Below are 288,358 nucleotides of genomic sequence, written 5' to 3'. Positions count from 1 at the left end.
CTGGGTGGGGCTTAGATGAAGCCTCTTCTAGCTTCCGCGCCAAGCGGCGCGAGACGCAGGCCCCTGCACCTTTCTGGAAACGGAAATGTCAGGTTTCCAGATTACTCACTTGTAAGGCCCTGTTATAGGCGGACTTTACATTTACCTAGAACCAGGCCCTTGAGGCCTTGGGAAACCACGAGGATAAGGGCAAGGTATGGGGCTTTTGACCAGTCTCTGTGGTCTCCGAGGGCCTCGGAGAACTTTTCAGCATTTACCCCAGCGGCTGCCGCCTCTGGAGTTTTTGGATGCCTTCGTGGGGCCGAGCTGAGACCGGGTAGTAAGATCCACGTCGCTCCGCTAGCCCCCGGGGAATAACCGTGGGGGCGGGTGTGGGGGGCTTAAGGTCTTTGGGAAGGAGGAAGGTGAAACGAGAGTTTTCACAGCTTTCCCATCTATCGGTTTGGTCCCTTTTTGAATGCTTGAGGATTCCTAAGGCATGCAGCTAAAGAGTTTTTTCTGTTTTGCACTTAGTCTTGATTCATGTCCTTTGTTTGAAAAAAGGGTAAGTTCTCACTTCTAAGGTGAAGTTGAAATTATATCCCAGGTGCTAGAGGGTTAAACATAAAAATAAGGAGCTTCCACCTGCCTAGGTGTTATTTGGACTTCAGACCCAATTACTAGGTACAAAAATAAAAACCACCTTCCCTATTTAGTTATTTTAAGCCAGTATGAAACCTTAGAGCTTGTTCCATTCCAAATGTTTTTATGATCTTTTCTCTAGTTTTATGTTCAGTTAAAAACATTGTTTCAAGTTTTACAAAAACAGTCCCATTGAAAAAGATACTCAAAGTAGAGTCAAAACACAGAGACCCAGTTTGTGAACACATTTAATCCAGGTCCAATCTGAGAAAATGTCATTCTAGTCCTGGCCAGGTAGCTAAATTGGTTAGAGAGTTGACCCCATAGGGCAAGGTCACCTATGGATCCCTGGTCAGGGCACATACAGGAATCAACCAGTGAATGCATAAATAAGTAGAGCACCAAATTGGTGTTCCCTCTAAAATCAGTAAGTTAATAAAATTGTTCTACTTAAAGAACTGGGGAATTATAACAGATTAAGAATTTTCCCTAAATCCAATAATGAAGCATTTCACAGAGAGTAACCCTTGTGAAAAGCAGGGAACAGTACAGTGAAATGGGATGATGGAGGAGCCAAAACCAGGAAATGCACCACACCCTACCCCCCACAACCCCACCCGTAATGATGGGGCCCTGGGCTGCACTGGTAGCCCAGAGAAAACTGAGTTGGTAACTAGGAGGAAGCTAAAAATGGGTTGAAAAGTGGACATCTGACAGATGGTCCAGGAAGGATCTTTCAAACCTCTTGATATTTTTGTGGGATATATAAGTGGGAACAGACAACTATCCTAGGCGTATCACAATTTAATTAGTTTTCTCAGCTTTAACATTTTCAATTTCTTGAGAAATATTCCCAGGTCCTAGTCAGGTAGCTCAGTTGATTAGAGCGTTGTCCTTACATGCCAAGGTTTCAGATTCAATACCCAGTCAGGGTATGTACAGGAAGGAACTAATGAATGCATAAACAAGTGGAACAACAAACCGATGTCTGTCAGTCTGTCTTTCTCTCCCCTAATTTTGAAGCTATGTGAGATTTGGTATCTCTTGCAGTTAAAGAGATTGCAAAAATAATGTCTTCTGCCCTCTTCATACAAGTCCTCACATGAGAAAAGAACTTTAAGAGGAGTCACCATTTCATCAGGATTGATAACAATGACTTAACCACATTAGGGTTTATTTTCTCGTAGCAAGGAAATTCAAGGGTATGTAGTCCAGCCTGAAGATATGAAGCCATGGTGGCTTTATGGGCGTCAGAGATCTGGGATGGTCCTTTCTTCTCCACCATCCATAAGGCCTATAGCAGATGCTGGAATTCCAGCCATCACATCCATCTTTCAGACAGCAAGAACAGGGGAAAGACCAAAGGGGTAGTGCATTCTAGCTTTGTGTTTACTTTCTAAAAAGCTATTCTAGAAACCCCACTGAACAATTACAAAATGATGCATCTAGTTGCAAGGAAAGCAGCAAAGTGTAGTCTTATAGTTCATTGACACTGGTCCATTGCTACACCAAATCAAAGCAGGATTTTGTTGTTAAGGAAGAATGTAAGCAGCTAGAAGTCATTGTTGTAGTCCTCAGCTTAGAGGTGTTCACTTTGCTCAATGGAGGTCCAGTTCAAAGCTCTAAGAAATTGATTTGCTAACCAGAATAGCAGTAATTTAGCGTAAGAAATTCTTAGCTGGTTAGATGTAGAATAGAAAGTAGTCACCCAAGTTACAAAAAAATGTGGCTTGATTAATAAGAGGAATTAGGTGAGGGAGTTGGAATGCAGTGTATGATTGTGACAGAAGGTGATTAGGAATGAACCACCTAAATGACAATCCTTTGGTTGTAATCTGAACTTTTTCATTTTTGAGATAATTAATGAATCCTCATTTCTCTTTTTCCTAGACTCTTCATAATCTAATAACAAATCATTACTTTAGTCATGTTAAAAGGCAAGATTCTTTTCTTTGCAGCACAGCTATCCCAAAGAACTTCCTGTGATAATATGTTCAGTATCTGCTGTAATACAGTAGCCCCTTATGGCTGTTGAGCACTTGAACTTTGGCTAACTGTGACTATGGAACTAAATGTTTACTTTTATTTAACTTTCATTAATTAAAATTTTAGTATCCATGTCTAGGAACTTCATTGGGCAGCAGAGCTTTATAATTTAAGCTCTATGAAGTGGGGCTTTATTTTGTTAATTGCTGTACTCCAGCACTAGAACAGGTCCTGACTCAGTAATGGTTGCTGAATGAATGGATAAAATTATTAGATAGGACAGCTAGAAGATGAAAAAGCGTGGCTCCAGGATCCATTATGGACCCAAAGGTCAATGTATGTCACACTTGGCAGTGGCTAGATGGGGCCACGGGGGAGTGCCGCTGGGGTCACAGGTCACCCCCACCCCCATCAGGGCAGCAAATGTCGGCCAGGGGGTGGGGGGGTGTGGGGGTGTGGGGGGGAGGCGTGGGAAGGAGCGCACCACAGGGAGCACAGCGCTCCCTGAACCTGCGGGAAACCGGCTGGGGCCAGCTGAGATGGGAGAATTGCTCTGAATCCTGCGGAGTCCATCCTGGGGTTGTCACAGATGAGGAGAATAAACACAAATCGTCGCAAACACTTCTGTTTGCCGGGAGAGCAGATGGAGAGGGGGGCACTTCCCTTTCACTGGATAAGGCCGTGGAACATCTCTCCAGTGGAGAAGGCCCCATCGCCCTTTGTTCCAAGGCTTTTACTGAAAATCTTATAAGTGGGGCTAGGTAACAGGAATGCACACATGGTAACAGGAATGCGTACATAATCTCATTACGTTAGTAAGTTTCACAAAGAATACAGGCTTTTAAGAAAACAAGTGACAGGAATACACTGATTTGCATGAGTCCAAGAGGAAACCAAAACAAAAGAGAATGAAGATAAGGGCAAGTGCCTTAATGATAAAGGGTAAGGGGTGTAAATAATGTAAATGTCCTTTGCAGCATAAGCTGGCCAGAGATCGGAGGGAAGAACAAAGCACACTTAAAGAATTTACTTTTAGGCCTGATTTCCCTGTCAACCACCAGCCCTGATTTAGAGCTGATTCCTGCACAGCTTCAAGCCTGAGCCAGGTATGGGGAGGGAAACACCAAGAGATAAGGAGACTGCTTTTTGGCTGCAGTGAGGACTCCAGCCTTGTCCAAGCCAAGCCAAGAGGTGCTGGGGCCTTTTTGCCCCTTCTCTGTGACCCCCAATTTCTTGTCTGCTGCCTATAATTGGTTAATGCCTGGCTTAGGTTGCCCCTCCCCCAAAGGGGTCTTACCCATCATTGACAAGGGCCATCACAAGGCAAAGCAGAGAGGCAGAAGCTATGCCCCTGCAAGGGGGGGACAGGCCAAGTCTCAGAGGCTCGTTTCTCCAAGGCCTCCTGATTATTTCCAGCCTTGGTGTCCTGCAGCCTGTCAGCAGGGTTACAGCTCCTGAAACCAGGCAGGGCGTTTCCCAACAAATGTATGCATTTTCCTGCATCACATGATGCCTTCAGGGGAACATAGACATGAAAAGACAGCTGTCGATTTCCCACCCACACTGGTAAATGCACTAGTTTAAAACTTAGAAGAGCTGGGTTCAAATTCTGATTCTGCAACTTGTAGCTGCATAATTCTGGGCAAGTAATTTAACCTCTCTGAACCTTTGTTTACAGAAAAACATCCAACTGATAAGAGTTGTGAGTATTAAGTTAAAAAATACTATAATGTGTGTGAACATGATAGACATATTTAATGACATTATTTTCCTTCTTCTAATTATCATTTGTTGTTCAAGGTGATTTTAAGTTATTTGACTAATGCAAACTGTTTAAATTTAATATTAAGAAAGGTGTGAGACCTTATAACTCTAGAATTCGATGTATCTGAAACACATAGTAGCTACTCAAATTCTGTAAAGAATCAGCATTTCAGCCAAGCTTTTCCACACTAACCATTGTCAGTTTAGAACTCTTGTGTCTTTTTAAGGATATTATAAATGATGACAACACATACATCAAAAAAGATAATGTATTAGAATGCACTTTGTGAAAGTGTGAGGTTATATACAAGGAATGAGGAAATAATAAGTAGTAGTTGCAACTGGTTAATTATAGGGCAACCCAGTCCTAGTTTCTGGCTGATTGTCCTTCAGTTGGAAACTGTGGTCGTTTGTTGAACACATCATCATTAAGAGAACAAAGCCATGGGATAGTGGCCCATAAAACAGTGGTTCTCACCACTGGCTGTGCATTAGAATCACTTGGAAAACTTTATAAAACCTGATGCTCCAGATCAATGAAATTAGCATCTTTGGGGATGGGACACAGGCAATAGAATTTTTTAAAGCTTTCTAGGTAATGCCAATATGTAGCCAAGGTGGAAAATTGGTCTTAAGTAATTTTAATAAAAAGAGGCTTTTTCAAAATAGTAGTCAAGAGAAAATTTAATACCTTTTAAAAACGCAAATTCCTGGTAAAGGAAAGCAGAAGAGAAAAACAGTAGTTTGCTGGCATACCTTCTGTAGACCAGCAGAAGTGTGATCCCCTGACCCCTCTAAAAGGAATTGCTCAACAGTCAAGTTTTGGAAGGTGGGAGTGCTGAATGATGAGAAAGAAATGCTGAAAATACCTCACTTCACTCTTCTCTCTTTCTGAAAGACAAACTACTAACTATACAAATTAAAGATGTACTTTGGCTGAGATTGTCACCTTCTTCATAGGTCCTCTCTGCCCACCATGTTAAAAATTGCAATCACTGGTTTCCTCTTGGATATTCCCATTATTTTCTCCCTAATTTTCCTTTGTGTCACTTATCAGCAACCAACGTAGTATTTCTTTACTTATTATTTTCTCTTCTGTCTCCCCTCAAGACAATGTAAGCACCGTAAAGGTAGAGATTATTATTTTTTTGCTCACAAATATATCCCCAGTGCCTGGAACTGTACTGATAGACAGCCAGTCAAGTTGTTCAACCAATAAACTTCAGACCAAGACTCATAATAGAACCTACTACAGGTTTACCATCATATTCCAACAAGGCCACTCTATGAGGTAGTCATGCTTGTGTGATCAGATTTTCTGAGTTCCTTTATGAACGGCAACTTAGGTTTTTGACTTTGCCATTGACTAAAAATAATAAAGATAGAAGACCAGTAGCTAGTGGCTAAAAGAGGCTGTCTGTATAAGTTAACATACAAAAGAGCTCTCCCTTTGGAGCAGGAAAAGCATTCTAAGGCATATTGTTAAGTGAAAAAAGCAAATTATAGAATAGCATTATGCTACCATAAAACAGAGCACTGGGGGAATCTCCTCCATTGGCCGAGACAGTGGCAGGGGGAGGTTCATACACTGAGTGCATGAACACTAGCAAGATAATTGACTAGAAAAAAAAGCCCTTCTCTATCCTGGTAGGAGCTTGGGGGTGGGACCAGGGGAAGGTAAACACATGTGCCATGGAAGTCAAAATGGTACAGGGGGAGGTGCTGCCCAAAGAGGCCTGTCAGTCTAGGCAGAGGAAAGAAGAGATTAATAGAGAAGTAAACCCACCTGAAAGTTTTGAAGGTTTCAGAAGTTGATTGGTCGTTTTGAGAAAGCACCTGGGTAGTCCCAAACCCAAACTAATATAATCCCAAGGGAACAAAGAAATGTGCCCACTCTGGCTCCTGACCTCCACTTGCATGGTTCGCTTGCCTATTCTCTCCATGGGCCACGTGGCCTTAGAACCCATGTAGCCCATGGTTCCAGGAGGGAGTCTCTTGCTCTCTTGCCCACCTGTTGATGCTCTCACCAGTGTGTGTCACAGCTCTCTCACCTGGGAGCATGTGACCTTGTGGCTCTGGCAACCATATGGCCCATGGCCATATGGACTCCATATCCAGGCTCCAGAACCGAGGCTGAAATGGACAGCAGCCAGGAACAAGCTGAGTTATCTGAATGGGGACTAAGATATCTTAGCGTCTGCCTGTGGGCTCCAAAAGACTGTACTTTAAAAAGGAGCAGGCACTCTGGACCCTGACTTTTGTCTTGGCCTTGCTGAGGACAGCTGGACTTTTTCCATGTAAGAAAGAGGAGATGGGCTTTGAGTCCACCATTCTCCCAGGTTGTGCAACACCTGAATAAAACCCCTTTCCTTTTGCACCAGCATCTACCATATGAGTTTGGCTTTTGTGGTGACAGGAAGCTGAATCTCCGTTTTTTGTTCAGTTACAATAACATGTACATCATACCATCTTTTTACACACAGACACATGAGGAAGGCTCTGTCCTGCAGTCTCTCCAGTCACCACGGATGGAAAAATAAACTGTACCAGACACAATTTGCCTGTCAGGAGAGTGGGTTAGCGATCCCCTCTAGTGGAGAATGCCCCGGTCCCTTCTCCTGAAGTGGCTTTTATTGAGAACGATATGCACAGGGGTATACAGCATGCATACAAAAGTTATCAATCTACATCAAAAAGGCTATAGATAATAAATTGAAGAAATACAGAGGTTTGTCTTAAATCAAGGCCATCAGACAAGCTGGTGCCAGATGCTCATTAAGGCAGTTTTCGAGGCTCAGAAATTACCTTCTTTTGGTGAAGTAAAACACCTGGTTTTTTCCTTATCAGGGCAGTGCAAAACAGAGCAAGCTTCAGTAATTATGTTGTATTTTTTGGGCCAGATTTCCCAGAGGACCCTCGGTGTTAGTACTGGTCCATGTTCTTCCCAGCATCCCTGGCTTTCCAGCTGAGGTTTTCAGGCAGGGGGCCTAGCTTACATGGGGCTACAATTCACGATGCCACACAAAGTGGTCCCCAACAGACACAAATGATATAACCAGTATATTGCTATAGACATTATATATTTTGTAAAAGCACTGTCTAGAAGGATATGCACCAAACTGATAACAGTGGCTAACTCTGGGAGGCAGCTAGGCTAAGGAGAAGCACAGTTGAGTGAAACTTTGTGCTAATCATAATGCTTGAATTGTAATTTATCATAATAATGTCTTTCCATATAATTTAACATTTAATTTCTAAAATTTTCTTTTTCTCATAGATACCTAACATGATAATACACATAAAAAATGGGGGAAGTATTCATATTATATATAGACATTTTGTAAAAAAAACGCACCAAAGAAATAAAAATATGAATATATGCCTGAGAATAGCTAAAGATCTATCTCTAAAGTGTGTGTCTGGGAGAAAAAAGGTTTTTGATCACTTAGTAAGCATAGGGTGTGTGTGTGTTGTGTGTGTGTGTGTGTGTGTGAGAGCGCTAGCATGTTTTTTTTATTTGAAAAGCTGGCTCATAAGTTATTTTTCTAAAAATGGCAGCAAGTACTTATTAGGGAGTAGTGAAGAAAGGATGGGTGAATGCTTGCTGACATGCTGCTGGAGGAAGATAGCTTATCTTCTACTTACCACCATTTTAAGTGAAGAGCACACTGGTGTGGGTATTATAGATAATACAATTTGCAAAGTATATTCATTTCTTTACCTTATACTTTGCCTTGCTTGAAAAACTATTGGTAGAAGCTTATAGAGTTCTATGTAGCACATAGCACCTTCAAAAAAGAATGAGGCAATTGGTACAAACAAAAAATGAAGGTAAGACAATAAGATGAAGCCAGGAAGCCAGGGGTAAGGAAGTTATCAAACTGGGCATCATAAAGTCCTGCACAGTCGATAGACGTGGGCTCCAGATTTGGTCAGAAGCTTTTAGCAACACTTCCCACCATAAAAAAAGAGCTGGTGAGAAGATATAATTAGTTCTAAGATTCACCATTTTTGTGTTAAAAATTTTCTTCCTTCTAGGAATTTTTTTTGGTGTCCAATGATGAGATGCCCAAGGCATTTCTTCTATTGGCTTTCATCAGTAAATACTCCTACAATAAATTTAGTAATGGATTTCACATGCCTTATTTCTTATAGCCTTTTTCAATGTACACCTAATCTCAGAGTTAATAGGATCAGAAATTTTAAGGGGAGATTCCACTTAAGTATTCCTTTCCATCTCCATGACATAAGTAAAAAATAGTGTGATTTATGCTTTATAGGAATATTGGGACCTACAGCTCAAAGATCATTATTTAACAGGTATGAGGTAGATGCCTTTTTATTTACATTCTTTTCATTCTCCCCTCTTCTTGCTCTCTCCATTTCTTGTCAGAGTGGGCCATCTTGAACCCATTCACCTCCCATCTTAAGTCCATTCATTGGAAGCAGACGTGGATCCTGTGAGGTGGACCAAGGTATGTGGGTATTGCTGAGCCACTGCCAGGGCCAACACTTGGAGATGTAGTCACCACAGACTCTTTCCTCTAGTCAAGAATAAGCAGGCCAATGAGTCAGGTCTGATTTCATTTCATGGATAATTAATGAGTGGAAAGGACTCTAATTCCAGCTCTGCACTCGGTATGCCTTCTTATAATTCTGGCAGCCTAAATAAGGGTTGGGTATTTCCCTAAAATAGAATCTGAAGAGCAGATGGGACTTTTATTTTTTAGAAAAGCCTTTATTAAAGTATAATATACATACAAAAAAAGTACATATTGTAAATATACTCATGTAGTCCAATAATTTTTCACAAAACTAACCACACGCATGCCACCAGCACTCAGATCTATACACAGATCATCACTAGCACCCCAGAAGCTCTCTTTTTGCTCCTGGAGGGCCTCTGAGAAGTTATTTTACACATTTGTCTGCCTTTAAATAGACCCATTTCTATATCCACCTACACAACCAGGCAGGCACTTACCCTTTTAATTTTATTTATTTCTATAAATATAGAATCACATAGTTCATTTTAGGAAATGCATAAAGTTATATGTGTTTTTTTGTGGTAGCAAAAAAATTCTTTTCTTCTTTTGCTTGGCTCTCTGTCTCCCTGTCCTCCCCCACCCTCCTGTAGTCTCACCACCCTGAAACACGCTATAATAACTTCCCAAGACAAGAAATTGAACAGCTTTGAGCTGACCCAAAGCTGCCCCCTTTGCCCCATCCTCACCAAGCATTTATTCTGCCTTTCCAAATAACCGATGCAGCAAAGTGTCTTTTTACAAAAAGGGTTTCAATGAATACATTTTAAAAAAGGAACAGTAGATAACAGTCTCTGTTTGGGATGATATGAAAGTTCCAGAAAATGAATATCATATTTTTCATTTTAATTTTTTCACTTGAAGTGAAGAAATGTATGTTCTCATTGGTGGTGGTTGTAGTTGGGAGGGGTGGTAAGGAGATAAGAGAGGGAGTATACACTCTAGGGTGGAAGATTCCAGGTAGAGGTTTATAACTTCTCACTCCTGAATCAAGATAATGACTTTCCCTTATTGCTCCCAGGCAGAGTAGGAGAGTTTTAGGAGGAGGAATCCCTTCTAATGCAACCCCCATCCTCAGGCCTCGGAGTGGAGGGGAGGGAAGTAAATCTTTGGATGTCATCTGTCCTACCTGTTGACACAGCATCTCACCCACTCAGGTTCTTGCCCTGCACACAATTCCCTCATGGACCCGAGGTTCCTTGCTTGCACCTGACTCACCTGTTGAAGAAGCAAAGCATTAGTTGTTTCATGCAGCAGCAGGATTAGACTGCCCACTCTCTCCCACCATGTACCCACCATTCCAGATAGCCTCCTTCACTCCAAGGACTCCTCACAACCTCACCTGCATCTGTTCCTCTTTAGACTCTCTGGGTGCTGCTGGGCAGGAATCCAAAAGTCCTGAACTATTTCAGCATGGAGGTATGAATAAGAAACAGAATGTGCCACTTTAGGAAACAAGTTCACAGCAAATTTGTGTTATTCTAGTTATTTTTTTGTTTGTTTGCTAAATCCATGACACTCAAAATGTAGTCCATTCGCCATCAGCCTCACCTGGGAGTTTGTTAAAAATATAGCATCTCAGTCTCCACCCAAGACTTCCCAAATCAGATGCTGCATTTTAACAAGGTCCCAGGTGATTCATATACTCATTGAAGTTTGCAAAACTCAATTCTGCAGTAAAAGTATACTTTTATAGTTAAGAAAATAATAGTTATTTCCAATGGTAGCATTTCCCCAATGACATTTCCTCCAGTTTCTGGGCTGTCAGGATGGAGGCTGGAGACCCCTCTGTACAGAAGTGCTATGCCCTGTATGTGAGTTGGGCACTTGGGTGAAGATTCACCTTTCTTTTCTCCCTGCTATGAAGGTAAAACCTCTTGAACATTTATGGTAGCAATTCCTAAGTACCCAAAAGGGATGTCAAAGAGAAAATTTTAACCAGCATGTTAATTAATAATGAAATTATTATTGTCATGTGATTATGAGGACAAAATGATTGCTAAAATCATAATACTTTCTGGAGGAAGATAATAAAGTAGAAGAAGTGGGTGAAATCAGAGGCAGTGGCAGGGAAAGATACAGAAAACCACCACAGGAAATGACAAAAAGAACGTGACTGATAATGCCTTAGCCCCACCCACCCTCAGAGTAGAATTCCTCTCCCAAAGGTTTGTGTCTTGGAGTGAGCATCACTGGGTTCCTCTTGAATGCTTCCTGGACTTACGTGATTTTTTCTTTCCTCCAGTTAGGGAAGTTTTCCATCATTACTTTTATAAACAGGTTCTCTATCCCTTGCTCCTCTTCTTCTCCTTTTGGTATCCCTATTATATGGATATTATTATGTTTCAAGTTGTCCTGCATTTCCCTCAATGCCTCTTCGTTCTTTTTGAGTCTTTGTTCATTTTCTTGCTCTTTCTGGGAGCTTTTTTCTACCTTGTCCTCCAGCTCGCTGATTCGATCCTCTCCTTCATCTCTCCTGATTTTGATTCCTTCTACTGTGTTCTTCAATTCAGAAATTGTATTTTTCATTCCCTCTTGCCTCTTATTGATAGTTTCTATGTCCTTTTTCACACTGATACAGTTTGCAGTAAGTTCCTCACACTGATATAGTTTGCAGTAAGTTCCTCGTAGTTTCTCTGTAGCTTTTTGTAATTCTCTCTGAGCTCACTGAGCTCATTGAGCTTCATTATAACCGTTGTTTGAAATTCAATATCTGATAGTTTATTTGCCTCTATTTCATTTAGTTTTCTTTCTAGGGAGTCCTCCTTTCCCTTCCATTGAGGGGTGGTTCTTTGTCTTCCCATTATTTGTGAGACTCTTCTTTTTTGCTTCTGCTTCTTAAATTGATCTGTCTTGATTTCCTGACTTTGTAGTGTGAACTTCTATGTTAGGAGACCACTATTTTTTCTTTCTGGATCTGCCTCTGGTGATGTCAGCCATTGACCCCATCTGACCTTAAGCAGTCTTTCCAAGACTTCCAGGAATCTACTGTCTGTGCCTGTCTCGTTCAGTTGTTAATCTAGTCACTCCACACTCATCAGTCAGACTTAGGTAGCACAGGGCAGGACAGAGTCCCTCCTGGGGGCAGTGCTCTTGTGTCCTCTCACACTGCTGCTGCTCAGGGGAGTGGTCTGCCTGAGCCAGATGGCTGCTGCCCAGGGAGGAATCAGCCCTGGGATCCTGCCAGCTACTCTCTGTTTTCTCTCCAAAGCCTCCCTCTGTAGACTCCTCAAGTGTCTCTGGACCACTCTGTGCCCCCTTTAGCCAGGGATCTACTCTCTGTGACTGCTGCTCTGTACTCAGCACATGGGCTTATGCACCACTGGGCTGGGACAGAGCCTCCTCCATTTATATATCTTATGAAATGATCACCGCAGTAAATCTAATACCAATTTGACATACATAGTTATAATATTATTGACTATATTTCCTGTGTATACTTTACATTCCCATGAGTATTTTGTAATTACCAATCTGTATATCTTAGTCCCTTTTCCCTTTTCACCCATCCTCTAACCACCCTCCCATCTGTCAACTATCAAAATGTTCTCTGCATCTATAAATTTGTTTGTTTTGTTTATTTTGTTTTTTAGACTCCATATATAAGTGAATTCATATGGCATTTGCCTTTCTTTGTTTGAGTCATTGCTCTCAGAACAATACCCTCTAGGTCCACCCATGTCGCCAATGGCAAGATTTCAATCTTTTTTTATGGCTGAGTCATATTCCATTGTATATATATACCCCTTCTTTATCCATTCACCTATTGATGGATGCTTAGGTTGCTTCCATATCTTGTCTCTTATCAATAATGCTGCCATGAATATATGGATGCACATGTCTTTTTGAATTCGTGTTTTGGGTTTCTTTGTCCAGCCTAGTACCTAAAAAACGTTGGCAATAATTATTTCTTTAGGTCTTCATTTTCCTTTTTAAGAGTTTCCGTGTACATGCAAAAATTACCAAATACAATTTATATTCTTTTCTCCTGTTAATTTGTCATATTTCAGTTTGATTCTTAGGCCCATCCAGAGACCCCAGGAGAGTAGAGTAGAAATTTTACCTCCATTACAACTATCTTCTTGGTTTGCAGAAGGATGCATTTGCACGTGGTGAAGAGAGAATTCACCTCTTTCATACCTCTTTTATAATCACACTAATCTTGTTCATAAGGCATCACCCTCATGACCTAATTACCTCCCAAAGGCCCCACATCCAATTGGTATCACACTGTGGATTAGGGCTTTAACATATGATTTTGGGGTTGGGGACAAAAAATTCATAGTAAGACAGAATATCTGACATGGACATACTACATTTTATAGTTTGCTTTTACATTGAGTGTACTTGTTTTCTTGATCCTAATTTGTTGGGTTGGGGGGTCTATATATGACAATCAATATGGATAACTAATTGTTCATTTTGTTTTATCAGCTATTGTTAAAAATCCAGTTACATGCAAAGAGCAAATAAAAGTAGAAATAATATTCTTAACTTCTGGCAGCTGAGGGAACTTGACCCCTGTTTCTGAAACTCTCTTTCCACATCTCTGGCCTTAAGGATCCCCTGAGCCAGGGGGCTCACACTGGATCCAGATTGCTCCCTACAGAGCAGTCAGGAACTGCTCTGAAAGGAATGCTGCAAGCCAGAAAAGACTGTCAGGCAGAAGCAATGATTCAGGGAGACTGGCCAATGGACATCTGTGCCCAGAAAGTAGGAGGTATGGTTGATGCTCGTTGTGTGGGGACCTCCTTTTCTCTTTTGACAGAACTATACCTGAGTTGTACCTTCTCATTTTTGGAGACTCACAATTGAATATTCCCTATTGCTGAAATATATATGGCAAATATATTTGACAGAATTTTCCTCTTGATATACTCAATGTGCAAAGTGAGGTAAATTTAAAAGTGATAAATAAGGCTCAGCAATTCAACTCTAATCTTTTTATTCATTGTGAACATACAAAAGCTCTCTTATTTAGTCATGGTTTTCTAATAATGTAAAAACACAACTCAAGTTCTGCCCTTAAATTATAGATTCTAGAATCAATTCCATGTATTTTTCTATAACCAGAGTGTGCATGAAGCTTAATTCTGGTTGTTGCTCTCTGAAAGTAGAGTTTCAGGATCACAAGGATCTAATTTCCCATCCAGAAACCAAAGAACCAGAAAGCAGCCTAGGTCAGAGGCAGTCAGATGGCAAGTAGTCTGAAAGACAGGTAGAATCAGCCATACATAGAAGTATAGGCAGTGTTCTCCAGAGAAGAAGAACGAATAGTATATATATGTAGATATATATAAAAAGAGATTTATTATAGGAATTGGCTCACATGATTTTGGAGGCTGAGACATCCTATAGTCTGCCATCTTCAAGCTGGAGAATGAAGAAAGCTGGTGGTATAATTCAGGTTGAGTCCAAAGGCTTGAGAGCCAGGAGAGCTGATGCCTGAGGGCAGGGGAAGATGGATGTCTTGGCTCAAACAAGAAAGCAAACCCACTCTTCTTCTTCCTTCTTATTCTTTTCATGCCCTCAGTGAGTTAGATGATGCCCATTGCTTTGGTGAGTGTGATCTTTTTTACTTGGTAAACCAATTCAAATACTACTTTCTTCCAGAAACACCTTCCACAGACATCCAGAAATAATGTTCTGCCAGTTACCTGAGCATCCATTAGCTCAAATTGACATACAGTATTAACCATCACAATGGACTTCCCTGGTTGACCCACAGAGAACCAGACCACCTGCCTTGGGTAGAGGCTGGTAGAAGCACCTTCTGGGGACTTGCTTCTGTAACTCCTGTTCCACGACAAGTGAAGGGCCTAATGGGAGAAGTGTGTTGTGCAGAGACCTTAGGCCACAAGACCTGCTGAAACTACAAATGCTCCATTTCTTTTATTTCTTCTTTTTTTGTTGAATTTATTGGAGTGACATCGGTTAATAAAATTATATAGGTTTCAGGTGTATAATTCTATAATACATCATCTGTATATTGTATTAAGTGTTAGCCATCCCAAGTCAAAAGTCAAATCTCCTTCTATCACCATTTATCTCTTTTATACCCTTTCCCCCACCCCCTTTTCTCTCTGGTAATCACCATACTGTTGTCTGTGTCTATGAGGGTTTTTTTTTTTTAGCTTGATCCCTTCACCTTTTTCACCCAGCACCCCAACCCCCCTACCCTCTGACAGCTGTCAGTCTGTTTTATGTATTTATGAATCTATTTCTATTTTGTTTATTAGATTCCACATCTGAATGAAATCATATGGTACTTACCGTTCTCTGATTGACTTATTCACTTAGCATAATGCTCTCCAGGTCCATCCATGCTGTTGGAAAAGGCAAAATTTCCTTCTTTTTTTTTTTTTATCCTCACCTGAGGACATGCATATTGATTTCAGAGAGAGGAGAAGGGAGGGAGAGAGAGAGGGAGAGAAACATCAATGTAAAAGAAAAACATCGATTTGTTGCCTCTCATATGCATGCTGACTGGGGACTGTACGTATAACTTAGACATGTGCCCTAACTGGAAGTTGAACCTGTGACCTTTCACTTTGTGGGATGATGCTCCAACCAACTGAGCTACATAGGCCAGGGAAGATTTCCTTCTTTGTTATGGCTGAGTGGTATTCCACTGTGTAAATGTACCAGGGCTTGTTTATCCATTCATTTACTAATGGACACTTGGGCTGCTTCCAATTCTTGGTTCTTGTAAATAATGCTGCAATGAACATAGTGATGTATATATTCTTTCAAATGGTGTTTTGGGTTTCTTTGGATATATTCCTATAAGGGAATCACATGGCCATAAGGCAGTTTCATTTTTAATTTTTTTGAGGTAACTCCACAATGCTTTCCACAGTGGCTGCACTAATCTGCATTCCCATCAACAGTGCACAAGGGTTCCCTTTTCTCCACATCCTTGCAAACACTTGGTGTTTGTTGACTTATGATAGCCATTCTGACAGGTGTGAGGTGGTATTTCATTGTAGTTTTATTTAAAATTTTTTTAAATTGATTTTAGAGAGAGAGAGGAAGGTGGGGGAGAGAGATTTGTTGTTGTACTTATTTATGCATTCATTCATCGATTCGTCTGTGAACCTTGACTGGAACTTTGGCATACCAGAACGATGCTCTAATCAGCGTAGCTACCCGACCGGGGTTCATTGTGGTTTTAATTTGCATTTTCTGATGATTAGTGACATTGAGCATCTTTTCATATGTCTATTGGCCGTTTGTATGTCCTCTTTGGAGAAGTTTTTTTTTAATCCTCACCTAATAACATTATTTTCATTGCTTTTATAGAGACAGAGAAAGGGCAAAAGGAAGGGAGAAACATCAATATGAGAGAGAAACATTGATTAGTTGCTCCCTGTATGCACCTGGAATGGGGAGTGTATATGTCCCATCCAGGGACTGAACCAGAAACCTAGAAATGTGCCCTGATAAGGAGTCTAATCCTCAACCTTTTGGTTATGGGACAACACTCCAACCAACTGAGCCATACCAACCAGGGCGCCCATTTCGGGGGGATTTTTGGTATCGAGTTTCATAAGTTCTTTTTTTTTTAGGGGAAAGGCGGGAGAAAGAGAGGGAGAGAAATACTGACATGAGAGAGAAACATCGATCTGTTGCCTCTTGTGAGTGCCTCGATCAAGACAAACCCACAACCCAGGCATATGTCCTTACAGAAAATCTCACTGGAGCCCTTTCACTTTGTGAGATGACGCCCGAACAACGGAGCTATATGGGTCAGGGCAAACTAAAATAATTTAAATACAGAAAGCATAAGATGGTGTTGGGCTGGAAAGTAAAAATACTCTGGCTATCTGATCTTGCTTCCTGAACTTAGTTCTTTTGATCTGCTATAGAAAATACCATAGCGTGGGTGCCTTATGAACAATAAAAATTTACTTATCACAGTTATGGAGCTGGGAAGCCCAAGAAAAGGCACCAGCAGATTCAGTATTTTGTGAGAGCCCTTCCTTGTTCGAGGTGGCTATCTGCTCACTGTGTCCCCCAATGGCAGAATAGTGAGGGAGTTCTCTGGGGTTTCTTTTATAAGGGTACTAATCTCATTCATGAGGGCTCCACCCTCATGACATTCAAGAAAGTGTTACGTTCCAAAGGCCCTACCTCCTAATGCTATCATATTGGGGATTAGTTTCAACATATAAATTTTGAGGACACAAACACTTACTCTACAGCATCTCCTATCACTCAATTTCCAGCCACAACAGCCCCCAATCAGCCCAAGCACACCTGCCTCAGGACTATTACATTTTCTGTTGCTCATGTCTCAAATTCTTAGATGTATTGTTCCCTCTACTCTTATCTCAGAGGTGTGCTCTCACTGAGTCTCCTCTTAGATATATTCCTTTCCCAGGACCCCTTTTTAACAAGGCCCCCCAACACTGCACCTTGCCATCATTCTCTCTTCATCTTGCTTTATTTTTTAATAATGTCTCACCTGACATTAATTACTTGTATGTTTGTTTATTATCTCTCTCCTATGCATAGTGAAATTCCAAGAGGATAAGGACTTTGATTTGCTCATTGCTGTATGCTATGTATCCACAGAATGAACCCACAGTCTATCTGAAAGAATATATTTAAAATAATATGACCAAATGAATGCCTTGAAACTAGGCTGTGATCACATTATTTCCCCATTCTGCATATTTATATTGGTTTAAATCAAGAACAAGTTTTTATGACAAGAAAGCATTGGGGAAATGAGGCCTAGACATTGAGTAATCTACTTATTTGCATTAAATTTCATTTCTTGGTGCCTACTGAATTTCCTGTAAGTCATTAAACCAGTCCATAAATGAGATTAATTGTTATATCATTGTGTGTATTAAGCTCCAACTTCTAATTAAAAACTATGAAAAGTTATTGCTTCAGGATCAGTTGGCCTGGATAGCATGAAAGGAAATAGAAATTAGGTAAAATAAACAGCTATCCAGATAAAATTAGGGTATCTGACATCCAAAATCAGAGTTCAAATTACTGAGGTAATTACCAAGTGTCTATTTCATGTTGTGATGACTAAATAAAATTGAACTCTTAAAGCCTTCATTTATTAAACAATGAGAAGATAAAATGGAATATTTTTCCAAGTTAACAATAAATTGTATTATAAACTTGACATTTCATTTAAAAATGAAGTAAAGGCCTGATACTGGGATAGAAATGTACTGCTGAGAACTTTCTGAGGGGTAACTAGCCTGTCACACTTGGGGGTGAATATAAGGGTCCAAAGGGACTGACTTTATCTTGTGGTTGGATGAATAATGATCCGTTACAGGTATCAAAGTCCTAATTTCTGGAACTTGTGATGTTAACTTACACGGCAAAAGAGACTTTGGAGATGTGATTAGAGATTTTTTCCCTTTTTATTGAATTTATTGGGATGACACTTGTAAACAAAATTATACCAGTTTCAGTTGCACAGTTCCACAACACACAGCACCACCCGAAGTCGGGTCTCTTTCCATCACCATTTACCCCTCTGTACCCCCCTCCCTGTCCCCCTCCCCTGCATCTGCACCCTTCCCCAGCATTAAGGATTTTGAGGTGGGCAATTATCCTGGATTATCTAAATGGGTCCTAAATGTAATCACAAGGATAAGAGGGAGGCAAAGGGAGACTTGAAGACTATGTTATGGAAGCAGACATTGGAAAGACATGCTTTGGAAATGGAGGAAGGGGCCACAAGTTAAGGACTAGAGGTCATCACTAGAAACTGAAAAAGGCAAGGAAACAGATTCTTCTCTCTCTGAGTCTCCAGAAGGAACCAGTGAAACTGATTTCAGACTCCTGACCCCCATAAAAGAGAAGAAATTTGCATTGTTTTTAAGCTACTAGTTTGTGATTGCTTGTTACAGTGGCAGTAGGAACTAACACATGTACTTTCCGGAAATTCATGGCTTCAGAGGAGTAGGTACCAGATCACCTGAATTAGAAATGAACTTCTTAGCTGTGACGTGTACACTGGCTGCTGCCTAAGCCTCATGTTTTAGAAAGCTGAGCCTGGGGCATGAATTATGGCATTAAAGCTTTCTCTCGGGGTGCAAGCCTTGGGCAATTAGGATTAGAGAAAAGGGTGAAACAGGGAAATATATGTGGATTTTCTCTGAGGTAAGTTACTGCCTGGACCTCTGCTTTGCCATGAGCTGTGAAGAGACACAGCAGGTTGCTCAACAGCACATCCACTCAGAGAGGTTTGCAAACAGGAACCATACCTTAAAGTAGTTAATAGAAAAAGGAGGAAAAGAATGTATCTGTCTGGCTTTCTCCTACTGCTCATTCCCAATCTGTTAAATTTCATCTGTGGGGGCATTAATGCTCTGGAGCTTCTGTTGTCATTGTTTTTGAATCCAAACTGTGTTTATTGGGATAGTTCCCTACTCATCTTGATTCAGGGTGGTTTTAGTACTGCTTCTTTCTGAAGGATTCCCCTTCTGTCAACCTTGCTTTTCCTCCTGCAGCCTGATGGAGGATATTGGAACCACCAGCACACAAAACTACTGTAACTTAACAACCAGTGGGGACCTATTCCTTGCCACCCATAGGCAAAAACTCCAGAGACAGAATCCGGTGGAAAGGAAAAAGGAATTTTTTATTTAAAATATGTACAGCAGGTTTCTTGATGTGGATCCCCCTGTCAGAGCAGCATGCAGGCAGGGCAGGTGGCCACAGCTGTGGCTTCCCGTGGCCTCCTGCATAAGCTAGGGGCCTATAGTTTGCCGCCAGGCTATGCTGCCTGGCGGGACCTGCCCACCTAATCCTCCTCCTCCTCACTTACCAACCTAGAGCCCACAACACTCCTGGTCAGATCCAGGCAGCATGGGGAGGGGTGCAGGACCTGTCCCCCAGCTGTGCTGTGGCCATACTCAACAGGCCCACACTGGTGTGGGCCAGGGACAGGCTGCGGCCACTATGGCTTCCCTTCTGGGGAAGGGACACAGGGCTTGCAGGCCACGCTCCCTGAGCCCTCTGGCTTCCCCTGCCCTCTTAACCAGAACCTGTTACACTGCTGGCCAGGCAGGTCTTGGAGCGCTCGGGCAGGGACATAGGGAATCCTCTCAGCAAAGGCTGCAGGCTCAGGAACCTCGGCCCCAGACCCACCAGCCGGAGGAGTGGGGATGGGGGGCGGTAAAAGTGCAGGGCATTTCTGTGTGCTCCGCATTTAAACACCTCGCCCTCCCCCCATAGTCCCTTGAGCAACAGAAGTAGATGGGAGGGCATGTCTCTCCCCTCCAATCACTTCCCTACCTCTAAGCCTTAGACCTAGAGCTTCTTTTCTGCTGAGTCATGCTTGCTGATGCCCCACTTGCTAGGGCAACACAGGCCTGCACAGTCCACAGCGCTTCTCAAGCTCTTCCCCATTTCGGGGGTGGGGTTGGTTCCTCATTATACTGACACTTGGTTAAAGTGATTTTACAGCCTCCTGGGCATTTCACATCCATGAAATAAGGATTAGGCCTCTGCACCAGGTGCTTCTGTGTTTCTTCTACTCTTCTGGAGAAGGGTGAAGGAGATCCTTTGCAAGAGGCATGTTCTCGTCGGGAGGTTGTCACTGTTAGGAAGCCTGGAACTTCTAGTTTATTCTCTCCAGCATCTCAGAAGCTACAGAGGAAATCATATGCCACGTCTCAGGTCTTGTTTCATTTATATCCAAAAATGAAGGTCACATTCACACAGTGGCTGGATAAGGATCCAAGAGAGTGAAAGTTGGAGGCCTCTTGAGGCCAGGCTCAGAACACACTTTCAGCACATTCTAAAGGTAAAAGCAAATCCCGGGTCAGTCCAGATTTAGCAGGTGTGGAAATAGACTCCATCTCTTGATGAGAGAAGATGCAGAGGCATCTTGTAAGGGACCTGGATATAAAAAAGTAAACAAGTACTACAGGGAGTTAGCAGAAGGGGAGAGTTGGAGGCAAAAGCACATAGCACAAATGCAGGGAGCTACAAGTACTGCACATGTGACATACCACTTGTCCTTTACCAAAGCAAAGCCCAGTGTGCCCTTGTGTGGAAGAAAAGAAGCCAAAGCGAAGAGCAGAGACCCAAGAAGAGCCTTGGGTCTGCACTCCAGACAGACAGGCTTTCTCTCTGACTGGAGTGCAGAGGAGATGTTAAGTCATCTGGGCAGGCCTGGAAGCAGTGGGCCAGCAGATGCATGTTACAGTGGTGCAGGTAGGAGGTGAAGGTGGCCTGATCAAGGGAACTGTTGGAGGGGACTATGTTCAGGATATATTGAGGAGGAAGATGCATTCTTACTTTGTTTTCTAGCAATTCTCTGGAAATCTCTAAAAGGTCATAGTAGTTTTTGCATTTTACTGCCTTTGCCAGCTCTGTGTCCTATATCAAAGTCAGCTTCTCAAAGCACCTCATAATTCAGTTTACCATACAAAGTACTCAAATGTAACTTAAGTTGGTTCTCTGCATGTAACGATTCCTAACTGCAGATTCCTAACTGTAGATCCAAAATACCATTGATTGAATCCACGAATGCAAAATCCAGGGATACGGAGCGCTGATTGTATATTTATTGAAAAACAAAATCCCCGTATAAGTGGACCCATGCAGTTCAAACCTATGTTGTTTAAGGGTCAGTTGTAATTATTTGTCCTCAGAACTTTTTCACTTTGGAAGAATTATTTTCAGTGTGCTTTCTTTAGAATGTTTTCCCAGGAACCTTAATTCCATTTAACTGGCCTCCTGAATCTGTTGTTTTATCTTGACTCTTCTGGGTTTTACTGGAGATGAAAAATTTTACCAGAGAGAGGGCAGTGGTTAAAGTCAGTGGTCTAACAGGCGCAGAGTATGGATGAATCTGGGGGGAGTTCAAGAGAAGAAAGCCCTCTGCAAAAATTCTAGATTCTCAGTCAAACAAAGTATCATTGAGCAGCTATTGTGTACAAAATATGATGCTCACTGATGCTAAAAGGAAACAGGGAAACATATCAACACTGGAGTTGAGAAAAAAGCTATAAACTTATGAAAAATTAAATAATACAAGAGAAAAACCAAATAGATTGATAGTAGATGCTATTAATTACTGAATTAATAATAATAGTGTCAACCAAACCTTTTATGGAGTCCGAGTCATTTGTTCACAACCTACTTCGACCTAGACACTGGGATGTAACGTTGAGCAAGCCACTTGGTGAGGCTTCCTGGAGGACTGGGCCTTCAATTCTAACTCAGGGAAAGAGGGAAATGACAGTGTAAACAGATATATAGAGCAGTAAGTAAATCATTTGAATTATTTCTTCCAAAGTGATCAGCTGGACCTGGATTCCCGATGAGTGTAAAAAGCTTAATTTTTTTTTATTGATTTGAGGGACAGAGAGAGAGTGAGTGAGTGAGGGAAACAATTTGTTATTTATGCATTCATTGGTTGATTCTTCTATGTACCTTGAGTGGGAATCGAACTCACAATCTTGGAGTATCAACACAATGATCTATCCAACTGAGCTACCAGGCCAGGGCTAAAAGGCTTAATTTTTGATAGAGCAGCTCTGAGCTCTGCAAAATAGGTCAGCTGCTTTCGCTCTGGGTCAGAAAAGGCCTCTGTTGTGTTGGAACCTGGCACAACATGCAGGGTAAAGGTCTGGGACAACTTGTGGCACAGTTATGAAAAGCTGAGAAGAATGTAGAAACTGATGCATACCTGCTTGAATTCAGCCACACCTCTGCTTTGCAGACCCACAGGTCTGGGGCCTGTCACACCCTGGGCTCTAAGTGTGGGCATTGGTGATCCTACTAAGCCAGGGCTTCTAACCTAGAAACCAGGAGCTCCAGGGTTTTGGGGGGTGGAAGATCCCTGTGAACAGACATTGTTACACCCACCCCTGCACCTGGTATGATTTGCATCCCTGGGGCTCAGTAGGACCCTTTAAGAATGTTAACTGGGGAGAGTGCTGGGGCACCATCTGTGTTAAAGGAGTCCATCTTTGAGGAAGAAGGAAACAGTTGTCACCCAGACTTGCCTGTTTACTAAAAGATTGTCAAACGCACAAGATCACCTAGATTGTTAGTGACAGAACTAGCCCAGACCCCTACCATGCATTCTCATCTTTTGTGGACACATGCTGCTGTTAGTCCTGAGCTAGTATATGCCACAAATTGCTGTAAGGAATCAATCTCAACCTCAATGTGTCTCAGGCACTATAATTTGCCTTTTTCTTCCTCTCCAAATCAATCCCTTTATTCTCACTTCAAAATTGATCTCATTTGTCCTTTTGCTGAGTGATGTGCCAGCCACTCCCTCCTTGGGATACTGCCTCCTTGCCCACAGGCCATCTGGCTCACATCTCCATGTCGTGGGTCCTTCCCTGTTGCTGTCATCCTGCTGTCCCTGGGGGCCCTTAGCCAGAGCTATGAATTTGGCTATTGCTCTGTAACTTCAATGATTCTATATTCATTTCTAGCTCCTACTTGATTTATGAGCTCCAGTCCCATACAGCAAATTAAATCCTAGCTACTTACAAGTAAAGTCTATTAGACACCTTAAACCAGCATATCTCAAATAGAATCATCGTCTTCTAAGTTGCCCTGTTCCCACAGTCTGTGCTCTGTGATTGGCACCATGCACCTTTGCATACAAGGCAGGAACTCAGGTATTGGCTCAACCACTTCACTCCCACCTCCATGGCAGACAGTCTTGTTCTGTGGATTCTTACTTCCTTCATCTCTCCTGTCTCTACTCTGCCTGTCCTGCTATCACAGTCTTACTGAGCTCTTCAACTGTGTAACCTACATTCATGTTTTAAGACCTGGTCAGCTCAAGTGTCCTGTCCCCTAGGAAGCCTTCCAAAAGCTTGTTCAGACTTCTGTAATTTGGGGGTTATTTTTTTTTTCTTCCATCAGACTATAAATCTGTCAAGGCAAAGGCATTTTTCTCCCTTGTACCCAGCATGCACTTAATTGTTAATTGTTAAGTCCATGAATGCATGAATATATAAATGAACAAAATGAGGAAATAATATTTATTTTCCATAGCTGCATATAGAACTTATGGTCAAATATGAGCATTTTTATTTTTACCTAGTGTTCTCCACAGGTTTTATAAATTTTTTTTTTATGGACATGTTTTCTCTTGTTCTGTTCCATTCTCTACTTGACAAAACACAAAAGGAAATGAGACTCAAGATTCAAGATAGATACACACTCGTGGCTGGAAATTCAATTCTAACTTCCTGGACAAGATAATTAAATGAATATGGATCTTCAAAGAAAGTTATATTTGCAAATTGCAGTCAGACAAAATTAGCAATAGAAAATCCTTCTGTCCCATGTAGGAGAGTCTCAGTACATCCTTTCCATGGCAGGCTGTGGCAACACCACAGAGAGCCAATTTACCTTCCTCTTATTCTTGCTGGAGAGTCAGCTGCTAAGGTTCATTTTAAGGTAAAGTGTTGTTAGTGGCTAAGAGCAAGTAATGAAGTGCAAACTTGGAGACATTCATTGTGAACAAATCCCGATGGTATTCCCATGATATTCTCACAGAAAATGAAAGACAGAAAACAATTCTCAGCCTAATCTTGTAAGTTTCCAGAGTGGCTTTACAGATTAGAATTTACTTAACATTTAGTGAGCACTCCCATCATGCTGTGTATGATATAGTCAGAACTAGAGAAGATTTCTGGCCATCCCATCAAGATATTTTTCTTCATAGCATAAATGGGAAGAGGACAGTGGCCACCACACACAAACCAATTTGTAAAATCATCATTAGTTTTTATTTTCTCATGAATTTTGATTAAAGGAAACATTTGAGGAAAGGGTTGTCTGGATTGTGCAACATTTTTGTTTTTTTAATTTGAGAAAGAAACATCAAAGTGGAAGGTCTTCTCTCGAATAGATCAATATGGCCCAGCCAAGGTCTAGTTAACCTTTCTGGGTAAATAGGTGAAAGGGTGATGGTGTAATGTGGGTCCTTGTAGCTCCAGCTGCAGAATTTTTCCCAGGCTGCTGGAAAATCCAAATTAAGGCCAGGGGTCCCTGGTCAAACAAACACCTCTATCATTTCAAAACTCTTCTGTGGTGTTAATAGGACAAGTTTGACATTTATCTGCTCTAGGAGGAATGCATGTTCGTGTGACTCAAATCATCAAGTAAGACATGATGTTGACTGGTGGGGAAGGATGGTAATGATGAGAGAAATCTGACACAACATTGTTATCAGTTCCAACAAAGCAAGGGGTTGAAATGTGGCTGCTGCTTGTTCTGCCCTCTGCAGAAAAATTTATTAGTTAACCGGTATTTGTTGTGTTTGACTTAGAGCTCATGTTATGTGGGCTAGCTAAGTATGTACTTTTTAGCTTACAAATATATTGAACACTTGGGGAACATGTTTAATATGTGTGTGGCATTGTATTTTTCTAAGAATCATTCCCTGATAATTTCATATAGGGCTGCATTGATATAAGAGTAGTTCTCTTTCACATAAGCAGGGATTACATGTGTTTAATTATGTACAGAAGTTTTTCACATTCTTACTGCATGGAACTATGTACAATAGCCCATACGGCAGCATCCCTTTCCAGCGCCTCCACAGACTGTGGGCACTGATTTGTGCAGAGGATGGGTAAACTGTGTGCCTCTCCTTAACAAAACCCAAATTAATTTTTAAAAATGGAGATTGTATTAGAAGTATTACGAATGATTGGATTCTACTGTGGAATGAATAACATGCAATTTCCTAAAAAATTTACTTAAGGAAATCACAAATCTGTAAAGACATATTTTGTTATTAGTTTTACATATACAGTGTTATCAAGTTAGGAAATCCACAAGTAACAATACCTACCTAAAGTGTTATTTTTCTTTTCTTTTTTTAATTAATTAATTAATTAATTTTTCCAAATACATTTGTCTCTGTATTTTTCTAATAGAACAAAATGTCTGGAGATAAGAGGCTGCTGGCAGTTTAGTCCTTCTCAGCATGCGAGTCTTTTCCTATCATTTTGTGCTACGGCTCCTGGTGCATGTTTGTAAACACGCAGGAGGATCGGGGAGGGGCAGTGCCAATCACTACAGCTTTTGGGCCTGGCCATTTTATACAGAAATAAAAGCTTCCTCAGATACTTCCCTACACCCCCCAAGAGCTCCATTTTGTCTCACCAGCCAGAACTTGTCACTTGCCCATGTTTAGTTTTAGAAGAACAGGGAAGTATTTCACTTTTCCAGCTTCTATAGTGAAGGCTGGCAAAGCAGAGAAGGATGAAGAATTTGGTGCCTTAGCAACAACATCAGAGGGTAGCCCTCCCAGCCTTTGTCAGGGAAGTGAGGAATAGCCCAGATCCTTTCTGTGCTTCCTTTTGTAGCACTTATATGTAAATTAGATCCTTCCTGGTTTCAAGGTACAGGCATCGCCTCAGATTATTTTCAGGAGTCAGAATGTTGTCTCAGGCTACAGGGTCAGGTCTTGTGAGATGGTCCGAATGAGGTCATCGCCCCATGAGTTCAATAGCAGCTCTGGTGACATCATCACAACAATACCTAGTAGGTGAGGCAATAGGATTGGGCAGTCATGCATCCCTGCTTTGGCCTCAGAAGCTAGTGCTCCTGCCTTTACCAGCAGACTTTCTCCTTCTGTCTTGTATCAGACACCCTGAGAGTACATCTGTTGGACAGCCTTCACGGTCCATTAGAGCTGCCCCTGTCGGGTGGACACTTGCTCAAGGCCACTTCAGGGCTCTATCTGGCCCAACAATTGCTCTCTTGGTCTATGAATGTGATGGGGTGGTGGATCTTGTACTGCCACATTTGGTTACCCTGGGGTGGGGACAGGTTGTGGTGATGTAGGCTCCCTGAGATGTTACAGAGGAGGTAATAAAGCAATCCTGAATTGAGTTTTGAATCCTGACTCGCCAGTTTGAGGCTATCTGATGAGCTGTGTCAGATTGGCCTTTAAAAACTTTTTTAGATTATAGCTTTTTTACTATTTGTAAAGAGTTATCTGCCTTGCCCTGGCCAGGTGGCTCAGTTGGTTGGAGCATCATCCTGTATATCAAAAAAGGTTGCAGATTTGGTCCCTGGTCAGGGCACATACCTAGGTTGTGGATGTGATCCTCAGTTGGGGCACATATAGGAGGTAACTGATCGATGTTTCTTTCTCACATAGATGCCTCTCTCTTCCTTGCTCTCTAAAATCAATAAACATATCCTCTGGTGGGGATTAAAAAGAAAAAAAAAACTTATCTGCCTTTCTGTCTTTACGCAAAGTTAAAATCCTAAAAAGTTTTCTGCTTTGATTATCTAGAATGCAAGAAAACAAGTGAAACAAAAAACTCTGTATTTTCAATGCTCTCATGGTATGTGTTCCTATATGTTTTCCCCCCCATATTTTAAAAATTGAAATTCACATAAGATAGGACAACCATTTTCAAAATGGATTTGGTGGCACTCAGTGCATTCACAGCGTTGTCCAACCATCACCTCGTTCATGAGTGCTGGGGATGATCAGGTCCTTTGTGTTGAAAAGACTGTTGACACTGCCTCCAGACTCACTCAGGAGCAATAGATTTAAGGACTTAAACTTCTTATTGACTTTATGTAATAAAAAGATATCTTCGACTACATGTTACCAGAGAACTCTCAATTTTCAGAAACCTCCTGCTCTCCCAACTTTCAAATGTCCCTCAGCTACAGAAGTTTAGAGAAACTGTTTGCTGAAGATTTATTGTTTAACCATTTTATGATGGCTTAGCAGTTAAACTCTCAAACAAAAACAAATGATGACCAAACCAAGGCAGGTACAAGGTCATGAATGGCTTTGGATTGACAGGAAAATAGAATCTCTCTTTAATTTTCACTGCTGCTGGGGGAGGAATTTTTTAGGTTAAGGCCTCCAGGTGAATTATCAGAGGGCCAGGCACTACTCAACCTGAATGACAACTTTTACTTGCACAGCCCTTTGTCCTTCCTTGGTACTGTTACAGAATCAGCTCACTGGTCCTCGCACAGTCCCCTGAAGGCACAAACGGGTATTGCCTTCTCATAAGACTCCAAGAGAACGTTACCCACAGTCACTTTTACCACTCACCTTCTCTAACTCTAGAGATAAAAACAAACAAACAAACAAAAACTGGAGTTACAGAATAGCTCAAAAAGAATATGATTTGATTTGACTTTTATAACTAATATTTTTTCAAACTGGGGATTTAGAAGAGTCTAAACAAAAAATGAAATAGAATGGAATAATAAATATCAGAGTACATTGTAGACACGGTAAGTATTCTTTCCTGAAATGTTTGCCTCAGTAGTGTACGTGTGTGTACTGGGTCATGATGCAAAACAACGTTTCTTAATGTGGGTTGCAGTTTAACATGTTTGAAAAGCCATGGACATAAATGGCTCTACCCCAGTAAGAACTGCTCAGATTCAAACACTGCCAGCCTCAGGCCTTGCCTGCTGCCCTGACCCTTTCAAATATTACCAGGATGATAACTTCATGGATATGTTCAGAGTCCTTGTGCCACGCTCATGTACATTGTTTAGCAAAAGCAGAAATTGAGCGTGACAGTCTGTGCCTAGGGCAAGTTCCAAGAAACGAGAACATGGCCTCCATAGGGTCGAACAACTTTTCAAGTTTCCAGTGGTAAACACAGAGTCTGCCTGGCTGCACTGTCCCAGTTACTTTGAATATACTTGAACATTCTAGGCCATTTCTATAGCCACAGGCCAGGGCAGTGACCTCCTTATACTCCTAAGAAGCTTGCTGCATGAGTGCTCTGGCTAAAATTATCCCATGGCAGCCACCTGTTGTGCCTCACAGCATTGGGTGTCCCAGATCATTCAGGTTCCCCAAATCCTTTATCATGGAAAAAGCCATCCTATCTGTTAGAGATTGCAATTTGCTTTTTTAATTTTCCTTCTGATAAACTTCAGTATGATGACTTTCTTAGGCAGTGTTTACATGAAAGGAACCTAGGAAATTAGTAAAATATTTAGTCAAATGATTGGCTAAAAAAATGCAATTACAATTAAGGCTCAGATTGATTTTTCTTAACATGTTGAATAGTTTTCTTAGTGTTCCATAAATCTAACTAGATTTAATTAGCCATAAGAACAAAGGTAGCCTTTTTGGTCTGCTTGTATTATATTTTTGAAATTGTATTACTTACTAAAAGTTAGTTGAAAGTGCTGAGTATAAACCTTAGGACAAAACTACTAAAAAATATTAAAGGCTTTAATTTTAGACTCTTAATACTATTCAGCAATACTGGTTTTACCTAAATGTAGTGGGCCTTTTTTACAGGAAGAGACATTTGGAATTATGATGATCATGATGGTGGTAATGCTAACAATGGCAATAGTGTTTCTTATATGCAGAGTACTGTTCTCATTATTCCATTTATATTTCCTTTAACTTTTTTTCAAAGTTGATTTGAGAGAGATAGAGAGGGAGGAAGGGGAGAGCGAGAGAGAGAGAGAGAAAGAGAGAGAGAGAGAAAGAGGGAGACATTGATTTGTTGTTCCATTATTTATGCATTCATGGGTTGGTTCTGGTATGTGCCCTGACCAGGGATGAACCTGCAATCTGGGGGTATCAGGATGGTGCTCTAACCAACTGAGTACCTGGCCAGGGCCTATTTCCTTTAGTTCTTACAATAACCTTCTGGAGAAAGTATGACTACAATTGTACTTTTAAGGAAACAGAATTATAAAGAAGATAAGTAACTTAAGTTCTCACAGGTAGGATGCCAGATCTTCATGCTGAATCTTCATAGAGGGAGAAGACCTAGCGTAGCATGCAGAGTGCTTTCAGTCTTTTTCATGGAGAAGTTTGCACTTTTTCATTTGCTCTTCTGTCTGACTGTTCTGCCTGTCAACTCACAAGGTACAAGATAACTGGGGGAAAACTCAACACATTCCTGAGTGTTTATGGGGAGAAGTGAAAGTTAGGTTCAGAAGCATGCCTCAGAAGGCCCAGGCATGGACCCGCCTGAGATTTGGGCCTGCAAATGGAAAACAGAGGGCTTGCTGAGAGAGAAAATTAGATTCAGACCCCGTTGTCATTGTTGGGAGATGGGGCAGAGAGGGAGTCTGGGAGGGTGGATTAGTGTCCTATTGCTGCTGTAAACCTGGTGGCATAAAACAGCACACATTTATTATCTTATAGTTCTAGAGGTCCGAAGCCTGAAATGGGACTCACTCTGCCCAAACAAGGCATTGGAGGGCTGCGTTTCTTTCCAGTGGCTCTGGAGGAGAATCAGTTTCTTTGAGTTTTCGGCTTCTAGAGGCCATCCACATCCCTTGGTTTATGGCTACTTTCCATCTTTAAAACCAGCAATGGCAAGTGGAGTTCTTCTCACACCAAATCACTCCAACCTGTCTCCATACTCATATCTTCTTCTCAGAACTTTCTACTTCCCTCTTTCACTAGTAAGGACCCTTGTGATTACATTGGGCCTACTAAATAATTCAAGATAACCCCCACCTAAGGTCAGCTGGTTAACAATCTTAATTTCACCAGCCACCTTAATTCTCATTTGTCATATAACCTAAAATATTCACAGATTCCAGGAATTAGTACATAGGCTTCTGAGGGAACCATTATGCTACCTACCACAGTGACCTCTTTGGATGAAGTAGTATTTGACCTGAGACTAAAATGATGAGTAAATGTCAGGTTTTGAAAAGGGGGAACAGCCTAGGTAGTATTCTAAGCAGAGGGAACAACCTGTGCAGGAATTATAAAATGAAGAAGAGCTTGGCACATCTGAGGAACTGAGACCATGCAGGCCTCCTAAGCTGGGGTAAGGGTTTGGGGGCTTGTGTTAAGTACAATGGAAAGCTATTAAAGGCTTTTAAGCAGTAGGAAAACTTGATCCAGATCACTCTGCTCTGTAGAGGTGGATGAAGGATGCAAAAGTGGACATGGGTAACAGTTATCACCATATACCTGCCCTCACAGAAATGCATTCCACTAAAGTTGGACAGAGATTGGCCAGGTGTTCACCAAAATCCATTTCTTCTCTCTCTCTATATAGTTAAACTATATTTCACAGCATTCTTGTGTAATATATAAGCAGGGTTTTGTGACTGACTACTTCTTGCCAATGGATTGTGACCAGAGATAGTAAAGAGAACGTGTGCTTTTAGAGCCATTAAAGAGAAGATATGATTTGACAAGAGACTCAGGATGGAGCCCTGACATTCTAATATCTAGAGATCTGGAAGAGAGAAAGATTCAGTGAAGGACACTGACAATGATGATGGGTGAACGCTAGGAGTATCTTTCTTTAATTAAAAATATTTAATTTTTAAACCAGTTATACATGTTCATGGTTTTAAAAAATCAAATTATTCTACAAGCTTCACTATGAAAAATAAGTTATCTGCTCCATTCTTCCCCATTATTGATCTCTCATTCCCAGAGGCAACTGCTTTCAACAATTCTTCTGGTATTTACTTCCTTAATGTCTTAATAGCTGTTTTACCTGCTATTTCTTGATTTTCCTCTTTTTTTTGATATTTATAGATGTCCTTCTACCGAAGACAAGATTTACTCCTTATGCCTATCCACACTCACCCCTCACACATGTTTATGCACATAGACACACAAGAATACTTCACTATTCTCTAATCACAATTACATCATGATGTTTGGTTAAATCCATATATAGTGTTTTAATTACTCTGTCTTTGTAAATGTTATTTACTGCTGAGCCATGTAGTATATTATATTCCCTTTTCTCTATAACTTCTTGTCTTCCCTGGAATTAATAATTGCCTTCATTAAAAAATTATTTTGGCTTGCTTTTCTGGGTACCTATTTCTAATTCATCCCCAAATTCTCCAGTAGAAGGATAAAGCCTCCTATCAATACTTTCATAAACATCAGGTGATTTATTAGTTCTGTTTTTTTCCCCACGATCTTTTTGTCCTCCTCCTCCAATCTAGGGTGGTTGCTGTAGTCTTGAGATTTATTTTCACTGTTATTTTGGGAAGTCCTTCCCCTACCCTCCTGTGTTGGACCTCCAATTTCCTGGACCCTGTTTCTTTTTTTCCCCCCATTTACTAATTTACTTTAGTTTTAGGAAAATATGTCCTCCATTAGGTTTTCCAAAGACACCTGCATGAAAAGTGTCATGAAGACCATGCATGTCTGTAAATTTTTTATTCCTTTGGTTATATATAGTGTTACAGTTTGGCAATAATTCCCCCTCAAATTTAAGACATTGCTCCATTGTTCTCTAGCTTCCAGTGTTGCTGTTGAGAAGTTTGAGGTTATTTGCAGTCCTTTAAATGTGACCTGCTTCTCTCTCTTCACCTAATCCAGGCTATGAAAGTTAAAACAAGACACAAACAAATTAGGTTTGTGAAGGAAAAAAAATGCCCAAGGATTAAGGAAGAGAAAATAAATTCCAAATGAAAGGCTTAGGCTTGAGATCCCTGCTACATATCAGACACAACTCCTCCATAAAAAGGAGACGCATAACCTAAGTGTAGCTCCCAGGTTGGGTCCTAGTCTCTTATCTCTTTGAGATAAACAATCTGATCAATGTCCTGATTTTTTTTTCATTATCCAGCTGCTCTGCTGACTTGAGTGATAAATCTGTTAGTAGTAGGGTACATTATTATATGGTGATATAACCCCCAAAAGGTTTAGAATTAAATACAGATATGACATGCTAAATCAAATGCATAGTACTAAATTTTTAGTATTAACCTTGAAGTGCGTTATTTATTTGAAGTGTCTGTAATAAAAACAGAAATTATACTCTTTAGAGAATATGGCAGATTACCTTGTGATTTCAATTTGAAATATGCAATTGATTTATACCTGTGATTTTAAAGTGAATGTGCAAGAGAATTAGCTTAAGTGTGTAAGCTGCATTGATTGATTGATTTTTTTTTTTTAAGGTGCCTTCCAGACCCATCCTGGAATGCCAGGGGGTTAAGAGACAGACCAAGAGACCAGGAAAGCCACTCCCATGCTGAGTTTGAGTTGACTGAATATGGACCTGAAAGAGTCAAATTTTAAACAGGAAGAAACTATCCAGGAAACTTTCTATATATCTGCACCACTTTTGTTAGCTATTTTTAATTGTTTTGTTAACCTGTTTTTCTTTTTAAACAAGTCTTTAAAAAATCCGTTTGAATTTCTTTTCCCAGTTGTTCTTTTTTTTTTAATTAATTTACTTATTTTTCCAAATACATTTGTTTCTGCCTTCCCCCCACCACTTTCCCCTGTCCCCTCCCCCCTCTCCCTCCCTCAATCCTTCCCCATTTTGGTTTTGTCCATGAGTCCTTGGTATATGTTCCTTGACTTGCCCCTTCCCTTCCTTTTACCCTCCCCACCCCTCCCTCCTTCCCTCTTGTCTCTGTTGGTTTCTTTTCCTTTCAGTGTTGCTGGTCTTATTTTCCTTGCATCTTTGTTTTGTTGGTTAGGTTCCACTTATAGGTGAGATCATATGGTATTTGTCTTTCGCCCCCTGGCTTATTTCACTTAGCATAATGCTCTCTAGTTCCACCCATGCTGTTGCGAAGGGTAGTAGTTCTTTTCTTGTTTCTGCTGCGTAGTATTCCATTGTGTAAATGTATCATAATTTTTTTATTCAATCATCTACTGATGGATATTTAGGTTGCTTCCAGCACTTGGCTATTGTAAATTGTGCTGCTTTGAACATTGGGGTGCATAGGTTGTTTTGAATTGGCGTTTTGGGATTCTTAGCATATAGTCCCAGTAGGGGAATCACTGGATCAAAAGGCAGCTCCATTTTCAGCTTTTTGAGGAAATTCCACACTGCTTTCCACAATGGCTACACCAGTCTGCATTTCCACCAACGGTGTACTAGTGTTCCCTTTCCTCCACAGCCTCACCAGCACCTATTGTTTGTGGATCTGTTTATGATGGCCATTCTGACCAGTGTGAGGTGGTACCTCATGGTGGTTTTGATCTGCTTTTCTCTGATGGCTAGTGATGCTGAGCATCCTTTCAAATGCCTCTGGGCCCTCTGTATCTCCTCCTTGGAAAAGTGTCTGCCCAGGTCCTTTGCCCATTTTTTGATTGGATTGTTTGTCGTCTTGGAGTGGAGTCGAGTGAGTTCTTTATATATTTTGGAGATCAAACCTCTATCTGATGTATCATTAGCAAATATATTTTCCCATACGGTTGGCTCCCTTTTCATTTTGCTGATGTTTTCTTTAGCCATGCAGAAGCTTCTTATTTTGATGAGGTCCCACTTGTTTATTCTTTCCTTTATGTCCCTTGCTTTAGGGGACATATCAGTGAAAAAATTGCTGCGTGGGATATCTGAGAGTTTCCTGCCAATGTTCTCCTCTAGGACTTTGATGGTGTTGCGACTTATATTTAAGTCTTTTATCCATCTTGAGTTTATTTTTGTGTGTGGTGTCAGCTGATGATCCAATTTCAACTTTTTGCATGTAGCCGTCCAGCTCTCCCAACACCATTTGTTGAAGAAGCTATTCTTGTTCCACTTTATGCTTCTGCCCCCTTTGTCAAATGTTAGTTGCCCATATAGACCTGGGCTTATTTCTTGGCTTTCTAGTCTGTTCCACTGGTCTCTGCATCTGTTCTTGTGCCAGTACCAGATTGTTTTGAGTATAGTGGCTTTGTAGTAGAGTTTGATGTCCGGTATTGTGATCCCTCCTACTTTGTTTTTCTTTCTCAGAATTACTGCGGCTATTCAGGGTCCTTTATGGTTCCATATAAATTTTTGAAATGTCTGTTCTATTTCTGTGAAAGATGTCATTGGTATCTTAATAGGGATTGTGTTGATTCTGTAAATTGCTTTGGGTAGTATGGACATTTTGATGATATTAATTCTTCCAATCCATGAGCATGGTATATGTATCCATTTATTTGTGTCTTCCTTAATTTCCTTCTTCAATGTTGTATAATTTTCTACATACAGGTCTTTTACCTCCTTGGTTAAATTTATTCCAAGGTACTTTATTTTTCTTGTTGCTATATCGAATGGTATTTTGTTTCTGATTTCTTCTTCTTCTATTTCATTGCCAGTGTACAAAAATGCCTTTGATTTCTGAATATTGACTTTGTATCCTGCTGTTTTTCCAAATTCACTTATTAGATTGAGTAGTTTTTTGGTGGAGTCTACAGGGTTTTCTATGTAGACTATTATGTCATTTGCAAACAATGATAGTTTTACTTCCTCCTTTCCTAATTGGATGGCTTTTATTTCTTTTTCTTGTCTGACCGCTGTGGCTAGGACTTCCAATACCATGTTGGAAAAAAGTTGTGAAAGCCGACATCCTTGTCATGTTCCCGATCTTAGTGGGAAAGCTTTCAGTTTTTGCCCTTTGAGTATGATGTTGGCTGTAGGTTTTTCATATATGGCCTTTATTATGTTGAGGAATGCCCCCATTCATTCCCATTAGGCTGAGTGTTTTGATCATAAATGGGTGCTGTACCTTATCAAATGCTCTTTCTGCATCTATTGAGATGATCATGTGGTTTTTGTCTTTCCTTTTGTTTATGTGATGTATTACGTTTATTGACTTGCGTATATTGAACCATCCCTGCATCCCTGGAATGAATCCCACTTGATCACGGTGGATAATCTTTTTAATGTATTTCTGGATGTGGTTTGCCAATATTTTGTTGAGGATTTTAGCATCTATGTTCATCAGCGAAATTGGCCCTTAGTTTTCTTTCTTTGAAGGATCTTTATCTGGTTTTGGGATTAGGGTGTTGCTGGCCCCATATAAAGAGTCTGGGAGTCTTCCCTCCCCTTGGATTTTTTGGAATAGTCTGAGAAGGACAGGGGTTAGCTCTTCCTTAAGTGTTTTATAAAATTCTCCTGTGAAACTGTCCGGCCCAGGGCTTTTGTGTGCCGGGAGTGTCTTGATTACTGCTTCAATTTCCCCAGCTGTAATCGGTCTGTTCAAGCTTTCTGCTGCTTCCTCCTTCAGTGTTGGAAGATTATACTTTTCTAGAAATTTGTCCAATTCATCAAGGTGTTCAAATTTCTTGGCATATAATTGTTCATAGTAGTTTCTGACAATCCTTTGTATTTCTGTGGTATCAGTTGTTATTTCTCCTCTTTCATTTCTGATATTATTAATTTGGGTCCTCTCCCTTTTTTTCTTGATGAGTCTGCTTAATGGCTTGTCAATTTTATTTATCTTTTCAAAGAACCAGCTTCTGTATTGGTTGATCCTTTGAATTGTTCTTTTTGTCTCTATGTCATTCAGTTCTGCTCTAATTTTGACTATTTCCTCCCTTCAACTTGCTCCAGGATTTATTTGTTGTTGTTTATCCAGTTCTTGAAGTTGTAGTGTTCGGTCTTTTATTTCAAATGTTTCTATCTTTTTTAGGTAAGCCTGTATTGCTATGATCTTCCCTCTCAGGACTGCCTTTGCTGTGTCTCATAGGTTTTGGACTGTTGTATGTTCATTTGCATTTGTTTCCAGAAATTTTTTGATTTCTTCTATTATTTCATTATTGATCCATCATTGTTTAATAGTCTACTGTTCAATCTCCATGAGTTTGCAAGTTTTTGAAGTTTCTCTTTGAGGTTGATTTCCAGCCTCAAGCCCTTGTGGTCTGAGAAAAAGCTTGTTATTATTTCAGTTTTCCTGAATTTGCTGAGGCTTTCTTTGTGTCCTATCATGTGGTCTATCTTAGAAAAAGTTCCACGCGCATTTGAAAAGTATGTGTGTTTGGTTCTTTGGGATGTAAGGTTCTATATATGTCAGTTAAGTCCATTTGATTTAGGGCATCATTTAGCTCCACAATATCCTTATTGATGTTTTGTTTGGAAGATCTGTCCATTTTTGACAATGGGGTGTTAAAATCCCCTACTATCAGTGAGTCACTGTCTATATCTTTTTTGAAGTCCTCCAAGATTTTCCTTATATATTTGGGTGCTCCTATGTTGGGTGCATATAAGTTTACAATGTTTATGTCTTCTTGATGGATTCTTCCTTTAAGTAGTATAAAGTGTCCCTCTGGGTCTCTTTTTATGGCCTTTGTTTTGAAATCTATTTTGTCCTATATAAGTATTGTTACCCTTGCTCTCTTCTCTTGCCCATTTGCCTGGAATATTTTTTTCCATCCCTTTACTTTCAATCTGTGTAGGCCTTTTGCTCTGAGGTGGGTCTCTTGTAGGCAGCATATGTGTGGGTCATGTTTTCTTATCCATTCAGCTATCCTGTGTCTTTTGCTTGGGGCATTTAGTCAATTTACATTGTGAGTTTTACTGATAGAAACCTATTCATTTCTTTTCTTTGTACCTGTGTTTTTTTTCTTCTCACTGTTTTTCTTCATTTTCTTAAGCCAATCCCTTTAGCATATCTTGGAGTGCTGGTTTGGTGGAGATATATGCTTTTAGCCTTCTTTTGTCTGGAAAAATCCTTATTTCCCCTTCTATTTTAATTGAGAGCCTTGCTGGGTAGAGCCGCCTCGGTTGTAGGCCCTTGCTTTTCATTACTTGGAATATTTGTTGCCATTCCCTTCTGGCTTGTAGTGTTTCTGTTGAGAAGTTAGCTCCTAGCCGTATCAGGACCCTCTTGTATGTTACTCCCTGTTTCTCACTTGCTGCCTTGAGGATAATCTTTGTCTTTGATAGTTGCCATTTTAATGATGATGTGTCTTGGAGTGGGCCTCCTTGGGTCCCTCTTGAGTGGGGCCCTCTGTGCCTCCTGGATCCATGAAGCCTTTTCTCTCCTCAAATTGGGGAAATTTTCCATCATTACTTTTTCGAGGAAGTTCTGTATCCCTTGCTCCTCTTCTTCTCCTTCTGGTATCCCTATTATACGGATATTATTGTGTTTCCAGGTTGTTCTGCATTTCCCTAAATGCCTCTTCATTCTTTTTGAGTCTTTTTTCCATTTCTTGTTCTTTCTAGGAGCCTTTTTCTACCTTATTCTCTATCTCGTTGATTCGATCCTCAGCTTCACCTAGACTGCTTTTGATTCCTTCTACTGTGTTCTTCAATTCAGAAATGGTATTCTTCATATCCTCTTGTGCCTTCTTGATAGTTTCCATGTACTTTTCCAGGTTGATGTAGTTTGCTGTAAGATCCTGATAGTTTCTCTGCCGTTTCTCATAGTTATCTTTGAGCTGGCTGAGCTCATTGAGCTTCCTTAGAGCCATTGTTTTGAATTCAGTATCTTATAGTTCCTTGCCTCTATTTCATTTAACTCTCTCTATGGGGATTCCTCCTTTCCCCTAATTTGGGGGGAACTTCTTTTTCTTCCCATTTTTGTGAGAGTCTATTATTTATTTATTTATTTATTTATTTATTTATTTATTTATTTATTTTTGCTTCTGCTTCAATTGATCCGTCTAGATTTCCTGACTTTGTGGATTAAACTTCTATAGTAGTAGGCGGGTCTTTTTATTTATTTATTTTTCTTTACTTTTCTTTCTGGGCCTGCCTCTGATGATGTCAGTCGTTGACCCTATCTGACCTTGGGACGTTTGTTTGAGCCTTCCAGGAATCCACTGTCTGTGTCTGACTCTTGCTTTGGGCAGCTCTGTGACCCCTTCGGCCAGTGATCCACTATTTCTACGGATCGCTCTTCACTCTCATGCCGGCTCACTTGATTGCGCTCCCCTACACAGGCAGGATCCCCTGCCTGCGTGGGCGCACTGGCACTCCGGCCCTGGTGGGCAGGCACCCTCGCCCCAGCTGGGGGCTGGCATACTTGCCCGACCTTGTGCGCTCGCCTGCTGCCAGGCACGCGCCCCGCCACTTGTCAGTTTAGGGACTTCTATTCTGTGCTTTCCCTGCTTTTGGCTCTTTGGGGGCATGGCCTGACCACGCAAAATGGAGACTAGGGAAATGGGAAGAAGTCAGCTCCTGGACTCCCCGGTTAATCCTGTCTCCCGTCTCTCCCCAAGGGTCTCTGGGCAGCTCTGTGACCCCTTCAGCTAGGGATCCACTATTTTTGTGGATCTTGTTGTAATTGCCTGCATTGATTTTTTTTTAAAAAGATTTATTTATTTTATTTTTTAAGATTTTATTTATTTATTTTTACAGAGATGGGAAGGGAAAGAGAAAGGTAAACATCAATGTATGGTTACCTCTTATATGCTCCCTACTGAGGATGTGACCTGCAAACCAGCCCTGTGCCCTGACTGGGAATCAAACTGGCAACCCTTCGGTTTGCAGGCTGGCACTCAATTCACTGAGCCACACCAGCCAGGGCTGCATTGATTGTACTAAGAGAGTTGTGGTACAAGTCTGCCCTGTCAGGCTGCTAAGAGGTCTTTGTGAGTCTCGTGACAGTCACTTCTGCTACTACGGGCTGTTACAAGACTGTGCTATTCCCCCTTTACCAAATTAAACTCAACAGGCTGAGGACACAATAGGTGAAACACAGCAGAGACCAGGCTGGAATATTTAAATGCAAATTATGCTAAAGGCTAGAGTAGGGATCAGCAAACTTCTTTGGTAAAGAACCAGGCCAGTAATTATTTTACTCTTTGCTGTGGAGTTGAGGTGTCTAAAGCATGTGTAGGAAAAGGGGAAATTGAGTGGATTTGCATGCATGTTCCTCATGGTCATGAGTCTAGAAGGACTTTGTGAGAAGAGAATGGGAGTAGGAAAAGTCATGTAGTGCTTTCCCTGCCCCAGCAAAGAAAGCATTCCAATGACTTTTCCCACATTCTGGGAACTGGACTTTTTTTTTCATACATTGCTGAATATTTTTATTTTAAAGAGTAGAAGCATGGATTGTCAGTTTAACAATGACAAACTTGTATCATTCAGTTATCCAAATTTACCTTTCAAATCAAAGGTCACCTTAGCTTTACAACTTCTTAGGTACTTTCAGGAAGAGCAAACTCATTTCTGACAAAACTATAGACTATGAAAACAAGCCAAATATAGGCACATATCTTAATAAATGCTAGAAATATGATAAACAAGTTTAATTTGAAAGTAATATGCTTTAAAATTTTTTTTATTTTTCAATTACAGTTTACATTCAATATTATTTTGTATTAGTTTCAGATGTACAGCATAATGCCTGAAATATGGGCCTCTTTTTATGGTAGGATTTAAGTGATACCTCAAATTGATCCAAACTGTACTGATTTCAAAACAGCATGTAGACAAAAGTCCAGCGACTCAGAGTTCAAGTTGGAAAGTGGAAGAGGGATTGTTTAAGCTCAAACTGAGTCCTGAGCTGGAGAAACAGTAGAAGGGAATGGGAGGAGGGAATGATCGCCCTGGAGCCTGGTTCTACAGTCTAGTTAGCTCCTGGAATCTCAATTCCCTCTTCTGTAACAAGGAGGAGGGTTTTGCATCAATAGATGCAGCTTTTATGCATAGGTATTTACTCTTTGACCCAGGAGTCCCACCTCTGGGAATTTACCCTAAACCTATACCTCCTCCAATAAAAACAATATATGCAAAAGTTTATTCATTATATCATTATTTGTCATAGCAAAATATTGCAAACAACCTATATGTCACATGTATTAGTCTTCTATTGTTGCATAATACATTACCACAAGTTTAAAGCAACAACCATTTATTAGCTCACAGTCCTATGGATCGGATGTGACCATGGTGTGGCTGTGTTCTCTGCTCAGGATGACATAAGGCTAAAATACAAGTGCTGACCGGGCTTAGTTATCATCTGGAGAACTAACAAGGATGCATTTGCTTCTAAGCTCATCCTTACTGTTGCAGAATTTCGTTTCTTGTGGTGGCAGGATTAAGATTGCTTTGCCTGAATGACAGTCTGCCAGGGGCCACTTTCAGCTCCTAGAGGCCACCTGTATCCTTTGCCTTGCAACTCACTGTCTTCAAACTGCCTCAACTTTTTTCTGTGATGTGATGCTATGATTTTCCTTTTAAGACCAGCTAGAGAAAACTCTTTGCTTATAAGATTAGGTCAGGCCCGCTGTACAATTTTGCTATTACAGGGTCAACTGATCTGGGACTTTAATACATATGCTAAACCCTTTCACAGCCATACTTAGATTAGTGCTTGACTGAATAACCTGGAGAAGGTGTTTATACACCAGGGGCTTTCATACCATGGAAAGCTGAACAAATACCCTGAGTTCATTCACCCAGTGGAGAACTATACCACAGTAATAAATGATGAGTAAGGCCTCATTGAACTGCTCTGGAGTGATTTCCAAGCTATGTTATAAATTGTTTTGTTAAGAAAGAATGGTGGAATAAAATGTGCTACCTTTCACATAAGAAAGAAGGAGCTATCTATATCCGCAACGTCTAAGATGGCCCCAGTGAACCTTGCTTCTTGTTTTTTATGCATTATGTAATCATTCCCCTTGACTGTGGCCTGGACTTATTTCTAGCAAATAGAGTGTAGCAGAAGTAGTGGGATGTCACTAATAAATTAGCTCACAAAACAACTATGGTTTTTATCTTGGAATATTGCTTTCTCCCTCTCTCTTTCTTCTATCCCTCTAGGGCAAAGCAAGCTGCCATGTTATGAGTAGTTTTACAGAGAGGCTACAGTGCAAGAAAGTGGTATCTCCAGCTGTTGTGGGTTGAACTGTTACTCTCAAAAAGGTATGTTGAGGTCCCAACCCACCCTGTACCTGTGAAGTGCCCTTATTTGGAAAGAAGTTCATTGCATATGTAATCAAGTTAAGATGAGGTCAGACTGGATTAAGTTGGGCCCTAATCCAATGACTGGTGTCCTAATAAGAAGGGTATTTGGACACAGAGAGACACAGACAAAGAGGGAAGAATGCCATGTGAAGGCAGATGCAGAAACTGGAGTTATGCTCTTGCAAGAAAAGAATGCCAAGGATAGCTAGCAACTGCTCAAAGCCAGGAGAATGGCAATGAAGGATTCTCCCTGGGAGCCTTCAGAAAGAGCACGGCCCTGCAGACATCCTGATTTTGAACTAATCTTCAGAACTACAAGGGACTAAATTCCTATTTTTAAAAGCCAGCCAGTTGAAGGGTAATTTGTCATAGCAACTCCAGGAAACTAAGACACCAGCTGATAGCCAGTGGGGACCTGAGGTCAGCCAACAACCACATAAGTGCGCTTGAAAGGGCATCTTTTGAGACCTGCCAACAGCCAGTTGAGTGAGCTTGGAAGCAGATCCTCCCCTAGTCAGCCTTGAGATGACTGCAACCCCAGGTGCTACCTTGATTGCATTTTTGTGAGAAACCTGGAGCCAGAGGTACCTACCTAAGCCCCTCTGGATTTCTGATCCCCAGAAACTGTGAGGTAATAAGTGTTTGTTGTTTGTTATTCTAAGTTCAGTTATATAACAGTAGATAACTAACACATGAATAGATATATATTCTTAATTTGAGGAGGTTGGAAGAATAAACTAGGAACTAATTATAATGGTTACTGATAGGAGGTGAGTAGGAACAGAATACAAGGAATAGAAAGGAACTGCTACATTCAAAAATGAAGTTGCATAAAAATAATGAAAAAAGCAAGCTCGAAAATTGATGCAAATAAAAACCTAACAATATATTCAATTAATAATATAATCATATTAAAAAGCAAATTAAGTAACTTAAACACAGTACTCTGTGTACCATTTAGAAGAATATATCTGTAGGTGTTCAGAATGAATCACCTCAAGATACGCATCTGTGATATGCAGATTGTTTTGAGGTAAAGGCAACTAAGACCCAGTGGGTTCAAGAGAAACTCTCTGCCTCCCTCTTAAACACCAAGAACTTAAGTTAGGGGACTTACACATAACAAGAGATTATCAGAGAGAGCATTTTTTGATGTATCTACTGGGCATGGCAGACTTCTAATTACTGAACAACTTTTTTTAACCTATTCTTCTGCAATGACTTTCCTTTTCACTGAAGCTCCTGTGTGTCTTACCTCATCCTTAGCTCAGGATGCCTTATCTACCTCATTTTAACTTTCTGTCCCTGAACCTTTCTTGAATATGGGGTCTCTGACTCTCTTATGTATGTGGGGTTCCCATACATATGTAATTAAATTTGGTTATTTTCTCTTGCTAATCTGTGTCATGTCTATTTGATTATTAGACCCTTTAGGATAGAGGAAAGTTTCTTTAAGATAAAAAGAACTGCAAAGAAATCTTGAACTTAGAAGGTTTGTTGCCGGTAGTAGTGTTGATGTACAAGTCTCAACTATTCTGTGTATATTGTATATTGCAGGATAGAATAATTGAGTAAATCTATTGATGCTGACATGAACCAGGGCTTTCGCTGTCGGTGAAGGAAGATATATACATGGAAAGGGAAAGTTTAGAATGAATCCTGTCATTGTAAGAAATGTCTAAACTTGCAGAGAATTTTTGTGAGTTTATTTGAGCCAAATAAATTTCCGAGAAGCAAAATCTCTGTGGATTGAGAAAATGCTCCAGAGATTGGCAGTTTTGGAGATTACCTTATACATTACAACCAAAGGAGGAGATAGAGGGGGGTTTCATGGAATTTATTGGTAGTAGATTAGGGAAGCGGGAGAAAATAAAGTGGGGGAAATCTCTGAGATTGGGTAAAGAGTAAAGTGGAGAGACAATACTTTTACATTGGTGGTTATAGGATAGTATACAAATAACATTTACAGCATATAGAGATGGTATTTGGGCAACAGGATAGCAATGAGGAGTTCCTGTGGCCTGTGGTCTCAAACTCTGGTGGGGGATTATGCCCTGCGGGGTTTGGGAAAAAAGGGGATTACTCTGGCATTCCAAAAGTATGTTATCATAAATGGAAAAAGACAATAGACAGGCTCACTTAAGGTGAAGATTGAACTTTGTCAAGAAAGATCCCGGCCTAGGACATGACTACCTGCCATGACTCCCTTTGAGTGGGGAATTTTTATGTTCAGACTGTCCTATGTGGTTACTTCAGATCTCTGCTCTCATCTGGTCTGCCATGCAGACCTTCCCTGAGGTCATTAGGTTTAGTATGGGACCCCTTTTTTATCCACAATCTTATGGTGTTAGATATTGAATTGGAAGTATCAATATGAACTCATGTTAAAACCATATCCAGATGAAGGGTATAATGTTTACTGTTTTATATCTGTATCTCTATGTATCTATATGAATATGTATATACTGGGTTGGCCCAAAGGTTGGTTTAGTTTTTTCCATATGATGGCTCCATTAGTGCTCAGTTGTCTTTGGTTCACTGGAAACAATTTTGGTAGATTGTATTGCAACAGCTGTCATATCAGAGTGCATTTAAAAAACTTATGAAAATTGGTGAATTTTTGTGTAGCCATTTTACTTTTTTTACATTATATTTTATTGATTATGCTATTACAGTTGTCATGATTTTTCCCCCTTTGCCCAGAGCACCCCCCATTCCTGCAGGCAATCCCCACACCATTGTTCATGACCAAGGGTCACGCATGTAAATTCTCTGGCTACTCCATTTTCTATACTGTACTGTACATCATGATGGCTATTCTGTAACTACCTATTTGTACTTCTTAATCCCCTCACTTCTTCACCCATTTCCCTACACCCTCTCCCATCTGGCAGCTGTCATGCAGCCATTTTGATATGGAAGGAAATGTGCAACATTTTTCTCCTATTATGCTTTATTATTTCAGGAAAGAGAAAATACAACTGAAACACAAAAAAGATTTGGGCAGTGTATGGAGAAGTTGCTGTGACTCATCAAACACGTCAAAAGTGGTTTGCGAAGTTTCTTGATACTATTGACATTTTAGCCAAATAGTTTTGTGCTGTGGGGCTGTCTTACACATTGGAAGATGTTTAGCAGCACCCCTGGCCTCTACCCATTAGAAGCCAATAATGGGAGATACCCTACATACTCAAAATACCCAAGTCAATAAAATTATTGGTGAAAATGAAAAGTGTGTCTTTTACTTTATGTAAAAAACTAAACAGACTTTTCTGCCCACCCAATATGTTTTGTTCACTGAAAGGGCCTAGAAGAAATATTATCCCAGTAGCAATGAGCACACCAAGTACTCAGATCTAATTTCTAAGTGTCATTTCCTACTAAGAGGAACTAGGGTTTCTCTGCATAGGGCAAAGGAAATGCAATGAGAGCTAGTAGGTCTTGTGTCAGAAAGCAAAGAATATCCCACTGGCCAAATATGGGTAATTTGAACTCCAAAAAGATAATGATATTTGATTATGATAAGTGAATGAAAAAGAATCTAGCAGTCCACACTGTTATTTGAAAAGGAGGAGGGGGAGGGGAGTTGTGAAGGGGAAGATAAGGAGAAAAGAAAAAAAGGGAAAAGGAAAGAAAGGGGGAGGGAACACTTCTTTAGGCAAGAATGATTGTTAGTAAATGTACGAGGAATAACAGAATTAGAAAATTATAACCAATGTGACATGTTCATCAATGTGTTACCCCAAACTGGTCAGCCTATCACTCCAGGTATTAGCTGTTGCAGAGGGACATAGGTATCTTTGTGGAGAGATTTGCCAGACCACACCTTGACCAAGTGATCAAACTTGGCATTATGGATAATGGGACAAAATGACGTTGTGCTTCCCTACGGAAGTACACAGCATCATTTCTTACTAAAATGTTTAATCTGAATCTAATGATGATGAAATAAGTAGATAAATCCAAACTGACACAATCTATAAGACAATTGTCCTGGACTTTCCAAATATGTCAAAGTTATGAAGGACTTTTTTTTTTTTTTTTAACCTGTGAGTACTAGCACTAGGGTATTAGACTAAAGGAGTTTGTACAGAGGTGTGAAATCAAAAGCAACAAGTCACTGCTGGGTAGATCCTGAATTGAAAAAAAGTGTGTGTGGTTATGATATTTTGGGACAACAAAGGAAATTTCAATGTAGATGGTATACTGAATGATATGACTGAAATGGTATTAAGATTTCTTGCATGTGATAATGGTGAGGTATTTAGGGGTCAAGCAGTGTTGTTCACAACTTTCCAGTGGTTCAATAGTAACAAAACCTATATAGTGAGAGAAAACACAAATGTTGTGAAACGTTAGCATTTAGTGAAGGGTATGCTATTCATAGGATCATGCTTGTAACTCCTCAGTTGGTTTGTAAATTTGAAACTAAAAAGCTGGGTTAAAAAAAAAAAGTGCAGAATTGGTTCAACTATTATGGAAGACAGTATGCAGGTTCCTCAGTTTAAAAATAGAGCCACCATATGACCCAGCAATCCCACTTCTGGGTATGCAGCTAAAGAAATCCAAAAAACTAATTCAAAAGTGTATATGCACCGCTGTGTTTATCGCAGTCTTATTTACAATAGCCAAGATATGGAGGCAACCTAAGTGCCCATCAGTAGACAAATGGGTAAATAAGACTGTGGTACATACATACAATGGAATATCAGTAGACCTAAAAATGAAGATCTTACCTTTTGAGACAACATGGACCCACCTAGAGGGTATTATGCTTGGTGAAATAAGTCAGAGAAAGACCAATACCATGCTTTCACCTATATATGGAATCTAAAAAACAAAAGAAAGGAACAAACAGAAACAAATTCATAGGTACAGAGAACGAACTGACGGTTGCCAGATGGGAGGGGGTTTGGGAGGATACAGATTGGTAAGCAGAAAATAGGAGAGAATATAAAGTACAGCATAGGGAATATAGTCAGTGGTGTTCTAATAACTATGCACGGTACCAGGTGCGTACTAGCCTTATGGGAAATGCTTCCCAAGTTATATAAATGTCTAACCACTAGGCTGTACATCTGAAACTAATATAATATTAAATGTTAACTGTAACTGAAAAATAAAAAAAATTTTTTTAAAAAGGAGTGCAAGTTCACTACTTTCAGAGGGCAGGAAGAATCAGCCCCCTGAGAAGGCTCCTTTTCCGTAGCTTTCTACATTCTCTAGGTTTCTCTTTCACCGCAAAACTGAGCTCGGAGACCTCAGCAGGCGCTCCGAGGCCTGTGCTACGGCTAAGCTGGGCGGTGGGAAGCCAACTCAGGGTGCCCGGTTCTTTCCCGACCAGCAAGCAGCCGGTACCATGGGCCTGGCTGGGCGGGGCAGCGGCAAGAGAGGCCAATGGAAGCCAGTACTGCGGGCGGGCCGGGGCGGGGCTGCGCGCGGGCTTCTGGTCCGTCCCAGTGCCCATCTGCTTTTCCTTCAGCTTCCGGGCAGCTGGCGGCTTCTGCTACTTAGCAAGGCTTGGGTAGCACAAGGTGCAGATTCGGCGCCGGCCGGTAAGTTCCTGGCCACCCGGCTGTGGCGGCGCTGGCCGGTCAACGCGCGCTCTGCGTCGCCCCCCCTTCGGCCCTTCGCCCTTCCCAGCGGCTCCAGGAACCAGCCGGCGGGGCCTCTCGGGACGGCTGGGGTTCGGTGCTGGGACTGTGGTTGGAACTGCGGTGTGGGAGAGACCCGGCGCGGCCGGGCGTGCTTCGGGGCCGTTTCTGCCCTCGGGTTCGCGTGCTGGGCCCGGCACGGTGGGGCGCGAGTTTCCGCACTGGGGCCCAGCTGCTCGCAATTCGGCGGGTTCCTCAGGAGCTTCGGCCCCAAGTCCTCATCGCCTGGCGGTGTGGGGTGACTTCTCCGGCGTCGCTGAGATCCGAGCCTGAGGCCGGTTTGACAACTCTTGCCTCCGCGGTGTGTTTCGCCGGCCTCTGCACCCCTGCCGCTTGCGCCTGACTCAGAGTGTTCAGCCCCTGCAGCCGGCGAGCTGCTGCTCTGGGAAAGGGCACGCTGTGCTTTGAATTGCTCCGGGAACACGCACGGTCGGCTCCTGTTCGGAAGGACAGGTTGCATTCATTTGCTGGGGAAGTTAGTAGCTCTGGATTTCAGCGTCTTTCTAGGTGTAAGTAATTTCATGTAAAGCAGTTGCAATGAACAGCATTATTGTTCCTGCGCAAGAATAGCAAAATAATGTCGGCATTGCCGGCAGAGTCTAGATTCGTCCTCCTCAAGTGGTGAGAAAAGTTGAAAGCCATGAATTTTGATTTAGGCTTTGTGGTTGCCAAGTTTTGTCACCATGGGATCAGTTAATTATGCAAAGTGAGATATAATTTCTAATATTCCTTTTACATCTCACATTTTTAAGTCTGATGAGCGTATTTTTCTTCCTGTGCCCTTAAAAAGAATGGGAAATAGGAAACACTCATGAAAGGCAGTACTGCGGGGAACAAGGATTTATGAGCTCACTGAACTTTGCAGACATGATTACAGTTTAGGACTGCGGACTGAAAAGGGAACACAAAAAAAAATTGAAAAAGCTTATCCAGAATTAATTATGTTAGAGAATTAACCCTTCTTTGCAGCTGTACAAATATGGTAAGGAAGAAATAACTGTTAAAATAAGAGAAAATATAGTCGAAAGGATATGTAATTTAGCATACTTTCTAAGTGTAGAGAGAATCCTTTGGAATTCATCATTTGTATAGACATTTACAGCCAGGTAACACTTAAAAAAACTAGTTCGTATTTCTCCTGCAAGAAAATCTTACATTTATTCTGGATGTTCAGAATTCCCTACTTGCCCATAGGCCAATACTTTTTAATGGCCTTTGGAAGATAGTGTTTGGCTTTGTAGTAATAGAGGAAAGATCATGGTTCCTTCAAGGAGACCTTAGTTTGAGCACTTAATAGCTATGTGAGTAGGGAAAGTCACTTTTCCTCTTTGAGGCTGTATTTCTTCAATTGTGAAATGTGGATAATTATACTTGTTTCATGAAGTTGTGATAAAATCCTTTAAATGGAAAAGGTACAGCCATGCCTGACATATCAGATATAAAGTATTCACATCTGTTGTTAGTATTGTGTTCAGAAGGCAGCAAAGGAAATTGGTCTACAAGTGTTAGTCAGGTTAGAGGTGCATAAAGAGAAGTGCAAAGTGATTGACAGCCACTACTATACCTGACAGAGGAACTTTTACCAAGTTGTAATCCCTTCCATGAAGCTCAGGCTGCACAATGTGGCCCAAACACTAGTAACTGCGAAGGACACGTCAATCTTCCTGACTCTGTTGGCCTGTCGGTCTTGGCACTTCATCAGAGTTGGGATTTTTCCCCAAGGCTGTGCTAGGAATTTAAGGAATGTGTGTGATGGAGAACCCCTCCGACAAGAGCTCAAAAACAAAAATGGTTTTGATTACAGAACAGAGATTTCAGCCTAAGATAACAAGCCCTGTCTCAGCTGAGTGTGGTCAGCCCTGTACTTTACTGGACATTCCAGTCTTTGCTAGAACCCATTCTTATTTGGATGTTTGATCAACTGCAGATTCCTTCTGTTATCTAAACCAAATTATTATTCTTAGACATAACAAACATTAACTTGGGAAGGTGCAGTACTATTAAGTGCTCAGAGGTCTAGGCTTAGCATTTGGAAAGGAACAGAGAAGAACCCGAAGTTTTTTTCTCTCTCTTCCTAGCTAATTTTTTAAAATTGTGATTGAACAGAAAGTATTTTCTTAGAGTTTAACTCGGGATGCAGGGGTGGACACTTATCTGCAGCTGTGCATCTGAATAGTAACTAATGGGTGGGTGCACCATCCCATGTCATTTAAAACCATGTGGAGGCAATTCCCCAGCAACTTTGAGCTTTTGTTGAGTATTTACAGATAAATATAACCCAGAACCTCTGGGTTGTAATCTAACTAAAAACTTAATAGCAAAACCAACAGAAGAAAAAGTAGCCAAATCTCATTAAAACTAAACTAGCAAAACAAAAATGTAGTGGCAGGAAACCAAGAAGTTAATCAGTGAAATGGCCTGAGGTCTTATGACAATATAGTCTTTAAAAATGTTTTTATCTTATTTATTTTTGTTTTTTCCTTTTTATTGACCATATTGAGGTGACACTGGTTAACAAAATTATATAGGCTTCAAGTGCACAATTCTACAACACATCATCTCTACCCTGTATGGTGTGTTCACCACCCCAAGTCAAGTCTCCTTGCATCACCATTTATCCCCCCATACTCTCCTCCATGCCTTCTGCTCCCCCTCACCCCTGTTACCACACTGTTGTCCCAGTCCATTAGTTTTTTCTCTTCAAGAAATGCTTTGTTTTTAATTTCTGGCCAAGATGGAAGTGTAGGTACATACACTTTGCTTCCTCGCACAACCATAAGAAAGACAACAACAAATTGAAAAACAAAAAATAACTAGAACTGCCAGAAAATAGAAATGTATGGAAGTCCAACAACCAAGGAGTTAAAGAAACATTCATGCAGACTGGTAAGAGGGGCGGAGACGGGCAGCCAGGGTGGAGAGGACGTGTGGCAGCAGTGGCTGGAGGACCATGTGAGTGAGGCAGCAGCTGGCGGACAGGGAGGTCCCATATTTGCATGTGGATAAATCAGGAGGAATAGCTGGGGAGTGAGACAGCCCACGCAACACAGGTTGCCATTGTGGGAAAAGAAGGCCTCAAAACCACTGGCTGTAAAAAACCTGTAGGGGTTGCGGCAGTGGGAGAAACTCCCAGCCTCGTGGGAGATTTCACTGGAGAGACCCATAGGGTCCTAGAATGTATACAGACCCATCCACCAGGGCATCAGCACCAGAAGGACCCAATTTGCTTGTGGGTAGTGGGGGAAATGACTGAAATCCTGTCGAGAGGAGAGCAAGTGACAGTGATCCCTCTCAGACCCCTCCCCTGCATACAAAGTCACAACACAGAGACCTGGGTTGCCCAGCCCTTGCAAATACCTTAGGCTCTACCCCTTCCAAAGTAACAGGCACTCTAAGACAAAGAAATAAAGCCCAAATAAAAGAACAGATCAAAGCTCCAAAAATAGAACTAAGCGATGAACAGATAGCCAACCTATCAGATGCACAGTTCAAAACACTGGTAATCAGGGTGCTCACAGAAATGTGGTTGCAAAATGGAGGAAAAAGTGAAGGATATGCAAAGTGAAGTAAAGAAAAATATACAGGGAACCAACAGTGAAGGGAAGGAAACCAGGACTCAAATCAGTGATTTGGAGCAGAAGGAAGAAAATTCAACCTGAACAGAATGAAGAAACAAGAATTCAAAAGAATGAGGAGAGCCTGAGGAACCTCTGGGATGACTTTAAATGTTCCAGCATGTGAATCATAGGTGTGCCAGAAGGAGAAGAGGAAGAGCCAGACATTGAAAACTTACTTGAAAAAATAATGAAGGAAAACTTCCCCAGTCTGGCCAATGAAATAGACCTCCAGGAAGCTCAGAGGGTCCCAAAGAAGTTGGACTCAAGGAAGGACACACCAAGGCACACCCTAATTACATTACCCAAGATTAAAGATGAGAGAATCTTAAAAGCACCAAGAGAAAAGGAGACATTTCCTACAAAGAAGTTCCCATAAGACTATCAACTGATTTCTCAAAAGAAACCTTGCAGGCAAGAAGGGGCTAGAGTGAAGTATTCCAAAGTCATGAAAGGCAAAGACCTACATCCAAGATTATTCTATCCAGCAAAGCTATCATTTAGAATGGAAGGACAGATAAAGTGCTTCCCAGATAAGGTCAAGTTAAAGTTCATCATTACAAAGCCCTTGTTATATGAAATGTTAAAGGGACTTAACTAACCTAAGAAGAAGAAGAAGATCAAAAACTATGAACAGTAAAATGACAAAGTCACAACTATCAACAACTGAACCTAAGGGGAAAAAAACGCCCCCCAAAACTAAGCAAACAACTATAATAGGAACAGAATCACAGAAATGGGGATCAGAGGAGAGGGGGTGAGGGAAGAATCGGGGAAAAGGTACAGGGACTAAGAAGCATAAATAGTAGGTACAAAATAGGGGGAGGTTAAGAATAGTATAGAAGATGGAGAAGCCAAAGAACTTACATGTATAACCCCTGGATGTGAACTAGGCAGGGAGAGGGAATTCTGCTGGGGGGTGGTGCAGGGTGGAGGGGAGTAAAGGGGAGAAAAAAAATGGGACAACTGTAATAGCATAATTAATAAAATATATTAAAAAATAAAAAAAGTTTTTAAATTAGAAGTTAGTATAATCCCATTTCCCATAAGTTTTTGCTGACATTTTAGAGGGTATCTTTACCCTCTACACACACACACACACACACACACACACACACACACACACACACACACACACGTCCATATAAATGAATATATAGACATTCACTATAGAAAAAAATCATTAATAAGATGAATAAAAAGAATGAACTATATATTGTCGCCTTTGAGAATTAACTACTTAAAACAGGAATTTCAGTGATAAGTAAGTATTCCAAGATGTGAATTGGCCGTAATCTTTTTACCTCATTGATTTTCAGTAAGAACACAGATGCTTGGGATGTCTCTGAGATGCACATTCTTTAGATGGAACCCTGGTGTCTGTATTTTTAAGAAGCTCTGCAGCCAGGTTAGGAATTACTAAGTTCTCTATGTTCCGCACAGATGCTTGATGCATTTGTAGTATCACAGCCAAGAAAATAATCATATGGGGACCAGGGAGAGGGGGTAATGGGGAGCCAACTGCTTAATAGTTTTCTTGTGGTATGATGAAGTATTTTGGAACTAGATAAATGTAGTGGCTGCACAACATTGTGAATGTAGCAAGTGTCACTGAAGTGTTTGCTGAAGTGGTTTATTTTATTGTATGTGAATTTCATCTCGGTAAAAATATCTTGTAAGAAAGAATCATGTGAACACTATGTTGTGTTGGAAGAATAAATTATCCCTGTTTAGGTTGACTGCTTTCTGAATACTTTTTCTTAAGCCTTTTTTCTTAAATTAAGCACATTTTTATTGTTTATAATATGCACCTTATCAGCGGCACCTTTTCAAAGCTGCTTAGTAATATTTTCTCCTTAATTAAAACACTGTCACTCCTTTATAACTGTCCAACCCGTGGCCCGGGATGGCTATGAATGCACGCCAACAAAACATAAATTTGCTTAAAAGCTTTTCTTTGCTCATGAGTTTTCATCAGTGTTTGTGTATTTAATGTGTGGCCCAAGACAACCCTTCTTCCAGCGTGGCCCAGAAATGCCAAAAGGTTGGACACCCCTGGTACAGCCTCAGGTGACAGCAGAAGGAATTCTGCACTTGGAATCAGAAACTTGGGGTTGGAAGCCCAGCTCTGTACTGCCCCCTGAGACATGGCTTCCTGGTCTTTTTTTTCCTGTCCTTTTATCCCGCACTTGTTGAGGGGATCCACCGAAATCATTTGTATTGAACACTTCCGTATGTTATTGTTATGTAGTCATCATTTTGTTTTTAACTTTGATTCAGCAAAATCCAACAAGGGGTTGAGGAAGGTACCACTGGACAGTAAATGAATTATTGGATTTATTATTAATGTGTTCTTACAGTCTATAATTTACAGTTAATTTTTATATTATAACTAATATAAAGAGTTTATTAAAGCTACAAATTAGTTAAGTACAGATAATTGAATGTTTTCAAGGATAATAGGGAGATTAATTTTTAGGGACAGGGCTTATTCTTGGTACTGAAATACATAAAGCATATAATGATTTTCTAGTTCTATGCTTAGGGAGCCTTCTCCCTCACTCATTTGTAACTATTCTGAATTTGCTTAATGTCTATAAATGAGGAATAGCTTTGGTAGATGTATTTAGTGTCCCCTTTGGGTTCCTTGTATTTTCTCTTAGTTTAAGCAAGCCACGTGCCTGACTTTATTGAAAACTGACAATCTTGTCAATAGTGATTTATGGTAGGCCTCTCTTGGGAAATGTAGACTTGGGAAATTCCTAAAACATGCAAAGAAGAAACATTGGGCATATTCTTTGCCAGTAATGACTAATAAATTAGAAATTTTGTTTTAAACCAACAATAATTATACTTGATAGTATGTACACAGAAGTGTGTTGACTTGCATGTATTACCTGTTAATGGACATGAGGCTGTAGTTACCAAGTAACATTGTATGAAACTGCAGAACATATAATGAATGTGGGGGACCTGGCTGTGGCAGGCATGTGAGTATATGTCTCAGTGCAACCTGACCTATTAAGGGAGAGGAGGATGGAAGCATTTGTTGAATGTCTTTTGTACTAGTTTAAAATTATATATTTAATCCCCACAATAGGTCTAAAAGCTAAGTATTTTATTTAGCTTAGTGAATAAAAGTATGGCTTCTATCCCTAGTTGGTTTTGTTGGCCACTTTGATGATGATTGATGATGATGATGATGATGATGTTGTTAATGAAGGAAAAAACTTAGAAATTAACAGGAGCTTCCCTTGAAAGGAGGTGTTGTGGCTCTGACCCCAGAGTTTGTCTCTTTCCTCTATACCAAGCCGCCCCCCAGCCATTACATAATATGGGTAAGAGAAGAGAGCTAACGTTTATAGAGTGTGATGTGAGAAATATATTTTGGTAATTTTAAGCAGTTGTCATTTTACCTTGTGATGCTGGATTGCAGCTTTTTTCTTTTTTTCTCCAGTGCACCTGAGGGACTTCAGTACCTCCCAGGAGGGACTCACTAAGACACTGACAAATAGCAAATACTGAAGAACAGATTTAAGATAAAATAGACTACCCATACTGAGAAAATAGTCTCCTTTGTCCTACACTGAATACATCCACACATATCAAAGTATCAGTATACTGGATTATGTAAGGCCTGAATGAGAATTAGGCAACTGATAGAGAATAGTAGTTGCTGATTTGGGATTTAGTAGATAAGGGTGCTTTTTTTTTAATTGAGGCAAGGTTCCTTCCCATCCCAGACTTGTTGGGCATTGTTGCAGGGGAGTGTCAGTGATAGCATCTGATAGCACTCTCCAAATGAAACACAACTTGAAAGGAGAAACTGCCTGTGTGAGAAGTTCCAACTTTGAAATGTCTTTCTTTTGTTCCCAGGAAAAAACCCTGTCGGAGGCCTTATTTCTGTGAATCAAAGGAGAAGGGACAGTGGTGAGAATGTCTGCCCTCAACTGGAAGGCCTTTGTGTATGGGGGGTTGGCCTCCATCACAGCTGAATGCGGTAAGGAGCCCAAGTGCTTGAGTCTGGTCAATTTACCTGCTGTTTGTGACGATGATTAGAACCTAAGGTCATGATTGGTGTTTGTGAATGTAGTTCAAGCACAGAATAGGAGATTATGAAACATTAATTTCAGAATTCAAAATTCTCTTCTTATGGTATTTTTTTTTAAACAAAATAGTCGTTTTGGCTACTTATTGGCACTTTAGAGTTCAAAGTTTAGTAGGGAGGAAGTTGAACTCGTTGACCAAACAGAAGTTTTATTAATCATTTTTGAATTACATCAATCTTGTTTTCCTTGTCTTTTCCCTGCTTTGTCTCCACCTGTAACACATTTGACTGTAAAGAAGTTTGAGGAGCTCTAAGGTCTTCCCTGAGCCAAATTTGACTATCATTATGCTGTCACTTTCTGATAATGCACATGATCTATATCCTATTTGTGACTTCTTCATTAGTTAAGGTCCTATTTATTACTTTATTCCTTCCCTGGAATCATTCATTGAACAAATACTGATTGAGCAGCTGCCTGAGTGTCAGGTGCTGGGTGGGACACTTCATTACCTTCCAGGGCTCAGTCACTGCTGTCCTGGGAGAAAGGCTGCCTCTGAGGGGCTAGTGAGGACCAGTGCCCCAGGGTTGAGGTGCATTAACCATCCACCCACACAATAAATCACTTTTACTGAGTATGAGTTTCACATAGTTGGGTGGATTATCTCTTAGGCACTATATTAAACTTTATACTTACATTAACAGATTTGCTTTTATACTATAGAACACAAAGTGAGAAACTCTTTAGAAATTAACTTATCTCTCTTCATTCATGATGAACCCAATTTTAGCCTTCACATATGTTAAAAAATAACATTTTAAAATGGTTTCCTGGTGGTCAAAATCATTCCATGTATCTACTATTTACAGCAATGCAGTTTCCTTAAATCCTATGTAGAATAAATTAAAATCTAAATAAAGGAAAATATATTTTTGTCTTTTTTTGTTATTTTGCTCTTTTGGTTCCCATTTTTTAATAGAAAAAATATTGCAAAGTATCTTAATTTACATTACAGTCTATATGTCTCTTCAGTAATACGTCACTATGTATTCTTAGATTTTGTTTTATTAAGTGAAATATTTCTTTAAAATTTTAAGGTACATTTCCAATTGATTTAACCAAGACACGGCTCCAGATTCAAGGCCAGACGAATGACACGAACTTGAAAGAAATTAGGTATCGAGGAATGTTGCATGCATTAGTGAGGATAGGCAGAGAAGAAGGCCTGAAAGCATTGTATTCTGGGTAAGTGACCTTTATATGTTTATGTTTTACTGCTGACATTTCAGATGAAAGTCTTTCGGACTAAGATTTCATAGAGAAAAAGAAAAAGTTTGAGGTGTATTTAAAAAGAGCAAGTAACATGGTTGATTTTTTTATTTTTAATGTCAATTTTATTGTATTTATATGTATTCTATGTAGTGAATGTTGTGCTGAAACTATGTTTTTATTATATTCAAATACAGATAATAACATAAAATTACATTTTGTTTTTTAAAAAAATCCTGTAATTTAATGTTTTACCCTGAAAATAGCTCTTCCCCCTGGCTATTATGAATTACAAAGTTTTTTGCCGTACTGAAAAATGATACATACAGCATTCTCCATGGGTAAAAGTTGCAGTGAACTACTTTTCTTTAATTCAACATCTGATATACAGCGTGTGGTAGGCACTAGGTAGGAAAGTTAAGACAGCGTCCTACCTATGTCAGCCAGAGTGCCTGCAAAAAGCAGAATTCATTTGGGTGATTTAAATGAACAGAGATTAGTACAGGGGCTACTTAAGGGCTAGGGGAACAAATGAAGGATATTGAGGTACCTAATAACTAGCAAAGTGAGAAATTGTTAGCACCCCAAGGATGGGAATAGTTTAGCAGAGCCTGCCAGGACTGGAGCCTTGAAGGAATCAACAGTAGTTGTCAAGATATGCTTTGGTGGTGCCCAGGGAGAGGAAGAAATACCTCTACTTCTTACTCCTCCCTCCCTCCCATCTTCTCTGGGGTGAATCCACCTGAAAGTCAGCTGGCAGGGGAGACTGGGTGATGTAGTCCGTAGGCACCAGCCTCACAGGGCACAGAGCAGAACAGAGAAAGGTGAGAATGGATCTGAGAGGACAAACAGGGATCAGCCAGAAAGCACAGTGTCCTGAAGGAACTGTTTGCTTGGGGGGCTGCCGATGAGTACACAGGGGATTACATTGGAGTCTGATAAGTACTAGATATCTGGTAGAGGTATCAGTCACTGACAGCGGGGATGAGGGAGGAGGCAGGTTTTCAGGAAAGCTGCTCAATTCAGGAGACACCAGCTCTTGAAGGAGCAAGACGAGTTACCCAGGTGAAGTTAGAGAGGAATTATTTTCCTGCAGAACCAGTAGTCTGTGCAAGAGCATGGTGCATTCTAGAAACTGCAAGTAATTCAGCATGGATATAGTGTGGGAGTTGGTGAATAGCAAGAGGTGGAGTTGGGAGTGCTAATAAAGGGTTACAACATGGACAACCTTGGGCCATGCTAAGCACCTTGATTTCTGTCCCAAATTGGTGCCTTACAGCCTTCCCACCCACCAGTCCCTGAAGGATTTTGTTTTTCAGTTGAACCAATATTTTAAATTTGAGAAACTGCACATAAAAACCTGAGATTCAGTCTTCTCAGAGAAAACATCTGGGCCCACGTTCATTCACTTACGATAATAGTAACTGCAGTTAATGCTTTCTCTGATTTACCCAAACCTCTGCCACTTACATGGTATATGTATGTACAGTTAGATACAGCCCATTGTACTCACTATGACTTCTATCTAGTACCTGTAAGTACTTGAGTTTGCTGTGCTTGTGACAGACAGGAGTCACTGAAGAGTTTTGAGTAGAGCACCTGCCACATTTAGGTTCCACTGTAAAAAGATACCTGCCTGCCATTGGGAGAAAGAATTAGAGACTGGTAACGCTGGAAGCAGGTCATCAGGTAGGAAGCAGAGATGACAAGGATCTGACCTGAGGGGTTGTCCTGGGGATGGAGGGAAAGAAGGCAGTCTAGAAAGCTATTTAGTGCATAGGGTTGGCATATTATTTGATCTAATACATGAGGGGGTTTGTGGGGAAGGAGGAGACATGGCTAATGTCTCGATTTCTGGTTTCAGCCATTGACTAGATGGAAAATTTCATTCCGTGGTCTAGAGAACAAGAGGAGAGTTTATTGTTTAGACAAGGAAGATAGTTCAGTTGTAGGTAGGTAGGTAGGTGTATTACATGTGACTTGAGAAATTAGGAAGAGTTAGAAATGTATCTTTGGATCAGTATTGGAAACATGAATTTAGGAATCATCAGTTAAAGAAAGCCATGGGAATAGATGTGCTCACCCAGGCAATGTGTGGAGCAAGGGGAAATGAAAGCATAGGACAGATTCTGGGAAATCCCAGAGGACAGAGGTAGGATAATATAGAGGAAAGAAAAGAAATGGGAGAGGGCAATGTTTTGGCAGCTCAGGGAGGAGAAATGTGCAAATAGCAAATACTGCAAGATGTTATATAAGATGCTAATTGAAAAGCATCATTTAGTAACAAAGATGTCAGTTGGCCACCTGTTTTGATGGAGGAGGTGAAGGGAAGCCAGACTGCAATTCAAGAAGGAAGTGGGAAATGCAGGAAGAGTTGGGGAGTACAGATGCCACAGTGTGGCTCTAGGGTCAGGTAGGGTAATGGGAGGGAGAGGAAATAACTGAAACAGGACCCCCAAAGAGGTGAGCTCTAGAACACTAGTTAAGAATGATAGATGTTTCCAAAGCCACATTTCACCAGGTGCTTCATATTGAGAAAGGAAAGCCCTTTCATTTTAACATGAATGGGTATATAGAACCACATGTTCACATAGTTCCATTGTGAATAAATACGACAGGCTGAGCTTTCATTTACTGAAATAATAATTTGCTCAAGTATTTATATGCTATTTTGATTATCCCTATATATGTGTTTTTGTTGGATTTTTAATTTTAAGACATCTGTTTTAGTGTAGTTTGTGGAGGACGAATGAGTGATTGTATCTCTGCCTGTGGGTCTTTTAGAGGATTTTAAGTGATTTTTATAATTTTTTTTTTGCCCCTTTGTACTCTGGTTTGACAGGATTGCCCCTGCGATGTTACGCCAGGCTTCCTATGGCACCATCAAGATAGGTACTTACCAGAGTTTGAAGCGATTATTTGTTGAACACTCAGAAGGTCAGTGGGGAATCTTTTTTTTCCACTTGTAAACAGGAGGTGGGTTGCTTGTCTCTCTTTCTCTCTCTTTTTTTTTTTAACAGATTTTATTTATTTATTTGGGGACCTGGCCCACAACCCAGACCTGTGCCCTAGCCTGGGAATCGAACTGGCGACCCTGCGGTTTGCAGGCTGGCACTCAATCCACTGAACCACACTTGCCAGGGCTGTTGGTCTTTTTTATTCAAGTGGTTTTGCATAAAATTTTCTTTAGTTTACTTGTGACTTTATTGCTGTTGAAGAGAACTGTAAGTGAAAAGTTTAAATGAATTGTGTTTATAGAAAGTCAGTTACCAGCTGAATTTAGGAGTATAACACTTAAAAAGGAGCAAACATTTTAATTAGTTATAATCATTTCTAAAATGTTTGGACTAGAGGATATGTTGTTACAGTTCTAGCCAACTTAAAATTTTCTAAAATCATAGGAATTATCATCTATATTTCAGAAAAGCAGTGAATACAAGAACTGGGTTTCTATACTCTAGTGCTGGTGACTCTTTGACTTTCCTTTAATCCATAGAACCTTATCTCTTTTTACAAAGGGGCAAGCACCAGTTAACTCTTAGGTGAGAGTAGTGAACAGGAGGTACAATGCTTTGAAAGTGCTTCATTGTACTTTAAATTAAATATATAAGGTATGCTTTAAAACTTTGTTCCCACATTACCTCATAGGAGTTTGTCTTTTTTAGTTCTCCTGACAGACATACCTTGTCTTAATTACTACAGTGGCCTTCATTTACACACAAAATTGAATGGGCAGATGGTTACTTACTTTGATAATTCACATTCCTTTATAGATTGCAAGAAATTTTGTAAAGTAAAATCCCTTTAGCCAGCAAAATTCCCAGTCCTTTAAAAATTACTTGATTCATAAAGTATACACTTATTTATTCTCTTAAGAGGAACAAGTGGTATGTAAATGAGTTACAACTGTATTTGGGTTATTCACATGAAGAGTTCTGTATGTATGAAAAGTCAGCTAATATCTTTGTTTACAGATGAAACCCTTCTGATTAATGTGGTCTGTGGAATTCTCTCTGGAGTCATATCTTCAGCCATTGCCAATCCAACTGATGTCTTGAAAGTAAGCAGTGGTCCCTATATCTTCTAGGCACAATCCATATTTTCTTACTGAGAACAACGTTTAGATAATGAAAATCTGTGAATGTGACATGTGCTCTGTGTGCGTGTGAATCTGTTTATGATTAAGAGTTGTGAAGACTCTTAACTTATTTCCCACTGATACAGATGAGCTCAAAAATAGAGCTCATTTTAGAGAGGAGTTTTTGGTGATTAAGGAGAAAAAAAAATTAAGCTTGGATGCATTTGAATTTTTTTATTGAAAATCTCCCTTGTTTTATTGGTTCATTAAAAATAGATGAGCTTCAAATTTTATCGAAGTGTGCTTATTAATGACATTTTCTGAATGCGTTATGTTATCTGTTAATTCAGTTTCAGGAAATACTAATGGAAGTGCTTACTTAACCACAATTAGACATTATGTATTAGACTACCTTGTTGACAATACCAGGGATTATAGCCTTCTTAAATCCTTTTTGAAGTAAGGCAAGGGAATAAACTAATTAAATGAAATAAAAATTAGTCATGAGTTACTTTTTGAACCCTCTCAGATGTTCTTTTCTCCCTCCCTCTCCTTTTTTTCTGTATTATTTAACCAGAGTTTACTATGCTTCTACCTTGTACCAGTTGGAGTACTTTTGGTGTTTAGAATCCAAAAATGATTAAGACAAAGACTGCACTGAGAGAGCCCTCCATCTGATAGGAGATTCTAACAGTCATCACAGTTTTATGCAGCAGCAGCACGTTGAGTTCAGTACAGTTATGCACGGTGAAGGTACAACATGGTGAAGGTACAACATGGTAAAGGCACTTTTTACCATAATTTTACCTGTGTTGGGATAAGATTGTTAGAGAAAAATATCCGTACTTCTATTAATCTCTTAATTGTATATCAGGGCTACAGAAAGATAGTTCCCATATGTATTTTGGCATACAGTGGGAACACATGGCAATAACAGTTCCCTTTAAGAAATTTGAGTGATGCGATATACATGATCACGATGGAGGCATAAGTAGACATGTTTCGTCTCCTCACGCAACCACAGAGAGATTATGACTATTTCTCAAAACAACCAGAACCATCAGAAAATCGAGCTGTATGGAATCTGACAATGAAAGATTTAAAGAAGTCACATTCATCCAGAGGGTAGGAGGGACAGAGTTGTCCAGACAGGTGGAGAGGTGACGAGATGCAGTGTGGTGCGAAGAGGCAGCAGCAGCAGTGGTGGAATGGGTGGCCCCACATTCATATGTGGTGGCTGAAACTCAGGTGGGATACCTTGGGAGTGAGTGATCCCAGCCTCAGGCAAAACTGCCCAGGGTTCCAGCACCAGGGAGATAATAAATCGCCATAACTTCTGGCTGTAAAAACCAGTGGGGGTCGGGGCAGTGGAAGAAATGGCCAAGTTTTCATGAGAGTCCATTTAAAGAGCCTGCATAGACTTAGAAGGTACACAGATCTACCCACTCTGGGATTCACCACCAGCGCAACAGCTGGAAGAGCACCAATTCCATATGGGAAGTAGATGAAGTGGCTGGAAATGGAGTGAGTGACGGGAAAACCTCCAGAAGCCACACAGTGGCATTGTCCCCTCTCTGAGCCTTCTCCACACACAAAGCCACAACGTGGTTAAGTGGGTTGCCCTGCCCTGGTGATTACCTAAGGCTCCACCCCACACAATTTACAGGTGTCTTTTACAGGAAGTCAAAGCAGTTCTACCTAATACACAGAAACAAACACAAGGAGGCTGCTGAATTGAGGAGACAAAGAAATATGGCCCAAATGAAAGAACAGAATAAAACCCCAGAAAACGAACTAAACACATCAAGAGAGAACCATCCTATCAGATGCCGAGTTCAAAACACTGGTGATCAGGATGCTCAAAAGAATTCATCGAGTATGACAACAACATAAAAAAGACCCAGGAAGAAATAAAGATTTTTCCTTATTTTACTTAGTGTAAAAATCTACAGGGAACGAACAGCAGAGAAGATGAAGCCAATAATCAAATGATTTGGAACACAAGGAAGAAAAAAGCGTTCAATCAGAACACCAGGAAGAAAAAAGAATTAAAAAAACGAGGATAGCCTTAGGAACCCCTGTGACAACTTTAAATGTAGCAACATCTGAATTATAGGGATGCCAGGAGATGAGGAAGAGCGAGAAATCTATTTCCTTCACCAAATTAGGAAGGAAAACTTTCCTAATTTGGTGAAGGAAATAGAGATACAAGTATAGGAGGCACAGAGAGTCTGAAACAAGTTGGACCCACAGAGGACACCAAGACACATCGTAATTAAAATGCCAAAGGTTAAAGAGAGAATCTTAAAAGTAGCAAGAGAAAAGCAGAGAGTGACTTACAAAGGAGTTCCTATGAGATTATCGGCTGATGTTTCAAAAGAAACTTTGCAGTCAAGAAGGGACTGACAAGAAGTATTCAAGGTGATGAAAAGGAAGCACCTACAACCTAGATTACTCTATCCAGCAAATCTATCATTTAGAATTGAAGGACAGATAAAGTGCTTCCCAGACAAGTTTAAGCTAAAGGAGTTCGTCATCACCAAGCCCTTATTATATGAAATCTTGTTAAAGGGACTTGTCTAAGAAAAAGAAGATCAAAACAATGAACACTAAATGGGCAGCAAATTCACAACTATCAACTACTGAACCTAAAAAAAAAAAAAAACTAAGCTAACAACCAGAAAAGGAACAGAGTCATAGATATATAGATCATTTGGAGGATTATCAGCTGGGAGGGAGAAGGGGAAGAATGGGGAAACATGTGCAGGAAATAGAAGCATAATCGGTAGGTACAACATAGACATGGGGATGTTGAGAATAGTACAGGATATGGAAGGGTCAAAGAACTTACACGCATGACCCATGGACATGAACTAAGGGAGGTGATTGAAGGAGGGAAGCAGGGTATCAGGAGCAAGGGGGTAAAGGGGAAAAATTAGGACAACTATAATGCCATAATCAATAAAATATATTAAAAAAAATTAGAGTGATGTATTTGCTCCCTAAACCAAAATAAAGTACCAATCTTTTTAGTGAGAATTGCCTTTTCATTCTTAAAAATGCAGAGTTACATCAGACATTTTTATGTCACAACCTTGGTCACGTGAATACTATGGTATTGTAAAGTTCATTTATAAATTCAAGTGAAACAGACTGTGATGGACATTATGTGGCTGTCCAGTGGTTGGAAATAATAGTGAGTTGGAGTAACTAATTAAAGAAATATGCTTTTTCATGCTAGCTGTTGCTAAGTACACTGGATACTCTTATTAATTATGTTAAATATTTAGAATTACCATCATATTCTCTCTTTCCTACTTAGTAATCTATAGGGAAAAATACCATGTTCTTTACTTTTCAAAGACTATTTTTAAAAAATTAATTTCTTTTTGATACTTAATGAGCTATTATGTTTAAGACGTTCTATACTTTATTGGATGCTTTTTGTTTAATCCAAAGTGCCTAAGAACCAATCCTTATATATTTTTAGTCTACTGAGGATATTTTGAATTAGTATTATAGTAATATTTATAATTATAGTTTCTTTTTTCTTTTAATGGTTGTTAAACAACAGATTGAATGATTTTTAGAGATCTTTGTTTGGGGAGAAATGTGCTAGTTTCCTTCTCATGTTAGTCTTTAAAATAATCTCTAGATAATGTTAATGTTTGAAATAATCTAGATACGGATGCAAGCACAAAGCAACACCATTCAAGGAGGAATGATAGGCAACTTCATCAACATTTACCAGCAAGAGGGAACGAGAGGACTGTGGAAGGTAAGCTTGAGTATGAATCCAACTGACTTAGTTCTTCCCTTTGTTTCCTTTAAAATTTATGTTTCCTATGTTCATCGTTTTATTTAATCCAAATGGTATAATGGAGTAAGAGAAGAAGAGTGACATCTACCCTTGAAGGTATTTTTTCTGTAAAATGGAAATATAGGGAATATGTCATGATTTGAAAGTACCTTTTGAATAATTCATATATAAGAAATTATGTGAAGGTTGAGCACATTGTTTGCTTTTTTTTTTTTTTTTTTTAATTCTTTATGGAGAAGGAGTTTGTAAGTCACAGTGACGTTGAATTTTATGATGCATGTGGTTTCATGCCTTTTAAGTGAAGACTGTTACTAGTGGTTTTTTTAGTAGTCCCTAAACGTCCCCCAGCACAATCCTCTCTGTATATATAACGAAACTGGAGGCTCTAAGAGGTGACTTATCCTGGTCAAGTTTGCACAGTTAGTGACAAAATCAGAATTTGACTTGGGAGCTTCTGACTTTTTATACTCTGGTCTTTTCTACTTTGTCACTGTGTATTTCTTCCTACCAGCAGGAAAACATAAATATTGGCCATAGTTTGTGGAGTAGAACCTTTGCACATCTGCAAGGCTTCTTCTATGGAGAGAGATCTGAATCATTATTATTAATGTTTTTATTCAGGGTGTGTCCCTTACTGCTCAGAGGGCTGCTATTGTTGTTGGCGTGGAGCTACCAGTCTATGACCTGACCAAGAAGCATCTGATTCTCTCAGGCCTGATGGGAGACACTGTGTATACTCATTTCCTGTATGTTTATGGATTTTTAAATTAATATTTTAGATATACATGAGTTTAGGGTGGAAATTTGCCACACATTTATAGAAATTTTAAAGAAAACTTATTATAAAAAATATATTCTCATATTTGAAAAATTAACTTTACAGAGGTGAACCAGGAAAAAATAAAAGTCCTTATCCCTTTACATAGGGAGCAGTTGTTAACAGTTTGATAAGTACCTTCCAGGTGTTCTATGCCTATGCAAATATGTCTACAAAAGTATATTACATATACTTTATTACACAAAGATCATGCTTTGCATCCCCTTCCTTGCTTTCCTTTATTATTATTTTTCAAGTTTATTGAGATACAATTGACAAATAAAATTGAAAGAAAAAGTGTATAACATGATGATTTGATATATACACATTGTGAAAAGATTTTTTTCCATTACATTAATATATCACCTCATGTTTACCCTTTTGTGAGCATCTGTGAAAACATTTAAGTTCTACTCTCTTAGCAGATTTCAATTATATAATGCAGTGTTACCCACTCTAGTCTCCATGTTACACATTAGATCCTCAGACCTTATTCATCTTTTGACTGAAAGTCTGTACCCTATCATCTTCGCCCTGGCAACCACTTTTCTACTCTTTGTTTCTATGAGTGGACTAGTTTTTGTTTGTTTGGTTTTAGATTCCATGTATAAGTGATACCATGCAGTATTTGTCTTTTTTACATGGTTTTTACAATTTAATAATATATTCCAAATATCTTTCTATAGCAGTACAGACTTCATTTATTTTTAATAGCTGCAGATTAGTATGGATATATCATAGTTTAATCATTGAGGAGTGATTTTGCCCCTTAGGGGCATTTGGCTGTTTCTGGAGACTGTAGGAAGTACTATTCGTATCTGCTAGGTAGAGGCCAGGGAGCTGCTAAACATCTTACAACAGGACAGACCTGTACAACAAAGAATTACCTGGTTCAAAATCTTAATAGTGCTGAAGTTGAGAAATGCTGCTCTGAGTTAATTGAAACCAAGTGTGGTCTGCAGTTTTAGGACACTGAAAGTTTAGTAGAACCTAAAGATCCTGGTGGGCATTTCAGTAAGGAAATCTTTGATCTTGAAGAAAAAATGTGGTGGTGATATGGCTGAAGTTACTCTCATGTCACTTGTAGGTGAATAGCTGCAATGAATCAGTGATATTCAACCATTTTCAGGAGCACTGACCTCTCTTCCCTTCAACTGTCAAATTAAAGAAATGAGAACAGCCAGCACAACAATGGCTGTCTGGTGTGAATGAATCAAAACTATACTTGATTTTTTGTCAGATTGGCAAAAAGTACATTCTTAGTTGTGCTGCAGAATTTTAGTAATTAGTTTATGTGTGCCATGAAATGAGAAAGCTTGAAAATCCCTGTAAGTAGATCATCTTTAGAGGATATTCCTTCACATTTCTGTGATTCTTTGACATTCCAGAACCTCAAAAGTATTACTACCTGAGGTTGGAACTTGTAAGCCAGAATAATCAGTAGTGCTGTTTAAGAAGTTTGTGCAGCTTTCTAGTTATGATCCTCATTTTTGATATATTTCATCTTGTCATATATTATTTTAACGTAGTTTGGGAGGAGGCTGTTTCCTGCCTTTGCAGTGGCGGTGGTGACCTTTGTGTGGTATCTTCTTTATAGCTCAAGCTTCACCTGTGGTCTGGCGGGAGCCCTGGCTTCCAACCCTGTAGATGTTGTGAGAACACGGATGATGAATCAGAGAGTCCTTCGTGATGGCAGATGCTCTGGGTACACAGGTACCCTGGATTGCTTGTTACAGGTGAGAATGAATGTCCATCTGTGTAGGGTTGGGAATTCTTCCATGGCTCATTAGCTTCTATCTGATCCTCTTATCATGAGTTTCTTACTGTGGTTTATAAACACAGGGTTTATAGCAAGATAGATCTATGGATCTGTCACTTGTCATTGTGTGACTTTGGTCAAGGTACAGACTCTATACTTATTTCCTCATAAATGATATGGGACAATGAAAACATCTATAATATAGGGCTATTGTAAAAATAATTGAGATAATGCCTACAAACAGCATTGTGCCTGGAATAATGTGGTAAACCTTGTTAGTGTAATTAATAATAATAAGAGACAGTATTGTGAAATAAGCAAATTTATTCTAATTAATCTCAACATTCTGTTGGATTGCTTCAGTCAGTGAAACTACTCCCCTAATATATACATATGTATATATTTATATGTTGTTCATTTATTTAACCTAAGAAGTAACTAAACGTTGAGGGCTTTCCTAAGTAAGATGAGTGATACTCTAAAGCCCTGAGGTTGTACAATTTTCCCACACAGGGGCTAACTTTTATAAATGCAAAATCTATATGAATGTTTAGAAATGAAAGCTCATTTTCTTCAAACCTTTGTTTTGATATGAAGGATGAGAAAATAGTCATGTTTTCTGTGATCATGGTAGAACTGTGTCTCTTTCCAAAATACATATCCTTCCTATTGAGTCAAACTGGAATAAGTATCCTTTGTTAGACATCTCACAAAAGAACTTACCAATTGTACTGTAATTCTTAGTTTAAATAGGCCTACTTCTCATGAGTGGACAGAAGTTTGCTGCTGTTTCCCTTACTAAAAATGCCAGCAACCAAAGCTCAGGGACCGCTTTTATGGTTTTCATTTTCCGGCATGATGTTGGCACATCTTAGACGTCACGTATTACTTTAATGAAGCAAAGATACTTATTTGTATTCATCCAACAATATGAAATAGTGATGATCTGAATTATATCTTTACCACCATTGCTTTGTTTCTCTATGTCTGAGTTGTTTGTTGGCACAAATGGAAAAGAGGCAAAAGACTTTGGTTGGAATTAAATCTCATTTCTTAATCATTCAACTGCTGTTTGCCCGCTTTGTTGTGGGATGGTTTTGCATGGAGCCTTGATCTTTACCTTTGCAGAAGACTTTAAAGACCAAAAAGAGGTAGAGGTCAATGATTTCTTATGTAGTCCTTCCAAACAGGATTTCATTTTTAAGAAAAATAGCTTGGATATTATTATTAATGCATTTGACATAATTGGAAAGTTGAAAGTTAACTTTTCTTTCCCTTTGTAACAGACATGGAAGAATGAAGGTTTTTTTGCTCTATATAAAGGGTTTTGGCCAAATTGGTTGAGACTTGGACCTTGGAATATCATTGTATCCTTTTCTGTTGTAGTAGATCTGAAAAAATATATAGCTAAAATAATATTGTTTCTATAAACTATCATGTTATTAATTACAATTTTGAAGTTGGTTTTTAATCTTTGAGGTTTCTCTGATTCAAGAAATAACTGTTCAGTTTCTTTTTCAGGAGGTATAAATTCTCCATGCTAGGCACTGTGAATCTTGGTTTAATGATGTTATTGAAAGGTAATGATATCCATAAAAATTTTTATTTAGATTCTGTTCTAAAAGCTGAGAGTATTTAGGATTTCAGAGAGAGGCAGGATTGATTTTATATCCCCAGCCATCCTTAGGAGGGATGTGTTTTGGCAGTAGTGTTTTAGAATGTTTATTTTAGAGCTGGGGTTTGGAACCTCTGGGCCACTGTGGGTCAGGGCCTGTTAGGACCCAGCTGCACAGCAGGAGGTGATCTTGAATGTAGTGCGCTTGAAACCATGCCCCTGCCCGCCCCCCTGCCCCTCCTGCCACGGAAAGATTGTCTTCCAGGAAACTGGTCCCCGGTGCCAAAAAGGTTGGGAACAGCTATTTTAGAGAGTGCCTAAGAATAAACAGTAACTAGCTCTAGAATTATTTGGCCAATCAGCACTATTTCCTATATGCCAAAGTGGGAGGTGGGAATGAAGTGGCGGTTTATTAAACATGAAAGGGCAGGATTATAAGGTAGGGAATGTTGGTTATCTGTACCTCCCTCCTGTGGAAGCCTGCCTAGCTGAAACCCTTGAGGAGAGCTTCCCAGGGCTGGCTGTGTTTCTCTGTCACACAGAATTTACTGTTCTGTAAAGTCTTTCCACCACAGTTAAGTCACAAAAGCTAGTAGGCAGTGTGGGTATAATCTTAGAAGAAGCTTTCCGAGCTGATGCTAAGGGATTTATATATCTTAGCTGTGATCTTCCTGTTCCAAACTGACTTTGGGAAGACCTTTCAGGATGGTTAGGATGGAGCCATGCATGTTTAGTCATGTCCATGGTGTGTGGTCTGCCCAGATATATTTGTTCATAGATGTGCCATTTGTAAATCTGTTTTTATGTGTTGAGGTTGAGATGGAATTTTCTTAGCCTTAACTGATAACTGTAGTTCTTTGTGACATATGAGCAGTTGAAGAAATTGGATTTATGACAAGTCAAGGCTGCATGAAATATCCTCTGAAAATGCTAATTCCTACAACAGTCAGGCTTCCTGTGTTTCACACTGCTTCTCACTGCTTGGCTCGCCACAGATTTGAGGTGTGAGCAACAGATGAAGACTGGATTAGTTCAGATTGCTGTGTGTTGGCATCAGGCACTCTGCATTGACTGTTTAATGGCATAAACACTAGTCTTTACCATCAAAGTGCCCTTCAACAACAAAGATAACATGAAATGCATGTTTTTTGTTAAAGAAAACTTGCAAGAAGATCAGGAACTGTATATTGTTTTCTTCAGGGGAGAGTAGCATCTGATCCATCTCAGCTTATAGCCGAGAGTACCGGACTCTAAAGAAATTCACTGGAACATGGAATAGAGCCTCCAAGAGGGTATTATTGTTCTTGATCTTGGGGGCTTTTGCTTATTGTCCACTGAAGAAGTTTCACACTTGGAGACCCAGAACTTTTCAACCCTAGAAATAGTGCAGGAAATAGATCTCGGGAGTATTGCATTGCTTTGTAACTTCCTATGTTGGCAGGATTTTTCACTTACAGTAAGTGATTTTAAGCCTTTGGAGATTTGACCTATGTGAGGAATTGTTACAAAGTATTAATATCTAAACTCCTCATGGTGTGATATGTGGGCCGTGAAGCTGGCAAGGTCTGTGTTGATGGGAGGTGTTTCAGGTTGCTTGGGTTCTATCTTAGCTCATGCTAGTAATTTGCTCTATGATTTTTAGCAAACTTTATTTCCCAATTTGGAAATGGAGATAATAACATCTATGGAAGTTGAGGGTCAAATGAAGAAAAAGTTAGTTGCTGCTACTTGTTTGGTAAGTGTGTTTACATTACGCTGTCATACAGCTGTAATCCAAAAAGAGACGGTCTGTGTATATGGAAGAGCCATTTTATTATGACTACTCATCAGAATTCAGAGTGAAGCCCTTTGTTAAAGGCCTGTGAGAGAAAGAGCACTGTGTAAGATAAGATTTTATTATGTTTTCCCTAGCAGAATGTTCCAAGGGAATCGAAGAGTTGATTTTTTTCCAGATTTTCCACTTTTTACTTTAGTTTGGGCCACTTTTGTTAAAATATTTCCTGTCTTCTACTTCCTAAAGAGTTTGGGTGGAAAATACTCCCTTGAAATTTTAGAAACTATTCCTTTAGTACTGCATTTATCTTCCTTCTCTTCTCCTAATGACAAGATAAATCATTCTTCCTCTTCTTTCTTGTCTTCATCTTACTCTTTTCAAAGCATAAAGTGAGTGTGATAGCATCAAGAACTTTGTATTCTAGAAGACAGCCTCAGGAAATGGGCTTCAGGTCTACCCTTTGAGAACAATAAATACGTACTATCTGGGGGCTCCAGAGTAGACACTTCTGCTAAACGCTCTGCAGTGTCTACCCTATACCAGTTTGTCTAGCCCCTGGCCTGCCACCTCCCTTGAAGCACAATAGAAGAAGCACAGGTTTTTCTTGTGGATTGGGCATTTTCCTCCCAGTCACTTTCATCTTGCCTTCTTTGTTAATGTTGACTTAAAAATGATTTTGTGGAGCAGAATTTTATTTCCAAAAGTAAGAGCTAAGGCAAAGTCATTAAAAAGAGAAGGGAAGACAGGAGGGTGGTGGAGTGGTAAGTAGATGTGAATTGCTTAAAGACTAAGGTAAAAGTCCAGATCTCCCTGGCACTCTCGAGATGTGACTTTGGAGGGTTAAACTCATTCAGGCCTCACTCCTGGTACTGAACCATATCTTTATAAAGAGGAAATTTTTTTCTTCTTACCAAAACATTCCATGATGTGATTAGGGCTTTCTCTAGGAAGGCTTTCACTTTTGAGTTCCTTGAGTTTAAAGAATCCTTATGAACGCTCTTTTTTTAAAATGTAGAAAACACTTTATTTTTAAGCATATATATCATTTCTAAAAGTGTATGTCATGCAATATACATTATATCAATTTATTAAAATTATCTACATGTTCATGCCAGAATGAAAATAAATTCAAATCTCACTCTTAAGTATGTTTTTAAGACAAAAATGCAGTATTTCTTTAAACACTTTATAAGACAGGATCCTAATCTATTTTATTTTTTCTGCTTTCTGAAAGAGCAATTGTTGAAGCTTCTAACCAAGAAAGAATGTAAGGACCTGGGAGACTTGGTCCCCTTGTGTTCAGGGATGTGGCTGCAAGTCTCCCTGCACCCTTGGATATTGCTTAGGCAAAAGGATTTTTAGCTTTTATAACCAAAATGAAAAAAATGGATTCTTTTGTTTGCTTGTGGATTTGTGTTAATCATTAATGCTAAATGTTGCTGATCTGTAATATAAAAATGCCTCCTGTTCTCCATATTTATTCTTGTGCTAAAAATAGTATATATCATATAAAGGCTATAAAGTCTTTATAAACCTTTATATTTCAAGCTGTTTTATTTAAAGCTCTTTATTTGTTGGAATGTGTGTGGAATTTGTTGATTCATTATTTAATAAACTGGAATAATATATAATTATAAAAATGATTTGTGGTTATTTCAGATAAATAGAAACATTTAAACTAAAGTACTCTCCAAAGAGTCCAGAAAGCTGGAGTAGAAGTAGCTTTTGTGAAAGAGGTTGCCGGCATTTCTCTCTGCCTAGAGAAGTTGTTGGGATCATCTTACTGCCTCGATACCTGTGTGACTTCCTATTATTGGAAATACTCTGCCGCTCAGTAGAGGCTAATGAATTTGCTTCATGGGCTGGGTTGGCAAGGCACCCTGAAGACTGAGAACACCAGTGTGATGACATCAGTGCCCTGAACTTTCAAGTACTCTCAGTCCTTCTTCAGCATTTGATTTGCTGGCCCAAGGCAGAAGCTGGGGACCTTGGTTAACTGTAGACTAGTCAGAGGTTCCTCTGGTTCGTATAAAATAGCCAGTGGATGAAACATAAACATGGTTCATTAATTTTTCTAGTTTCCTGTTTTCTTAACACTTGAATTAAACATAGTAGTTTATTTAAAAAACAGAATTGGAAAAAAAGAGGGATACTTTTTGTTTCAGTTCTCCTACATAAGAGATTAAATGACACAGTCATACTGATTTTGTATGAAGGTCAGTGAGAACAGCTGGCTGCTGGTGTGTCTCAAATGCCTGAATAGTAGAACTTTCACTTGGATTATTGCACCTGTTTAGACACATTTGGCTTTAAATCCAGGCTATTTATTGTTAAAGTGGTAGCTGGGAAAAGCTACAGGGTAAATTTTCAGTAGATTGTAAGCAGATCCTATGGAAGCCAAGCATGTGAGTAAAAGAGAAGGGCAGAGTATAATCTGCTCCTTGAAAGCTCAATGCAAATAATGGAATCAAAAGCACCAAGAGCAAGAAAATTGGAAACAACCTCTATGCCTACATGTTCCCTCCTTATGTAAACTGGTCCACCCATATAATGGCTTACGGTGCGGCACACGAGAAGAGTGAGTTAAATCTTAGCCTGCTGACATGGAAAGATGTCCATATGTGTTATTATGTAGGAAAAAGTTGAGATGCAGACTCCTATGTATCTCATGAACTCATTTCTTAGGAAAAAAGCATAAATATAGTAAGTAGATAATGGGTTTAAAGGGTGTGCATTGAGGTTCTCCAGAGAAACAGAACCAGTAGGTGTGTGTGTATACATATGAGGTCTGTGCATAAAGTATCCGGCCAGCCATGTACTATGAAAAATAGAGACATTTATTGAAAAAGATATAAGATACAAGAAACATCGTACGTAGGACAATGATGCCTCACTGCCCATCAAAGTAGACACCTTGGAACCTCACACAGTTCTCCCAGCATCTCTTTAACTGTTCAAAACACTCTGCAAAATCCTTTCTCGAAATCACCATCAACTGCCCTTTTGTATTTTCCTGAATCTCATCAATAGTCTGAAATCTCTTCCCTTTCAAAAGTGATTTTAGTTTTGGAAAAAGGCAGAAATTGCAGGGTGCCAAATCTGGGCTGTAGGGAGGCTGAGCCACCTGGGTGATTTGATGTTTCCCCAAAAGCCTCTGCATGAGATGTGATTCATGAACAGGCATGTTGTGATGAAGCTGCCGATCATATTGCCCATAGCTGCAGCCATTTTCATCGTATTGCAGAACATCGGGTAGTACTCCTTTTTGTTTGGCCTGGAGGAGCGTACTCATGATGGACACTTTCCTGATCAAAAATCTCAGTTAACATGGTCTTGATCTCGCTGCAACTTTGCTGTGTGGTTGCCTCTCGCGTGCGCCGCGAGTGTCCCCCCCGCCCCCCCGCCCCCCCCCCGCCCCCCCCCCACGCCCCAGGGACCTGGCCTGCAAGCCAGACCTGTGCCCTGGCTGGGAATCAAATTGATGACCCTTTGGTTTGCAGCCCCGTGCTCAATCCACTGAACCACGCCAGCCAGGGCAGGATCTTGCTGTACCTTTGCTGCACCTTCTTTGGGCATGGAGAGCCAGGTGACTTCCAATGGGAGAATGGGGCCTTCGTTTCCAGATAATAGCTGTAGACTGACAATGCATCTTTAGTTTGACCTTCTTGAGGAAATCTGGTTCATTGGTAGCAGTTTCAATCAAGTTATTAGCAACTGCAACACAATGTTCCTTCCGCTCTGGTAGCAGAAGCTATGGAACAACTTTTGCCACAGTACGTTTCAAGCCAAGATGCTGCGTCAAAATGTCGAACACAGTAGTTTTTGGATTCCATAGGTCAGCTTCTAGTTCTTGCAGTGTCAGTCTCTGATCTTTGTTGATTGCAGCCCATACACATTCAACGTTCTCAGGTGTTCTGCTTATTGTAGGCCTTCCAGAATGTGGATCACTTTCAACAGATTCTCGACCATCTTTGAAGCATTTGTGCCACACTTTTATTTGTGCTGCACTCATTGATTGCATTGTCCTGCATTGAGCCTTCTTAAACACCCCTGGAGGAACGTTCAAGCTTAATGGAAAATTTGATGCAAATTCATTGCTCTATTTGTTCAGTAATTTTCAATGTGACAGCCACACAGTACACATACTCAATGGTATCTACTGCCCTCACTGGCTAGTACAGTGAAGTTGTCATTCTTCATGCATGTACATTCTGGTCCACTCTCCTTGGCTTCCAGCTTATATAGATGTCACACAATCTGATCTCGTTATGTAAACAATGGCTGAACTTTTTCCAGACAGACTTCGTATATGATTTATTTTAAGGACTAGGCTCAGGTGATTGTGAGGGACTGATTAATATGAAATCTGTAGCTCAGTAGGGCAGGTTAGCAGATTGGAAACTCAGGCAGGATTTTTTTCTTACAGTCTTGAGTCAGGATTCTTCTCTTGGAAACCTTGGGGCTCCCCCCTCTCCTTAAGTCCTTTAACTGATTGAATGAGGCCTACCCCTGTTATGGAGCATAATCTTAAAGTCAACTGATTGCAGATGTTTTTCAACATCTATAGAATACCTATATATTAACATCTAGGCTAGTATTTGCTGTACAACTGAGCACTATAGCCTGGCCAAGTTGACACAAAATTTAACCATCACAGAGTGGAAAGAAAATACTTTCTTTATGAAGAATTGTGTTACATTGTTCCTATAGCTTATATAATGTAATTTAGAACAAAATCTTAAAAACAAAAAAAAGGACTATCTTGGAATAGAGATGTCCAAGTTATGGAAAATGGGGGAAAATGGGAGTTGAAATACATATAATATACTATTCATATTTTAATGATATAATATTTCTAAAAGTATATTGTCTATCAAAATTGAGCTGAAAGAATAAATGGGGAAACTCCTGTTGTTTATTTCAGTTTTTAACTTTTTTTATTCAGTGAACTTAATATTTTATAATTAAAAATTTCTAACTTGTTTTTGACAGTGGGTCAAAACCTCTAGATAGAGCACATCATGTAGACTACATACCTACCCTGTAAACTTGGGTGTTTTACACAATTCTTAGTCTCCCTTTGACAATACTACCTTCAAATTAAACTGTTTCATTGCACTATATGGTAGAGAGAGCTACGTTTTCCCTTATGAGGTTTTGCTTCATTAGTTGTAATCTTGCAAATACTCAAATTCTTAGAAGAGAAGCAGATCTTCACTGAATGTATGTATGAGCATTCTGGTGATTCTACGCTTAAAAGGAACCCATTTCTTAGAGTCAGGGTCACAAATATTCAAGAACTGCTTAAGTCCACTGGCAACTTCATCTTGAATTGAATTATACTCTAATTTACTGTACTATTTGGTACTCTTTAAACAGTAATTTGCACATAGTATATAATGTAGTAAATACTTGTTGCATTAAATGGAAGCAACATACTGAGATTTGCTCATTACTCCTGGAGTTGTTATGTGGTGTTATCTCAAGGTCACAAGTAGGCAGTGAGAACTGGAATGAGAGTGCTACACGTACCATTTCCTACTGATTGCTTTATTCACCAAGTTTCAGAGAAATCAAAACCTCTGCAGCCTCTGTTCAGTTCAGGCTAAGAATTTTTTTTTAAATTATGGTAAAATATACATCACATAAATGTATTATTTAAGGCATATTAAAGTGTACAGTTTGGTGCCATTAAGTACATTCACGTTGTTGTCTAACCACCACCACCATCCATCCCCAGAACTTTTGAGATGAATTGTTTTGAATGGATCTTGGTCCTATTAGAAGTGCCCGTGCTTGTGGCCCTGTTACAGGCCCAGGCTGGAAGATAAGATCCCAGAACGGGGATCTGGATACTTTTTTGGGGGGGGTAGTATAATACACATAAAATTTACCATCTTAACCACTTTTAAGTGTACAGTTTAGTGGTATTAAATACAATACATTTACATTGTTGTACAACCATCACCACCATCCGTCCCTATAACTTTTTTTTATCTTGTAGAACTTCCACACCATACCTATTAAGCAGTAACTCCTCCCCAGAGCTCCTGGCAACTACCATTACACTTTCTGATTTTATGATTTTTGACTAATTTAACTACCTTATGTATGTATTGTGGAATCATTCAGTATTTGTCCTTTTGTGACTGGCTTATTTTACTTAGCATAATGCCCTCAAGATTCATTCATGTTGTAGTATATTACAGAATTTTCTGCCTCTTTAAGGCTGAGTAATAGTCTGTTATATGTATAGACTGCATTTGGCTTATCCATTTTTTTTAATTATAATTTATTGATTATGCTATTACAGTTGTCCCAACTTTTCCCCTTTTGCTCCCCTTCACCCAGCATCCCCACTCCCTCAAGCCATCCCCACACCATTGTTCATGTCCATGGGTCATGCATATGAGTTCTTTGGCTACTCCATTTCCTATACTGTACTTTATATTCCCATGGCTATTTTGTAGCTCCCTATATGTACCTCTTAATCCCCTTATCACTTTACCTATTCCATCACACCCCCTCCCATCTGGCAACCATTTAAATCCTCTCTATGTCCTTGATTCAGTCTTCTTGTTAGCTTAGTTTGTTTTTTAGATTTGATTGTTGATATGTATTGATTGCCCTTTTATTGTTCATAGTTTTGATCTCCCTTTTCTTAAGTACCTTTAACATATCATATAATAATGGTTTGGTGTTGATGAACTCCTTTAATATTTTCTTGTCTGGGGAGCTCTTTATCTGCCCTTTGATTCTAAATGGTAGCTTTGCTGTGTAGAGAAATCTTGGCTATAGATCCCCACTTTTCATAACTTTGAATATTTCTTACCAGTCCCTTCTAGTCTGCAAAGTTTCTTTTGTGAAATCAGCTGACAGTCTTCTGGGAACTCCCTTGTAGGTAACTAACTGTTTTCCTCTTGCTACTTTTAAGATTCTCTCTGTGTCCTTAACCTTTGGCATTTTAATTATGATGTGTCTTGGAGTGAGTCTCTTCGCATCCATCTTGTTAGGGAGGCTCTGTTTCCTGAACATGCATTTCTGTTTCCTCCACCAAGTTAGGGAAATTTTCTTTCTTTCTTTTTTTAAAACAGATTTCCAATTTCTTCTCTTTCTCTTCTCCTTCTGGCATTCTTATGATGTGAACATTGGACCTCCTGAAGTTGCCCCAGAGGCTGCTTACAATATCCTGTGGGTTTTTTTTTTTAATTCTTTTTTCTTTTTGTTGTTCTGATTGGTTGTTTTTTGCTTCCTTATGTTCAGAATCATTGATTTGATTCTTGGCTTCATCCACTCTACTGTTGTACTTGAGGTGCACCCTCCACGTGGGCTAAGTACACACTCTTCTTGTAGTTGAAGCTTGATTGCTGTTGGCAGGTCAATGGGATGGATTTACCCAAGCCAGTCAGCTACAATGACTGGCTGTGACCACCGACCACCAACTTCCGCTCAGCATGGGGGTTCAGTTGTGTAGGGGCAGGGCGGTGGTGCTCCAATGTGGTCTGTCATTGTCCACTGGGTGCGCAGGAGCTGGGGTTTCCCAGGTGATGCAGGCCAGTGTCAGTCCCTACCTGTGTTCTGCTCGGGGCCACCCTGCATGCACTATAAAGTAATCTGGGATGACTGCTACTTGCGTTGGGCTTGGAGGTTCCCAGGTAAAGCCCAGCAGTGAACCTAGGCTGGCTGCTGCTTGTTTGAGGATTTAGGAAGTTGTGAAGCATGAGCCAAGACCAGCATTCATATGAAAAAGCTACTGTTAAGAGTTTGGTATCCCATTAGATGGGTGGGGCAAAGTTTCAGGGGATCTCCAGGGTGGGCAAACAGTGTTAGCCAGATTGATTGAGTCTCAGGTATGGCACCAGCCTACTGTCTCTGTGGCTCTGTTGGGAGAAGTTTCAGAAATGTGACAGTGGCCTCTGCCTACCTTCTGTCTGAGAGAAAGCTGTCCCCCAGCTCCTGCCTTGAGACCAGACACTTCAATTCCTCTCAGTATGCTATGGTGCCTTTCAATCTGCTACCCTGGTGCTTGAGCTCGAGAGAGTGAGTCTGAGTAAGTCCATGTGTGGGTTCTTTAAGAGAAACTGCTTGTGACTCCAGCAGTTACTTCTACCATACCAATCCCCATTGTTTTTAGCAGCCAAAAGTTATGAGGACTTACCTTCCTGTCACTAGAACCCTGGGCTGGGGGGCTTGGTGTGAGGCTGGACTCATCACTTCTGAGATATTCCTCCTGAGTTTTTATCCACTACACACGGGTGTGAGACCAGCCTGTTTAGTGTCTCTGTGTCTCTGCATCTCCACGTGCCCTACCAATCTGGATGGATGTTTTTTCTTTAGTTCTGTAGTTGGACTTCCTATCAATTCAACTTTTGATGGTTCTGAGTGGTGGTGGTTTTGTAGTTTAGTTGTAATTTTGATATGGTTGTGAGAGGAGGCAAGCTGTGTTTACCTATGCCTCCGTCTTGACCAGCAGTCTGAGATGATTCTTTTCTTATGTGCCCTAAAGAAATTGCTGACCCACAAAATTATGAAAGAAAACAAAATGGTACCTTTAGGGCACAGTTTTTGGGTTAGTTTGTTAGGTAGCAATAGATAACAGGAACAAAACCATTCCCCTATTGAAAAATATTTAGGTTGTGTCCATTTTTATCCATTACAAACTATAATGTACATGTACTATTTTGCATATTTAAGAAACTTCTCTAGGATAAATTCTCAGAGATAGAATTGCTGGATAATAGTGCTATCTTTTTGCTTTATTTCTCCAGCCTTTTTTTTTTTTTTAGTGCTGGCAAATTTCCCTCTAGAAAGAGCAAGTAAAGTTGACCTTTTCCCTTCATTCTCCAAAATGTCTTTGATGACTCACTTCATCTTCATGTGTTTTGTTTACTTACATCAAAATGAAAGAGAACTGCCCCTAACCTACCTTACTGTGTAGCGATTTAGTGATTAAGAATGAAATGTGAATAGTACCTTACAAACAAAAATGTCACCTACTGTGAGATGGGGACATTGATCATTTAGGGATGAGACAATTTTGACATCATCTTTGTCCTTTTAACAAAATAGCATATGCAATTGTCTTCTCTTCCTCCCCTTCACACCCACCCTCACACACACGATATGAATACGTATGTGTATCTTTGTGTACATGTGCACAGACACATGCAATATGAGTGTTTACTATATCAGTTTGAATTAATATATGGAAACAATTACCAAAACTTGAATTAAGTAAATATATTGTAAGAATTATAGTAGAAAATTGAAACTGCAATTATATTTGCCATGCCATCTAATGGTTTTGGGAATAAACTAATCACCAGCTGGGAACAGGAAGAAATTGTCCATTACAGGAAATTTGTACTTCTTTGGTGAGGGGCAGGGGTACTAGATAATATTTGTACCTGAAAAGAGTGCTAGAATCTGAAACTGAAAATTCAGTATTTTGTATAACACACTTTGTACTATATTGTGAGCAACTGCTGCATTGTTTAAATGTATATACTTCTGTGCTAGTATTCTGCAAAATTAAAACATCATAAAAACTGCTGTTACGTTGTTTCACTGTTCTTGTCTTTCCTCCATTCCCACAGAACCAGCTGGTGACCAGGCACATCTATATTTCCTTAGCTCCCTCAGTTCTTCAATACAAGAATAATTCAAGCATTATTGTGTTGCCCACCTATCTTCCTCTTCCCGCATTTGATCTCACAGTGGCTGATTAAACGTTCAGCCTTGACCCAGATCTTTCCCAGGGGCACCATGACCAACATTGCAGACCTTTACGATGAGTCACTGGTTGGTGAAAATATTTTAAGGAATTAAACATAATTTTAGAATAAAGTAGAGTGATCATGAATTTGGAAAAATCTGCAATAAAAATGCATTTGGGAGAGACAGTGTTTATATTTGGCCCTTGAAAGATGATGTTTGGTGAAGAATTGTCATCACAAAACTCTACAGGATTAACTTCATTTCTGAGGTTTTTGAAACTAGAGATTAGTCTGGTCTGAAGAAGAGAAAGTGTCTTTTAGGTACTTAGACATACATATCTACATATCTGTACATATATACAAGATGACTTTCTTTAGAAAATTGTGGTGGATTGATGTGATGGGGCAACAGTGCTCTGAAGCTGGGTTAAATAATTAAAACAAAAACCTTACCCTTAAAGGCAGAATTCATTGCAAAATAAGGAGGAGGAGGAGGAGAAGGAAGAGAAAGCAGAGGAAGAAGAAGAGAAAAAAAATTAAGTATTCGTAATCCTAACTATCTGTAAATGTTTCTGGAGTGCTTCTCTTGGGCAATAGGCTCATATACTAGATCATTCTTCTTAATTGTATCACAACCATTTTCCCAAAAAGATAAATATTTTCTACAGCATTGGAGTTTTAACTCTTGACTTTGAGATAATGTTCAACTTTAGGGATGTTGCAAAAGTAATATGGAGTTCAGGTGTGCCCTTCATTTAGATTCCCCTAATGTTAATAGTAATAGTAAAGTAAACAGAACTATTTACAATAATCAAAACTGGGAAATTAATATAGGCATAATACTATTACCTAAACTATAGACCTTATTGGAATATCTATATTTTACTCTATAGTTTTCCCTTTTTCTAACCCAGGATCCAATCCAGGTTCCAACTGCATCTAGTTGTCATGTCTCACTCATCTTCTCCAATATACAACAGTTCCTGTCTTTCCTAGTTTTTTATGACCTTGACACTTGAAGAATACTGGTGAGTTGTTTTATAGGACATCCCTCAATTTGAGTTTCCTTGATGTTTTCTAATGTTTAGAATGTGGTTTTGAATTTTTGGCAAGAATACCACAGAAGTGATACTGTGTCCTCAATCTATCATGTTAGGAGTTTTACGATGATGATGTTGACTTGATCACTTGGTGAAGGTGATGTCTGCCAGGTGTTTCCAACATTAAAGTTAGTGAATAGGCTCCCTTGCTATTAAGACACATCTTGGGGAGATCATTTGATAAAATGCTAATTTCTGTTATCAAACTTTCACCCACTAATTTTAGCATCTGTCCTTAGATTTTGCCTGTTACATTAATACTATTTCCCTCATTCCACATTTATTTTTTGGAAATTTTCTGTAAGGTAGAGTTATTCCTTCTTCCCCACTTACTAATTCAATCATTTATATTAGTATGGATTCATGGCTATTTATAATTTATGATCAAATACTATCATTTTTGTTGCTCAAGTCTACAACATGATTTAAATGGCAGAATAGTATTCTAATTATATGTCTGTGCCATGAATTACTGATCGAATTCTTCAACATTGGACATTTAGGTTGTTTCCGATTACTTGACAATACTATTAACGATATCTGATGCACACAAAATCTTTGAATTTTTATGTGTTTTTATAAGTTAGTTTTCTAACATCAGTGCTATTGTATGTTGGAAAAGTTTTTATTCGTGGTTTTGATCCAGGCAGCCTAAACTGTCAACAGTTCAGTAAGACAATCACATAGTAATACACTCTACCGACACTACCCAGCTGTAAACTGAGGCAGTAAATCCGGAAGCTCAAGAAAGCCCCTGCGGGCTGCGTTACTGAGCACAATTGTCATGAACAACACGTAACAATAAAGTTATTGATGTTGAGGAAGTGACTTCCGGTAGGGGCATTTCTATTTCCGGCAGTGTCTATATAGCCTGCTCCATCTACGTCGACATCTCAACCGGAAATATTTGTACCCTTTAAAGCCACGTCTGTCCTGACCTCAGCCCCACCCACACATTGTAGGAGCGTTTCCGGTTCTGGTTTTTCCGGCTTGGTCCACTCCACTCTGCTGCCGGTGCCTTGCTGGAAGCCCTGGCACTCTGCGAGGTGGCCCGGGCCTGTCTTTCGGGATCCCCACCATCCCTCTGCTGCTGAGGTGCGGGGGTGACGGCGATGGCGGAGGCGGCGCTGCTGTTGCTGCCGGAGGCGGCGGCGGAGCGGGACGCTCGGGAGAGGCTGGCTCTCTGGGATCGGAGACCCGACACCACGGCGCCGCTCACCGATAGGCAGATGGACTCGGTGCTGGAACTAAAGGCAGCGGCGGAGAACCTGCCAGTGCCGCCTGAGGTGAGTTATGCGCCGGAACTGGTCTGGGACATTTGCCTCCGGCATGCGGGCGGACCTCGGCCCTTGCAAACCCCTTTCCAGGGTCTTTCTTCACTTCTCCTGGATCAAAGTGGCGGCTCAGGTAGGAGAGGCCCCTCACCTTCTCGCGCTTTCAGGCCTCTGCTTGCGACTGCCAACTAACTCTCCCTTCCCGCGCTGGGATGGCTGCTAGGGCTGGTGTCCACCGGCACCCAGCCCTCCGCTTGCGGCATGGGACGGTTGTCTAGGAGCCTTGCCCCGGGAGCTTTGCCCTGGGCTTATTGCCTTGGGTGTTCCTGATGTCAGCCGAGGCATAGTCCTGCTGCTGCTTCAGGGCAGCCTCCTATTGGTCTTCGTTTATTTCTTTGATGAATAACCCAGCATCCTTTTCCCATGGGAGCAAACCGAAACTTCATCCTGAGTGACAGCTTCATTCATCGCACATTGAACAGTGAGTTCTTTCGTCAAATGCAGGTTATGGGAGATCGATATATTTGACCGATTGCAAAGCAATGAAATTGAATTTTTTTTGAAAGCTGGGTCAATACATTATTAGATAAGGCTGGTTTTTGGATTTAGTTTCAGCGGTTTTATTCCTAATTATCATTGGGATATTATTCATATTACTGCTTGTGTGATTCAATTCAGTTATAGTAGCAAGAAGTACGTTTTATGAATTGTCAGATGTTTGACAACCTTTTTTTTTCTGGTTGTGAGGCCAGGTTTAGTAGGGTTATTTTATTAGGGATGATCGTTACTTTTGATGTTGGAAGCACTTTTTTTTAAACTTGAAACAAATTGTTATAACATAAAGATTGTCACATAATTGGATATTTCTCTATTTTGTACAGTTATTCTTACTCTTCACAGAAAGTTGTTTAACTTTTCATTGGATGATGGCAAGCGCTAAAATCCTCATTTTAACAGGATAGTGGAAAAACTGCCTCATGATTTGAGTTGAAAGCACTCCATTGGTACATGGCTCTTGCATTTAGTTATCAGGAATATACAAACATCTTTTTATTTAAAAATAAAATAAATTATGTGTAGGCATGGACAATGACAGCAGTAAACCATTATATGTTGTCTTCTGAAACCAGTAGCTGATGGTTATAGTGTTTTTCTTAAACATCAATGAGCAAGCTTTTCTTTGGTTATTCCCTTCAAGTGATATCTCTTTAGTTATAGGTGAGGATCACTACCTTGAACGTCCTCTCACAGTTCTCATTAGTAATGATAAAGCACTATTCTAGGATTAGAACATACCACCTCCCATTCTACCCATCTTGCCCATTCCAAGGTCTTTCTTTTCTTTAGGAATTTCTGTTACTACGTCTTCTGCTGTTGTTAACAGAGAGGCCACTCTAGCAGCATCCAGTAAAGCAGTTCCTAGAATCTTACTTGGATCAAAGATTCCTTTTACCACCATATTCACAAAATCTTCAAGCATAGTGTCATAACCAACTTCTGAAGGACTTTGTAGAATTTTCTCAACCATTTATGATCCCTGGGTACCTGCATTCTTAACAATGATCATTACAGGAATTTTGATTTATTTATTTATTTATTTTTAGAGTGTGAAGAAGGAAGGAAGAAAGAGCGGGAGAGAAACATCCATGTGTGATTGGTTGCCGCTTGTATGCCCCCACTAGGGCCACCCTGGCACGTGCCCTGACTGGGAATCCAATGGCGACTTTTTGGTTCACAGGCTGGCACTCAATCCACTGAGACACAGCAGCCAGGACTTGAGTGTTTTTGTTTTTTTTTAAATTTCTGTACCAATTTGTTAATCTTCATTAGATGGATTTAATGAGCCCAGGGCTGGAATGCATTAAACCAGGGCACAACCCCCTCCCAGAACAAAGCCTTTCTCAGCAGCAGCTTATGTAGCACTGAGGGTATCTGTTACTCTGCCTTTGTTTTTATTTATTTCAACATCACTTGTCCTACCAGCTTTAAGCACAGCCACTCCATCTGAGAATTTTACCAGACATTCATTTAGTTTTTTCCTATTCATTAGTTGTGATACCTGTTTGATGATTTCTTGAATATGTTTTTTAATTTGAGTCTTGTCACCTTTTTCTTTCAAGAACATGGCTTCATCTTTGCTCACAATGACCTCTCCAACTTTTCCTAAATAATGAGGCCAAACATCATCAAGATTTAGAATCAGTCCTTCTCCAAACACTGTACCACCAGCAGCAATAGCTATATCTTTAAGCAGGTTCTTTCTGTTGTCACCAAAATCTGGAGCTTTGACAGCTACAACTAGAAAATCAACTTTTAGCCTTTCAAAACAAGTGTACTTAGAGCTTCTCCATCAGTATCTTCAGCAATTATGACCAAGGGCTTATGGTGAGAGCATTGGCAATTTCAAGAGTGGGTACAGTGGACTGAACACTAGAAATTTTATTTTTACTCTGTAGAACATAGGCATCTTGGGATTCACATTTCTGACCTTTTGCAGTGTTCTTAAAGTATGGAGAAATGTAACCTCAATCCAACTTCATGTCTTCAGTAATTTCTGCTGTATTTTTCCGTGTATAATGTGCACTGTTTTGCCCAAATTTTTGAGGGAAGAATAAGGATGCGCATTATACATGGGCAGCACTGAAACATGGGTGCACGTTATACACGGGAACGGATTCTATGTGGCAAAATATGGTAATTTCATCTTTTAGTAATTTTCTGTCTTTTACTGTGATGATGCCCTTTCCTCCAACCTTTTCCATTGCATCAGAAATGATGTTGCCAATTTCTTTGTCTCCATTTGCAGGAATCATACCAACCCAAGCAGTTTCTTCAGAGGTTGTCACAAGGTTAGGCTTCTTCTTAAGTTCAGCAATTACATGATCAACAGCTAACATTGCACCTTTCCTGATTTCCACTAAATTAGCACCGTTGCTAATCTTCTCAAAGCCTTCCTTGTCAGTCAAGCATGCCAGTGCAGGAGCAGCAGTGGTGCCATCCCCAGCCTCTTTATTTGTATTGTTGGCAACATCTTGAACCAGTTTAGTGCTAATATTTTTTTATGTATCTTTGAAGTCAATGGACTTTGCAAAAGTCACTCCATCTTTTGTTACTTTGGAACTTCCCTAACTCTGTTCATTAATCACTGTTCTCTCTCTGGCCGGTGTGGCTCTGTTGGTTGGAGTTGTCACCTCCTAACTGAAAGGTTGTGGGTTCGATTCCTGGTTAGGGCACACACCTAGGTTGTGGGCTTGATACCTAGTCTGGGTGTGTAGATCCCAGGTCCAGGGCATTGTACGGGAGGCAACTAGTTGGTGCTTCTCTCTGGCATTGATGTTTCTCTCTTCCCCTCTCTCTAAAAAGCAGTAAGAAAGTGTCCTTGAGTTAGGATTAAAAAAAAGCAACACTCTTTTTCCTTTTTGCTCCATAGTAATGGCTACAGCATGGGCTAAAAGGTTTTTACACTTTGAAACATAAAGGCTTGAGCATCTGCAGCAAGTTTTATACTTTTGACCTGCAATGAGTAGCCAGTGCCCTAATCTGTCAAAGGCCTTCGTGTAATTGAAGCACTTTTGTGGGGCAGCAGCAGGGCAGAGCATGTGAGCCATGAAGCAGGCCCCCTGTGGCAAGTGAGGATGCAAGAATTCTTTTTACACGATTTGGAATTGTGTCCAAAGGCAGATTAAATCTAGAGACTTCAACCTTTTTTTTCTGCCCTCAAACTTTAGAGGTTAAGAACTTCGATTTGAAAGTTCTTTCACTTTTCCTGTTTCTTGTTTTGCCATAAAATAGAGGTGTTCTTTCTTGGGTGCTCTGTCCACCTCTACCATGCTATGCTGGAAGTGGGTTTGAAATAAATGAGGAAGTAGGTGGAAGTTTCTTTGGCTTTGCTATTAAAGTCTTTTGTGCTCTGGATAATAGAAGTTGTTTGCTCTATAAATATTCCAGTCTGTTTGTAATTGATTTGGCCTGATACTGAAGCAGAATGCTTGGACATCACAGTGAGAGGTGAGGAGGGCGGAGATATTTCACAAGAAATGTAACAAAATTGTTTTTATTGTCATGGGTCATAAATTACTATTTCTTATTCTCAGTGAGCTTAAAGGAAAGGGTTTGAAGTAAATAGAATCTTCATTTTTACCCTATTCTTTCACATTTATGCAATGTCATTAGCTTCTCATACCTATCATTAGCCTCATGCAGTCATTGAACATAGATATGTGCCTACTCTGGACTAGGGAATTGAGGATAGAAAGATAAGTAAGTTAAGATCCCTAGTCATGGAGCTGATATAATTATGATGATCATGAGTATGTAAAGAAAGAAGGAAGGTAAGGTCAGATGGTGATCTATGATATAAGGAAAAAAAAACAACCCAGGATGGTGTGACACAAAGGGATGAGGTGTACCCTTGGACAAGGAGGGAAGGCCTTTCTAAAAAAGTAAGTCTGAGGTGAGAACTCATGGTGGAAAACAAGAAGACAGCCATGAAGAGACTAGAGACACAACATTTAAGTTGGAAGAAAAAGCAATGCAGTCATGGGTAGGGGATAAGCTTGACAAGTTCAAGCATAGCCCTCATTTCTCTTTACTAAAGTGCTTATATGTCTGCTGGGAAGACTGAAATTTAATTTTTTCTCCCCCCTACTCCCGCCATTACCACTCTTTTAACAGTGGTGCTGAAAACAGTGCCTCAGTTTTTAATTTGTTCAAGCAGTGTATCTCTAAAAGATTTTCTGTAGTGTTTCACAATTTTCACAAGATAAATTACATCCTGAACATCTGGAACCAGGCAAGTTAATTGCATAGCAAGAGTCCAGCTAGTGTTTAGCAAATATCATAAAGCCTTTAACTTCTTTAGAAAATAGCTTTCTCTTTTATGAAGGAGAACTAGTCTTATCTTGGAAAGGAGTTATACCTTTTTATTTGGCGTTAGATAAGGGAATTTGCAGTAGAATATTTACAGTAGAATATTAGGTAGACTGGTTTCTTGTAGGTAGGGCAACATTTTTAGTGGTGAGGGCCAGCCGTTTCCTTTCTGCTGGACTTAGTAATTCTTGATAAAATGCTAAAGTAATTTGCCCTGAAATTTACTCATAATTTACTGTTATAATTGTTTCCCTAAAGGCTGTGTGACCTAAAGGCATGATGTTTAACTTTTCTGAACCTGTTTTATTCTGTATAAATTGGAAATTATAATGGTTCTTACGGGGAGCTGTGAGAATTAAATGGAATCATGTATGTAAAGTGCACACGACAAGCTACCTGATAGTATTTTTCATGTGACTTTTTCCCTCCAAATGTTTAATACCTTAAATTAAAAATAGATTAGAATCTTATCACACTGAGCTGGCATAGGTGTCACTCAGACAGGAGGTAAGAAAAGAAGAGGTCAGCTTCCTTGAGGAAGGTTCTGAGACACAATCTATACCTTTTCAATGATTTGCTGCACAGAGAGTAACATCAGGTTTCATTTAGGGAATAAATTGATTAGATCGATTATAAAAATGATATTCTCCAACCCAGAACTGTGTGAGAAGTAAAGTTTGAGAGAGAAGGGTGTATTTACTTGTTTTTTCCTGTACCTGTTCAGCTGGTCAGGCAAGGCTTGATAGTTTATTGTAATTAGTATTTAATATGTTAGTGTCTCTATTTGCATGAACTGTACAGTAGCATTCCAGGACTGCCGATCAGGAGCCTTGATCTGTGCTCTTCTCTCACTGGTGGTAAATGTCTATCAACTCCATCTGGAAGCCAGGACAGTGCAAGTGAGTCAGATGCATTCAGTGCTTTCCATTTCAGGAGCGAATGAGAGGTGATAACAGGCAAGTGTGTGACACCACTCCTCCAGTTCCTGATTTGCCATTCTATTCCAGGTGCTTTGGGAAGAGAAGACAGTTTAGGAAAGGTGTCTAAATGGGAGATTTTCTCAAATGCTTTTATTTCTTAGAAGTGGCTGCAGTGTGGCTTCTCTCTTGCCTAGTTTGAGAGAAAATGTTTTGTTTTAGTGAGAATAAGGGAATGGGACAGGAAGCCTCCTTCTGCTTCTGGTTTTTGAAAGTCCTTATGACAGAAAGTAGTTAGTATTTGTGCAAATGGAATGCCCTTTCATACATTCAAATTATTTATTCATAACAGCTGGATTCCAGATTATATCTGGAATATCTATGGTACCTTCTCAGGTATCCAGAGTTTTCATATGATCTTATTTTTAAAGTACATTAGAAAATAAATATGTTTTGTTTCATATGACAGACAGGGCACATGTGTGTAGCACCCCTGGATCCTTTTCATATGCACACCAAAAGCAAAGACGGTTTCAGTGACCCTGCAGTTTTGGTAAATTTATGGACATCAGGAATCAATCACGTGCTGTTATTTAAAAAAATCAATCTAAAGGGTGTTATTTCTAAATTAGTGATGATGTATTTTGCATCTAGCTTATTTTTGCTTTAAAGAGAAAATACTGACTTCTGATGAAATTTTTGTATCTAAAAATGTAGACAGGGAGGCAGATTCCTAAGACCTAATCATAAAAGGCTTTGGATCAGTATTTTAATATTGCTGGATGTTAAATGTCATGTCCTAAGGGCTGAAAATGAATGGAAACAAACCAATTAGGCTCTTTTACAACTTCCCCAGCATCCATACTCTCTTTCCTTTACATCTAAAAATAGCTTGTCTGTATGACTGCAGGTAAGTGTACACCTGGACTATTTTTAGCAGCAGTGGCAAACTAGAAGTATCGTAGGTCTGAAGACATCAAAGTTGAGGCCCTGTAGGTGGGGCTCTTCCGAAACTGATGGGAAACTCTGAAATTCTTTGTTTAATTGTAATTTTAAAATTTGTCTGCAAGAAGGTGTGGATGAAGTGTGCCAGCAATGGAAGTGGTAGAAGGAGTTAATTCTTTGTTGTGATTTGTTTTCTGTTTCTTGGTATTAATGAGGTCAAGCTTTTGTGTTAGATAATGGGGAGGGCAAGCTACTTTCAACAGCACACAGGTTTCTCCCTTTGGTGCTAATTCACAAGAGGTTCAATTAAGAAAATATATGTAGATTAGCACAGATTCACCACCAGTATTAGAAATGTAACTCAAAAACCATACTTAATATTGGGATATCAGTGTCATGTTTACATTTTGAGACTAACATTTAATATAGAATCTAGTTGTAAATGTTACTGTTACATGGCATTTATTAACCTCAAACTCTTTAATAGAAAACAATCATTTCTCTTTTAAAACAACTGAGATGCAATATCAGTCTTGAGTTAAGAGAATTTTCAAGTTATTTACGTATCTTTGTGGCTGTTTTTTTTCAAGCTCCCAATTGAAGACTTGTGTAGTTTAACATCCCAGCCCCTGCCCATTGCACAGACTTCAATAGTACCTGAATCTACAGAAGACATTCTGTTGAATGGTTTCATCTCGTTAGGAATGGAAGAAGAAAAAATCGAAACTGCACAGCAGGTGAGTGGCAGTATTGTTTCTAAGGATGTTTGATTATTTTAAATGTCTCGAGATGTTGGTTGAGGGGAGCGGTTACTACATCCTGCGCAGAGTCTGCCCCCCCCCCCCCCCCCCGCTCCCCCCACCACGTCGCCGCTGATGTCGGATGTCGGAAAATAAAATAAGTCGTTCCAGACACACTCAGTTTGCCAGGAAAAGGGGGTGGCGATTCCCTTTAGTGGAGAATGCTCCGAGCCCTTCTCTTTAAGTGGCTTTTATTGAGAATGATAGGCAGAGAGGTATATAGCACAGCTAATCAATCAATGTCAAAAGGCTGTGATTGAAGAAACACAGAGATTTGCCTCAGGTCAGGGTCTGGTAGTCAGAGTGGCGCCCATTTGGCCCTGAAACCTGGGAGACTGATCACATTCTATCCTTGACCCCAAACATCAGTACTCAGTAACTCGAGGGCATTCTTAGCAAAGTAAGTTTCATAGGATATAATGCATTCCTTTTCCAGGCCTAATTGTCCCTGGGAACCACCTGATCCAGTTTAGGGCTGTACCTGCCTTTAGTATTGTTTAAGGACCTGGTCAGGCTGCGGGTCAGGCTAAGAGATAAGGAGACTTACTGCAGGTAGAATAAGGACTCCAGCCATGACAAAGCTGAGGGGTGAGGGTCTTTTGCCCCTTCTCTGTGTCCTCCAAGTTCTTACCTGATGGCCCCTTATGGGACTGTTTGTTTTAGGTTGCCCCTGCCATCGAGAGGTCTTACCCATCATTGACTAACCAGCCATCCTCCCGGGCCAAGCAGGGTGATGTGAGGGAGGCAGGGGCTGCACCCCTGCCAGGAGGACAGGTTTTGTCTCCCCAGGTTCCTATTTTCCCAAGGCCTCCTTGCTCAGCTCTAGCCTTGGGGCCCTCTTGCCTGTTGGCCAGGCTACAGTCCCTGAAACCAGGTGAGACAGTTCCCAACATCAAGACAGGGCTAATAAAAAAGGTCCTAATTAAAAGTTCTGAACATTTGAAACTATAAAGAGTGGGGCAAAAGTAGGTTTATATGGGAAATAATATAATAATTAATAAATGATAATATAAGAATAAACTTTTGTGTACTCACAACTGTAAATCTCCTTTTTCCCCACCTTGTAGTTAACATCAAATCTTTTTAGATCATTCTTGATTTTTTATCAGCTGTGGCTATTAAGTATTTTAGATGAACCTATTGCCCAATTATAGTTGTAATACAGATAAAAGTATGATATTTCAGGTTTGAATGCTGATAGATTATTATATTTATTAAGATTATAGTATTTTATATATTTTCAACTTCTTCCAGTGTATATCTATGTTATGTCCCTGCCAGAATGCCATGTGTAGGCACATGCACATGCAGACATACGTACATACTCCTGTCTGCCTGTTATTAGGTAATTTTCTTTTTCAAAAACCTAAATATTCTCTTTAGATAACCCTTAACAACTATTTTTAATAGCAGCATGTGTAGTCTTCTATTGGTTTTTGCTTAGTACTGACTATAAACCTAAATGTACAGTAGTTTCTTCTGCCATTTCCTCTCCTTTTCTTTCTGTACTGTGAAGAATCAAAGCTGAGGTGTTTACTGAGTAAAACATAAAGCAGATGTGCTGACTTGCATATATAGTAAGTAGAGAAGCAGCACTGCAGAGTGATTAAGACCTATAGCTGTGGAGTTAGTCCCTGGATCAGAAAGTCACCTACGTCGCTTACCATATTTGTGAGCTTAGGAAAATTACTTTATTTTTTTAGGTCTTTCCTTTCCTTATGAGTAAAACAATGATAATTATATACTTATGTCATAGGCTTTTTGTGAGGATTAAATAAGATGATACATGGAAATGGGTTCTGTCACAGACACACAATCATTGTTCAGTAAATGATAGCTAAGGTATTGTACTTGTCAAACTTAGTATCTTGAAAGAATAAAGTGTACTTTGACTTCAAATCCTACTAGTGAATTATAGAAGATAATCTTGTACCAGGTCTGTGAACTTATTTGGACTACTAAATAAATGTTCTAGATTAAATTTGCACATCTTTCTTTAAATGTAGAAAAATCTAATATATTGAATTAAATTTATACACAATAAATTGTCATCACTTTAAGAGTCCATGACAAGTGTACTCTTGTTGTGTGTGCACTTGTCGTGTACTCTTAAACTTGATGAGTTTTTGACAACTGTATATACCTGTGTATCTACCACTATGATCAAGATATAAAACCTTTCTACTAGTTCAGAAAGTACCTACATGCTTGTTTAAGATCAGCCTACACCATCTCTTTTTTTAAAAAAACATTAAAAACCTTTTTTTTTTTTTTTTTTTTAATTAATTCCAGAGAAAGGGGAAGGGAGGGAGAAAGAGAGGGAGATAAACATCAGTGTGAGAGAGAAATATTGACTGGTTGCCTCTAGCCTGTACCCTGAATGGGGACTGAAGCCACAAACTGGGCATGTGCCCTGACCAGGAATTGAACCTGTGACCTTTCTGTTTGCAAGATGACATTCAGCCAATTGAGCCACTCCAGCCAGGGCCCCATTTCTGTATAATAATAGATATTTTCATAATACAGGGCCAGAATTCAAACTAGATTTAGCTGATACAAAAGTCCATGTTCTTAAAGCCCATGTTCTTAAAACAGTCTGTTGTATTATTTATGAGTTTATATCTCACAGTTCCTGTTAGATAGTACTAATATTTACTCAAAGCCCTATGTTACCTGCTCAAATTTGGCAAACTAGCAGATAGGCTTTAGCCTCTTAGGAAGAAGCAAGGAAGAAATCTTTCTTTTTAAGATTTTATTTACTTTTAGAGAGGAAGGGAAGGAGAAAGAGAGGGAGAGAAACATCAGTGTGTGGTTGCTTCCTACGTGCCCCCAACTGGAGACCTGACCCGAAGCCCAGCTGCATGCCCTGACTGGGAATGGAACTGGCTACGCTTTGGTTCCTAGGCCAGTCCACAGAGCCACACCAGCCAGGACGAAACATTTCTTTTTTTCGATTTCTTAATGTTTCTTGATTTTATTTTATTTTTTAAATCATGTTTATTGTATTACAGTTGTCTCAATTTTTTCACCCTTTGCCCCCCTCCACCCATCCTACCCATCCCACAGTCAATTCCCACTCTGTTGTCTTATGTCCATGGGTCATTCATACATGCTCTTTGTTTAGTTTCTTCTCCTTTTTTTCCATCATTGTCCTCCTTCCTCTTCCTCTCTGGTCACTTTCAGCCTGCTCCATGTTTCCTTGACTGTGGTTATTTTGTTCATTAGCTTATTTTGTTGAATAGATTCCACTTACATGTGAGATCATATGGTATTTGTCTTTCATCGACTGGCTTATTTCACTTAGCATAATATTCTCTACTTCCATCCATGTTGTCGCAAAAGAAAGGTAGGAGTTCTTTTTTTTTAAAATGCAAATTGATTTTATTTATTTATTTAAAATGTCAAAATCCATGATAAAATATTAAAAAATTTAAATCCATTATAAAGTCTCAGCAATTAAAACAACATGACACTAGCAGAGAAATAATCAAATAGATCAATGAAATAAAATGAGCATTCTAGAAACAACGTGTATATCTGTCTAATAATGTAATATATGATTAAGTTGATATTTCAAATCAATGGGCAAAATAAGGCTTATTCAACAAATAAGGTGCATGGACCACTGTTACTTGAAATAAAACAAATAGCCCTATTTCACACATTACACAAAAAAATTCAGGTGAGTTAAAAATCAACATGTAAAATCTAAGGAGTTTTAGGAGAAAATACTAAATATTTTTCTAACCCTGAAGTAAAATACTCAAACCCAGAAGCTATAAAGTAAAATATCGACAATATGACTATATTAAACATTTAAGACTATATAGTAATATACATATAAAAAAGATAAAGGACAAATAATAGAAAAGGAAAGTATTTGAAACACATCTAAAAAAGTTAATAGTTTTGTTTTGTTTTTTTAGGGAATATAAACATTTTTTAGGGTCTACATTTAGTCAATAAATGGATAAAGAATGCCAAAATGTCATTTAAAGCTTTTTAAAAATAATACAAATAGGCAAGAAATATACAAAAACAGGTTTAGTTTCAACAAATAATAAAGTAACAAAATAATGCCTTTGTCACAATCAGATTATTAAGTATTAAAAATATTTGTAATATCAACTATTGGGGACTGTGAAAGGAACTAGGTATTCATAGACTCCTTTTCTTCATCTTCTTAAATCAGTCCCTTCAGCATATCTTGCAATGCTGGTTTGGTGGAGGTGTATTCTTTTAGCCTTCTTTTTCTGGAAAACTCTTTATTTCACCTTCTATTTTAATTGAGAGCCTTGCTGGGTAGAGCAGTCTTGGTTGCAGTCCTTTGCTTTTCATGACTTGGGCTATTTCTTGCCATTCCCTTCTGGCTTGTAGTGTTTCTGTTGAGAAGTCAGTTGCTAGATGTACTGTGGCTCCCTCGTGTGTTACTACCTGTTTCCCCCTTGGTGCCTGTAGGATTCCCTGTTTGTCTTTGATATTTACTGTTTTAATGATGGTGTGTCTTGGAGTGGGCCCCATTGGGTTCCTCTTGAATGGGACCCTCTGTGCTTCCTGGACTTGTGTGACTTTCCCTCTCCTCCAATGAGGGAAGTTTTTCAAACAGACTCTATCCCTTGCTCTGCTTCTTCTCCTTCTGGTATCCCTATTATATGGATATTATTACATTTCAGGTTGTCCTGCATTTCCCTAAACACCTCTTCATTCTTTTTGAGTCTTTTTTCATTTTCTTGCTCTTTCTGGGAGCTTTTTTCTACCTTATCCTCCAGCTTTCTGATTCGATCCTCTGCTTCATCTATCCTGCTTTTGATTCCTTTTACTGTGTTCTTCAATTCAGAAACTGTATTCTTCATTCCTCTTGTTCCTTATTAATAGTTTATACGTCCTTTTTCATGCTGATAAAGTTTTCAGTAAGTTCTTTGTAGTTTCCGTGTAATTTTTGGTAATTGTCTCTGAGCTCACTGAGCTTTCTTAGAATCATTGTTTGGAACTCAGTATCTGATAGTTTACTTGCCTCCATATCATTTAGTTCTCTTTCTGGGGATTCCTCCTTTCCTTTCATGTGGGGGGTGTTTCTTTGTCTTCTCATTATTTGTGAGACTCTTCTTTGCTTCTGCTTCTGAAATTGATCTGTCTTGATTTCCTGTTTTTGTTGTGTGAATTTATATGGTAGGAGACCACTGTTTTTTCTTTCTGGATCTGCCTCTGATGATGACAGATGTCGACCTTGTCTGACCTTAGGCAGTCTGAGACTTCCAGGAGTCTACTGTCTGTAGCTGTCTCCTTCAGCTGTTAATCTAGTCACTCTGCGCTCAGCAGGCAGGCTTAGACACCACAGGGTGGGACAGTTCCCTCCTGGGGGCAGGGTTATTGAGTCCTCTCATGCTGCTGCCACTCAGGGGAGTGGTCTGCCTATGCCAGATGGCTGCTGCTGTGTGGGAGAAGAGTCAGCACTAGGATCTCGCCAGCTACTCTCTCCATTCTCTTCCCAAAGCCTGTGTCTCCAGTCTCTCCTCAAATGTCCCTAGACCACTCTGCGCCCCCTTTAGCCAGTGATCTACTATCTGTGGCTGCCTATCTGTACTCAGCAGTCAGGCTTTAGCACTACTGGGCCATAGCTGAGTCCCTCCTGGGGACAGGGCTATTGTTTCCTCTCATGCTGCTACCGCCCAGGGGAGTGGTCCGCCTGAGAAGACGGCTACTGCCATATGGGGGAGGAGTCAGCTCCGGGATCCCGCCAGCTACTCTCTGAGCTCTCTCCCCAAAACTTCTTTCTCCAGTGTCTCCTCAGGTGTCTCTAGCCCACTCTGTCCCCAACTTTGCCAGGGCCCTGGATAAGTGGCTTAAAATAAAACTTAATGCGTTGGCCCTTTAAATGACTCTGCGTCTCCATGTGTCTGTCTCTGGCAGAGAGCAACCCTGCTGATTTTCGCAGCTGGCTGTTACCTGTGTACTTTTTGGGCTCTGGTGCTATAGGCTGGAGATGCCGCTTATGGTTTAGACCCTGCTCTTCTCAGGGGGATCCAAGTGGCCATTTCAGTATCCTTCTGGTGCTGCCGCCTGTGGATGCCCCACCCGCCTTGTTGAGTCTCTACTGCAGTCCTTACCAGTCATGTTTTGTTAAAGCTTTCTTCTGTCTGTCCGAGGTTATAAGGCTCTTCTCTTGCTATTGTTCAGTTGTTTGTTCCAGGTAATTTCTCTACAATTTAGTTGTAATTCCAGATTGGTCCTGGGAGGAGGTCAGTGTGACTTCCACTCATTCCACCATCTTGATTCTCCCATTTCTTATATATTATATCTTTAATACTCTTTCTTTATTAATTCTGAAAATGGTCCATTGTTTTTAATATCCTTTGCTTTTCCTAGCATGTAGATATTGACTATGCAATTAAATTATCTCCTGGTTTAAAACTAATTATTAATGTCTGAGTCCCAAACAAGAATTAGTGTTACCCTTTTAACTTGCTTTTCAGCTTATAGCAACTTTTCATTTTGTCTTTTAGTTTTGTAGACAATATAATAATCTTTATTTTTTCCAGTTTTTCTCGTGGTTTGCGAAGCTTCAAACTCAGATGGATCAGGCTGAAGAAACTAAATATAGGTATGTGGCTCTTGGATTTGTTGACTCTCCTAATTTTTAGGTCAGAGTCACCTGAAGCATTTTATAATCTGTATCTCCAAATAAACAAAATTAAGGTACAAAGAAAAACCTCAACAGCAATATTTTCTTTAAAAATAGCCAGGGAGAGGCTATTTTTAGGGTCAACTGGTATTATAAGTTGTGTAATTAAAAAAAGTTACATTGTAATTAATAAGTTAGGGGGGTAGATATTGGTTATTCAATAACTCTAGAAAGGTTTGGGTTCAAGTGGAAATTTTACTCTTGGAACTCTAAGGTATTTCTTGCCTTTATTTAGGAGACACCCAAGAGACTTTAGGGATGGCCACCTAGATTCTAGGGTGTAAGTAAGTTTTTTTGTTTGTATATATTGATAGCATGGGAAAAATGATGATATACAGTTTCTGGCTGATTTGGGGACTACGGCTTGAGCATTTGCATTCATGAATATTTATTAAGTGACTATAATTGCTAAGTATTGTGTTAGGCTGTTTGATATATGATTCTGTTCAATCTTCATAGCAGCTCTGTGAGGAAAGGTAATAATTATTCTCATTTTACAAATGAGCAAACTGAAGCCTAGAAATATTAAGTAACTTGCCTAATGTCATGGAGACTTGGGCAAAGCTGGGATTTGGACTTAGATGTTCTAATTCCAAGTCCAAAATTCTTCCCATGACATCACATTATTGCTCAAAGGTGAAAGGATTGACCTACTTGATACCTAGGATGGCCCTGGTTTTTTGAAAGTTGAGCTGGTGATTTTTTGTGTTCCATGTAAGAAGCCAGTTTATGACTTCAAGGCTGATTCCCTTGGTTGTTCCTTTTAGTTTCAGTAATTTTCCGTAAGTATTAAAATAGTAACATAGCTCTTGGTACATTGATGAAGTATATGATGAAGTATAATGGATAGGTCCGACTTTCCTCCTGAATTCAAGCATTTGGGGGAAAAAATGAGACTTTGTTTATTTTCTGTGCTTATTGGGGGAAAATATTATTGCCAATCCCCTTTTGGTTCTGTTTTTTAGACAGATGAGGGATTACTTGTCTGGGTTTCAGGAGCAGTGTGATGCTATATTGAATGATGTAAACAATGCTCTTCAGCATCTGGAATCGTTGCAGAAACAGTATCTTTTTGTGTCCAATAAGACAGGAACTCTACATGAAGCCTGTGAACAACTCCTAAAAGAACAGGTAATTTGGAGTAGGAAAGAGGGTCAGTGATTGTATTTATTATTTTATTTTAAAATAGATGAATACAATTCTAGTTTAATTTCTCCAACTACTGCTCTTTTTGAGGCCCTGTGCTGAGTACGCAAAATATTATGTTGACAACCTGCTTTCATTCCAAATAACCTTATATGAACAGGGACAAGGGCAAGCCTTCCTGTGCCCTCAGCTGCCAGGTGTCAGAACAATTTCAGAGTGAAGAGGATACAGTAGTTTGTTCTGTTCATTCTTTATCATTGATACTTTTGAAATAAACAGTGATTGTAGTAATGGTGGGGTTTAAGAAAAGATGAACTGATACAGGTTATGCTTAAAATGTGACTTAGAGAATATTTAAGTTACTAATGTTTATCTCAAGAGCTTTCTCTATGTGTGTTCTGTTTTTAGAAAGATAATCATTTACTTTATTGTAAGATTATATATAACTTATTATAATAATGCTTATTTTAATCCATGATTACAAAAATCTTTGAGCCTTATTCTGAAATCCTATGTCTAATATATAACAATTCAATGTAATTTTGAGACTGGAGTGTTTTTATGTTCTTATAATAACTGATTTTTCTCTTTTAAAAAATGCAAGTCGGAACTTGTTGATCTGGCTGAAAACATTCAACAAAAACTATCCTATTTTAATGAATTGGAAACTATTAACACAGTAAGCATGTTTTATTTCTTGTGAAGTTAGTCACTTTATGAGTGATATTTTAACTTAATAGTTTGCTTGATGAACGTATTCCTGTTGTGGCCAATGGACATACTATTACCAGTTCAGATTTTTCAAATATGATTTAAGTAATAGTTAGGTTTAAATCGTGTTATTATTATTAAAAATCTCTTTGTTGGTTACCTTGTATAGTGTCTTATTTGTAAACTGTGTAAGAAATATTAAATTTTAAATCTTGCTGTGGTTAACTACTATAATAATAATAAAAACATCTATTAAACCAATCTTACACTTAGCTTGAGAAAAAGTAGTCCTCATAACGCATACTTGTATCCCAAAGTAATAGTCTCAATAAAGACTGCTCCGTAAATGATATTTCTGGTTCATAAATTAATCATAACTGTATATACATGTTATTAAAATATTAATCATAATTACAATTTACTGAAGAGATAGAAGTAAAACCTAGTAGCTGGTTAACAATGGAATACAATGGGAAGTAGTTCATTGCCAAGCTATTTGTATATTGAGATAAGAAATAATTGGCTGGTTTTGCATAGGTTTTATGTATATTATATTTATATTACATTAAATATTGTATATTATATTGCTTTATGTTTTAATATTTAATTTTATAAATTATATTTAAGTGTTGAAAATCACATATATAATACCTATACTTACACTTATATTATTAACGTACTTTATATGCTTTATTATCTTTTACTTTCATAATATGACTACTAAACATACTAAACATGATATGACATGCTAGTCACTTCTTTAGCCGTGGGGTAATAGCCAGTGTTGAAAGTAGAAAATTTATGTATTTTGTAAAGTACTAGGTAAATGGGAAGTCTGTGGAGTACAATGGAGTAATATAAAATACTTGCCAGTTCATCAAGAGCCTCATTAACATTTATTAGCAATAAACTGAATTAAATCAGTATTCTTTTTTAGTTGTCCTTTATTGTTACACACAGGCTACATTTAATGATATTTTGGTCACTCAAAATATGAAGACATTAGTATAACTGTGTTATATCCTAAAAGGAGATATGCTAATTATGATACATAATGATCAAGTTTTACTTATTTTTTTATAAGTTAATATATTTTTTTCCCTTAAAGAAATTGAATTCTCCTACATTATCTGTGAATAGTGAAGGATTTATACCTATGCTGGCCAAGTTGGATGACTGTATAACATATATCTCGTCTCATGTAAGTCATGGTATTTCTGTATGTTTTTAAGAAATGTTAACATCCCTATTAATTTGCTTCTTAGGCTTTGAAGTAATTATTCCTTCTGATGGGAAAAATATAATTTCTAGTATACTTGAAAAACTATGGTAAATTCTTAGTTATTGTTGATAGTGATGCAAAAAGTACTTTAGCTGCTGAGGCAGGCCCTGGAGTAGAATGAGGTCCTGACTGACTCAGCTTTATTCCATCTAAAAGGACGAGTGATTTTTAGGCTGTTGGATTCCTGTTGTACTAGATATTATTCCTCAAGGATTTGTACCTAATTTATTTCCCCAACTAGTATTCTTTTCTTGGTTGAGCCAGACATATTAGCCTTGAAATCAGAGGAGTACTGAATATATATTTTACTAAAAACTGCACTATATATACATATATATATGTATGTGTGTACACATATATATTTATATGTATCATTCTATATCACTGTATCTCCTCATCTGAGGACATGCTTATTGATTTTTAGAGTGGGGAAGGGAGGGAGATGGAGAAGGAGAGAAACTGATGAGTTTGCCTCTTGCATGCACCCTGATTGGGACTGAACCCATAACTCAGGCACGTACCCTGACTGGAAATTGAACCTACAGTTTTTTGGTTTACAGGATGATGCTCCAACCAACTGAGCCACACCAGCCAGGGCAAACTGCAGATATTTATTGAGCCCCTGCTTTGTGCCAGGCACAGGTGATTTGCCTGTGACCAAGACAGTCACAATATTTGTCTTCATGGAACTTTAAATCTATTTTATATGTAACTTTACATAAAGGACATGTTGGTTTTCACTGAAAGTTGGTTTTTGGTGTTTGTTTCCTTTTGTAAATCTTTCCCTTTCCTTTGTAGCCAAATTTTAAAGATTATCCTGTATATTTACTGAAGTTCAAGCAATGTCTTTCTAAAGCTTTGCACCTCATGAAGACATACACTGTGAACACACTACAGAACCTCACAAATCAGTTATTAAAAAGGGTAAGTTAACTGGTGAGGGGTTTTTCTTTTTAATTCATTTATCTACTGTAGTTTTTTTAAGAAATTCACTTATCTACTATAATATTAGTTTGATAGTACTCCTTAGAAATGCCAAAAAAAAGTTTTTTACCTTTTATTAAACAAAAATGTGCATTGCAGTTTTATGTATAATAGGAAAAAGGGTTGTATTATATCTGTCTATCTCAGTGTTACCTTCAAAGATATATAATGGTGTGGGAAATATTCAATACTAATAATAATAAAATAAAATTCAAACTATTTGATACTTAAATCATTTTCTTATCTTTTTCGTGAAAAAATTGGAAGGAAATACACCAAAATAATAAAAGTAGTTCTATCTGAATGGTGGGATTACATACAAGGTCTGTCTGGAAAAGTACAGCCATTGTTAATATAATGAGAACAGTTTGTGCAACATTGATGTAACCTGGCAGCCAAGGAGAGTGGACTGGAATGCACATGTGTGAACAATGATGACCTCACTGTACTAATCAATGGGGGCTGTAGGTGCAGTTGAGTGAGCATGTGTACCATGTGGTCATGGCATTCAAAATAACTGAGCAAGTAGAGCAATGAATCTGCATCAAATTTTGCATAAATCTTCACCATTCCTCTGCGGAAACTATTGGGATGATTCAGAAGGCTTTCAGGGATGATGCAATGAGTGCAGCACAAATAAAAGTGTGGCACAAATGTTTCAAAGATGGTCAAGAATCTGTTGAAAGTGATCCATGTTCTGGAAGGCCTGCAAGGAGAACACCTGAGAATGTTGAACATGTCCAGGTGCAATCAAGGAAGATTGGCGACTGACAGTGCGAGAACTAGAACCTGATCTGGAGATTCCCCAAACTACTGTATCCGAGATTTTGATGAAGGATCTTCGCCTGAAACATGTCATGGCAAAATATGTTCTTTGGCTTCTGCTACCAGAGTAGAAGGAACATTGTGCAGCAGTTGCTAATGACTTGATTGAAACTGCTACCAGTGAACCAGATTTTCTCAAGAAGGTCATAACCAGAGATGCACTGTGGGCCTATAGCTATGATCCAGAAACTGAAGGCCCAGTTGCCCCAATGGAAGTCTCTTGTTTTCCACGCCTGAATGTGGCGTGGCAAAATTGCAGCAAGTTTAAGATTATGTTAACTCTGATTTTTGACTGGGGAGGTGTTGTCCATCACGAGTTTGGCCCTCCAGGCCAAATAATTAATGAGTACTATCTGAATGTTCTTTGTTGGTTGAGAGATGCAATACAGTGAAAATGGCTGCAGTTATGGGCTGTGTAATTGGCTGCTTCATCGCGACAATGCACCCACTTATTCATCCTGTCTCATGCAGAGGTTTTTGGTGAAACATCAAATTGCTCAGGTGACTTAGCCCTCCGACAGCCCATATTTGGCACCCTGCGATTTCTGCCTTTTCCCAAAACTAAAATCACCTTGGAAAGGGAAGAGATTTCAGACTGTTAATGAGATTCAGAAAAATACGATGGGACAGCTGATGGTGACTGGGAGAACTGTGTGAGGTCCTAAGGTGTCTACTTTGATGGGGACTGAGGTGTCATTGTCCTTTGCACAATGTTTCTTGTATCTTGTATCTTCAATAAACATCTCTTTCATAATACACAGCTGGATACTTTCTAGACAGACCTTTGTATGGTGGATAATTTGAAATTTTTTCTTTACATATGATGGATAATTAAATTTTTATGTTTAGCAGATGTATTTTTAATGAGTGCCTCCTGACATTGGGCTAGCAATTGTATAGTAGAGAAAAGAGCTAGCAAGGTTTCTGCCTTCATGGAGCTTATATTCAGGAGAAATAGTTAAGAGGGAACCAAATTACTCATTTGCAGACTAGTAGATGATAGGTTGGAAGTTAGCAGAGTGTTAGGTTAGAAAATAAGAGTGGAGCTAGCTCACATGGTCATTGAGCACTTTTCTTTGCTAATATAAAACCTTAAAGATTATGCATTTGATTTTTAAAGCATATTTTCTAAAGAACATGGAATATGTTTTTAGTTTTCAGTTTAAAGCCAATGATTTTTGGGTTGCATTTTTACCATTCATATTGCTCTTAGCTGACATAACAGCCAGACTACATAATTTTTCTATTTTATAAGATTTTTGATAAGTTTAGGAAATTAATACTTAATAAGTACTACTACCTACTGTGTATAGTGCTTTACTATTGAGCTGCATAATGATTTTATATGTCATCACCATTTAATGGATATTCAGAATTCCAGAGAGGTTAAGTTATTTGGTCAATGTTCTTTTCTCAGTAAAGGACTGAGTATGAAGCTCAATCAGGTGTGTTTCCTGCCAAAATTCACGTAATGTGGGGTAAATTTTAATTGTAAAGAGGAGAGAGACCATGATACCTCATAATTATATCTTATTTGTAGCAATAATGTTAACGTTCCTTTGAGATTTTTCTTCCTAAGCTTTTGGTTGGTGTATAGGCCAAAACAGTAGCTTTTTGAAATGGTGTGTATCATATTTTCTAAATACTTATTTGTTAATTATCTTCCTTCCCTATCTTCCCCCATGTTTCTTTAGGATCCTTCATCTGTACCTAATGCAGACAATGCCTTCACACTATTTTATGTGAAATTTCGAGCTGCTGCCCCCAAAGTCAGAGTAAGTCTGTTGATATAAATAGGATATTGCTCTGAAATTTATTTAGCCAGCTTTTTGAAATACTACTATATGTTAGGCCCTTTGCTTATACCAGGAAAATGAACACAAATGAAAGAAAGGTAGGCATCGTCCTTCCACATTACAAGACATTGTCTTACAGGTGTCTTAAGACCACAGAGCAGGAAACACCTAGCTCTTCCTAAGATGCTTAGAGAGTGTTTCTAGATGAAGGTGATAATTGAGCTTAAACTACTCAGATTTATAGTGGACTTGAGGGGACTGATTACTTACAGAAAATACAAATGGTTAATAAATATGAGCTCATGTTTAGCTTCAGTGGAGAATAAATTCAACTTAAAGTTAGGTAACATCTTTTTGTCTGTTAGAAACTGGCAGATTAAGGTGTAATAATGCTTTTGAGGATTTAGTGAGACAGGAAATATTGCTGGTAGGGGTGTAAAGCAATTTCTTAGGAACACTTTAGGAGTATGAATTAGAAGCATATAAAAATATTTATCTCTTATGACCCAGTGTTGGTGATTCCCAACTGGGAGGTAGGTGACTATTATTATACCAACTTTACATGATAGATAGAAATTGGAATCTCAGAGAAGTGAACCAGCTCTCCTGGTCTCTAGATAGCTACTAGGGAGTTGGCTCTCAAATCCTTCAGTTTTGTTCTAGGTCCAGAGAGCTCTTAACCACCAGGCTCTTTCTTAGTCTTAAGATGTCTTAACAATAGAAGAATGGTTGATTTATGGTGCATCTGCCCAAGGGGATATTGTGTAGCCATGAAAGATATTTATAAGTATGATTCATTGAGTGTTGTTTACTTGGTGCCCAGGTATGCTAATGCTTCTTACATTTTCATTTATTAATGAGAATTATTTAATAGTAGGAAAATGTTTTGAAATAATGTTAATTTTTTTATATTCCAAATGCAAACCACAAAAAATGAAGCTCAATAAAGCTTCCTTGTTGGCTTTGGCTTTATTTATTTATTTATTTATTTATTGTTCAAATGCACTTGCCTCCATTTTCCAGCCACCACTTTCCCTTGCCCAACCCACCTCCACCTCCCTTCAGTTCGAACTCACTTTGGTTTTGTCCATGGGTGCTTTATACATGTTCCTTGACTTGACCCTTCCCCTTATATCCCCTGTTACCCCACCTCCCTCTTCCCCTCTAGTTATGGTTTGTTTTTCCTTCCAGTATTGCTGGTTTTATTTTTCTTGCTTGTTTGTTTTGTTGATGTTCTGCTTATAGGTGAGATTGTACGTTATTTGTCTTTCACCACCTGGCTTATGTGGCTTAGCATAATGCTCTCCAGATCCATCCATGCTGTCGAGAAGGTTAGGGATTCCTTCTTTCTTTCTGCTCTGTAGTATTTCATTGTGTAAATGTACCATAGTTTTTTTATCTACTCATTTACTGATAGACACTTAGATTGCTTCCAGTACTTGGCTATTGTAACTTGTGCTGCTGTGAACATTGGGGTGCATAGGTTCTCTTGAATTGGTATTTTGGGATTCTTAGGGTATAATCCCAGCAGTGGAATTGCCAGGTGAAAAGGCAGTTCCATTTTTTTGCTTTTTGAGGAAGATCAAAAGGCAATTCCATTTTTAGCTTTTTAAGGAAATTCCACACTGTTTTCAGGAGTGGCTGCACCAGTCTGCATTTTCTGCATTCCCACCATCAGTGTACTAGGGTTTCTTTTTCTCCATAACCTCACAAGCACTTAATGTTTGTTGATTTGTTTATGATGGCCTGTCTGACTGGTGTGAGGTGGTATCTCATTGTGGTTTTAATTCGCATTTCTCTGATGGCTAGTGATGCCGAGCAACCTTTCATATGTGTCTGGGCTCTCTATATGTCCTCCTTGGAGAAGTGTCTGTTCAGGTCCTTTGCCCATTTTTTAATTGGATTGTTTGTCCTCCTGGAGTGGAGTCATGTGAGTTCTTTCTATATTTTGGAGATCAAACCCTTGTCCGAGTTATCATTGGCAAATATATTTCCCATATGGTTGGCTCCCTTTTCATTTTCCTGATGTTTTCTTTAGCCATGTAGAAGCTTCTTATTTTGATGAAGTCCCATTTGTTGATTCTTTCCTTTATGTCCCTTACTCTAAGGGACATATTGGTGAAAAGATTGCTGTGTGGAATATCTGTTTCCTGCCTATGTTCTCCTCTAGGGCTTTTATGGTGTTGCGACTTATATTTATAAGTCTTTTATCTATCTTGAGTTTATTTTTGTGTACGGTGTAAGTTGGTTGAATTTCAATTTTTTGCATGTAGCTGTCCAGCTCTCCCAGCACCATTTAAGAGGCTATTTTTACTCCATTTTATGCATCTGCCCCCTTTTTCAAATATTAATTAACCATAGAGTCATGGGGTTACTTCTGGGCTCTCTATTCTTTTCCATTGATCTGTGTGTCTGTTCTTATACCAGTACCAGACTATTGGGATTACAGTGGCCTTGTAATATAGATTGATGTCAGGTATTGTTATCCCTCCTACTTTGTTCTTTCTCAAAATTATTGAGGCTATTCAGGGTCGTTTATGGTTCCATATAAATTTTTGAAATGTTTGTTCTATATCTGTGAAATACATCGTTGGTATTTTAATAGGGATTGCGTTAAATCTATAAATTGCTTTGGGTAGTATGGACATCTTAATGACGTTGATTATTCCAGCCCATGAACACTGTATTTGCTTCCATTTGTTTGTGTCTTAATATCTTTCTTCAGAGTTGTATAATTTTCCACATACAGGTCTTTTACCTCCTTGGTTAAGTTTATTCCTAGGTACTTTATTTTGCAAATGGGATTTTTTTCCTGATTTCTGCTTCTGATATTTCATTGTTGCTGTACAAAAATGCCTTTGATCTCTGAATATTGACTTTGTATCCTGCTGTTTTGCCAAATTCACTTATTAGGTCAAGTAGTTTCTTGGTGGAGTCTTTAGGGTTCTCTATTTACGTTATCATGTCATCTGCAAACAATGACAGTTTTACTTTCTTTCCAATTTGGATGCCTTTTATTTCTTTTTCTTGTCTGATCACAGTGGCTAGGACTTCGAATATTATGTTGAAAAGAAGTGGTGAAAGTGGATATCCTTGTCTTTTCTTTATTTGATGTATTACATTTATTGATTTGTGAATATTGAACCATCCTTGCATCCCTGATTTGAATCCCACTCAATAATGGTGTATGATCTTTTTACACCATTGGCTGGATGCACTTTGCCAATATTTTGTTCAAGGTTTTAGTGTCTATGTTCATCAGCGATATTGGCTTATTGTTTCCTTTCTACGTAGTGTTTCTATCTGGTTTTGGAATTAGGATGATGCTTGCCTCATGAAAAGAGTTTGGGAGTCTTCCCTTTTCTTGGATTTTTTGGAATAGTCTGAGAAGGACATGGGTTGGGGCTTCCTTAAATGTTGTGTAAAATTTTTCTGTGAAACTGTCTGGTCCTGGGCTTTTGTGTGCCCAGAGGTTTTTTTGATTACTGCTTCAATTTCACCAGCTGTTATTGGTCTGTTGAGGCTTTTAGCTTCTTTTTCGTACAGTGTTGGAAGGTAATATTTTTCTAGAAATTGGTTCATTTCATTCAGGTTTTCAAATTTCTTGGCATATAATTGTTCATAGTAATTTCTTACAATCCTTTGTATTTCTGTGGTATCAGTTGTAATTTCTTCTCTTTCATTTCTGGTATTATTTGAGTCCTCTCCGTTATTTTCTTGATGAGACTGCTTAAAGGCTTGTCAATTTTGTTTATCTTTTCAGAGAACCAGCTTCTGGATTTGTTGATCTTTTGAATTGTTCTTTTAGTCTCTATGTCATTCAGTTCTGCTCTGGTCTTGATTATTTCCTTCCTTCTACTCACTCTAGGCTTTGTTTGATGTTGTTCCTCCAGTTCCTGAAGCTGTAGGGTTAGGTTGGTTATTTGAAATGTTTCTTTTTTGGTAGGCTTGTATGACTATGAACTTCCCTCTCAGGACAGCCTTTGCTGTGTCCCAGAGGTTTTGGATTATTGTGTGTTCATCTTCATTTGTTTCCAGAAACTATTTGTCTTCTTCTTAGATCTCATTATTGACCCATTCATTGTTTAATAGCATGCTATTCAGTCTCCATGCGTTTGAATGTTTTTGAGTTTTTTCCTTGAGGTTGGGTTTGTAGTTTCAAGCCCTTGTAGTCCGAGAAAATGCTTGTTATGATTTCAGTGTTCTTGAATTTGCTGGGGCTTGTTTTGTGTACTGTCATGTGGTCTGTCTTTGAAAATGTTCCATGTGCATTTGTAAAGAATTTGCTTCTTTGGGATGAAAGATCCTTACCAGTTATGACCATATAATCTAATTCATCATTCAGTTCCACAATATCCTTGTTGATGTTTTGTTTGGAAGATCTATCCATTGTTGACAGTGGGGTGTTAAAATCCCCTAAGGCCAGTGTGTTGCTGTCTGTATCTTTCTTGAAGTCCTTCAAGGTTTTCATTATATATTTGGGTGCTCCTATGTTGGGTGTATGTAGGTTTATAATATTTATGTCTTCTTGATAGAATCTTCTGTTGAGTATTATGAAGTGTCCTACTGTGCCTCTTTTTATGGCCTTTGTTTTGAAATCTATTTTGTCTGATACAAGTATTGCTACTCTGGATTTTTTTTCCTTTCCATTTGCTTGGAATATTTTTTTCCATCCCTTTCAGTCTGTGTAGGTCTTTTGTTCGGAGGTGGGTCTCTTGTAGGCAGCATATGTGCAGGTCATGTTTTCTTATCCATTCAACTACTATGTCTTTGATTGGAGCGTTTAACCCATTTACATTTAAAGTTTTTATTGATAGGTACTTACTCATTTTTTTCCTTTGTACCCGTGTTCCTCTCTTTCTCACTCTTTTTCTTCATCTTCTTAAAGCAGTCTCTTTAGGATATCTTGCAGTGCTAGTTTGGTGGAATTATAGTGTTTTAGCCTTCTTTTTCTGGGAAACCCCTTATTTTGCCTTCTATTTTAATTGAGAGCCTTGCTGGGTAGAGCAGTCTTGGTTGCAGGCCTTTGCTTTTTATGACTTGGGCTATTTCTTGCCATTCCCTTCTGGCTTGTGTTTCTGTTGAGAAGTCAGTTGCTAGACGTACCGCGGCCCCCTTGTATGTTACTACCTGTTTCTCCCTTGGTGCCTGTAGGATTCCCTGTTTGTCTTTGATATTTGCCATTTTAATGATGGCGTGTCTTGGAGTGGGCCTCATTGGGTTCCTCTTGAATGGGACCCACTGTGCTTCCTGGACTTGTGTGACTTTCCCTCTCCTCCAATGAGGGAAGTGTTCCTTCATTACTTTTTCAAACAGACTCTCTATCCCTTGCTCCTCTTCTTCTCCTTCTAGTATCCCTATTATACGGATATTATTCTGTTTCAGGTTGTCCTGCATTTCCCTAAACACCTCTTCACTCTTTTTGAGTCTTTTTTCATTTCCTTGCTTTTTCTGGGAGCTTTTCTCTACCTTGTCCTCCAGCTCGCCTGTTCAGTACTCTGCTTCATCTATCCTGCTTTTGATTCCTTCTACTGTGTTTTTCAATTCAGAAACTGTATTCATTTCCTCTTGCCTGTTTTTGATAGTTTCTATCTCCTTTTTCATTCTGATATAGTTCCTCGTAGTTTCCTGTAGTTTTTTTGTAATTGTCTCTGAGCTCACGGAGCTCATTGAGCTCCCTTAGAACCATTGTTTTGATTTCTATGTTTGATAGTTTACTTGCCTCTTATTTCATTTAGTTCTCTGTCTGGGGACTCCTCTTCTCCCTTCGAATGGGGGTGGGGGCGTGTTTCATTTTCTCCCCATTATTTGCGAGACTATTTTTTTGCTTCTGCATCTTAAATTGATCTGTCTTGATTTCCTGACTTTGTGGAATGAACTTCTATGGTAGGAGACCTGTGTGATTCAGTGGTGCAGTCTCCCTGATCCCTTGAACTTGATGCTCTTTAGATACCTTTTATGCTATTAATATTGGCTTTCTGAAGTAACTGGGTTTTGATTATTTGGTCATTCTTTGGTGGGTCCTACCCTCCAGCTGATTGACTGAGGGTCACTATGCCCAGCATGTCTTGTGTATCTTTGTGTAGGTGCTGCCTGAACAAAACCACAAAGCCCTGGAAACAAACCCAAATCTGCAGAAATAACTCCTGCCTGCAATTCCACTATCAGCCACAAATGAACCAGTATAAATAAGGCTGTAAAGAGATGAAGACTGCTATTAGAAAGGACACAAATGAACTATTAGTATAAATCTAATAAGTTAATATGCACAAACTTGATGGACCTGAAGTGAATGTTAAAAAGCATTGTAGTAAAGAAAATACTGCAAATCATGGAGAAGACCACAGTGGATTTTGTCTTGGTAGCCTCTAGTATTTACCGCTGTTTTTTCTTTCTGGATTTGCCTGTGGTGATGTCAGATATTGACCCTGTCCGACGTTAGGCAGTCTGTTAGAGACTTCCAGGGATCTGCTCTCTGGCTGTCTCTTTCAGTTGTTAATCTAGTCACTCTGCACTCAGCAGTCAGTCTTAAGCACCACAGGGCAGGGAGAATCCCTCCTGGGGTCTGAGCTATTGTTTCTCCTCAGGCTGCTGCTGCCTGAGGGGGAGTGGTCTGCCTGAGCATTTTGATGGCTGCTGCCGTATGGGGGATGATTCAACATGGGATTCCAGCAGCTGTTCTCTCAGTTCTCTCCCTAAAGCCTTCTGTCCCCAGTCTCTCTTCAAGCGTCTGTAGTCTACTCTGCACCAGGGATCTACTATCTGTGGCTGCCATTCTGTACTCAGCAGTCAGGTTTAAGCACCACATGACCAGGGCAGAGTCCCTCTTGGGGGTGGGGCTATTGTTTCCTCTTGGCCACTGCTGCTCAGGGGTGTGGTGTGCCTGAGCAAGATGGCTGCGGCTGTACGGGTGATAAGTCAGTACCAGGATCCTGCCAGCTACGCCCTCAGTTCTCTCCTCAAAGCCTCCGTCCTCAGTCTCTCCTCAGGTGTCTCTGGCCTACTCTGCCCCCTCTTTTGTTGTAGCCCAGGGTAAGTGGCTGCAAATAAAAATTTATGCATTGACCCTTTAAATGGCTCTTTAAGTCTCCTCCTGCCCATCTCTGGCCCCCTGCCCACCCCTTCACTTTTCACAGCTGGCTGTTATCTGTGTACTTTTGGGGCTCTGCTGCTGTAAGCTGGGGATCCTCACTTACGGTTTAGACTCCACTCTTCTCAGGGGGATCGAAGTGGCTGCTTAAATATCCCTCTGGCGCTGCTACCTGTGGCTGCCCAACCAGCCTTCTTGAGTGTCCACTGTACTCCTTACCAGTCAGGTTGTGCCAAAGCTGATTCTTATGTCTGCCCAAGGTTGTAAGCCTTCTCTCTCACTATTGTTTAGTTGTTTGTTCCAGGTGACTACTACATAATTTAGTTGTAACTCCAGATTTGTCCTGGGAAGAGGTCAGCATGACTTCCATTCACTTCTCTGCCATCTTGCCCTTCTAAGTTTTCAAAAGCATATTATAAATCTCAATGTGTAGTCTAATTCCAATTTTATTTCTAAAGAAATATATAGTAACTATTGTGTATGTATACAAATAACTGAAAGAATATTATAAAATATTGACTATGATTATTTTGTAGTGTTACAAGTAATTTTAATGTTTCAACTTTTTTGTTTACAGATTTTCTAATATTATGTATTATAATCAGAAAGTAGTTAAAAGTATAACTAAAACAGATAGACTTTTAATGTATTTTTATTTATACTGCAGACTCTTATTGAACAAATAGAGCAACGATCTGAAAAAATACCTGAGTGAGTACCTAAAAGTTCTTTAGTTTCCAAATTACCTTCCTCTTGTTATATGTCTCAGATATTTTCTGAGCAATTACCTTGCATACTGTGCAAGCTTTTCCTTATATTATATAACTTATTTTGGGGAGCAAGGTTGTAGACTGATGTAGTGTGTGTGCAAGGCATCTCTCTGTTTATTTATTTATTTATGTTTATTGAAGTATAATGACATACAACTTATTAGTTTCAGGTATACAACATAATGATTCAGTATAATCACCACTGTAAGTCAAGTTAACATCCATTACCATGCATTGTTGCCGAATCATTTTTTGTTGTGATTTGAACTTACAAGATTTAATCTTTTAGCAACTTTCAAATATGTAATGAGTATCATTTGTTATAATTGCCATGCTGTACATTTCAGCAAGTCACTTTTCTTTCCCCATAGGAGGATTTTCTTTGTATTTGGGTAGATGTAAGATGTCTGCCTTTGGAAGATACATCTTTTGTTAAATGGATAAAGGTTATATATGTAAATATTTCTAGTATTTAATGTGCGTAGATGAGAGGTGATCATAAAATCTTTAGAAGTTTGGCAGTCTATTCTGGGATTTAAGATCTGATTTAATTTACATATCTGAAATCTAAAGTTTATGCTCCCATCTCACTTGCTTTTCATCAGATACCAACAACTGCTAAATGATATTCACCAGTGTTATCTTGATCAGCGGCAGCTCCTTTTGGGCCCTAGTATTACTAGTACTGTAACAGAGTTAACCAGCCAGAATAACAGAGATCACTGTGCCTTGGTAAGTTTCTGCTTGTTTTGGTTTAATGTTAAACTTCTCTGAAATATTTTGATACCCTAGAAGCTATATTGGCCAAGTAAGTTTTGGTTTCCATATCAACTAACAAAGAATTTTTTTTCAGTTATGACAAACCTAGTTTAGTAATTAGCATTCAACTTGGCAAAATATCCTAATTTTGATCTATTTTTTAAAGTATGAAGATTCACAAATAAGTATTATTCCCTGAATGGTGAAGTTTCAAAGTTTGTCGATATATCTTAGGTTTTGCTGCAGAAGTGCTTTCTTGTTTAGTGTGATTTTAATTTATACTATAGAAAAATACATGAAAACTCTTTTTTTAAGTATCCCATGTTCAACTGGAAAGGTAATTTATTTTCATTGTCAAAAGTTTAGAAAATAAAGCATAAAAAACAAAAATCACTCATTCACATTTTCCACTGAAAACCAACCAGGCTCTGCTTCAGTAAATTGTTTTATGAATATATATAATTTCTTTGCAAATAAAATATTTGGTTCATTTCATAAACACTAGAATTGTTGTGTCTCTTTAACTGGAGGTGGTCTGTATTTGTTTTCCTGCAGATTCGCAGTGGCTGTGCCTTTATGGTTCATGTATGCCAGGATGAGCACCAACTTTACAATGAATTTTTCACAAAACCAACATCAAAATTAGAGTAGGTAGTACACAGAGTTTAAATCTTGTTTTTAACATTTAATTTTCTAATGATCATAATGGCTTATTATATTATGGGAATATTCTTAAATTAACTGACAGAGTTTTAATTTTTGTGGGTGCGTGAACAGAGTATTATTGAGTGGGACAGTGCTTATTTGTTTTAAGATAAATGTGCAATATAAAGGCCAACATGCTTTCATATTGTTTATAGTGTAATTATGGAGACAGTAAGGTATGATAATAGGAATCCTGTGTAGGGAACTAAGTCTTAGGATCTAGATCCCTTTATTTCCACCAAGCATAATAAATCCTTATAGTTAAAAAATTCTGTGACTCTAACTAATGAAAGACTTTTAAGAGTACACAGTATTTAATATCCTTTTAAAAAATTTTTCTCAAAGTGGACACTGCTAGTGTCCCACCATTAGTAACTTTTGGATTTGTCCTATTGGCATTTTGAATTTGGCAGTTACAAAGATTCTAAAACTATGACCCTCATAAAGGGGAAGAGACAAATGTATTTTATGGCTTTGATTGGGTTGATCACTTTGGATGAAATACTGCATATAGAGGAATACTCGACAATATGAAGAATATACAGAAGAATACTATGGACAATATAAAGAATATAGACACATAACTTTTTCTTTTGAAATGTTTATGCCAAAATACTTGTATGTCTGTAGTATTATTGAGTTTTGTTTATCTAAATATGCAAGTTTTCAAGAATTTTGAATATATCTTTCCTGGGGAAAATGTTACCGTTTGATTCAGTTATGTAGATATAAAAGGATAATTAAGTCTACTCACATACTTTTTATTACTTTTGAAAGGACATATGCAGTGTTATTACTGAAATAAGTACAAGTTGTAATTAATTGACATTTGGCTGAGGGCAGGTTATTTGAATTGATTGTTGATTGTTTATTGATCCCTGGCCTTTAAAATGCTTTACAGAATTCCTTTAGCATTTCATTCATTATAAGGGGTCTGGTACAAATAACACCACCTTTTTATTACAAACTCTTTTAATACAAAGTCATAAGTATGTAATTCTGTAACATAACAATATGACACTAAAGTACACCATATGACATTTTAGGTGAAATGTTGAAATTAAAACTATAAATTATCGTACCCATGCTATTACCCTATCAACCACACTCAAGCAGGTGTTATTTCTGCAGGACCCTGTTTAATGTTCCCCATACTGTTTTTCCAGTAGATTTTTACTATGTTTATTGTCTGGAAGAAATTAAAGATGTCTTTTAAACTGAAAAGCTTACTACTAAACTGTGTTTTATTTATTTTAGTGAACTTTTGGAGAAACTGTGTGTGTCATTGTATGATGTCTTCAGGCCATTGATCATTCATGTTATTCACTTAGAAACTCTTTCGGAACTTTGTGGGATTCTTAAAAATGAGGTGCTTGAAGATCATGTACAGAACAATGGTAAATGATAAGTATAAGTGATAATTTCAAAGGTATTGTAAAGTATATTTGTGGCTCAGTGAATTTGAAAAAGATAGCTCTCCCTCTACCCTACCACCTCTATAAATTTAATGTTTTTGAAGCTTGGATTGATTCCTTGCCCTTTTCTGAATCAAGATGCACCTTATTCTGTGACTAAATGTACAACTTAAATGGGGAAAGCATTTTAAAACCTGGGCAAAACTAGTAATAAAATAATGATAGTTACATTTCTTTCTGGCTTCTGAAATATTGAGAGAAGGGACCGTCAGTTTTGTGTTAGGCGTTTCTAATACACTGTTACCAGAAGACATAAAAATAATTGACTATATCATGCACTCCTGATTAAAAAACAGAAATTATTTCAGCATACCTATGTAGTAATGATTCATCTTTTTGAAATTAAAAATGAAAGCAGTTCTCTGAAACGGTTTTGTTTTTTCCATGTGATACAGTCCTCACTATTTGATTTGAATGTCATAGAAAATGATTTTCCTAATGATACTTTGATCCCTACAAAAAGTACCCTCAAGTGATCATTTTACTGGCAGAGATGATTTGACCTTCCTTAAGAGATACTGTAGGTTTGTTACTCTTCCAGAGTTTCTTATTGTACTACATTTAGTTCATTCAAAGATGTACATTATCTCTTTTTTTTATAAAAATTTTTGAGGGTTTATTTGAGCCAAACTGACGACATATGCCAGGAAGCAAGATCTTAAATGCTCCAGAGAATAACAGTTCTGCAGTTTCTTTTGTGCATTTGAAATTAAGAGGGCATTTTCTCACATTTTAATGCTTCTGAATTAAAGATGATTTTAAAATTAATGTGACTACTTACGTGATTTTGTGGTGTCTTCAACTCCTTAGCCCTTGGGATGCTCTTACTGAATCACTGGTGTGTCTTAACATTGATGATATCTTAGAAATGAAGGAATTGTATATAAAATCATATCTTATTTTTAAATCATTTTTCTTTGTGAAAAGAAATCACTTTAATATCTGTGGGACTCAATTTATTTTTAGAATAGGGATGATAACCCAATTAATAAACTGCCTTAGCTATATCTCGGGATTGGTCTGAAGCTGTATGAGATAACTTAAAAGGCACAAAGCACTTTAAAAGTCAGATTTCATTATCCATACGTATTAATAATAGAAATAATTTCACAGAGTCCCAGGAAGAAGGTATGAGGGAAAGTATATTTTCCAATTTTAAATTTGAGGAAATTGAGAGACATTTATTAAATTATTCTAAAGTCATGGAGTCATACTGAAATAGGAGACGTACAATCACAGTCAGTGACGCAAAAGAGGTTCATACTGTTACTAGGCAATTTAGTAATATTTTTGCTTTTTTAAAGAAAGTCTTTTTCTAAACCTAAAGGAATGGATAATTGTACTTTTTTTAATCAGCTGAACAACTAGGGGCATTTGCAGCTGGAGTAAAGCAGATGTTGGAAGATGTACAAGAGCGGCTCGTCTATCGAACCCACATCTACATTCAGACAGACATCACTGGCTACAAACCAGCTCCTGGAGACTTGGCCTATCCTGATAAGTTAGTAATGATGGAGGTGGGTTCCCCTGACTGATCTCGCCCCTGCCCCTCACAACTGTTGGATGTTTTATACTAGGTTAAAGATAGAATTTTTCTTTTTAATTCTCATTCAAAATGTAAAATCAAGATAAACGCCACAAAATCATAGGAAAAAAATATTAAAAAATTGAACAGAAATAATTTGTTGTCTCTCCAAGTTATATTTTATAGACATTCTATTCAGTTCTCTCCCCTTTTTCAGGAAATAGGCATTCTCAATTTCTAAATTAGTGCTTCCTGTGATTTCTCTTTTTTCTTTAAAAGTGGCATTGAAGAGGTTTGATAACATAAGAGCCACCATAATTGATGGTCATATAGTATAACCACATCCTTAAAACTATTTAGTACTGATTTTCAATTTATGATTTGAAGGCTTAGGTTTATCTTACTGATCTTTCATTGAGTGCTAGACAAGAGTTTAAAAAATGCCTAGGATATTAATGCTAAAATGGAATTAGAACCTAGAATTTTTAAATGGAATTTTCAAATATAAGCAAAAGTAGAGAGAATAACATAAAGAACTCCTACATACTCCCTCAGCTTCAACATAGCCAGTCTTGTTTCACTTAGAACTCTCTTATTTCCCCTCCCCACCCCTAGTTATTTTGGAGCAAACTCTAAACATTATTTCATTAGTAAATACTTTAGTAGGTAACTATATGGTAGGGGTGCTTTTACTTTTTTATATTTAACACAACCATAATACAATGATCACACCTAAAAACATTATAGTTATCTAATATCAATATTCAGTTGAATCTCAAATTTATTCAGATTCAGCAGTTAATGTCTTGTCACATTTACTTAATTTCTTTCTGTTTTATTACTTAACTATTTGAAAATAAATTAGAGACATTATGATACTTCACTCCTGAGTACTTCAGTTTTTATTCTCGTAAGAATGAAAACATTCTCCACATAAGCACAGTGCAAATTTTACATCTAAGAAAATTAATATTTATTCAGATTTCCCCAGTTGTCCTTCTAGCTGGTTCAAAAAATAAAAAAGGTGGGATCCAGTCAAGGTTACTATGTTGCATTTGAATTTTATGTCTCCTTAAAACAAAACCAGACTTTTCCCCTCTTCCCTCATCCCATGACATAAACTTTTTTAGAGAGATGAAGCCAGTTTTATTGTAGAATGTACCACATTCAAGATCTTTTTTCCTTATGGTGAGATTCAGGTTAAACACTTTTTTGGGGGGGCGGGACGATTAAAGAATACTACATAGTTGATGTTGTATACTTATGGCTTCATTATATTAGAGATACATACTGTCAGGTTATTACAGTATTGGTTAAGGTAGTGATTGCTAACTCTCTCCATTATAAAAACACATTTCTTCCTTTGTACTTAGTAAGAAACGATGGGATCACACTTTGAGATTGTGTGATTTTCCCAACATCTTTTCACCCAGTGGTTTTCACAGCTAAAGACTCTTGCCTGAACCAGTTAGGGGGTGTCCAACCTGCAGCCTGTGGGCCATATGTAGCCCAGGATGGCTGTGAATGAGGCCCAACACAAAATCATAAACTTACTTAAAACATGAGATTATTTTTTTTTGTGATTACATGTCACAATGTGTGTGGCCCAAGACCACTTTTCTTCTTCCAGTGTGGCACAGAGATGCCAAAAGTTTGGATACCCCTGATACTGCACTGAGGGTAGCAAATGGTGATTTTCATATCTGGCATTTCTTCTACATTTATTAGTTAGCTTTCTGCTGTAAAGACTTATTTTTCCTTTCCTTCCATTCCTGCCCCTGTCTTTGTACACTAGTGGACTTTAAAAAAAAGTCATAACTCATTGCCATAATTATTCTTTTTGATGCTTAAAATTGTCCCAAGTTTGATGAGTGGAAGTCCCTTTAGATTGGCTTCTTTGACCTTTTGACATGTCGCTTTAATCTTTGAGTACTTCTGTCTTTTTTCTTAAGCAGCTTTATAGAGGTATAGTTTACAGTATATATTTCACTCATTTAGAGTTTATAATTCAGTGGTTTTTAATATGTTCACAGATATGTGCAGCCATCACCATTTTTAGATCATATTCAGACCATTTTCATCATCTTAGAAAGAAACCCTGTAAACTTTAGTTATCATGAGCCGTAGGCAAACACTAATTTCTCTCTATAGATTGCCCTGTTCTGGACATTGCACACGAATAGAATCATATACCGTGTGGTCTTTTGTGACGTCTTTCACTTAGCGTGATGTTTTCATGGTTCATTCATATTGTAGCATGTATTAGTACTTCATCCCTTTTTATGGCTGGATAATATTCCATTGCATGGATATATTACATTTTGTTTATTTGTCCATCAATGGACACATGGGTTGGCTGTTATAAAAAATACTTCTATAAACATTGATGTACACATTTTTGTGTGGACATCTATTTTTATTTCTCTTGTGTATATGTAGGAGTAGAATTGCTGGGTCATATAGTAACTTTGTGTTTCATCATTTGCCAAAAGTGGCCCCACTCTGTACAAATCAGATAACTGTCAACTGTAGATCGGAAGATTTTAAATTAAGAGCTAATCTTTTTAGACTAGAGATTTTACCCATGTAAGGGTGCCATTTGCATGGCATGGGGAGAAGTGTAGAGTTGCATAGATATAGGTTCAAATTCTAGCTCTGTCATTATCTATTACTTAGCTTCTATGAATATGTTTCATTATTTGTAAAATAGGCATAACAGTACTGACCATGGAGGGTTGTAAGAGTAGAGATAATGACTAGAAAGCACTTAATGTAGTAGTAATACAGTAGACAGTGGCTGTTATTGTTTAACCTTTGAAATGTTTAGAAACATAACATTTGACTGGAAGTCAGTGAGTAAAATGTCCAACTCAACAGTTAAAATTTTAATGTTTTCTAGCTTGATTGAGATATAATTGTAACCTTATATAAGTTTAAGAGTAACAATATTTTGTGTGTATGGTGAGAACTTTAAAAACCTGCTCTCTTAGCAACTACCAAATATAAAATACAGCCTTGTTAATTATAGTCACCATGCTGTACATTAGATCCCCAAAACTTATTACTGTAAGTTTATACTCTTTGACTACCTTTCCTCTTTTTCCCCATCTACCACCGCCCCCACCCCAGAAATCACCTATCCTCTGTTTCTATGAGTATTTTATTATTTTTTAAATATAAGACATTTGGTTTGTTAGCAAAGGTGTTTTGATGGTCTGCTTTTCTGTATTAAAATTTAATATGAAGGGTGTTGCCTGTTCAGGTTAACTTAACCTATATTTCTTATCTCAAGTAATTAAAGCAGATTACTTGGTCCAGCCCTGACTGGCGTGGCTCCATGTGTTGGGTGTCATCCCACAAGCGAAAGGTCGCCAGTTCGATTCCCTGTCAGGGCCCATGCCTGGGCTGCAGGCCAGTTCCCCAGTTGGGGATGAGAGGCAACCAATCAATGTTTCCCTCACACTTCGATGTTTCTCTCCCTTTCTCTTTCGCTTCCTCTCACTCTAAAAATAAATAAATAACATCTTTAAAAAACCAAATTACTTGACCCAGTTTGTTTGAAAAATAATTTTGCTATGTCATCACGTGTTTTTAACATATTTTAAAAAATGTGATCTAAGTTTTGCCATGTTCATAAACTATCCTTGCTTAATTATTGGTTTATAGCGGGAGTGCTGCTAGGCTTAAATCTGTCTGTCTGTGAGAAATACATTAAAGTCTATTTTTTCCTAAGTGTAGCCCATACAAGTGGTAGTAGTCATGGTTGTTAAGTTGTCATCCTGTTATTATCCTGTTTCTGTTTAGACAGCTTCTCCTGGATGTCACACATCCTGATTCTCTCTTCTTTTTTTTAACATAGGTTTTATTTTTTGAACAGTTTTAGATCTACAGAAAAACTGACAAGATACTACATAGAGTTCCGGTATACCCATACCCATTCTGATCTGTTAACTAACATCTTATGTTAGTATTGTACATTTGACACAGTTAATGAACCAGTAATAATACATTGGTATTAACTAAAGTCCATAGTTTATTCAGATTTCCTTAGTTTTTATCTAATGTTTTTCTTTGTTCCAGTATCCCCTTATAATATCATATTACATTTATTTTTTATATCTTCTTAAGATCCTCTTGGCTGTGATAGGTTTTCAGACTTTCCTTGTTTTTGATGATTTTAATGATTTTGAGAAGAATTTGTAGAGTGTTTTATAGGTGCCTCTCTATGGGAGTTCGTCTGATGTTTTCCTCATGATTAGACTGCTGTCATGGGTTTTTTTAGAGGATAACTATAGAGGTAAAGTACCATTTTTAACATACCATATCAAGGGTAAATACTATCAAGATGACTTACCATCATTGATGTTGACCTTGATCACCTCACTGAGGTAGTGTTGTCAGGTTCCACTTGGAAAGTTACTCTTTTCTCTCTATTTCCATACCCTCCTCTTTAGAAGGAAGCTCTGTGCAGGCCCTGCCTAAGGAGGGGGGAGTTATGCTCTACTTTCTTGAGGGCAGAGTATCTACATAAAGTATTTGGAATTTTTCTGCAAGGGAGATTTGTATTCATTCATTCCTTCATTCAATTGGTATCAGTTTGGACTCACGGAGATTTATTTTATATTTGGGATTATAGTCCACTGTTCCTTTATTTTCTTGCTCAAATAGTTTCACCTTTGGTCACTGGGAACTCTTTCAGTTGGTTCTTATGTTGCTTTGACACATCCCTTCAATGTAGTTTTTCTTTTACTTTCCTTTTTCCCCGTTTGAGCACTTTCTTTTTTCTTGGTACTACAAGATGCTCCAGGGTCATCTTTATTATTTCCTGCCTCAGCTCTAGAATTGGCCATTTCTTCAAGGAATCCTGACTCCTTTTATTGGAGAATAGTATTAGAAACTAAGATCTGGGTGCTAAGTGTACTTATTACTATGGAGTGTTGGTGCCTCTGGGTCTTCTCAGCTGACACAGCAAAGAAATATATGTGCGTATACCAGCCCTTTCCTGTTGCTCCAGATCCTCACCAGCATTTTACCTTAACCTGAGTCAGTGCCTACACTGATAAATGTGTGGTGATAAGTATGTTTGTCTTAAAGCTAACAGGCTTGAAATATGCCAGCCTATTTAGTTTATACCCTTACTTATTCTTTTAAGAATGTTTTCCTAAACTTTCTTTCTTAATTCTATTTAAATTTCTTTTGGGTAGTTATATTACTTGAATACTATATTTTTATAATATGTAAAATCAGCCCTGCAGATATCAGTTATATGAGATGTTAGGGCATATAGTACTGGGACTCTATGGTTTTTGTCCAGCTTTTATTATTTTTCAGGCTCATAGTAGGAATTATCTTTTGGTGTCTAGAGATTGCTGATAGTAACTCCAGGAAGCAGATAGTCCCTTTGCAGGAGCTGCCTTGGTTCCAAAGGCCACAAAGTGGATATGATGAGAGCTAGATCTGTTTCTCAGCCTGATCTAGGAAATTGTGCTCTCTCATTCCTCCCTTCTTCCCTTGTTTTCTTTATGAAATTTGAATACTTTGTTTCTAAACTTAAAGTTGAAAATTATGCTTCTTACATGAATCTTGCATACCTGAGCTCTCAATAGATACCTTGTAGTGGTTCTGAAATGGCTATGAATGTGTTTAGGAGAATAAAGACACTATAATAATTGAATTTTTTCATTTCCATTTGTTGTTTTGGCATAGTTCTCTTAATTAGTCCATTTATGTATCAATTTTTTTTTTTTTACTTTATGGGAAGAATACACTCATATTACCAAACAGCTGAAAACTACACTTTAATTTTCTTTCTGATTTCTCTATATAGCAAATTGCACAGAGTTTAAAAGATGAACAGAAGAAGGTACCTTCAGAAGCTTCTTTTTCAGATGTTCAGTTAGAAGAAACAAAGTCTAATAATCTGACAAAATCTGGTATGTTAAAGTGTTTTGACTTCCAACTTTCATTTATTCATTTAAAAAACTTTTATTGAGGAGTTATCATATCCCAGGCATGAAAAACATCTTGTGCTTTTGTGGAGCCCACACTTTAGTCAGGGGAGATTAACAAACCACAGGCATAATTTCAGTGGTGACATATTAAAAGTATGCACAGGGCACAGAAGAGAGGCATCAAAATTATGAAGGGAGATGAAATTTGAGTGCAAGAAGGTAGGTTCAATGAGAAGTGTGTTGTCTGAAAACCGTAGAGGTTATAAAGATGAGTCTGAGAAAGCCAGGTAAAGTGAGGTAAGGTAGAATAGTATTGAGGATGGCATGCACGATTGGAAGACTGGCTGCTTTGGGCAAGTCAAGTTGTTTGGTGTGCTTGGGCATAGGCTGTTTGTATTGTAGTAGGAGCACGTAAAACAGGCCACATTGTGATAGGGTGTTAGGTGTCCCTTGGACTTTGAACTTCTAGTTAATATAATGCATTGGGATAACTGCACCATTGGATTTGCATATTATAAATGTATCGAGTGCCTGGGACTGGGGTAAAAAAAATAACAAATACATGTGATAACTTGAACTGGGTGCATGTTATGCAAGGAAAAAACTTGTCCAAGAATAGCCTTGGGTACTCATGAGTTACCTTGACAAAAAGCTAGATGGGAAGTAGGGCATCTTTTCTCCCCACCCTGCCTGCTCCAGCTGTAAAGGTAACACTAAAGCTCAGCTCCCTATAGGACTGGCTAGGAGTTGGGGGCACTGAAACTCCATGAATCTAGCTGCTCCCAAATCCCCAGGTTTAGGGCATCATCGAATACTGAGTCAATTCTATAAACAGTTGGTACCCCAAATCCAGATTGCCAAGCAGCCTGGGTATTCCCCATCTAACAAAGCCATTTTATTATGCTTGCTAGGAAGAAAGACCCATAGGGGGCTGAAATTTTGCCCTCTGAAATAGAATCCATGCCACGTTCTAGTGTACATCTTGGTGCTAGTTTATATCTTGGTTCTAGTATATATCTTAGTCGTAGTATCTACCTTAATCCTAGTAAATCTTTGAAGAGTTGTTGGAGAGACTAGAATACATTTCTGCCTTCCCAACCCTGGCTTTGTACGTTTTCCCTTTCCTCCCAAAAGCCTATTCTTTAACCGATACCTGGCTTTACAATAATGTAATGTTGGCAGAACTAGACAGACTGATTAGGAGATGGTTTCTTTTGAAAGAGAGGTGGTTTGAGCCAAGGTGTGACTCAGGGATGGAGAGGAATGTATAGATGAAGGATATGGTTGAAGTTTGAATCAACAGAATTTAATGACACACTAGGTTGGGGGCTGAGAAAGATTGAGTAAAGTCCATATGGAGCTACAGAGAGCATCCGTGTTCTATGACTCTAGAGCTGTGTTGTCCAGCATGGTAGCCACCTGCCATTAAATATGTGAATTGTAGCTAGTCTGAATGCATCGTGAGTGTGTAAAATACACACCAGATTTCAAAGACTTACTATGAAATAATGGAAAATATCTTATTAGTAATTTCTATACTGATTACATGTTATAGTGAAGATATTTTGTATATAGTGGATTAAATAAAATATATTAAAATTAATTTTACTTGTTTATTTGTATTTTTCTTCATGTGGCATTTTAATATCACATTTATAACTCACATAATATTTCTGTTGGACAGTGCTACTCCAGAGCTATAAAGAGAGACTGGTCCAGAGATAAAGACAGAGGATTAGTTGATGCCTTGGGCTTGTTATATAAGATCACTCCAGGACAGAGAGTTCAGTTGTGATAGCAGAAGTCTGGGGAGAGTGCCTTAGCGATGCTGATGTTAAGGAGCAAATGAGGTAAAGGAATATAGTGGGTTCACTGAGAAAGAATAGCCAGAGAGATCAGAAACAGGCAAGGGGCTAGGGTATGACTGAAGCCAAAGGAAGAGGAGTTGCAGTGTATTTTGAGTAAATAGGTGAAAAATGGAAAATCACGAAGATATTGTCAGAGAGTAGGATTCTAAGATTAGTAATTAGGAGCTGAGATAATAATAAAGTACTTCTGAAAGAGAGTCATAAGAAAATCTGTCTGTGTGATAGGTGGTAAGAGATGGAAGTGAAGATCTTTGGAGTTGGGAAGGTCTATGAATGATACAGCTTAGAGCATGGAAGGCAGGCTGTCAGACAAACCAGCTTTGATTAATCTTCCTGTTTAACATTGCTTTGTTTGCTTGTCACTCCCCCCCTCCATTGGCTCCCTTTTGCTTTCATATGACTACATACAGATCTGCCTCCTTTTCGATAGCTGCACGGTATTCTCTAACACATGTATACTGTTCGTTTATTCCATAAAGATTATTGATCACAGTTTGGGAAAAGCAGTTAGGTTGAGTATGTGAGAACATGAATGCATACATATATACATATTGTGCTATATCTCATCTGTTACTAAGTTTCTTAATGGCATTCTTGATTAAAGGTGGACTAGAGAAAGTGGATGCCTCCAGCAAATGGTAGCTAGCAAGAGCAGTTTATAGTTGCTATGCAAGTAAGATAAATCTATGTGTGTGTGAAATGTGTTTTCTTTTCCGTCTGGGTTTAGGTTCAACAGAATCTTTCAATCCCCGACCACAGACCACGATTTCTCCAGCAGATCTTCATGGAATGTGGTACCCTACTGTTCGACGAACTCTTGTGTGTCTGTCCAAATTGTACAGATGCATAGATGTATGTGTGTAAATTTTTGTATCTTTACTGTAAATTGCTTGTTATTTCATTTTCTTTTAAATTTTAATTTTATTTTATGATCTTGATACAACATTTTGTTTGGTATTAGAGTAGAATCATATGGTTTTTAGATACAAATATAATTTTAAGATCAATCTGATCAGGGGTTCTTAACCTGAGCATTCTGTAGACCCTTAGAATCCACTAATGGGCTTTGGGTAGTCTGTGAACACCTTGATGTTTTTGGTAAAATTATGTATACATGATTGTATCTGTGTCTTTCTGAGGAGAAGGGCTATAGATTGTATTGATTCTCATTGGGGCCTATGACCACAAATAAGTGTAAAACTATGGATTAATTCATTTGTTTTAGTTTATAGATGAAGAAAAAGAGTTGCAGAAAGGTTAAGTGATTTATCCAATGTCACATAGGTATCATATACATTTAGTATTTAAATTTAGTATTAAATGCAACTACTTTAGTTTTGCACTCAGTTTAAATCAGCTTCCTTAACAAGTCATATTTGCATGTTTTTCTAACCATGGACTGATTTTACTTATTTGCTGAAATTAGTAGTACCCCTTCTCCCCTGCCCCTGCTTCCCTTTTTTTTAAGCCCCAACTTAATACTGTGCATTAATTTAAGGGAATTTCTTTTAAGCATTCCAGTTTATCGTTATCAATCCCTGAAAGATCAGATTTGTCTGCATTCATTTACAGTTAGTGGTTTGCTGCTGATCCAAAATAGTTTATAAAATTCAGTGGTTTTAATTTACTTTTTAAAAATTAATTTGATTACTTTAACCCAAATAACATAGAGAAGTGATTAAATACAAGTCATGTAATTAATTGTCTAGATGCCACTGTTTCTTTTCTTTTTATTTTTCTTTTTTTAAGATTTTATTTATTTATTTTTAGGCAGAGGAAAGGGAAGGAGAGAAACATCAATGTCTGGTTGCCTGTCAGGTGCCCCCACTGGGGACTTTGCCTGCAACCCAGGCATGTCCCCTGACTAGGAATTGAACCCGTAACTCTTTGGCTCGCAGGCCAGCACTCAATACACTGAGCCACACCAGCCAGGGCTAGGTGCCACTGTTTCTTATGAAAATGGATCAAAAGGGTATGTGTATCCCCTCTCCCTATGGAGATGCTCTGAGTCAGAGTTCTAGGGCCTGAACAAGGTTGTACAGTTGTTTCATTGGCTCAGTAGAGTGCACACTACTCAGTATCTATTTTCAACTGCACAGTTACTGGATTTTGTGCTTGGAGATTTTGAAGTTCAGCTACAAAGTGCTTTTTGCCCAGTTTTGGGACTTTTTGAAGTGAGGCCATATCACCTCTACAGAGGTAGATGTCTCACAGCCAATGAGGTCTCTTCCAGAGGGAGTTTTGGACATTGGCATTACTTTTCCCCAGGCTTCCCAGCAGGTATATTGAATGATGGTATTATGCTGGGATTCAGAAACTTCCTACAGTGGAGCCATGATCCCAGGAAAAATGTGCAGGGGGCATATTCCACATAGAACCTAGGATTGTCATCCCAGATCCTAGTGAATCCTCTTAGTTTCTTAACATGGATTGTAGCCAAACAGTAGATAGGTTTAAGGATGTCACTGTGCCTGTATTTATTTTGTGCCGTAGACCTGCTTATTTTTTTTCACTTATCTTACATTTATGTCTTATCCTTCTCTATCTTACCCATCAAAGATGAGGAAAGACAAATCCTGTGAAAACCCCATTAAGACTGAACAAGGAGAAAGAGAGGGTCTTAGTTTAAGCTGCCATCTTTAGGCTTCTTTAAAGTAGAGTCAGTGACCTAACAAGAGGCCGCCCTTGTCTCTTCTTACTACAGTAACCTCAAGGGAAACAAAAGAGAGGGAACGAAAACAAAATAGCATCAAGTATGAGACCAGGGCCCAGGACTGTGGCCTAATAATACATATTTTGCTCATGCTCATTCATAACAGTTCCATTTTGGGTGGAATGGACACAGGGCAGGAAGCAAGGGGGCTGACAGGAGTGCCTGCCCAGACCAATATGTGACACCTCTAGGAAGACACAGAAATGACAGAATTAATTTAAGAATCATACTTAATATGCCATTTTATAACCTGATTTTTTCCACCTAATTATATTTTATAGGTTTTCATCACCTCCTTTTGCATTCTTTGATTTCATGAAGTGTTCTATAATTTAGATTACTAGTATTTTATTTGTCAGCCCTTTTATCACTGAACATTTATTTCTAGCTTTTTGCTGTTTTAAATAGTACCGTGATTAAGAGCCACATGCATGAATTTTATACATTACTAATTACTTAGGATAAATTTTTAGAAGTGGATTTACTAAGAGTTTGTTTTAAAGTTGTTTTTATATATTTAAAAAACTTCCTCCAGCATGAGATGATATTGGAGTGAGAGCTCTATGAGGTCAGAATTATGTCAGTCTTGTCTACCCACCACTGTACTTCCAGTATCTAGCACAGAGTTTGGCAGGAGATAGGTGCTCAGGAAGTATTATTAAAAGGTCCATGAATGTTTTGAGAGATGTAAATTATAAAACTATGTGTTAGTCTAGAAATACTGTATTGGAAAAGGAAATTCCAGAAGGAATATGGCCAGTAACATAAATTAATCCAATGGATGAGGACAAGCAGTTGGTCCTTATGCTCAACCTGTGACCCTTTTTTTCTGTTTGTGAGTGCTACAGGGTGATGTTTCTTTTTATTTCACCAGAGGGCGGTGTTCCAAGGATTATCACAGGAAGCCTTGTCTGCCTGCATTCAGTCGTTACTTGGAGCATCAGAAGCTATCAGCAAAAATAAGGTTTGATAAAGTGTTATGTGCAATCTTGTTACTTATAATAATATTGTGGAATATAGCATTTATTTATAGGCACATACGTTTAAAGCCATTTTAGCAGTAGGATTTGTTTAATGACTTGATTTTGAGGCCCTTTGAGAGAAACTAGGATTTCATTGTAGTGCTAAATAAAGACTACACTATGTAAGAGGACTCCAAGTTTGCTAAAGTACCAAAAATAATAATTAGGTTATAAATTTTATAGGATAAAGATTTCTTGTTACAGCCTTAGCAACTGGGAAGGTGTTGGACTGCTATTTCCTTGGAATACCAAAACAGGGTTTTTAAGGAAACGTAGTGAATTATAACCATCCCTACAATGTTGTTTTAATTTAATTTAATTTAATTTAATTTAATTCTCAATGATTTTTTAAATAATTGAATGGCCTTACCTGGAGGAAGTCAGCCAGTCAGTTTGGAGGACAGGCAGTTGTGACCCATGAGTTGTATGACTAGACGTAGTTATCATGACTTTGTGACATACAGTTTTTAATTAGGAAGAGATCTGGGGCTGAAAACTGCTGCCTTGTGCTTCTCCCAAGACCTCTGAGATTCTTTTTCTGGAAACACAGCATGGTTTACAGTATTGCTCTGCTAACTCTTTACTGAAAATACTTGCTGCCTGTGGGGTTGTTTGAAGCCAAATTTCTTTGCTGCTTGGAGTGTTCAAACCTTGTTAACCTTTCTGGACTTCCAGATTTACAAACTTGATTTCTGACTTAAAAGGCTTTAAACAAATTTTTTTAAAAAACCCAAAAAACCTTACAAAAGAATTTGGGGTCCTGTTGTTAGGAAATTCCACCTTTGTTTGTGACCACTGTGTGTTCCCATTTGGAATGGAAAATTGAAGTGAAATTTTGATATGGGGACTATAAGAGGGTGGATACTTAAGTTATAGACAGGCAGATTTAAATTCTAAAAAGCTTTTTTTTTTTCAGATTTTATTTACTTGTTTTTAGAGAGAGAGGAAGGGAGGGAGAAAGGGAGAGAAACATTGATGTGAGAGAGAAATATCTATTGATTGCCTGTCACAGGCCCCCAACAGGGGACCTGGCCTGCAACCCAGCTATGTGCCCTGACTAGAAATTGAACTGGTGACGTTTTGATTTGCAGGCTGGCACTCAGTCCACTGAGCAACACCAGTCAGGGCTTAAAAAGTATTTTCAAATTGAGCTCTCCTTTTTTAAAATGGGCAAAATATATATAACTATGTAATGAAGACATACATTAAAAAATTGTAACATTGATGCCCTGGCTGGGTGGATCAGTTGGTTGGAGCATCATCCCATTCACCAAAACAGTGCAGGTTTGGCACCTGGTTAGGGCACACACCCAGGTTGTGGGTTTGATCCCTGGTGGGGGCACATATGGGAGACAACCGATTTATGTTTTTCTGTGTTTTTCCCTTCCTTTCTCTCTCAAATCAATAAACATATCCTTGGGTGAGGATTTAAAAAAGAAAATGTAACATTGAAAGCTTCTGGCCCTGGCCTGTGTGGCTCAGTGAATTGAGTGCTGGCCTGCAAACCAGAGGGTTGCTTGTTCGATTCCCAGTGAGGGCACATGCCTGTATTGTAGGCCAGGTCCCCAAAGGAGGCTCATGAGACGTAACTGCACATTGATGATTCCCTCCTTCTCTTTCACCTTCCCTTCCCCTCTCTAAAAATAAATAAAATCTTAAAAAAAAACACTCTTTTCCTCCTTTTTTCTCCTTATTTATTTATTATATATTATTGACTATGCTATTACAGTTGTCTCAATTTTTCCCTCTTTATCCTTCTCCACTCAGCACCCCCACTCGCCCTGGTAATCCATACACCATTGTTCATGTCCATGGCTCTTGCGAATAAGTTCGTTGGCTACTCCAAATTATTTTTTCAAATAGATTTCCAATTTCTTGCTCTTTTTCTTCTCCTTCTGGCACCCCTATGATGTGAATGCTGGACCACTTGAAGTTGCGATGGAGGTTGCTTACTTTATCCTTGTTTTGTAAAGTACATTTCCTAAACTGTACTTTATGTCACCATGGCTATTCTGTAACTACCAATTTGTACTTCCTAATCCCCTCACCTCTTCACCCATTCCCCCACATCCCCCTCCCATGTGGGAACCATCAAAACACCCTCCATATCCATGATTCTGTTTTTTAAAAAAATATTGGTTATACTGTTACAGTTGCCCCATTTTCCCCCTTTCCTCCGCTCTGCCCAGTGTGCCCCTTCTCTCCAGCAATCCTCCTTCCCCTTAGTTCATGTCCATAGGTTGTGTGTGTAATTTCTTTGGCTTCTCTATTTCCTATACTATTCTTAACTTTCCTCTATTTGTTCCTAACAATTATGCTTCTTAATCCCTGAACCATTTCCCCATTCTCCCCCTTCCCCCACCCAGTTCATCACCCTCTATGTGATGTGCCTACGATTTTGTACGTGTTCTGGTTGTTTGCCTAAATTTGTTTTATATTCAGTTGTTACTAGTTGTGAATTTGTTGCCTTTTTAATGTTCATGGTTTTGTTCTTCTTTTTCTTAAATAAGTCCTTTTATACTTTCTGTAATAATGGCTTAGTGGTGGTGAACTCCTTTAGCTTTACTTTGTCTGGGAATCACTTTATTTTCCCTTCCGTTCTAAACAATAGCTTTCCTGGGTAGAGCAGTCTTTATAGGTCCCCGTTTTTCATGACTGCATATTTCTTGCTAGCCTCCCCAGGATGCAAAGTTTCTTTTGAGAAATCAGCTAACAGTCTTACAGGAACTCCCCTGTAGGTAATAACTGCTTATCTCTTGCTGCTTTTAAGATTCTCTCTTTATCTTTATCCTTTGGCATTTTCATTATGGTGTGTCTTGCAGTGGTCCTCTTTGAGTCCTTCTTGTTTGGGAGACTGTGCTTCCTGGACTTGCATGTCTATCACCAAACTTGGGATGTTTTCTTGCATTATTTTTTCAAATAGATTTCCAATTTCTTGCTCTTTTTCTTCTCCTTCTGGCACCCCTATGATGTGAATGCTGGACCACTTGAAGTTGCCATGGAGGTTGCTTACTTTATCCTTGTTTTTTTTGGACTCTTTTTTTCTTCTTCTTGTTCTGATTGATTGTTTTTTGCTTCCTTATGTTCCAAATCATTGATTTGACTCTTGGCTTCATCCATTCTACTGTTGTTGCCCTGTAAATTGTTCTTTATTTCAGTTAGTATATCCTTTGTTTTTGACTGCATCTTTTTTACGCTGTTGAGGTCCTCAGTAAGTTCCTTGAGCATCTTTATAACCAGTGTTGTGAACTCTGCATCTGGTAGACTGCTTATCTCCATTTCGTTTAGGTCTTTTTTCTGGAGTTTTATCTGTTCTTTCATTTGGGTCCTGTTTCTTTGTCTCCTCATCTTGGCAGCTTCCCTGTGTTTGTTTCTATGTATTAGGTAGAGGTGCTATGACTCTGTATCTTGGTTGTGTGGCCTATATAGTAGGTGCCCTATAGGGTCCAATGGCATAGTCTCCCCATCACCCAAACTGAGCACTCAAGGCATGCCCTTTGTGTGGGCTGGGTACACCCATCTCTTGTAGTTGAACCTTGATTGCTGTTGGCAGGTCAATGGGTTGGATTTACCCAGGCCAGTCAGCTGAATGGACTGGCTGTAACCACTGACCACCAGTGGAGGCCCTATGTGGAGGATCAGCTGTGCAGGGGCAGGGTGTTGGCGCTCTGATGTGGTCTGTAGCTGTCCACTGGTTGCACAGGGTCTGCAGTTTCCTGGATAGTGCTGGCCAAGGTCAGCCCCCACCTGTGTTTTGCTTGGGGACACTGGCACGAGCTGTAAAGTAATCTGAGATGGCTGCTACTTGTGCTGGGTTTGGAGATTCCCATGCAAAGCCAAGTGGTGAATCTAGGCTGGCTGCTGCTAGTGCTGGGCCTGGGGCCAATTAGCAAGAGCTACTGGGGCTGGGAGCTCACTGAGCCTGGCTGTTGCTTGTTTGAGAGGATTTAGGAAGTTGTGAAACATGAGCCAAGACCAACTATTCATATGGGAAAGTCATGTTACAGTTCAGGTGGGCCTGTAAGTTGTATGGGACAGAATCTTGGGATCTCGAAGGCAGGGCAAACAGTGTTAGCCAGGTTGATGGAGTCTTGGATGTGGTACCCACCTTCTGGCTCTGTGGCTCTTTGGGAGGAGGGTTCAGAGAAGGGACAATGGTCTGTGTTGCTTGTCTGTCTGGGAGGGGAGAAAGCTGCCCCCCAGCGCTCACCTGGATGTTGGACAGTTCTGTTCCTCTCTCTTTACCACTGGTGCCTTTCAGGCTGCTACCCCAGTGCTGGAGCTCGGTGGGAGTGAGTGTATAAATCTTTGTGTGGGCTCTTTAAGATGAACTGCCTGGGACTTCAGAAATTTCTTCCACTGACTCAATCCCTTTTGGTTTTTGCAGCTAGAAAATATAGGGACTTACGTTCATGGCACTGGAATCTTGGCCTGGGGGCCTGGTGTGGGGCTGGGACTCCTCACGCCCAAAGTATCCCTTCTGAATTTTTACCCACCACACCTTGATGTGAGACCAACCTGTTCTGCATCTCTGCCCCTCCTACCAGTCTGGTTGGTTGTGGTTTCTTTAATTCCATAGTCATCAGGCTCCTATTTTACGCTGTTTCTGATGATTCTGAGTGATGGTTGTTCTGTAGTTTATTTGTAATTTCGATGTGGTTGTGTAGGAGGGGAGCCGTGTTTACCTATGCCACCATTTTCTCCAGAAGTCCCTACATTTTAATTTAATTTTCTAGATTTTCTAGAGTGAGCATGTATTCCTTAGATCATTAGGAGAAAAAAAATTGTCCTAATTAAAAAATAGTTCATATGCTTATGTCCTCTTGTATCACTGTCCTCTTTTTTTAAGGGAGGAGCGAAGAGCCTTTTGATAATTCAGTTTTTGCCCTCATCAACTCTTTTACCTATTTCTTACATATTATAAGGGGTTTCAGTGTGTATGAGGAAGCCCTCAATTTAGTTAGCATTAGTGAATTTATGTTCATGGAGTTTGTATACTTTTGGCTTTCAGCATTTTTTTAAACTTCACCCAATTTTATGTTTATTGATTTTAGAGAGGAAGTGAGAGAAACATGTAATAGTTGACTCACCTATGGGCACCATCCGGGGATTGAACCCGCAACCTGTGTGTACCCTGACCAGGGATCAAACCTGCAACATTTTCAGTGTATGGGACAACACTCCACCTAACTGACCCACCTAGCCAGTGTACCTTTCAGCTTTTTTTGAGACAAACTGATGATATGTCCGGGAGTAATTTTTCAAATGCTGTGCAGAATAATAGTTGTGGTTTCTTTTATGCACTTGAAATTAAGGAGAGTAAGTTAGGGAAGGCTACATGAAGGTGGGAGAAAGCAAGGTGAGGATTGAATTACAGGATAGTTAAGATTATTTGCTTTCGGGAGGGTGTTTACATTTTAGATAGAGGGGTCTGAAAGAGGCATATTAAAGGTGTATTAACCTGGGCTCACAGTAACAATGGACAGGGCTTTCTTAAGGTAAAGCTATATCTTTCAGTAAAGAAGTTGTATTCCTGGAGCATAACTACCCAGCATGACCTGCCTGGTTAGGAATTTATGATCAAATGACCCCGAGGTTACTTTTCATAGAACCCCTTTTCTTGTCCTCAGTTCCTCCTTTTGGTCATAAGTCAATCAAAAAGATGCATCGATGACCAACCTTTTGGTCAGAAAGTGTGGTCTCACGGCACTAGTGGGGCTTATTCCAAGGGATGCTTAGTATTGACCTTGTCTTGTTGATCATTGGGGATGAGGCAATACCATCCATAATCATGGGACTCTGAGTTGAGGCTGAATTTTCCCCAAAAAGGAAGGTAAATAGCAGGCAGTCAGGTCTTCTGACCTTCATTGTGAATAAAACACTCTGGATCATTTCTATCCTGTGAACTGTCATGTTTGAGTTTTGTCTCATTGACGAGTTATGTCTATTTTTCTTTATTTGGCATCTACAAATAGTATAACATTTGTATAAGACATGTAAAGGATAGTAACAGTTATCTTATATATGTTCAGTAATCATAAACATTTGGACTATATATCAAAACCCAAAGAATAAGGACTATTATTATACTAATATTAATGGACAAGTAATGACAAGCAAAATGGATTCTGAGCTCAGTGTCAATGAGTAGGTACACAGGCCTTGTTGATGTCTTGGGATGTCTGCCTCTGATGTTAACAGCTTCTCATCCTCTAGGAGTCTTTGATGGCCATTGTAGGTGGTGGCAAGTTTCAGAGACAAGGGTAGAGGTCCATTTGTACTTATGTGCCTGATCAGTTTTCTTCCAGTGAGATTGGAGAGTGTCTTTTATTTGATGGTCATTTTAGAAAACAATATCTAAAGTCTTTGTCTCCTGAGAAGTTTGCTGTGAAACGAAGCAGTTACCAACTTGGCTTTTTTTTTTTTTAAGTGATTGTATCAGACTTTGGCAGTAGTGTAAGACATTTCCTTTTAATAATGTCAGCTCATAAGTTCCTTCATCTAAGTTCAGTTCAAATGCACTGCGATGGATAAAGGAATGTAAAAACCAAAAAATGAGTTTGCCAGGGAGCCAGGAAAAGAACCAAGCAGCCATTGTAGGCTTCCTGTAGTCCCAACTATTTACCTTACTGTCATTGTTAACCCTTATAATATACCCTAGAAATTTTTCATCAGTTATTTTAAAATGTTTCTCATGTAATTTAACATAAGAAACAAATCCTTTGAGGTGTTCCAGGGTCCCTTCTGGAACATTGCAAAGTTATTCGATCATATATGGAGATTTTAACCCTTAAAGCCTCAATCTCTAATGAAAAGGTATGAAATAAGCAATTTGATTCTTTAGCTTGGCAGATTTATGAGGACATTTTATAACCTCTAGGAACATATTTCACAAGCATTAATGTCAATTGTTAACATGGATTTATTTTTGTAAAACTTAGGTAAAATAAAGGTATGTCTGTTTTACTTAAGTAAACCAACAAACAAATTAGTTTATATTTAATAAGGATTAATCTTTGATCATGTGAATTTGAAAACCATTTGAGTTAGTTTCTATATTTGTGAGAATTCTAAGATAACCAATCCTTTACAAGCAGTTGCCTTTAAATTAATTTTAACATTAATAATAATTTGGGCCATATTTCTTTGTCTCAGTGCACCTGTTACATTGGAAGGGGCGGAGCCTTAGGTATTCACCAGAGTGGGGCAACCCAGGACACTGCTTTGCGATGCTCTTTGTCGGGGAGGGGTTCGAGAGGGAACAGTGCCTCTTGCTTGGCTCTCAGCAGGCTTTCAGTCACTTCCCCTTCTATCCACAAGCAAATCGGGCCCTTCTAGCACTGATTCCTGGGTGGGTGGGTTTGTGTACTTTGTAGGATCCCATGGGTCTCTCAGTGGACCCTCCTGTGAGGCTGGGAGTTTTTCCTGCCACTGCAACCCCCACAGTTTTTTACAGGCAGCAGTTTTGAGGCTTTCTTTTCTCACGCTGGAACCCTGGAATGCACAGTCTGTCTCGATCCCCAGCTGTTGCTCCAGTTGATCCAAATACAAATGTGGAACTGCCGGTCCACCAGCTGCTGCCTTGCCGTGCATCCTCTCTGCCCTGGCTGCCTGTCTGCACCCCTCCTACCAGTCTGGATGATTATTTCTTCTTTAGAGCCTTGGTTGTTGGACTTCATACAGTTTGATTTTTCTGGCAGTTCTGGTTATTTTTTGTTTTTAAATTTATTGTTGTCCTTCTTTTGGTTGTGCGAGGAGGCAAAGTGTGTCTACCTACACCTCCGTTTTGGCCAAAAGTCCTCTAAAAAATTGTGTATTTATTCTTACATGTTTAAACTTCAGTCACGTGCAAAGTACTCTCCATTTGATGCAGTACACCTCCTGAAACTTTTTTTTCCCCGCTGCTCAAAACAGTTTTTTAACTTGTTAATTTCGCCTTTTAGCAGCAGGAGCACTAAGAAGCCTTTTAGTGCTTCTGCTGCTTTTGTTTCACCTCTTCCACATTGGCAAAATGTTTCCCTTTGAGGACCTTTTTCATTCAAGGAAACAAACAAAGTTGCTTGGGAGGACATCAGGTGAAGGTGGGTTGCGGCCGGAGGTCATGCCATTTTTGGTCAAAAACTGCTGAACACTCAGTGTGGTATGGGCAGATGCACTCATAAATCATGCATCGTGAGTTGGGCAAACACGTTGAAAGAGTCTTCAAAAAAAAATTCACTGAAGCTGAACGCATCCTCCCGCAACAACGCCAGCTGGTGCCCTGATAGAGATGGACAGATGGGTTCCTAGAACACTCACCTTAGTGGAGGAAGCCTGTACTGCAAGGGGCCTGCCCTCCAGAAGATAAGTCAGTTCTTTTGGAGCCCCTCCCCCCCCAATATGTAAAGGCTTTTTTTGAAGCTTTGAGAAACCAATTAAATATGCTTTCCATTCTTTCTCCCTTATTTTATAGTCATTTTTTTTCTATTTGCATGCACAAAAGATTGATTTAGAAGTATCACAGGATTCTTATCTTGGTTATCTTAATATTAATGGGAGGCTGACTATCATGGGCCTTATTGATCTCAGAGACATGATTTCCTTTGTTAATTTTGAGATCTGTATTCTAGGAAAAGCCATCTCTTATGTGGACATTTCCAGATGAGCCAAGTGCAATAAATATCACTGTAGGACTGTACTACACTCTAGAGCAGCGATTTTCAACCAGTGTGCCACAAGAATTTTTAAAACATGTAATACCTGACTGTTTTAATCAGGGGTACTGACCTGTCTTCCCTTAGATTGTCAAATAAAAAAATGACAACAGCCAACACATTAGCCATTTGGTGTGAATGAATCAAAATTATAGCTATTTTTTGTCTGGTCGGCAAAAAATATATATTTTTGTTGTGCTGCAGAATTTTAGTAATTAGCTTATGTGTGCCATGAGATACAAAAAGTTCAAAATCGCTGCCTTAGAGGAAATTTTCCTCGGGCAAACCCACAAAGTTTCTTAGTCACCCAAGAATATCTGAGTAAGGGCCAGAGAGAACTTACTAGGTACCAGCGGAGTAGTGACTCTTTCTTAGGCATAGGCCCCTCTCTCAATCTCCTCTCTCGGGTTGAACCCATTGCAAGGTGCCCTGCCCTTCTCCCCAGGGCTCGCGCCCGCCTTGCTGGGATAAGCGGGGCTACGGCACTGGACGACTCCTCGTGCCCATCTCTGCCACTCCAGATGTGGGGATGTGAACCACCATTGTCATCCCATTGGTTATTTGGGTTGTGGAAGCAAGTGCCCTTTCTCTTTTGGTACGAAAGGGACTTCAGTTTCTCATTTAACCAGGAAAGGTTTCTTTCAGATATTCAGTAAGCCATACAATTAAAACGCTGAGATTAGTTCTGGCTGGTGTGGCTCAGTGGGTTAAGTGCTGGCCTGTGAACCAAAGGGTCCCTGGTTTGATTCTCAGCATAGGGCACATGCCTGGGTTTTGGGCCAGGTCCCTAGTAGGCGGCTTGTGAGTGGCAACCACACATTGATGTTTCTCTCCCTCTCTTTCTTCCTCCCTTCCCCTCTCTCTAAAAACAAGACAAACAAAAAAGCCTGACATTAAAAGCAGTAACCCGTATTTTCTCTCCTTTCCCTGGGCTCTCTCAATACTTATCCACCTTGAAGGGTTTTAAGAGCAGCTCAAGTAAAGTCATGGCCTGCTGCTTGAAGCAAGGAGTTCCAGAATCCTAAGAGAAACTAACCCAGGTTCAGCCAGTGCAGAGTGGGGAGCTAATGGGGCACAATGTACCTAGAACTGAGTATAAGTCTGCAGGGTAGTTCTGGGTGGACTTCTTCGGCATCCTGTGGACTACATCAAGTAGATGTTGATGTAAAAATGTCCAAACCTGTAGATAATTTTTTAAGTGTTTATTTTAGCCAAACTGATGACATCCTGGGAACTAGATCTCAAATGCTTCCTCAACTTTTAAAAAAGTGATCCATGAAAATTATCACTTAATGTCTTAGATACTTTTTTAAGGCAAGAAATAGTTCTTACATACTTAAATGGAGCACCTAGTATATCAGTTAACTGGAATGGCACTACTTGCTGGATCACAACAGCTTTAGTAAAGTAAACTGAATCTATGCTACACTCTTGTGACCATTGGAGTTGCTAATTCTTTTTAAAGCAGAGAAAGTATTCAAAATGTGTAGCATTCCCTACTTATCTAATGCTCTGTGTTCCAGACTGCAAAGTTAGTTTCCATCAGTCACTTACATATTGATTGTGTTTATTTAGAAGGTGGGGAGAGACCAGAGAGGAGTCACTTTGTTTCATAGCCCTTTTATTCTTTTCCTAATGTAGTATAATTTCATTAGAAATATTTTCAAGGTGGAAGGAGCAAACAGTTTTGTTCTTGTTAATATACAGACTCTTTTCTGAAATGAGAATTATGATTATTTATTGTTTGGGTCATAGCTTTGAGAACTAAGCTTGAATCACAAGCCTTTTGTGGGTGATTCCTGAGAGGGCACAAGGAAATGCAGAGACTCAGGTATAGGTGGCCAGTGCTCTGTTGGTGGCAGGATGATCCAGAATGGTAACCCTAAATAACTGTACATTTGGAGACTCCTTTTGTGCTTTTGTGTAAATATGAATATTTCAGATATTCTGGATTTTGAAACCAGTTTGACAAAATAGCAAAAACTGTGATACTGAAGAGAAACTAGAAAGGCTTGAGAGGTCAGAATCATGCTCACACTTTGCACATCTTTTACTTCCTGCTCTGTGCTGATGTTAGGCTGCATGTTCTCTTCTGCTTTTGCACCAGGTTAAAGTAGATTTGCCTTCACTTTCTTACTGTGTTGCTCTACAACCTTTTGTCTGATTTACTTTCTTAAATTTACTAAATAGAGCAAGTGACAGTGTTAGTAAGAGTTTGAACCAGGATTTTTCCAGATAATTCTAATCTGGATAATATGGGAAGAGTTCACAACAAAGGAGAGTGTTGGTGCCATAAGTTATGTTAAGAGTAAAAAAGTTAGGTCAGGCACCATAAACTTAGATTAATGTTGGCTAATAATGTATGTGTTCTATATATTAATATTTATATTTAATTTTTGATAATACCATTTTTCTGTCTTGTCATTTAGACTCAGATTGATGGACAACTTTTCTTAATAAAGCATCTTTTGATTCTTCGTGAACAAATTGCTCCATTTCACACTGAATTCACCATTAAGGAAATTTCCCTGGACCTCAAGAAAACTAGAGGTACTTTATTGTCCTGGTTGGCACAGTTGGGTGTGTTGGACCTGTCCAAATGTGTCAGCACAGGTTACAGGTTTATTTTATGTTCATCTGCAATTTTTTTTGCATGCTGTGCTTGCTAAGCATGTTACTTGTTCATACTAAGCTGAGCTGTCAATATCCTATTACATCTAACTTGCTGTATTTTCTTTGTGAAAGGAGCTTTATCTGAGCAGTTCAGTTTGTAAGATACCATCATCTCCCGTAGACTGCTACATAATACCATAACCAGTTTAAAAATGAAAAATCAGTATGACAACTATTTACATTGTCAGCTTGCCGGGATGGTTTTAAACATTGAGTTTGTCAGCTCATGAACATTCAGGAAGCCCGCTGAGTAAAAGGGGACGAGTACTTACCTGAGTCTGAAAAAGTCAGTCTCTGTTCCTGGCTCACCGTTTCATGGTTCTTGTGTGATCTTGGATGGGTGTTATCAAGATCAATTAAGATAATTTAGAATGAAAATGTATGTTAAAGTGCTTTGTAAGCTTAAGGTATTTAAACCAATGTAAGTGTAATTGTTACATTGGTTTTTTCGTAATCATGTAGATAGATAGGGTTTTTGAGTTGGCAATAGACATAGTCATCTTGGGAAAGATCCTTCATCTATCGTAATGATTTGTCTCTGAAGTAATGATTTGAAAAGATCAAAGTAGTTTTTTTCTAAGATGTTGATCGTAAGCAGTGAAGAGTATATCACAAATATCCCTCATTTTTCTTAAGTACTTAACAAAATTATCTAAACTTTATCTTTTCTTAACCATTTTCAAGAGAATTAAGCTCTAATGATTTAAGCCATTCATTTAGGTAATGAATGAACTTCTCTCATTGTCTTGGGGGAATTGAGAGAATTCATAGTCACTCAAATTATATTTTCTGTGTTCTATGGTTCAACAGAACTCCAAATATAGGATTTCCAAAGGTAGTAGTATGTTGTTCCCTAATGACTGTGCCTATATATTAGTAGACTTGATGTAACTTACCTGAGAGCCAACGTGAGTCGTCATGAGTCATAGTAAAACACTTTGCTTTTCTTTTTCTAATGCTCTCTTCTTTCCACCACAGAATGCTTTTTGGTTCTTTTGGAATTTGGATAATAAGCCTATGTGTTATTCATATATTTAGTGATATTCTTTTTTAAACAACAGCTAGATTTCTTGGTTTTTGACCTGAGAGAATCATGATTGTTTTTAGAGCGTGTTCTTATCAGAGGCTTCCATCTCTCAACCTTTCTAGTTGATTTTCTCCTTTTCAGTGTGGAATGTGGGAGTAGTGCTCTTACCCTTGAAGGATGCCAGGCGCTGATAGTCCTTACTTTATTTTAGTGATAGGATAAAGCAGGGCTGATTTACTTTCTTTCATTTTTTAAAAATTCATAATTTGTTGCTGTTCTAGTATAGCTCCACTGAGATGTGAGAAAATGAAGTACCCTAAAATTTTGGCAAATATTGGTTTAAAGTATATTTTCCCTAAAACATTATGAAGCCTATGTAATCTTACCATATGTAGACTTGATTCAATTACTGTAGACACTCTTTCAGGTATCTTGTAGAAAAGAGAACAGAAATAAAGAACCATTAACTAAAAAGCCTTTCTCTGAACACTGAATCTGATAATGGGGTTCTTTTTCAGTAAGATCAGGGTCAGGGCAGTAAGTACTCTTGTGGTAAAACCAAAGTTGGAAGCTTTGCATGCTTTGCTGTCTCCTGTTGGTCAAAGCAAAGCAAAGAAATGGTCTTTTCTGACTATCTCTTGCTCTCTTAACTTTTAAGCTTCTAACCTCTCCTGACTAATGTTACATCTTATTGCATTTGAACATCAATGAGACCTCAATTAATAATTTACATAGATTCTAGTTAGTCTGGAGGTTAAGGGGTAAATATGTCCTTTTGGTGTTTTCTTTCTGGCTGACACATTAGTTTATTCACTCTGCTTTAAATGAATAAATTTCTGTGCCAGCTGGGATCTTAACAAAAGAAGCTGGGTAAGTATATGAACATTAAAAAAAAAAACCTATATAGCAAAAAAGTAAAGCAGTAAAATTTTAAAGTATCAGTTGTTATTTATCATTTTTCTTGTTTTCTATAAGTGAATAGTTTAGTAGTCATTTTGCAGTTCTGACTTTTAGAAAAGAAATACGTGGGTGCTGTGGCCATCTTGGCACTGATCTCACTGCCATCATGGCGATGAGTTGGTGAAATGGAACTGTCCTTGCTTTGTGGTAATGTTGACACACTGAAACAGGAACTCAGCTTTTCTGTTGCAACTGTCCATATTTACTGGATGAGTAATTTTGTTTCACAGATGCAGCATTTAAAATCCTGAACCCTATGACTGTTCCAAGATTTTTTAGGCTGAATAGCAACAATGCCTTGATAGAGTTCTTGCTGGAGGTGAGAAGGAATCCTTTTCATTGGTGGTGGGAGGTACACGACATTCTTTACATGTCTGGTGATTTTTACACAGGTAAAAACAGGAGGAAATTTGTCATCTTTTTTAGGGTACTCCTGAGATAAGAGAACATTATCTTGACTCCAAAAAAGATGTGGACCGTCATCTGAAAACGGCCTGTGAGCAGTTCATTCAGCAGCAGACCAAGCAGTTTGTAGAGCACCTGGAGGAGTTCATAACAAAGGTACAGACCTTGGTGCATATTTGGTAAAGTCATTTTGAATTTTTCCTTAGATTTCCTTTTCATTTAATGTCTTGTGAAAACTCTGGCAGAGCCCTGGCCAGGTGGCTCAGTTGGTTGGAGCATTGTCACATACAAGAGGTTGCACCCATATGGGAGGCAACTGATCGATGTTTCTCTTTCACATCAGTATCTCTCTCTCTCCCTCTCAAATTAATAAAAACATGTCCTCGAGTGAGGGTTGAAAAAACCAAAAAACTCTGTGTCTCCTAGCTAAAATCTATTAACTAATACCAGCAATGAAAAATTCATATCATGGCTATTTTGACTTTCCTTTTCCCAGCTAATCATTAAAAAAATGTAAATGTTACTGAGAACTTTTCTCATAAAGATGTTTAAAAAATCTTGAAATTAACTTTAATTCATTAAACTTCTACTGCTTGTCCAGACTTATATTAGGAGACATAAAAAGAATAGACATATCACAGACCTTTGTATCAGATTTAGTTATCTAAGTCTTAACTGGAGAGACAAGCAAATTATTCATTTGTAACTTGTTGCTGGGTCCAATAACACTAACACCTGAAGCCTGTGATGAAAATAGAATATATCAGTTTTAAAAATAATAAATATCAGAAAACCAAGTACAGAAATGTTAAACCAATCTGACTAATGTTTGTTTATTGTTGGATTGTATTAATTGTTTAGTGGATTTAAGCCCGTAGTTAGATATTTGGAGCATGTGTATATATTTTTTCTTACCACATAAATTTTAAAAGAGGATGGTAGAAATGTTTTCTCCTGGGTTTTAATTTTAAAAAATGGTACAAATATTGAAGGAAAACCACCTTGGAGATTATATAGCATGCACAGGGTGGAGGAAAAGCAGGTTTACAATAGTTCATAGGGAAAATAATATAATAATTAATAAATAATAATACAAGAATAACCTCTGTGTTTTGTGTACTCACGACTGTGAACCTGCTTTTGCCCCACTCTGTAGTTTTGGGAGATCATCCACATTAACATTGGTGGGATATATTATAGAATATGTATTTTGCAGTAACAGAGTAGAAGAGTGAAACTTCATATAGAAACAAATTGATAATGAAATTTAGGATTAAAAGGTTTTTCTAGAAAAGCACAGTTTCCTTAAAATCAAGAGAATGAAAATCTACTGATGCTGTTGTCCAAGTTGACCTTAGTTAGATAAATCTGGTAGAATGGTATAGTTGTGCATTTTGGAAGACTGGACAGTATGAACATTTTTTAAAAATTAGAGGCTTCTGTAGAAAATATGTATTCTAAGCCTGAATTATATATGTGCTCTCCTCTCCATGAACATGCTACATATTTCTAGTGGGGACCTATGTAGGGCTAAGCTGTTCATGCATCTCTTTCTGTTCTCCCCTCACTGTGGAATTGGTGAGGGAAAGGCCCTCCTCTAATTGTCACTGAGAAACCAGTCCTATCCCCCCTTATTACTCTGTGGGGCCCTTGCTTACATCATTCACAGTTGCCTCATTTTTACTTTTTCCACCCTGGTCCTTCACTGCTCATCATTGAGTTTGCAGTCAACATATTTAGTAGAGGACTGAGCATCCCTTTTGTTTATGAAGCACAGAGTGAGTCTGAGACAAAGATAACACTGTGCCCACACACATAAGCATACAATGTAAGCAGTAGGGTTCACAAAGATATATTTGATCATTTAAGAATGACTTCCTAGAATTTGTGGACCAAACATTTTCACTTTTTCTTGGTGAATGTTACTACTATTCTGTATAGCAGAGACAGAATAAAGGGTTTAAAAACTTTAAAATGATTTTTTAAAGGTAAATTTGCAAGTGCAGAATATTGTGCCTCTTTTATTATAGTTGGCGTTTTATAAGGCAACCAGTGTATCTTGATAGATGATTGTAAGAAAACAGCATCCATAGGTGCAGAAAAGAAACAACATTTCATCTTTCATTTGGATGTATGCTTGTAGGTCTCAGTAGTTACCATTTGGATATAAGTCTCATCAACAAAATGTCCTCAGCTTGTTTCTAAGTTTGGACTGATTTGATAAATATATACGGATTTGCATAGTAAAACAAATTGTGTGAGTGTGTAGAGAACATTCTTAGATTGTCGGAGTTCTCGTTTTGAGCCTAAAGACTCAGGGTTTGATTCTGATCCCCTATCTCTTGATGTAAATTGGCTCTTTTGTTTATGAAGCTCCTCCTTTGGGCTATTCTTGTTGAGATGCTTCCTTTTCATTAATTCCCATTACATCCTTGGCACCTGGAGTAAAGTACAGCTTCATTTCACAGATTGGGAACCTAAAGTTTTTCAGAGTGACCCAGCTACACGAGATAAATATTTCTACATCTTAATATGAGGTCTGTTTAGAAAGTATCCAGCCATGTAATATGAAGAATAGAGACATTTACTGAAGAAGGTACAAGACACAAGAAACATTGTACATAGGGCAATGCTGCCTCAGTCCCCTTCAAAGTTGGCACTTTGGGACCTCACACATTCTCCCAGTGTCTCTTTCACTGTTCAAAACACTCTGCAAAGTCCTTTGTTGCAATCACCATCAGCTATCCTGTCATATTTTCCTGTATTTCATCGAGGGTCTCAAACCTCTTCCCTTTCAAAGGTGATTTAATTTTTGGGAAAAGCCAGAAGGCACAGGGTGGAAAATCTGGTTCATTGGTAGTAGTTTGAATCAGGTTATTAGCAACTGCAGCACAATGTTCCTTCTACTCTGGTAGCAGAAGCTGTGGAAAAAATTTTGCCACGACAAGTTTCAAGCCAAGATGCTGCGTCAAAATCTCGGACACAGTAGTTTTTGGAATCCCCAGATCTGCTCTGGTGACTGCCACTGTCAGTCGCTGATCTTCACTGATTGCAGCGTGGACACGTTCAACATTCTCAGGTGTTCTGCTTATTGCAGGCCTTCCAGAACATGGATCACTTTAAACAGATTCTTGGCCATCTTTGAAGCATTTGTGCCACACTCTTATTTGCACTGCACTCATTGTATCATCTCTGAAAGCCTTCTGAATCATCCGAATAGTTTCTGTGGAGGAATGGTCAAGCTTTACACAAAATTGGATGCAGATTTGTTGCTCTACTCGCTCAGTCATTTTGAATGCGACAGCTACACAGTACACATGCTCACTCAATGGTGTCTACCACCCTGACTGATTAGTATAGTGAAGTTGTCATTGTTCACACATACACACCCCAGTCCACTCTCCTTGGCTGCCAGGTTACATTGATGTTCTGCAAACTGTTCTCATTATATTAACAATGGCTGGACTTTTCCTTGACAGACCTTATATGTCTAGTATAAACACCTTGATTTGGGGGTAAAATTAATGAAATTTCTTGAGAAAAGTAAGGTAAGTTCTAGAAGAACATGCATGCTTTTATTGCCTTATTTCCTACTCCTTGGAAAATAATCTTTTCTCAAAGTATTTGAATGGCCCTTGGAAATATAATATTATTTTAAATGTTGGGGGTAGAGGTTCATATGAAAACATTTAGGTCAGATATATTCTCTCAAACTCAAAAACTGTTGTTACTTTTTTAGTGTTCTAGAATTTAATCATATTGAATATTGCTTAAAAGAAACTAAGTAGAGCTGAGGCTGGTTTTGGGCATTGTAGAAACCAGTTTATGCTAAAAACTCAATTTGTGTTTAGCAATATTCATTTTCTTTCAAGCAATTTGCTAAAGTATTGCAAGTTTATCCTTAATATTCCCTCTGAAGTGTTTTTAATTTCCTCAGCAAAACTATAAATGTTTTTCTTGGCGTGGTGTGTTCAATAGAATTTGAACTATAAACTTAATTTCTGTTCTCAAGGAGTTATAACCTAATGGGAAATCAAGATAGAAAATATTTAGCCATTAAGATGTCGACAGCACTTCCATTGTGAGACAGCAGGCCTGTGTTCATGCTGTTGGGTGTTTTTTTTAAAAAGTTGAGACTAATTGGGGAAAACTTTTGAAGAAAATACTCCTTGAGGTTTAACATAGAGATAACCACAATACCTAGATAGTAAATAGAGATGAATATACATGTTTGTATTTGGTTTTAATATACAAATAATTTACAGAGTTATTTTGAAATTGATTAAATTCTGGAATAATCAGTGGAATAATAGGCAGCCATTACTACTAAAAGATAACTGTTGGATACAGGAAAATGTCTAGAATTTGTATTTAAATGGGGAAAAAGTTTTTAGAGCACTGTTTCTATTTTGTAAGTGTAGACAGATTAGTATGTTTATATATTTATATTGGAAATAATTTGGGAGCAGTGCTAAAAACTCAGTGACTTGCTTATCACTCTTTCAGTCAGGATGTACAGAAGGTTCTGGAGCTCAGCTTTCCTGACTCAAAATGCTGTGTTTTTTTTATTACGCCCCTGACCAGTCCAAGCCCTTCTTAAAAGTTTGTTTCAGGATGACTGGAAATGGTGCCGCTCCTATGAAAAACAGTGTAGAGATTCCTTAAAAAACTAAAAGTGAATTTACATATGACCCTGCGGTTTCACTTCTGCATATTTATCCAAAGAAAATGAAGAAACTAATTTGAAAAGATATGTGCACCCCTATGTCATTACAGCATTATTTACAGTGTATGCCATTATAAGCCAAGATATGGAAGCAACCTAGGTGTCCATTGATAGATGAATGGATAAAGAATAAAGATGTGGTATATATTTATAATGGAATATTACATAGCAGCTTAAAAAAAAATGAAATCTTGCCATTTGTGAAAGCATGGATGGGTTTCCGAGTTTGAGAGAAAACATCCGACCCAAATGTTTTCATATGAACTGTTATGTTAGCACTAAACACGGACATGTTTTTCTTTTAGCATTATCTAATCTATAATTATGCATCTGATTTTTTTCTGAGGTAGTCAACAGCATAGTTTATATGCACATCACCCTACTTCAGCCTTTCCACAGGCAAACTCAGGAGACCACAAGCAGCCACTACGAGGCCTCTCCACGATTTGCATGGTCACAGTGATCTAACAATCAAGTCTGAAATAGCATTTCAAACCAAGATCAAGCTGGGTTGCGATTTTAAAAGTCATATGTCAAAATGAAAAGTAAAGACATAACGAAGAATTGAGAAGAACTGAGTAATAGTAGGAAAGGGGTGATTTTATACTTAAGGCAGTGTGAGCAAAGGCCTAGAGCTGTCCAGAAGTAGGAACTTGGTAGAAATAGAGAGGAGGCTGAAGAGCTCTGAACTAACATCATATACTGTCTGTGTCCATCCTCTGCCTAAATATTTATGTGTCCTTTATGAGAAATCCAAAGAGTTGGTGCTCACAATTTTCTAATGAGATTATCTAGTGAGCTCAAGGTCATGGCCTGGACCTTGGCACCTAACAATCTATTTTTTAAAAATGCTTTATGCGGTTTTTGTCCTTCACTCTTCCCAGCTGTACCATAGCCTCACCATAATTTCCCCCCTTAAGAACAGTCTTGTCTAAGAAGCTAACAACTTATTTTGGTTTTGCTTCTCTGTACTGACGCTGAGGAATGAAAAGAGAGGTGGAGAGAAGGTGGGCATCCAACTCTGTACCTCTAGCACTGGTTGATTAAGTATGCCTTTTGATGCCATTTGAAAATCTTGTTGTTTTAAAGTAACATTTTCTCTGCCTATGATATAATAAATATAAGGACCCTCTTGGTATGTAAAGGAGATTTTGTCCAGCTCTTGACATTTTTCTAATAACATACAGTAATCATTTAATATTAACATAACAGTCCGCTTAAAGAGAGAGGCTTGTTTTGTGGCAACGCTTCTCTCCATCCTCATTTTTGTTTCAGGTAGAATTTCGGGTCGAATGCCTCAGGACAGTGTTATGGTTTTTTGCAAGACAGTAAATGCCTTGAAATCACAAAAGTTTTACTAAAATATTTTATTACTTGTAAAGGACTATGAGATATGATGTATTTTCTTTTAGGGTTGTATGTATGATTATCATTATGTTTTAATAGGTTCAAATGGTGGTATGTATCTTGAGAAAACTATTGGTTTAATTTGTCATCAGTGAAATGAAACTTTTTGTCTCTTCTACTAGGTTTCGGCATTAAAAACAATGGCCAGTCAGGGAGGACCCAAGTACACTCTGTCACAGCAGCCTTGGGCACAACCAGGTATTCACATTTTGCTATTTGGAATTTCTTTCTTTAGGATATTGATTAATTTCCATTTATATAGTCCTTGCTCTGACAGTTTGGAGTTGGTTTGCTACTCCTACTGTGTTTTGGGTTAATACAAGATGCAGTTTGGAGCTGGCAGGTCTTTATTGGCCAATACTACTTGCATTTCAATAAGCAGTTCAAGAAAGGAAGAATTTAAAAAATACAAACACAGTTAAAAATAAAATGTGGCTTAGATGGAAACACTGAGGCTGCTGGTTTCTGTATACCCACTTTTCATTGTGTTATACAGCTTTGAAACAAATTACTGTATATGATAGCATAAATTATGGAGAGAATGCTGCTGTTTTCAAGTATTATATGAAGGGATGTTGTACATTATTTTGTTCCTCATTTTATGCAAGTTAGCCATCTGTTTAATGTTTTAGAGTGTTTGAAAAAAGTTGTAAAAATTGTGGTGTCAGTTGGGAGTGGACAGGCAGTATTATTGTCTCATTGGCAGATATGCTTAAGATGCTCCCAATCTTATTCTTCTCTAAGTATATGTTTGTTTTTTTGTGTGCTAAAAGGTTTTTTTGTTTGTTTTTTGTCTTTAGCATTAGACATTAGGCATTTAAAATCATGAATAACTTTGTGGGTTATTTAGGTACATTTTGGTACATTTTAAGTTGCCATTAAACCAGAATAAATAGTTTTGTTAGATTGATTTTTTTTTTGCCTTCCCCTGGCCTGTATTGTGATTGTGATTCTCTGAAACTAAAAAGGGCAAATTGATGAAAATATCAGTGTTTTTATTTAGTGTAAGCTGTGTCTAATTGGTAGGGAAGCTTTTTGCTGATACCGAGGGACAGCCAAAGGATGATTCTGGTTTAGCATCTATAAAGAATTAACTGTCGACAGGCATATAATCTGGAATTAGGTTTTTAATGTGATTGTCTTTCCATATAAAAGAATGTTATGTCTCTCAGGTATTAATTTTGGGAAAAAGAATTGAGGCCATTCTGAAATTTTCAGCTATTATTACTTAATGCCTCATTGTTAATTTGAAGTTGAACTAGAACTAAGAAGGTGAAAGAGTAGCTCTGTATGTCTTAGGAAGATTTGTAAATGTAGAGAATTATCAATTGTATTTGAAAGGAAGATAGGATTTTATTTCAAAAATTTGTCATGTGGACTTTGTTGATGTCAATGCAAATTTGCATTGATTTGCTTTATTGGAAATTAACTTTGTGACATGCTTTAGGCTTTCTGTTTACTGTGTGAGATTGGAATTTTTGTCACCTTACTAAAGGACAGAGTGCATACTTGTTGCTGTAGTACATTCTGTCAGAAGACAGAAAACCAGATTCTGTTACTGACAATACTGGTCTGGTGGTTGACCACCTGATTTAACCCCTCACATAGTCAGGAGCAGACTTGTTAGTTCCTAATTCAGCATGGTTCCAGGAAGAATTCTAATTGTTTTTGGATTAATTGGGCCTTGGGCTCAAAGTTTCAGTCTTAACAGAGCTTATTTAGAAATAGGAGCTGATTTTATTTTGAATGTTATATAAATGAAACTCTTGGGTATAATCTTTCTTAAAATAGGTAGAAACCAACAAATAGGCATAGGCATATTTTGTTTCTTTTTTTCTTTTTTTATTGTTCCAATATATTTATCTCCATTTACCTGCCACCACTCTCCCCTGCCCCAACCACCCCTACCTCCCCCCCTTAATCCTTCCCCACCTAAGCTTGGTCCCTGTGTCCTTCACACCTGTTCCTTGATCTGACGCTTCCTCTTCCCCTCCCCACTACCCCCGTCCCTCCCTGACTCCCTTCCATTCCTGTCGGTTTCTTCTTTCTTTCACTGTTGCTGGTCATATTTTCCTTGCCTGCTTGCTTTGCTGATTAGGTTCCACAAATAGGTGAGATCATACGGTATTTGTATTTAATGGCCTGGATTGTTTCACTTAGCATATTTCTCTCCAGTTCCATCCGTGCTGTTGTGAAGGGCAGTAGCTCTTTCTTTCTTTGTACTGTAAAGTATTCCATTGTGTAAATGTACCATAGTTTTTTGATCCATTCATTTACTGATGGGCACTTAAGTTGCTTCCAGCACTTGGCCATTGTAAATTGTGCTGCTATGAACACTGGGGTGCATAGGTTCTTTTGTATTGGTGTTTTGGTGTTCTCAGGGTATAGTCCCAGCAGGGGAATCGCTGGATCAAAAGGCAGTTCCATTTTCAGCTTTCTGAGGAAATTCCACACTGCTTTCCATAGTGGCTGCACCAGTCTGCATTCCCACCAACAGTGGACTAGGGTTCCCCTTTTCTCCACAGCCTCGCCAGCACCTGTTGTTTGTGGATCTGTTTATGATGGCCATTCTGACCAGTGTGAGGTGGTACCTCATGGTGGTTTTGATCTGCATTTCTCTGATGGCTAGTGATGCTGAGCATCCTTTCAAATGGCTCTGGGCCCTCTGTATCTCCTCCTTGGAAAAGCATCTGCCCAGGTCCTTTGCCCATTTTTTGATTGGATCGTTTGTCGTCTTGGAGTGGAGTCGAGTGAGTTCATTGTTTATCTTGGAGATCAAACCTCTATCTGATGTATCATTAGCAAATATATTTTCCCATATGGTTGGCTCCCTTTTCATTTTGCTGATGTTTTCTTTTGACATGCAGAAGCTTCTTATTTTGATGAGGTCCCACTTGTTTATTCTTTCCTTTATGTCCCTTGCTTTAGGAGACATATCAGTGAAGAAATTGTTGCGTGGGATATCTGAGAGTTTCCTGCCAATGTTCTCCTCTAGGACTTTGATGGTGTTGTGACTTATATTTAAGTCTTTTCTCCATCTTGAGTTAATTTTTGTGTATGGTGTCAGCTGATGATCCAATTTCAATTTTTTGCATGTAGCCGTCCAGCTCTCCCAACACTGTTTGTTGAAGAGGCTGTTATTGCTCCATTTTATGCTTCTGCCCCCTTTGTCAAATGTTAGTTGCCCATATAGACCTGGGCTTATTTCTTGGCTTTCTAGTCTGTTCCACTGGTCTCTGCATCTGTTCTTGTTCCAGTACCAGATTGTTTTGAGTATAGTGGCTTTGTAGTAGAGTTTGATGTCCGGTATTGTGATCCCTCCTACTTTGTGTTTCTTTCTCAAAATTGCTTCAGCTATTCGGGGTCTTTATGGTTCCATATAAATTTTTGAAATGTCTGTTCTATTTCTGTGAAATATGTCATTGATATCTTAATAGGGATTGCGTTGAATCTATAAATTGCTTTGGGTAGTATGGACATTTTGATGATATTCTTCCAATCCATGAGCACAGTATATGCTTCCATTTATTTGTGTCTTCCTTAATTTCTTTTTTCAATCTTGTATAGTTTTCTGCGTATAGGTCTTTTACCTCTTTGGTTAAATTTATGCCTAGGTACTTTATTTTTCTTCTTACTATATCGAATGGTATTTTTTTTCTGATTTCTTCTTCTATTGCATTGCTGGTGTACAAAAATGCCTTTGATTTCTGAATGTTGACTTTGTATCCTGCTGTTTTGCCAAATTCACTTATTAGGTTGAGGAGTTTTTTGGTAGAATCTACAGGGTTTTCTAGGTACACTATCATGTCATCTGCAAACAATGATAGCTTTACTTCCTCCTTTCCTATTTGGATGCCTTTTATCTCTTTCTTTTGTCTGACCGCCGTGGCTAGGACTTCAAATACGATGTTGAAAAGAAGTGGTGAGAGTGGACATCCTTGTCGTGTTCCCGATCTTAGTGGGAAAGCTTTCAGTTTTTGCCTGTTGAGTATGATATTGGCTGTAGGTTTTTCATATATGGCCTTTATTACGTTGAGGAATGCCCCATTTATTCCCATTTTGCTGAGTGTTTTCATCATAAATGGGTGCTGGACCTTATCGAATGCTTTTTCTGAATCTATCGAGATGATCATGTGGTTTTTGTCTTGTCTTTTATTGATGTGATGTATCACGTTTACTGATTTGCGTATATTGAACCATCCCTGCATCCCTGGGATGAATCCCACTTGATCGTGGTGGATAATCTTTTTAATGTATTGCTGGATGCTGTTTGCTAATATTTTGTTGAGGATTTTAGCATCTATGTTCATCAGCGCAATTGGCCTGTAGTTTTCTTTCTTTGTAGGGTCTTTATCTGGTTTTGGGATCAGGGTGATGCTGGCCTCATAGAAGGAGTCTGGGAGTCTTCCCTCCTCTTGGATTTTTTGGAATAGTCTGAGAAGGACAGGGGTTAGCTCTTCCATAAATGTTTTGTAAAATTCTCCTATGAAACCGTCCAGCCCTGGGCTTTTGTGTGCTGGGAGTTTCTTGATTACTGCTTCAATTTCCCCAGCTGTTATCGGTCTGTTCAAGCTTTCTGTTTCTTCCTCCTTCAGTGTTGGAAGATTATACTTTTCTAAAAATTTGTCCATTTCATCAAGATTTTCAAATTTCTTGCTTTGCCCATTTTTTAAATGGATTGTTTGTCTTCCTGGAGTGGAGACGTGTGAGTTCTTTATATATTTTGGAGATCAAACCCCTGTCTGAGGCACCACTGGCAAATATATTTTCCCATACAATTGGCTCCCTTTTCATTTAGCTGATGTTTCCTTTAGCCGTGCAGAAGCTTCTTATTTTGATGGAGTCTTGTTTCTTTATTCTTTCCTTTATGTCCCTTGCTCTAGGGGACATAAAAGTGAAAAGATTGCTGCGTGGGATGTCTGAGAGTTTCTTGCCTATGTTCTCCTCTAGGACTTTTATGGTGTCACAACTTACATTTAAATCTTTTATGCATCTTGAGTTTATTTTTGTGTATGGTGTAAGTTGGTGGTTGAATTTCAATTTTTTTGCATGTAGCTGTCCAGCTCTCCCAACACCATTTGTTTGAGAGGCTGTTTTTACTCCATTTTATGCTTATGCATCCTTTGTCAAATATTAATTGACCATATAGACATGGGTTTATTTCTATAAATAAACATGGGCTGTCTGTTCTGTTCCATTAATCTATATGTCTGTTCTTATGCCTGTACCAGACTTTTGATACAGTGGCCTTCTAATATAGTTTGATGTCAAGAATCGTGATACCTCCTACTATATTCTTTCTCAGAATTGCTGCAGCTATTCAGTCATTTATGGTTCCATATAATTTTTTTAAATGTTTGTTCTTTGTCTGTGAAATATGCCATTGGTATTTTAATAGGCATTGCGTTGAATCTATAAATTGCTTTGGGTAGTACAGACATTTTGATGATGTTAATTCTTCCAGTCCGTGAACACGATATATGCTTCCATTTATTTGTGTCTTCCTTGATTTCTTTTTTTAGTGTTGTGTAGTTTTCCACATACAGTCCTTTTACCTCCTTGGTTAAGTTTTTTCCTAGGTACATTATTTTTCTTGTTGCTAAAGCAAAGGGGATTCTTTTCCCCTTATTTCTGCTTCTGATATTTCACTTTTGGTGTACAAAATGCCTTTGATTTCTGAATATTGACTTTGTATCCTTCTGTTTGGCCAAAATTCACTTACTAGGTTGAGTAGTTTTTTGGTGGAGTCTACAGGGTTTTCTATGTATGCTATCATGTCATCTGCAAACAATGATGGTTTTACTTCCTTCCGTCTAATTTGGATGCCTTTTATTTCTTTTTCTTGTCTAATCACTCTGGCTAGGGCTTCCAATATTATGTTGAATAGAAGTGGTGAAAGCAGACATCCTTGTCCTGTTCCCAGTCTTAATGGGAAAGCTTTTAGTTTTAGCCCATTGGGTATGATCTTGGGTGTAGGTTTTTCATACATGGCCTTTATTATGGTGAACTATGTTACCTTTATTACCATTTTGCTGAGTGTTTTGATCATAAATGGGTGCTGTACCTTATCAAATGCTTTTTCTGCGTCTATTGATATGATCATGTGGTTTTTGTTTTTCCTTTTGTTTATATGATGTATTCTGTTTATTGATTTGAGAAATTTGAACCACTTTGCATCCCTGGGATGAATCCCACTTGATCATGGTGGATGATCCTTTTAATGTATTGCTGTTGTGGTTTGCCAATATTTTGTTGAGGATTTTAGCGTCTATGTTCATCAGCAGTATTGGCCTGTAGTTTTCTTTTTTTGTTGTGTCTTTATCTGGTTTTGTGATTAGGATGATGCTGGCCTTATGAAAAGAGTTTGGGAGTCTTCCCTTTTCTTGGATTTTTTGGAATAGTCTGAGAAGGACAGGGGTTAGCTCTTCCTTAAATGTTTTGTAAAATTCTCCTGTGAAACTCTCAGGTCCAGGGCTTTTGTGTGCCCAGAGTTTTTTGATTACTGCTTCAGTTTCACCAGCTGTTATCGGTCTGTTTAGCTTTTCTACTTCTTCTTCATTCACTGTTGGAAGGTTATATTTTTCTAGAAATTTGTTCATTTCATCAGGGTTTTCAAATTTCTTGCCATATAATTGTTCATAGTAATTTCTTACAAGCCTTTGTATTTCTGTGGTATCAGTTGTTATTTCTCCTCTTTCATTTCTGATATTTATTTGGGTCCTCTCCCTTTTTTTCTTGATGAGTCTGCTTAAAAGCTTTTTGATTTTGTTTATTTTTTCAGAGAACCAGCTCCTGGATTAGTTGTCCCTTTGAATTGTTCTTTTAGTCTCTATGTCATTCAATTCTGCTCTGATCTTAATTATTTCCTTCATTCTACTCTCTCTGGGCTCTGTTTATTGTTGTTTTTCCAGTTTTTGAAGCTGGAGGGTTAGATCATTTATTTGAAATGTCTCTATCTTTTTTAGGTAGGCCTGTATGGCTATGATCTTCCCTCTCAGGACTGCCTTTGCTGTGTCCCATAGGTTTTTGGATTGTTATGTGTTTATTTTCATTTGTTTCCAGAAAATTTTTCATTTTTACTTTGATCTCATTATTGACCCATTCATTGTTTAATAGCATGCTATTCAGTCTCCATGCGTTTGAATGTTTCTGAGTTTCTTCCTTGAGGTTGGTTTGTCATTTCAAGCGCTTGTAGTCTTAGAAAATGCTTGTTATGATTTCGATTTTCCTGAATTTGTTGAGGTTTGTTTTGAATCCTATCATGTGGTCTATTTTTGAAAATGTTCTCTTGTGCATTTGAAAAGAACGTGTATTTTTCTTCTTTGGGATGAAAGGTCAGTTAAGTCTATTTGATCTAATGCATCTTTCAGTTCCACAATATCCCTGTTGATGTTTTGTTTGGAAGATCTATCCATTTTTGACAGTGGTGTGTTAAAATACCCTACTATCCGTGTGCTGCTGTCTGTAACTTTCGTGAAGTCCTCCAAGATTTTCCTTATATATTTGGGTGCTCCTCTGTTGGGTGCATATATGTTTACAATGTTTATGTCTTCTTGATGGATTTTTCCTTTGAGTATTCCGAAGTGTCCTTCTGTGTCTTTTTTTATGGCCTTTATTTTGAATTCTATTTTGTCTGATGTAAGTGTTGCTACCCTTGCTTTTTTTCCCTGTCCATTTGCTAGGAATATTTTTTTCCATCCCTTTACTTTCAGTCTGTATAGGTTCTTTGTTCTGAGGTGGGTCTCTTGTAGACAGCATATGTGTAGGTCATGTTTTCTTATCCATTCAGCTATCCTATATCTTTTGATTAGAGCATATAATCCACATACATTTAAAGTTACTATTGATGGGTACTATTCATTTTTTCATTTTGTATCTGTGTTCCTCTTATTTCTCACTCTTTTTATTCATCTTCTTAAAGCAGTCCCTTTAGCATATCTTGCAAGGCTGGTTTGGTGAAGGTGTATTCTTTCAGCCTTCTCTTGTCTGGGAAACTCCTTACTTTGTCTTCCATTTTAATTGAGAGCCTTCCTGGACAGAGTAGTCTTGGCTGCAGGGCCTTGCTTTTCATTACTTGGAATATTTCTTGCCATTCCCTTCTGGCTTGTAGTCTTTCTGTTGAAAAGTCAGATGCTAGACATATCGGAGCTCCCTTGTGTGTTACTACCTGTTTCTCTCTTGCTGCGCTTAGGATTCTCTGTTTATCTTTGCTATTTGCCATTTTAATGATAATGTGTCTTGGAGAGGGCCTCATTGGGTTCCTCTTGAATGGGACCCTCTGTGCTTCCTGGACTTGTGGGACTTTTTCTCTCCTCCAATGAGGGAAGTTTTCCATCATGACTTTTTCCAACAGGTTCTCTATCCCCTCCTCATCCTCTTCTCTTTCTGGTATCCCTATTACACGGATATTATTACTTTTCAGATTGTCCTACATTTCCCTTAATGCCTCTTCTTTCTTTTTGAGTCTTTTTTCATTTTCTTGCTGTTTCTGGGAGCTTTTTTCTACCTTATCCTTCACCTCACTGATTTGATCCTCTGCTTCATCTAGCCTGCTCTTGATTCCTTCTGCTGTTTTCTTTGATTCAGAAATTGCATTCTTCATTTCCTCTTGTCTCTTATTGATAGTTTCTATGTCCTTTTTCTTGTTGATATCGTTTGCAGTAAGTTCCTCATAGTTTCTCTGTAGTTTTTGGTAATTCTCTCTGAGTTCACTGAGCTTCCTTAGAACCATTGTTTTTAACTCAATATCTGATAGTTTACTTGCCTCTATTTCATTTAGTTCTCTTTCTGGGGATTCCTCTTTTCCCTTTGACTGGGGGGGTGTATCTTTTTCTTCCCATTATTTGTGAGACTTCCTTTTTGTCTCTGCTTCTTAAATTGATATGTCTTGACTCCCTGACTTTGTGGTGTGAACTTCTGTGGTAGTAGACCCCCTTTTTTTTTCCCTTTCTAGATCTTCCTTTGATGATGTCAGCTGTTGACCCCATCTCACCTTAGGCAGTTTAAGAAACTTCCGGGAATCTACTGTGTGTGTCTGTCTCCCAGTTGTTTAAATCTAGTCACTCTGCCCTCAGGAGTCAGGGCCTGGCAGAATCCCTCCTGTGGGTGGGACTATTGGTTTCTTTTTGGTGCTGCCACTCAAGGGAGTAGTCTGCCTGAGCAAGTTGGCTGCTGCCATGTGGGGGAGGAGTCAACACCGGGATTCCCCCAGCAACTCCCCTCGTTCTCTCCCCAATGTCTCTGTCTCCAGTCTTCCTCAGGCGTCTCTAGACCACTCCGTGTCCCCTTTAGCTATGGATCTACTATCTGTGACTGCCACTCTGTACTCATTACACGGGCCTGCACAACACTGGGCTTGTGCTAAACCTCCTTGGAGTGTGGCTGTTGTGTCCTTTCATGCTCCTCCTGCTTGGGGGGAGTGGTCTGTCTGAGCAAGGTGACTGCTGTCCTATGGCAGAGGAGTCAGCACTAGGATCACCCTGGCTACTCCCTCAGTTCTCTCCCCAACACCTCTGTCTCCAGACTCTCCTCAAGCGACTCTAGACCACTCTGCCTCCTCTTTAGCCAGGGATCTACTATGTGTGACTGTTGCTCTGTACTCAGGAGTCAGGCTTGCCCACCACCCAGGCCTGGGCTGAGCCTCCTCGGGGCGTGGCTATTGTGTCCTTTCATGCTGCTGCCGCTCAGGGGAGTAGTCTGCCTAAGCAAGATGGCATCTGCGGAAGGGGAAGCTGAGTCAGCACCGGGACCCCGCTGGCCACTTTCTCAGCACTCTGCTTCCACCTCTGCCACAGCCCAGGGTAAGAGGGTGCCACTACAAATTTTTGCGTTGCCCCTTAAATGACTCCTTGCATCTCTAGCCGCCTGTCTCTGGCAGAGAGCACCCCTGTGCTTTTTGGAGCTGGCTGTTACCTGTGTGCTTTATGGGCTCTGGTGCTGTAGGCTGGAGATCCCCCCTTATGGTTTAGACCCTGCTCTTCTCTGAGGGGCCCACCTGGCTGTTTAAATATCCTTTGGCACTGCTGTGCGTGGGTGCCAAGCCCACCTTCTCGAGCCTCTACCACACTCCTCACCAGTTAGGTTGTGCCAAAGCTAATTCCTCTGTCTGTCCAAGGTTTTAAGGCTCCTCTCTTGCTCTGGTTCAGTTGTTTTCCAGATGATTTCTCCACCATTTAATTGTAATTCCAGATGGTCCTGGGAGGAGGTCCATGTGACTTTCACTCACTCCTCCACAATCTGGAATTGCTAGCTTATTTATATTTAGTGCAGCTAAGCCCAGGGCCTTAATGCATTATAGTCGCTTTGGAAATATCTTCTTTCACTTAAAATAGCAGCTGTCATTTTTTCAAGTGGAACCCTAATGGTATCCCCAGTGTTAGGTGTGTTGTGCTCTTAAGCATTGCTAGAATTGTCATTAGTAAAGATGAAAGGAAACTAACAAAAGGACAGATTGAAATAGGGCTTGCTGTTTTCTTATCAAGTCATTTTTTCCCCCTAAGTGAGAAGATCTTGGCAAAAAAAATGGTGGCACTTCAGTTTACCTACTTGTTGTATTTTCTGCTTGGTTGCATGGGGCCGTGGAGTTGCTCTTTCTTGATCTGTAATACAGGAAGCCCAGAACTTGGCCCTGACCAGGTGGCTCAGTTGTTGGAGTGTTGTCTCATGTACTAGAAGGTTGCAGATTCGATTCCTAGTCAGGGGCACACACATAGGTTGCAGGTTCGATCCCTGATCAGGGTGCATCTGGGAGGCAACCAATCGATGTTTCTCTCTCATATCAATGGTTCTCTCTCTCTCTCTCTCTCTCTCCCCCCTTTCCTCTCTCTCTAAAAATCAATAAACATATCCTCAGGTGAGTATTTTAAAAACAAGAAGCCCCCACATAGTATCAGAGATTTTGGGACTTTTGAGATGAGAGCATCAAAGACACTTGAGGGTCTTCTTTTGGGCCTCTAGAAACCCAGGGTTACTGGTTCATGCAGATTTGATCAGGTTCTCAAGGGTCATTTCATGATAAACTCACAGGAGAGTGAGTTAAAATTTGGATGCCATTTTGTTATTTTACACTGGGAAATACATCTTTTTTAGGAATTGGAGGATATAGTAGTTCTCTTTACCCACAGGGGATTCCTCCAAGTCCAACTTCAAGACCCCCTGCCCTTACCCAGTGGATGCTTGAAACCAAGGATAGTACCTAACTCTGTAAATACAGTGTTTTTATCCTATATGCACATGCATTTATGGCTTCTCTTTGGCATATCCAAATTGCCAGCATTACTGCTCCTGTGCTTTCAGGCCGTTATTAGGTAAAATAAGGCTTACTTGAACATGAGCTTTGTGATATTGCAACAGTCAAACTGATGATTGAGATAGCTACCAAGTGACTAACAAATGGATACAGCATGGATATAGCGGACAAAGGGATGGTTCATGTCCTGGGTACAATGGTGAGAGTTCATCACACAAAATGGTGTGCAATTTAAAACTTATGAATTATTTATTTCTGGAATTTTCCATTGAGTGTTTTTGGACTGTGGTTGACTAGGGGTAACTGAAACTGTGGAAAGTGAAACCTTGGATAAGGGAGGATTACTGTACTTTATTTAGTGGTCTCCACACACACCTTTTGGTGACTAAGGACTCTGAAAACTGTTTTAGTGATCCTTGAAGTATGTTAGTGATAGAACTATGGAATAAATTGTCTTAAAGGAGCTTTCATGAAGAATAAGCACTTTCTGGATTATTTGTTTTTTCTTCTTGAGAGCATTGGCACTTCCTTACCCTCCTCTACCACATTCATCCCTCCTCAATTAAAAAAATAAAGGTTTTTTTAACATGATATAAAATTTGATTTGTGAAAAAGTATAAAATGAAAAATAATTCTATTCTCTATTTCCAAAGTGGTTCTCTCAAAGGTAACTACTTGTAATGGTTTCTCTCCCCTAATTATTTATGTGTATAGCAGCATATATGGGCATAAAACATGTGGTACAAAAAAGATTATACTGCAGTACTTGCTTTTTAAACTTATTCTGTATCTTGCAGCCCTTTCTATACCAGCCTATCCAGCTGTACCCATTCCATTTAATGGATGCATGGAATGTATTCCTATAGCACAGTTTCTTTAATATAGTAATTTTATTAATGATATTTGAATTATTTTTAGTTTTTTGTTTTCCATACACTCTTTAATAAGTGTCCCTTGTACACATATTTTGGTATTTTGTAAGTGCATTAAGGTAAAGTTCTAGCAGTAGAAATGTTAATTGAAAAGAGTGTGTGTATTTTTGATTTCACTAGATGTTGCCTAATACCCTTCCAACAGGTTGAACCAATTTGTGCTCTCATCATCAGTAGATGAGGTCCCCACATCCCTGTCAAATGTGCATATTCACAATTTTAATAATTTTTGCCAGTCTAAAAAAATCTTAATATGCCTTTTTTAAGTTATGAGTGAGGTTGAGCATTTTTGAAATTATTAATCAGTCTTTTCCTTTGTAGCTTTCTAGGTATTTTCCTTTTAAATACACAGATTACTACTTTTTTCCATTTTTAACTTCTTTTCAGATACTACTTTTGGGCTACATAACTATTTCAGTTAAAATCTTCTGTAATTCTATTCCCTTTCTGATAATACAGTATAAGAATGTAACAAATGAATTATTAGTTCCCATTAAATATATGTGTATATTTTCTGAATGGTCTTGTGAGGCAGAGTGTATCTCTTACTGAGAGCTAGTTCTACAAATGAATACGCTCAGTCATTGTGAAGTAATTCTTACTAATGTCTCCCTGCAAATGGTTTTTTAGTTTACCTTAACACTTATCTCCAGTTTCCAAAGACACCAATCATATTACAAGCCCAGTGAATGTCCTGAAGCATGCTGGGAATTCTTTTTGTTGCCTTAGCCCTAGGGATTAGAATTTTGTATTTAGAAGATACTTAATGTTTATAGGGCTCGTGATTAAACTTGCCCTTTTCTTGACAAATAAGAAAAGTGAAAGAATTCTTTGGGGAAATAGTCTTTTCTTTTGCTGTTTTTCCTCTTCTTTTATTCCCCTCTGAATTAAAATGGAAATGTTTCTTCTCTTTGTGACACTTAATGATGTTAATTTCTTTCCAGCAAAGGTCAGTGACCTTGTGACAAATGTCTACAAAACAATAAAAGCAAAGTTGCCTCTGACCTTGAGAAGTATGTCATTATACCTATCCAATAAAGATACCGAATTCATCTTGTTTAAACCTGTTAGAGTGAGTATCATGATCATTTATTTGAATGTTTGCCATTCTTCCTTAACTATTCTGACCTTGTCTACTATTTTCCTCTTCCTATCGGTATTTAAAAATAGTATACCTCTTTTGTTGTGATACTGTTCTAGTGAAGTTGGCTAATAATCATTGTGATTCTTGGAAGGCTTACAAAACCTGCATTTGTCTGATTATTCTTTTTCCCCTACCCTCACTTTGTCTTAAATACTTTTGGCACTAAGTTACCTCGTACGTAAAAGTAGAAATTAGCAAATAAATAAATAAATAGTTAGACTCTCACAGTGGATGTGTGGCCCAACACTTGAGAGAGCAGCATTTCAGGAATAATGCCCCATGTTGCTGGCGAGTAGTGGGAATAAATGACTTGCAGCAGCCACTGAAGTATTAAATGTCAGAGCAAAATTAGAACTCGTAACTTCCAGCTCTGTGTTGAGCTCACATCCTTACCCAAGGTGTAGGTTGATTTTTTTAAAAGTACATTTTATGTGTCTAGGAACTTTATTACCTTTTGTGTGGGAAATGCTGCTGAAGACTCAGTAGGGGGACAGGGCTTGCCATGGTTTGTTTTTTCCAGGAAGTGTTATATGAGTCTTGGGTTGTGCTAGCATGTGAAATATTAAGTGCAAACTATATATGCCTTTGATAATCCTGTGACAGATACATTTCCTCCACTTGTTTTGTCAATTATCATTATGATTTAACATTCTTAGTGCTTCATGTTTAAGGTGACTGTTTATATTTTTAGTGGCTCATTTAGTATGATTGTCTCTTCTTTTTCTAAGAATAATGTTCAGCAAGTCTTCCAGAAGTTCCATGTTTTGTTAAAGGAAGAGTTCAGTCCTGAAGATATCCACATCATTGCTTGTCCTACTATGGAACAGGTAATCCATAGTCTGAAGATCCTTGTTACTTTTATAATCTTTTAATTATTTTTCTTGAGTAATATATTTGAGCAACTATGTTTTCATTTTTAATTTTAAAAATCATACAATATTGTGTTTGGATGTGCAGGAGTTCAAAATTTGTCAAATTTTTGGTGATGGTTTTAGAATTTCCAGTTGCTTTTTAATTCTTTCTGATATTGAAAATTGCTGTGTTTAAGATGAATGAACTATTTGAAAGATTCAAATAGTGGTCCTTAGGTTGCTGAAAAATTTTGTTTGCAATATGAATGATATGAGGCCCACATTTCAAATGAAAAAAAATGAAAGTTATTTTAGAGATAAGATGTTAGAAGTGTTAGTGTTCTCTAGTCTTCCTAAATTTAAAAAACAATATAAAGCTTAGTTTGTATTTACTATTACTGATTCATTCAATTCAGTCAGCAAGCTTTTATGGGAACCTATTATGTATTATGAGTAGGTTGGTACAATGGGTGATATTTGAAGTTTAGTAAAGTTTAGTATATGGTAAGAACTAGAGAATTTTGGGAAAAGTGATAAGATTGATGAGAGCCTAATTGGAATGGGTGGAGGGTGGGAGAAGAGATACTAGAGGCAGAGAGTATGGGTAAGTCTTTTGAGGGATTTTCCTATATGGGGAGACAGGAGATAGAGTGGTAGTTGGTGGAGAAACGAGTCATGTTTTTATTGAGCTATAATTCATATACCATAAAATTCACCCTTTAAAGTGGATAGTTCATGGGTTTTTAGTATATTCACTAAATTATGCAAGCATCACCACTAACTCCAGAATATTTTCATCCCCCACAAAAGAAATCTCATACTCATTAGCAGATGCTCCATTCTCCACTCTTCTACTAATCTACTTTTTGTCTCTATGGATTTGCCTATTCTGGATATTTCATTAAATGGAATCATATAATACTTAGCCTTTTATGGCTGGCTTTTTTGTCATAGCATAATGTTTCCAAGGCTTATCCATGCTCTTTTTTTATGGCTGTGTATTCCTTTGTATGGCTATATGAGTCATATTTTAAAAAGATACTTCTGTAGTTCTAGGGTTGTGCAGTTAATAGACTTTTTAATAAGTCATTTGAAGTAATTATATTTGTGATCATGCTATTAACTATAATACACCTAGGTTTATTTTTAAAAATTAGAGCTTTTTTTACCCATTTGCTGAGATGCCTTCTCTCTCTTTTTTTAATAGTAAATATATAAACATAGTAACATAGCTGTTTATTATCATTGTCAAGTATTAAGTACTGTACATAATTATATGTGCTGTACTTTTATACAACAGTCAGTGCAGTAAGTTTGTTTACACTGTCGTTACCACAGACACGTTAGTAATGCAGTAATACATTCTGCTATGTTATAACATGTATGACATCATGAGGCAATGGGAATTTTTCAGCTCCTTTATCATCTTTGTTGTTATCATTGTTGCTCAAGTACAATTGCCTCCATTTTCCCACCACCACTTTGACTGCCCCATGCACCCCCACCTCCCACCCTCAATTCTACCCCCCTTTGGCTTTGTCCGTGGGTCCTTTATACGTGTTCCCTGATGAGCCTTCCCCTTCTTTCCCCCGTTATTCCCCTCCTCCTCTTCTCAGTCACTGTCAGTTTGTTCTTTAGTGCAATGTCTCTGGTTATGTTTTGCTTGTTTGTTTGTTTTGTTGATTAGGTTCCACTTATAGGTGAGATCATATGGTATTTGTCTTTCACTACTTGGCTTATTTCGCTTAGCATAATGCTCTCCAGTTCCATCCATGCTTTTGCGAAGAGTAAGAGCTCTTTTTTTTTTTTTCCTGCTGCATAGTGTTCCATTGTATAAATGCACCATAGTTTTTTGATCCACGTATTTACTGATGGCCACTTAGGCTGTTTCCAGCATTTGGCTATTGTAAGTTGTGCTGCTATGAACATTGGGGTGCATAGGGTCTTTTGAATTGGTGTTTTGGGATTCTTAGGGTATAATCCCAGCAGTGGAATAACTGGGTCAAAAGGCAGTTCCATTTTTAGTTTTTTTGAGGAAATTCCATACTGTTTTCCACAGTGGCTGTATCAGTCTGCATTCCCACCAACAGTGTATTAGGGTTCCCTTTTCTCTACAACCTCACCTGCACTTACTGTTTGTTGATTTGTTTATGATGACCATTTTTATCAGTGTGAAGTGTTATCTAATTGTGGTTTTAATTTGCATCTCTCTGATGGCTAGTGATGCTGAGCATCCTTTCTGAGATGTCTCATTTCTCATTATAGTTCTCTCTTTATAGATAACTATTTTTGTTATTGAATTATAGATGACTTTTTATTTGTGATTGTTATTAACCTTTTTTTTTTATTTTTAAAGCTGGGGGAAAATGCATGTTTTTATGTTCATGGGGAAGATCCAAAGAGTGGGAAAAATTGATGCTGGAAAAATGTCCTTGAGTACAGAAGGGGGATGGAGTCCCAGGAACAGTTGGAGTAGGGAGCCTTTGGTAGGTGCATGGTGGTTCAGTTATAGAAAAGGAGAGGGAGCTAAGTGGTAGGTACACAGGTGGGGAGGTAGTGAATGTGATGGGAGCTCATGTAAGCTGTCATATGCCTCCTTCCCATGGGTGAATGAAATAGAAAGGAAGGTCATCACTGAAAATAAGGCGGTGCTAACGGTATGAAGAGGAAGGCTCAGTTGGGTTCAGTGATTACAAATTCAAGAGAGACCATTCAACATACTTATCTAATTTTTTTCTCCAGTCATAGTCAGTTGCATGAATGTCAATGAAGAGTAGCAGGGTAGGGATTGCCAAGAACACAGTTCCAGAGCTGCCACTTGACTCCTGCCAGTGAGATACATGTTTTAGTGAATGTGTGTGTGTATATACTGATATACATACATATATATATATTTATATGTAACTTAAAAGCTTTACATTGTGTACAGCTCAGTTGCTTTGCACTGTGTTTCTGTTCTGTGTTCTTCTGAACCACTAAATTATTTTCATGATGTACCAGTGGGTTGCACCTACACTTTGAAAAATACTAATAGAGTCGGTCAAGATGGTGGCATAGGTAAACAAGGCTTGCCGCCTTGCACAATCACATAAAAATTACAACTAAACTATAGAATAACCATCACTCAGAACCATCAGAAATCGAGCTGAATGGAATTCTGACAACTGCAGAATTAAAGAAACCACATCCATACAGACTGATAGGAGGGGCAGAGATGTGGAGTAGGCTGGTCCTATATCCATGTGTGGTGGATAAAATGTGGAAGGGATATCTCAGGAGAGAGGAGTCTTGGGATCACACTAGGCTCTCCAGTCCAGGGTTCCAGTGCTAGGAAGATAAGTCCCCATAACTTCTGGCTGCAAATACCAGTGGGGATTGAGTCAGTGGAAGAAACTTCTAGAGTCCCAAGCAGTTCCTTCTGAAGAACCCACACGCAGACTTACTCAGACTCATTCCTACTAAGCTCCGTAGCAACTTGAAAGGCACTGTGGCATACAAGGAGGAATTGAAGTGTCTGGAATCAAAGTGAGAGCTGGGGGACAGCTTTATCCCGACAGAAAGGCAGGCAAAGGGCATTGTCCCCTTTGTATACCCTCACCATACAGAGCCACAGAGCAGGCAGGCAGGTGCCATATGTGAAACTCCATCAACCTGGCTAACAGAGTTTGCCTCACCCTGGAGATCCCCTGAGTCTCCATCCCATCCAACTTAAAGGCCCAGCCAAGCTATTAACAGTGACTTTTCCAGATGAATGGCTGATCTTGGCTCATGCTTCACAACATCCACTATCTCAAACAAGCAACAGCCAGCCTCAGTGACTCTCCAGGCCCCTTACCTCTTGCTAAGTGGCCCCCGGCCCGGCACTAATAACAGCCAGCTTAGATTCACAGCTGGGCTTCGTCTGGGAATCTCCAAGCTCCACAGCAGTAGCAGCCGTCACAGATTGCTTTATAGATCATGCAGGATGGTCCCAGCAGAACACAGTTGGGGGCTGGCCTTAGCTTGAACCACCCTGGAAACCCAAGAACCTGCTTACCAGTGGACAGCTACAGACCATGTCAGACACCACCACCCTGCCCCTGCGCAGCTGATCCTCCATGGAGGACAGAGGTTGATGGTCAGTGTCACAGCCACTTGTTACAGCTGACTGGCCTGTGTAAATGCCCCGCATTGACCTGCCAACAGCAATCAAGGCTCAACTACAAGAAGAGGGTCTACTCAGAACACACAAAGGGTGTACCTCAAGTACCTAACTTGGGTGATAGGGGAGGCTGTGCCACTGGACCCTATAGGACATCTACCTCATTAGGCTACGCTACGAAGACAGGGAACCAAAGCAGCTCTACCTAATACATATAAAGAAACACAGGGAGGATGCCAAAATGAGGATATGGGAGATATGGCCCAAATGAAAAAATAGATCAAAACACCAGAAAAATAACAAAAGGGAGTTAAGCAATCTATTAGATGCAGATTTGAAACGCTGGTTAAAAGGATGCTCAAGGAACTTGACAGGGATCTCAACATCATAGAAAAGATCCAGCAAGAAATGAAGGATACGTTAATTGCAATAAAGAAAAATTTACAGGGAATCAACAATAGCATGGATGAAGCCAAGAATCAAATCAGTGATTCTGAACATAGGGAAGCAAAAAACAACCAATCAGAACAAGAAGAAGAAAAAAAAGAATCCAGAAAATGAGGGTAGTTTTAGCAGTTTCTGGGGCAACTTCAAGCATTTCCATATTCACATCATAGGGGTGCCAGAAAGAGAAGAGAAAGAGTAATAAACTGGAAATCTATTTGAAAAAATAATGAAAGAAAACTTTCCTATTTGGTGAAGGAAATAGACGTGCAAGTCCAGGAAGTACAGAGAGTCCCAAACAAGATGGATGCAAAGAGGCCCACTCCAAGACTTCATATTTAAAATGCCAAATGATAAAGATAGAGAATTTTAAAAGCAACGAAAGGAAAGCAGTTAGTTACCTACAGATGAGTTCCCATCAGACTGTCAGCTGATTTCTCAAAAGAAACTTTGCAAGGTAGAAGGGACTGGCAAGAAATATTCAAAGTCATGAAAAGCAAGGACCTACAGCCAAGATTGCTCTACCTGGCAAAGCTATCACTTAGAATCGAAGGGCAGATAAAAAGCTTCCCAGACAAGAAAAAACTAGAGGAGTTCATCATCACCAAACCATTATATGAAATGTTAAAAGGACTTTTTTAAGAAAAAGATCAAAGCTATGAAAAATAAAATGGCAATGAATGCATATCTGTGAACAGCTGAATCTAAAAAACCATCTAAGTAAACAAGAACAGAGACAGAATCATGGGTATGGAGTGTTTTGATGGGTGAATAGTGGAATGGGTGAACAGGTAAGGGGATTAAGAAGTACAAATATGTAGTTACAGAATAGTCATGGGATGTAAAGTACAGTTTGGGAAATGGAGTAGCCAGAGAACTTGTATGCATGACCCATGGACATGGACAATGTTGTGAGGATTACCTGAGGGGGGTGCTGGGTGGACGGGGGCAAAGGGGAAAAATTGGGACAAGTGTAATAGCATAATCAATAAAAAAATAAAAATAATAAAAAAAGTAAAAACACTAACAGACAACATCATTCTCTCTGTGCCTTGATTATCTTTTAGAACTGTTATATTTTCTAACTAATCGTAATAGCTTGTGTTATTCCCTGCTGCCAAGTGCCATTCTAAGCATTTGACATGTATCATCTCACTCAGTCTTCACTTGACCCTTCTGTATTTGTCCCATTAAACTGATGAAGTAACTGTGCTCTTACTGTGGCCTTGAGAGTTAAGTCGCTTTGCCAACAGTTAGATGGTAAGAACTAAAACCTTGTATTTACACTTCATGGATGTTTCGTAGAGGAAAGATTCCTCTAGATTACTCTCACTTTCTCTCCCATTTTAAATTTCCCTGGAAATTGATTGCTACCCGTTTTCTTCTTCTTTTAAATATTGAGTTTGTTGCAGTGACATTGGTTAATACAATTAAATAGATTTCAGGTTTACAGCTCTATAATAAATCAACTGTATATTACATTGTGCGTTCATCACCCCAAATCAAGTTTCCTTTCAGTGAACCATTTTCTTAAGATCCAATATATGGCCCTGGCAGGTGGGGCTGAAGGGACTGAATGCCAGCCTGTGAACCAAAGTGTTGGTGGTTCTATTCCCCATCAGGGTACATGCCTGGGTTGCAGGCCGGGTCCCTAGTGGAGGGGGCAGTGTGTGAGGGGCAACCATGCACACATTGATGTTTCTCTCCCTCTCCCCTTCCCCTTTCTTCCCTAATCCTCTCTTTCCCCTTCCTTTCTTTTTCCCCTTCTCCTGTCTCCAAAAGTTAACAAAAATAAGAGATCCAATATATGGCAGTAGAGATGATTCCTGACTTATAAAGGTTCAACTTTATGATAGTGTGAAAGTGGCATGCATTCAGTAGAAACTATACTTGGAATTTAAAAAAAATTATTGTTTATGCTACTACAGTTGTTTCATTTTTTTTCCACCTTAACTCCCCTCCAACCTGTCCCCCACCGACTCCCTCAGTCAGTCCCCACACCGTTGTCTATGTCCATGGGTCCTGCATATACCATATTTTGCCGTGTATAATGCACACTTTTTTGCCCAAATTTTTGAGGGAAAAATAAGGATGCACATTATACAAAGGTAATATTAATTTAGTATCTATATATATGTTTTTAATTCTTGTATTTATGCTTATGCATTAAAAATGTAATGCTAGAAAGCAACAATATTCATATACAAAATAATATCCTGGAATATGATAATTGGTTTTATTTCTAAATATAAATAATTAAAAAATTGAATTAAAAAATAAAAATGAAAAATTTTTTTCCTGAAAGTTTGGGCCAAAAATGTGAGTGCGCATTATACACAGCAAAATATGCTATGTTCCTTGGCTACTCTCTTCCCTATCCTGTACTTACGTCTCTGTGACTCTTTTGTAACTACCAATTTGTGCTCTTAATCCCTTAACCTTTTTCGCCCAACCCCCTGATCCCCCTCCCATTTGGCAACCATCAAAACTTCCTCTGGATCTATGATTCCATTAGTGTTCTGCTCATTTATTTTGTTTTTTACATTCAAATGTTGATAAATATGTATTGTCATTTTTTTTAAAGATTTTATTTATTTTTAGAGAGAGGGGAAGGGAGGGAGAGAGGGAGAGAAACATCAATGTGCGGTTGCCTCTTACACGCCCCTCAACTGGGGACTTGGCCTGCAGTGCAGGCCTGTGCCCTGACTGGGAATTGAACTGGTGACCCCTTGTTTCTCAGTCTGGTACTCAATCCACTGAGTCACACCTGCCAGGGCTGTATTGTCATTTTATTGTTCATAGTTTTGATCTTCTTAAAGAAGACCTTTTAACATTTCATTTAATACTGGTTTGGTGGTGATGAACTCCTTTAGCTTTTTCTTATCTGGGAAACTCTTACCTGTCCTTCAGTTTTAAATGATAGCTTTGCTGGGTAGAATAATCTTAGTTGTAGGTCCTTCTTTTACATCACTTTGAATATTTCTTGCCAATCCCTTATAGCCTGTAAAGTTTTTTTCGGGAAATCAGCTGACAGTCTTACGGGAACTCACTTGTAGGTAACTAACTGCTTTTTTCTTTCTGCTTTTAAGATTTTCTCTCTGTCTTTAACTTTTGGCATTTAATTATTATGTGTCTTGGTTTAGGCCTCTTTGTGTTCATCTTGTTTGAGACTCTCTGTGCTTCCTGGACTTGTTGGTCTATTTCCTTCACCTAGTTAGGGACGTTCTGTCATTTTTTTCAAATAGGCTTCCAATTTCTTGCTTGCTCTTTGCCGGCACCTCCATGATACAAATGCTGGTATGCTTGAAGATGTCCCAGAGGCTTGTTACTGTATCTTCATTTTTTTTGGATTGTTGTTTCTCTTGCTGTTCTGATTGGTTTGTTTTGCTTTCCTATATTCCAAATCTCTGATTTGATTTTTGGCTTCATCCACTCTGTTGATTCCTGTGAATTGTTCTTTATTTTAATTAATGTGTCCCTCATTTCTGACTGGATTATTAAAAAAAAAATTTTTTTTAAATCATGTTTATTCTGTTACATGATATAATTGTCTCAGTTTTTTCCCCCTTTGCCCTCCTCTACCCATCCCACCCCGTCCCCACCTCCCACCATCAATTCCCACTCTGTAGTCCATGTCTATGGGTCTTTCATACATGTTCTTTGTTTAGTTCCTTCTGTTTCTTTCCACCATTGTCCTCCTTCCCTGTCCCCTTTAGACACTTTCAGTCTGCTCCACGTTTTCTTGCTTGTGGTTTATTTTGTTCATTAGTTTATTTTGTTGAATAGATTCCGTTTATAGGTGAGATCGTATGGTATTTGTCTTTCACTGACTGACTTATTTCACTTAGCATAATATTCTCCAGTTCCATCCATGTTGTCGCTAAAGGTAGGAGTTCCTTTTTTCTTTCTTTCTTTATTTTTTTAAATGCAGATTGATTTTATTTATTTTTTAAATGTCAAGATCCATTATAAAATATTAAAATATTTAATTTATTATAAAGTCTCAGCAGTCATGACACCTGAATAGAAATAATCAAGAATATCAATAAAATAAAATGAGCATTCTAGAAACAAACATATATATCTTTCCAACAAAGTAATATATAATTAAATTGATATTCCAAATCAATGGAGAAAATAAGGCTTATTCAACATATAAGGTGCATGGATCACTATTATTTGAAATAAATATAGAGCTCTGTTTCACACATTATACAACAAATATTCAGATGAGTTAAAAATCAATATGTAAAATCTAAGGAGTTTTAGGAAAAAATACAAAATAATGTTTTCCTTACCCTGAAGCAACATATTCAGATCCAGAAGCTATAAAGTAAAATATTGACAATATGTCTATATTAAACATTTAAGACTATATAGTAATATTCATGTAAAAAAAGTTAAAGGACAAGTAATAAAATGGGAAGTATTTGCAACACATCTACAAGAGGGTTCATAGTTTTGGTTTTTTAGGGAAAAAATTCTACAAACATTTAATCAAAAATGGATAAAGAATATCAAAAAGTAAAGCTTTTTAATAAAACAATAGAAATGGGCAAGAAATCTACAAAAACAGGTTTAGTTTCAACAAATAATAAAGTAACAAAAGTAACACATCATTGTCACAATCAGATTAATAAGTATTAAAAATATTGGTAATCTTAAGTATTGGTGACCATGCAAGGAACTGGGTATTCATAGACTCTTTTTATTCATCTTCTTAAAACAGTCCCTTTAGCATATTTTGCAATGCTGGTTTAGTGGAGATGGATTCTTTTAGCCTTCTTTTGTCTGAGAAGCTCCTTATTTCACCTTCCATTTTTAATTGAGAGCCTTGCTGGGTAGAGCAGTCTTGGTTGCAGGCCTTTACCTTTCATGACTTGGAATATTTGTTGCCATTCCCTTCTGGCTTGCAGTGTTTCTATTGAGAAGTCAGCTGCTAGCTGTTCCAGGGCTTCCTTATATGTTACTACCTCTTTCTCTTGCTGCCTTTAGGATTCTCTGTTTGTCTTTTGATATTTGCCATTGTAATGATGATGTGTCCTGGAGAGGGCCTCATTGGGTTCCTCTTGAATGGGACCCTCTGTGCTTCCTGGACTTGTGTGACGCTTTCTTTCCTCTAATTAGGGAAGTTTTCCATCATTACTTTTCAAACAGACTCTCTATCCCTTGCTCCTCTTCTTCTTCTTCTGGTATCCCTATTATATGGATATTTTTACGTTTCAGGTTGTCCTGCATTTCTCTCAACGCCTCTTCATTCTCTTTGAGTCTTTTTTCATTTTCTTGCTCTTTCTGGGAGCTTTCTTCTACCTTATCCACCAGCTCGCTGATTCAGTACTCTGCTTCATTGAGCCTGCTTTTGATTCCTTCTACTGTGTTCTTCAATTGAGAAATTGTATTCTTCATTTCCTCTTGTCTCTTATTGATAGCTTCTGTGTCCTTTTTCATCCTGATATAATTTGTAGCAAGTTCCCCGTAGTTTCCCTGTAGTTTTTTGTAATTCTCTCTGAGCTCACTGAGCTTCCTTAAAGCATTGTTTTGAACTCAATATCTGATATTTTACTTGCCTCTATTTCATTTAGTTCTCTTTGTGGGGATTCCTTTTTTCCCTTTGACTAGGGGTTGTTTCTTTGTCCTCCCATTATATGTGAGACTCTTCTTTTTTTCTTCTCCTTCTTAAATTGATCTGTCTTAATTTCCTTACTTTGTGATGTGAACTTATATAGTAGGAGACCACTGGTTTTTTTTTTTTTTTCTTTCTGGATCTGTCTCTGATGATGTCAGATGTTGACCCTGTCTATCCTTAGGCAGTCTTTAAGAGACTTCCAGGAATCTACTGTTTGTGACTTTGTCCTTCAGCTGTAAATCTAGTCACTCTGCACTCATCTGGCTGGCTTAGAGACACTGCAGTGCAGGGCAAAGTCCCTCCTGGAGGCAGGGTTATTGGGTCCTCTCATGCTGCTGACGCTCAGGGGAGTGGCCTGCCTGAGCCAGATGGCTGCTGTATGCGGGAGGATCCTGCTGGTTACTCTCTCCATTCTCTCCCCAAAGCCTCCGTCTCCAGTCTCTTCTCAAGTGTCCCTAGACCACTCTGTGCCCCCTTTTGCCAGGGATGTACTATCTGTGACTGCTGCTCTGTACTCAGCAGTCGAGCTTTTGCACCACCTCCAGGCCAAGCCTCCCGGGTGGGCACGGCTGTTGTGTCCTCTCCAGCTGCTACCACTCAGGGGAGTGGTCTCTGCCTGAGCAAGATGGCAGCTGGCGAATGGGGGATGAGTCAGCACTGGGGCCCCTGCAGGCTACTCTCTCATTTCTCTCCCCAAAGCCTCCTCCCCCAGTCTCTTCAGGAGTCTCCAGCGCACTCTGCCTCTGCCTTTGCTGGAGCCCAGGGTAAGTGGCTGCAAACAAAAATTTATACATTGGCCCTTTGAACGGCTCTTTGCGTCTCCAGCTGCCCATCTTTGTCAGAGAACAACCCTGCCACTTGTCGCAGTTGGCTATTATTTGTGTACTTTTTGGGCTCTGGTGCTGTAGGCTGGATCCCTGCATATGGTTTAGACCCCGCTCTTCTCAAGGGGATTCAACTGGCCATTTCAATATCCTTCTGGTGCTGCCACCTCTGGGCGCCCCGCCCGCCTTTGTGAGGCTCCACCACACTCCTTACCATCAGGTTGTGCTAAAGCTGATTCTTCTGTCTGTCCGAGGTTAAAAGCCTCCTCTCTCGCTATTGTTCAGTTGTTTGTTCTAGGTGGTTTCTCGACAATTTAGTTGTAATTCCAGGTTGGCCCTGGGAGGAGGTCCATGTGACTTCCACTCACTCCTCCACTATCTTGCTTCTCTATCTCCTAAGGTTGTTAAATGGAGGAAGTGAATTCTGACTGGGTCTTTTTTTGCTTTTGAGGTCTCTGCTCAGTTTCCTGTGCATCCTTATAACCAGTGTTTTCAACTTTGCATCTGATAAGATTGCTTATCTCCTATTTGTTTAGTTATTTTTCTAGAGTTTTGGTCTATTTTGTCATTTAGGCCATGTCTCTTGTCTCTTCATTTTGGCATCCTCCCTTTGTTTCTTTCTGTGTATTAGGTAGAGCTGCTGTGACTCTCTGTTTTGGTAGCATGGTATAACAGTAAGTGTCCTGTAGTGGCACAGTCTCTCCTTCACCCAGACTGGTACTCAAGGTGTGCTCACTGTGTGCTGAGCACACCCGCTTCATGTAGTTGAGCCTTGATTGCTGTTGGCACGTCTAAGGTTAGCCGCCACCTGTGTTTTGTCCAGTGTCACACAGCATAATTTACAAAGTGATCTGCCAATGGCTGCTACTTGTGCTGGGCTTGGCGGTGCCCAGCTGAGGCCAAGCTGTTAACCAAAGCTGGCTGCTGCTATTGCCAGGCCTAGGGCAACTTAGCAAGACGTACAAGGCTTGCTGAAGTCAGATGCTGCTTGTTTGAGAGAATTTCGTAAAATCTGAAGCATGAGCCAAAAGAGGCCATTTGTATGGAAAAGCCACTGGAAAAAGTGTGGGTAGTCATAAAAGTTGGAAGGGGCAGAGTCTCAGGAATCACCAGGGTGGGGCAAACAGTGTGAACCAGGCTGATGGAATCTCACATATCCTGCGGGCTCTGTGGCTCTGTGGGGGAAGGGCTCAGAAAAAAGACAGTGATCTCTGTGAGCACTTGTGTCTGGGAGAAAGCTGCTCCCCAGCTCTTACCCTGATGCCAGACAATTCAGTTCCTCTCCATATGTTTCTGATGCCTTCCAAGCTGCTTTCCCCACACTGTAGCACAGAGGGAGTGAATCGGAGTGAGTCTGTACATGGGTCCCTTAAGAGAATTAGCTGGGACTCCAAAAGTTTGTCTTCCACAGCCTCAATCCCGACTGGTGTTTACAACTGTAAGTTATGAAGACTTACCTTCCTGGCTTTGGATCCTTGGGTTGGGGGGCCTACTCTCGGGGGCTGGGATTCCCTGAGATATCCCTCCTGATTTTTATCCTCCACACATGGTCACGGAACCAGCCTGTTCCACGTCTTTGCCTCTACTATTGGTCTCCATGTGGTTTCTTCTTTAATTTCATAGTTGTAGGACTTCCATTCAGCTCAATTTGTGATGGTTATGCTACAGTTTTGTTTTAATTTTGATGTAGTTGTATGAGGAGGCAAGCTGTGTGTACCTACGCCACCACTTTGACTGGACCCCCATACTTGGAATTTCGAATTTCAATCTATTCTTGGGCTAGAGATGCGTGGTACAACACTCTTTTAAGACGCTAGTCAGGGCAGTGAGCCACAGCTTCCAGATCACGAGGGTAAACAACCGATATTCTACAAAATTCTACTGTGTTCATTGCGTTAGATGATTTGCCCACTGTAAAGTAATGTAAGTATTCTGAGCATGTTTAAGGTAAGTTAGGCTACCTGTGATGTTTGGTAGATTAGGTGTATCAAATGCATTTTGACTCACAATATTTTCAGTTTATAATTGGGGTTGTCTTAACAAATATTTTTGTAACTTAATTTTGTTATTATTTCAAACTTACAGAAAAATGCAAGAATGGGAAGAAGGAACTTGATCCAGTTGTTTGCCCTATTTGCTTTATCATTGTTGCTTTCTCCCTTTCCCCTTCCTCTCTGCCCCTCTTTTAAGTCATTTGAGAGGAAGTTGGGAGACATTTGTGCTCCACTCCTTGAAAATATTTCAGTGTATTTCCTAAGAACAAGGAATTCTTTTACTCTACCCCTGCACAATTATCTAAACAGGGAATGTAACATTGACACTATTATCTATCCACAGTCTATATTGAAATTTCTTCAGTTTTCCCAGTAAGTGCCCTTGATAAATATGTTTCCCCAGTCCAGGATCCAGGGCAGGAGTTGCTGTTAAGTGTCACATCTCTTTAGTTTCTTTTACTCTGGAGCAGTTCTGAAACCTTTTTTTTTTTTTTTGGTATTCTTTACCTTGACAGGCCAGTTATTTTGTAGAATGTCCCTCAGTTTGAAATTGTCTTTTTTCTCATCATTAGATCTGGGTTTTGTGTTTTGGGCAGGAAAAACAGGTGATTTTGTGCCCCTCTCACTGGAAGTATAAATTGATAGAAGAGGTTATGAGGTGATTATTTTTATTATCAAAATAGTTTGTACTTTATAGAAGGGCTCACTGCCGTCTTTATTTAACTGCAAGGGCCTTGCTAGGGCCTGGCTGACAATTTGTGGTGTGCAGGCACCATCCCCCCGTCACCACGGTGGGTTCCTCTGGGTTTCTGGCCGTGTCTGTGTCACACCTTCTCTAGAGTGGGCAGGGCGCTGCTGGGTTCAGTAAGAGGTAGCCTGTGAGCTGAAACTCAGTTGTCATGCCTGTTCTTATGCTTTTAAGAGTCATTTAAAAAAAAATTTTGACTTACCTACAACTTTTCTCAAAACACACTCTGCATAGAAAAAGGTGAAATTGATTATTTAGATGGATTTCTGTCCTTCATCAGTGTTAGTAGGCTAGTGTTTCTGTCATCTCATTGGATTCCAAATGAGTGGAGGGTCTAGATTAGGTAATGGAGTAACCTTCCACAGGCCTCCACACAACTCAGTGCCCAGTGGCAGCTTCAGAAATCAGATCAGCATTGCAAGTCCAGTTTATGCCCTGTTTCCTGGTCTCTTAGATTCTTCCTCTCATTCCCTGTTTGAGGATCTAAACAACTTTTCTTACGGTAGTCCACAGCAGACCTAACACAGCCTTTCACTTTGCTTTTCAGGTGAACCTCCTGCTGTCACTTTCTAAATAACCAAGCCAGTCGGGCTTTGCTTGTAAATGGTCTGTCTGGCAGGAGTGGCTGAGAAGTCATGTGGCCTGCAGGACACTTGAGGAATTGCACGTGGCAATGTCCCTGAAAACCACACAAGTGTGCTGCTCATTGCTGACCGCAGAATGAAACATACGAAGAGTGTTAAAAAATTGGTGTTCTGCTTTTAAAACTCAAAATGCCAAAGATTAATCTATGAGCAGCAGTAACTGCCTCGTTAAAGGGTCTCAAGAAATGTAAGTTTTTAAGAGGTAACTTTGGTGAGCATGCGGTGACATGGTTCTTAGCAAAAGGTGTACAGTGAAAATAAGTTGCAGGAGGTAGAACAGAGAAGAACTTTATGGAAACACAGCTAATTAGAAAGCTTCTCAAGTAAGGTTCCTTACAGTGTAAAACACTGCAACAATTTTAACCACTGAACATTCCACAGTGACTGTTTTTTTACTTCCAGAAATGTTACTTCTGCACTCAATGTAATGTTTCTTCTGTCACTTTGAAGTTTAGTTTGGAATAGATTGGATGCTTCTGAGATCACATTCTGGTTTCCTGGGAATTCAGGGTGTTATCTTCCTGTGTCTTTTAAACACTTTTTTAAATTATTATGGTTAAATATATTGGGGTGACATTGATTAATAAAACCATACAGGTTTCAGGTATACAATTCTATAATATATCTGCACACTGTGTTGTGTGCTCACCACCCAAAGTCAGGTCTCTCTTTCACCACCATTTATCCCCCTTTTACCTTCTTCTACCTTCCCATACTCCCCTTCTCCTGTGTTTTTGATGTTAGTTTCAAGATGCAAGGACCTCATGTAAGGTCCCAGTATTGTTATTCCTTGAATTGCTTACATATAGAGCATTCAAGAGCAGGGAGCTGAAGCCTCCTCACCGGCATTGTCTTTAGTAAGAATCTTCATGGCACCGCAGTTGGTGTTTGTGATGGGGAGGTACCAGTTAAGATGTGTAAAGCTGGTACATAAAGCAGAGAAGGAAACCTACTGACTGGCGTACCTCCTACATGAAGAAGGTCAGAGTTGCTAGCCTTCTGTACACTACTGCCTTCAGTTTTAGTAGGTCTTTAAAAAGCGAACACTTTCAAGCCCTGTGTATTCAGTGGCTGTGCTATGTACCTGCTACAGTGAATAAATTTTACTAACAGAGACAAGGAGGATGAATATGGCCCGCTCCTTCAAAACCTGCCACACTATGTCAGGGATCATCAAATTATGCACTTCTGTGAGTTGTCCTACAAATAGCTGTTTCCTGATTGGGTTGGTTTTGCTTCTGATGTCATAGTAAATGTAGCTCGCTTTTTGGTTCAAAAGGAATTTTGAGTTATTCAAACACTAGCCTAGAGATGGAACACTGGCGAGTGTTCTGGAATGCAGCCTGCAGACCTCATCTTATGGGACTAGGATGCTTTTCCTATCCCCTTAGAGCAGACCCCGGGTGTGGAGACAGGCTATCTGTCTGTCATTTTAAACAGGGCACTTGTTTTTCAGCTCACATTGGTGATAGATGGTGCTTGATAGAGCTTAATATTCTATATTTTGGGAAGGTGGAAGGTAAAGAGGGTTTATATTCATTCATACATGTGAAGCAAATGAAATAGGAAGATTGGATTTACTTCTACTTACTATTTAAAATACAAGTTTAATTAAATAAACTGTAAAATACCCAGTTTTGTGTATTATATTGTATATTTGATTTTTTCAAAGCCTTTCCAAAGAAATGAGGGTATGATTATTGTACTATAGAATGATTGATTTAATTTGATGTACAGAGCAGTGTGTTCATAAAGATAAAAATATTTGACAGGACTTGGCCTTAGTTGAATCTTTTATTTCTGAAACACTCAAACACTTTACAAAGTGCTGAGTAGGTGATAGTGGTCCAACTTGTTTGCTAAAGAATATTTGTTTAAATCTGTACAGTTTCAAGTGTTTACTTATAGAAAGAGTGTATATACTTTCAAATAATTTAAAAGGCTTTATATTATTTGGCTAGAAATTGCTGTTTTTAATAAATGTGATTTTTTTAAAAAAAAATAAAGATTTTTGCTTCCTACTTTGTCCTCACAGGTCTGTTATGTGTGTGGATACTTTAAAAAATTTTTATTTGAAATTTTTATTGCACTAACTTGTAGATTTATATGCAGTTGTAAGGAATAATACAGAGAGAGTGGGTGTACCTTTACCTAGTTTCTCCCAAAGGCAACATCTTGCGAACCTGTAACATTTTGGTAAGTAGGATGCTGACATTGGTGCACTCTGCCAAGCCAAACCTACTCGGATCACCCCAGTTTTACTTGCACTCAGTGGGTTCTTTCGGCAAGACAATTATTGTGGAAACAAATTTCTGAAGTATCTTAATGCCCCATTAGTTGAAAGAATTTAATTTTTTTTCTGTTTACAAAACTGCCGATTTCCTGAGTACTGTCAGCACAAATAGTTGTGTTGAAATTTAGTGTTAGTGAAGTGGTAATAAAAACAAATATGTATTTTTCCCTCGTTTAACAACTCTGTATCATTAAGTCTTCTGCTATAATCTTGCCAGTGGGAAAGAATAGTCAGCCTTAGTTTGTCACAGGGGCTGTTCATTAAAGAAACCCAGAGACATTGATGAGAGAACATTACTCAAAAAGAGGAGCTGACTTCCTTGCTTCCTTTCTGGAGCACTCTTCTGATGAGCTTGCACGTCTTCCCTTCTTAGCACCCAACCCAGCAGCTTCTGGAAACTTGAAATAGTGGTGTCCATTAATAGTGATCTGAGGAATGTATGTTCTTCCTTTGAAAATAGTTTTTAAAATTTTTTATGATTATAAAAAATGTTAACTATTAGACATTCCTGTAGTGTTTGAATTTTAATATAAAATGTGAGAGTCTTTCATAAATGAACCCAGAAAGGTAAACTAAATAAATTTTAATAAATTTTAATAAAGCGGGTTTTAATATCAGTGTGTTACATACACACATAAATGACTTGAAAATAAATGACATCATGACATTTTACTCCAAAATACTTTAGCATCTCCAAACACTAAGGACATTCTTCTCCATAACTTTAATACCACTATCATACATAAAAATTTCAGCAATATCTAATATGTAGTTCATATTTTATTCCTCAGTTGTCCCCCAAAATGTGTCATAGCTGCTTTTGTCCAGGCTCAGACCTTTTACCTGGTGGTTGTGTCTCTTTAGACCCTCTCTTATTTTTTTCTAACAGCAGATTTTAACTAAGTCTCCCCTCCCCGTCCCTCCCCTCCCTTTCCCCTTTCCCTTCTCTCTATTTTCCTCACCTGAGGACATGCTTATTGATTTTTTAGAAATGGGAAGGGAGGGAGAGGGGAAGGGAGTGGGAGAGAGAGAAAAACATTGAAGTGAGAAACATTGACTGGTTGCCTCTCTGACACGCCTTGACTTTATGGAAACACAGCTAATTAGAAAGCTTAAATTTGATTGCCCTGATGGGAAATCAAACCTGCAACCTTTTGGCTTACTGGATGATGCTCCAACCAACTGACCCATACTGGCCAGGGCTCTTTAGCCACTTTAATTTTGACAGCTCCTCTTAAGGTTTTGTTTGCTTGTTTTCATGGCATTGCATTTTATTTAAGTGTAGTCTAGTTACAGAATGAACTACAGTCGGGATGTGCTTGAGTTTCCTCATTAAATTCAGAATACCTAACAATAGCAGAATACATTCTTTTCAAATACTTGAAACATTTGCCAAGAACAGACATATACTGGGCCATAAAACAAACCCAAACCTGACCTAACAACAGTACTCAGCAAGGAATGACCTTCCCTTGCCCCCCACTGTGAGACAAGGCCATATCTAAAGATATTTTTGGTTTTCATGACTAGTGTATGTGGGGGTATTGCTGGCTCCTAGTTGGTAGAAGTCAATCAGAACTGCTAAATATCTTACAATGCACAAGACAGCCTCCCACAGCAACTTTCCAATACAAAACCTGCTTTAGTGAGCCCCAGTCCCTAGCAGTTTTTATTCCTCTCACGTGGCTTGTCTTCATATGACACATGAGATATTTTGCTTATATGTTTTTGTCTGTCCTCCCCCAGCCCAGACCGTAAACTGCACACCTTTTGTTTGTTGCTGAATACCTAGCACCTAGAATGGTGCCTGCAGTAGGTAGGTGCTCATTCACTCACCCTGAGTAAATGAAAGAGTCTACTCTCCTGCCCAAGTCACACTTCACTACCCTGTTCCAGTGCCAGCCAGTCTTGCCTATTTCCTGTCCTACATAGTTCTTTATTTCCTGCCCTTGTCTGTATTTCCAATGCCGTTGCCCAAGTCAAGGCCCTTGTTTTCAGTATCCTTGTTTGGAATATTGAAATAGCTTTACTACAAGAGCCCAGCGTTATTAACACGCTCCCTCCCCTTTGTTCCAGAATATGAAACTTTAACTCCTATGGCACATGAGGCTGTCTCAGTCAGCCCCTGCCCTCTGTCTAGCCTCATCCCCTCACTACTCCTCCTTTGCGTGTATCAGGGTCCTTGAGTGCAAGCAACAGAAGACCTCATTGTCTATTGGGAACAGGAACAGCTTTATTGGAAGGAAATGGTTTGGGGGACAGACAGGCTGGAGGAGCAGAGGAATAAGAACAGGAAGCATCATAGATGTATCCTTTTTTCGAAGCAGAAAGAGTTGCTTCTGTCCCCACTGTTGTGGTGGAGTCCTGGACTGGGTGGTCATCACTCAGCCACTTTCATCTTAACCAGGCTCACTCCCCATGGGGGTGTGTGTGTATGTGAGATTTTTCTTGTGTCAGTATAGTGTTGGAGCACGAGGAGGGCAATCTCTGTGCTAGTTACTGGTTTATTGCCTATCTGCTCCAAATGCACTTTTTTTTGGCCCTACTTTGAGATTCTGGAGCTGCATCCTGAAGACATCTCCTCTGGCAGCTGGTGCAACATTAGGCTTTGTTGTGTGCTAGAGGTACACAGTGAGGCATAGGAGAAGGATGTCTCTGTTGTGTCCATTTTTTCTTCTACATTTCGGCTGTTGGCAGCGCATGGGAGGACTGGTGGCGCTCAGGCTTCAGTGGCTTTTCCTGGCATCCCAGCAGAAAGCTCTTTGTGACCCAGCTCCTGTGACCTAGTGGCCACGTCCTGTGCACTGACCGGCCGGCTCCAGCTCCCTGGCACTCCAGTGAACGCCCCCACCAGCCAGCAGGCTGCCATCACCTCTGCCCAGCAAGGTGGGATCTTAGCGCTTTCGAGATCTTAGTTCTTTTCTTGGGTACATTCTGAAGAGAAGGGAAGAGACAGGGAGGGGAGGAGGGAAGGAAAACACTGCTTTTCATTGGCTGTTCTTGATTTTCTAGAGTTCTTTTTAGTTTCCTTTTAGCATTATCTTGCTGAATTTTGTTACATTTTGAAATGACTGGTGTGGTTTCTGGGTCCTGGGTGAATTAAAAAAACACGCTAGTAAATACCCATTAGTAAATACTCACAAGGGTGATTTCCTCCATAAAGGAAGGGGGTTGGGGGTTATGCAGCTAGAAAAAGATACTCTCCCACATCTTCAAATGCCATAACTTTTATGTCTGCCCTAGGTGCGCATTCTGTGTCTCTGCACAGACTCTTGCCCCCACTGTGGACTCCCAGCATGCCCCACCCCTCTTCGTTTCATTCTTTGGCTCTGGCTCAAAGGGTACCCTCTCAGAGAGGCTTTCTGTGACCCCTCCACTCTTTCCCAGGAGACTCTTCTTTACTTCTGCTGTGCTCCTTCACAAAGCAACACTCATTTTGCTGTTGGCTTGTGTCTCAGCCCCACTCTGTAATCCCCCTGTAGACAGGCAACCTGTTCTTTTCAGCATATGGTAGGTACAGAGTGTATATTTATTGCACAGCATAATTCATTACTGAATTAGTAATTCATTTCTGTAGGCACTGGACAAAACTTATTTGTCTTGGGGCATTCACGGATGAAGTTACCCATGTGTATAACTGAACAGATTAGTATTGATAAACAGGCCAATTTAGTTCCCTTTCATTTCTAGGAGAAGCACATTTTCCTGCCAAGTCACTGAATGGCAAGTCATTTTATGATAATGAGTGAGAGGATTTGTCCCCTCAGAAAAGTGAGGGCCTGGGAGGGGCTGGCGTGTGAAGTAGACAGGGTGTTAAGGGTTGAATTGTGTCCCCCAAATGTACATGTTGAAGTCCTAATCCCCAGTACCAGAGATTGTGACCTTATTTGGAATAGGGTTGTAGCAGATGGAATTACTAGTGAAGACGAGGCCGTACTGGTAGGGTACGGATCCCAGGTAGGGAGCCCCTGATCCATGATGACTGGTATCCATATAAAAAGTGAAAATTGGACATAGACACCCAGACACACAAGGAGAATTCCATATGAAGACTGGAGTTATGCTGCCACAAACCAACCACCAGAAGCTGGAAGAGGGGGACCATCCCTAGCACCTTAGACGGAAGCCCTTGATTTTGGACGTCTAGCTGCCAGACTGTGAGACAGTACATTTCTGTTGTTTAAGCTGCTCAGTGTGTGCTCCTTTTTGACAGCAGCCCAAACAAACTGATACGGAGGGTGGGATTTGGATTTGTATAGGTCCCGACCATCTGGTTGGCTCCTTGAATTATTTCCTTCACAGTCTGTGAGGTGGTTCACTCTTCTTAATGAAAACAGTCCCTGAGTCCTGTGTTATTCTGTCCAGGCTTTGATAACTGGCACAGAGCAGCAGTTACAAGAGAAGTTAGAAATTTCCCATCTATTAAATGTTGGCAACAAAACATTTTAAAACAGGGCTGACCAAACAAAATGCCTCTGTGAGGCTGTGTCCAACCTCTGTGTTAATGGAATCAGGTTTTCAGGCTTTGTGAAAGAAGGAAGACCAAGGAGAGGCATTGGCTGACAGTAGTAAGAGCCCACACCTATTAAGCACCATGCTGAGGGCTTTACCAATGCCATCTCCTTTAATCTTCACCATAACTCATCCTGTTACAGACAAGGAAACTCAGGCATGGCGGGGCTCACTACCTTGCCCAAGGTCCCACTGCTAGCGAACGGTAGTGCCAAGACTCCAACCCAGGGCTGCCTGATTCCAGGGCACACACACCTTTCAATCCCATAGCCTTCAGTGCTGGGAGAAGCATCCAGGCTGGCTCTGAGACAAGGCTGCCAGGTTGGAAGGATTTGTTTGTTGCCAAGTGCAACACAGGAGCTTTGTCTCTAGTGGCTGGTAAGGAAAGGGGCTTCTGTGATACTGAGCAGAGGTGCAGAGCTAATGAGGCACTCGTGCTGAGGTTGGCCTGTGCAAGGACACTTCTCCAGTGTTCATTTGTCCCATGTATTTTTAGTGACTTGGCAGGAAAAGGTGCTGTTCCTAGAAACAAAAATGAACTAAATTGAGCTGTAAGAGCCATTCTAATCTGTAGTTTTAACTGATGATACTACTCTCCAACAAGGTGGGAGAGTCAAATAGCGAAAGTGACTGTGTAATGCCTGGCTGGCCTCATGGCCTAGTCCCACCTCAGCTGCTCCACCTCTTGGTCTGGGGTGATGACCGAGCGTGGGAGGCAGGCAGCGCGAGGTCAGCAGGGGAGCAGGGCCACAAAGGTGGGATTGGGTGTTACTGTTCAGAGTGGGGGATGTGGCTACTTGCTAGAAGGGATTTCCTGTCTCGGTTTAGGCTGCAGTTGAGATCACCCTGGGAAATTTGCTGTGTCCCAGGGATTGAAAAGGTACATTGCCCAGCTCCTGAGCTCCCCTTTTCTAGAAACCACCACCCCTCCTCATGTTCAGGCACCAAGTAGGAGCTATGTTTACAAGACATAACCCCACCCTCCATTACCACCCTGCATTGTACCTGATCAGCCAGGCCAATAAGAGACCACTGGGGTGTTTTGAGAGAGATAAGGAGACAAAATCATATGAACTCAGTTACATAGAAAACATGTCTCCAGAACAAGATGAGAGTGTCACAGAAGTGGGAATGAAAGTCTCCTGGCTTCTGGAGGCTCTTCCACGTTCCAGTCCTTTCTGAGCCCCGTTGCATCTTCCATCCGGATTACACAGTTCCCATTTTGCTTTACCTATTTGAGTTGGTGGCTATTACCAGTGACCAGAAGTGTTCCAGCTGTTGGAGGGGGGTTACTGTGGGTCCTTTTGGGCTTCAGTTGCCTCCTGCTTTCCAGAACCTGCTGCAGGCTGATGTTGGTTTGCTGTCTGGGTTTCCCTCTGCCCTGGTTGGGGTGGGAGAGGAGGAGGTTGTGATGAGGTCAGGGTTAGTGAGAGCTACTATTTCTAGACCCATTTTACAGATGGCAAAAGTGAGGCATAAAGCTACTTGCCCAAGGTTCACAGAGCCAACACTCAGCAGGGCTATACTTTGAGACAGTCTATGTCCTGAGTCAACCCAAGTACAGGAAGGTCGTGAAAAGAACGTCTGCATTCCAGAGACTGGAACAAGCAAGCAGGGCAGGTGTGGGCATATATTGCCTACTGATACCATTTGCTTCTAATGCGGTTAGGTCGGGGCTGAATATTAAGTCTTTTCTGCCCCCCAGCCGTAGATTCTGTCAGAACCTCAAAAGACTTTCCTTTTTCAAATCAGGTTGCTGTGACAGGCCCCAAATGATAGAACAACTCTCAAAAGACGTGAACAAGGCTTTGGGGTTTTCCTTGGCAGCCCTGATAACCTCACCTCCCAGAGACATTCAGCAGGTGCTAGAGAAGCCCCGGGAGAGTGTGGCAACTGCCCGGGCCTGGGGTGTAAGATTTACCACTCAGACTCATGGCATCCGCCGGGTCCAGGGTCGGCAGGAAGGTTGTGACTTCAATATTTGGCAAGATCTTGGTGCCCTCTAAGAAGTTTTCCAAATCACAGATGGTCAGGAAATTCAGAATCCTACTCATTTTCCCCAGAAGGATCTGGATTTTCTGAGCCGTTGAACCGAATTCCACCTCCAGGGTTGCTTGCTTCTTCATTTCATTCAGCATCTCCGGGAGTATGAACTGTGGGAATTCATGGGGAGCTCGGTGAGGATGTACACCCCAACACCGTGCCCCCCCACCCCAGGATTAGGCGCCCCTGGTCAGGACTTACCTGAGTCTTACCTGGACACTTCACTCTTCAGGGCAAATCTGCACTCCCGGCCCTGCCACCAGCAACCTTTCTGGGGCTTCCCAAGCACCCCTACTGGGCCTGTGCCAGTGGCCGCACCTCAGCCTGAACCCAAACCAAAGGTTACCAGCTCCTGAGCCCTGGTGTGGCCTGTCTTCCAAAGGTTGTGCGCTCCTGGGATACCTGGCTTCTCCACAAGGATTTCCTACCATAGAGGCACTGCCACAGCCAGCAGACTGTCCGAAGCATCTGCAGATGTACCCACTTCCACTTGGGCTCCCTTGGAGTCCGGGTTGTGTGGGATGAGGCAACACCCCAGAAAGGCTACCTCTCCTCCAGCTCTGCCTTAGTTGGTAGCTACAGAAGGCGGAGCAAAGGTCTTGCAGTGGGGGAAATAATAAGGGATCTATTTCTATGATGTATCCAGTTTATGAAATGCTTTCACATAAAGCATCTATTGAAGCCTTACAAAAATGTTGTCATTTTATAAATGACAACAGGCTCAGAAACAGAGAGAGGCCTGTCTGTTGTCACACAGGGAGAGGAGGGGCTGGCATGTTCTCAGGGCATCGCTGCCTGGCCTGGGAAGGCCCTGCTGATGAGTTACATTTGTTTCATTTGGGGCCCACCCGCCACTGGCAGCAGACTGAGCATGTCAGTCATTCATCCCCCTTTTGGGCATCAATTTCCTTTGCTGATCCTACTCCTTCAGTGGAATCCCACTGTTTTTTGAAGCCCAGTGGCCCAGGTCCTTATGAACTCTCCACTCTAGCTGCCCCCTCTTAGCTTGTCACCACTGTGCAGGGGCAAATGGAAAACCTGGTGTAGATTGGAAGTATTCGTCGTCTCTTTCCTGGGTTCGCTACTCTGGGAGACTCAGGGTAGGTAAGAAGGTTGTGACTTCATTATTTAGCTTATAAATTAGCAGGCCTTCCCAGGCGAGGGAACGTAGGGTGACCAGCTGTCCGGATATGCTTGGCACTGTCCCTGATTTAGCTCTCACAGTCTCATGTCCTGGAAAACCTCTTAGTCCTGGGAAAACTGGGTTGGCAGGTCACACTACACCTCCCACATTCCCTCTTCGCATTTCAAAAAGTATTCATAGAACTTAATTTTGCCTCAGTCTGCTGTTTGGCTGTTTCTTCCATCAACCTGCTTCTCTCTCTGGCTCACTTCCTGAGAGACATGTCCATCTGTCTGTCTCCCAGGCAGTCCTGGTTTTGGGGGCTTTGATCGCCTCTCTGGTAGGTCTATAAACAGCCTTCTGTGGAATGGAGAAGGGGAGCTGGCACAGAAACAGGGTCTTAGTGGATCTCAATGGGTGGCTAAGAAGATAGTTGGGATGAGGGGTGTGTGGACACACAGGTTCAGATCCCAGCAGTTCCAGGCCTTCTGGGGTTTGCCTTATTCCCCTCCTTGAGTTTGGTTCTCAGGAAGGGTCTCTGTAGCCCACCTTCTTGCCCTGTAACAGTGACTACTCTAGGGTCTGGATTTGCCATTTGTAGTGGGTTGAATTGTGGGTCCCAAAAGACGTGCCCAAGTCTTAATACCCAGTTACCTGTGAACGTAACCATATTTGGGAATAGACTCTGCGGATATAATTAAAAATTTTGTATAAGGACTTAGGGTGGCCCCTAAACCCAATTTCCAGCGTCCTTATCAGAGAAAGGAGAAAGAGCTTTGATACAGAGAGTCACAGAGGAGACGGCTGTGTGAAGGCAGAGGCAGAGGTTGGACTGAGGCTGCCACTGGCCAAAGAATGCCTGGAGCCACCAGCAGCTGGGAGAGACAAGGAAGGGCTCTCCGTTAGAGCCTTGGAAAGGAGCATGGTCCTGCCGACACTTCGGCTTTAAATTTCTAGCCTCCAGAATTGTGAGAGAATAAATTTATGTTGTTTTAAGCCCCCAATTTGTGGTAATGTGTTACAGCAGCCTGAAGAAACTAACACTCTTTTGTGACATCTTGCCTGGCCTAGGCAGAGGGCCTTGAACTTCCAGGTGGTCATTTGTTTTGAGATGAGCATGTTTGAGGAGGGGAGAAGAAGACACCAACAGCCGGGTTTGAGATACAGATTTCCCCTTTGTTTCTGACCCTGCCATTTGACACGGCTGTAGTGAGTGTCAGGCAAGATAATGCCTGTCGGTATCTTTTTTTGGTCCGGGGGGGTGGGTGGATCTGGCTTACAGTTAAGCAACTTGAGGCTGTCAGTTTCCTCAGAGCAAACTGTCATGGTGTTGGGAAGTGAAATGAATGCCTCTGTGTGTGTTAAGCACCAGGTTAATGGAGGCGGCCTTCTTTTTCTATGGGTTGGAGTCATGCAGAATATGGCCCGGGGGCTCGAGCCAGCCGTGGCCTGTGTGCTGGTGGGCAGAGCTGTGGGGAGCTGAGATCTTACCTTATACTTGGTGCCCAGGTTTAAGCAAATGTGCTTTGTTTGGTGGATGAAGTGGAAGATGATCTTATCTTGGCTCCTGATTTGTACCTTGATGTACTGGTTGATATTTAAGGAGATAGGCTGGACAGGGGGCGCGTGGACGTGGAGGTTCAGATTCCACCAGTTCCAGGCCTTCTGGGCTTTGCCTTTGGCAAAGTGATAGCCCAGGTTTTGGCTCAGGCTCAACCTAGATCAAGAAGTCCCATCAGGTAGCCAGGGCACCTGGTCCTGGGACAGGGGTCACAGCCCCTCCTGTGGCAACGCAGGCCTGCTCCCTCCCTCTCCCTTTCTTGGTTCAACCTTTGCCCACAGACAGGCCACAGGCTCCCAAAGGTCTAGGCAGACGGAAGACATTCCGACCAGGAAGGCGAGCCCAAGACTAGGTGCAGCCCTTCAGCACCCCTCTCCCTGCCCCCCCCACCCATGTGGGACTTGTGCCCAGCCCCTCACTCCCACTCTCTCCTTTCAGTCCCAAAGGCCTGTGCTTATCACCTCCTCAGGGGTTTTGCCATATTGCATCCTCTTCCTGGAATGGACCTCCCACCCTGGTGACATGGCTGGCTCCTGCTTACCCTTCAGGTCTCAGCTCAAGTATCACCGCTCAGAGAGGCCCTGTCCTGACCAGCCCTTCTGGTTCTCTGCATCGCTCTCAGTCTTCTCCCCTTGTTAGTTTCCTCCATGTAATTTACTAACACATGCAGTTGATTCTTGTTATTTGTGGTATGTAGTTAGGGTATATAAAAGGCCTTGAACACTTAGTGAATACTGAACCCATTGTTCCTAGGAGTAATATATACATATTAGATATATATCTATATCTATATCACATAGATAATCTTAAATCCTAAAAGATTTATGGAAGATTCCACCTGGCTCGAGAGCTGAAGCTTCCTGCGCTACAGCGCCCTGCCTTCCTGTCTCCTCTCTTCGGGAGGCAGAGTCACCTCGTTCAGCTTCAGCTAGAAATGTGTGCATGAGATGACTCCAGTTTTTCATGCCCTACTCATGTTTGTGACTCTGTGTGAAATACACACATACACACTTCCCCCGGGAGCAAAGTGTTCAGTGTTCATGGAAACTTTATAGTCCAGAACTATCTTGAGTAATGAGAATCAACTGTCCTTGTTTATCGTCTGTTTTTCCTCACCAAAATGTAAATGTAAAATGTGGTCCTGGAGGGCAGGGGCCACACCCTTCTGGTTGCCCGATGAGTTCCCACTGCCCAGCACTGTGCCCAGCACCCACATAAATAAATAGGTGCTGGATGAATGAGGGGCGGATGACCTTCTCCCTCACGCAGCCCAGGCCCTCCTCATCTATGAGCCATCCTTTCTTGGCCTTTTAAACCCATCGTATGCCTCTGTCTCTGGCTTCTGCTTCTCGAATCCCGCCAGGGCCGTCCCTGGAATCTGTGCTATTGGGGGAGCAACTTCTCTCAAGGACTGAATGCAGGGGGAAGAGATTCTGAGACCTGGGTTAATCAGAAGGATGTAGCGTTTGGGGGAGCCTGGGTTACTCAGACTACCTGCCAGGGTCCCCTCTGGGCTGTCCAGGGCCCTTGTGGGTCGGCTTAGAGAGGGAGGCCAGCTAAGTGCAGCCTTGTTCGCCTCCAACAGGAGAACTCCTAGTCACTCCCAATCTTCGATTCTCCTGGTGCTTCCCATTGCTCATTGAAGTGCAGAGGTCCTAAATCCCTCACCATCAGGCCCCAGCCTGGCCAACCTCATTTCTCTTTACTTAGCCAAGAGGCTGTATACATGTGAAGAATTAAAAATGTGGGCGCTGGAGCCAGAATCTCCACATTCAAAGCCTGGATCTGTCACTTGCAAACTGTGTAATCTTGGGCCAGTTACTTAACTTCTTTATGCCTCAATTTCAACTGCCAAATGCAGATAATAATAGCACTTTACTCAGAGGGTTGTTGTGACAATTACTTGCTTATACATAGCAATAACTCAGTCAGCATTATAATGTCCTTATTATCTTTGATGGAGAGGGCAGAGAGGGGAGTTTTCTTTTGGCCCTTGAGGGAGCAGATCCTCAGCTTTAACCCTTTTGATGGCTCCTATCAGTTTTCTCACTAGGCTTTCCCTGCTCCCTGGGGTTAGAGGTCTGCCCCTGCCTGGGGACACCCAGCTCTGGGCTAAGGCTTCCTCAGGAAAATGGGGTCCAGAACACCCAGAGCCATCTGAATCTGGAGGTTCCTCTCAGGGGATATAAAGACCCCTCCAAAGGACCCTGACTTCAGGCAGCTCTGGAGCCCCTCGCTGGAGGACCCTGAAGCCTGGCGGGAGGCCCGGTCTGAGATTTCTCAAGTTCTGAGCCTGGAGGTTGGGGTTGATGCTGAGGTTTAGTTTCCACACACCCAGCAAACTACAAGTATGCCATCTACCTTTCCTGAGGAGACAGAAATGAAAAATGTCCCAAGAAATATTAAGTTCTTACAACACTGTGGCTCTAAATCCTGCCCAGGGCCTGCAGTGCAGTGCGGGGGGATCTTCCTCTGTCAGCGTCAGCACTGAGGGTGCAGAGATGGGGCTGGAGCCTGGGGCGCAGCTGAGGACGTTTCTAGCAGTGACTAGGGTCAGTGGACCCTGGCTGAGCAGGAGGGTCCTTGCCATACAATTGTTCTCCCCATGACCGTGGGACTGCAGTTTTAATGACGAATTTCCTTGGGGGCCTTTCCGCTATGGGATCACATTTTGCTCTGGTGCCTCTGCCCCTGTGGAGGGAAACAGCTTGGCCCATTCTGCCCCGTAGTATGACCTTTTGGGGGTGATAGGTGTGTGTGGGGGATATATAAGGACGGTCCTTCTCTCATCCAGGTCTCTGATGCCTGAAATGCCTGCTGCTTTGCTTTGGGTTAAGCCGCACTAGAGCATGACCCAGATAAGATGCAGTTGCTCTCGGAGGAGACAGGACACAAAGGTTGAGCACCTGTGTACAGCAGTGTGGAGAGACTGCTGAGAGGAGGCGAGCGGTGCACCAGGCCTGTGTGTAGAGCGGCCGGGACCTGCTGAGGGGAATAACGGGTGGGAGCTCTGCCCTTTCCCTACTGCCTGCTCCTCCAGCACCAAAAAGGAAGGGCAAGAAAAATGACAGTGATGCTAGTGTGTGTGTGTGGGGCGGAGAGGGAGCAAGGAAAGAAAGGCAGGGGCTGCCTATGGGTGGGCAGAGGAGCCAGGCCAGGTTGGGGAAGAGTGGAGGCCCCTTGTGATGTCCTGGGCCTTGGCCTTGGCCCCACTGGCAGGATGCTGGGCAGCCTTTTGCAGAGAGTCACAAGGCCCACTCTGAGCCTAAGTGATCAGCTTTCCCTGACAGCCTCCTGTTTTCTCTAGCGGACAGGGAGCTCAGTGTTAGAAGGGGTAGCAGCCAATTTATCCCCCCTTCTTGAGAAACCATAAATGGCAAAGTGGTTAGCAGTTTCAGAAAAACTTCAAGACAGGAAGACAGCAGGTCCCAAGGAGAGAGATGGGAGATGAGAAGTTTGAGGCTCATGGACTCTGAAATGGCTATGAGGCTATGCCTGGAAGCAAGGCTATTCTGGGGAAGAGAGACTGAACCACTGGTCACTGCTGTCCCTCAGGAGAGGACATTGGGTCAATTTCTTCATGAGGTTGAGGCTGTCCTGGAGTCCCAGCAACCGTCTGAGGTGTCAGCACAGTAGCCATCCACTCCTGACCTGAGGGGAGTCCTGGACGTGGCTCCTGCTGATTTTGAGGAGGAGATGGAAGTATTTCGTTCAGGGTCCCCATCTTTGCCTTACAGTCCTCCGGGCATCCACCAAGCCTGGCAGATGGGGGGCAGTGGTGGGCCATTGCAGCCAGCCCAAGCACCTTGGCTGCTTTCTGAAGCCTTGGAGGCCCAGTGGAGGGCATGCTGGCCTGGGTCCCACACCAGCTGACCTGGTGAAGACCTCCAGCCCCAAGCCAGCCTGACAGAATCAGAACCTGGAGGATGGGGGTTGGCCTTTTTCCAGCTCTGAGCACCATCCTTCCCCTTGGGTTTGGATGGCCTGAGATTCAGGGATAAGATGTGGTTTCTCTTATGAACCTTATTTCATAATTTAAAAAAATGCTTAATTTTAGCTGAGTCAAAATGCCATAAAACTTCTTGCCTGTAAAATATGGCTCATGGCAAATGACTTATTAGCTTTTCTGAGCCTCAGTTTTCTCATCAAGAAAATGATAGTAGACTTCCCCAAGGTCTCTTTTGGCCCTAAAAATGTGTCATTTAGGAGAAGAGACACACCCAAATGTAGTCAGATGCCATTCAGGATCATTAACTGAGTCTCTTGTCTCTACTAATTGGTGCTTCTTCTTCTTCTTCTTTTTAAAGGTTTTATTTATTTGTTTTAGAGAGGGAAAAGGGAGGGATAAAGGAAGGGAGAGAAATATCAATGTGTGGTTGCCTCTCAAGTGCTCCCCACTGGGGACCTGGCCTGCAACCCAGACACGTGCCCTGTCTGGGGGTCAAACCGATGAGCCTTTGGTTCGCAGGCCGGCACTCAGTCCCCTGAGCCACACCAGCCAGGGCTACTTGGTGCTTCTTGTATCCAGTATCTTTTTCTACCTTTCAGATATCAGTTTTTATACAAAGGGGCCTCTGGAGAAGGCAGACACCTCTGAGAACAAAGTAGTCAGGTAGGAAAAGGTGTTGAAAAAACCCATAGCAGAGAAAATATTCTTTGGTTTGCAGGTTGGTGCTCAATCCACTGAGCCATACAAGCCAGGGCTAGAGAAAATATTCTTAAAAACTGAGGGCTGGAGAGTAAAAATCCTTTTAAAAAAATAAATAAATAAAAAGAAAACAGTTTGGCTTTGACTATCAGTAAGAAAGAAAGTATACATTGATCCAAGATAACGTGCACTTCCCACTACAGGTCAACCTGGAATGCAAGGGGAACAGGGAATCCTGGAGACAGAGTATTTACCCCAGAGAGAGCGGGGAAAATTCTGAAGCGGCTGAATTACCTTAAATTGGTAAGATGAAGTTTTCCACCATTACCAGAAATGGGAACTTAAGAACTAAGTTTAGTTACAATGAAATATTTAGAAGTTACAGTTTTGAATACAATACATGCACCTCCAGAGCGCTCACCACACCCTCCTCTCTGAGGCCCCCAGAACAGAGGGGCCCTGTGTCTTTCTAGGATAATTCTCATGAGACGTAGAGCAGACAAAGCCAATGGAAGTGGCTGCACTGAGTCTGTCACTGCTATTTCACCATGGGGAAAGCAGCAGTGGGACAAGGACAGTGCACTGTCCTTGTCTGAGGCCAGGGACCTGTCTTACTGGTCCATCATGATATCCATCTCCCCATTTCAATATGTGAGTCAGATGATTAAATTCACAAACAAATGAGGGGGGGCAGAGAGAGAGAGAGAGAGAGAGAGAGAGAGAGAGAGAGAATGAGAATGAATGAGAAAATGAGAATCGAGCCTGAACCATACTGCTTCCCCACGGTAAAAAGTGTTTGGGACTCATTGTTCAAGCTTACCAGATTTCTCTGTTTTCATCATAGAAGGTGGCATGGCCAGAGCTGTTGATAAGGGCCCGAATACACGTTTCTTCACTGTCTTCCAGAATGATATATGTGAACTTGCTCTCTTTCGTACTGAGGATGAGCATAGCCAGGTTTCCTGATGGATAACTGGAAGACGGTTAAGGCACAAGCACTCCTTTGGGATCCTTTTGAAAAAGCACAGCCCTACTGAGGGTACAGGCTTTAGTAGAACCCATGCCCCAGCCCCGAATCACAGAATTTTTAGGTGCCTTATGTGTTAATATAAGTGTCCTGTGCTCCAGTGGATACTGTATCTGGCCTGATCCATCGGGAAAGAGAATTTGGAAGATACTCTCAATGGGGTAGAGAATTAATTTTACATCATCATCTGGAGGCACCTGGGAAGAAAAGACATGCCTGTGAAAAGTGTGCAGGGGATGATTGTCCTAATTTAGAGCATGGGGTTGTCACTAGTGCCTGGGACCTATCTACTTACTTTGGATGCCCATCTCACCTATCACCACCCCACCCGTCATTACCTCCAACCTGTTAGGGAATCGGTACAAGAAACCCACAGGGCCTTACTTTACTTGTCCATGTGACGAGGAAACTGAAATGGATCATTCTCTGTGTGTGTGTGCATGTGCGCATGCAAATTTCAAACTACCATTTTAATCACTCTAGTGGTTATTGGTTGTATTTGCTTCCTAGTCCTTCTACAACAAAGTGCTACAAACTGGGAAGTTTAAAAATACAGGACTTTATTCTCCCATAGTTGTGGAGGCCAGGAGTCCAAAATAAAGGGGTCAGCAAGGTTGAGGGAGAATAAAGGCTCTGAGGGAGAATTTCTCCTAGCCTCTCTCCTAGTCTCTGGCGACGGCTGGAGATCCTTCTTTTCCTTGACTTGCACGCATCCTTTCCAATCTCTGCCTCCATCTTCATGTGGCCTTCTCCTTATGTGTCTCTGTGTATTCAGGTGGCTGTTTTCTTGTAAGGACACCTGTAATATTGGATTAGGGGCCTACCCTACTCTGGTATGACCTCATTTTAAGAAATTACATCCTCAGAGACCAATTTTCCAAATAAGGTGATAATCCAAGGCACTGGGGGTTAGGATTTAAACAAATCTTTTTTAGAAGAATTATCAGGGTTTTTATTGTTTCTTGAATTGGTTTGAGTGAATAATGTATTTCTTGGAAATTGCTCATTTTATGTAAATGTTCAAATGTATTATTATAAACATTTTAAATATTATGTTTTAAAAAACTACTGCTGAACAGCAAAAAGACTTCTGGTCAAGATAGAGGCATAGGTAGACACACTTTGCCTCTTTGTACAACCAAAATAAGGACAACAACAGATTTAAAAATAAAAAATAACCAGAAGTGCCAGAAAATCAAACTGTATGGCAGTCCAACAACCAAGAAGATAAAGAAGAAACATTCATCCAGACCTGTAGGAGGAGCATAGACAGACAGCTGTGGCAGAGAGGATGCACAGCAAGGTGGCAGCTGGCAGACTGGGTGGTCCCACATTGTCATGTGGATAAACTGGGAGGAACAGCTGAGGCAAGGGACAGACCGCGCACCCCAGGGTTCCAGTGCAGGAAAAGAAAGCCTCAAAATCTCTGGAGGTAAAAATCTGTCGGGGTTGCAGCATCAGGAGAAACTCCCAGCCTCATAGGAGAGTCTATTGGAAAGACCCGTGGGATCCTGCAATGCACACCAAACCACCCACCCAGGAATCAGCACTAGAAGGGTCCAATTTGCTTGTGGGTAGTGGGAGAAGTGACTGAAAGCCTGCTAAAGGCCGAGCAAGAGGCATTGTTCACTCTTGGACCCCTCCCTGACAAACAACATGTGTCCTGAGTTGCCCCACTCTGGCGAATACCTAAGGCTCTACCCCTTCCAATGTAACAGGTGCACTGAGACAAAGAAATATGGCTCAAACAAAAGAACAGATCAAAGCTCCAAAAATAGAACTAAGTGATGAATAGATAGCCAACCTGTCAGATACTCAGTTCAAAGCACTGGTAATCTGGATGCTCACTGAATTGGTTGAGTATGGTCACAAAATGGAGGGAAAAGGAAAGGCTATGCAAAGTGAAATAAAGAAAAATATACAGGGAACCAACAGTGAAACGAAGGAAACTGGGACTCAAATCAACAATTGGGAGGAGAAGGAAGAGAGAAACATTCAACCAGAACAGAATGAAGAAACAATAATTCTAAAAATGAGAAGAGGCTTAGGAACCTCTGGGACAACTTTAAACGTTCCAACATCCAAATCACAGGGTGCCAGAAGGAGAAGAAGAAGAGCAAGAAATTGAAAATTTATTTGAAAAAATAATGAAGGAGAACTTCCCCAGTCTGGCAAAGGAAATAGGTTTCCAGGAGATCCAGGAAGCTCAGAGAGTCCCAAAGAAGTTGGACTCCCAAAGGAAGTACACATCAATGCACATCATAATTATGTTACCCAAAATTAAAGATAAGGAGAGAATCCTAAAAGTAGCAAGAGAAAAGGAGACAGTTACCTACAAAGGAGTTCCCATACGACTATCAGCTGATTTCTCAAAAGAAACTTTGCAGGCAAGAAGGGGCTGGCAAGAAGTTTTCAAAGTCATGAAAGACAAGGACCTACATCCAAGATTACTCTATCCAGCAAAACTATCATTTAGAATGGAAGGGCAGATAAAGTGCTTCCCAGATAAGGTCAAGTTAAAGGGGTTCATCATCCCCAAACCCTTATTATATGAAATGTTAAGGGACTTATCTAAGAAAAAGAAGAGGATCAAAAACTATGAACAATAAAATGACAACAAACTCACAACTATCAACAACGGAACCTAAAAAAACAAAAACAAACTAAGCAAACAACTAGAACAGGAACAGAATCATAGAAATGGAGATCAAAGGGGTGGAGGAGGGGTAAGAATGGGGGAAAAGGTACAGGGAATAATCTTCATAAATAGTAGGTACAAAATAGGCAGGGGGAGGTTAAGAACAATATAGGAAATGGAGAAGCCAAAGAACTTATATGTATGGCCCATGGGCATGCTAAAATAAATAACAAAATAAATAATAAACCTCTACTGCTTCTGTAGCTATGTCTTTCTTCATTCTTTATATTATTCATACCTTCTCTCTTTTTTTTTCCCCTGAGTCAGCCTTGCCTGAAGATTTGCCCATTTTACTGGCCTTTTCAGAGGATCCGTTTTGGTTTGTTTATTCTATTATTTGTTTGGTTTCTGTTGCATCGATTTCTGCTCTTATCTTTATCATTTATATACTTCTAGTTTCTGTGGGTTTTCTATTTTACAGTAGTTTATTTTTCTAATTCCTCAAATTGAATGTTGAGCTCATTGATTTTTATTTTTCTTCTTCTTGGTCTTCCTCCACCTTCTCCTCTTTCTTCTTTAATGTAAACATTTAAAGCTATAACAGTATTTCTCTCAAAACACTGTTTTAGCTGCTTTCCATGAGTGTAGATATTTACCTTTCATTACATTCTAAGTAGTTTCTGGTTTCCCATATGATTTCTTCTTTGACACACACGTTATTTACAAGCATGTTTTTAAAGTTACAACATACCAGTTGCTTTTGTTTCTGTTATTATTATTACTAATTAAAATGCATTGGGGTAAGAGACAGTCTATTATCAGCCTTCAGTGTTTGCTGAGATTCATTTTGTGGCTTAGTGTGTGATCAATTGGTGTAGCTATTTCAAGTGCGCTTGAAAAAGATGCACGTCCTCCAATTGTCTCATGTTCCCATCCTGTGTAAAACCCAAGCTCCTGTGTTATCAGGACAAACTGTTTGCCTCCTCCTACCCCTCCGTTTCCCATCAGATACCACCACCTCACCCACATTCATTCACACTCTCACTCTGCTGCCTTTTTTAGTGTCGGTTTCTGGTATTATTTTCTTTACTGTCTTACACATGCTGCTCTGCAAATGTAAAAAGGAACATATTTTACATTTCATCTAAATTTCCTAGATGTTTAGAGATGGCTTTTTAGATCATATAGGATTCCACATTACTTTAACTGGAAGTCAGAGTAGTGATTTTCAAACTATCGTTTTAAACAGTTGAAGAGTCCTTTGTTCAAGAAAGCTTGCAGCAGGGTGCCAACACCCAAGACAATAAAAGGAAGAAATGCAGCTGTCTGAGGAGTCGCTGTGGCTTTCTCTCTAGGTCATGGCCTTTTCTTTTTTTTATTTATTGATTTTTCTTTTTCTTTTTTTAGAGTGAGAGAGTAAGGGAGGGAGGTGGCGGGGAGAGAGAGAAACACGATTTGTTGTTCCACTATTTTATACATTTGATTCTTGTGTGCGCCGTGACCAGAGATCGAACGCGCAACCTTGGCTATCAGGACGACATTCTAACCAACTGAATTACCCTGCCAGGGTGGGCACAGCCTTTAAATGTCCAGGAACCTGGCATCTGGATGAAAACCGCTATGGGATGTGAGAAGATCCTGTAGCTGACCCTATCCCCATACCTAGCACTGCACTGAACACCATACTGCCACAACACAGTGACCCTACAAAATAGGCACTATCATTGTCCCCATTTAACAAAGGCTGAAGGGTGTACACAGAGTTACCAGTGAGAGGAGAGCTAGACTCCTGCAATCCGCCCCCTCCCCAACCTGCAGGCTTGTCAGTGGAAACCTGCTGCCTCGCACTGTTAAGCTCCCAGCCACCTCACACATTTAGTTTACAAATCACTGCTCTTCTTTTTTTAACCTAAAAAAAGTGCCTTGTAAGAGCGTCTGTGGTTGGTTTGTTCCTGATGGCCAGTTAAAATCTTCTAGACATTGCTCTTGGAAGAGGATATTTGTATTTTCAGTCTTATTTTCAAAAGCCTCCTGAAAGTGAGACTTTCTCAAGAGGTTTTGCTTGTCAAATTCACTTGTCATGTAATGACATTTTCCTACTGATGTGGACCCCATGGGTAAAGCAAAATCTCTGACACAGAGGTGAAGTCATTACGTGTTTCTCTCACTGGGGAATGACAGTCATGTGCCACATAATGACAGTCTCACATTCTGTGAAATGGCATCTTTGGGTCATTGTGGAAACACCTCAGAGTGCATGTACACAACCCTGGAGGGTACAACCCACTGCTATGCTGTATGTGCTGTGCTTTTATATGACTGGCAGTGCAATAGGTATGTTCACACCAGCATCACCACACACATATGGCATATGTGTGTCCATGATGTCTAATAAATGGCATATCTAAAAGCCTAAATCTCATTACCATTTTCTTGGGAACAGAATAAGAGGTTAAGATCTAAGAGCTAAGAGAGAAGGGGCTATATGTTTCACCCTTCCTTCAGTTCTACTAGGGAAAATACAGTGCCTCACTGGCAGGACCCTGCACTGTGAGACAGCTGCTGTCTGTCCGTGAGCTTGCTCTGCTGCTGTCAGTCCATGAACCCTCCCTGACTGCCACGGAGCTGCTGGCTCCTGGGCTGGCTGGGTTGGATGCTGACTGAACACCAGTGTACACTTAGAAGCAGTGATCCACCTGACTTAGCAGACTACTTGAAAGTTATTGCCTATTTGTAAAAACAAAAAAGAACCAAACGTCCCACTCCTCATGGATGGTTTGGGTAGTCTGATGTGAATGGTGGGTTAGGAAGGATCTTCTGCTTAGAGATCTTGGTGAGAAACTTCTTCTTGTCTGCAGGAAGAACGCTGAAGATTAGTGGGGGGGCGGGGCAGAGGCTGCAGGAGCAACAGCTTTGAGGTGGGACAGGGCAGGGAGTTCACTAGCCTGGTTGGAGAAAGAAACCAAGGAAGTTTTCATTAATTGATTGGAGCTTAGGCCAGGGAGATAAGGAAACTGAAGGCCTTCTCTTAGGCTTCCAAAGCCCTCTCTATTCATTGTCTGTTACAACCTGAAGGGTCCCCTGCTCCCCCTTAATTCCTCTGTCTGTAAGAGTTCTGACTGGTCTCACTGTCTGTGAGAGTTCCATGTGCAGGCCCAAGAAATGAAGGGATACTGAACTTTCCATTCCTACTCTCAAGGCCAGAAGGGTCCACACCTTGGCTGACCGTGTCAGTTTCTAGCTTTTACATTTTTGCCACAAGTGAGACCACCCTCATCACTTTAAGATGTTGATTGCTTTTCCTCTTAGTGCAAACTGTTCTCATTTTTTTTCTGGACACACAGCAGCAGTACATTTCCCAGCCCTCTTGCATCTAGGTGGGGCCATGAGACTCATTTTGGCTTACGGAATTTAAGCCTGGATCTTGGCTTCACTTCCTGTCCCTGCAACTGGGCAGGAAGAGCTCCAAGAGGGTGCAGACCTATGATCAAAGGGCCCAGATCCCTCAGAGCCAGCCTCGAGGAGAGCCACCCAGAGAGCTGCAAGACTCAAATCAAACGTGACATGAGCAAGAAACTCGTATCTGGTTGTTAAGCCACTTTGCTCTGAGAATCCTGTGTTTCAGCAGCTAATGAGCGGTGCCTTGACTAGCACAGGTCTGTGTCCTGAGACAGTCATGTGTGTTTTCCTGAGTCTCACTTCAACTGTTAAGTGAGGATAATAATACCACACTTATGGCACAGGAGTTGTTGGGAAAAGGTATATTTACATTATATGTGGAAGTGCTTTACAACCTACATGGTGTTACAAAATGTTAGTTTCCATTAGTCTCCTTGTGTTTTCCAATCTAATAAATGATAACATACCATTTATCAGTTGCTCATGCCAAAATTCCTAGATTCATTCTTTTGTCTTCTTTTTCTCTCACACTCCACTTCCAATTCAACGGGAAGCCCTCTTGATTCTCCCTTCAAAAAAATATCCCAAATTGGACTGCTTTTGCCACCTCTACTGCTACCACTTAGTAGAGATGCTCATCACTTCTCACCTGAATTTATGCCTGGCTCCCACCAGGACTTTCTGCTTTTATTCTTTCTCCTCAAACCTATTCTCTTTACAGCAGCCTGAAAGAGTCTTCTAGAGGATATGTCAGATGATGTTCGTCTCTAGACTTTCCAATGGGTTCTCCTCATTCTTAGGATAAAATCCAGAGTCTTACTATGACCCACAAGGCTCCATCTGATCTGGGCACCCAAGCTCATTCTTTATTCTCCTCTCACTCTCAATTATCCGTGAGACAGAGGCCTCAGGGTCTTTTTGCTTGTTTGCTCTGCTTAGAATGCCCTCCCACCGGTTATCTACCCAGCTCACTGCCTCATTTCCTGCAGGCCTAGGCTTAAATGGCACTTCTGAGTTTGCCCTGAGGGTATTAGAGCAACTGCTCTCTCAGCGCAACACCTCAAGAGTTCCTTATGCTGCCTTGCTCCCCAAGTCACAATACCTGGCATAGCACTGAACAGTATTTTTGTCTGTCTCCTCAACTGAAACATAAGTTCTATGGGCACAGGGGCTTTTTTTTGTTTACCTTTGTGTCTCCAGCACCTAGACGAGGGCCTGGCATAGTGTATTCTCAAATATGTATTTACAGAAGGCATAAAATCTATCACATCTTCTAATTCCCACTTTAATGCCTCCTTTTCAAGCTTCAGACCTGATTATTATCTCAGTCTGAATGACTAATATTTTGAGACTAATTTTCACTTATAACTTCATAGTATACATCTTCATCAATATTGCCATGTGATTGATTTTTAAAATAGGCTTTATTTTTTAGAGCAGGTCACAGAAAAATTGAATAGAAAGTACAGAGATTCCCTATACTTCCTGTCCCACCACACACCCACAGTCTCCACCACTGTTACCATCCTGTACCACATGCACGTTTGTACCGTAAATGAACTGGCGCATTCTTATTACTTAAGGTCTATAGTTCACATTAGGGTTCACGCTTGGTGCTGTGCATTCTATGGGTTTAGACAAATGTCTAATGATATGTGTTCACCTGTATTTCATACAGAGTATTTTCACTGCCTTAGAATTCTCTGGGCTCCACCAATTCATTCCTGTCTCCCCCTAAACCCCTGGCAACCACTCATCTTTTTACTGCCTCTATAATTTTGCCTTTTCCAGAAGGTCATACAGTTGACCCTTAAACAATATGGGTTTGAACTGTGCAAGTTCACTTATTTGCATATAAGTAGACCTGTGCAATTCAAACTCACATTGTTCAGGGGTCAGCTGTATTTTTGATCTGCAATTGGGAATCTGTATATGTGGAGGGCTGACTTAAGTTATACTTGATTTTCGACTTTGTGACTTTTTGTTGCCCTTAATTCCCACCTTGCTCAAGGATCAACATACTGTGTATTTGAAATTTCAGATTGGTTTTCTTAACTTAGTAATGTAAATTTAAGGCTCCTCCATGTCTTTCCATGGCTTGATAGCTCATTTCTTTTTAGCATTGAATAATATTCCATTGTATGAATGTACCACAATTTATTTATCCATTTACCATGTAATTTTTTTCCTTTTATTTATATATTTATTTTTTGAATGCTGGTCTTTGCTCAATTGCATAAGGCACCTTTATAACATTGTACCACCTCCAACATTTGCTTATCTCCTTAAAAGTAAATATTAGGTAATTATCACATATTTCCATGTTGATGATATTCTGCACTTGTTTCCACAACTACCTGAAGGTAACATGAAGTTAGCCATTTTATATGTTTCATGTAACATTTGTATCCCTGGATTTATTTATTTTTACTTTAATTTATTTTCTTTATTTTTTCAAATACATTTGTCTCTGCCTTCCTCTCACCACCTTCCCCTGCCCCCTCCCCCTCCCTCCCTAAATCCTTCCCCACTTTGGTTTTGTCCATGAGTCCTTGCTATATGTTCCTTGACCTTCCCCTTCCCTTCCTTGTCCCCTGCCTACCCCTTCCTCCATCCCTCCTTTCTCTGTTCATTTCTTTTCCTTTCAGTGTTACTGGTCTTATTTTCCTTGCATTTTTGTCTTGTTGGTTAGGTTCCGCTTATAGGTGAGATCATATGGTATTTGTCTTTCGCCCCCTGGCTTATTTCACTTAGCATAATGCTCTCTAGTTCCATCCATGCTGTCCTGAAGTTTAGTAGTTCTTTTTTTCTTTCTGCTGCGTAGTATTCCATTGTGCAAATGTACCATAGTTTTTTGATCCAATCATCTACTGATGGACACGTAGGCTGTTTCCAGCACTTGGCTATTGTAAATTGTGCTGCTATGAACACTGGGGTGCATAGGTTCTTTTGAATTGGTGTTTTGGGATTCTTAGGGTATAGTCCCAGCAGGGGAATCACTGGATCAAAAGGCAGCTCCATTTTCAGCTTTTTGAGGAAATTCCACACTGCTTTCCACAATGGCTGCACCAGTCTGCATTCCCACCAACAGTGCACTAGGGTTCCCTTTTCTCCACAGCCTCGCCAGCACCTGTTGTTTGTGGATCTGTTTATGATGGCCATTCTGACCGGCGTGAGATGGTACCTCATGGTAGTTTTGATCTGCATTTCTCTGATGGCTAGTGATGCTGAGCATCTTTTCAAATGGCTCTGGGCCCTCTGTATCTCTTCCTTAGAAAAGCGTCTGCCCAGGTCCTTTGCCCATTTTTTGATTGGATCGTTTGTCTTCTTGGAATGGAGTCGAGTGAGTTCTTTATATATCTTGGAGATCAAACCTCTATCTGATGTATCATTAGCAAATATATTTTCCCATAGGGCTGGCTTCCTTTTCATTTTGCTGATGTTTTCTTTGGCTGTGCAGAAGCTTCTTATTTTGATGAGGGCCCACTTGTTTATTCTTTTCTTTATGTCCCTTGCTTTAGGAGACATATTGGTGAAAAAATTGCTGTGTGTGATATCTGAGAGTTTCCTGCCAATGTTCTCCTTTAGGACTTTGATGGTGTTGCGACTTATATTTAAGTCTTTTCTCCATCTTGAGTTTACTTTTGTGTATGGTGTCAGCTGATGATCCAATTTCAATTTTTTGCATGTAGCCGTCCAGCTCTCCCAACACCATTTGTTGAAGAGGCTATTATTGCTCCACTTTATGCTTCTGTCCCCTTTGTCAAATGTTAGTTGCCCATAGAGACCTGGGCTTATTTCTGGGCTTTCTATTCTGTTCCACTGGTCTATGGGTCTGTTCTTGTGCCAGTGCCAGATTGTTTTGAGTATAGTGGTTTTGTAGTAGAGTTTGATGTCCGGTATTGTGATCCCTCCTACTTTGTTTTTCTTTCTCAAAATTGCTGTGGCTATTTGCGGTCGTTTATGGTTCCATATAAATTTTTGAAATGTCTGTTCTATTTCTGTGAAATATGTCATTGATATCTTAATAGGGATTGTGTTGAATCTATAAATTGCTTTGGGTAGTGTGGACATTTTGATGATATTAATTCTTCCAATCCATAAGTACGGTATATGCTTCCATTTATTTGTGTCTTCCTAATTTCTTTCTTCAATGTTGTATAGTTTTCTGCACAAAGGTCTTTTACCTCCTTGGTTAAATTTATTCCTAGGTACTTTATTTTTCTTCTTGCTATATCGAATGGTATTTTTTTTTTTCTGATTTCTTCTTCTTCTATTGCATTGCTGGTGTACAAAAATGCCTTTGATTTCTGAATATTGACTTTGTATCCTGCTGTTTTGCCAAATTCACTTATTAGGTTGAGGAGTTTTTTGGTAGAGTCTACAGGGTTTTCTATGTACACTATCATGTCATCTGCAAACAATGAGAGTTTTACTTCCTCCTTTCCTATTTGGATGGCTTTTATTTCTTTTTCTTATCTGACCGCTGTGGCTAGGACTTCAAATACGATGTTGAAAAGAAGTGGTGAGAGCGGACATCCTTGTCGTGTTCCCGATCTTAGTGGGAAAGCTTTTAGTTTTTGCCTGTTGAGTATGATGTTGGCTGTAGGTTTTTCATATATGGCCTTTATTACGTTGAGGAATGCCCCATTTATTCCTATTTTGCTGAGTGTTTTGATCATAAATGGGTGCTGTACCTTATCAAATGCTTTTTCTGCGTCTATCGAGATGATCATGTGGTTGTGGTCTTTTCTTTTGTTTATGTGAGGTATTACATTTATTGACTTGTGTATATTGAACCATCCCTGCATCCCTGGGATGAATCCCACTTGACCATGGTGGATAATCTTTTTCATGTATTGCTGGATGTGGTTTGCCAATATTTTGTTGAGGATTTTAGCATCTACGTTCATCAGAGAAATTGGCCTGTAGTTTTCTTTCTTTGTAGGGTCTTTATCTGGTTTTGGGATTAGGGTGATGCTGGCCTCATAGAAGGAGTCTGGGAGTCTTCCCTCCTATTGGATATTTTGTAATAGTCTGAGAAGGACAGGGGTTAGCTCTTCCTTAAATGTTTTGTAAAATTATTCTGTGAAACCGTCTGGCCCAGGGCTTTTGCAGGCTGGGAGTTTCTCGATTACTGCTTCAATTTCCCCAGTTATTGGTCTGTTCAAGCTTTCTGTTTCTTCCTCCTTCAGTGTTGGAAGATTATACTTTTCTAGAAATTTGTCCATTTCATCGAGGTTTTCAAATTTCTTGGCATATAATTGTTCATAGTAGTTTCTGATGATCCTTTGTATTTCTACGGTATCTGTTGTTATTTCTCCTCTTTCATTTCTGATATTATTAATTTGGGTCCTCTCCCTTTTTGTCTTGATGAGTCTGCTTAAAGGCTTGTCGATTTTATTTATCTTTTCAAAGAACCAGCTTCTGGCTTAGTTGATGCTTTGAATTGTTCTTTTTGTCTCTGTGTCATTCAGTTCTGCTCTAATCTTGACTATTTCCTTCCTTCTACTTGCTCTGGGATTTATTTGTTGTTGTTTCTCCAGTTCTTAAAGTTGTAGTGTTAGGTCTTTTATTTGAAATGTTTCTATCTGTTTTAGGTAAGGCTGTATTGCTCTGAACTTCCCTCTCAGGACTGCCTTTGCTGTGTCCCATAGGTTTTGGACTGTTGTATGTTTATTTTCATTTGTTTCCAGAAATTTTTTGATTTCTTCTCTTATCTCATTATTGACCCATTCATTGTTCAATAGTCTACTGTTCAGTCTCCATGAGTTTGCAAGTTTTTGAAGTTTCTCTTTGAGGTTGATTTCCAGTTTCAAGCCCTTGTGGTCCAAGAAAAAGTTTGGTATTATTTCAATTTTCCTGAATTTTCTGAGCTTTGATTTGTGTCCTATCATGAGGTCTATCTTTGAAAAACTGCCATGAGCATTTGAAAAGAATGTGTATTTTGCTGCTTTGGGATGTAAGTTCTATATATGGCAGTTAAGTCTATTTGATTCAGTGCGTCATTCAGCTCCACAATATCCTTATTGATATTTTGTTTGGAAGATCTGTCCATTTTTGACAGTGGGGTGTTGAAATCCCCTACTATCAGTGTGTTGCTGTCTATATCTTTTTGAAGTTGTCCAACAATTTCCTTATATACTTGGGGGCTCCTGTATTGGGAGCATATAAGTTTACAATGTTTATGTCTTCTTGATAGATTCTTACTTTAAGTATTATAAAGTGCCCCTCTGGGTCTCTTTTTATGGCCTTTGTTTTGAAATCTATTTTGTCTTATGTAAGTATTGCTACCCCTGCTTTCTTCTCCTGCCCATTTGCCTGGAATATACTTTTCCATCCCTTTATTTTCAATCTGTGGAGGTCTTTTGCTCTGAAGTGAGTCTCTTGTAGGCAGCATATGTGTGGGTCATATTTTCTTATCCATTCAGCTACCCTGTGTCTTTTGATTGGGGCATTTAGTCCATTTACATTGAGAGTTATTACTAATAGAACCTATTCATTTTTTCTCTTTGTACCTGTGTTTTTCTCTTTCTCACTCTTTTCCTTCATCCTCTTAAACCAGTCCCCTTAGTATATCTTGGAGTGCTGGTTTCGTAGAGATGTATTCTTTTAGCCTTCTTTTGTCTGGGAAACTTCTTATTTCCCCTTCTATTTTAATTGAGAGCCTTGCTGAGTAGAGCATCCATGGTTGTAGGCCCTTGCTTTTCATGACTTGGAATATTTGTTGCCATTCCCTTCTGGCTTGTAGTGTTTCTGTTGAGAAGTCAGCTCCTAGGCATATTGGGGCCCCCTTGTATGTTACTTTCTCCTTCTCCCTTGCTGCCTTGGGATTCTCTCTTTGTCTTTGATAGTTGCCATTTTAATGATGATGTGTCTTGGAGTGGGCCTCCTTGGGTCCCTCTTCAGTGGGTCCCTCTGTGCCTCCTGGATCCATGAGACCTTTTCTCTTCTCAAATTGGGGAAATTTTCCATCATTACTTTTTCAAAGAGGTTCTCTATCCCTTGCTTCTCTTCTTCTCCTTTGGTACCCCTATTATGCAGATATTATTGCGTTTCAGGTTGTCCTGCATTTCCCTCAATGCCTCTTCATTCTTTCTGAGTCTTTTTTCCATTTCTTGTTCTTTCTGGGAGCTTTTTTCTACCTTGTCCTCTGTCTCACTGATTGAATCCTCCACTTCATCCAGCCTGCTTTTGATTCCTTCTACTGTGTTCTTCAATTCAGAAATGGTATTCTTCATATCCTCTTGTGTCTTCTTGATAGTTTCTATGTCCTTTTCCAGGTTGATGTAGTTTGCTCTAAGATCCTGATAGTTTCTCTGTAGTTTCTCATAGTTCTCTTTGAGCTGGCTGAGCTCATTGAGCTTCCTTAGAACCATTGTTTTGAATTCCATATCTGATAGTTCCCTTGCCTCTATTTCATTTAGTTCTCTCTGTGGGTATTCCCCCTTTCCACTCATTTGGGGGGAACTTCTTTTTCTTCCCATTTTTGTGAGAGTCTATTAAGTAATTAATTTATTTTTGCTTCTGCTTCAATTGATCCGTCTAGATTTCCTGACTTTGTGGATTAAACTTCTATGGTAGTAGGCGGGTCTTTTTATTTATTTATTTATTTATTTATTTATTTATTTATTTATTTCCTTTACTTTTCTTTCTGGGCCTGCCTCTGATGATGTGAGTTGTTGACCCTATATGACCTTGGGTTGTTTGTTTGCGACTTCTAGGAGTCTACTGTCTGTGTCTGACTCCTGCTTTGAGTAGCTCTGGACTCCTTCTGCCAGGGATCCACTATTTCTCTGGATCGCTCTGCACTCTCACGCTGGCTCCTTGACTGCACTCCCTGGCCTGGCAGGATCCCCCACCCACCTGGGCTCGCGCGTGCTTGCCCCAGCTCAGCGGACTTCTTAACGACCTCGTGTACTCATCTGGCCCTCCAGGCTGGCGGGCACCCTGGCACTGGTCAGTTTAGGGTCTTCTATTGTGTGCTTTCCCTGCTTTTGGCTCTTTGGGTGCATTGCCTGCCCTCGCCAAATAGAGACTAAGGAAATGGGAGAGTCAGCTCCAGGACTCTCCGGTTAATCCTGTCTCCGGTCTCTTCTCCAGGGACTCTGGGCAGCTCTCTGACCCCTTTGGCTAGGGATCCACTATATCAGCGGACCACTCTGCACTCGGGCCAGCGCAGATCGGTTTACACCTGTCCCCACCGATCTGCGAACTCCCTCGCAGGCCCCGTCCGCGCCAACCTGCGGGAGTCCTCGCCAGCCCGCGTGGGTCCACACACACTCGCCAACCCTCGCCGGCGACTCAGTGCGAGTGTGCACACCTGCACTCGGTGGTTTTGGGCTGTCTATTGTGTGCTTTTCAGCTTTTGGCTCTTTGAGGGTGTGGCCTGTTCCCACGCAGTGGCTACTACGGAAAGGAGGAGTCCAGACTCCCTGGTTCCTCCTCCCGTTCTTTCCCCAACGCCTCTGTCTCCAGTCTCTCCGCAGGGGTCTGGGCAGTTCTGTGACCCCTTGGGCCAGGGATCCACTATTTCTGTGGACCACATTGTAATTGTGGGCCATCTGGCTCATCGGTGCCCTGCTTCTGCCTCTTTGGGGGTGCTTTCTTCAGCACAAAATGGAGACTACCGAATGGGGAGGGAGTCAGGACTCCCCAGTTCCTCCTCCCATTCTTTCCCCAATGCCTCTGTCTCTAGTCTCTCCTCAAGGCTCTCTATGCAGCTGTGTGACCCCTTTGGCCAGGAATCCATTATTTCTTCCAGCTTGTCTGCACTTAGCCCCCCAGCTCACACGCACACAAGCTGTGTGTGGAGTGCACAAAAAGCACCATGTAATTAATTTTTGACATAGATTTAAAATGTATTAAGGGAGGGATCTTTTTTATAACATATATTTTCTTTACTTCCCTCCCAACCCCATCCAGTTGCCAAATACAGGCCCTTTGGGGAGAAGAGTCTCAATGAACCTGAGTAAAAGTTCTAGTCAATCTGTGATAACCCACACACTCACATGTACCACTATATATTGAACACATTTTTCTTGTTGGTATTCATATTGTGTATTATTTTTTAAAAATATTTTATTTATTATTTTTAGATAGAGGGGGAGGGAGGGAGAAAGAGAGGGAGAGAAGCATAAATGTGTGGTTGCTTCTCATGCACCCCCTCACCCTTGCCCCACTAGGGACCTAGCCTGCAACCCACGCATGTGCCCTGATGGGGAGTCGAACTGGTGACCCTTTGGTTCACAGGCTGGTGCTCAATCCACTGAGCCTCACCAGCCAGGGTTGTGTATTTGTTTTGACAGCTCCCTGATGGTGTGTGTGTCTCACCTGAGCCAAAAAAAGAAAGCCTGCATAAAGTAAGGATGTCCATGCGCTGCCACACTCACCTCAACAATGTTCTTTATCCACTCTGTATCTACTTCTAATTTCTTCTTATGATGAACAACACGATGAGATTTTTTGCCTTCTTCTATCTCAGACTCCTCGATTTGTAGTGATTGATTCCATAAACACAATGAGTAAGTATGTGTCTCTGGAGTCTTGGGATTGAGTAAGTCTTTGGTAGAAAAGAAAAAGAAAACAGATTTATTTCTCTGAAGGTACCAAAGAGAGTTTGCGGGTTTGGGACATGGGCCATATTTCTACAAGTAAAGAAGGCTGACAGGAAAGAGCAAGTCCTTGGAGGATGAGGTTGAATTTCCAGCTCTCATTTTTGTATTCATTAATTCAACACATACTTATCAGGGGCCTATGATGTGCCAACCCAGTGGCACATCATATAGATGCCAGATACCATGGTGAAGACCAGACAGCCCGGACTTGGGAATGTGAAAGGTGACACACCAGCCCCATGCACATAACAAGCTAATTAAGTTAATTGAAAAAAAAAAGACTGAAGTGGGGAGTCACTAAAAAATAAATCATGCCTTGACTATATTATTTGAACTTAAAACATACATGTCTATTAACGCACCCCCTTAAATGTAGGGCAAGTCTTTCCTTTGTGTGTGGGCTTGATGATGGGCTCTGTGATCATTTTTGTTCAAATCACATTCATAATTTATTATCTATAATTTTCAGTTTTGGCAATTTTTAAATAGTTTGAGTATAGAATTATAGTTAAAAATTTCTATATATCCCCTGATCTTTTAAGTATGTTTGGTGCTCATCTAGTTGCAAGCACTTTTTTTAAAAAAAGCTATTTTCTTATTGGGTCTTCTTCAAGCATTCAAAGCATCATTTAAATTCATGAAGCATTAGTTTTCTTAGCAACAACAAGTTTCTTTTTATTTTCATTTTTGTCTACTTTTTTTTTTTAAAACTGAAAACTGGAACTAAACTAAGGACAACTGAAGGACAATCCTCGCTCCAGGTGACCCTGGGTAGATGTCTGACAACCTCTGGGAACAGCAGTGGCCAGAGCACTGGGGCAGCGCTTCTAGCACCCCATCAGCTGGGAAGCTGTTCACTGGAAGGGGTGACCCTGGTTCCCTGGTAATTAGATTAAGAGGGGGTTGGTTAGGAGAGCTTCGTTATCCCTTGGGGTCAGCACAGTGTTGGAGGAGGTCATCGAGAGGACATGACTGCTGGCTGACCTGGGAGCTGGACCAGGGCGATCAGAGGACCATCCTCTCCTCTCCTTGCAATGTATTCTCTGGCCACTGTTCCCACAGTTGGCACTGGTTTCAAGGATGCAGCCTTGAGAGAGCAATGTGCTGTCAGAACATCTGCGTGGAATAGTGACTGAATCCACATAAGGCCTTTATATAAACTTTAAGATTCTCTGGGTAGATGCAGAAATCCAATTGACTTACTGCCGCCTAATACAAGCTTTGTAAGTCTGTTCTCTCGCTTATTCAATCTGCCATCTAGCAATCCAAAGTGGCCTGCCTTTTTCTTTAGTCTCCTCTTGCCTTCTGTGTACTGGGACCAGTTTCTAATTTCACCTGTGAAGCTCCCAAGTGTGCAAACCAACACAAAGGATGCCAGGAGAGCTCCCCAGAGGGAAATGTACCAGGCCTTGACTTCTGGTAAAAGCTATGTCTCTAGTGGGGGAAGGGGAATTCCCAGCATTAGTACTGTATGGTGGCAGGTTAGAGTGGGAAGGAGTAAGTGGTGACTGATGATTCAGGAGAGGCAGGCAGGCCTTTATTCACTCACTCAATGAAGATCTGTTGTGCACCTGTGTGTCAAGAACTGCCCTAGTGTTAGGGATGCCACAGTCCCTGCTGTCCATGCTAGCAGGGGAGACAGATGCTAAATAAGTGAACAGAAAAAATATAATATGCCACCCTGGCCAGTGTGGCTCAGTTGTTTAGAGCATTGTCCTGTAAACTGAAAGGTCATGGTTTCCCATGCCTAGGTTGTGGGTTCAGTCCCCGGTGGAGTGCATATGAGAGGCAACCCATCAATGCCTCTTTCTCACATTGATGTTTCTCTCTCTCTCTCCCCCCGACCCCTTCCCGCTCTCTCTAAAATCAATAAGCATGTCCTCAGGTAAGGATAAAAAAACACACACACACAAAACACATAGCTAGGAATGTTCCAAAGTAAAATTAGCAGGGCAAGATGGATGGAAAATGATGTGAGTGTGTGAGTGTGTATGTGCGCACAGGCTGGTTTTTATCAGGTTGCCAAGGAACTTATTTCTGAGGTGACATTTAAGCAGATAGAGTGGACACAGGAACATTGGAGTAAAGAGTGCTCTGGGCAGAGGATCAGCAAGTACAAAGGCCCTGTGGCTGGGCTGCTTGGCCCATTCGATGACTAACAAAAAGTCCTTGTGTCTGGAGAGGAAAAGTGAGGGCATTCTAAGCCACATGAAGAATGTGGGCATTGTCCTAGAGGTAATGGAAGGCCATTGAGGAGTTTTTAAAAGATTATGCTGAAAACAATGTGAAGAAAGGACTGAGACAGGAGAAGGTGGGAGTCAGGGAGACCAGGGAGATTTTCCAGGGGAGCGATGCGGGTGTCTGAGGTAGCAACCGTGAGAATGGAGACAGTGTTGGGTGGGGTGTGGGGGGAGAATCAAGGGCCACAGAATATCTGAGGAACTCAAGAGGCCACTAATTAGAGATCAGAGAGAGAGAGAGAGAGAGATCTTTCCACAGGAGAATAAGGAGAGAGGAGTGGGCAGGGCAAGGTCACTTGGAGACCTTTGTAAGAAGTTTGCAGTTGGGTCTCAGTCTCCCTGTGAGGAGCACTTTCTTCACTGTTTGCTGATAGAATTGTAATGATCCTCAGAGTGTAAAAGCTGAAGTAAGCCCAGCTACTCTTCCTGAGTATCAGTTAGAAATTAATAGAAAGCACTTCTAAAATGGTAATGATAAAAAAGGACATTTATATACTCATTTTTTCCCTGTCAGAATGCTAAAATCATGAACATTCTTGTTTGTGCTATCTTCCCAGCTCTGCCTTTATTAGGTAAAGCTTTAGGACACTTTTCTGAGCCTCTGTTCCCTTAAAATGGTAAAGTGCTGCCTACAGTGACCTGTGGGGTTTCTGTGAAATAATGCCTGCACTGTGCCTGCCTCCTACTTGTGTCCTCCGCACAGGGAACTTTGAATTTGATTGTTCATGATTCAACCTGTTTAATGTTCTCCCACTTCCCATCAGACTAGATAGCTCTAATAGGAAAGGCTACATAATTTGAAGGGCCTTATGTACAGTGAAAATGTAAAGATCCTTGTTCTAAATTAAAAGAAGTTAAGATGGTGACAGCAGAGCCTTATACGTGTGAGGCCCTGTGTGACTGCAAAGATCGCATATCCCTGAACACAGCCTTAACTTGAAAATCGGTGTTTAGGGATATGGGGCTGTGTGCCTGGAATATGGAATAATGGGCTGGATACTGGAAGTCAATGAGTTTGCATCTCAAAGGAGATTGGGAGATTTCTTTGGGACTGGTTGCAACCAGAACATGGCAGGGATACCTCTTATCAATTAAAAATGTTGCTTTTCTGTATAAAAAGCTCAAACATTCTAGGCTTTAGCTGTCCAGAGAAGCAGGGAGTGGGCAGAGGTGCTAGTGAGGCTCTATGGGGAATGTGGTCATTTGTATTATATCAAATTTCAGTCCCCAGTTGGAAGTCCTACCCTGCATGTGTGACAACAGAATATCCTGAAATGCCTTACAGTTCCAAAAGGAGCACGAAATCCCAGAAGCCTGCATTCATTCAAGAAACACTTACTGAGTGACAATTGTGTGCTTTGCCAAGGTGCCAAGGAATGAAAGACACAGGTATCCATGGTCCAGAAGGCATAGAAGTATAAAGAACATACAGGTATAGCACACTAAGTGTACTAGACATTTGTTACGTTCTTGGCTGCTGAACATTTGAATCCCTGCCTTGTTTGGGGGTACCCCATTGTGTGAATCTTGGTGGGAAGCAGGGCCCTCCCACTGTAGAAATTGAATGAAGGTGGTGATTCCTTCTTCTCCCTGCTTCTTAACTCCACTGAGGAGACATAAAACCTAGACTTAGAGGGTCCCTGCTTTTTCTTTTTGAGACACATTGAACACTCCAAGAGGATAAGCCTTGGGTTTGGCTTGAGAGGTTTTGGACAAGTGTGTCTCATGTTTACACAATGACTGGGTGATCTCAGGCAAGTCATTTAGCCTCTTTGAGTCTTACTTTCTTTATGCTACTTCACATGGTTGTGAGAATTAATTTGAATCAAATAGCCTATGTGAAAGTGTCTAGCCCATAGCAATTATTCTGTAAGAGTTAGGTCAGGGGCCTAAACTGGTATTGGGGGACAGGAGTACTTCCTTTAGAGAGAATCTGGGGCTATGTCCTGGCTTTCAAGAAAAAGACTATGAGTAGTTATGTCTGCCATTGTTATCATTGCCATTTCTATGATAGTTGGATTTAGTAATCGGAAAGATACTTCATATCATGGTTTTGAGTTTCTGAATTAAGTAGCTTGATAGCTTAGGCCCTTGGTTCAGGCTTTCTATGATGAGGCCCCCAAAAACTGGCAAAGCTTAATGATTGGTGTTGGGAAATGCCCTGTCTGGTTTCAGGAACTGTAACCCCACTGACAGGCTAGAGGGCCCCAAGGCTGGAAATAATCAGGAGGCCTTAGAGAAACAGGCTCCTGAGGAGACATAACCTGTCCCCCCTGGCAGGACCCCTGCCTCTCTGCTTTGCCATGGATGACTGCTTATCAAAGATGGGTCAGTTACCTTGAGCTGAGGTATACAACCTAAGACAGATGAGGATTGAATATTGACAGCAGACAAGAAATTGGGGGACCTGGAGAAAGGGCAAAAAGGTCGGCACCCTTCGGCTTGGTTTGGACATGGCTGGAGTCCTCATTCTATGTGAAAGAAGTCTCATTGTCTCTTGGCGGCTCCCTCCCCTCACCTGGCTGATGCTCAGAACAATACTGGAATCAGTCCTAAACCAGATCTGGCGGTTCCCGGGGAAATCAGGCCTACAAGTAAATTCTTTAAAGTATGCTTTGTTCTTCCCTCAAAAGCTCTAGCTAGCTCAGACTGGGAAGGAAATTTACATTATTCACAGACCCTAACCCTATATCCTTGGGCACTCTTATGTTTACTACACTCTCATGTTTAGTTGTCTTTCTTGTTTACTAGTCTCCTCTTGGACCCATGTAAACTGGTGTGTTCCTGCCATTTGTTTTCTTCAAAACATCATCCATTCTCTGTGAACATGAACATACTGATGTAATGAGATAACCTGTGCATTCCTGTTACCTAGCCAAACTGATACCCTTTTCAACAAAAGCCTTTGAACAAAGGGACTTGGGGCCTTCCCCACTAGAGGGATGTGCCACGTCCCATCTCGGCTGACCCCGGCGATGACTTGTGTTTATCCCCCTCATCTGTGACAATCCCAGGATGGGCTCTGTGGGATTCAGAGCTCTATTCCCATCTCAGCTGGCCCCCGACATTATCCCTCAGATCCCAGGAGTGCTGCATTCCCTGTGACGTGCTCTGTCTGCCCCCAACATGGCAGTTGCTGCCTGGGCCTGGACTAACGGTGACTCATGTGGTGCTCCCTGCAGTGGCGCACCCGCTACTTGCCGCCACTCAGCCCAACAATTGGCATATATTAATAGTTGGACCTCAGATGTCTTCAGTATATGGTAAAGGGGTTCTTTCTTTTCCAGAATTTGTTAATAATGACTTTTTGGAGTTTCCCAAATCTAGGTTAGATTTCTTTCTGTGTGGTCCCATAGCATCCCCTTCCCACCCTATCACTTAAGCATTCTGTAGGCCAATTCCCTGATTTCTTGTCACCATTCCTACCCACCTACCCTGCCATCACCAAAGCATAATCCCATTGAGATCCCTGACTCAATCTTATTCTATATTATTCCATATTTTGTCCCTGGCAGCTAGGACCTTACTAGACCAGTAGGTGTTCAAGTGAGAGAGTGAGCATTTCTGCCTCCTATTCAGACATGGCAGGAGGTGAGAGGCCGAGTGAGGCACACAGAGGAGAGCCAGTTATGGATAGCAGATAATAAAGTGGTTCTTACCTTCACGTTTCTTCATAATCCATTGAATTTTCCCCTTGTAGTCTTCAAAATTTGTCTTCAACCTGAAAGGAATGTGAATTATTTTTAAAAGCTGAGATTAAATTCATGTTTATATGTCACGCTACACAATGGAGACAGTGCTAGAACCTGCTAAGTCCCTTTTTGTTACAGGTGGAAATTTGAGCCAATGGCTCTTTCAGATCCAGCTTTTCTTCCAGTCAGAGCTCAGGAATAAAGTGACAGCACAAGGTGTTGACTCGGTGCTTCCCTCTGGGCCTCCAACTGGCGTTCAACCCGGGTACCTGGGCTGACCTCCAATTTTTTTAATGCATTTTAAAAAGATTTTATTTTTATTTATTTTAGAGAGAAGGGAAAGGAAGGAGAAAGAGAAGAAACCATCAATGTGTGGTTGCCTCTCATGTGCTCCCTACTGGGGACCTGGCCTGCAACTCAGGCATGTGCCTTGACTGGGAATCGAACCAGTGACCCTTTGGTTCGCAGGCTAGCACTCAATCTACTGAGCCACATCAGCCAGGGAAACCCCCAAATTTAAAAAAATAAATTTAACAAGGGTTATCTTGGGGACAGGACAGAACTGAAAGGTCCCAATGCAAGGCTGGCTTTATGAGTTAAGCTCAGGCAGCTTGACCTTTTCTATGACCCTTTGTATGTATCCCAGTGAAGGTTACACTTGGAAATAGCTTGGAAAAACAGCATTGTTTGTGACTGGACAGAGCCATTTGAAACCCTTTTTCATTTAGTAGGAAATTTTTCAATAATCCCATTCAGAATGACTCACCATGAAAGCCCAACCAAGACACAGCTTTTTGAAATCCTGAAGCCCTTAATGTCCTCTCATGTCAATATACAAAGCAAGTCATCCTGGCATTTCAATGGCTTGGACTGTTGTTCTTCCAAATTAAGATGGTCTCCAGGGGGAGTTGTGTTTCCTTGTTCTCAGATCAGAGCACATTTAAACGGGAATGTGCCAGAGGGAGTGAGCTTCTCAGCTTAATTAAATCTGAGAAGAAGGCCTTTGACATGACATGTTTTAAGTTTTCAGTTCAGATTTCTTAAAGAGAGCATAATAATTCAACCCCAAGCAACTTCAGAAGCAATATTCTTTGCTGGAAGGGGCTGAACTTGTTCACCTGGCAGAGAGTCAAGGTTTACTATTTGTGCTTTAGAAAAATAATGGAACTTGAGAGTGAGCTCTTCATGGCCCATTTGTACCAAATGTTATTTGTTTTATTTCCTAGCACTTTGAATGGAAAGGAAGCAGTTACCTAACCTACCATTACCTGTGAAGGAATGAGGACAGAGGAGTGAGTGTGGTGATGCCTGTCCCACAGTTCAAGAGAGGGTGCCAAATACATGCAGGAGTGAAAAACTCCAGTGAGGGGTCCAGCCAGAGGCACCCAACGCCCTTTTGGGAAGGTTTTTCCCTTTGGTCCTTTGTCCACCTTACAAGGTGGACAAACAACAGCAGAGACTGTAGGGGTACTGTAAAGATCAGGACACAGTAAGTGCTCAGGAAATATTCGTTGAGTGAAATCAGTTTAGAATGAGACTCAGTAATAGGCTCAGATGGGAAGGAATGGAGCAGGGGGAAATATCATATATGAGGCAGAATGACTTACTGGGATGTTTTCTGGCATTTGCTTTTGCAGCTGTAGAATGATCTGAAAGCTTGGATATCTCCCTCCCTTTTCCTTTCTTAGAGAAACCTCAGGGGTCTCTGGCTCCCAGGATACTGCTGAGCCCAAAGCTGAGGTTGCCGGCAGTCAATCTCTCTTCCTGATTTCTGTGAAAGCCTCAACTCACCTAGGAGATTACGTAGGAAACACCATTCCCCACAGCCTGTTCCTTAGCACCACTGCCAGAGAGTTAGTGATAGACTCCTGGGAAGCCTCAAAACACATCTTGCTCATTAAGGTTTTTGACAGCTGGATGAATGCAAATGTAGCACAGAGTGGATGTACAAATGGGGTTTTGGAACATTTTGTGACTGGGGTCATGCTAACTAGAAAGGCTTGGTGCGAGCCACAGCCTGCAAGAACCTTATCATTCTCTACTCCAAATAGGGGCTCTGGCCATGACTCCTAGGTCAGTGAAGCTGAAGGCTTTCCTGTCCAGGAAGGATGAAAAAGCATTAGCTTAGCCTAGGCTAAGGCCAGGGAATTTCTTGAGCAGCTTCCTGGGATCTTGATTCCCTCCCTGGCTGCTCTCTCAAAAGGCCCAGGGTTCTAAGTCCTGCTCCCCAGGCCTGTTCAAGTTTGTGGTCCCTTCAAGACTTGCCCTGGATTTCCAACCTCTGTCATTGCCTGCCTTTGATCCTATCCTGGGATCTCCGATGCTTGTAGGTTTTCTCGCCCCTGTGCCTGGCTTGTGCCTACTCTTTGTCTCTGGCCGCCTGCCTGGCCCTGGCCTTGCCTTTTTCTCTGGTGGCCCAATTTACATTTTCCCTGCTGCTACCTCTGACCTACCTCTACCCACTGACCAATAGCACAATCTCTCTAGTCACTTACAGAATTCCCAGCTTCCTTCTGGTTTCGCTCTCCAGATGGCCAGTCAGGGGAATGTCAATATCCTCTTCCAGTTCATTGCGAGCCGCCCTTGCTTTGATCATGGTCCTAAATACTGAGTGATATGAACTCTTAAAAAGCTACAAAAGGATCACAGAATAAGATATCCAGAAAATGGTAATTACAGATTTACTAATTAATCACTTTCCTGACTCCCAAAGGTGCCAGGTGAGATTTCAACATATTATTCAAGAGCCACAAATAGTGGGAACAGTAGGGTGGCTAGCAAGATTTGCCTTTAAAGAATATTTCCATTATTATCATACCCTCTTCCCAATTTCCTCAAGATTTTTTTTTTTAACTACAGCATACCAAAAAATCTTTTGAGAGCATAAAATTGTGCTCTTTTCCAAAATGTAGAGATGGTTGTAGAAAGTAAAAATGCTTCCATGCTTTAAGAGCTTAACAGACTTTCTGAGTTCCTGGAATGGCCAGCCTCCTGGCGGTCACTCATTTATTCAGTGTGAAGAATGACTATGCTCAGGACAGCAGTGCAGCACCTGCATGAATTCTTTTTTGGCTGGTACAGCCTAGTGGCTTTAATTTCCTGTGTGAGACCTCTAAGACAACTCCATTTTTAAAGATTCTTCCAAAGTAATGACATTGCAAGCTCAATTTTTTATTTTATAAAGTTGATTGTTCTAGTCCAAGTCCATGATGCTAACCACGACTGACCCATAGGTGGATCCTCCCCAGAGTTTCTTTTTTTGGGTCCCTTTCAATAGAAGATGGAAGTTGGCTTGCTATTGAGGAAACCCATGGGTCTGTCATGTTTCCCTGCATACCTACAAGCTGAGGTTGTCATCATTGTTGTTCAACATGTGATAATCTATTGCATACCATTAATGTATTGGTTTTTAATAGCCAGCTGAAGACCAACATATTTAGAGTTGCATGTAACCTAGGACAGATATAAGAAGAAACTGTGTTTGGCTAGCTTTTCTAGGTTGTGGAGAAAATAGGGATGTCTCAGGTCTAGCTTACTTGGTTCCCAGCCTCTTCCCTGCTTCTTCGCCCATTGCTGATGTTAAATTAATTAAACAAAGAGGTTATTATGCTAGGGTAACTCTAAGGCTGTGGTGGCCTACTTAAATCTAAGCCTGTCAATGCCTCAATGTTACAAAATCAAAACCTAAGGACAACAAATCACAAGCAGCCAGCTTTTGATTTGATGATGACCAGTTCCAATCGATTCATGTTCAAATAAACTCTTAAAATGTTTAATATACCTCAGTTTATCTTTTAACACTGGAATCAGTGTTTCAGGCCAGGCTGAGTTAAGGTCTGTGATGTCTTGTCTCAAAATTCCTCATTATTGACAATCCCGTTCTTGGGTTTCCTATTTGCCTAGGGCAGTGATGTCTCACCATCCTCTTTGGATTCTGTTTTGTTCTGCAGAAAATGCAGTGCCTACTGTAGTCCACCAGACAACAGACCCACTGTGTAGGCTGAGTTGAAGTTCCTGTCCCATCTAGGCTGTGCCACTCCACTTGATTTAGCCAGCACATACAACACCTTATGAGGTTGGCCTCATTTGCTTCCCCAAACTATGGAGTAGAACTATCCTCATTGTCATAGTACATATATTGAGCCTCACGGCCAGAGACTCCTCCTAGGTGAATCTCTGGTTCTTGTACCGAAAAGAGTTTGCATAGCAGAGTTTGTGATGCATGGGTTTATAACAGAAATAAAACAAGCAAAATGAACTAAAAAGAACAAAGGAATTGAATTGTCCCAATAACCTAAATATCGCTTGAGAGCTCCAGTCCAAATGGAAGGACTTGACTTCCCATTCCCTAGTTTGTATCCCAGTGGTTTTTGGTATTTCCCCCAAAGGTGCCGGAGAAGTCTTTCAGCTGTAGGTAGCCTGTGGCATTCATTCCATTTGTCCTGTCCTGTTCTGGCCCCACTTGTCCACATCTGCTGCTGATGACCTAGCTTGGAGAAGTACTGCGTTGCTTAGCTGTGCAGCCGTCTATCACGAGAATGCCAGTATCTGGGACATGAGTGCTGTATTCTTCTAAGCTCCTGCTCTTTGGGGGCAGAATGGTACAGACAGCAAGGGGGATGTATCTATGCATACTTTGTCCACAGGTCAAAGCCCCTGAGATGACAAGGCAAGGTGCTTGCGATTGGAGCTTGCCTGCACAGCCCACCTGTCCCAGGGACCATCCTCAAGTGTCATGCTTATCCAGAAGCTTGCACAGCTGCATGGGAAATGTCTCACTTCTGTCTGTGACCACAGCTCTGACCAATACAGGAAAACCTCAGCTGACAGGCACGCTAAAGGTTTCTGAATAATTCAAGTTTCTAATTAAAACAATTCCTTTAAATTTCAACTCTTGCTAAAAAATCTCTCTAAAATGCCCGAGTTTACTTTCCTATCTTAGTAAATCCAGTGCAGTGAATCTAAGCTCAAGCAATCTTTTTTCTTCCTTGGGTGTGGTATTTCGTTATTTGAAAAGCAATTCTTACTAATATACAAGGAGGGGCAAAAGCAGGTTTACAGAAACACAGTTTATTTTGTTATTATTATTTATTAATTATTGTATTATTTTCTATATAAACAAAAGTAAACATACACCTGCCACACCCTGCAATATGTATAGATGCAAGTGTGGAAAGTAAGGAATTTAGGGCTAAATATGAGCTGAGACCAGAAAATTTCCCAATTAAAAAAAAAGACAAAAAAAATACATAGTGGGGTGTTTTTTTGCCTTTTTTTTTTTTTGTTAAGGTTAGAAAAATATATCTGCTTTATATTGAGTTCAGGGATACACGATTTCTGTCTTATGATTGTAGTTAGTACCTACAGACCTGAGAAAGTTTCTTAGCCATAGTAGGGAGGATGCATAATAATGCTTCCACCTGGATCAACATGTGTTGTAAGTCTTAGCGGTCTGACACAGGAAATTAGAGCCACTAGGCTGTACCAGCAGGAAAAGAATTCATGCAGTAAAGACAACACCACACACCACAGATGTGAGGTTTATTCAGACTATTGTGACTTCCCATCTCATCTCTGATTACTGGTACAGCTGGAGAAAGGATATCTCTCCAGGGACAGTTCTGGGCCCCTCGAAAGGGTGGTATTAGCAGGACTGCAGATCTGGGGAGATGGTTCATTGCTACTTGTTGTGGTGTTTGCTTGTAGAGGCAGTTGTGTGAAGTTTCTATGTTGCTAGGCTGCCTCATTCCTGGTCCTTTGCTTAGAGATAACTGGCTTTTCTTGGTGGTTTTGTTGTTTGTGCTTGTTGGGGTTTCTGGGTTGCTGTCTTTTCTAGCATTCAGTCAGGGACATAAGGAGCAAAAAGAAAACTCAGGAAACTCACTGCCGTGTTGTTCATTAAGTCTCCAGGTCCCTAGCTGGTCTGCCTTCTTTTCTCTGCCTTTCAGAAGTTTCTTATGTTTGTTTTATATATAATGTCTAGCATTTGAAGCTATACTTAGAGGGAAAAGTATATCTAGTTCATCTTTCCAGAATCTAACTTCATTTTGACATGAGGTTTCACACAGAATGATTTTCCCTGATATCTCGATACTTGCATGTTTTGTTTTGGGCTTTCTTGTTTTCAAAAGCAATCTTGAGGGTGTTTGTTCATATTGCCAGCAGGGTGCTCCAAAACCAGGGCCTTGGAGTCCCACATTTGCCTTTCTATGACTCTCTTTGATTGAATGGGTGTCATTTAAACTTATGTCTGCCATAAGAAAAGCTCATTTGGGCTGTGCTAACAACAGAGTGAAGCTATGAATTCCATAGCTCACAAGAAAGTTACCAGCTGGTCTCGGGCCACCTGTCCCAACATTTGAAGCAAGGTGGTCTTGAGTTTTTAAAAAAATCTTTCCTTTTTATTGACTTTATTGGGATGCCACTGGTTAACAAAATTATACAGGTTTCAGGTGTACAATTTAGTCTCAGGTTTTTATCTAACTTACATTGTCATTGAAGTCTTCGACTTCCAGTGTGTCTATGGGCTCATTTAAAATATCACCCCAAAAGTTCCTTTGAGAGACAGACTTCATGGCTTTCAATTTTGGAAGACACAGGAAAAGGAAAAGCATTTGTAAAAGGAACCAAAACCAAAATGAAAAAGGAAATAGGTTTATAGCACTTACTCTTGTCCTTTTAAATAAAAATGCATATATTATCTATAAGAGTTTAAATAAATTCATCAAATTTCCTAATCTTCAACTGGAGGATATTAATAAAATGGGAAGAAAAGGGTATGTTTCAGTGGGTGACTTAAGAAAGCTAGTGTGTGTTCTTGGTGGCTGGTGGAGATTCATCTGACGAAGTGACATTTGAGTGAGTCCTGAATGAAGCAAGGGGGCAAGTGGGTAAGATAGCTGGGGAAGAGCATTGCTGCCAGGAGGCGAGGAGGTGCAAATGCCCTCCGGTGAGAATGAGTGGGAGCGTGGTTGATGTATTTGACAAACTGCAGCAGAGTGAGTGTGGAGGAGGGCGGCAGGAGGGGAGACGGGGGCGGGGCAGGGCCAGCTCACCCAGGACCTTGTAGGCTGCGGGAAGAACTTTAGATTTTGTTCTCAGAGAGATTTATTCTGAGTGTAATTTTCTCTTGGAAATCGTGAGAAATATTCCTACATCCTGTCAGTTTTTTCAAAAATTGCCTATTTCTGGAATTGTATATGTTCATAATTGCAAATTAAAGGTAAAGGGCAAATTCCCAAGCCATTGAGCTATAAAGAAGTCTACTGGACATCATGAATACCTTTGTTCTCAAAGTTAGCCACCGCCTGGTCACCCTCTGGGCCAGAAAAGGGGCTTAAAGCCTCCATTGTCGAAGGGGTGGAAATTGAATCAAGGAATTGATAATTATCCGCTGCTCCTAGGACAGTGTGGATCCTGAGGCAGCTGCAAGGAAGAGCTCTCACGCAATAATTGGGCCCCTGGGGAAATTACAAGGGCCTGTCCTCTGAGCTTCAGAGTGACACTAGCCACTTCAAGCTGGGCCGTCCAGAGAGGCCTGAACATCCACCAAGTTGGCATGGGGCTGACTTATTTTGTCTGATTTTGTGTCACTATTATGTCTTTGGGGGTGGAGAAGGGACATTCTTTGTGATCTCCACACATATTTTTATAATATTTGCACTTCTTCCCAATTTTGGTTCAGTAATAAAAACTGACTCTTTTGGACTCCTGGTGGGACGGAGAATTCCACTCAGCTGGACCTGCCTGTATCCACACCAGGCTCAGGGGCCTTTCTGCCTGCAGTCCTCCTACCCAGCTTTGGTTTATTCCTGGTAGAAAACTGCCCCATCTGCAGTGCACCCCAGGCTATGAGGATCCCCCCAGCAGCTCTTTCCTGTAGATCCCCCAGGCACACTCCATTCCACTGCAGTACTGATAACTGGCCAAGGCAAGGGTCCCTGACAGCTTGTATCCAAGAACACTGTCTGAGAGAAGTTTTAAAAACCATTCATGAAAAACCAACAAGAATCCATGGGAATTCAAGCAGGCACTCAGGAAGCTCCTTTTGGTTGCATTGCTGTCATAGGAGAGGAAAGCTGAAGGACGTGGAGAGATGGCGTGGCCCTGCCTGCAGGTCTATGGACATGTGCTGCCTGAGACTGAGAACAGGAGTCTGGCTCTAGCCCTGAGAGTTTAGCAAATTTCCGCCATTTGTGACTGCCCTATTTTAACTGGCATTATTGAATTATAGTTAACTTGAGGGGGAAAAAAGTAGGCGTTTATCAAGGGACGACGGTGACTGCTAGGGAAGAAGGTGAATTAGCAGTCTGGAATACTGAACAGAAAGTTCGAAAGTGTCTGATTCAACGTAATAATTAACTTTATTAACATCGATGGGCACTGTCTGCCTGTCAAGATAAGTACAGTAAACACATAGTAATGCAGGCATAACTGGGTCTGAATGAGAAGGAAAAGCTTTACTCCTAATTAATTTTCCCTTTCGGGATTTCCATCAACCTCTATCTTTGTTGGAGTGAGAGAATTATCTTCTTGGGAAATGGCTCTATGGGAGGATTGGTGAGGTGGAGACAGGGAGTATCAGAGAGTACCTTTGGATACTTGAAGGAATCAATTTAAAATCATCTTGTAAATGGTTAGGGAGACCAGGGTGGAGATCACATATTTTGGGATAAGAAACTTCCATGATCTTTACCAGTTTGAAGCCTGTAGCTTAGGCCCAATAAATATTGATTCTTCTCCCTTTGTTCATATTTCATCTTGCCCACTAGAATTTAAGTTCTGAGAGGGTATGATGGGTTTTTCCATCTTTATATCCTGCTCAGTATATGGTAGGTATACAGTATACAGTAAATGTCAGTAGGTATACAGTAAATGTCACGGAATGAACCATTATCTTCCTAACCCCACTGGTAAATATTATTTCCTCCCCTTTCAAAATTCAGCTTTAATTCAAATTTAAAAGCACTTTACCCTTTGGCTCAGTTTCTTACCTGACCCTTCAGCCTTGACACCAAGCTCTAGAAATAATGCCTTGGCCACTGGCCTTAATTAGGCTGCCCTAGTCTAAAATGGTCAAAAGACTTTTATGGTATCATGGCTTATATTTAAGTCTTTTATCCATTTTTTTTTATTCTGGCCTATGATGTAAGTTGGTGGTCTAATTTCATCTTTTTGCATGTACACATCCAGTTTTCCCAACACCATTTATTGAAGAGACTATTTTTACTCCACTGTATGCTCATGTTCCCTCAGCCAAATATTTATTGCCCATAGAGACATAGATTTATTTCTGGGCTCCCTATTCTGTTCCATTGATCTATATGTCTGTTCTTAGGCCAGTACCAAACTGTTTTGATTACAGTGGCCTTGGAGTATAGTTTTATATCAGGTATTGTGATCCCTTCAAATTTATTCTTCTTTCTCAAGATTGCTGAGGCTATTCTGGGTCTTTTTTGGTTCCATATACATTTTTGGAATATTTGTTCTAGATCAGTGAAATATGCCATTGGTATTTTAAAAGGGATCGCATGATACCATAAAAGTCCTAGAAGAAAACATAGGCAGTAAAATTTCAGATATCCCACATTGCAGTATTTTTGCTGATATATCTCCTGAGGCAAGGGAAAAAAAGGAAAAAATAAACAAATGGGACTACATCAAATTAAAAAGCTTTTGCATGGTTGAAGAAACCATCATCAAAATGAAAAGGGAACTGACTGTATGGGAGAACATATTTGCCAATAATACATCGGACAAGGGTTTAATCTCCAAAATATATAAAGAAGTAATATGCCTGAATACCAGGAAGACAAACAATCCAATTAAAAAATGGGCAAAGGACCTGAATAGACATTTCTCCAAGGAAGACATACAGATGGCCCATAGACATATGAAAAGATGCTCAACATCACTAGCCATCAGAGAGATGCAAATTAAAACCACAATGAGATACTTCCTCACACCTGTCAGAATGGCTGTCATTAATAAATCAACAAACAGGTGCTGGTGAGGATGTGGAGAAAAGGGAACCCTAGTGCATTGTTTGTGAGAATGCAGACTGGTGCAGCCATTGTGGAAAACAGTATGGATTTTCCTCTAAAGACTAAAAGTGGAACTGTCTTTTGATCCAGCAATTCCACTGCTGGGAATATACTCTAAAAATCACAAACTCAAAATAACTTATGCACCCTTATGTTCATAGCAGTGCTATCTACAATAGCCAGGTGCTGGAAACAGCCTAAGTGCCCTTTTAGTGGATGAATGGATCAGAAAACTGTGGTACATTTACATAGTGGAATACTATGCAGGAGAAAGAAGGAACTCCTTCCTACCTTTTGTGACAGCATGGATGGAACTGGAGAATATTTTGCTAAGTGAAATAAGCCAGTCAGTGAAAGACAAATACCATATGATCTCCCTTACAGAGGAATCTAATGAACAAAATAAACTAATGAGCAAAACAGAACCAGAGACATAGAAACATAGAACACAGGTTGACAGCAGCCAGGTGGGGTGAGGAGGATAATGGTGTAAATAAGGGGGTGGACTAGTCAAAGAACATGTATAAATGGCACATGTACATGGGCAACAGTGTGGGGATTGGCTGTGGGAGCAGGGGGTGGGCTGGGCTGGGAAGAGAAGGGCAAAGGGGGAAAATTGGGACAGCTGTAATAGAATAACAGTATGTTTAAAAAAATGGTCAAAAGAGGACTCTCTTTGGCTGGGGGCTTGATAATTCTGTGTTTCTTACCTCCTCGTGGATAGATTGTAACTTTTGAAAGTCATTTAAAGTCATCATCAAATTATAAAATTATAATGATACCTTCTGAATCTGACTTCAAGGTGGGTAGTATTGTTGTTGAGCCTTCTTGGTCTGTTTTCTGTTTCAATTTTGAAGGTGCTGTTAAAAGACAGAAGAGGGTGGCCATTAATTATTTTAACCTTACACTTTCTGACAGGTTCATATTGGACAGTCAGGGTCTGAGGTTCTTCTTGACACCCAAGGCTGATTAATGGAGGGGAAAAGCGGGCTGGAGGGGACTGCTGGTAGACACTGGGCGCTCCCTCTATCTCTCCTCCTCTTCCCTAGGACTGCAATGAACTAGTAGTCAGGAAATGTAGCCCCTCTGTGGCCTTCTCCTCTGGTCACCATGGGGCCAGTTAGGTTCCCAAGATAGATAGCATGACTGAAGTTGAGGGGGGCTCTTTGGAGATATTCTTTCTTCTGCAGGAGGAATAGCTTTAGGACCATAGAGCCAAGTGGTTCCAAGACCATGTAGATAAATAATGGGGTATAGCTGTCACTGTAGGAAGTAGGTGGTTCTGCTGTTCTTGCTCCCCAAGAGATACATAATGGCGGCTGGCTGGGGAACATGGGGACTGTCTAGTATAGATCCATGAAGATATGCAATAGGAGGCTACTGTATTTTTTTGAGAACTTTTGTAAGTTCTTGGTGATGCTCTCTTTGTGTCTTCTGAAATTTTGTTGTCTTCACTCCTTTTTGCCTGTCTCATCCCCACCTCCCCCTCTTCCTAAACATATATGTGCACATATGTGCATGTATACATGTGTACAGGTGTGCATGCACACACTCTAGGTTCCATGCTTAATAGGAGAGAAGAGCAGGCCCAAGAGGAAAAAGCAGAGGCAAAGTGCTCCATCTGCTCATGGGAGTTTCAGGTTTTGACCTGGCCTGCCATGCCTGGACACCTCCACGGGTGTGCATTGTCATTGACTGCTAGTTCCCCCACCGAGGCCAAGCCCTCTACAAAGGAGGTCTCCAACTTTTAAGAAAACTCATTTCATTGTGGCGTGGCTCTCACTGTCAGAATTTTTTTCCTTAACATATTTCCCGGAAGCTAGTGCTATGCTAACCCTTCGATACAGATGGAGAGGTCAGGTCTTGGTTTTCTACGGGATTGTCAGGTATTTGCAGGCAGGCATGCTATCTCAGAGACACGTGTCTTTCAGACTTAATACATCCTTTGCTTTAACAGTTCTTTGTATGTCATAGTCTCCTGGTCTTCTGTAACAACACCTTCTCCTCCAAATCCCACCAGTCTGCTTCTTTCCCTCATAATGTGTGATAGTTCTTAGATGGACCAACTGTCCTTAGGCTGAGCCTCAGTGCAAACTAGAGTAGGACTAATCCCTCTGTATAGAATTTTTTAATTATATTTGCTTATATTAACTTTTCTGGCTCTCATATCAGTCATGCCATTGACTCACTGAGCTTATGGTTGACTAAAGCATTTACAATAAACAGGGCTTCCCTACATTGTATCTCTCCATCTTGTTGTTTTTGTGGGCCTAAAAGCAGCAACTAATTTAAATACTTCGGGTCCCATGTTTCTGCTTGTTAATATCTTTTAGAATCTGATTACATTATTCCCATCACCCAACAGCTTCAGGTCATCTACCAACACAAATCTCCATCCTATGTCTGTATCCAAGTCTATGATAAAATGTGCTGGACAGAGCTCTGTGGCTCCCCATTGGAAACTGGGTTGCCTCTGATGCTTAAACAGTATCTCTGGGTGGTCATTCAACATCTATCACTCCATCATTTTACATTAGCAACCACCTGATATTTCTCTCTCTTGTCCACAGGAACAACAGGAAGGCTTTGAAAATGAAACACACTGTGGAATTTGGGTCTACTGGATTACCACCATTTCCTGACATAATAACGGTCAAAAAGTGATCTAAAAGCCAATATTACTTGCTTTGTTCTCATTAATTCTAGGCAGGCTTCTTGTGGTCATTTTGCTCTCAGTGTTTGCCCAAGATTGGTTATAGACTCATTTCCCCAATTTTTCACAATTCCTTAAAAGCCATAAACATGATTAAGCTAGTTTTCTCTCTATACATATCCTGGGTGCATTTTATCTAGGTCAGAACACAGCAGCGTCTTCTGATCTTTTCACTAAGCTTTGCTTTCTGCTATTTCTTGCCTAATTTTATTGTATCCTTTTCAATATGAAGATCATTTTCCTTCATCATGAAGTCAAAATTAAACAGCAATTGAAGGACATGACTTTTCTCTGAGTCATTCCTCAACATTGCACTAAATGGTGACCCCTTCTGCCTTGTTCTTCTTTTTGCCCCAATCGTATTTTAAAAGGGCCCCTTCTTCAGTTACTGCCTGCAGTATTATTGTTGTTGTTATTGTTATTGTTACTACTACTACTACTACTACTATTTTTGGTAAGAATCATGGGCAATCAGCTCTCCTGACACTCTTCAAGTTTGAGCCATTTCCCTACATTTATTGTAGGTAACATTCTCTTTAATCTCTGCATATGATTTTTCAAAATCCGAGTCCACTGAGGGGAACTTTCATAAATGCCAGTTTGTACTTTTCGGAGCTTTCTAGCCCTACTCTCCATCTGGTCAAGTGGCTTAAAGTAAATTATTCCACTGATAGCACTTCCCCTCTTTCTATTTACCCTCATCCACATTTTCCTAGACATAGTCCTCTTCCTAGTAAGACTGTTTTTTTGGATATGATATACCCTTCTCATCACCATATCTGCTCTGAATCAGATGAGGATTCAGCAACAATTTCACAAGTATTTAACAAATATTTGTAAGTGTTCACTACATGCCAGGCACTACGTCTTGAGGATTTCTGTAAGCATAGATATAATGCTCTATGTCAGAACTTTTGGTACACTGTTTTATGACCCTGCTGCATCCCTGGATAGGTGGACACTGGAGGCCATAAATAGCCTTTCTGGTCCTCCTTCAGAGTGCTTCCTCACATGGGTCACAAGGCATTTCTGGTACCTTTAGTAATTCTTCCATGTCAGATCTGACATTCTCTGTAGCAAGGTTTCAAGGATTTATCTGGGTGTTTTTCATCCACATTCAATTCAAAGTTGAATTTGTTGAGGAGGACTTTGCCATTTTTGTAAAATGCCATTTCTGGCCCACTAGGGTTGAAAAATCCCATAATAAAAAATGTTTTAAAATAGGAAACATGCACCCATTATATTCATCCTGCACTTGTGGTCTGTGGTTCTTTAACAGTCCAGCACCTGAGAATCCCCTGGAGATCTTGTTAAGAATGAAAGCAGGGATCTTGATAAAGGCTGGGGATGTGCACCTTTACAGGCATCCAGTGGTGGGGACACACAGTCTTGGCCTCATGGATCAGCAGTGTTGGTGCCGGCTGTCGCCTGTGCTTGCCCCTGCTAGCCTTTGGCCTCACACCACCAGGACTTGGATTTCTTCTGTCTTGATTGTCTGTGTTTCTCCAACGGGTGGGTGGGTGGCTTCAGCCATGGGCTGCAAGTAGATTCTTTTTTGCATCAGCCACAGGGAGTATTCTTAGTGTTCCGTGCTCCAACTGCAGAGGGACTGGTTTTCTTTCATGGCATGGGTCTGTCTTCATTATCCACAGACTGTTTGAACTAAGTTACTTTCCTTATTTCTTCTTGACACAATTTTGAGAATTTCTAGCTTCCTGGAGCTCCATGTTTTCTGGTTTCCACTTGCACACTTCCATCGCTTTCTCTTTTAACTATTCATCCTCTCAGAGAAGTCCTTTTTTTTTCTTCTCCATTCCATTAGCTCCTACAAATATGTACTTATTACTGGCAAATTTTGCCCGATTATTATCAATGCTCTCCAAAAAAATAGGTTGTAAACCACAGGCAGAGGGTGAAGAAAAATCTCCATGAATTTTAGGGAATTGTTTTCTTTTCTGTAAAGACCATTCCCTCACATAACTGCAGAATGTGGGATGTGTCATTGATCCTAGTTTAAAGGCTTCACTACAGTCCACACCTTTGGCCCAGGGCACCCATATCCCAGCATTTACTATGGGTGGCTAGACTTTAACTAAACACAAAATATATGTTGGCATTCAGGAACTTAGTACTGCTAAGACAACTGCAAAACATGCCTCTACAGATCAAATATGCAGAGTACTTTAAACTTAAGTTAGAAATAGACATGACTAGCTCTGTAAAAAAACTTAGAAACCAAAAGGATCATGAATGAACAGGTCAAGTCAAACAGTAATTTCCAAAGGCCCTCTTCCTGGAGATGGGTCCACAGGAGTATGAACAGGCCCTGGTGGCCTTCTTCCCACACCCTAGCCTTCCCTTATCTTCTTCCTCCTTTCCTACATCCCTTCAAGCTTAGTGTCGGCACTTTCAAGTGATTACCCAGTAAATAACTTTCAGGATTCTGCTTATGAATATGTAGAGAAATGCTCAGATTTTTCCCAGCTGTCATGCTTACTGACTTTGAAATGGTTCCATTGGCTGGGGCCCCATCATAGCTCATGTACTGACAAAGATCCGACAAGATCTGATTTGGCCTGTAAAACACTCATCATGTGCTGCCTGTGCCACTGACCTCCTGGCGGGTGTGGGCTGTCCTTTGTTCTCCATTCTTCAACATAGGTTCAGGCTCCTAATTTCATTTAACCACATTGGAGCTATGAAATTTAGTAGGTACATATGGGGGCAGGGAAGAGAGGTGATGGGGAAATCTAATTTACTGCTGCCATGACTACAGATGTGAAACAAATCTATGAGTCTGTGATGGATCAATCTTACTAAGGCTGGATTTAAATTATTAATAGTGGTGAGAAATTCAGAGTTTCATCCCCAGGATTATAAAGTGAGGGTCCTTTGGGCTTAATTGAGTAGAGGATTAAGGTGCCCACTGAAACCTTGCCAGGCTTTCCCTTCAGTGTCTCCCAGTTGTGGCCACAAAAGTTCACACTAGGCTGGCTTTGACTGTTCTTGAGTCAAGGTTGGCTTTGACTGCACACTGAGACAGAGAGTCTGGGGTGGGCCTGAGCTGCACTTACCATTGTCCACATCATTATCTTGATATGGCCCATCACCTTGGGGAATGGGTCTGTAATTTGGGAAGGAAATGGCCTGTGTCCATGAGGGAAATAGGGTCCGTGTTCACACAGAAGAAGAACAGGAAGATTAATGAATAGACAGAAAAAGACTGCAGAAGGTAATTGGGTCAGTACTTTGCTGATGCTTTTTCTCTGAGGGCAGTCTGGGATGGAGGAACTTTGCAGCAGGACTAGTAGAAGAATTTAACTGCTTACCCAAAATGCAACTTCAAATGACACAGGAAGTAGTACATCCCCTTAGCATGAGAACTAATACTTGAGCCCTGATGTTTCACAAACATGGAATGCATTCCTCTCCCAACCCCCAGGGAGCCTTGCTATGGGACAGGCAGCAGGTACAGTTCCCCTTACCCTTGGTCTCATAGAGCATTCTGTCTGTGTGCCCTGGTCCTGCCAGGACAGAGATTCTCTATTATCCTTCATGAAGGATGTAGAAGGCTATGTGACCTGGTAAGGAAACTTGCTAGCAGGTTTAGAGGTGGGAGGAGAGACAGTGGAGGTGGTCACCTGAGAGATGCCAGCAGGTGGGCTTCTGTCAGAGGGGAGCACAGGATTCAGTCAACTTCCAAACAAGGGCCAGGTAGGAACCCAGAGCCGTGGTCTGCTGGGAAACTGGGGTGGTGTTGGCTGCTCTCCAGCTCCTCTGAACTTCTGCCCATCCCAGACAGTGGATGCCACAGGGTAAAAGGGACCAGATCATAGATCACAGAAAACAGGCTTGTGTGCCATTTTGGGTAGCAGAGCACCATGTTACCAAATGCTGCTTCACTTGCAGTGGAAGAATCTGTGGGTGCCTTCAAAGGACAAAGGGCCAGGCTTCTATAACTGACCATCCAATGTTCCAGAAACATTCTGTCTTTTCTGGTTCATTGCCCTGATCATTCCAGTTGCCCTTCCTGCCTCATAACTGCCTCAGACACAGTGGAAAAAAATACCAAAGTGTATGTCACAGTACCTTAACATCAAGCCCTGAAGTCTGTCCCCTCTGGTCTTCATACTACCAACACCACCACCATCATCAAGAAAGGTTTCTTCAGGGCCTGATGTCAGGGTTTGGGTGTGGGTACCCAACCTCCTATCTGGTAGCTCAGGATGAAAAGGGACTACCCCAACACACCGACTCACACCATGTCTTTCCTTAGGAATCTTTGACTTTTAACTGGGGGCAAGAAAATATAATTCAAAGGGATGAGAAGAGTCTTTGGGGTGCTCTGGGCCTGAAGTCATCTCATGTAAACCAGCTCAAGTGTTGTAAGGGAAAATGCCCAACATAAAAATAGGCGGTAACTATGGTTGGTGGAAATACATAGACTTTGATGTCCGATGATCTGAGCTTAAATCTTGGCTCTTGCATGATAGTGGAGTAACTTTGGATACTTTACTAACTTCTGTGCCTTAGTTTTTGCACCTTTTTGAAAATCATGCCTCTCCCATAGGTGAGGAAAAAATGAGGGTAGGGGCAATGTTGGCTGCTGTTATTCTTACAGGGGAACTGAGAAGTTCAGTAGCCCTTCCTAAGAGAGGCTGTCCCCTGCCTGCATCAGGGTTCTTTGACGCAGGAACAGGGAAGGGATCAGGGGCTGCAGTCTGCAAGTGTGGGTGAAGCAGTTGAGGCAGAGAGGAGGGGCTGCTCCTTCTAGCCTGGAGACACCACCAGAAAGCCGTTCTCTTTCAGTGTCTGTGGGTGTTACAGGCAGGTCTTGGGCCTCTTCAAGGGCCCTGTGGGTGAGCCTGGGTTTGTGCTGCCCAGTGGGGTGGGACAGAGCCAGGATGAGCCATTGAAAGAAGCCCCAGGGTCAAGTGGCAAGATGCTTGGGTCCTAGTCATGTGACTGTAGGGATCAAGAACTAGTAGACACAGGTGAGCCTTTTAGGCAAGTGTCAACTCTTGCCCTGCTCCAGGCTTCAAGGAGAGATCAGGAGCCTCCTGTGGACTTTATTCTTTTAGTGGGATAATATCTGTCCTACCCTATCCAACAGGTGTCCATTGGGACCCAAGGAGATAATGCAGATCCCCAGGAAAGGACCATGAGAAGTCAAAGCTGCCAAACAGACACGGGGATTATACTTAAGGTAATGGTGGCTCTGGTCACCTTCATCTTTGTGTACATTTACTTAGCACCCTCCCTGCCATGACTGCCCCAGTCTGGGATGTTGCAGGGCCTTCTGGGGCACATGCCAGGGCTCTGCTGTGGCCTCAGCACCCACCAACCTGGGCCAACTCCAGCTCCTTGCTCCATCTGCAATGGGGAGAGTACAAGGAGGACCCACTGGATCCCACATCCTAAGGAGCTTTCACGGTCCCAGGCCTGCTTTGGCAGCTGCTTCAGAGTGGGGAAGGGGCCTGTCATATGTTTGGGGGACCTTCAGGACATGCATATGGAGAGGGAGAGGAAGCCTTCTTATTTATAAGGGATCCATGAAACTCTTGACTTGAACCCACTCCCCTTTCTTACCCCCTTTCTTAACAAACATGAGTTTAACACTGCTTGCCAAAGGGGTTTGTGAAGGGTTCATTCTCTCAGCAACTTTGTGTCGGGAAAATCCAAGGCCTGCCTGAGCACTCCAAGGTTCAGACTTGAACTCTGGGGACCCAAGCCAAAGAACACATGGATAGACCCAAGTAAGGCCCTAGGACCTCTCTGATTGCCTTGTTTTCCTAAGGGCCTTGGGAACAGAAAACCCAATCAGCTAACTATGAAAAAAGGACAGGACAGGTAGGTGTGTTTGGACAAGGAATCATGATTCTCATTCTATGTGTGCTAAGTTCCCATGTGGTGGCTCGTGGACTCAGAATGGAGAGGGACAATGGTCCTCAGCCCTTACTTAGCATATCTTGTGTGCTCAACACTGTTCTAAGTGGCCCCATGAGTTAATATTTGTTTAATTCTCACCACAGCCCCATGAGGATGAAGCTCACTAGTGCCATATTGCAGGTAAGAAAGCTGAGGCACAAGGATATTAAGTGTTCGCCCTATGGCACACACATGGTGGGTGGAGGAGCTGAGGCTGACACCCAGGCAGTCTGGCTCTTCTCAAGCACAACCTTCCCAGTCAGTGGTCACTTCACTCAGGCCCCTTCACTGGTGCATTGCATAATACTCTGTGAGTGTCAGTGACTGAGGTGATGGGGGCCTTTGAAAAGCCAGTCTCTTACACATCACCTTAATGGGGTGTGATCTTTTCAGATCCATGTTTCTGTGCCCCTGGAAGTGTGAATCATGGAATGAGGTGGCAGGCAGAGAGCAGGAGTCGGGGGCTGGTCTTGCCAGGTCTAAGAACACCCCTGCATGGAGCCCTGAGCGCTCAAGTCGTGATCTGTTGCTTTCCAACGCAGCAGAGCTGGGGCTTTATCCATGCTTTCACCATGACCAAGTGGCCTTGTGCTTTCATCATATATAGTATCAACCTGCTTTCCAAGTGGAGAGAAATGACCATCCTTTGAGAAGGGATTGTAGGGGCTGAGACTCAAGGACAAGGACTGTGGATCAGTATCCCACCCCACATTTAAGAAATTTTTATAATTTATTCCACAGGTATGTTATTGACCATCTAGTGTATGCCATGCCCTAAGACAGTTTAATGAATACTCACTGAATGATCATTTAGACCTTCAAAATATTCCTGTGCAAAGATCGCAACTTACTTTGGGCATTCATTAATCTCCTTAGCACTAGCACATGAGCCCTTTGCTGTTTCCCCAGTTCAGATGCAGTACCCCCTGCCCTTTCATCTCTGTAGTTCTGGGTGCCATGGCTCTGAGCTTGGGACCTGTCCCTCATCTTGTGAGTGACTGAGTGGCAGAGGGGAGCAGTAGTGATAGGTCCTTTGTATGTGACTTCCAGAAGATTTCACCCTGACTGATCTCCTCCTTCCTCAGGGGACATGCTCCCTGCACCTCCTTCCCCTCCCCCTACTCCCTGTCTTTGGAAATCTAAAGGCTCCTGAAGCATCATCTGTAAGTGTAAATTTCCACCTGATTTATCTAAAAAATAAAATTATGACCTTGTATTAAGATTAAGCAGTGTTTGTGGTGAATAAGTCACCGTGAGTTCTACTGGGGAAAAGAAGAGAAAGACAATATTGGGAAAAAATGAAACCATCTTTCTTCCAAGGTAAAAAAGTGTTGCTAAGTATGTGATGCTGGGATTGGGGTGGAGAGGCTCTGACTTATTTATTTTTTATTTTTACTGTTGCTTAGTGTTGTCTCTCTAAATGGTTTCCTTTAGAAATTATGAGGTTGTAATTTTATAAAATCAAAGAGAACTCGAGAAGATAATTTTCATGCAGTCACAATTCTGGAATTCCAAGTTTGCTGTGTTACCCTTTTATTACAGGGGCTCTCTGTGCCACAGGGTGAAAGGTATCTGTACAGGAGAGGCAACTGAGGTTCAGAGAATATAACAACTACAAATTATTTTTAATTTTGAAGAATCTATTTATGTAATTTAATCACCTGTTTTCCTTGAATGATGACATCAAGAATTTCATGTACAATTTCATGTATAATATGCCATCAATTCTAGTAACAGAGAATGATGCAGTAGAAATAATAAAGAAATGAGAATCAGAAAATTTGAACTTGAAACTTAGATGCTCAACACTTACACTTAGTTTACTCATGTGACAGAATATTAGTGAGGATTATTACTTGCCTATTAAAATGATGTCGCTAAGAATCAACAAAAGCAAATATTGAAGTCACAATACTAAGTTACAGAAGTAAAATGCAAACTTGTATATATAGTATGTTTAAAACAAGAAAAGCAAAACAACAAAACAACAAAACAAGAACCACTAGAACCCAATATGAAAACACTAAGAATGGGAAGCACAGATTAAAAATCACTAAAATATGAACCAGCTTTATTTATATTTTGATGTTGATAGGTTGGGTGATGTTTTCCTACTTTTCAAATTTTCCATTAAACATGAACAAAAGTAGATTTTATTTCTCTTTACGTCCTCTTCTGAGATTAAAGTATGCACACAATTTATTAAAAAGCAGAAAAATGATGGAAATAGAAACAAAAGGAGAAAAGAAAGTCATCAGAAGAAAAAGAGTTTTTCCTGGCTTTTCTAATTATTTTCCATAACCTTGGGGTAGTCACATACCCTCTCTCTAACTCCAGGTTTCTTGTTTGTGAAGTGGGAGCTAAATAATGGCTGGGAGAATTAAAGGAGACAAAAATTATGAAATATACTATATATACCGTATGCTGTTGGGCTATGCTCCCAAACTTCTTCAGGGCAAGAAACACACAGAAAATGATGCTTTTTGTATGGGAGCAAGATGAAGGCTGGGAGTGACTAGTCCTGGGGTTCAGCATCTCCCTCCACAAGTTGCTGATTCAAGCCACACTGGTTGAGAAGCTCTGCCACAGTCTGTGAACTTTCTCGCTTGACAAGTTGGCTGGCTTTCCCATCCCTTTTCAGTATATCTTGTATCTTTCTTCTTAAATACACAATGTCTAGGTTGTAAATGCTCACCAGAAAACCAGCTCTCAGTTGGAAATGGTAACTAAATTATAGCATTTAGGGGAAACAGCATTTGGAGCTGCTGAAGAGGAGCTATCAAGGGTAAGTAAAATCAAATCCAGCAGAAACAGAATTCATTTTTAGAAGCTTTTGGGTTCTAAAAAACAAGAAGGACCTCATTACAGTGTGTGTTCATGTTCTATGACAACATGATAGTAACTTAGATCATGCTTCTCCCTTCTAGGCCCTTATTGCACCTTGTGAGAATAGAAGAGTATTTTTACATCTTACAATTAATTGTATAGTGTGGGAAAGCTTGCACAGCACTTTCAGATGTGTTCTTTAATTTAATTAGCTGTGAAGAAATGTATTTTTACACATGGAGAAACAGAAACTTAGAGAATATAAATGTCATACAGGCCAAGGTCAAAGGCCCTACCACGTGCTGGATCTTCTGACTCTGACCTCACATCATTTATACACGTTTTTACAAAAAATATTTTCTACATTCTGGGGAGGTCAGTCATATATGGTTATTAGTTATTCAGCAGCAATCGATGCTGAATTTATATTCAAGTTACTCATTTAATTTTATCGGGTTTCCTCAGAAACCATCGGGAAAAGAAAAGAGGGGGTAGAAGTAGTTAGTTGTCCCTCCCCTAATTTTCCAGTGCAGTAGGAGCCCCTGAAATATACCTGACTCAGGATAGTTGGGTTGGGGGCACAAATTCCTTGCACACTCTATCAGGGGTGTCCAACCAGCAGGCCATGGCCCGTATGCAGCCCAGGATGGCTATGAATGTGGCCTAACACAAAACCATAAATTTACTTAAAACCTTTTTTTCTTACTAATTTTTGTTAGTGTTTATGTATTTAATGTGTGGCTCAAGACAACTCTTCTTCCAGTGTGGCCCCAGAGATACCAAAAGTTTGGAAACACCTGTGGGCTCAATACATCTTCTCTTGTCTTTGTTATGTCCATTACACAAAATGGGCAAATGTGGCCAAGGAAGGAGTGTAAACTACCCTTCACAAGTCAATGGTAAGGGAATGTAAAATACATAATAGTAATAGTAATAATAATAATAATAATAAATGGCTTACACTTAAAGAGGCTTCAAAGGTTATGTTCCTGGCATAGCTCACAATACCTCAAGTTATTAAACTCCTTTAATTCTCACAAACATCTTATAAGGTAGGCCAATTGTTATTCATAATTATAGTTAAGAATACCAAAGCAGAGAGGTTAAGTAACTTGCCAACCTTGTGTATCTAATAAGTGGAAGAGACATGGCATTAAAACCTAGGCAGTCAAGCTCCTGAGAGGAAGAAAAGAGCTCTTTGTGAAAGACTTTTATATCTGTCACCAACTAGATAAATGGCACTTATTCTCTTCCTCCCACACATGATCCTGTGGCAGACATCACTAACCTCCTCCAAAGACCAATCTGGAATTACAACTAAGTTGTAGAGAAATAATCCCGAATAACCAGCTGAACACTACTAGCTGGAGAAAAGCCTTCTAACCACGGACAGATAGAAGAAACCACTTCACCACAACATCACTGGTGGGAAGTGTGGAGGAGGTGCAAGAGGGCTGGCTGGGCTCTCACGGGTGGCAGCTGATGTTCTGGAGGGATATTTCAGCAACTGGGGCATCCTCCCTAAGAAGTGTGGGGTCTAAGTTCCAAGCTGCGCTCCTCGGCCTATAACAGCAGAGCCAGAAAGGAACTCAGATAACATCCAGTTGTGAAAAGCCATGGGGTTTCTGTCTGCCAGGGAGAGATGGATGGAGATGCAGAGAACCTCTTAAAGGTTCAACACACAAAGTTCCATTTGCAGCCACTTACCATGGGTTTAGGCAGAGAGAGGGCAGAGTGGACTAGGGATGCATGAAGAGAGTCTGGGGCTGATGGTTCTGGGAAGAGAACTGAGGGAACAGCCACCAGGATGCCTATGCTGAGTCATTCCCCATACTGCAGAAATCATTTTTCTTGGGCAGAGCATTCCCCTCCTAGTGGCATTAGCCTGAGGGGAAACAGTAGTCTTGTCCACAGGAATTATTCTGCCCATACGGTGGAGCTTAAGCTGGATTGCTGAGGACTGCATGAGGCTCTATCACTGATTAACAATGAAGGTGGGTCTCTGGGAGTTCTGAAACTTTAGCTGGCCCTCCCCTGAGCCCAGTGCTGGTAAAAGCTGGCCTTGGTGGGTAGCCTGGTTCATTCTTTATGCAAACATGCCCAGCAGAGGGAGCCACAAGCAGTGGATTGCTGATAGCCCCAAACATGTTGCTCGGAGGCAGTCACAGCAGCATCTGACAAAAGTCTGTACCAGAATTTTTGCAAATCTACCTAACACATAGAAAGAAACACAAAGAGGCAACCAAAGAGGGAAGGCCAAAAACAGGCCCCAAATGAAAAAAAAAAAAACTAGAGAATTCCTCAAAAGAAGAACTAGATGAAATTGAGGCAAGCAATTTATCATATAGAGAGTTTAGAGTAATAATTATTAGGATACTCAACAGCATGAAAAAAGACATAGAAACCATAATAAAGGACAAGTCAGAAATAAAGAATGCAATATTTGAAGTAAATAATACACTGGAAGGAATAAACTATAGGTTAGATGAAGCAGAGGATCAAATTAGTGATTTGAAAGACAAGGTAGAAAATAACACCCAAGCAGAACAATAAAAAGAGAAAAGAATTAAAAAAAAAGAGGATAGCTTAGGAAACATTCTGGACAACATGAAGCATAACAACATCTGCATAATAGGAATACCAGAAAGAGAAGAGAATAAGCAAGGGATCAAGAACCTATTTGAAGAAATAATGATTGAATCTTCCCTAATATGGTGAAGGAAAAAGTCACACAAGTCCAGGAAGCTCAATGAGTCCCAAAAAACTTGGACCCAAAGAGGCCAACACCAAGACACATCATATTAAAATATCAAGGCTAAAAGACAAGGAGAGAATCCTAAAAGCCACAAGAGAAAATCAGGTAGTTATATACAAGAAAGCACTAATTAGACTGACATCTGATTTCTCAACAGAAACATTTCAAGCTACAAGAGAATGGTGTGAAATATTCAAGGTGATGAAAAGCAAGGACTACAACCAAGGCTTCTTTACCCAGTGAGGTTATCATTTAAATTGAAGGAGAAGTAAGGAGCTTCCCAGACAGGAAAAAGCTAAAGGAGTTTGTCATAACCAAACCAGTATTGCAAAATGTTAAAGAGTTAAAGGGTTTGCTTTAAGAAGAAGAAAAAAAGAAAGGAAAAAAAAAACAGAGGAAAAAAGTCTAACAATAAAATGGCGCAATATATATATCTATCAATAACCATCTTAAATGTAAATGGCTTAAATACTCCAACCAAAAGACATAGGGTAACTGAATGGATAAGAAAACAAGACCCATATATATGCTGCCTCCAAGAGACTCATCTGAGATCGAAAGATACACTCAGACTAAAAGAAAAGGTATGAAAAAAGATATTTAATACAAATGGAAAAGGAAAAAAAGCTGAGGTAGCAATACTTATATCCAACAAAATAGACTTTAGAACAAAGGATATAGTAACAGACAAAGATGGACACTACATAATGACAATGGAAAAAATCCAACAAGAGGATATAACCCTAGTAAGCATTTATGTACCCAATATAGGAGCGCCTAAATATGTAAAGCAAATCTTGATGGACATAAGAGAGAGACAGACAGAAATACAGTCATAGTGGAGGATTTTGACACTGCATTGACTCCAATGGTAGATATTCCAGAGAGAAAATCTGCAAGGAAACAGGCGCCTTAACACACTAGATTTAATGGATTTAAGTGATATCTTCATTGCATTTCATTGCAAAGCAGCACAGTATATATACTTTTTAAGTGAACATAGAACATTTTCTAGGATAGCCCATATGTTGTGAAACAAAACAAGTCTCAATAAATTTAAGAAGACTGAAATTATGTCAAGCATCTTGTTTGACCACAATGCTATGAAACTAGAAATTAATCAACAGAAGAATGCTGAAAAGCACATAAATAACATGTTATTAAAAAATGATTGGGTCAACAACAAGATCAAGGAAGAAATCATGAGATAGATTGAAACAAATGAAAATGAGGACGCGACAATCCAAAATCTGTGGGACACTGGGAAAGCAATCCTAAGAGAGAAATTCATAGCATCACAGGCATATCTCAAAAAACAAGAAAAAGTTCAGATTCACAATCTAACTTCACACTTAAAAGAACTTGAAAAAGAACAACAAACAAAGCCCAAAGTGAGTGGAAGGAAGGAAATAATAAAGACCAAAGCAGAAATAAGTGAAATAGTCTAAAAAAATTGATACAAAAGATCGATGAATCCAAGACCTTGTTCTTTGAAAAGATTAACAAGATTGACAAACCATTAACCAGACTCATCAAGAAAAAAAGAGATAGGACCCATATAAATAAAATCAGATATGAAACAGGAAAAATAATAAGTGACACCAAAGAGATACAAAAGATTGGAAGAAAATATGTACAACCATATGCCAACAAACTGGATAACTTGGACAAAATGGATAAATTCCTACAAACATACAGTCTTCCCAAACTCATGCAGGAAGGATCAGGGAATCCGAATAAACAGATTACACATAGTGAAACTGAAGCAGTAATTAAAAAACTCCCAACAGACAAAAGCCCTGGACCAGATGGCTTTCTGGGTGAATTTTACCAAACATTCTGAGAAGAACTGACACCTCTCTCTCTCAAACAATTTCATAAAATTCAAGAGGAGGGAAGGCTCCCAAGCTCATTTTACAAGGCCAGCATCATCCAATTTCTAAAACCAGATAAACACACTACAAAGAAAGAAAATTATAGGCCAATACCCTTGATGAACATAGATGCTAAAATCCTCAACAAAACATTAGGAAACTGAATACAGTAATGCACCAAAAAGATCATACACCATGATTATGTGGGATTTATTCTAGGAATGCAAGGCTGGTGAACAGCATTCACAAATAAATAAGTGTTATTCACCACATAAACAAAATGAAGGATAAAAAAATCACATGATCATATCAAATAGATGCAGAAAAAGCATTTGATAAAATCCAGCACTGATTTATGATTAAAAACTCTTAGCAAAGTGGGAATAGAGGGAACGTACCTAAACATAATAAAGTCCATATATGACAAACCCACTGCCAACATCACACTCAACAGGCACAAACTACAAGTATTCCTCTTAAGATTAGGAACAAGACAGGGATGTCTGCTTTCACCACTCTTATTCAATAGCAATTGGACAAGAAGAAGAAATGAAAGGCATCTAAACTGGAAAGGAAGAAGTAAACTGTCTTTATTTGTAGAAGACATCATACATAGAGAACCCCAAAGAGTCCACCAAGAAACTACTAGAACTGATAAATGAATTCAGCAAAGTAGCAGAATACAAAATTAATGTTCAGAAATCAGTTGCATTTTTATTTGCTAATAATGAACTAACAGGGAAATTAAGAAAATAATCCCATTCACAATTGCTTCAAAAAGGATAAAATACCTAGGAAAAAACCTAACAAAGGATGTAGAAACCTGTATATGGAAATTCTAAAACACTGAAGAAAGAAATCAAAGAAAATATAAATATATGAAAGCACATACCATGTTCACTGGTATATGGAAAGCACATACCATAGGAAGAATTAATATCATTAAAATTCTATATTACTCAAAGCAATGTATAAATACAGTGCAATTCCTATAAAAATTCCAATGACATATTTCACAGAACTAGAATAAATATTTCAAAAATTTATATGGAACTACAGAAGGCCCTGCATAGCAACAGTGATCCTGAGAAAGAACAACAAAGTTGGAAGAATCACACTACCTAATATGAAACTATAATATAAGGATGTAGTAATCAAAACATCATGGTACAGACATAAAAAACAGACACTTAGATCAATTGAACAGAACAGATAGCCCAGAAATAAACCCACACCTTTATAGTCAATTAATATTTGACAGAGAAAGCAATCACATAAAATGGGCTAATGATAATTTATTTAATAAATGGTATTGGGAAAACTGGTCAGATATGGGCAGAATAAATGAAGCTAGACCACCTTCTTATATGACATACATGAATAAATTCAAAATGGATCAAAGACTTAAATGTTAGGCTTGAGGGTTTCGGGCCTAACATGCTTCCTTTCCTCACACAATAGAAATAAGGATAACAACCAACTGAAAAACAAAAAATGACAAGAACTGCCAGAAAATGGAGCAGTATGAAAGTCCAACAACCAAGGAGTTAAAGAAGAAACATTCATCCAGGTGGGTAGGAAGGGCATCCTGGGCCAAGAGGATGCATGGCAAACTGGCAGCTGGCATGCTGGGTGGGGAGGTGGCAGCTGGGGGATCAGGAAATCCCATAAATGTGTGTGGATAAACTGGGAGGAACACCTGGGGAGAGAGAGAGACTATGCAACCCAGGGTTCCAGTGCAGGAAAAGAAAACTTCAAATCCTCTGGCTGTAAAAACGTGTGGAGGTTGAGGGAGAAACTCCCAGTCTCATAGGAGAGTCCTGTGGAGGGGCCCACAGGGTCATAGAATATAGACAAGCCCACCCACCTGGGAATCAGCACTAGAGAGGCACAGTTCACTTGTGGGTAGTGAGGGGAGTGCATGGAAGTGGGATGAGAGCCAAGCAAGTGGCATTTTTCCCTCTCTGAACTTTCCCTCACAATGCAGGTGACACAGGTTGCCCCACCCTGGTGGATAGGTAAGGTTCTGCCCCTTATAATGTAATGGGTGTGTTGAGACAAAAAAGTATGGCAAAAATGAAAGAACAGATTAAAACTCCAGGGAAAGAACTAAGCAATGAGGAGATAGCTACCTATCAGATGCAGAACTCAAAACACTGGTAATCAGGATGCTCACAGAAATGATTGAGTATGGCCACAAAATAAAGGAAAAAGTGAAGGCTATACAAAGTGAAACAAAGAAAAAAATATACGGGGAACCAACAGTGAATGGAAGGAAACCGGACTCAGATATATGACTGGGAGCAAAAGGAAGAAATAAACATTCAACTGGAACAAAATAAAGAAACAAGAATTCAAAAAAAATGAGAGGCTTAGGAACCTCTGAGACAACATCAAACATTTTAACATCTAAATCATAGGAGTGCCAGTAGAAGAGGAAGACCAAGAAATTGAAAACTTATTTGAAAAAATAATGAAGGAAAACTTCCCCAATGTAGCAAAGGCAATAGACTTCCAGGAAGTCTAAGAAGCCCAGAGAGTCCCAAAGAAATTGGACCCAAAGAGGAACACACCAAGACACATAATTACATTACCCAAGATTAATGATGAGAGAATCATAAAAGCAGCAAGAGAAAAGGAGGCAGTTACCTAAAGAGGAGTTACCATAAGACTATCAGCTGATTTCTCAAAAGAAACCCTATAGACAAGAAGGGACTGGAAAGAAATAGTCAAAGTGATGAAAAGACAGGACTACATCTAAAATAACTCTGTTTAGCAAAGCTATCATTTAGAATGGAAGGACAGATCAAGTGCTTCCCAGATAAGGTCAAGTTAAAGGAATTCATCATCACCAAGATCTTACTGTAGGAAATGTTAAAGGGACTTATCTAAGAAAAAGAAGAAATTCAAAAACTATGAACAGTAAAAGGAAACAAACTCACAACTATCAAAAACTGAACCTAAAACAAAAACAAAAACAAACTAAGCAAACAACCAGAATGGGAACAGAATCACAGAAATGGACATTACATGGGGGGTTATCAGTGGGGAGGGGGAGGGGGAGAGTAGGGGAAAATGTACAGGGAAAAAGAAGCATAATTGGTAGGTACAAAATAGTAGCAGGAGTTTAAGAATAATATAGGAAATGGAGAAGCCAAAGAACTTATATGTACAACCCATGGACATGAACTAAGAGGGGAGGTGGGTAATGCTGGAGGAAGATGAGGTGCAGGGTGGAGAGGGATAAAGAGGAGCAAAAATGAAACAACTGTAATAGTATAATTGATAAAATATACTTAAAAAAATAAATGTTAGACATGAAACCATAAAATCCCAGAAGAAAATATAGGCAGCAGAGAATCAAGATGGCAGAGGAGTGAATGGAAGTCACACTGACCTCCTCTCCCAGGATCAATCTGGAATTACAACTAAATTGTGGAGAAATGACCTGGAACAAACAACAGAACAATAGTGAGAGGAACCTCATAATCTTGAACAGACAGAAGAATCAGCTTTAGCATAACCTAACTAGTAAGGAGTGTGGTAGAGACTTGAGAAGGTGGGCAGGGTGCCCACGGATGGCAGCAGCTGAAGAATACTGAAAGGGACAGCTGGGTCCCTCTGAGAAGAGCGGGGTCTAAACCATAAGATGGAATCTCCAGCTTACAGCAGCAGAGCCCAAAGAGTACATAGATAACAGCCAACTGCGAAAAGCAACAGGGTTGACTCTGCCAGAGACAGGCGGCTGGAGACACAAAGAGCTGTTTAAAGGGCCAACACGTAAATTTTAATTTGGAGCCACTTACCCTGGGCCTCGGCAAAGGCGGGGGCAGAGTGGGCTAGAGGCACTGAGGAAGGAGGCTTTGGGTAGAGAAATGAGAGAGTAGCCAAAGGGAGCCCAGTGCTGATTCATCCCCTGTGTGGCAGCAGCCATCTTGCTCAGGCAGACCACTCCTCTGAGCAGCAACAGCATGAGGATCCAATAGCCCAGCCCCGAGGAGGGACACAGCCATGCCTTGTGGTGTCTCTAAACTGGCCTGCTGAGTGCAAAGTGACTAGATTGACAGCTGAAAGAGACAGCCACAGATAGTAGATTCCTGAAAGTCTTGAACAGACTGCCTAAGGTCAGACAGGGTCAACATCTGACCTCATCAGAGGCAGACCCAGAAAGAAAAAACAGTGGTCTCCTACCATAGAAATTCACGCCACAAAGTCAGGAAATCAAGGCAGATCAATTTAAGAAGCAGAAGCAAGAAAGAAGAATCTCACAAATAATGGGAACACAAAGAAATACCCACTACTCGAAGGGAAAGGAGAAATCCCTAGAAAGAGAACTAAATAAAATAGAGTCAAGTAAACTATCAGATACTGAGTTCCAAACAACAGTTCTAAGGAAGCTCATTGAGCTCAGTGAGCTCAGTGAGCTCACTGAGAATTACAAAAAACTACAGGGAAACTATGAGGAACTTACTGCAAACAATATCAGCATGAAAAAGGACATAGAAACTGTCAATAAGAGGCAAGAGGAAATGAAGAACACAGTTTCTGAATAGAAGAACACAGTAGAAGGAATCAAAAGCAGGCTCGATGAAGCAGAGGATTGAATCAGTGACCTGTAGGATAAGGTAGAAAAAAGCTTCCAGAAAGAGCAAGAAAATGAAAAAAGACTCAAAAAGAATGAGGAGGCAGTTAGGGAAATGCAATACAACCTGAAACATAATAATATCCATATAATAGGGCTATTAGAAGGAGAAGAGGATGAAGAAGGGATAGAGAACCTGTTTGAAAAAGTAATGATGGAAAACTTCCCTAATTGGAGAAGAGAAAACGTCACACAAGTCCAGGAAGCACAGAGGGTCCCATTCCAGAGGAACCCAACGAGGCCCACTCCAAGACACATCATCATTAAAATGCCAAATATGAGACAGAGAATCCTAAATGAAGCAAGGGAGAAACAAGTAGTAACATATAATGGAGCCCCATATGGCTAGCAGCTGACTTCTCAACAGGAAGACTACAAGCCAGAAGGGAATGGCAAGAAATATTCCAAGTCATGAAAAGCAAAGGTCTGCAACCAAGACTGCTCTACCCAGCAAGGCTCTCAATTAAAATAGAAGACAAATTAAGGTGTTTCCCTGACAAAAGAAGGCTAAAAGAATACATCTCCATGAAACCAGCATTGCAAAATATGCTAAAGGAACTGCTTTAAGAAGATGAAGAAAAAGAGTCTATGAATGCCCAGTTCCTTTCCCAGTCACCAAGACTTGATATTGCCAATATTTTTAATACTTATTAATCTGATTGTGACAACGATATGTCATTTTAATTGTTACTTTATTATTTCTTGAAACTAAACCTGTTTTTGTAGATTTCTTGCCTATTTCTATTACTTTTAAAAAGCTTTAAATGACTTTTTGGTATTCTTTATCCATTTTTTGATTAAATATTTATAGAACTTTTTCCCTAAAAAAAATGAAAAAAACTATTAATCATGTTTTAGATGTGTTTCAAATACTTTCCTATTCTATTACTCGTCCTTTAACTTTTTTATATGTATATTACTATATAGTCTTAAATGTTTAATATAGTCATATTGTCAATATTTTACTTTATAGTTTCTGGCTTTGAATATGTTACTTCAGGGTAAGAAAAATATTATTTTGAATTTTCTCCAAAAACTCCTTAGATTTTACATGTCGATTTTTAACACACCTGAATTTATTTTTGTTTAATGTGTGAAATAGGGCTCTCTATTTGTTTTATTTCAAGTAATAACAGCTCATGCACCTTATTTGCTGAATAATCCTTATTTTCCCCATTGATTTGAAATATCAACTTAATCATATATTACATTGTTAGACAGATATATATGTTTGTTTCTAGAATGCTCATTAAATTTAATTGATGTACTTGATTATTTCTGTGCTGGTGTCATGTTGTTTTAATTGCTGAGACTTTATAATGGATTTAAATTTTTTTATATTTTATAATGGATCTTGACATTTAAAAAATCAGTCTGTAATTTTAAAAAAAAAGAAAGAAAGAAGGAACTCCTACCTTTGTGACATCTTGGATGGAATTGGAGAATATTATGCTAAGTGAAATAAGCTTTTTGGTAAAAGACAAATACCATATGATCTCACCTATATGTCGAATCTATTCAACAAAATAAACTAATGAACAAAATAAACCACAGGCAAAGAAACATGGAGCAGACTGAAAGTGATCAGATGGGATGGGGAAGGAGGACAATGGTGGAAAGAAGAAGGGACTAAACAAAGAATAGGTATGAATGACCCATGGACATGGACAACAGAGTGGGAATTGACTGTGGGAGCTAGGGATGGGGGTGGGATGGGTGGAGGGCGATAAAGGGGGATTAACTGAGACAACTGTAATAGAATAAACATTATTTAAAAATAAAAAAATATACATAGGCATCAAAATCTCAGACATTGCTCATAGCAATATTTTAATGGTTATCTCTCCCTAGGCAAGGGAAAAAATAAACAAATGGGATTACATCAAACTAAAAATTTTTTTCTTAGCAAAAGAAAACATCAGCAAAATGAAAAGAGAACCTACTGAATGAGAGAATATACTGCTGGTACATCTGATGCAGGCATGTGCAACATATGGCCTGTGGGCTCTATTCAGCCCAGGATGTCTATGAATGCAGCTCAACAGAGAATTGTAAATTTACTTAAAACCTTTTTTTGCTCATCTGTTTTCGCTAGTGTTTATGTGTTTAATGTGTGGCCTAAGACAAGTCTTCTTCTTCCAGTGTGGCCCAGAGATGACAACAGGTTGACGCCCCTGTGAAAAGTTAATGTCCACCATTTTTAAAGAACTTACAAAACTCAACACCAAAAACAAAACAAAACAAACAACCCAATTGAAAAATGGGCAAAGGACCTGAATAGACACTTTTCCATGGAAGTCATATGGATGGCCAATAGACATATGAAAAGATGTTCAGCATCACTAGTCATCAGAGAAATGCAAATTAAATCCAAAGGAGATGTCATTTCACACCTGTCAGAATGACTGTCATCAATAAATCAACAAACAACAGTGCTGAAAAAATGGGGACCTTTTTGCACTGTTGGTGGTTATGCAGATTGGTGCAGCTACTGTGGAAAGCACAGTATGGAGATACCTCAAAAAATTAAAAATGGATCTGTCTTTTGACCCCGTGATCCCGCTTCTGGGAATATATCCAAAGGAACCTGAAACATTAATTCGAAAGAACATGAGCACCCCTATGTTATTGCAGTATTATTTCACCAAGTTAGGGATGCAGTCCAAGAGTTCATTAGTATCTGAATGGATAAAACAACTATGGGACATTTACACAATGGAATATTACTTGGCCATAAAAAAGAAAGTTTTACCCTTTGCAATGGTATGGGTGGACCTGGAGGACATTATGCTAAGTGAAATAAGCCAGTCAGAGAAAGAGAAATGCCATCTAATTTCACTCATATGTGGAATCTAATGAACAAACTGAACTTAGAGGCAAAACAGAGACAGACTCATAGATAGAGAGCAGGATGACATCTAAGGTGGGGTTGTCGGAGTGTGGAGGGACCTAGCAAAAAGGAAAAAGGACTCATGGACAACAGTAAGGTGATTGTGGTGGGGGAGGGGAGTATAAGGGGACTACATAGTAATGAAAAAAAATGCAGTAAGAAAATTTCAAAAAAGAAATTTTGATGTATATTCTTTAAAAAAGTTGAGATCTCTTTGTAAACCTCTTGTATAATGTGTTTTTGTAGATAAAGACATTCTTCATGTGCCTTTAAAGCCACTTCAGCATTCCCCTAGTTTTTTTAGTGCCTCTTCAATTTTCCCTAGGAAGGCACTTATTTTCAAAGCTCTTTCTTTATACACAGTTCTATTCTTGACAGCACTGTATTTGTTTTACTATAGTGGGTAATATATTTACAAAGGTCCAGTGCATAAAGGGGGCATGTCAAGAGTGCTTGACTCATACTGTGCAAAAGAAATGGCCTGAATGCTGTTTTTCAGTATCAGAACTACACTTGGTGCTTGATCAGCATGGGTATTAGGATTCTGAGAAGGTACTTAATGGTAAAGGCACAGAGAAAAAAGGGTTTCCTGGCAATACAGAAATTATCTCTTCACTGCCTCAATTAAATGTCCATGAGGGTCATAGGAATCAAGGCTAATATATCTGATTTGATGAAGAGGGACATAAAGGTGAAATGCCTCTGTGGCTGCAGAGAACACCCAGCTTTTAGGATGTAGGTTGTGTGTAATCAGATGGTGATTTAAAATTCAAGCTGCCTGAGATGCTTGTAGTTGGTAGCAGAACTGGATCCAGAAAAACAGTTTAGTTCTATTGCACTTGCAGCTCAACATTGAGATGCTGCCCATAATCTGGACTTTTTAACTCTCTGTAACTAGTTGGATATGGTCCTGCAGTCATGACATCAAGGGATGACTCCTTGTGGGCTTGTGAGTGAATGCACATCAACCACATCTAACAATAGCATGAGGAGACTACTGCCAAATAACAAAACCCAAGCTAAGCAGAAATTGCCAGTTGCAGAAAAAGTATTGGAAAAATGTCAGTGTAGGATGAGAGGAATAACTCCAAAGTTAAATGCTCACCAGTAGGGTAAGATGATGCCTTCCAGGGGCCAAATAGGCACCCTGAGAAGCATACTAGTATCTGTTGACCTAGCAACAGATTGTGGGAATGTATTGTAGGAAATAATTAGAGGTCATTGATACAATTTAGCTATAAGGATGTTTTTCAAAGTGCTGTTAAAAAAGGTAACAAAAATCAGAAGCAATGAATAGTCAATAATAGGGGATCAATTAAAATGTTATGGTTTGCATTATACAATTGTATTATACAATACAATGCAATACAGCCATTAAATGATTTATAGATAATAAATGAAATGATATTTATGTAAGTATGTAATATTTTTATATAATTATAAGTATATAAATAAATGTATCTTAAAAAGAAGGCTATGAACAGTGTATAAAGTCTGGGAAGGATATAAGCAAAGTGAGAAATGATCATTTCTGGATGGTAGTGATTTTTGCTTATATATAATTTTTCAAACATCCACAATGAACATGTATTGTGCAAGGAGGAAAAGATATAAATTATGTTTTTTATGAACAGGTGTTTTATGTCATCATAAAAGAATCAAGTCTCCCTCTCTGCTCTGTTGACGTGGTGCTTTGGGTCATGGCTATTGAAGCTGTGAGTAGAACTTGGTTAATCATGAGTCTTCCTACTTGCCAGCACCATGAATAGGGTTGATAATTTTGATCTTTGGCTAGGTTTTAAGTTTGTTCTTTTTTCCTGGGCACTGTGGTAAACTAAAGCTACCATTTTTTTGGGAGGCCCTCCTCCGTATACTTACCCCGTTCCAGATATTCTTCTTCAGACAAATAATTTTTTTCTTTCAGACTCTTTTCTTGCTGTAGATCCTTTTTCTCCTTCAGATACTCTTGTTCATACAGATACTCTTTTCCTTTTAGACACTTTTCTTCCTCCAGGTACTCATCCTCCTCCAGATACTCTTCCTCTTCAGAAATTGGAGATTCTTCCTTTGAACTCTCCTCCTCTCCCTCAGCGTCCTCTTCCTGTGAAGACAAGGTCTGTGTGGATTGTTGGGAAATGGTAGAAGGGTGAAGAGATGATGAATCTCCTGATGATTGATTACTTTCAGCAGACATGTTGGGGAAGCATTAGCAGATGAAATCCTTCAGCAGCAGGTAAAGTCACTTCATCATCCTGGTAACCAACAAGGGGGTAAAAGTTCATTAGTTAGTAACTGCCTACTGCATATGATTATAATCCATTTTTGTTTATTTCATTTGGTAGTCTTTGAGTATGAAAATCAGTACATGGTGGCCCGTGAAAAGGCTCAAAAGAAGGGGACACGAGTTTTACCCTCAAGGAGCCAGTGGAGAGACCATACCTGAAGGTAATACCTTTAAAATTACTGCGCAATATGAAGTAAATGAGAAGGGCTTAAAAGTGAAGACATGATCAGTGTTTAGTGGTGCAATCATTAGAGAAGCCTTTTATTTACTCATCAAGATATATTTACTGCCACAATAAACCAGGCAGCAACTGTCTTCCAGGAGCTTGAAATCTGGGGAGAAAAACAGCTATGCAAACAGATTTCTATTTATAAAGTGATAAGCACAGTGGAAGAGGTACAGACAGGGTGGTATAAACATGGCAATTGGTCCTTGGCCAGTGAAGACCCCTGTAGGCGGAGGTCTATGAAGCATGTAATCATGGCCACCACACGCACCGCCACCTCTGCTGTAAGCACCACCCACTGTTAGTTTACTTAGCACATTACTAATGTTTGAATCCCCCGCTTCAACACAACTGTGAGGACTTTGGCTCCCCCAGGTAGCCTTCCACGTTCCATACTATGCTCTATTTGTAATATTTTGATTTTCATTCTAGTAATTATTTTGCTATTCTAAATAAATTATTTGCATATCTGTCTTTCCAAAAGAGTGTGAACTTCTTGAGGGGAGAAAGGATTGATTCTTGTGTAAAAATATGTCTTGAAGCCTCCCACTCTTCTCCATCTTCACTGTCTGTATCCACAGTGAACCTTCATGCCATCTCTAGTCTGGATTGCTATAACACATTCTTAAATGGTCTTCCCATCACCACCGCTGGTGGTCTGCTAGGATCCTTGTGAAAATCAGGTCATGATATATATTGCTTAAAAATCTCCCAACGACTTTCCTTTGTTATTAGAATAAAAAGTAAACACCATTCCATGCCTTCCAGGGCCCAGCAAGATCTCTGCCTGCCAGTCTCCATTCCCTACTCTCCTCCCTGTTATTCTCTCCTATAACACTTACCGCTATTTCTAATTATGTTTCTGCTTCTGTGTTTACTTGTTCAATCTTTCTTTTCCACTAGAATGTAAGTGTCTGGATGACAGTGACCTTATGTGACCCATTTCCCACTCTATCTCCAATGGTAAGCTTGGTGTCTGATGCAGAATAGACATCCAATAAATATATGATCAGCGACTGACTGAAAGGCCAAGAATAAATGGCTCTAGAACAGTGTGTCTCAAAGTTTTAGATATTATAATATTTATTCTATACAATGGGATATGTTGAAAAGCCTGCTCATTGTGGAGGCCACCTGACCAAAGTCTTCCTGTTTGCTCCAAGGACTTAAGAAATAAATATCTTGGCCTACTTTTTTCCATATCTCTGATTGGGAAGCTCTGTTCTAGGGAACCAACCAGATAAGATAATTAGGATCACTTTTTAGCATATATACAACATGATGCCCAAAATGAAAGAAGTGATGTGTAGGCATTCATTAGGGAACACTGGGCTTATTTTGTCCACCTACAGGGCTGCTAGAGCTCTTGGGTTATTGGATTTCCATATGATTAGCTTGGGGCTTTGTGGTTTACATAGAGGTGTGCTGCCTAGAACTCTTTTCTAAGAAGGACTTGCTGTCCAGTTATAGGGAATGTGATCAACAGACAGCCGCAAACCACCAACTCTTTTAGGATCTGCCTCAGCTGCAAAGAACCACCTTCTGGAAGTCATGCCCTTCCCAGGGCAGCCTGCATCTGATGACTAAGCAAGGTGGGGGTATAAGAGTCCAGCCCCCAGCTGGGACACCTCTGAGAGGTGGTGTTCACCCCAGAGATTTGCACCAGGCTAGCCAAGCTAGCTACCTCTATTCCATGGCACTGTCTCCCTGCTAGTCCTTTGTCCTTGCCCTTCCTTCCTCAAGTGTTCATCCCTAGGGAACATTTTGCATCTCAACAGGTTGAATCTCAATAGTTTGCATGTTAGAGTCTATCTCCAAAGAACCCACTCTGTGACAGGCAAAATGTAAATCTGGAAAAGAACTGATTGTAAGCTTGAGGAAAGAGAAGGGAAAAGGCTTTATGGATAGTTTAATACTTTAGAAGTTTGGCAGGGTGAGGAGTAATCAGACCTGCCTGCGGCAGGGGAAGCTGACCTGGCAAAGAGATGACAAGGCAGTATAAGTAAAGGCAGAGCCAGGACAGAGAGAACTTTAAAACCCATTACCATATTAAGCATCTTGTGTTGAGTGGTGATTGGGAAAATCATAGGATTAAAGCAACTCTGGATGGAGCAAGAAGATTGTTCTGGCCATTCACCAGGTGGTTAGAAAAGAACAGAGACTGGGAACTCCACCTGAAGTTGACTTCCTCTTTTTTCCATCACTTCACAGCTCTGTGGTATATGCATGCCTTTGCCTGTAGGCTATCTCAAATTGTTTTTTGAGGATGTGAGGTATAAATCATACATGAGATGAGGGTAGAAGGTAGCATATTTGCAGCAAAGGGTGAGCTGCAAGAAAGCTTTGGGGCCAGTATCTATGTCTATGGGAGCCTCTTTTGTTTAAAAGGAACCCTTCCAAACTTATTTTTATTTAAAAATCTAAACACATAACTACAGCTGTCACTTCTGTCCCCAATCACTTCTCATGTCCTATCCATGAGTCAGAACAAGGGGGAAGGAGCCAGGAACAGCGAGAGCAGTTGGAGAGGATGTCTGTCCAGCTCGTTTGGAAGCAGTGAAGGTGCATACTTAGGTACCAGCCACTCCTTCAGAGATGTGCTTGCACTTCAGCAATCCTTTACTTTTCATAGTTTTTAGCTGCTTAAAATAAAAGATCAAAATCAGCTGGTTTGAATATGTTTATCAACAGCACGCTGCCACTCAGGGTTGAGACTTTTCTTTCTATTTTCTCGTCAGGCCTTGTAAAAGGCTCCAGTTAGCTGCATTCTGGTGCCAAAGATTAGAAAAGAAACTGTACTCTAGATATTCTTTCTTCAGTTATCCTTGAAATTTATAAGAAAAGCCGTTAGGCAGAAATCAATAGTAATGGCAACGAGATACCCAGTGTCTGAGGCAGACATCTTGGTGTTGATTTGTGATTTATATCTTGACTCATTTTGACCCTGAATTCTGATAGGTTGCAGGCTTATTTTTGCAGTCACAACAGGAAATGTCAGCTTCATAATAGATGATTATAACCAGTTGATTTTAGCTCATTAATCTCTAGACTAGCTTCATAAAATGGCTGCTTCAATCAAAGTGGGCTGGCAGACATTTTGCTCAGCTTAAATAATTAAAAAAAATTAGAGTGAATATTTAAGATTGACAGAATTCACCAAAAAATCAAGGGTTCTGGTTTCCTTTGGAAACAGGAGTCTGGGGCGGGCTTTCCCATGTAGAGCCAGTGATGCTGCCCTCTTTGAATGGGACAGCATTTCAGCCCTTTGCATTTCTGTCTCTGTCCCTACCTTCTGCTCAATTCTCAGGCAGGTTCATCATCACGTGTGTCCTATTGTTTTCTGTTTCAATAAAAAAAAATGAGGCCATGTCTCTATCAAAAGTGGGAAAACAAAAGATACACTAAGAGGTTTGATCTTTCTCACACTTTGCTTACTCACACATTGGCTCTATTTTTCCAGACCCCGTGGAGTGGGGTGGCTTTGCTCCAGGCTATTTGGTGGCAGCAGGTACCTTGGTTACGCAGTTCACCTGAATACCAGCACCCAGCATGGTGTTTGGCACATAACAGGTACTCAGTAATAGTTAATTACCCTATTGAATCAATAAATGAATGAGTAAAGAAAAGCACTAATAACATGTTATGTGCTTTGCCAAGTATATTTACCAATTATGTATATATACTTATTTACTGAAGAGAGGTAAAACTTTATGTCAGAGGTTGACATACTACAACAGTCTTGTAGATTTATATCTACTAACCCCTTTCACATTGCGCTATGAAAGGCCAACTGATTTCCTCCTAGTAAGGTTTTTTTTGGATCCCATTTGTCATTCTGAGGGGTTGAGGCCAGGATCTCTGAAGCGTTCTTAGTTGAGATTAGTGAGGAAGACAAGTCACTAAAACAAACAAACAAACAAAACAGAACATTCCCTCTGTAAATGATTGATCTAATGACTAGACTGAAAAGAGGAATAATAAAAGAGGAATAATAGTAACAACTCCTATTTCCAGATAAATGACATAAGAGCTTCCTGTTCAGTTTGTGCTATTTTAGTTAAGAGGTTAGCAGGGTCTCCTCTGATTTCCAAGGTTGGAGGATGATACTGTTCCTGAGTCATTGTTTGTTCCTCTCACTGTGGCCATGACCCTACCGACTTGCTGAAACTCTTGTGCTTTCAGAAACCAAATAAACATATGCAAAGGGACTTAACAGTTGGATGGGAACTAAGTCCTTGGAGCAGGAAACCAGGCTGCCATAAGGATGAGCAGATTTGCTCTGTACAAATTCATGGGGCCCTGGGTGGTCACCCAGGGCAGAAAGACATGCAGAGACATGACTTACCAGCTTGGTCAGCACACCTATCTTTCTCCTGCCCTTCTCTGCCCCATGGAACATCAGAACGGGTATGTTTCCCTGGAAGCAGCCCATGGACCTCATTTTACCCCAGGTGCCTCAGCAACGAGTGCAGTTTTTATCATCACCACCTTGGTTTTACATTTTTATAAGGAAGGAAAGTTCTGGCTTCTTCCTGACAAGGAGAGCAGAAGAAGGCCCTGTGCCAACCATCCTGCCAACCATCCAATGCCCTCTGGTCCCTGTGTAGGTCCCCTTAAGGGGTCTTTGTCCCAGCGCACTGCATCCTCCCACAGTTGGGGCTCTCTTGCCTGACCTCCCCTCACCAAAGGTCCTGTGCACACAGGGTGATGGACCCTGCCAACCCTGCCAACTTTCCTGCATGCTGGTAGGAGGCACAGCCTTATAGATTGGCTGTGTCTCTTGTCAATAACTTGACACAACCGTTTTAAATAATCAGCAGAAGAAGGGTCTGTATAAAAAAAGGCATTGAAGCTTGAATGAGAAATACACCTCTCATTCAGAGAAAAATGGTAGGGTGGTTGGGATCTGGGGCCACGTTTCCTGAGGTTAAACCTCAGCTTGGTCACTTATGAGCTGTGTGATTTTGTCTTAACTCTCCTGTGACTTAATTTCCTTACCTATAAAATGGGCAGAACAATAGTAACTACCTCCTGTGAAGATTCGATGTGGCGATATATGTGTCTGTATAAGTAGTGCCAGGCACAAATGTGAGCTATGTTGTTATAATTGCACTCTCATTTCTAACCTGCACTCAAGGTATGTGTGTGCACCAGTATATATGTGTGTGACTGTGTATGTGTGAGTGTGTAGTGTGTGTACTTCTTGGGGAGGAAAAAGGACTGCTTCCTGTGACTTTCTTCCCTGGTCCTGTCTGCATTTTAGAGATTCTGTTCAACCATCTCTCAGTGTGGGCCCTGGTGGCTGGGCCCCAGGGGAAATGATGGCCCATGGGTGGTGGCGGAAGTGAGCTCCCTTATTTTCAGGAGGTGGGAACCTCTCCTTGGGGAGCATGCCTGGCCCAAGGGAATTTCATAGTGATGTTTTGTTTGCTGGGACAGAACCTCCCTCGTAATGGGCCAGTCTGCTTTCTGACCCTTAGCCCTGATTCCAGGAAGTTGTTGTGTATAAGACATGAGACAGCCTCTCTGAAGTTACTCATTCAAGTTTCAGGCAGCCTCTCTCAACCAGACTTCCACTCCTTCATCAGCCCTTTTCATCCCTGGGGGAACCGCAACGAAGAGTTTGCCTCTTCTACTTGACTTCTACTAAGGAGTTGGAGAAAGCAATCAGAGCTTTCTCCATGACTCGAGGCTTGGCCTTCCAACTGCCTTTTCAGGACCTTCGTTCCAACCTCTAAAGACATGTCATACTCACTGTGTCCAAACTGAGACCGTGCTCTGATTCACCAGACCTCTGAGCTTATGTCAAAGACATTGGAATTATCATTGGCTCTTCTCTTTCTTCCTTACCCTACATCAAATCTACCGGGAAATCAGGCCAGATCCTCCTTCACAGGACCTCACCACTTCTACCCACTCCATGTTTCCACACTGGTCTCAGCCACCATGACATTTTGCCTGGACTACTGCAGTCACCACCTAGCAGGTCTGTTCTTTACACAGTAGCCAGTTTTTAAAATGTAAGTCAAACTCTGGCCAGGTAGCTCAGTTGGTGAGAGTGTTGTCCTGATATGCCAAGTTTGTGGATTCAATCCCTAGTCAGGGCACATACAAAAATCAGCCAATGAATGCATAAGTCAGTGGAACAATGAATTGATGTCTCTCTTTCTCACCAAAATCAATAAGTAAAAAATTTTTAGAAAGTAAGTCAAATTACCTCACATCCCTGTGCAAAATCCTGTGAAGGCTCCCATCTCACAGATTAAAAGCCAAAGGCCTTGCAGGGCCTGCAGTTCCTTCCTGACTGGCCTGCATCCCCTCTCCGACCTCCTCCCTACAGCCCTCTTCTTTCCACCCTTGGTTCCTGCCACACCGGTCTCAGTGCTGCTCCCAAATGCCAAGCCCTGTCCCACATGAGGCCTTTGCTCTACCTGTTCCCCAGGGATGTGCGGGACTCACCACTTCACCTCTCACTGTGTCAATGAGATCAGCCCCTTCCATCCTATTTACTGCCACCTGCCCAATTATGGCACTTCTGATCTTTAACCTGCTCTACTTTCCCCTTTTTTTCCTAGAGTGCATTTATCACCTTCTAATGTACTAAGTGCATTAGTCATTCATTATGTGTATTGTCTGTCTCCTCTCACTAATAAGTTCCCTGAGAGCAGGTATTTTTGTTTTACTCACTAATTTTCCCAAATACCTACAACTATACCCAGCACACAGTAGGAAATAATAAATATTTACTGAGTGAAATATGATCCCTGCTGTTCACATTTAATTGACCACTCTGTAGCTGTCTACTAGATGGGCTGTAGTGTGTCAAGAGCTCTCTAACGTTCAAGGCCTAGAGTAGAACCCAGAGCCCCAGGCCCGACCTGACCATGTAGTCATCTCTCCAACACTGTGTTGTATGTCTGAGAGCACTTAATTCAGCTCTTTTCATATGTTTGGGGTACCCATTCCAAAGGGCAAGTGAATTTCTTTCCCTCTAACTGGGACTTTACATTTTCTCCAGCTTGTTCTGATAGTTTTTTATTGGACTTACAGCCATTCCTTATCATATATGTCCTCATCCAAATCATCAATACAAACAGCAAACCTGAGAGCATTCAGGGCAGAGGCTAAGACCCCCATCTGGCTGATCTTCATCCATCAGAAAGGGAACTAGCATTTTTATGGCAATCTCAGGCCGCAACCTCAATGTAAGCATAATTATCCCCATGTTATAGATGAGGAAATGGGGCTCAGTTTTTAAGGAAAACAAAAGGGGTTATAACCTTTACTAAGAGGGTCACAGTGACAAATATTAGTTTGAGATAAAACTTTTTATTTTCCTGAGCATAAAAAAATGTATCAAAGTGGGGAGAAAGAGGATCCTACTACAAACATTTTTTTGTTGAAAAAAAATGGGAAGGCCTTGAGAAAAACAGCTCTTTCTCTGAGCAGCTGACTGGGCCAAACCTTTGAAACCCTTCCCCCTTTACTCTCTGAGCCCTGCCCGCTGACTCATGAGACCCTCCTCCTTCTTGACTGTCTAAAGCCCTTCTCTCTCAACTTTCCCAGGCCCTTCCTCTCTGGCTCCCTGAGACTCCAGCCTCATTAAGGTTTTCCCCCTTTAATAAGGGGTTGTCAGAGAATTCCAGTTTTGTATGACTTACTCCACAGGAACCTATGCTGCCTGTGACCTCTCTCAAGTGCTCCCAAACCAGCATGGAAAATACCCTAGAATTCTGCCCAGCATCAATATCAATCTTAATGGGTTATAATTTGCCACATCTACATTTTCATCTCCTTTTAATTAAATCAGGAAAATGTTCTCCTTTTTTCCAGATTTGGACTACTACTTTCATTCTTCTCTATGTTCCAACTATTTGTATAATATTCTGTGTTTCAAAACAGATGTGCCCCATTGAATTTATTCATCATGGCAGCCTTATGCCGTGAATGCTATTATCTCCATTTTGCAGACAACACTAAGATTCAGAGAAATGAAATGACTTGGTTAAGGTCAGCCAAGTAATTAGTAGCTGAACCAGGCCAACACCGACTCTTATGTAGGCGGAGAGACTGGTGACTTTTAGCGAGAGCTCTTCTTAGGGCTCTAGCTTTTGTTCTGTCTCCCTGACATGTTTCAGCTGAACAATCAATCTCCATGATAAAGTAAAGAGGAAGAAGGGGGAACCTGGGTTTCTGTGATTTACTGGGCATTTACTATGTGCCTGGAATAAATATTTTACATTTTTTTTTTTAAATTTAAGGAATAACAAGAACCTGCTAAAGTATTAGTTTCCTATTTTTCAATGATGAAAACTTGGGTTCATAGAGGGTACCAGGGTAATTGGTGTTAGGCCATAACCATTGAACATATAGTACTTGGGATTCCATGCTCGGTCTGCCCAATTCCAAGTCTAAACCACACTGCAATGGAGGAAGTAAGCAAGATAGGTCATCTTTCCCATCTTTACAACTCAAGTTCTTAGCTATTCTGTTAAATATTAGAGGCTCTAAATGGCAATTAATTGAAAGAAAAAATATTTAGTTTCCACTTGCTGAAAGGAAATTCATTTAGATGAAAAGACATCATTTGTTAAATGTTTTATGGATTTATTTTCAAGAATCATACAGAGTGCCTTTGAATTGACCCCCCTCAAATATTCAAAATTATTAGAAACAGAGTGGGATTATTAATAATTATAACAGATGACATATTAATTTTCAGATAGTTCAACTTAGGATCTCAGTTGAAGCATATTTTGGGTGTGCCCTGTTGACAGTAATGGTGAGTTCAGGTACCTGTGTTCTCAACATGTATGAGCACATGTATGGGCCACTTGTGGGGCTATAGGCAAGCAGGTGGCTGGAGAAATAGCACTGTCTTAGCTGAGTCCAAACTGAGTATGTGGTTTTCAGCATATTCCCTGCCCCTCCCACACACATGTCTAGGCTTCTTTTCTCATTTATAATATTAATGGATTAATCTAGAAGATCTCTAGATTCCTTCCTGCTTGGTTTATAAAGACTAACTGTCCCTTATTCAAATGCTCCTGGGCCCAGTTGTGTTGTGAAATTCAGATTTTTTTCTGGCGTTCAATGGCCTTAGGGTAAATCTATCATAGAATATAACAACCCTAGAGAGGTCTGGGGAAGCCCTCTGTAGTGAATCTTGAGTATTTCTGCAGCAAAACATGTAAATATTCACAATAAAGAGAAACTTTAGCCCCACTTTAGGTTGGATTTGGCTTCCAACTGAGTCCTTGCAGGTCAGATTTTGTTCCCAAAAGAACTTACTACAAACTTAACATGAAGACTTTCAGTTTTCAGAACTTTTGTATTGCAGAATTTGTGCATAAGGGATTTTAATTCTGCATCTACATTTCTTTGGGTGCCTTAGGTTCCTCCTTCTTGACTGTCTAAAGCCCTTCTCTCTCCACTTTCCCAAGCCCTTAGATGTGACCTAGGGTGGTCACATGTAAAATTTATCCAATACCATGCTGTTGATGGGAAATGTGATGCATTTAAAATGCAATTACTGTAGGAAAATAAAGTACACTTCCTGGAGATTTATCTTGCCATTGGTATTTCTGGGATCACAGTGTGGCTAATAGGAAGGACAATAAGAATTATTTGCAGTCATGACTGGGCAGCCTTCAAGACCTGGAAGAATGCAGTAGCAGTTATGCCCAGTTATACTCATGGCTCTGTACTTACAATGATAGGGCATGAACTGAGACCAAGCCAGGAGATTTTTCAACAATAACAGCTGAAAGGAAAATGTTTTCTGGTTAGCTCTTAGTTAACCAGAAAATTAGCCATAGAACAATTCATTCCCTAAGAACACTAAATAATGGACATTTTTTTTATATGCTAGTATTTAATAGAAATTATTTTTGTAGTGTATGTGTCTTCCTTAGCCTTCATTGGACAGTCAAACCCTTCTTAAAAGTCCACCATGAAAATCAAGCCTAAGCAGCCCTGACTTATAGTGCCTCCCCTGCCATCCCTACTCCTGTCATTAAGTGGTGTGACCAACCTGAGTACCTAGGCTCCTTGGGCACTGCAGAGAACTGACAGGGATGCTATTTTAAATTTTTGAGGAAAACAACAATATTTGACATGTGTTGGATAGCGTACAAACTACTAACTTTAGAATTCTGTATTCCTTCAATGATGGCATATTTTGTAAAGTGTGTTTTTAGCACTTGTTGAGATAAAAAAACAAGTACCATGCAAAAATCAATGCAGAATAGGAAACGAGTGTGGCCATTTGCAATGTGGTTCCAAGACTGGAGAAGTTGTGAAATGCTCAATGAGCACACATTCCATTAGCAAGTGATCATGGCTATTTAAGAATGATATAAGAGTATTCTTTTTTCCAATTTCTGTGTATGAAGTTGTGACATAAGTATGTGACATAAGGATTTGACATTCATATTTATTATTTGGACATATCCAATAAATGAAAACTTACAGACTTCTGTTGGCCTTACAGTGCACTCTGAAAAACTCAGAGGCACTAAGGGTGCCATGATCTGAGAAAATTTGGGAACCTCTGGTCTAATTCACACAGTTGCTCGGACAGACAAACTTGGGTTCATCCTTGTTTGTTATCTCTTTTATCCTCCTAAATCTGCTAAGCAATCTTCCAAAAATATCCTGAATCCATTTTTTCTTCATCACCACTGTGATAATCCTTGTCTAACCCTCCCTCTCCACAATAGCCTCCTTGCTTTGGTTCTTGAGTTCCAATAATCCATTCTTCAGAGGTGATTTTTTAAACACATACATTAGATATGTTGCTCTCTTGTATGAAACCCTCCAATGGTTTCTGCTTCACTTCCAAAGATCTCCACGACTGGCCCATGTTGACCTCTGCTTCCTTTATGGACCTCCTGGAATCCCACTCTTCTCCCTGCGCAGCATGCTACAGCCTGATGCATGTTAAATTTCTCCCTTTAGTCCTTCTCATTGTCTGCAAAGCTCTTCATTCATATCTTCATCCTCCTCCTTCTTGAGTTTCAGCTCAACTATTACCTGACCAACAACTTGATCTAAAATCTCCCGTCTCCACCTTCATTCCCTATCACTGCATATTTTATCATGTTGTTTTTATTTTGTCATAACATTTGTCTCATGTTCATTGATCTGCATACTGGAGAATAAGAACTTTGTTTTCTTGTTTGCCAATGTAGTCCTGCCACTTACAATAATGCCTGGCACATAGCGAGAGTTCAATTAATTGTTGAAGTGTATAAATGAGTGATTATTTCATATGGTTGCATGTTTGGATCATTTACTGATGGATCCTAATGGAGAAAATCCAGAAGTATGTTGGGAGGAAGGAAGTCAGTAATTTCATTTGATATATATGTGTACATAAAATACACACTTATTACAACCTTTATTTTACAAACTAGGAAATGTGATCAAATGTTTCCTATACTCTTTGGGAAGAGAAAATATAGAGACATATGGTTATCTTATATGTACTCCATTTTTCTTAACAATACTGATGGTTTATCATAAGTAATTCTATTAGTTAGATAGTTAATGAAGCAACTCCATCATTTCATTTGTTATTCTTCATAACAGGCAAGCTCCTCCTACCCTTTCCTTTTTCTTTATTTAAGAAATTGAGATAAAGATATCTAAAGGAACATTTTTAGGACTACAATATTAAAGGAGCTGGGAATGCCATTGTCCAGCCTAAGTTTGCCGACGTGTTTTCTTGGACAAGGCTAAATCCAGGAGGGTGTACAGGAAAGTGGCAATAGGAACCAGCGTGGAATTATTCAACCTCTCTGGCAAACAGCAGCAGGATTAAACAGGACTTTCTAATAAGATTAATTCTGAAATACTATGAGTGGTTTGGCAATCCCCAAAGACACAAGGAATTTGTATAGGATTTAAAGGAGCCTTCACATAAAGCAATTTTGTTTTCCAACATCAAAGAGATGCTCTGAAGTGGTTGCTTAAAGGAGGCACACTGCAACAAACACAGGGGATACAAGAGCTTCTTTATATAAAAGACAGTTTGCTCAGCCAGGACTTGTGTCTGTAGCTTTCATCACCCAGGGCATACAGATCATTGTTCTTTGAATTACAGGATTATGGAGGAAGGGAGCCAGTGGTTAGGAGTCAGGGGGCAACTCAGTGAGAACCTTGGATTTCCTGAGGCTACTGTGAGACAGCTTTTATAAATAATAAGTAATGATGATGATGTGTAATAATAACAATAAGAAAGATCACAGCCACCATTTCTATGTGCGAGGCACAGTTTTTAGCATGTAACAAATTAGACTTCTGCTGCTAAATCTTACTCCCTTGGGCTTTCTACCAGCCTTCCTGGCCTGCTGTCTGGAGCTACCCACAATAGACTTGCTCCACAGCAGGCTGCAAATATTTGAAGGTACTCTTCATGTTTTTCTTTGTGTTTTTCTTTTGTGTGTGCTAAATTTATTTTTTGAACTGGATGCAGATATTTACATGGATCAGTATTACATTTCATCTTGCTGGCTTCTTTGTCTCACCTTTTCAGGCTGCTCAAATATTTGTTAATTTGATTCTATCTTTCAGTGTATTAACCAGACGTTATAAAATGTGCCACTGAAAATGATAAGCTTTCAAGTCTTCCTCCGGTCCTTTTCTCTTTCTTCCTCTTTTCTTTCTTTCTGTGAACACTTATTGAGGGCTTTCTATGTGTCAGACACTGAAGCACTGGGGTTGCAAGGTTGCATAAGTTATACCTCTAGCCCTCAAGAAAGCTTCTTGCTTAAGCAGGGAGACAGAAAAATAAATTGAAATATAGTACAGTGTGATTATATCCTGAATTAAAAAGAGGGAGGAGAATTTTAACATGAGTTGTGAGCGTAATTATCTTTTATGGAGGGGATAGGATCTAGGAGAATGCCAGCGTTAACTCTTGCTTCTGGGGTGTGGGGTCTGTGAGGGAAATGAATAGAGTCCCCACTTAATTAAAAGCTAGCCAGAGGATGTCCCAGGGATGCATGGCAGAGTGGGAAGGGCTTTAACCACTGTAAGGAAATGGAGGAGAATTAAGTGTAGAGGATAAAGGTGAGGGGAGTTTATTTATGGAAGGGGCTAGTAGGCCTAGGTTTTGCTTGGTGGACTGGAGAAGCAGAAAGCATTTTAGATTTCACTTAGAGACCAGACAAGAACAGAATGAGAAGAAGGGGGTTATTTGTGACCTGAACCTGCCCAGATAGTCTCTGGGAAAGCTGATAAGATTGAGAGCAAAAAGACTTTTTTTATGTTGTGGGTTCTTCCAAGCATGATTACCCAGCTATTTAGGAGCCATCCCCAATGCAAAGACTGGAATCCTCAGTAGTACAGGCACAATGGCTTGTTTGCTCACATCGCAGAGTCCAGGATGGTGCTGGAGCCTGCAGGTTCCCAGGTATTAGGAATTTTGTATGACAGAGAATAGGTGACCTTGGTAGACTCATTATCTCATGTCGACTGATGTCCTTATTCAAAGAAGGATATTCATGAAGCAGTGAGCCCATCCTAAGGAAAGAAACCTCTGCAGTAAAGAGACTACTGAGACCTGGGAATTAGTGGGTTCAGGGTCAATGTCAGATACCAGCTGAGAGCTGTCCCTGAATCTCTCCTCAGTGCTTCCTAGAATCGCTGAAATCCTGTAGAAAACTGATTGTACAGACTAAATTTGGTTAGGGCTGCTGAGCCACACCTGTTGCCAGGAGTTCAGAAAACTAATACCAGAGTGAGAAGTTCTTGTTTTCTTAGTGTTTAACTTCTTTAGAGAGTGCATTTCTGGACACGATTAGATGTAGCTCCTGAGTTATTGAGTGCATCGGTGGGTGCAAACTACACACATATAGCTCAGCTCCAAACATGACTCAAAGCTGTGAACCAATGTAAAGCTGAAGTTTATCACCACCACTGGTGAAAATGGGACTGGCGATCTTTGATGATTTGTAGCTGAAAGCCAGGCTTAGGTTTGGGGTGTGCTTCCTAGGCATCCCTTTCTTCTATAAGACTAAGACATCAATCTAAAAAGGCACAGTTGTTTAGCTCCACATTTGGAGTTTGGAAGGGTTAAATATGAAACAGAATAAACTGTTATTAAATTAGCACCTCTTATTTTGGGCAGGACAGGAAGGGCATAGGTGAACATTTCTAGAGTAAGAGATTTTGAGCTACACAACCCAAAGTGAAGAGTCCAGGTAAATCCCAAAGTGCTGGAGGTGACTGGCACGTACTGGGTTGAGGACTAGTATTTACAATCATGGGCTGAAGAGTGTGAGGGGTGAGGAATGTGCTGCTGGGGCCTACTTAACAGTATATATATATCAGCCCCAACTATATCAGCAGTGATGGAAAGGCATCACTGTCTCGAGGTGAAAGGGAAACCTCAAGCTTTGGTACATAGCTATATGTGTTCTTTTCCACAGGAGACTGGAGAGAAATTTAGTTCTAAAACAGGCCAGCTTATTCAAAACTCTATCTGTAGGACTCATGTCTTTCCTGTCAACACTGTTTTGTTATTTAACATGAAGAGTCAACTTAGAAAAAGGCTAGGTTTTGGGGCTGTTCCTGGATTAGCTCTCATCAGATTGGGCATTGCAAGCCTCTCAGAGCTACACCCGAGGGCTCTGTCTACTGAGCAGTCCTCCTGTCTGGTGTCCTTCTGTCTCGTGTCTCCCAGTCTCCTCTTGGTTCTCTACTCCAACATATTAAGAGTTCTGCTTTATTTTCTGGAGAATGCAGTGTACATTTTCACTGGCTCTTCTAATGGGGGATTTATTTTTGGTGGTCCCAGCATTGTTTCTGAATTTCCATGTCACCTTAAATCTGTTTATTCTTATCACCTTAAGTGTGTTTATTCTTTAAAACCCGACTCAAAGTCACCTCCTCTGTGAAGACATGCCAGCTCTTCTGGACAGAGTCTTCCCTCTTTTCCCCACAACTCTTTTATCTGCTGTTTTTGTTTGTTTGCCTGTGTTATCCATAGAGACAATAGCCTAGTGCAATGCCTGGCATGCAGCATGATTTCAACAGAGATTTGTGGACGGAATGGACAATCCACAGGAAGAAAGGCACACAAGAAACTGATTGCAAATCAAGTTTCTGGCTTGGACTTTGCATGCCCCCATCCACTGCTATGGAGGCAAAACCCAAAGGTAAGTTGAGGGCTTGGACAGCAAATATGCAGCTGATGAAAAGAATAGGTGGACCATAGGACCCTTGGGCATAGCTTGGATGCTGTCAGCTTAGGTAGGGAAACACTATCTGGAGCAAGGGGAGAAACTGCAATTCTGTAAAAGATTGGGTGTTATTCTACAGTCCTCTGCAAACGCAAGGCTTTGTTTTTGTTGTCATCCTCAGTAGCTGTTTATAACCTCTCTATCTGGCAGGATTCTTGGCTGAAGACAGCTGCCTTTCTCTTGGGGAAATGGATGGCCTGCTTTGTGAGTTCCGCGGTGCCATGCCCCTACTGATTGGGATCCACATGAAAAAATGCCATGAGGCAATACCAAAGTCAAAAGTTCTGTTATCTTCTTTAGATCAATCTGTGCTGTTTTTAGCAGTAGAGACACCCCAGTGCACTTGGGCCTTTTTTAATAAATAGAATTTCAAATGTATTCAGGTTTGAACTTTGAAGCAGGGTGACCTTGAGCTATCAGAGAGCACCTGTGGAGCACCAGCCATTGGCCAGTACTCACCATCTCCTGGGAAGGTTGGAACCCCTGTTTCTCTCTCATTTTAAGGTGAGGGGGAAGCAATGATTTACATTGGGTTACAGGGGTCGGTTTGGAGGTGGGAAATTTTTTCCTTCTTGGTTGACTGGTCTATGCAGGCTGGAAAAGAAGTAGTGCTTTCCACTCCCCAGATTTTCCTTGAACTCAGGGCCAGGGCTCCCTGGAGTGAAAGGGACCCAGTCTTCCCTTATTTGCAGAGGTATGTGACCCAATACCTCCTTCACAAAGGATAGAAGCACGGTCAAAACTGAGAGCAGGAAGCCTAATTAAGTGGGAGACAGAGAGGGGGCAAGAAACAAAGAAGTCTGTCTGTTCGGGCTTTGTTCCTCAGACCCTCGACGCTGCTCCCCACTCCCTCCTGCCAGGCGGGGGTGGAGGTGGAAGAAAGGGTCTCCTTGAGCACAGGCGGTCAATGACCGGAGAGCCTTACCCCAGCCCTAACAGGGCGCGGATCCAGCGCGCTGTCTTGGGACTCCCGCCTTTGTTTCAGCTCCCGGTTACCATGGCAACGGTGTCTTCCTCGCTGAAGCCCATCTAAGGTTCCAGGCCTCTGGACCTCACACTGGCTTTCCTTTCTCGGCCTTCATCCTCGCAGGGGAAGTATTTGAGCCGAGCATCAGAGGCTCAAGTAGTTTTCTCACTATCGGAGTCATGACCCCCTGTGTCAGATGTTCCCTGGAATGGAGACTGTGGGTGCACACCGTCGGTATTTGCAAGCGGCTGGCGCCAGCCAGGCCACACTGCCAATCCGTGCTGGGCTCCTGGGTAGGGGAGGGACAGCCAAGACTGGGTGGAGTTTTATTATTTATTTAGTGCTATGTAATTTTTATAGCTTGGTTTTTCTAATTATAACCTCATGCAGCGTCAGCTTTCCTGGACCGTAGGGTCCTGTGCCGAGCTTGTAAGGTGGCTGCTGAGGTGGGGACACTGGATCTGTGAGGCCGCAGCGTCGGCTGGCTGGGGTGATATTAGCACGAGGAACCTTGAGTAGATTCATTCGGGTAGGTTCCCAAGACAAAGACCTCTAAGTGGCCTGGAGGACCTCCCCTTTACTTTTTCTTAGTACTCTTGGGGGTGGTGGTGGCAAGGGGCTGCCCTGAAGGGACAGAGTTGGGGTGCAGGATTTGATCTGGGGTCAAAGACTGGAGGAAGCCAATGAATTTCACATGCTCTGGCTGCTCTGAGTGGACTTGCTGGCGGTTGCAGAGTGGCCCAGGTTGCAATCTGTGGAAGCATTTCTGGTCAATTGTCACAGAGAGAAGAAAAGGACCTGGATTTTTGAGGTGCCAATAATTTTCTGTGATTTATTTTCCCATTCTAAATAAATATTCACTTTGCACTTAAATTCATATAATTTTTTGCACTTAAAAAACATATAATTTTTAATTTTATTGATGAGGATCCAGCAAATTGTATAAGCCCCAGATATCCACAAAACTTGAAATCATGAATATCCCATGCATGCCAGGCATGTGTGTCCTGGGTTTCCTCACTTGGTCTCTCAGTGGCCTGTGGCAGGCTCTTGGGAAGGGAGAGGGACTGACAAAAAAGGAACTCATTGGGAGAGGCATGGGACACAGAGAATCCTGGTGGTTCTTGGTGGTTCCAGCTCTACTTGGTAGTTTCATAGGTGTTAACAAGTGGAAGGTGAACTGATGACTATTTCTGCCTCTCCCTCTTTCCCTCAATATGGTAATAGTTGAAGAAAAGCAGAAAAGAGGTCAAGTTTATACAAGTACTATGAGGTGACAGCAGGAGCTTTAGTGAGTTAGGGAGGAGAAACAGGAAAACAGGGAATGCTGTCAGGGGTTCAAAAAGCTCTTTGGGTGTCTGGTTCGCAAAGGTCTCTTGAAGCACAAAGGAAGAATTCGAGGTGAGGTTATTATAACATTTTTTGCTGGGTAGGACTGGTGAAAGACTACTTCTGAGATTTATACCTCTCAATTTTACTCGGGCAGCACCAAGAGCTGGTTTGGGGGAATGCTGTAGGCCCCTATAATCTTCATCTGAATCTAAGTACTTGGTTTTTTGCAAACACAGCTTAAAGACAAGTTTCTTAGCCTGCCACTCCCAACAGTCTATGTCTCCTAAGGCCCTGTCACACAGAAATTTCAATGTCCCTTCCCTATCCTAGTGACCGGAGCCTTGGATGCATCATGGTAAGGCCTTCCACAAGATGGTGTATATGGGGTTTGTTTTCATTTTTTTAAAAGATGTTGATTGATTATTCCTTTGTCAGTACTTCACTGAATGGTTACTATGGGCTAGTATTGCTCTGGGAGGTTCTGGGAAACAGACTAAATAAGACAATGTCCTTGGTTTCAAGGAATTTAAAAAGTTTATGATTTTTATACTTTCAGAGGCAAACTCAACTGTGTTTTCTTGTTTATGTTGCTGGTATATACTTTTGATATTTCTGCTGCATTTCTGAGAGTTGCACATTCCCGCCCCTCTTCCCTTCCCCCACCTCCAGACTGGTATGGCCCTGAAGGACTATAGACATTTTTATTATTTGGTTGGTGAAAGAATTAATTTGTATCTGTCTGCATAAGCCACTGTCTGAGATCTACCTTTTTGCCAGGAAAACATTACATTTTAACTTGAATAATTCCAAATTGTTGCTAAGCACCAGTTTATCATTTTTAAAGTCTCATCTTGGAATTCATCTGCCACTTGAGTAAATTCACAACTCTTTTTCAGGAAAAGTTCTTGTAGATCTTTCAGATATCTCAGTGACCCGCCCCCAAGTAAACCTGAGATGGGTCTTATCCGACTCATTTGCTTTTCATAAAAAAATGCCAACTCTGAGTCCTGACCATCTTCCCCAGAGAAGTACCAGGAGCTTACTCTTGCCAAAGGCAAATCTGAAATCACATTTGAGAGAGACAGGCAGAAGTCTGTGTGAACTGCGCATTCCCCCAGCTTCAGTAAGCTCTTTTCTTGTTCTAGATTCCCAAAGGTAGCATCTTCTAGGACATTTACTACATTAACTTGAAATGCCTGCATGTAACTATGACTAAGGAGTATGCCCTTGATTTTTATTGCAGATTGATATAAAAATGGTCACAAAACAAATGTGTCTGTTCTTTTGGCAAAAATAACTGTTAAAGACCTTGTTCACTTCACCATTCCATGTTTTTATGTAAGGATTATTGAGAACCCAGACTCATCTGACTACCTGCTCGACTTGACACCCATTTCCATTGGACACTTGGGTGTCCAATAGGTGTGTCCTATCTAACACTGCCCAAACCAAACTCCTGATCACCATTCACCATATGATCCTCCCTCAGTCTTTGTCATCACAGTAAACAGCAACTCGCTGCTCAGCTAAACATCTTAGAGCCACGTCGACCACTTTGTCTCATCTCACATGTAACCTGTTTTGAGATCCTTTTACCTACACCTTTAACCTGTATCCAGAATCTGATCATTCTCACTACTTTCTTTGTCTGGAGCAGTCCACAAGCATTGTCACTGATCTCTCTACTTTTGTGCTTTGTTCCCCTATACCTATACTCAAAAAGCATCATGAATGATCCTTCAGAATATGTCAGGTCCTGACACTTCTCAGTGTCATGGTCAAAATTTTCCCATGACTTTCCATCTTATGGGAAGAAGAATACGTCAAGATACCCACTTGCTGTCTCTCTTTCCATTTATGACTTGATGTCTTTGAAATCTACTACTGATTCACATCATGGGAGCCACGCTGGTCTCATGTGCTCCCATCTCAGGGCATCTGTTGGGACTACTCTTCCCTAGATATGCACATGACTGCTCCTTCTTCCCCTTCACATCTCTCCTAAAAATTGTCACCTCAGTAAGGGGTTTTCTAACCACCCTATTAAAGCTGCAAACCCCACTCTGAGCTCTCTGTTCCAGCTTCATTTTTCTCCACAGCACATATCACTATCTGACACATTATATATTTTATTTATTGTCTGTCTCACTCTACTGTAATGTCAGTTTCCTGAGGGCAGGGAATTTTTGTCTGTTTGCTCTCTTTTGTTCACTCTGTATCACACCACCTTGCACACTGCCTGGGACATAGTAGGTGCTCAATAAGTATTTATTCAATGAATGATTAAATTCTATGAGAGTTAGTATCAGGAAAAAATGTATCTTTTGTGTCAAAGTTGTATTTTCTTAGGTGATACAATTGATGTTATTCATTGCAATTTACCTTTTTAGTCAAACACAAAGAGTTACAATTACTGTTTCATCCATGGTCTCTTTTCAGTAGTCTTCCTCCTCTGTATGCTTCCTCCATTGTCTTTGCTCTTAACTTTTATTTGAACGGCTTTGAGCATTCATGGAACTTTAGGCTTGGTACATATTTGTCAAGTGAATTACCATTTTTATCCTTGTTGGGAGTAAGTAGGATATGAATAATAAGTTATTAATGATCTTCAATAGGACTGAAAAGTAATGGGCTAGAGAGGAGCAAGTGATTATTAGGAGAGGAGAGGCTGGTGGGGAAACAAGCACTGCGGATGTCCACGGCCAGGCTGAAATCATGATCATCACATAGGCTGGGACCCTATGTCAGTGAGAGGGGAGGTATGGATAATTTTGCTGGGACAAGTGGCATAAACTAGCCACTTTGATGGGACCAATAAAAGCCACTGGAGGGCCACTAGCACCAAATGAAGACATAGCCTGGCTCTTTACTTTAGAAAGGAGTTAAACAACAGGTTGACTTCTGTTGTTTGTTCTCAATATTGACTTTGGCAGAGCAGTTTTAAAACCTGGAAAAGAGGGAGAAGTGAATGCAATGGGATAAAAGGGGTTGGCTCAGAGGATGCCAAATAGATTCTTCCCCGAAACCCAGAGAAATCCTGCTGCTTTCTGCAGGCAGCACCCCCAAATTCCTGGGTGTTCTCAGAATGGGGTCTGCTGTTCGCCTATCCCTAAAGCAAGAGAGAGGTGAACTGACCTTTTTTCCACCTGAAGGAGAGACCCCTGCCCTCTGTCCCCTTTTTATATCCAAAGATGGGCTTTCTGTTCTCTTCAGCTCCAAAATCACTCACTCAATGGCCAATTCCTTAGGTGGCTGGTGGCATGAGAATCCAGAGCCTACCTGAAGTTTTTGGAAGTAACATCTGTTGCTTTCTAGCACCCCTGTTACTTTACCTCAGAGCCAACTGAAGTTAGCTTGATAACAATTCTCACAAAACCATGTCTTCTTTTTACCTTATATTGTTTCGTGTGACTGCAAATGGATACACAAATAATCCATTTTACTATCTCTCCAGTTGTTACAGTCCCATGGAACACTCTGCCATTGCCAAGGGTACTTTTTCTCCTTATAAAGCTGGGCACTACCTTTATCCTCTATTAGAATCCAGGTACTAAGGGCTTTGCTTAACCCTTGCCAGGGTCTCACTTGTTATGGAGTTTCACTCATCATCCCATCTAGTAATAATTGTTAAAAAAAACAAATTAATATATTTCTTTTAAAAGTTTATTGATTTTAGAGAGAAAGATGGGGGAGAGAGGGAAGAGAGAGAAAGAGAATGGAGGGGGGCAGGGGGGAGAGAGAGAGACTGATTTATTGTTCCACTTGTTTATGCATTCATTTGTTGATTCTTGTGTGAGGGGGTCTACATGGCCATTGCAGAAGAAGAAATAAGTCGTTCTAGACACTCTTAGTCTGCCAGGAGAAAGGGATGGTGATTCCCTCTAGTGGAGAATGCCCCGAGCCCTTCTCTGAAATGGCTTTTATTGAGAGTGATACGTGCAGGGGTATACAGCATATGTGCAAAGCTTATCAATCCCGTCAGAGGGCTATAGATAATGATAAGAGGAACACATAGATCAGCCTTGGGTTAGGGTCTGTCAGACATATTGACGCCAGATGGTCATTAAGCCAAGGTTCAGGAGCTCTGGGATCTTTTCTCCTGCTTTGAGACTAAACACTTGGTTTTTCCTTATCAGAGCAGTGCAAAGCAGAGCAAGCTTCAGTAAATATAATGCATTCTTTAGGCCAGACCTCCCCCTGGAACCCTTGGTACTAATAGCTGGTCATGTGCTTCCCAGCATTCCTGGCTTTCCAGTCAAGGTTTACAGACTCCTCTCAGGGCCTGGCTCACATGGGGCTACAATTCCCAATACCACACAAAGTGGTCCCCAATACTTGTATATTCCCCGAATAGGGATCAAACTTGCAATATTGGCCTATTGGGATGACGCTCTAACCAACGGAGCTTCCCTGCCAGGGATAATAATAAGTCTTGATTCTTATTTTCGTTTGGGTTTCTGCCTTCTCCTTCCAAGTCTAGCTGGCTCTGACAATCAAAACTCAGATTTTTTTCCTAAAGGACAACAGGGGCAAAAAGACCTTTAAAAAATCCTGCCTTTTCCCATATGAACAATTAACTTTCTACCCTCAGAGTGATGTTACCCTCGTTCCTCCTCTAATTGAAGAATGGAAGTACATCTTTGGAGTTGAATAGCTCTTTCATATATCTTCTTATGCATTCCAGCTGGCGGGATTGTACCCCAGGAAACAGAGGTCAGGGATAGATCTCCAGGGATAGAGATAAGGAAGAAGAAACAAACTGGCACATTGCTACCTTGGCTCTACTGAGTCTGTAACCATAGTTACAAGAAAGAAGTAATCATTGAAGAAGAGATTTTAAAAAAAGAAGGAAAGGGAAAACCAAAGAAAGAACTCAAACACCATGTGATAATCTCTCACTATGACATGTTGTACAGCAGGCCTAATTCTGCTGTACATGGTGGCCCTTTCTGGAAGCTTTTTCTTCTTGTGTTATCACCTGCCTGGGAAACTTCAAACTTCTTAACAAACTAGAGGGTAATGAGGTATGTTCAAAGCCCCTTTACTTTCTTTTTAGCAGAGCAATCAGCCTTCACTTAGGACACTCACAAGCTCTGTGTGCCTTTGCAGGGAGCCAATAACATGTGTTCCTTGCAGATTGTGGGGACAGGGTTTCAGTTGAACACCTTATAATGTGTGTTGGGGAGTCAATGACTCAGAGTCCCTTCAAGAGGATAGACAAATATCAACTCCAAGAATGCTGCTTCCCTGCAGATAGACTCATGGGATGCCTGGTTTGAAGCAAGCTTGGCTTTAGTCCCAGCCTACGAGCCCTCTGCTGCTACCCTAGATGGAACAAATCCCTTTTAAGATACAGATGGCACTATGATTGCCAAGGAAAATCACAAGCTCCCCCACTTCTGGGTGCCATTTGGGAACAAGTCTTTCTCACAGTTCTTCCTGCATCTCTTTGGAAAATCTCTCTGGAAACCATTGGCAGCAGGCTCTTCTTGCTGCACCTGTTTGCTGCAGGGCTTTTGGTTCTCTGCTTATATAGTGATTTGGGTCAGGGGTGGACTTCACATCACCTGCATTATCAGCACAACTCATTAAATGCACCTGGGGACTGAGAGAAATTTTTGTAGAATTTTTTTCTTGGAAAAACTGAGAAAACAAAATATTGTTTTTTAGAAATCAAGAAATGTTTGTACCTCAAGGCAAATCTTCGCTGTAATGAAAGGATGGTATGTGTTTCCTATAAAAATATTTTCACTTGTATGTTTCACTTTTGAGCCACAGTCAAGGGGATCCTTAGATATCCTTATATCTAAGCTCTGTTAAATTGAGGGCAGGTCCCATTGCAGGGTGAGAGCATGGGTCTGAGAGTTGTCTTCTTGATACAGGAATAAAGGGAAGACCCTGTGGAACCTGGCTGCTCCAATTGTCTATAGGCTCACTTGGTTCACCTGGGTGAAGAGTGAACCACAGTGTGAAATAAAGGGCCTTTGAACTATTGTCTCAAAATATGAACAGTTTATATAACCTGTTTTAGGAGATGAAGAACTCATCAAGGGAAGAATGTCGTCTGTCTTGGAGAGAGCTGGGCTGTGACTGGGTGCCAGTGTTCCGTGATTTACAGTCTCTTAATGCGGTTGGGATAGGAAGTGAAGGTCAGAGTGGGTCTTTTAGTAGATGCATGAGAGTGGATTTTGGATATAAATTATGCAACACTTGAAGTTCAACACACATACAAATCGAGCAGCTCCTTCATGGTATTTGGGGAGTTCTAACTGATTTGTGGTCTGCTTATGAATGGGAATAAGACACCCTTCAGTTACAAAAGTATTTTTCACATTAGGAGACCCATAATTAATTAGGGGTTCATGTGGTGAGATCATGAATGGAAATGCTTGGCGTTTTGACCCCTTATATCCGTGTTCCTGCCCACAAGGCCTCAATGATAGATTTCTTTTAAAATTCACAAAGGAATTGTGAGATCTTGTCTCTAAGGACAGCATAAAATATGTTTATGGTACCATTAAAATTGGAGCTTTCTAAAGTTGCTGTTGGGAAACTGATTTTTTCTAAAACAAATAATATGCTATACTTTGTTTCAAAAAATGATTTAACTTTGAGACTCCTGGATGATGATTTTATTTTCTAACTATTTCGGATATAATTGGTTTGACTTTCCATTACAGGATAAAAAGAATACTAAACAACTCAGCTTTTACCAAGTCAAGCTAGTCAAATGAAGGAAAACTTGAAGCTGTATAGCAGTCTGAAATGATTTACTTCCTGTTTACTAATTTGCTTCCCCTTTTGCTAGTAGCATGGATGCCTGAAGCTTTGGCTGCAATTGTTTTTGACATACCTGAGGAAACTGCAATAGCCAAGCTCATAATTTTTGCATCTTGGTATTCGATGCTAAACATAAATACTCTGAGTGCTGGGCTCCTGAGAAAGCTGAGACTTTATTTTGAAGCTCATATCCCACTGCAGAGCACTGTATCAACACTTGTTTCTGCTCCCAGCCTGTGGGATCTGGTGCTGCCACATCTTCGAGAACCTTTATTTGTAGGTCTCTCAGTGGCAACGCTCACCACTCTGTTCATTTGTTCATGAAATGTGAGATTTCGTACTCAGGTGTCCCAGAGTGGAGTAAGGTGCACCAGGGCACATCATTCAGCAACATGGTGGACTTTTATGATTTTCAGAGTCTGCTATCAAGGATTGAAGGTTCAGTATGATCTAAAGTTTTTAAATCAAAATAATACCTTTCCATATTGTCTTCTAGGAAATGCTGCATGATTTTTTTCTCTTCCACATCAGAGAAATTTCTCTATTTCTTCTTCATGGCCCACCCCTCACCCCCACCTTTTTCTTTTTCCTGTCCCCTTGCTCTCTTTTACTGGCTTCATGGTTCTCCTGAGCACTTTATCCTATTCTATACAATAGAAAACGGCAAGGCAGGGGAGAGGTGGAGGGAGGGATGGAAAGAATAATAGCTCCTATTTGCTGGGTAGTTTTAGGTGGATGACACTATGCTAAGCACTTTAGTTTGTCACTAAAATTTGATGAGCATAAGCGACTACCGTCTTTGCATTCAACAGGGAATATGGAAGCTTTTCAGGGTAACACATTAGGGAGTGAGTTGGTTCAAGGACAGCCAAAAACTACCAGGGTAACTTCATTAGCTGGGGTAGCCCAGCCAGATCATGACACAGAGGCCCCTAGCCCACACAATAATATGTCAAGTATTATGAAAGAAATCACACATTGAGAATCTATTGGGTTGGCCAAAGAGTCCTTTTAGTTTTTTTTTTGTAAAATAAAAGACACATTTTTTCATTTTCACTAGTAACTTTATTGATTTAGATATTTTGAATATGTGGTCTGTCTCCTGCTATTGGCTTCTAATGAGTAGAGGCCAGGGGTGCTGCTAAACATCTTCCAATATATGAGACAGCCTCACAGCAAAGAATTATTTGGCCAAAATGTCATTAGTACCAAGAAACTTCTCAAACCACTTTTGACACATTCAGTCAGTGACAGCACCATCTTCATACACTGCACAAATCTTTTTTTTGCATTTCCATTGCATTTTTATGTTTCTTGAAATAACAAAGCTTTATAGGCCAAAAATTGTTGTTTATTTTCTTCCATTTTCAATATTAAAATGGCTACACGAAAAGATCACCAATTTTGATAAGTTTTTTTAAATTTTATTTTTAATATATATATTTGATTGATTATGCCATTTCAATTGTCCCATTTTTTTCTCCCTTTAATTCCCCTTGACCCTGCACGCCTGTTCTCACCAGCATTACCCCGCTACTTCCTTAGTTCATGTCCATGGATTGTACATATAAGTTCTTTGGCTTCCTCATTTCTTATACTATTCTTAACCTCCCCCTGTCTATTTTGTACCTCCTATTTATGCTTCTTTTCCCCTGTACCTTTTCCCCCAATCTTCCCTCTATCCCTCCCCTCTGATCCCCATTCCTGTGATTCTGTTCCTGTTCTAGTTGTTTGCTTAGTTTGTTTTTGTTCTTTTTTTAGGTTCAGTTGTTCATAGTTGTGAGTTTGTTGGCATTTTACTGTTCATAGTTTTTGATCTTCTTCTTTTTCTTAGATAAGACCCTTTAACATTTCATGTAATAAGGTCTTTGTGATGATGAACCCCTTTAACTTGATCTTATCTGGGAAGCACTTTATCTGTCCTTCCAGTCTAAACAATAGCTTTGCTAGATAGAGTAGTCTTGGGTATAGGTCCTTGTCTTTCATGACTTTCAAAACTTCTTGCCAGCCCCTTCTTGCCTGCAAGGTTTCTTTTGAGAAATCAGCTGATAGTCTTATGGGAACTCCTTTGTAGGTAATTGTCTCCTTTTCTCTTCCTGCTCTTAAGATTCTCTCCTTATCTTTAATCCTGGGTAACGTAAGTATGATGTGCCTGGGTGTGTATGCTTCTTTGGGTCCAACTTCTTTGAGACTCTCTGAGCTTCCTGGACTTTCTGGAAGTCTATTTCCTTGGCCATATTGGGGAAGTTCTCCTTCATTATTTTTTTCAAATAAGTTTTCAATTTCTTGCTCTTCCTCTTCCCCTTCTGGCACCCCTATGATTTGGATGTTGGATCATTTAATGTTGTCCTGGAGGTTCCTAAGCCTCTCCTCATTTTTTTGAATTCTTGTTTCTTCATTCTGTTCTGGTTGAATGTTTCTCTTCCTTCTCCTCCCAATTGTTGATTTGAGTCCCAGTTTCCTTCCCTTAACTGTGGGTTCCCTGTATACTTTTCTTTATTTTGCTTTCCATAGCCTTCACTTTTTCCTCCATTTTGTGATCATACTCAACCATTTCAGTGAACATTCAGATTAACCAGTGTTCTGAACTGTGCATCTGATAAGTTGGCTATCTGTTCATCACTTAGCTCTATTTTTGGAGCTTTGATCTGTTCTTTCATTTGGGCCATATTTCTTTGTCCTAGGGCCCCTGTTACATTGGAAGGAGCAGAGCCTTACGTATTTGCCAGGACGGTCACTTCTTTGTGATGCTGTATGTGGGAGAGGGGCTTGAGAGGGATCAATGCCACATGCTTGACTCTTGGCAGGCTTTCCATCACTTCCCCTGCTACCCACAAATAAATTGGGCCCTTCTGGTGCTTATGCCTGGACGGGTGGGTCGGCATATGTTCTAGGACCCTATAGGTCTCTCCAACACTTTCCTGTGAGGCTGGCAGTTTCTCTTGGTGCTGCATCCCCCAGAGGTTTTTACAGCCAGAGGTCTTGAGGCTGTCTTTTCCCACACTGGAACCCTGTGTAGTATGGTCTGTCTTGCTCCCCAGATGTTCTTCCTGATTTACCCACATGCAGATATGGGACCTCCTGGTCTGCCAGCCACCGCCTCACCCACCTGGTCCTCTCAGCCCCAGCTTCCTGTCTCCACCCCTCCTACAGGTCTGGACGAATGTTTCTACTTTAACTCTTTGGTTGTCGGACTTCCATATGGTTTGGTCTTCTGGCAGTTCTGGTTATTTTTTGTTTTAAAATTTGTTGTTGTCCTTCTTTTGATTGTGTGAGGAGGCAAAGTATAACTACCTATGCCTCCAGCTTGGCAGGAGGTCTGATAAGTTTTTTCATTTAAAAAAAATTTTTTTCAAGTGTACAATTTTATTTTATTTTATTTTTTAATTTATAAATCATGTTTATGCTATTACAGTTGTCTCAGTTATTCCCCTTTTACCTCTTCCACCCATTCCACTCCCACCCCCCACTTCCCCAGTCGATTCCCACTCTGTTGTCCATGTCCACGGGTAATTCATACATGTTCTTTGTCTAGTCCCTTCTTCTTCTTTCCACCATTGTCCTCGTTCCCCATCATCTCTGGTCACTTTCAGTTTGCTCCATGTCTCTGTGCCTGTGGTTTATTTTGTTCCATGCCTGTGGTTTCTTTTGTTAGTTTATTTTGTTGAATAGAGTCCACTTATAGGTAAGATCATATGGTATTTGTCTGTCATCAACTGGCTTATTTCACTTAGCTTAATATTCTCCAGTTCCATCCATGTTGTCACAAAAGGTAGGAGTTCCATATCTCTCTCTTTCATTCTTTCTTAAATGCAGATTGATTTTATTTATTTTTTTAAATGTCAAAGTTAATTATAAAATATAAAAAAATTTAAAACAATTATAAAGTATCAGCAATTAAACATGACACCTGCACAGCAATAATCAATTAGATCAATGTAATATAATGAGCATTCTAGAGACAAACATATATATCTGTCTAACAACGTAATATACGATTAAGTTGATATTTAAAATCAATGGGTAAAATAAGGCTTATTCAACAAATAAGGTGCATGGACTACTATTACTTGAAATAAAACAAATATAGAGCCCTATTTCACATTATACAAGAAATTTTCAGGTGAGTTAAAAATCAATATGTAGAATCCAAGGAGTTTTAGAAGAAAATAGAACTAATATTTTTAATGACCTAAAGTAAAATATTCAAACCCAGAAGCTATAAAGTAAATATTGACAATATGACTGTATTAAACATTTAACTATATAGTAATAGACATATAAAAAAGTTAAAGGACAAGGAATAGAATAGGAAAGTATTTGCAACACATCTAAAACATGGTCAATAGGTTGTGTTTTTCTTTTTTGGAAAAGTTCTACAAACCTTTAATCAATAAATGGATAAAGAGAAAAACAAAGTAGGAGGGATCACAATACCGGACATCAAACTCTACTACAAAGCCACTATACTCAAAACAATCTGGTACTGGCACAAGAACAGACCTATAGACCAGTGGAACAGAATAGAAAGCCCAGAAATAAGCCCAGGTCTATATGGGCAACTAACATTTGACAAAGGGGGCAGAAGCATAAAGTGGAGCAATAATAGCCTCTTCAACAAATGGTATTGGGAGAGCTGGATGGCTACATGCAAAATATTGAAATTGGATCATCAGCTGACACCATACACAAAAGTAAACTCAAGATGGATAAAAGACTTAAATATAAGTCGCAACACCATCAAAGTCCTAGAGGGGAACATTGGCAGGAAACACTCAGATATCCCACGCAGCAATTTTTTCACCGATATGTCTCCTAAAGCAAGGGGCATAAAGGAAAGAATAAAAAAGTGGGACCTCATCAAAATAAGAAGCTTCTGCACGGCGAAAGAAAACATCAGCAAAATGAAAAGGGAGCCAACCGTATGGGAAAATATATTTGCTAATGATACATCAGATAGAGGTTTGATCTCCAAGATAAATAAAGAACTCACTCGACTCCACTCCCAGAAGACAAACGATCCAATCAAAAAATGGGCAAAGGACCTGGGCAGATGCTTTTCCAAGGAGGAGATACAGAGGGCCCAGAGGCATTTGAAAGGATGCTCAGCATCACTAGCCATCAGAGAAATGCAGATCAAAACCACCATGAGGTACCACCTCACACCGGTCAGAATGGCCATCATAAACAGATCAACAAACAACAGGTGCTGGCGAGGCTGTGGAGAAAAGTAGTCCACTGTTGATGGGAATGCAGACTGGTGCAGCCACTGTGGAAAGCAGTGTGGAATTTCCTCAAAAAGCTGAAAATGGAACTGCCTTTTGATCCAGTGATTCCCCTGCTGGGACTATACCCTAAGAGTACTAAAATGCCAATACAAAAGAACCTAGGCATCCCAATGTTCATAGCAGCACAATTTACAATAGCCAAGTCTTGGAAGCAACCTAAATGCCCATCAGTAGATGACTGGATCAAAAAATCATGGTACATATACACAATGGAATACTACGCAGCAGAAAGAAAAAAAGAACTACTACACTCTGCAGCAGCATGGATGGAACTGGAGAGCATCATGCTAAGCGAAATAAGCCAGGGGGCGAAGGACAAATACCATATGATCTCACCTATAAGTGGAACCTAACCAACAATACAAAGATGCAAGGAAAATAAGACCAGCAACACTGAAAGGAAAAGAAACCAACAGAGACAAGAGGGAAGGAGGGGGGGCGGGGAAAAGGAAGGGAAGGGGAAAGTCAGGGAACATATAGCAGGAACTCATGGACAAAACCAAAGGGGAAGAGCTGAGGGAGGGAAGGAGGGAGGGGGCAAGGGAAAGTGGTGGGCGGTAGGCAGAGGCAAATGTATTTGAAAAAATAAATAAATAAATAAATAAAAATGGATAAAGAATACCAAAAAGTAATTTAAAACTTTAAAAAAAAAATAGAAACAGGCAAGAAACAGGTTTAGTTTTAACAAACAGTAAAGGAACAATTAAAATACCATCATTGTCACAATCAGATTAATGAGTATTAAAAATATTGGTAATATCAAGTATTGGCAACTCTGAAAGGAACTGGGTATTCATAGAAACTTTTTCTGCATCTTAAAGCAGTCCCTTTAGCATATTTTGCAGTGCTGCTTTGGTGGAGGTGTATTCTTTTTGCCTTCTTTTGTCTGGGAAACTCTTTATTTCCCCTTCCATTTTAATTGAGAGCCTTGCTGGGTAGAGCAGTCTTTGTTGCAGGCCTTTGCTTTTCCTGACTTGGAATATTTCTTGCCGTTCCCTTGTGGCTTGCAGTGTTTCCAGTGAGAAGTCAGCTGTTAGCTGTATCGTGGCTCCCTTGTATGTTACTACTTCTTTCTCTCTTGCTTGTGTTAGGATTCTCTGTTTGTCTTTGCTATTTGCCTTTTTAATGATGATGTGTCTTGGAGTGGGCCTCATTGGGTTCCTCTTGAAGGGGACTCTCTGTGCCTCCTGGACTTGTGTGACTTTTTCTCTCCTCCAATGAGGGAAGTTTTCCATCATTACTTTTTCAACCAAGTTCTCTATCCCTTCCTCATCCTCTTCTCCTTCTGGTATCCCTATTATACGGATATGATTACGTTTCAGGTTGCCCTGCATTTTTCTCAATGCCTCTTCATTCTTTTTGTGTCTTCTTTCATTTCCTTGCTTTTTCTGGGAGCTTTTTGCTACCTTGTTCTCCAGCTCGCTGATTTGATCCTCTGCTTCATCGAGCCTGCTTTTGATTCCTTCTACTGTGTTCTTCAATTCAGAAACTGTATTATTCATTTCCTCTTGTCTCTTACTGATACTTCCTATGCCTTTTTTCAAGCTGATATAGTTTGCAGTAAGTTCCTTGTAGTTTCTCTGCAGTTTTTTGTAATTCTTTCTTAGCTCACTGAGCTCATTGAGCTTCCTTAGAACCATTGTTTGGAACTCAATATCTGATAGCTTACTTGCCTCTATTTTATTTAGTTCTCTTTGTAGGGATTCCCCCTTTCCCTTTGAGTGGGGTGTATTTTTTTGTCTTCCCATTATTTGTGGGACTCTTCTCTTTTGCTTCTGCTTCTTAAGTTGATCTGTCTTGATTTCCTCACTTTGTGGTGTGAACTTCAATGGCTGGAGACCACTGTTTTTACTTTCTGGGTCTGCCTCTGATGATGTCAGATGCTGTCCCTCTCTGACCTTAGGCAGTCTGTTCAAGACTTCTAGTAATCTACTGTCTGTTGCTTTCTCCTTAAGCTGTTAAACTATTCACTCTGCGCTCAGCAGGGCACCTTAGACAGCTCAGGATGGGGCAGAGTCCCTCCTGGGGGCAGGGTTATTGGGTCCTCTCATGCTGCTGCCCTATGGGGGAGGAGTCCGCACTGGGATCCCGCCGTCTACTCTCTCCGTTCTCTCCCCAAGGCCTCCTTCCCCAGTCTCTCCTCAAGTGTCGCCAGACCTCTCTGTGCCTCCTTTAGCCAAGGATCTACTGTCTGTGGCTGCCACTCTGCACTCAGCAGGCAGCTTATACACCACAGGGAGGGGTGGAATTCCCCCTGGGGGTGGAGCTATTGGGTCCTTTGATGCTGGTGCCACTCAGGAGGAGTGGTCTCTCCCTCACCAAAATGGCTGCTGATGTGTAGGCAATGAGTTAGCACCAAGATCCCACCAGCTACTCTCTCAGTTCTCTCCCCAAAGCCTCTTTCCCCAGTCTTTCCCCAGGCATCTCTAGCCCACTCTGCCCTGCCTTTGCCAGAGACCAGAATAAGTGGCTGCAAATAAAAATTTATATGTTGGCCCTTTAAACAGTTCTTTGCGTCTCTAGCCGCCTGTCTCTGGCAGAGAGCAACACTGCCGCTTTTCACACCTGGCTGTTTTCTGTGTACTTTTTTGGGCTCTGGTGCTTTGGGCTAGAGATCCCCACTTTTGGTTTAGAGCCCACTCTTCTCAGGGAGATCCAACTGGCCGTTTCAGAGTCCTTCTGGTGCTGCCACCTGTGGGCTCCCCGCCCGCCTTCTTGAGTATCTACCGCACTCCTTACTGGTTAGATTGCGCTAAAGCCAATTTTTTTGTCCCCAAAGTTACAAGGCTCTTCTATTGCTGTTGTTCAGTTGTTTGTTCCAGGTGATTTCTCCACAGTTTAGTTGTAATTCCAGGTTGGTCCTGGGAGGATGTCAGTGTGACTTCCACTCACTCCTCAACCATCTTGATTCTCAAGTGTGATAAGTTTTTTTAAACGCATCCTGATATGATTGCTCTTACCATGCAATCAAACAAAATTTTTTCAAATAAAGTTAAAGACAAGTAAGCTCTACTAGAGCCATTATAAGGAAAAAACTAAATTAATGTTTTGGCCAACCCAGTGCCTCTGTGGCTATCCCTGGAAGATGTTTTCTCTTATGCGATCTCATTTAATCTTCATAACACATTTATGGGAGATACTATCTCTTCATTTTGACTGTAAAGATATCTAAAACTAAGGTTGCCCATACGCTACAATGTGACCACATTTGAACTGATCCTACAACCTAAACCATGCTGGCCAATCTTCATTTTAACTAAATGAATTCTCTGAGAGGATAGGATTGTCTTTTTTTGCTGTTCTTGTGTGAATTTCTACTCTCATGAAGTGGTGCATATTTGTGTTGAATTCATTGCTGGACATTAGCTCCTAATCTTGTTTCATATCATCAAGAGGCAGAATATTGTTAAAATGCAGAGCCACTTCTTGTGGTGTAGGATTATGGTTCCAATGGTGGCATTCCAGTGGTGGGAACAAATGGAATGGACATGTAACTGTGCATTTCTTTATGTTCTACTCAGATAGTCTTTCTTTCCAGAACTTTCTGGAAAGGTGGTGACTGGATTGCATCCCGCCTGCATTCCATTTCCAACCTAGCACTTCATCCCTTTCTGACGAGGCAGGCCTGCAGCTATGTGAGAGTGAGGCCTTCATTAGGGCCTACAGAACTTTCATAGCTCACTTATGGTGGGGTGCCATCTCAGAACACAACACCAAATGACCAGGAAGGAATATTACTCCTGGAACTGTTGTTCAAAGACGTGTTGACATCTTTTGAAAATATTAAGACAATTTTCTGGCATGAAAGTTTGCAGAATGGGAATTAGTAGGTTGGAGGAAAATCTTGGAGATAATAATGAAGTGCTGGTTTAAGTACTTTCTTTTATGATATTTTAAAAAAATTGAGTTTATTGGGGTTAGATTGGTTTAAGTACTTTCTTGATGGTAGAGAAGATAACATCATGTGGTGACAACTCTGTGTTGATGAGTATTTTAGGATATCTGAACTCTGGGTGTGAGGAGGCTTTAGGAAGTGCCTATCCAATTTACTTTGCTTATATTTTTCTTCTTATTAATGTACAAGAGTAAAATATGATTAAAATATATGCCTAAGTAAGGTTGAAAAAGCTCTTTAAATAAGTATAAAATAATTTTAAGTTATAAGAAAGCATTGTGTTATAATTTAATTGGAAACTTTTTTTTCTTAGTGGTATATAAAATAATCATGCATCTTACAATAGCTGGAATCTTGGATCCAAAGAAATATGGTACATACTGGATGTGGACAGGTATTTACAAGCATGCAATATTTTAGGGAACATATAACCCTCATCTGAAGAGACTATTTGAGTAAACAGAACAAAACAAAACAAAACAAAAAATCAAGATAGCAAAATAGATGATAATGAGAGAAAGAAATAAGAGTGAACACTTCAGTATGTAGTTAAGGAAATACTACCTGTTCTAACAGATAAACACTCAAGGCTTGAGTTGGAGGCTCCTTTCTTGCTCTCATACATCCCCTCCATTCTTGTGGTGGCAGCAGGTGGGGTGCTTTGCTCCACCTGGGGCCTGGGCTGTTGAGGCTCTGGAGGCTGTTGAGGAGACCTTCAACTCAGGTCTCCTAAGATTGCCCAGCTTGTCCAGATATAAGAGAGAAAAAAGCCCAGATATTGGAGACCTGCAAGTTTGGAAAAGTTATCTGTTTCTAGACTTCTAGATATACCTAAGGAATATTTTGCACACCTAATTCTGATTAAAATTTAGACCTGTGGGAAAGATCTGATTAAATGAGTAACTTTTCTTTCTACTATTTCAGAGAGGTTGCGAGTCATGGGAACCAAGGGCTATGGAGAATAAAAACAGAGAGTTCATCCTGGAGAGCAGAATTAGGACCTCAGGTGGGCCTTCACCATTCCTAACAAGCAAGCCTTCATTACCTCTGTGGACCAGTATCACTATGCATCTTTCAAGTCTTCCTTTTTTCCAAAAAGGAATTTTTATTGAGATTATTCTGTCCCTGCTCTTTCATTCCAGTTTGGGTCTGTGTGGTGGGGAAATTAACTTGTTTTTTTATTCCTTAGGCCACTGCCTACTCTGAGCCACAAATTCTCCTGATAGAGAGAACTACACATTCTGGGGAGTTTCTGGATTATAGGCAGCATGCTGTAACTTGATGATCTTGAGTTGTATTTCCTAAACAGAGGTGGTGTCCTTGGATTAGAAGTCCTTCACCAAAATCCATTTCCATTTCTTTCTTTGGTCATAGCAAAGCTATGTTTCTCCATCTTTTTAACAGTTTAGTGTAGTCATATGTTTAGGTTTGGCCAATGGAACGTAGTGGAAGGAATGTAAGCCACTCTGAGGCTTGGTCCATGCTGTGCCTCCTCTATCTGCCAGTTGGAAGTTTCTGAATGAAAGAGAAATGGGTAAAAAGACATGAGTAGGCATTATGAAAATAGCAAATACTAATGGCCAGAAATATAAAAATGCTCAAATTCACTAACAGGAAAATGTATTGCTACTCTGTGAGATATTATTTTAGATCCTACTTTAATACTACTTTAGACTGACAAAAAATTAAAAACAATGATCATACTTATTGCTGGCAGGAATACAGAGAAATCTGGATTGCTATTAGGAACAGAATTGTTATTGCCTTTTTGGAAAGTGTTTTGAAAACATTTATTACAATAAAAATGCACGCACCCCTTTTACCTGCTTTCTTCTACATGTAATCTCATAAGAATATACTCTGTTGAAATAGAAGGTTTAAGTTAAGGATATTTACTGCTGGATTGTTTCTAGTGCAAAAAACTGGAAACAAAATGAATGTCCATCAATAAAGGAATGGTTGAATTGTATCAGTGTATAAGTCAGAATTAATACAAGATACAGAAACTACTTTCTATTTTAAGCAAAAGAAATTTAAAATAAGAAGCTGGGGGCTTACACAATCATTGGAAGAGCTGTGACTTCCAGAGTGTCGCTGAACTGACTCATGAGAGCTACCAGACCTTGAGGTCTCCCCCAAAGCTATGCTAGGTCAAAAATCCATTACTGTTGTCATTGCTGTGTCCTTTTGGACACCAAGAAGCTAGGTGTGGGGCCTATTCTTACCCCATATTTATTTCCTGACACCCAGGAGGCTGGAGAATGGACACTGGCATCCTTTGAGAGGAGAACCAACATTTGCATGGCCTTGTTTTCCAGCAGAGATGGCCAAAAGAGGCAGGAAAATGACCCTCACCTTACCTATACCTTCCTGACCTTATGTGATGCCATCTAATTGGTGGCATCCATTTGAATCAAGAACCCTGGCATCAGGAAAGTTTGGGAAATATAATTTTTGCTTTTCAATTTCTCTTATGAGGAAGCATGGAACAGAGATTGAATGGATCAATGCACTGTAAGGAGCTCAAAGAGTGAATTAAATTACATTGGCTGTTTTGGAATTGTTTCTGAGAGATATTTTGAGTATTAAGAAGGACAAGATGGGCCCTGGCTGGACTGCTCAGTTGGTTAGAGTGTTGTCCTGTACACCAAAAGCTATGGGTTTGATTCCTGGGGACACATACCTGGGTTGCGGGTTCGACTCCTGGTTGGGGCTCATAGGCAACCAGTTGATGTTTCTCACATCATGTTTCTTTCTTGCTATCTCTCCCTTCCTCTCTCTCTAAAAAACAAACAAACAAAAAAATCAATAAACATATCCTCAGGTGAGGATTAAAAAATAATAATTAAAAAAATTAAAAACCTTAGAAAAAAGACAAGATGCAACTTCTGGCTAAGATAGAGGCATAGGTAGATACACTTTGCCTCCTCACACAACCAAAAGAAGGAAAACAACAAATTTAAAAACAAAAAACAACCATAAGTGCCAGAAAATCAAACTGTATGGAAGTCTAACAACCAAAGAGCTAAAAAAGAAACATTCATCCGGACCTGTAGGAAGGGTGGAGGCGGGCAGCCTGGACAGAGAAGATGCACAGCAAGGTGGTGGCTGACAGACCAGGTGGTTCCATATTTTCATGTGGGTAAACCAGAGGAACAGGTAAGGAGTGAGACAAACCATGCAACACAGGGTTCCAGTGCGGGAAAAGAAAGCCTCAAAACCTCTGGAGTTAAAATCTGTGGGGGTCGTGGTAGTGGGAGAAACTCCTAGCCTCACAGGAGAGTTTGTTGGAGAGATCCATGGGGTCCTAGAACACACACAAACCCACCCACTCGATATCAGCACTAGAAGGGACCAATTTGCTTGTGGGTAGCGCGTGGGATGGGTGTGTGGTGGGGGACAGGGGTAGGAAGTGACAGAAAGTCTGCAGAGAGCCGAACAAGCAGCGTTGACCCCTCCCCCACGTACAGCATCACAACACAGCGACCTGGGTTGCAAATACCTGAGGCTCCGCCCCTTCCAATGTAACAGGTGCTCTGAGACAAAGAAATATGGCCCAAGCATAAATAGTAGGTACAAAATAGGCTGGTGGAGGTTAAGAATAGTACAGGGAATGGAGAAGCCAAGAACTTATATGTACAACCCATGGACATGAACTAAGGATGGGGGGATGCTGAGGGGTGTGGTGATACAGCGTGGAGGGAAATAAAGAGGAGAAAAAGCATGGGACAGCTGAAATGACATGATAAAATATATATATATATATATATATATATATATATATATATATATATATATATATAAAGACAAGATGCAAAGAAGTGTGTGTAAAATGATTTTATCAAACCTTACCCCTTCCCAAGGTTTGTGTGTGTATGTGTGTGTGTTTGGAGGTGGATAATATGGTGAAGATGAGCAGAAGAGGAGGAAAAAGACAAGCAAAAAGAGAGAAAGAAAAAGAAGATGAAAAGACCATACTGTATTATTAAGAAATTCAGTATGTATCATAGTATGATATGATCATATTGTGTGTATATGATTTTATAAATATAGAGAAAAGTATGGAAAGATACACACTAGGTTGTTAACAGTTGTTATGTGTGTTGTTATGTGTGTTGGGGATGATGGGAGGGGAGGGAGATGGAGGAGGAAAGCAAAGAAATAAAAAATACTGTCTAAGAAACACAAGTGTATGTACAATCCCATTTATGTAAAATTATATTTTATGTGCATATATGTGACTATGATTAAAGAAATTAGAATAAAAATGAATAACTCTACATCTCATCATTATATCTACATTTACTGACTATAGATTGCTATAACAATGGCTCTCAACTGAGGAGTCAGGCATCTCTGTATCCATACTCTTGTATAGACTTTCTTATTTTGATCCTGGGCCTGGCCATGTGACTTGCTCTGGTCAATGGGCCAAACATGATGCAAGCAGAGGATTGTATCAGTGCATTGGCTTGCCCTCTTGGAATGCTGCCACCATGTGAACAAATCTGTTGGACACATATTGCCCAGCTGATACCCAACACTAGCTGCC

General features: G+C 40.2%; 3 protein-coding genes and 1 pseudogene across 5 annotated transcripts; 2 read left to right on the top strand and 2 right to left on the bottom strand.

Annotated features, from left to right (window-relative positions):
* The first annotated feature begins 46,921 nt into the window (after positions 1 to 46,921).
* SLC25A30 (solute carrier family 25 member 30) lies at positions 46,922 to 71,446 on the top strand. 2 transcript variants are annotated; one of them, XM_054586354.1, is made up of 10 exons: positions 46,922 to 47,019; positions 54,609 to 54,732; positions 55,876 to 56,023; positions 58,890 to 58,984; positions 60,022 to 60,107; positions 63,808 to 63,903; positions 64,567 to 64,691; positions 66,360 to 66,498; positions 67,808 to 67,888; positions 68,990 to 71,446. In XM_054586354.1, exons 2-10 carry the CDS (start codon positions 54,669 to 54,671, stop codon positions 69,029 to 69,031), a joined length of 876 nt encoding a protein of 291 aa, XP_054442329.1. In that variant the 5' UTR covers positions 46,922 to 47,019; positions 54,609 to 54,668; the 3' UTR covers positions 69,032 to 71,446. The 2 variants fall into 2 exon arrangements, with proteins under 2 accessions (XP_054442329.1, XP_054442328.1); XM_054586353.1 differs by lacking the exon at positions 46,922 to 47,019 and adding an exon at positions 47,335 to 47,627.
* Positions 71,447 to 81,619: 10,173 nt separating this feature from the next.
* Positions 81,620 to 177,274, top strand: COG3 (component of oligomeric golgi complex 3). 2 transcript variants are annotated; one of them, XM_054586352.1, is made up of 23 exons: positions 81,620 to 82,012; positions 89,322 to 89,468; positions 96,071 to 96,132; positions 97,179 to 97,344; positions 97,964 to 98,038; positions 99,179 to 99,271; positions 100,151 to 100,276; positions 102,856 to 102,936; positions 110,715 to 110,758; positions 111,423 to 111,549; positions 112,132 to 112,223; positions 113,539 to 113,678; positions 115,113 to 115,273; positions 121,109 to 121,214; positions 123,828 to 123,952; positions 126,688 to 126,777; positions 137,958 to 138,078; positions 140,425 to 140,507; positions 140,615 to 140,749; positions 146,849 to 146,924; positions 159,851 to 159,978; positions 160,779 to 160,877; positions 175,226 to 177,274. In XM_054586352.1, the coding sequence occupies exons 1-23, from the start codon at positions 81,839 to 81,841 to the stop codon at positions 175,253 to 175,255; spliced, it is 2,481 nt and encodes an 826-aa protein (XP_054442327.1). In that variant the 5' UTR covers positions 81,620 to 81,838; the 3' UTR covers positions 175,256 to 177,274. The 2 variants fall into 2 exon arrangements, with proteins under 2 accessions (XP_054442327.1, XP_054442326.1); XM_054586351.1 differs by having other exon boundaries at positions 81,621 to 82,012; positions 140,419 to 140,507.
* Positions 83,286 to 86,657, bottom strand: LOC129080996 (60 kDa heat shock protein, mitochondrial-like; annotated as a pseudogene).
* Positions 177,275 to 183,992: 6,718 nt separating the features above from the next.
* Positions 183,993 to 249,980, bottom strand: ERICH6B (glutamate rich 6B). Its single transcript, XM_054586596.1, has 13 exons — positions 249,631 to 249,980; positions 232,217 to 232,368; positions 231,973 to 232,046; positions 230,357 to 230,443; positions 229,946 to 230,018; positions 220,604 to 220,692; positions 216,611 to 216,747; positions 214,083 to 214,144; positions 207,955 to 208,128; positions 192,638 to 192,716; positions 192,323 to 192,475; positions 186,785 to 187,010; positions 183,993 to 184,280 (listed from the first exon to the last, which is right to left on the bottom strand). The coding sequence occupies exons 1-13, from the start codon at positions 249,978 to 249,980 to the stop codon at positions 183,993 to 183,995; spliced, it is 1,944 nt and encodes a 647-aa protein (XP_054442571.1).
* Positions 249,981 to 288,358: the final 38,378 nt, after the last annotated feature.

This window comes from Pteronotus mesoamericanus, unplaced genomic scaffold, assembly GCF_021234165.1.
Source record: "Pteronotus mesoamericanus isolate MK-2021 breed Mesoamerican mustached bat unplaced genomic scaffold, CSHL_Meso_final contig_94, whole genome shotgun sequence".
Classification (NCBI taxonomy): domain Eukaryota; kingdom Metazoa; phylum Chordata; class Mammalia; order Chiroptera; family Mormoopidae; genus Pteronotus; species Pteronotus mesoamericanus.
This window is presented reverse-complemented; position numbering and strand designations above follow the sequence as displayed.

Coding starts and splice junctions, on each gene's coding strand:
- SLC25A30 (XM_054586354.1), top strand. CDS start 54,669: ATGTCTGCCCTCAACTGGAAGGCCTTTGTGTATGGGGGGTTGGCCTCC. Junction 54,733..55,875: donor CTCCATCACAGCTGAATGCG/GTAAGGAGCCCA, acceptor TAAAATTTTAAG/GTACATTTCCAATTGATTTA. Junction 67,889..68,989: donor TTGGACCTTGGAATATCATT/GTATCCTTTTCT, acceptor TGATAACTGTAG/TTCTTTGTGACATATGAGCA.
- COG3 (XM_054586351.1), top strand. CDS start 81,839: ATGGCGGAGGCGGCGCTGCTGTTGCTGCCGGAGGCGGCGGCGGAGCGG. Junction 96,133..97,178: donor GCTGAAGAAACTAAATATAG/GTATGTGGCTCT, acceptor TCTGTTTTTTAG/ACAGATGAGGGATTACTTGT. Junction 146,925..159,850: donor GCAGCCTTGGGCACAACCAG/GTATTCACATTT, acceptor ATTTCTTTCCAG/CAAAGGTCAGTGACCTTGTG.
- ERICH6B (XM_054586596.1), bottom strand. CDS start 249,980: ATGTCTGCTGAAAGTAATCAATCATCAGGAGATTCATCATCTCTTCAC. Junction 232,047..232,216: donor AGGAGCTGGAGTTGGCCCAG/GTTGGTGGGTGC, acceptor TCTGTTTGGCAG/CTTTGACTTCTCATGGTCCT. Junction 216,748..220,603: donor TCGAAGACTTCAATGACAAT/GTAAGTTAGATA, acceptor ATCCTTTTGTAG/CTTTTTAAGAGTTCATATCA.